General features: G+C 46.7%; 10 protein-coding genes across 18 annotated transcripts; 6 read left to right on the plus strand and 4 right to left on the minus strand.

Annotated features, from left to right (window-relative positions):
* The first annotated feature begins 8,791 nt into the window (after positions 1 to 8,791).
* On the plus strand, positions 8,792 to 14,544 carry LOC136563160 (nuclear factor 7, brain-like). The gene is made up of 7 exons (XM_066560387.1): positions 8,792 to 8,861; positions 9,362 to 9,636; positions 10,229 to 10,324; positions 11,912 to 12,145; positions 12,516 to 12,535; positions 13,249 to 13,364; positions 13,462 to 14,544. The coding sequence occupies exons 2-7, from the start codon at positions 9,364 to 9,366 to the stop codon at positions 14,004 to 14,006; spliced, it is 1,284 nt and encodes a 427-aa protein (XP_066416484.1). The 5' UTR covers positions 8,792 to 8,861; positions 9,362 to 9,363; the 3' UTR covers positions 14,007 to 14,544.
* A 4,839-nt stretch (positions 14,545 to 19,383) lies between these two features.
* FLT4 (fms related receptor tyrosine kinase 4) lies at positions 19,384 to 76,800 on the plus strand. The gene is made up of 30 exons (XM_066559955.1): positions 19,384 to 19,441; positions 40,825 to 40,921; positions 46,675 to 46,946; positions 50,560 to 50,672; positions 51,564 to 51,726; positions 51,975 to 52,114; positions 52,815 to 52,983; positions 53,539 to 53,656; positions 54,245 to 54,396; positions 55,052 to 55,214; positions 56,919 to 57,057; positions 59,604 to 59,712; positions 60,760 to 61,119; positions 61,369 to 61,515; positions 62,174 to 62,305; positions 62,583 to 62,689; positions 62,994 to 63,129; positions 63,902 to 64,006; positions 65,398 to 65,511; positions 65,747 to 65,835; positions 66,070 to 66,217; positions 66,778 to 66,872; positions 67,214 to 67,336; positions 67,715 to 67,826; positions 68,206 to 68,305; positions 68,763 to 68,868; positions 69,781 to 69,920; positions 70,518 to 70,638; positions 71,410 to 71,495; positions 72,843 to 76,800. Exons 1-30 carry the CDS (start codon positions 19,384 to 19,386, stop codon positions 73,060 to 73,062), a joined length of 4,134 nt encoding a protein of 1,377 aa, XP_066416052.1. The 3' UTR covers positions 73,063 to 76,800.
* A 3,317-nt stretch (positions 76,801 to 80,117) lies between these two features.
* On the plus strand, positions 80,118 to 135,462 carry RNF130 (ring finger protein 130). Of its 6 annotated transcripts, none has more exons than XM_066559875.1 (9): positions 80,118 to 80,654; positions 80,720 to 81,010; positions 90,732 to 90,926; positions 103,813 to 104,063; positions 107,484 to 107,555; positions 109,342 to 109,424; positions 116,157 to 116,253; positions 117,620 to 117,824; positions 128,743 to 135,462. In XM_066559875.1, the coding sequence occupies exons 1-9, from the start codon at positions 80,582 to 80,584 to the stop codon at positions 128,850 to 128,852; spliced, it is 1,377 nt and encodes a 458-aa protein (XP_066415972.1). In that variant the 5' UTR covers positions 80,118 to 80,581; the 3' UTR covers positions 128,853 to 135,462. The 6 variants fall into 6 exon arrangements, with proteins under 6 accessions (XP_066415972.1, XP_066415968.1, XP_066415969.1 ...); XM_066559871.1 differs by lacking the exon at positions 128,743 to 135,462 and adding exons at positions 119,846 to 119,939; positions 122,636 to 122,832 and having other exon boundaries at positions 80,643 to 81,010; XM_066559872.1 differs by having other exon boundaries at positions 80,643 to 81,010.
* Positions 135,463 to 136,811: 1,349 nt separating this feature from the next.
* TBC1D9B (TBC1 domain family member 9B) lies at positions 136,812 to 157,864 on the plus strand. Of its 3 annotated transcripts, none has more exons than XM_066559882.1 (22): positions 136,812 to 136,977; positions 139,234 to 139,344; positions 141,138 to 141,256; positions 142,281 to 142,509; positions 143,170 to 143,428; positions 144,074 to 144,281; positions 144,414 to 144,626; positions 144,783 to 144,944; positions 145,511 to 145,661; positions 146,009 to 146,223; positions 146,955 to 147,072; positions 147,784 to 148,069; positions 148,724 to 148,853; positions 150,070 to 150,168; positions 150,854 to 150,922; positions 151,699 to 151,939; positions 152,227 to 152,292; positions 152,441 to 152,512; positions 152,928 to 152,978; positions 154,032 to 154,079; positions 154,530 to 154,636; positions 155,425 to 157,864. In XM_066559882.1, the coding sequence occupies exons 1-22, from the start codon at positions 136,860 to 136,862 to the stop codon at positions 156,115 to 156,117; spliced, it is 3,765 nt and encodes a 1,254-aa protein (XP_066415979.1). In that variant the 5' UTR covers positions 136,812 to 136,859; the 3' UTR covers positions 156,118 to 157,864. The 3 variants fall into 3 exon arrangements, with proteins under 3 accessions (XP_066415979.1, XP_066415980.1, XP_066415981.1); XM_066559883.1 differs by having other exon boundaries at positions 152,946 to 152,978; XM_066559884.1 differs by lacking the exon at positions 152,928 to 152,978.
* A 1,277-nt stretch (positions 157,865 to 159,141) lies between these two features.
* On the plus strand, positions 159,142 to 162,442 carry MRNIP (MRN complex interacting protein). Its single transcript, XM_066560034.1, has 7 exons — positions 159,142 to 159,206; positions 159,292 to 159,351; positions 159,475 to 159,572; positions 160,766 to 160,835; positions 161,035 to 161,165; positions 161,413 to 161,515; positions 161,735 to 162,442. The coding sequence occupies exons 1-7, from the start codon at positions 159,147 to 159,149 to the stop codon at positions 162,302 to 162,304; spliced, it is 1,092 nt and encodes a 363-aa protein (XP_066416131.1). The 5' UTR covers positions 159,142 to 159,146; the 3' UTR covers positions 162,305 to 162,442.
* Positions 162,443 to 162,840: 398 nt separating this feature from the next.
* SQSTM1 (sequestosome 1) lies at positions 162,841 to 167,110 on the minus strand. Of its 2 annotated transcripts, XM_066560032.1 has the most exons (8): positions 166,872 to 167,110; positions 166,634 to 166,729; positions 165,680 to 165,909; positions 165,415 to 165,571; positions 164,858 to 164,947; positions 164,177 to 164,421; positions 163,745 to 163,952; positions 162,841 to 163,141 (listed from the first exon to the last, which is right to left on the minus strand). In XM_066560032.1, the coding sequence occupies exons 1-8, from the start codon at positions 167,047 to 167,049 to the stop codon at positions 162,984 to 162,986; spliced, it is 1,362 nt and encodes a 453-aa protein (XP_066416129.1). In that variant the 5' UTR covers positions 167,050 to 167,110; the 3' UTR covers positions 162,841 to 162,983. The 2 variants fall into 2 exon arrangements, with proteins under 2 accessions (XP_066416129.1, XP_066416130.1); XM_066560033.1 differs by lacking the exon at positions 164,858 to 164,947.
* Positions 167,111 to 175,374: 8,264 nt separating this feature from the next.
* MGAT4B (alpha-1,3-mannosyl-glycoprotein 4-beta-N-acetylglucosaminyltransferase B) lies at positions 175,375 to 226,335 on the plus strand. The gene is made up of 15 exons (XM_066560200.1): positions 175,375 to 175,523; positions 210,524 to 210,703; positions 211,379 to 211,519; positions 212,347 to 212,480; positions 214,916 to 214,962; positions 217,066 to 217,179; positions 217,611 to 217,686; positions 218,058 to 218,172; positions 218,913 to 219,043; positions 221,832 to 221,939; positions 223,157 to 223,350; positions 223,732 to 223,810; positions 224,263 to 224,350; positions 225,189 to 225,301; positions 225,377 to 226,335. Exons 1-15 carry the CDS (start codon positions 175,427 to 175,429, stop codon positions 225,398 to 225,400), a joined length of 1,641 nt encoding a protein of 546 aa, XP_066416297.1. The 5' UTR covers positions 175,375 to 175,426; the 3' UTR covers positions 225,401 to 226,335.
* Positions 226,336 to 227,011: 676 nt separating this feature from the next.
* Positions 227,012 to 234,177, minus strand: LOC136563127 (leukotriene C4 synthase-like). Its single transcript, XM_066560329.1, has 5 exons — positions 234,120 to 234,177; positions 230,012 to 230,111; positions 228,173 to 228,243; positions 227,434 to 227,515; positions 227,012 to 227,177 (listed from the first exon to the last, which is right to left on the minus strand). The coding sequence occupies exons 1-5, from the start codon at positions 234,175 to 234,177 to the stop codon at positions 227,039 to 227,041; spliced, it is 450 nt and encodes a 149-aa protein (XP_066416426.1). The 3' UTR covers positions 227,012 to 227,038.
* Positions 234,178 to 236,773: 2,596 nt separating this feature from the next.
* MAML1 (mastermind like transcriptional coactivator 1) lies at positions 236,774 to 258,692 on the minus strand. The gene is made up of 5 exons (XM_066560295.1): positions 258,324 to 258,692; positions 248,319 to 249,719; positions 246,110 to 246,370; positions 243,115 to 243,229; positions 236,774 to 241,131 (listed from the first exon to the last, which is right to left on the minus strand). Exons 1-5 carry the CDS (start codon positions 258,690 to 258,692, stop codon positions 240,140 to 240,142), a joined length of 3,138 nt encoding a protein of 1,045 aa, XP_066416392.1. The 3' UTR covers positions 236,774 to 240,139.
* A 2,536-nt stretch (positions 258,693 to 261,228) lies between these two features.
* Positions 261,229 to 279,214, minus strand: CANX (calnexin). The gene is made up of 15 exons (XM_066559859.1): positions 279,135 to 279,214; positions 271,269 to 271,457; positions 270,736 to 270,809; positions 270,151 to 270,209; positions 269,780 to 269,921; positions 268,390 to 268,471; positions 267,063 to 267,255; positions 265,966 to 266,155; positions 265,571 to 265,684; positions 264,936 to 265,092; positions 264,407 to 264,622; positions 263,870 to 263,989; positions 263,627 to 263,765; positions 263,374 to 263,459; positions 261,229 to 262,782 (listed from the first exon to the last, which is right to left on the minus strand). The coding sequence occupies exons 2-15, from the start codon at positions 271,452 to 271,454 to the stop codon at positions 262,729 to 262,731; spliced, it is 1,812 nt and encodes a 603-aa protein (XP_066415956.1). The 5' UTR covers positions 271,455 to 271,457; positions 279,135 to 279,214; the 3' UTR covers positions 261,229 to 262,728.
* Between the last annotated feature and the right edge of the window lie 2,873 nt (positions 279,215 to 282,087).

The following is a 282,087-nucleotide window of genomic DNA, read 5'->3' on the forward strand; positions in this document are numbered from 1 at the left end:
CAGGCAGGTTCTCAGTCTGACCACCCTGCAGCTGTAAGCCATCTGCTGTAGCTTCACTTGTGTCAGGAAAGGAAGGTGGATTATCTGTTCACTCCCTGGGAGGAATCTCTAAGAAAACTGTTACCAAGGCTTCCAGATGCTCTGGTTCATCCTGCTTCATCTGGAGCAGCAACAGTGACATACTTTAAAAAGCAGCTTTTCATTTTTTAAACATCTGTTTAATTCCACCTGCCTGTAACCAAAACATTTCCACTGCTCCTTCCTGAGGTGTTGTGCCTGTGTTTTCCTGAGCAGCCTCCAAAGTATCAGCAAGTTTTGGGAACACAAAAGCCCCTTTTCCATTTGAACCCCAGAGTTCACGGATGCAGTGGATTTGGGAGTCTGATGCATTTGGGAACTAAATCAGCCACAAAGAGACTCAGGGGTGGGAGGGCGAATGGAAGCTGTCTGTACCTTCTCTGAATTTAAAAACAGATTCTCATTTTGTAACAGCTTTTTGTCCCCGTGTGAACATTCCTGGAATAAGTGAAGGAGCAGAGACACCATCAGGGACAAGGTTTGGCTAAAATATCTGAGCTATCTGACACTGATAGTGTCAGTGAGAGGCACTGGAGAAGCAGGAGGAGACATGAACCATGGGTTGGCCTGAGATTGGCCTGGGTCTGCCACAGCTCTGCTCACCTTCAGGGCAGGCAGAAATCAGGGATGCTGGGTGTGTCTGCAGGATGAGGGTCAGTGAGTCAGGAAGGTGATGATCATATGGAAAAAAATTAAAGGGATTTGTCCTGCTGAACACATCACCACACCTCAGCTCCTGCCCCACTAGGGGCAAACCCACAGGGCTCCTTTGATTAAACAATTAATGCCTAGGAAGGTTTACCCCTTTCATCCCCTTCCCACCCCTGGATCTCACTCTGACACATAAAATCCCCTTGATCATCCTCACAGGATGAGGACAGAAGGACTCCAGGCAGTTTGTCCAGGCAGACATCAGCACTGCTGAGCCCAGAACTGGCCCCTGCATTTAGCTGCCATTTCTGCAAGTCACTGCACTCAAAGCTTTGTTAATTTATTAGAGGGTTGCTTGTTGTTTGTGTACTGAGGCAGGTAGAAAACAGCTTCTGCAGAAGAGGATAATTGCAGTCAGATAAGCTCTTCAGAGCTGGGATTGCAAAAATACGATACGATGTAGCCCAGCAGTTGTCTGGGTAAAACAGAAACATGGATGAGATTTTGGGTTGGAACGTGTTTCCCCCATCTCTCACAGACTCCCTGTCTGCCTTTGGGCAAATCATTTGATGTATATCAGTTCTCTGTACATAAAAAAGGTTATAAAAATGCTTCACTCTGGCAAACTCACCCCTGGAGCAGAGGACCTGGTGCTTGGGTGTGCAGCAGCAGCAGCTGCTTTCCCACTTTGCCCTATGGGATTTCTTTCTAAATTGCCCATCTCATTTAAGCAGTGTGTTCTGTCATCAAGGTCTTGCTCTCCCAGACTGGATACTCTTGCTGCACAGTTGCACAAAGACATTTTTGCCCAGGCTGTCACTCCTGAGATGACAAACAGCTCTATAAATGCTGGATTGTGTGATGAGAACAGGCAGAGCTGGATGGGCTGATGGCAGCCCCAGCCTAAACTCTTCCAAAGTGTCAAGACTGAAAGTGATGCAAGTGGCTGGAAAATTCAGAGCACGACTTGTCTTCTATGGGCTTGGTGTTGCCAAAAGGCACCAGGAGCTGGGATCCAGGTCTCAGCACCACCGTGGCAGCAGCAGGATCATGTTTGCTCCTTCACTGCTTTGTCCCATCTTTTCTGGACCCACATCAGCTGTGGGCAGGGAGCAGATTACCTGTGCCCTGCTCAGCTCAGCAGTGCTGGGCTGGGCTGGCAGCAGTGTGTGAGCACAGGAGGGTCAGATCCACTCCTGATTTAAACCCAGGGATTTGGCTGAAAATCCATTTGGCTCCGTGCTCCCCAGAAACATGACTCACAAGCCAGTGTCTGACACTCAGAGATAGGTATGACACCGAGTGCCCCACGGGAAGAGCTGTGTCCCCAGGGTATGAGCAGAGCACACACGAGCTGAGCTGAGCAGGGACCGTGCTGTAAAGCACAAAGCCTTATAAAGGCAGTGCTCTGGCTTTGTCCTTCTCCCAGCTCTTCAGGCGATGAAAAGGACGACTCACAGCCCTAATTAACTGGAACATGCTAATACCACTGAGCTTCCCTGGCCAGCAAATTTGGCACAAGGCATATGGGACACTTTCCAAACAACTGCTCAGGGGAGCGCGTGCCTGCAATTTATTATTGGAGGAGCGGTTTCCTCTCTGCCTTCGCTGAAGAGCTCACACCAGACACCAGGGAGGTGAGTCTGGAGCCTGCAAATCTTCTTTGAAAGCCATTTCGTGCTGAAGAGAGAAGAGACTTATTTCTCCCCAGGCATTTAAGATACTCAAGGTATCAAGGGAAATGTGGCTTTGCACAGCATTACCTCTGGGAGCACTCAGTGCCTTCGAGTGGTGCAGCTCGTAGAGCTCAGCTTCCCATGGGGAAAACCACGCTCCTTCAGGGTGACATTCACTCTGGGAAGAAGAGGCAGGACCAGAGAGTGTGCATTGTTATTTTGCAGAGTAAAGCAGAGGAGCACAGCCAGCCCAGGTAGCTGGAGAAAGGGGAAAGGTGGCAGGAGCCCTGCGGCTGTGTCTCCACGATGGGTTATTCCCTCTTTTGACAACTGTCCTGGCAAGGCAGTACCCCAACTTATTGCCCTGAAAAAGGAGTAGGAAGGAGCCTCCTCATCTCCTATTGCAAATAAATCAGTTTGTGAGCTTTGGATGGGAAGCAAAAGGCAGGACTTTGTAAAAGATCAATTCATCCCTGTGGTAAGATCATCGCTCTCAGTATTTTCTGTACTGCCAAAACCAGAGGCAGGAGCTGCAGCCTCCCAGGCCACCCCCTGGCCCTGGCTTCACCTTCAGCCTGGCTCCCATGGCAGCCCTGGCCCCAGGACAGCTCAGGGCAGCTCTGACACAGGGTTTGGGTGGCACTGAGCTGCCCAACCAAGCACTGCCACAACCTCACCAGCACAGACACTGGGAACAGCTCAGGTTTGTGCAATATTCCCAGGACTACACTGGTTTGCCCCTCATCCTTGGCATCACCTGTGGCCATCAGCTGTGTGGCTGGGCAGGGCACTCTGTGCTGACAAAGGGCACATCTCCCCTGCTCCCTCCCCTCTGCATCCTTTGCAAACATTCGTTGTTATGGTGACAGCTCCAGAAGGAAAATCTTTTTGAGGATTTTTCAGATTTTTTAACAAAGGTACAGCCACTTTATTTTTTTCTTTAAGGGAAATGGTTATTTCTCTCAATGGCCACTGAATTTCTTCCATTTTGTTTCTGGTGACCTCTTTGGTGATTCTCAGGCTCCAGCTTTCAGTGTGTGGCTGTAAGAAGGGGGAGAAGTAGAGCCAGGTTGTAAAGAGTTGCTTTTAAATCCTTCTGGGAGCATAGGAAGTGCCTCCAGGCTGAGGCTGCTGAGCTGCAGGCAGTGTGGAGTCTGAGTTTCTCCAAAATGAATGAGATTTGGGAGCACATCTGCATCTTTCTCAGATAGCAAAGTGTGAAATGAATAGTAAGGGGGGACATTTATGCCCAACAACCTGTGCTGTGTGTGAAATGCTGCACTGAGAAATACTGTTCTTGTGGAATCTTCTGCAGAAATGTCCCTTGGCTTTTGAAAGCTGTGTAATGGTAAATGAATTCTCTGTTTCCACTGAATGGGCTGAAGACTTTCATATGTGACATCAGGGAGAGAACTGGGCTCTGCAGGTGTCTCTAATGCAAGTGATGAGTATAGCAAACAGCCTCAGGCCAGCCAGGAGAAAGCAATCTGGGTATGTGATGTGACCACAGGCATGGGTTTCATGGCTACTGTGTTCTGAGCCTGGAATGTGGATCCTAATGGACAAGACCCCAGTGTCCTGAGCAGCCCAGCCTGCCCAGCCCCTTTTTGTAAGATGAGGTCATGAAGACCTTTCCCACACCCCTCCTAGAGGGAGCTGAGGTCATGAAACCTAAAAAAACATTAAAAATCAAAAGCTGCAAATGCTTCAGGCTCTGAAGGGGCAGCTTAGCACATCTATGAACACTCAGCACCCTGAACCAGAGATCCAAGTGAAAGAGAAGAGCATTCCAGGCATCCTGCAGGCAGTGGCCAGCAGGATGGCTGGGGGCTGACACACAACCCATCCCAGGGAAGGCTGAGAGGACAAAGCTGCTCTGGCCAAGCCCATGCTGTGTGTGGAGTATCAGAGAGGTTTCACACACAGCTCAGAGTAAACAGGCACACAAGTGGCAGCCAGAAATGTTAATATTTGCAAAAATCTCCTGGTTTTGGCGCCTGGGTGTGGGGAGCTGAAGGATGCTGGTGGAATGCAAACATGATGTATTCTTGGCTGCTCAGAGGGGTGGCATGGGGAATCTCACAGGGCAGGACAGACTGCCTGACAGGCCTGCTCATGACTGTTCACACAAGGAGTCCTGGAGAGGGAGCCTGGGCTGAGAAGTTCAGTAGCACATGAAACTGGTCCCCTGGGATTGAGTTATTTGAGCATCCCTGGGGAAAAAAAAAAAAAAAAAAAAAAACAACAAACCAAGCAAAACAAAACAAACCATAATTAGGCCATGTTCTTCTTCCTTTGCCCGTTTCAGACCTTTTTTCCCTCCCTCCATGTAGTAGGAGATGGATTTGTCCATGCTGATCCCCAACTCTTCTCCTGGACACATAAGGGCAAAAATGACACAAACCTTCAGACTCCTGCCCTCACTTCAGCTGGGTCCTTTCATGGTGTGTTTAGGATGGTTTGAACCTGTTCAACACCTCTTGCCATCTCTGCAGGGCTTTCACCTGGACCATGGCTGCCAGCTCATAGTCAGACAGCTTCAGAGGCTCCAAAGCCTTGAAGGCTCTGGCTTTAGCAAAACAGCAATATCATTTGGGACTGGGGAGAAAATATTGGCAAATAATGGCCACCTCTGGTCACCTTCCTCCTGCAGCTATTTATCCAAAGATACCATATCTCAGAGCATTGCTTCATTTCCTGCTCACCTCTCTAACTGAGGCCTCTAAATCACATCCCTGGAGCTGAGCTCACGGAGGGAAGTGTAATATCCATTAGCAGTGATGCTGCTATTGCTTTGATTTACCTTTCCCCTTTTTCTTTCACTCCTTTCTTTCTGTTTACAGCAATCCCTTTCCACTTCTTCCCCCTCCAGGTCTCAGTGCAGGAAAGAGCTGGCAGGAGTCCACAGAAGCAGTTTCCTGGGATGCAGCCTGCTTTTGGGGATGTGGGGAGTCTGGGGTTTTCTTCTGGACCAGCAGCACCCCACTCCTTCCTGACCAGAGATGCCAAGGGCACTGGGAAGGGCTGGCTTCAAGCTACCCCATCCTCACCCCAACAGAGTTCTCCACCTGGGGCTTGTCCAGGTCAGCACACAGAAAAGATCAACTCCAATTTACCCCTCAGTCCCTCCCACAGCTGGGCACTGCTCAGGGAGAGGCACAGGATCCTCCAGGAGAGAATCCAGGAGAGCAGGATCCGGAAGAATCAAAGTCCTCGGAGTGTATTTGCACTCAAAAATGTGAAACAGGGAAATCAAAATGCAAAAATGTGAACCAGGGAAATCAATATGCAAATAAAATCTTGTCCCCTGTGGAATTTCCCTGCCTGCATCTGGAGAGCCGACACCAGGGTCTGACACTGGGATCAGTGGTTGCTGCCCCTTCCCCTTGTGTTTCACTGGCACCCAGGGAAGCTCCCAGACCCACAGCACTTCCCACTTCATCCCCCTCCTCCAGCAAGGCCAAACAGTTCCTCTGACACCATCTCCAAGAATACACATTTACTGCATGAGATGGAGAATGGTGAAGAGGTTTGGACCCAATCCATGTGCTTTGAGCCAAACCCTTCTCAATCCATCTTATCCTTCACCTCCCCAGTGCATAATCAGATTCTCCAAACACAGCGTTCTCAGGTCCCAGCCCAGAGCTTGGATCCCTCCAAGAGGGATGTGCTAAAAAAAGAAAGAAAAACATTACATTGCCAACTGAAGTGAGTGCTGAAAGGAAGGAGATGCCAGGAGCTCTTAAACAGGAATCTGAGACCGGGGGACGCTTGGGTGTGTTTTCAATCCCCAGAAGGGAGATGTGCTCACTGGGAAATGACTGCACTCACTGCTAGATTTAGACCTTGTAGCTGATGTCCCAGAAAGTGAAATGGCCATGACAAAGACATCCCCATCTGTATTAGAACTTTCTTCTTGGATTGATGGATTAGTGCATGGTAAAATGGTGCCACTCCTCCTTTGGCTCCGAAATCTGCATTTGCAGCTCAAACCTGCAAAGATGGAAATAAGCAATTTTACATGAGTGACAGGTTCTGTTGGCACCAAGAGGAGTTATTTGGGAAAACCTATTCATCGGGGGTTCCAGGACTCTGCTGGGTGCTGAAGGATGTCCTGCAGCACCTGAACCCAAGCTGGCAGCTCCACACCCTGGTGCAGAGCATCTCTTCCAGGAGAGCAGCATCCCACAGTCCTGGGCCCTGGCAGGGTATGTGCTGGCACTGCCCAGCCTGGTGCCAGGCCAGGGGAATGTTCCTGCTGTTCCCCCTGCAGAGGGACCAGGACTAGACTCCAGCTGGGGTAAAAGGGGAAGTTCAACATCAGCTAAGCTATCCCAAATTCTGCTGTTTCAGGGTGAGGCTTCAGTTATCCAGCTACAGCCTCTCCAAACACTGGGCCTACAGGTGCCCCTGCGAGGCTGTCACCTCCTGGGCTCTATAACAGGAGAGATGAGCTCTGACCACAGCACAGATCTGATCCACAGGGACACCTCCCAGCACTGTTGGCTTGGGCTGCTAGGGGAGCATAACCTTCCACAGCACAGTCCAGATCTCTGCTAAAAAGCAATTATTGATGCTTTTACCTGGCACAAATAAAGGATCACCTGGTCGTCCCGTCACCAGGTAAGGGAGCAGCATCCTGGTTCACCCTAGGCTGTGTGTCCTGTGCTGGAGTCTTGTCTGTGTGTCTGTGCATAGTTTATAATGTCTCCTGGAGGAGCAGTGGCAAAGCCAGGAGGCTTTGAGGAATGGTGGCAAAAGCCGGGAGGACACAGATGACAAAGCCATTTCCCTCTCAAAAGGATGGACCTAAGCAGATGATTCAGCTCCCATACAGAATCCATGAGTTCAAAGCCAGCTGTTTCTCAGGATTGCTGGCACGCAGCAGGAGGGTGGGAGGTAACACCAGCTGCAGTCCCACTGCAATGGGCTGGCACTGGCACTGCTCCCCTTCAGCCCTGCATGTTCACAGGGTGAGAGCCAGCCTAGTGGAAGCACAAAGATGTAAATGTGGGGACAGGTTTTGCTGCATGAAGTCACAGCTGAGAGGGGATTGTTCAGGCACCCATGGATCCCAGTGTCATCATCCTGGTGATGCTCCCAGGGGCACTCTTCTGTGTTGTGCAGTGGAAAGGACAAAAGGGCAGCAATGGGAGCAGGTTCAGCCTGCTGGAAATAATCCCTGCCCAATGTGTTCTTGTCCTGCAGTGCCCAGTGAGCAGGACTCTCAGTGGGGACTGGGCATCCCTGTCCCAGAGCCACCATGGGTGCTGGAGCAGGAGGGGGCACCCAACACCCACCTTGCTCAGAGAGCAGTCCTGAGCCCCCACAATAACTGTGTGGAGCTGCCAGCCCATTTGGCCATGGCCTGGCCCTGTTGGTGTCCATGGGTGTCACTTGCTTGGCCAACCAGAGGCCAAGGGGTGGACCTCGCTTGCCCAAGGCCAACATCCCCCAGGACTGATTGCTCCTCATGCATGCAGTGCTGGTCCAAGTCCAAACATCAGCATGGGGCTGTGGGTGAGTGTGTGAGCCCGAGGGGCTGCTGGGGACAAGGCAGAGGCAGAGCTGCTGTGGCCACATGCCAGTGACCAAGCATGCACAGTGTGAGAGAAAGCCTGGGAAAATCCCTCAGACAAGCAAATGAAGATGGGCAGAAATACTTTCTGCACTAATTGCATTGCTGTAACAAGCAAACAGAGCAGCAGGAGGAGGAGGGGACTAGCTGGGCAGTGCCTGGCACATCACCCTTTTGGGGGCATGCTCTGGTTCTAATGGTGGTTAGGAAGGAGACAGGTGGTCTGTGCAGCTCCTGTATTCATTCTTTCTTTCTTTCTTTCTTTCTTTCTTTCTTTCTTTCTTTCTTTCTTTCCTTCTTTCCTTCTTTCCTTCTTTCCTTCTTTCCTTCTTTCCTTCTTTCCTTCTTTCCTTCTTTCCTTCTTTCTTTTCCGTGAGCAGGGGAGAGGGAGGGAGGCTTTGGCTGGAGCTCGTTTCTGTGCTCTTTACTGAATGCAGCGATGGGGCGGTGCAGGGGCAGTGCAGGGCAGTGTAAGGCCAGTGCAGGGGAGGTGCACGGGCAGTAAAGGGAGTAAAGGGACAGTATACGGCAGCGAAGGGACAGTGCAGGGACGGTCCGGTCCGGTCCGGTCCAGTCCAGCCCAGTCCGGTCCCGCCCAGCGCTCTCCAGCCTCGCACGCGCCTTCCCGCGGCCGGCGCGTGAAGCCCCCGCAGCTGGCCCGACGCGCGCTCGCACGTGACCGCATCACATGGAGGGGCCCTGCCCCGCCCCCTCCGCGGGATCCCACCCAATGAGCTGGCGGGTGCGCGGCGTGTCCGCGTCGTGATTGGTCAGGACGGGCGTCAGTCCGGGGGAGGGGCGTGGCGGAGGCCCCGAGTTCTTGGGGTCGGAGGTGGGAGAGCGACGGGACTGGACTGGACAGAGCTGGACTGGACTAGGTTAGACCGGATCGGGTCGGACGAAACTGAACTAATCCAAGCTAAGCCAAGCTAAGCCGTTTCAGCACGGTGGGGTCCCTGGGACGGCGGGCGGCCGGGGCTGCGCCCCGGGGAGCGGGCGGTGCGCGCCGCGGGGCTGGAGCCGGCTGGGAGCCGCACACGGCAGCGGCGGTGCCGCACCGGGAGCCCCTCGGGGTGCGGGTGGGTGCGGGCTGCCCTCGGGCCGGGTGGGGACACAAGGCTGGGCCCTGTCAGACGCACTGAGCAGTTCTGGTGAAGCGACAGGAAATTGAAAGTTGTTACTCCAAAGGGAGTGACCTTCGGCCGGGGCTGCTCTGTAACTCGGGGCTTTCCAGCCCTGCACGTACCCGCTGTGGCAGCTGGACAGGCCCTGTCTGGTAACCAAAGCCTGCCCCAAAGCGGCAGAGGTTCGGCCTGCGGAGGGCTGGGGATGTGAGCGTGTGGTGTCAGGGAGCTCAGGTGGGACCGTGTGCCCGCAGGGATGGCCGGCAGCAGCCAGGAGCGCAGCCTGCGGGAGGAGCTGACCTGTGCCATCTGCTGCGAGCTGTTCAGCGAGCCCGTCATGCTGGACTGCATGCACCACTACTGCCGGGGCTGCATCCTGCGCTACTGGGACAGCTGCGCCCACGGCCCCTCGTGCCCGCAGTGCCGCCGCAGCTTCCCCGGCCGCGCCTTCCGCACGCACTACCTGCTGGCCGGGCTGGTGGACAAGGTGCGGCGCTGCGGCTCCCGGGAGCAGCGGCACAAGATGCAGGTGAGTGCCTCCTGCCAGGCTAGGGACAAGGGGACAGGTGCCACATGAGCCCTGTGCAGCCACCACCCCTCCTCCCACAGGCAGTTCCCCCAGTGTGAAGCCTCACCCGGCCCAAGTGCACTGATGTTTCTGTCTTTCCTCTCCCTATTTCCTCACAGCTGTTACATTTTTATTTCTTTTTCTTTCTTTCTTTTCTTTTGCATTTGTTTCCCTCACTGCTGTGTCTGATTCCAACCACAGCTTTGTCATTTCTCATTTAAGGATATGTTCCCTAAGTGAGAAGGGGCTGAGGGCTGCTTATGCCAGGTGCTCTGCTTGAGGGGACAGTCCCTGCACAGCACGCAGCATTTAAAGCTTGTGCAAACAGATATCCCAGGCTGGAGCTCCCAGTGATAAAAATAAACTGGATTCATCACATGTACAGGTGCTTAATTCTCAAGGCTGTGCATCAGGTGCTTGCTTCTCCTTACAGCCTTTATATGAGATCCTGTTGTATTCTCCTTCTGATGCTGACTGTAGGAATTGGGACTGCTCCTGAATCAGAGCAGAGCGCTGAAATGGCCTCCTTACCTTCTTCTCCTTGCTCCTGCAGAAGCACCTGGAAGATGCTTTGCAAGCCCGTCAGAAGGAGCTGGAGAAGTTGCTGCAGAGGAAGCGTGTGGTGCAGGAGGACATCTGCAGCCTGACGGTAACACCCTGTGGGAGCTGCTCTTCAGGCAGCTTCTGGGCAGTGTTCACAGAGGATGTGTGTGTACCTACAGCTGAGGTCTAGCTCAGCTTCCTGTAAAAATCTAGATGAGTAACAGTGGGGATGTACACAAGCTCCCTTGCATGAAGGCCCAAGCTCATCACTGCTGGATAATCAGCAGAGGTTTTGGGAGGAGCGTTAACACTCATTAATGCAATGTTTGCAAAGTGCATTGGTGCAGCAGAGCTGAGACATGGTGAGTGGTGAGAGCTGTGGGCAGCCTGCTCTGGCCCTGCTGTGCTGCCTCTTTGGGACAGCATTAACTCCTGGCAGCTCTAAAATCTCTCTTGTCAGAAGGGATGGAAGCAAAGCTGAAGGAACTGGGTCACTGGCAGGTTTGGCACTGCAAGAGTGCTGGCCTTGCCACAAGGACAGTGTTGGGATTCACTGCAAAGCTCTGAGGTGAATGAAGAGCCTGAGTGCTCTCCACGGGCTTGAGAGGGACCAGGCTCCCTGTTGGTACAGATCTGTGAAGTGAGAGCAGCCACAGGCTGACTATGCTGCTTTCTTGGGTGGCATAAAAGCATTAAAACCAAGGAAGGGGAGTTAAAGGAAAATGGAAGTAGTTCAAAGATGAGATAAGGGGAAAACTCTGTCTTCTGACTGGAGCCTCTGATTCCCCAGCCTGCTCCATTTCAAACCTCTGTCCTTTTGCCAGATATCGAATAGACCTTTGAGATTAATGGACAAATATTAGCACATAAGCACGTGTTTTCCTGATGCTGTGCAAGAGCCAAGAGGTGTCTCAAGAGTAAAGGAGCAAATCACTGATATGAACAGGGAGGCTCTGCACCTCCTGTGTGGGTCAGCACAAACACCTGCTAGACCAAGAGGAGGCTGGTGAAGCTTCAGATCCCTTAGGGAGATGGGTTTCCTGTGAGGAGAAAGGGATGTGCACTTCAGGAAGCAGTCCTTGAGAAAGTAATGAGGGCTAAGGTTGCACTTGGAGATTAAAAGCTTAAAGATTTAAGGAAAACAAAAAGTCATTGGCTGTCTCTTGTAAACAGGCAGGAAGGCAGTGAGAACACAACAAGGTTGGCTGGTGAGTAAACAACTGGAAAAAAGTGACCTCTGGATAGAGCGGAATGGGATTTTATCAGCCTTAATGACAGAGATTAGGTTGTGCAGCTTGCCCGTCAGGCAGCTCTGCTCAGGGCCTGGAATGATGTGAAATAAATGCAAACTGACCTGAACAGCTGAGTCTGCAGCTCCACAAAATTTAAAGAGCCTCAGTCTTGCCCACAGGCAAATTCCTGGTGGTGTGGGAGAGGGCTGTGGCTACATGTGGGGATTTGTAGTTACAGTGACCACACCTTTGGTGGAGCTGTTTTTTGGGGTTTGTTGGGTTTTTTTCCTTTGGCTCTGCAGCCTTGAAGGTTGTCCTGTTCTCCATCCAAAAACTCATTGCTATGTCTAAACCTCAAATTTCCAGGGCTCTGTAAGCAGAGGAACAGGCACAGCCATCCTGTGCCCCTCCTTGTGTGTTCTAGCTGTTAGACTCACCTTCTGCCTCTTCCCTCTGCTCAGAAAGTGTCTGGGGAGCTGAACTTCAAGATTCGGGCTGAGTTTGCTCGCCTTCATCAGATCCTGGAGGAAGAGGAGAGAGCTGTGCTGGCAGAGCTGGGTGAGCAGGAGGAGCAGTCTCTGGCCCAGCTGCACAGGCACGTTGGCCAGCTGGAGGAGGGGATGGCAGTGCTGCAGAGGGACATCGAGCACGTCAGGCAGACCCTGAGCAAGATGGAAGATGTGTCACTGCTGGAGGTGAGATGCTTTGCTGACTCTGGCAGGAGGCTGAGAGATATTTCAGGATCTCAAACTGGGATGGGGTAGTCTGAAATAACAGCACTAGGCTGTACCCCAAAGTCATTCTCACTGCCATCCCTCTGGGTTATCTACCCAATCCTTTGGAGTCTGGAGATTTTAGCCACAAGGGATACAGTGATATCAGATGTGGTGGTTCTTGGGAGCCTTCCTCATTCTCCATCCAAGTGCTCAAACAATTTTCCCCAGGATGTGGTTCTGGTAGCTTGGTTTCCTCTCTCTGTGCTGTGTGGCAGCAGGAGGCAGGACACTTATTTGTGCAGCTGCATGAATTAGAGTTGCTGCTAATTCTCTCTGCTTCTCCCTGCAGGTGGAGAGCCTGGATATCAGGTACATGTCTGGCATGAAAGAAGCTGATTCCCTTTAAGGAGCTTATCTTGGTCCCTGGCTGGGACCACATAGGAGAGGCACTTTATCTCAAGTTTTAAAAGCACCACAAAGTGCTCAGGAAGTTGCTGGTGCTGTGCAAGGTGGAGGTTGGTCCCCAGCATACACTGGATGCTCTTCCCAGGGAGCATCCTATGTGTTAACATGGCTGGAAGTGTGGGTAGAGGTGAGAGTGGAATGGGTGCAAGAGCCATGTGTGCTGCAAGAGGGAACAGACTTTGGGTGCTTCATCTTCCACCTACCCTTCCTCAGCTTCTTACTACTCATGAGGCTGCAGAAGTGACCCTGAGGTGCAAGTTTGTCTGAGGCTGGGAGTAGTTGAGGGCCAGAACTGCCATAGGGGAGTGTGTCCCTGTCCCCTCCCTCCCTGGGATGCAACTTGACTCCACAGGCCGGGCCAGGAGTCCTGTTGGGTGTGCTGGGTGTAGGTTTGCCAGGAGTCACTGCTCCACAAGCAGTGCTGCTGGCTCTGTCTTGGGCACCTCTGCCCTGAGCCGCTCACTGCACTGGGGCAGAGCAAGCAGAGACATTTGTGTCCCGTCTTTACCAAATCTGTCACCTGCAGCACTGTCCTGCAGCCCTGCCCGTGCTTTCCCTGCTTGCACTGCTAGTGCCTCAGCAGAGGGAGTGACCCTGCCTGCCTCTCTCTGCCCCAGGCCCTCGGTGTGTGTTGAGACCCAGCCTGCCCTGGACCTGCAGCACTACAGGGACAGCCACAGTGGCCCCTTGCAGTACATCTTCTGGAGGCAGATGCTGCGCTCCATCTGCCCTGGTGAGCACCTCGCTGGCAGGGATGGGTGTGGTGGGCCGGGGATGCTCTGCACAGGGAGTGTACAGCTGCTAAAATGTCACACTTGATGTCTCTGCAGCTCCTGCCCCGCTCACCTTTGACCCTGAGTCAGCCCACCCCAACCTGGTCCTGTCCAGGGATCTGACAGCAGTGACAGAGAGGGATCGGGCCCAGCCTGTCCCCGCCAGCCCTCGGCGCTTCCGTCAGTGCGTCAACGTGCTGGGCTCGCAGGCCTTCGACCGTGGCCAGCACTACTGGGAGGTCTGGGTGGGCAGCAAAACCAAGTGGGACCTGGGGGTGGCTGCTGAGGCTGTGGACAGGGCAGCCAAGGTCAGGCTGTGCCCAGAGAACGGCTACTGGACGCTGCGCCTGCGCAACAGGACAGAGTACTGGGCCACCGCCAGCCCCTGGGTGCGCCTGGCTCCCCGCCGGCCCCCGCGCAAAGTGGGCGTCTTCCTGGACTGCCAGGAGGGCACCGTGGCCTTCTTTGATGCTGGGGACATGTCCCACCTCTTCACCTTCCACCAGGTCTCTGCAGAGAGATACTGCCCCTTCTTCAGCACCTGCTTCAGTGACGGGAGGGACAACAGGGAGCCCATGCGCCTCTGTCACCTGGCCCTGTGAGGGACGAGGGTGCGCTGGGGACACCAGCCTGGCTCTTGCCCGGGGCTGTGCTGGGGGCCAGCTCTGCACACACAAGCCTGAGGGCTGTTGGAGGAGCTGTTTTAATTTGGTTTGGGAGGAAGGAGAGGATGAATCTCTTCCCGGGTCCTGTCTGCCCTCCCTTCCCTGTGCCATGGCTGTGGTTGCCACAAGGCATTCACAGGGGTTCCTGGCACCCCTAGCAGCACGACCTCCCATTCCTGAGCACAGCACAGTTCAGTAACAGCAGCCACGGGGCTGCAGGGCAGGGGCTGTGAGTTGCTGGCACCTCCTGCCTCTCTGTGCTCCCGCCCATAAGCCCCGTGGAGGGAGGAGGGCAGCGGTCCCGGGCACCATCGGGTGCCTCTCAACCCCGCATCCCGACCATCCATCATCCTCTGCTGCAAGAGCTTCCCGGGGCAGGGCTGCGGGCCGGCAGCAGAGGGAGCCCGGTGCACAGCCCAGGGACTGCAGCGCGCCTCACTCACCTCGGACACTATTAAAGCTTATTAGAAAGCCACTGGTGCCTGATGGGGCTGCTCGGGGCTTGTGTGCTGGGGAGATCTGCTGCTCTGGGGGGTGGCACAGCCTGAGGGCACCCAGAGCCCTGCTCCAGCCCTGGCTCTTCTGTGCCTGCAGCACAGGAGGCTCCAAAAGCCCCTGCTCCCATGTATTTCCTTCGAGTGCTCCATGCACATCTTGTAGTGGCTTTTCAGCATTTGCTGTTTGAGAACAAGGGAGAGAGACTCTGAGCCTAGCCCTGGTCTTGGGCTACAGCGTTTTAAGATCTGGCCATCTCTGGCCTGGCTGGGTCTTAAGGATTTGCCCATGTGGAAAATGCCAAGTCCCAATTCTTCCCAAATTCATCAGGAATGTGGCTCTTTTCCTGTCAGCCCCCTGTGGCCCTGCTGGCAGCTCTGCACCTGCAGGAGGGCAGGCAGGATCCCTGGAGGGGCAAGTCAGGGGGGTTTAGCTGCTGTGGTTTGTGACCAGGAGGTGCTGGCAGTGTCTCTGCCTCACGAGTCAGCAGAGGTGCTGGGAGGGGTCCAAGCCTGGCTGGTGGAAGTGGTGGGTGGGAGGGAGGATGGCAGTGCCTGGGGTGGGTGGAAATGTCATGTTTTTCTCACCCAAATCCATTCCAGGCTCAAAGCAGAGGCCAAAGCTCCCCAATACTGTGCAGTCCCAGTGCTGGCTGGAGCCAGACACCTCTGGCAGAGGGTCAGCTTTCTGTGGCATGGGAAGGGCCAGGTGTGAGGCTTTCCAGCCCCCACAGCTGGGCACAGGCACACTCCCCTCACTGGCCATCTGCCTGCCCAGCAGGGATGGCACAGGAGCCCTGTTCCCCCGTGGTGCCACAGGGGACGTGGCCTCTCCTGCTGGGGGTGCCTAGGGCCTGTGCCAGGGCAGGGGAGGAAGCCAGAGGTGAGGATGTCCTGTGCAGGGCTCAGGCAGATGTGTCCTGTGCAGGAGTGCTGAGCACAGCCCAGGGCTGCTCCCAGTGCCTGGGAAACCTCTGCTCTGTGCAGCCTTGCTCAGGGCTCGGGTGTGGAGGGGATGCTGGGGGTTTGTGCTCCCTCCTGGCCCCGGGTTGGCCTTTAGCCAGTGAATGCTGGGCCCATAGGCTGACCTCAGCCTCCTCTCCCAGCTCTCATCTCCTCCTCTCCCTGCCCCACAGCCTCAGCTGCAATAAGAGTGGAGAAGAAAGAGCTGTTGGCTTGGAAATGGTGCTCAGAGCAGGGCTGTGTTACCCCCTGCAAGGGAGCCCCTGGAAAGGAGAGGCTGGTCTGATCACAGCAGGGAAAGCTGAAACCCATCAGCTCCTCAGCCTGCCCCAAGCTGCAGCCAGGTCTGGCTGGGCAGCAGCAGGCAGTGTCCCCGAGGTGTGACAGGCACTGGCAGGGTGAGCACAGCCAGGCTTTGCTGTGTGCCAGCTCCCACTGCCCAGTGCTGCCGTGTGCCCTGTGCCACGTGGGGTCAATGTGATGGCACTGCCAGTGTGTGCCACTGCCCTGTGCCACATGGGCCAGCGTGATGGCACTGCCAGTGTGTGCCACTGCCCTGTGCAACATGGGCCAATGTGATGGCACTGCCAGTGTGTGCCACTGCCCTGTGCAACATGGGCCAATGTGATGGCACTGCCAGTGTGTGCCACTGCTCTGTGCCACATGGGCCAGCGTGATGGCACTGCCAGTGTGTGCCACTGCCCTGTGCCACATGGGCCAATGTGATGGCACTGCCAGTGTGTGCCACTGCTGCCACCTCCCACACCCTCCCTGTGCCTAAGGCCGAGCTGGAGAGCAGCCAAACCCACTTGTCCCAAATGCTCCTGAGGGAGCACGGTGGCTGTGGTGTGGCTGCTCCCAGGCAGAGACACGTTTTGGGCTATAATGTCCTTGCCTGGCCCTGCTGGTGGGGCTGGGCTGGGGAGGTAGAGCAGCTCCTACATCCAGGGAAGTGCTGCTCTGGGCTGCCATGCATGCAGTGTTAGCCCAGTGAGGAAATGTGGCCTAGATGCTGCCTGAAAAACACATTTCTCTGACAAACCAGAGCACCATGGAGTAGGAGGAGCCATAGGCATGAATGCAGTGACTACCTGAGCTTGGCCTGGGTTCAGGCAGGAGGGGATAGGGATGGGAGAGTGGACACAATGGGGTTAAAGCACCTCTCACCCCAGCATCCAGACTCTGCACCTGCCAGGACTGGCTCCCACCCATCTTCTCCCAGGTCCAGGCTGTGTTTTTCTTGTGGGTTACCTCATTGCTTTGTCCCTGGGTGTTCCCAGAGCCACCCCAGTGTCCCTTTCCCATAGTTATGCTAGGGCTGGGCAGTGTCCAGCAGCTCCTGCCTTGGCAGCCTTCTGTGATCTGTGTATGTCTTTATCCAGTGCTTTGGGGAAGCCTTTGCTTCCTCGGGTTCCCCCACGTGCTGGAATGGGGACAAGATTTTAAATTAAGATCCTTTTGTTTCCCAGGGCCGCAACAATGGAAAGGTCCCATCGGTCCCACAGTCGCCCTGCGTTTGTGATGGAAAATTCCCCGCCGCGGCGGGGCTGGCCCTGCCCGGTGTCCTGCCTTTCCTGCCGTTAGATGGCAGCATGGACGGGCTGGTCCGGCCGCCGCCGCCCGCTCCGTGCCACCTTCGGGCTGTGGAGGATGCCAAAATCCCGTGATTTTTGGGGTGCTAGAAGATGCCTCTCCCCTCAACCCCGGGTCAGACCCTCTGCTCCTCTGGCACTCAGCTTCTCCAGGCACCCTCTGGCTGTGCACTTCGGCCAGTGGTGCCATGTGATTCATTCCCCTGTCCACCCCCAGCTCCTCACTGCTCCCCTCTCAAGAGCGCTGACCCCGATGCTGTCCCCAGTGTGGGGCACTGCGAGGCTGCACCGTCTCTGATCACAACCCCTGACACTGGGGAGGGGTCTGATCCCGTAATTTCACTCCTTGGTGCTGGGCAGTGACACCCCTCTGTGACATTCCAGCTCTCCCTTATCATGGCAAGTTTTGCAAGTCTCTCCTCAAACTTGTAGGGCTTGGACACCCACCTGGAGTGAAGGGACATGGCCACTTTCTGCTCTGCTGATCACTAGGAGAGAGGTGATCCAAGATGAGTGTGCTGAAGAGTGATGGAGTTGACACTCTCTGGGTTTAAAACTCGCTGATCAGGATGGGGAGAGTCGGGTAAAATAAATTCTGTGACAGGGTTCCAGAAGAGGAACAGGGCGATTTCTTCTGCGAGTTTTGGCAACGTGAGCAATTGAGTACACCAGAAGTTTTCCTGCCTTTTTGAAGCCATGAGCACATGGCTTTCATTCAGGTTCTTTCTTCACTGCCTACAAGTGAGCCTAATGAATAATCCTCTGGGGCGCAGCGCGGGGCTGTGTTAATTTATCCGTCCAGCGCTCGTTGGGTGCACGGGCAGCCGGCCAGGGCTGAGCCGACTGTGCCCCCGCGCTCCCAGAGCTCTTCCACCGCCTTCGTCTGTGCCGCATTCGCAGCCAGTTCGCTCCGAGCCAGCGCCGCTGTCGCTGGCGGTGGCAGCGCTGTGGGGGCAGCGCCGCTGGCACCGCTGGGGCGGCACCGCTCGTCTGCCAGCGCCAGGGGCGTGGGGGGTTCGGTGTGTACCCCCAGAGCCACGGGCGGGTGCGGGGTTCGGTGTGTACCCCCAGAGAACGGTGCGGGTTCGGTGTGTACCCCCAGAGCCACGGGCGGGTGCGGGTTCGGTGTGTACCCCCAGAGAACGGTGCGGGTGCGGGGTTCGGTGTGTACCCCCAGAGCCACGGGCGGGTGCGGGGTTCGGTGTGTACCCCCAGAGAACGGTGCGGGTTCGGTGTGTACCTCCAGAGCCACGGGCGGGTGCGGGTTCGGTGTGTACCCCCAGAGCCACGAGCGGGTGCGGGGTTCGGTGTGTACCCCCAGAGAACGGAGCGGGTGCGGGTTCGGTGTGTACCCCCAGAGAACGGTGCGGGTGCCGCGGGTGCCGAGGGACAGCGTGGCTGCTCCACGCTGCTGCTGGCACTGCACACGCATGGACGGCGTGAGTGGGGGACCCTGCTGCACCCCCGCTGAACAAGGGTGCGAGTGTGAGCACACCCAAGTGCCTGCGTGTCTCTGGGTGCCCCAGGGAATGCCGGAGGAGGGAGGTTCAAGGGATCTGTGCGGGACTGTGTGCCTGGGTGTGTGCGTACAGGTGCGAGGTGTGGAGCTGAGGGGGTGCACAGGCATGAAGGGGTGTGTGCAGGCAGGTGCGAGATGCGTTCCATCGCATGAGGTGCGTGTGTGCTGCTGTTGAGAGCGTGTTTGTGTGCATTCCCTCTGCTCCGAGAGGCCGGGGTGTGCACCCAGGCACAGACAAGAAACAGGCGATGTGCGGGCATTCTCACACAAGTGCAGGGGTGCACACAGGTGTGAAAATACACGCAGGTGTGGGGGTGTCTATGTGCCCATTGGTCAGGGATGATGCAGAGCCACGCACACGGGTGGGGAACACACTTGCCCCCCTGATGCAGGGGATGCAGACCCACACATGCAGGTGGAGACACCCAGGTGCGAAGGGATGCGCATAGCCCCGCTGGTGCGGGGAGCGCGGATTGCCCGTCGGTGTCCGGAGCCGCAGGTGCGCTCCCCCCAGCCCCCTCTGCCTCCCCGCCCGCCCCTCCCCGTCCCGCCCCGCCCGCCCGGCGCCCCGAGGCTCAGCGGAGGGCGGCGGGCGGCCCAGGCGGGCGGAGGAAAAGGAAGCGGCCCCGGTGCTCCCCGCCCGCCGCCGCCGCGCGTCGCCGCAGCTGGGGCGCGGCGGGAGCAGAGCTCGGGCGCGGGGCGCTCGCACCGCTCCGCATCGCACGGACCTGCCGGCAGCCCCGGAGATGAGGAGAGTTTGCACGCTGCCCCTCTGGCTCTGGCTCGGCATTGTCTCGGAGGCAGGTGAGCTGCCGGGGCTGCGGGCTGCCCTGCCCGCTCTGATGCCCGCTACGCACCTGCGGGCGCGCTGGGCACGGGGCTGCTCCGGCGGGACGGGACGGGACTCGGCGCCTCCGCCCGCGTGTCCCCCAGACCCCGCAGGGACCCGCTCTGCCCGCCGCGGCGTCCCTCGCCCAGGACGGGGATGTGCCGTGCCTGGCGCTGCCCGTCCCGGGCTCCCCCATCCCCGGCGGGGACCGGCGCTCCCGGTCCCGGCGACCCCAATCCCCGACGGGGCCCGGCTCAGTCCGCCCCGGGGTGCCCCGTCTCCCACCGGCGCTGCCCGCCCCATCCCCAGCCGGGACGCGCCGCGGTGCCCGCGCGGGTGTCCCCGACGGCGGTGACAGCGTACCCGCAGCGACAGGACGGGACGGGGGGACCCTGCCGCGGTCCCTGGGGCGCGCGGCCGCGGGGAGCCCACGACGGGCTCGTGCCGCGGAGGTGTCGCTGCGAGCGGGGGAAACCCCACGGGACCCTCGCGGGAGGGATGCCGCTGCGCGGGGACGCGCCCGCCTGGAGGGCAGGCTGGAGGCCAGTCCCGGCTCTGTTTATTTATTGTTTCACGCACAGAGTCATTAATTTGTGTGTGCCGGGGAGGAAGGCGCGAGGAGGCGGGGGTCCGTGCAAGGCTGTCCAGCCTGCCTGTCCCTGCTCTGGTCCGCCTTGGAAGTTACCCGAGGCAGATCCCAGTGAAATGCTTTCTCTTCCCGTTGCACTTCTGTGGCAAAAGGCTGTTGGGCAGGGGGTGTAGAACCACGGCAGAGATGGGGCTGCAATGCCCTTCTAGCAAGCAGAGCCCGTGAGATAGGGCAGAGCTGGGTGGGCACTGCCAGGGCAGTGGGGACAGGACACCCCACCAGATACCCCCAGAGGAGCTCTTTCTTGCACAAGTAAAGCATTTATAACCCAGATCAGAGCAAGACTGTAAGAAAGTTATTAATGGTGGAAGCTTGCAATGTGGGGATGAATTTTGGGAGCATAAGTAGAATTTTCTGTAGCATCAGCTCAGTGACTCGCTATCACCAGTGGCATTTGCTGCTCTCGTTGAAGTGAGCTCACAGGAGAGCTGCAGGTGTGGCATGAATAGCATCACCAGCACTGTCACTGTCAACCTGCTCTGCCCAAAATGCTGCTGACGGCTCTGGTGTCATGGGGCCAAAGGACACAACGGGTGGCCGGAGCTCAGGGGATGCTCACGGAGGCTGGGCAGAAAGGAACCTGCTGCTGGTGGCATTGCAGTAGGAGCAGCTGCTCAAAGCTCTCTTGTTAGCAATTTGTAAAGCATAGTGTAGCTGCTCCTGGGTTCTTTCATCTCCTGGAGGTGCAGGAGCAGCACCTGGGAGGCTCTGGCCAGCACAGCTGTGTGGCCTTGTCGGCACAGGGCTGAGCAGAGCTTTGAAGCTCTCAGTGCTGCCTGATTAGTGCAGTGATGAAGGGCGATGTGGAACTCAACTGGGGGATGGTACAATGGGGATTTGCTTCCCCTCCTTCCATCCTATCAATGAGGACAATTTGTCAGTGTGTAAAGGACCCACAAATTTCTCATTAACCATAATCCCAATGGGCTGCAAATATTTGCTACCCTTGGAAGCAGGGATGTGTGTGTGAGACTGTTCCACCTGTGACGGTTGAAATAATCATCTCAGGATCATGAAAGGTCTGTTCTGGCACCACTGTTCTGGTTCCTGTTTAAATGGGCCAGCATTAGAGACTGCTGTGTGTAAGAGCACAAAGCTCTTACACATTCTAGCTCCATGGTGCTCCCAGGATGGAGTGGAGCTGGGGAGCTGCCCTGTGCAGGCAGTGAGATGAGGGGAACAGGCAGAGGTTCAGCCCCAGAATTCTAGATCATCTTGGCCTCTCAGGGTAACCCTTTGTGAATGGTGAGGAGACCATGTGCTCCCTGAGTCACCATCATCTGGACACAGAGCAGTGCTGAGCCCCCCACAGCCAAACAGTCCCACTGGGGACACTGGCTGGTGCTTCCAAGGGCATATGGCCGTGGTGTGAGGGAAGGGCCCGTGCTTGTGTAGGACCTGAGCCGATTGCCTTGGCTGCTGCTGCCTGCTCCCCTCGCGGATCACACAGAGTCCCGGCTGGGTGCTCGGACAGCCCCCGCTGGCCGTGCCAGCAGCAACAGTTGCCTGTGCAGCTGGGATTTGAAGCAGTTGCTTTATTGCAAGTAATAAACATGGGCCATTTCAGCAACACCCTTTCATTCAACAGCCCTGACTGCACAGCAACCCCACCAGGCTCAGCCACAGCGATGAGCCAGGGCCTCCAAGGGGAGTGAGTGTGTGCAGGGATGCAACCTGTGGTCCCTGGGGGCTGCCAGGGAGGGGACAGCCACAGCTCCTGTGCCCTGCTGTCTGCTTAAGGATGATTTCACACGAGTGAGCTGCAACTGCTGCCCTGGGATTTGGCTTGGGCACGTGAGGCCGCGGCTCAGTGCCTGCACAAACACCCGCCAGGGCGTCACTGAGCTCACACTGACGTCTGGTCAGAGTCAGGGACACTCCTCCAGCAGCACAATGTCCCCAGCCAGTGCAGGCAGGGTGGCCGGGGTTTCCTCCAGTGTATCCCATTCCACTCTGCTGCCATGGGCTGCTCCATGCAGGATCGCTGTCCCCAGGGTTTCTCTTGGCCCTGCGTTGCTGCGGTGTTTTCCGGGGCAGGCGTGGGAAGGGCAGGTGCTCCCAGCCAGCCAGGAGGGAACAGGCTGTTCCCAGCATCCCGAGGCAGTTCCTGGAGAAAGAAGGGGAGAGCGGGATCCCACGGGAACGGCAGCAGGAGGGAGGGGACCGCGGCCAGGGAGCAGTTTCTCCAAAACCGTAGGGGACATCCACCATGCTCAGGAGGTTGCCTTGCAGAGCAGGAGGGGGCTCTTGGTGGGTCCCCAGGTCTGTCCATCTCTCAGCAGCTTTGGGGAGCAGGGTGAGCCCTGGGGATAGCATCTATCTCCCCCACCTTTTTCTCAGCCACTCCAGCTGGCACAGCAGAGGTGACTTTGCCATTCAACCTGCTGGACTGAAACAGCCCCAAAAGGATGGGTGCAAGGCAGGGGACTCCTCACTCCCAGTTTGGGGGGGCTATGCATTTAAACCAGGTGAGGGGGGAAAGCTGCAACACGCTGGGTGTGATGGGGAGGTCCTGCAGGTGCAGGGAGAAGCAGAAAACCCTGTGATGGCCAGAGCCCACAGGCTCCACTGCCCAGGGAAGGTGGGGAGCCAGAAGTGCTGGTGGTTTCCGTGTGAGGAATGACTAAATCTGCAGGGCTCTTCCACTGGGATAGACAGGCTGAGGCATAGTGCCTGAGGGCTGCAAAATCACAGCTCGCCTGGAGAAGGCAGCTCCTGGTGGATTCCTGTGTTGGGAGCATGGTGGGAGGCTGGTGGCTCCACTCTGCCGAGCAGCAGTGGAGCTCACCTTCACAGGGCCTTGTGGGTGTGAGATGTTTGCCTGAGTCCATGGGCAGTTGTGCATGGAAAAATATGGGTTTGCAATGGGTTTGCAAGGAGAAAATCCATGGTTCAAGCTGAAAGCCCCCCTTTCCCACTTTGGACTGTGAGCCAGAGGTGCCCAGTGCTATGTTTTGCCTTGACCTGGCCCAGCTTCTCCTGCAGCTCCTGCAAATCTCCAGCTGGGTGAGAGGCAGCAGCCAGGTACATGTCCCACTCCTGCTGTGTGCTGTGGGGGGATCACGACCTCCTGGTGCATGCCACGGTTTTCCGGGGAGACCAGAGCTGAGCCTTGCCCTGGGCCAGAGCTTTTGTCCTTCATTAGGAAAAGAAATACTGCTGCAGCTGCACTGGCATCTAGTGACTGGTTAAATGAATTCCAGGGGTTTTATTGCCTCTGGCTATCCCAGACCTTTGTTTCTCGTTTCACGTTGTTAAAAGAGGGGGTTAGCCAGGTCCCAGGGGGGCTTTTTCTCTTTGGCCAGAATAGTTCTGATGTTTTCGGCACAGCATTATTGCCCATCTGCGGTGCCTCATTGTTAAGGCAGAATAGTGGAAGCGGAGGTGGCCTGTGGTCAAGTCGGCGAGGAGGCACAAGCCCCGAGCCCAGCGTGGCCGCTCCTTTTGTCCAGCAAATCGCTCCATCTCTAGGTGCAAGTTCAGCAGAAGGAGGGTGAAAAACCTGGCCCTGCAGCAGCCGGTGCTGAAACTCCCACTAAGTTTTATAAGCTGAGGATATTAAGTGGGGAGTCTTGGAGTCTCTCCTGGAGTCGTTTCCCTGCTGAGGTAGCAGAAACAGGTCTCAGCCAGTGACTTGTATTTCACCTTACAAGTTCTCCCACGAGTGAATTGTTTTTCTTGCTGTGTTTCTGCCCCCTCCTTCCAGGGCGAGGATTCCTCACGCAGCCTCTGCGGCCAAACCTGGAGGTGCCGTGGGATGGACGTCATGTGCTAATGAGGGAGGATCGGTTTAGGGGGTCAGGAAAGGCTCTTTCTGGGCAAACAGGGAGGACATAGTGATGGGGGAAGGCAAACTTAAGTGCTATGGTCTCCTGTACCTGAGCCCATAATAACAAGGCAGATGCTGCTACCCTGCTCGGGTTCTATGCAGTGAAAGACAGCAAAGACCTCAGGGCTGTTCAGAGGAAAGACCAGGAGTAAGGGACAAGTGGATTTCAGACTGTCCTGGTCCCTGTTACTGATGGGCACAGCCCTGGAGTGAGCAGAGAGAAAAATGAGATAAAATTTTACCTGTCTGCTGGCTACGACTCCTGGCAGGGCCTGGAAAACCCCAGTTCTGTTTCAGAGGAATTGGTGAAAGAATAAGCTTGACTCTTCTCCTGCTGTAGGTGCACGCAAAGAGGGAAGCGATGGAGCAGCTCACTGATGTTTTTGGGACCCGTTGTCTCTGTGTGAGGTGTAGCTGCCCACCCATGTGCAGGTGTGGAGGGGTTAAGCCTTCTCCTGGCTGTGGCTTCAGTTGGCTGGGAAAATGCCAGCCAGTGCACTGAGTGTGCCCGCCGTGGTCTGCAGTGCCAGCAACAGTGACACAGCGTCCAGGCTCTGTCCCACCACAGCCACACCGCCCTGCCTGGTGAGACCACCTGCTCAGCAGGCTCTGGGGGCCAAGGTATCCCCCAGGGAAGGGTTAAGCAAAGAGGAGCAGTGCCAATGCCAGGCTGGGTGTCCAGGTTCTCCCTTGGCGGAGGTCAGTGGTGGTTCATGGGAAAGGAAAAATTGGCAGCTGGGCCGGATGTCCCTGCATTTCCCCTCTTCCTGCAGCCGCCTGAACGATGTTCCTTATTTAGCTTTCCTGACGGACAGGAGGAATCTGATGGCGGAAACTGTCACTGCCTGATAACAGTTCAGGGACCCCTTTATGATGGGCGGCACGGCAGGGAACAGGGCAGCACTGCCCTGGCTGGGAGGGGACAGCCAGGGCTGCCCTTTGCTCCGGGTTCTTGGGGACGGCCAGGCAGGGCGGGAAGGGCACTCACAGCCTTTCCCTTTATGCTGCTCTGTGTACAAACCTTCTCAGGGCTACTAAAAAGACTCTCAAGACCAAGAAGTGATGGTGTGTGTCTCTATATCTGTAATATTGGCTATTTTTCCTTCTTTTTGGTGAGGCATCTGAGCTGGTGGAAAGGGCCATGGATGGGCAGAGAGGAGGCATGGAGCAAAGCCACCCTGCCAAGGTCTGAGGTCAGGTACTTTGTACTCACTGGCAATGAGGATGTGAAGGGCAGACAGGGCTGGGATGCTCCAGCAGGAGCTGGGAGTGATTACCAGTGCCACAAGCTGAGCACACACATCAGTACTGGGAGCAGACCCCATAAGGAGTGTGCTGCAGAAGCAGATGAACACAGCAAAGGAGATGTTCCTCCATGTTTTGTCCCCAGCTTTTTCTCCATGAAAGATGGCATCTTCTTAGTGTCTGAGCCATTCTCTCATATGTGCCCATGGTGACCAGCCTCAAAACCACAAAAGTCCTGAAACACATCTTGTGTGTCAATGTGTCCATTGATTTTTGCCTTGCATCTGTGGGGCCACCAGGCTGCTGCCATACCAGTAACAGCATTGTTTCCATGGCAATTAATGTACTTTAAAAGGGCAGAATGTACAGCAAGACTATTTACTCAAAAGCAAGCCCTAAGCACAGCAGCCCTTCCCACTGGCCAGGGCATTGTGCTTTCAGTCTGTGGAATGCCCAGGTTGGCATTGCTGTGTTTTGCATTGGGATGCAGGACATGGTGAGCTGGTTCAGCCAAGGCTGGATGGCACAGGGCTCCCACAGACCTGTCCAAAGGCTGTGCCACAGCCTTGCACCTTGAGACCACCATTCCTCTGCTGCTCAGAGTTCTGTGTTCCCAGCCTCGGGTGGTTAGAGCTGCACACTCCAAAGTGAGCCTCTGTTTCAGTCTTAGCTGGGGAATGCTAAAAATCTCACTGCAAGATGCAAAACCTCAGCAGGAACTCACAGGGGTTGTGTCGGTTCTCTCTGAGCCATCTGCTGTCTGACCAGGTCACCCACATGGGCATCCATGAGTTCAAGACTGAGGTTTGGATCATCGAGCCATGGTGGTACCTCAGCACCAAATGCTTCTCACTTCAGCTGAGTTCAAATCCCTTTTGTAGTTGCTTTTTGCCACTAAGCAGCACAGGCAGGGAGAGTGGTGCAAAGGGAATTGCTGTATCTGACCATGTGTGCTCCTGTGCTACTCTGTCAGTGTCACAGATGTGTGCAAGGCTGGTGGATGTGGCAAGGAAGCAGGAGCTCCTGCTCCAAACACCAGTGCACGTTTCAGATGGTCATGCTGAGGATGAGATACCCTTGGGGAATGACAGGGATTTGCATCCTCATGGCTGTTTCCAGGCAGAAAAAGCAGCAAAACTCATTTTGCAAGTTATTTGTTTAAAGTTATATGTTTCTTATGGTGTCACTTTCTAGCATGTGTCATTGCAGTGAGATGAGTTAACTTCCTGCTGCACTTTCCTGGGCAGGAGTCATCTCACTCATTCCCTCACATAAAAGTTTGGTGCAGAGCCCAAGGCATTTGCTCTATGCTCAGCAGGGGGAAGAAAGGCTTTTTTGGAGATGCTCCAGCCTGTCCTCAAGGGGGTATTGAAGGAATTGGGGAGGTGATGGCAGAGCCAGCTCCTACCCTGCACCGTGTCTGCCTGCATCCATGGTCTCAAGACTGGCTCTGTGCCTCAGCCAGGTTGTATTTAACCCCACAATTTCTCCCTCTTCCTCACTGGCCAACCCAACTCCCTCCACCTCAGCAGCTCACAGCTGCATGAGGGGACTGGCATGGTCTGGCTGAGGGTAAAATGAAAGAACAACATCAAAACAACTGACAGCCCCAGCCTCTGGAGACAAGGCCAGGAGGAGACTGGGAGGCAGTGGGATCATGTGGAGGGAGCAGTAGACAAAGGAAGGAAGTTTTTATTACTGGGCCAAATCCTGAACTCCTTCAGTTGTATTTAGGCCAATATCTCAGTGACTTCAGTGGAGTTTGGTCTGAGTAAAGAGAGAAGGAAGAGCTTTAGAATCTGGCCCCTGAGTTATTGTGTCACATGGGAAGTTTATAAAGAATTTGCAAGCTCACGGTGGCTTTGCTGAGCAGCCAGTGGTAGGCAGTGAGCAGTGCCCCTGGCAGCTTCCCCTGGTCACTGTCCCTATCTTCTCTGGGTCCTTCCCCATCCTGCAGCAGGTTCTCCATGCCAGCTGCTGGCAGGGCAAGTCAAGGCTTGGCAAACCTTGCAGGGCACAGTGAGGTGCCCCGAGCTAGGCAGTGGCTCCACAGCTTTATGAAGGTCTGTCTGCACCTTCACAAGACTCACGAGTCCCATGGAGGGTTTTGGAGTTATCATCCTTCTGAGTTACAGAGGCACTTGAGCTCTCCATGTAGCAGGGAAATCTGTAAAAGGTTTACTGGTTTTATTTATTCCACAAAAAAGCACAGGGCCATGTAGCAGAACCTGGAAATTCCTCCACAAATTCCTCAAATTGTTTGGGGGCACCATGTATGTGTCTGCACAGACACCTGTGTGTGCTGACAGTGAGGTTTGGCTCCAGGCTCAGTTCCCCATCTGTACTTGTTTTCCCCATTTCTGAAGTACTCATGTCCACTGAGATGGATGTTAGATGTAGTGACCTAAAAAAATAAATACTGACATAAGTGTGGGTCAAGCCAGTAGTTTCCATGAATGACAGTAAATCTTGACATTTACTGAGGCAGGAAAGCTGGGCACAAACAGTGGATTATACTCAGATTTGGAAACTGCCAGCTCAGAGTGATGGCAGCAAGCGAAATGGCACCCAGCAGAGGTGATGGCATCCAGCGCCCACAGAAATCCATCACTCACACCCTGCCTGGTCCCAGCCCCAGCAGAGTCCCCAGGAGGGGCATAACTGGGTCTGGAGTGGCCATCAATCCCCTCCCACACTGCAGCCCTGGCCCTCCCTCGGGAAGCAAAGGGCAGAGGTTTAACAGCATGTCTGAGAGTGTGGCTGCCAGCTGCACAGTGGGATGCTCCCACAGGAGGGGCACACATCCACACCAAGGAGATCACTCGCCCCTGGGCAAGCAGTGCATGGTCCTTGTGCTGGGATGCAGCACAAGGGAAGAAACTGCCTCCAAAAGAAGTTACCTGGCCATGCCTTGTGAAGCAATTTAGTTAAGAGTGTGCATCTGGGCCTGGTGCCTCCTCACGGGGTTTGTTGGCTGTTGCCAAACTGTCAGACTTGGCAGATGCTGGGCTGTAAGTGCTGGCTCTGGCAGTACTGCTGATGCTGGGACGGGATCAGGGCATATCCTGGTCTTTCATCTCCTCTCTGTGCCATGACATCCCAGAGCGCAAGGGAAGGGCAGCTGCAGCACATCCTGCAGTGCCCTGTTCTGGGCAGGCAGGCTCAGACCCAGGATGTGTCCCCTTGGGTGACAGTGTTGAAGCTGGATTCTCCTGACCATGTTTGCTTACTCCTGTGCTACAAGGACTGACAGGGGCACCACTGTTAGTGCTGCACTGGGTGTAGCATGGTGTCCACAGTTTAAACATGGGGATGGAGTTTGATGTTCCTCAAAGCCCCTGTATTGTAGGGAAGCCGGAACCTATCCAATGACATCAGTCACACCAGGATTGTGTCCAGCCCAAGATGAAATCCCTGCTGACAAGGTGCCTGTGCTGCCCAATCATGCCCTCCACAATGTACAGCATTTCACAATATTTATGGCTGTTCCTCACCCTTGGCTGCTTAGACAAATAAAGCTTGATGCAGCCTGAGGCTGTTAATCCCTGGCTCTCCAGCCTCCCAGCAATAACAAGGAGTGGGTGGCATTTGAAAGAATGCACTGGGGGAGAGGGGGAGTGCTGGGATCTATTTTTTATACGGAGGGGGAAATCCAAGCCTGCCTTCATTGAAGATAAGCGACGTGGCTGGGCTGAGCTCTGGCTCAGAGGTTTTAGTGGTGATAGAAGGCAGGAGACTTCGCACAATGTTGGCCCCACCATAACCTTTGCCAAAAGAAAAACACTTCTTAATACAATAGTGATTAAAAAAAAAAAAAAGAAAAATAAACAGGACCCCACATGAACTTAGGAAACCTGTTCTGGTGTAAAGAGAGATGTGTATGATGAAATAAACCTGAGTGGCACTTGGAAGGACTCTGGCCTCCAGATACACATTTCTGGGAGTGGGGAAGGGCCAGTGTCTGCCCTGGCCCCTTTGGTCCAGTATGGTGCCAAAACATCCCTACTCCCAAACACCTTCTCCTGCGTTTGTGTACCAAGCCAATGTGTTTTTCCTTCATCCACACCTTGAATTCCCAGGGGGCTGGAGAGGCCATCACCAGCCTCACCCCACGGCTCTGAGCATCAAGTACCTCATGGTGACCAAAGAGGGAGAGCCGAGGAAGTGGCGTGTTGTTTCCTTAGCACCATTTCCCTGTTGGTGCTGGTGCTCCTTGGCTGGAAGTCATTAGCATGTGTAAACGCTTCCTCCCCAGCGCGTCCGCTTGCGTGCTCTTCCCACTGCACTGCGTGGCAAGGGAAGCACCTTGGAGCAGGAAAACAACAGTCAGCCTCTGCCACTAACAGAGAGTAACTGCATGTTTATGCAACTTGGTCACCCTGGGTGTAAGCTATTTTTAAAAAGCAGAAGAAGGAGGTTTAGCTCATTGGCCTTCAAAGAGCGCCAGAGTCCTCTAGTGCCATTTAGGCTGGGCCTTTCATTGCAGGAATTGTGCTGTGATATACAAAGTGTGACATTTCCAACTCAGCCTTTCTTGGAAGGGAATTAAGTTCGTTTCATAGCTGCACAAGGGGTGTTATGTGGAGGTGGAGAGAGAAATCTGTGCAGATGTTAAACAGCCAGCTAATCTCAAGTGACGCGAATGCCCCAATACACTTTGGCTCTCGGAGATGATGATTATCATCTCCTGCTGCAGCGGGTCCTGGCTTGTGGTCACAGCTCTGTGCCAAGAGAAACTGAGAGCGTGTGCATCTGTGACTTGCCATCAACGCCCTGGACAGCCCCACAGGGCCAGGCTTTCTTCCACTGCCCTGAGTGTCTGCATCTTCAAGTCTCTTTGCCCAGCAAGGAGCAGATGGGATCACTGACCCAGGGCTGAGGTACAGCCCAGCAAAGTCCTGTGTGGGGGGAGAGCTTTGCTGTGCTCTTTAGAGCCCATCCCTCCTGGGGATTTTGCAGAGAACAGAGTAAGATTTCATTAACCACATCAGGGAAAGCTCTGGGTTTGGGCAGCTCTGACTGCTTTTAGGAATGGCAGAGAGCCAAGTTGAGCTGTGCAGTGGAGGGTTGAAATTTCTTATCTCCAACGTGCTGTAGGTGCATTTACCCCAGGGATCCCACCTCCCGTCCTGCTCGCACCGAGGGCTCTTAGATCTGCAGCGAGCGCTCAGAACTCCTCCATCAGCGCTCACTGCTTGTGTCTGACCTCGTACCTGAGCCTTCCTTCCTCTGCCGCTACCTCTGATGACTAATTCTGCTTTGAAGAGTGTGTGCTGTGATCTTCCTGGCCCTCCTTGTGCCCACCCCACCCAGGGTCGTGCCGATGCTCATGTGTGCATGTGCAGGTGTGCACGGAGAGGCTGCGCAGGGAGGAGGGCTCGTGCTCCCCAGGCAGCAGCTTTCTCTATGCTCCTGATCACTCTTCCCTTTGCTTTATTATTATTATTTTTAGATTATACTCAGCGCTTGAAGCCCCCTCTTTGATAATCAGGAAGTTTAAATTCCTCCTGCATTTTGCCTGTGCTTCCTACTTTCTACGCCCATCCTCATCTAACAGAGCTTTTTCACGTTGCATTGACTCTGGGCTAAATTAATTTTCTTTGTTCCTTGTGTACTTTTAATTAGAAGGAATAAGGATTCTTCCTTTCTTGCGCCAGTAAACATTTTTTCAAGCCAGAGCAGCCCAGTTTCTGCTGCCCTACCCTCAATGGCTCAGGCAGGGATGGAGATACATGGAAGCTGTATGACAGCCTTCCAGGGAGCCTAGAGCAGATGGGGAGTTGAATGCAGGTTTTCCAAGGCCAAGATAATCTAATTGCAAAACTATTTTTTCCCCACTTACCCTGTTTATCAATCAGCTTCTCTTGCACCTCACAGCTGCAGATCAGCTTGAGGGTGGGTTGTGCTGCAGAGGACAGGCACTGCCAGCTCCAGGGTAGCTATTTGGTTTGAGGGCTCTGAGTTGATTTCAGTTCACAGCTAAGTAGCAAACATCTGGATGCAGACTCCAGGGACATGAAGATGGAGGAGCAGGTCTTTTCCACTTGGTACATTTTCTCCTAGCACAGCTGCAGGGCTTGCAGACCCCTGAAAAAGCCCAGCACAGTCAGTCTGGCACAGCAGGCTGGGCAGAAGGCAGGCAGGGCACCCCAGGCTTTGCTCACATGGGGGAAACCTGCCCTGGGTGGCACACAGGGTTTTTTCAGTGTCCTGCTCAGTCTGTCCATAAGCCAAAGTCTTGGGAAGAGTTAAACTTCAAAGGCCAGCAATTAAGCCCACACACATCAAGGAAAAAGCAAACCTGTGACTTGTTTTTTTCTTTCCAAATGCTACTGCCCTTTTCTCTCCGTGCTCAGTGCCGACCCTCGGGCTCTGTCTGACTTCCCAGTCAGCTGCCTCTGCCTCCCCATCTCCTAGTGAGAGTTGGATGCTGAGGCCTCACATGGCTTGAACTCCATCTTCCCCCAACAGTTTGCTTCAGCAGGAGTTTGCTTCAGCAGGAGTTCACCTAAGCTTCTGGAAATGGCTCATGATGGAGCTGTAGTTGATGATGTTGAATCTAAAGGTCTCTCTTCTCTGCTTCTCAGGCTTTTCCCTTCCTCTGTGTTTATGCAGCAATGTCCAGGTGCTGTGGGTAGAAGCCTCTGCCCAGGAGCAGAAACTGGTCTTGGCTTTGCCTGGACTGCCAGCAGCCCCAGCATGGGCAGCTGGAGCTCTGGGAAAGGGGATGTTGCCCTGACATGGACAGGAAGATCCTGGATGTACCCATTCTATTGTGGCAGTGGGTTGTTTAGAGACTCCTGGACCTGGACATGTGACCTGGATCATGGTATGTAAGAGCTGGTAGTGACTTGTCTTCTGGGAGCTTATCTCTCTTTGGGAATGTCTCTGTGGATATCCCACAGTGGAACAATCTACAATTTAGCTGAGTTGCATGAAGAGGTACTTGGTCATCTGCCTCGTAACCCTACAGGTACAGTGTAAGAAGCAGTGGATTGTCATTTCATCCCATCATTTCCCTTTAGTCACTGATGGGCTGCCATTCCTTCTCAATGGCCAAAGATGTGTCCTTAGGGTTCCATGGGTTTGTACCCAGCTGCCAGAGGTATCTCAGCCCAGAAAAGCCCCTGGGGTTGCACCTGAATAGTCACAGGGTAGAATTAACCTCTGAATCCTGCAATGGTCAGGCAACCCCTGAGCAATCCCAAAGAGATGAACTGGAGGGAGCAGCAGTAGAAGCCTTTCCCAAGACACTTGCCCAGAGACTCCAGACCCCCAGGCCCCCCAGGGGATGTCTTTAGCCCATCCTGGCCATGCTTTTGTGCTGGCAATACCTTATGCCAAGCAGTGGACTTGGACCAACACTCATTTCACACAAGCTATGGACCATCCTTTGCATCCCTTCAAGTCAGAGATGTAATGGACAGTGTTAATTGCTGATATCAGTCCCCTAAAGCCATCTGATCCCTCTGCTCCTTCTACACCACGTTAATCACACCCTGCTGGGGCAGAGAATGTGAGCAGGGCGAGATTTTGAAAGAAGTAAATTAAAACAGGAAGAGAAGCAACCTGACAGTCCTTAAGATGTGGGAGGATAATTTTAATTGAGTTTTGCAAGGGTTTAGCCGTGCAGTTAATAGGGGCCACTGGAAGAGGGCTGGTTATGTATGCAAAGCAGGACAGCTCACCCAGCGCTCCTGCAGAGCCACGGCGGTGGCAGAGTGGGAGCTGCCACAGGCTTTTGGGTAGGTCTGAGGATTTCTGCCCCTTAGGGAGTGAATCCTGTGGACAGAATAGGTCCCGTTCCTGTCTGAAGGCGCTGGGCTCCCCCTCCCCTCCCTGTGCATCCCGCTGAGCCGGAGCTGCCCTCTGAAATGGCAGGGAGAGGAAGCAATCCTTGGCTTGTTAGTTTCTACAAGGAAATAAAACACACAGATGGCTCGAGCATCCTCTATCTCAAAGGCAGGAAAAGGATTCTCCGGGCAGGAGCAGGCAGCCAACAAACGCGGAGCGATCCAGGGCATGGAGGACCAAACAAAGCAGCGTCTGGCCAGCCCTGGCCCGCAGCAGAAAGGGTGGGCCGGCGGCTACCGAGGGGAAACCAGCCCTCTGATGTGCCGGAGCATCCCTCGCTGCAGCGAGGGCAGCAAACAGGCGCTCCCCTGGGGCCCGGGGAGGCTGCTGACAGCAGAGATCCTGGAGGAGGTCTGCAGGGTGGCCCCGGCTGACCCGCTGCCCCCGGCCGGACATGTGGCTACCTGACACGGGCTAACTTTGGCTCAGGACGGAGCCTCTCGGGGAGGATGGAGCAGGGAGCGAGCGCGGGGGGGCGCGGGCAGGGAGAGGAAAGACGGCAGGAGACAGAAATGCAAACATGGCCTGACAGCCGTGGGGCAGGGGGAGGGGAGGAGGAAAAAGCAGGGTAAACCTGGCAGGATGGAGCAGGAAACCGGGCTGGAGCGAGCAGGGAGATGGTGAGATAGTGCTTCCTGCCCAGGGAGAGCGGCAGACAGATAAACGCTCCCAGACCGGCGCTCGCTGACCCCGCTTTGGGATGCTGTGGGATGACGTGTGGCAGGACCCTGGGGCACAGCAGAGTCCAAAACCAGGTGAGAGCATGGTCAGGCACTGGGTGTAGCCGTGCTCCGCTGCCCAGGGCAGCTGGCTCGGAAATACTCTGATATATATATATATATATATATAAATCCCTGCCTGGGGGCACCAAGGGACCAGGGATACACGGGTAACTGCTCCTCAGGACAGCCCATCTCTCCTGAAAGTGGTTTCTGCTTTTGAACTGCTCTGTTTCCCTTCCCTGATGGATGCCCAGCCTGGAAGATGAAATGTTGAAGGAGCCCAGAGATCATGTGCCTTTTTTTGCCTCATTACCCATCAGTGCAGGTGGTTACAAGATACCAGAAAAGAACCAATTAATTAAAGTTTATCACCCATGAGAGGCTAAAGAGACCTGTTGGGGTGCATGCACTGAGGCCAAGCAGATTTTCAGACAGAGGCTGAAATTTGGCCAGAGCCACAGGCCCTGGGTGTGCAGCTGTGCAGTGCCAGGGGCTGGGGAAGCAGGGAATGCCCACCCTCAGGGTAATGCTGCCCTGGCTGTGGCTTCTGCTGGTGTTGTGACCATGCTGCTGTCATGTAATGTGCTGTTTATGTCTCTGCCCGCCTCATCCCACTCCCCACTTGGCTGCCAGGCAGGGATGCTTTGGCTGGGGTCTCCCCTGGTTGCAGGGGCTGAGCTGGAGGAGAGCCCTGTTCCTTCAGTCCCCAAATGCTTTGTCTGTTTGGACACATGTCCTTCCTCTTCACCTGGCGTTGCTGCAGACACAGATGCTTAGGGTATCTCCCTAAGAAAAGCATTTCCACCAGCTCTTGTGGTCTCCTCTGGTGGCCCCTTCCTCAGCCCTCCTGTTGGTTCCTGCTCAGGGAGCTCCCACCTCCACACACCAACTTGCCCACAGGTGTTTTAGGGCAAAGATGATGTTTCACACTTCTGGTGGTGGACAGGAAGGATCAGACACCCAATAACGATGACCACCTCTGTGTTTGTATTGACTGAGTTTCTGTGGTTATTTTTCCTTTCTGTCCCCTGAGAAAGGACACATGTCCTAATTGAAGCAACTGATCTGGTGCTTTGGGAATGTCCCCACAAACTGGTGAGGATACAAATCCACCCCACTTTGATTTGGTGTTGTTGCAGGGCTTTGAGGTCCATGGACAAAAATTTGTAGACCAAAGGACCAATGCCTTGCCATTGGCACTGCCCACCGTGAGAAAGGAAAGGTGCTGCCCAAGGCCTGAGTGAGCCCCTGGTGTGTGGGTTCAGCTGTGTGGGACTGTGATGGTGCTGTGGGATCAGAGGCATTGGTCCTGCACTGAGAAGCACATCCCCCCTGTTTAACCCTTCTGAGGCAGCTCTGAACTGTGGGTCAACCCTGAGTTAGGGGACAGGGAACATCTTCCATGAACCCATAAAAGAAGGGGTCTGCTCTCTTTGTCCTTGTGCACGTGCATACTTCGGGGGTGATTTTCACTTTTCTATCATTATCTTTTTTCATTTGTTCATTTGCCTGTTTCCATCTCTGTTTTCCTTCCATCTTCACTGTGGGCCTGGGTGGCTGTCACCCTGCCCTGGCAGTCTTTGGGCACAGGCTGCTGAGCAGAATCTGCTCTATTTTGATGTCAGTTCCCACCCTTGTTTGGGGCTCATTTTGCCCACTGTGAGTTTGGAGAAAAGACACCTGGTGTTCCATCCCTGCATCGGCTGGAGCCTGACAATTATTTCTCAGCCTCGTGTGATATCTCACCTTTCTGCAAAACAAGCCTTCCTCCCTGCTGGAGAGCACTGGGAGGAGGAAGAGGAGGAGCTGACAGCCCTACTTCAAATTTCCCCTGCTGCTCTGCCAGCTGCCTGCTCCTTGTGTGACGTGACACTCACGCTTTGCCGCTCCAACCCACAGTTGGATGCTTGCCCCGTGCACGAGAACGAGTCGCTCTATGGGGGAACTTCAGCCCTGTAGGTGGGAATTGGCCTGGCTCTGCCTCCAGCACGTGGACTTCCCACATGTCTGTGGGCATGGGTCCTCCAGCACAAGGGCAGTGAGTTATATCAGCAAAGGGCAAGTGGGAATTGTAACTGGAGTGGGGGGAAAATGGCACCTGAGGTTCTGGAGTTAGTTCCCGTGGGGCACATGCAGGTTTGCCAGAAAATGCTGCTAATTCACACAAGTCCAGCTGGGAAAGCAGGAGAAGAAGTCTGCAGAAAGAGCAGAGCAAAGCTTCTCCTCCTTCTGTCCCAGTGCTAGCTACTGCTGCTCTTTTGAATAGTCCTTCTTGGCCAGAGAGGTACCAGAATTTTACTGTTGCCTGTTCAGGAGCAGAGCTTTGCTCCATAGTAACTGGCGCAAACAAAATTTTCCTTTTTAGAAAGTGTCTAAATCTTGAATTCCTGCATTGCTTTCTTGGACAGATGCTCATTGACTGGGAGTTTTTGTCCGAAAACAGCAAAGTAGAGGTGGGGCAATAGCAGGGTCAGGGGAGCTTTTTGGGGGAAAGGACACTCTTTTCCCTTCCAGCCTCTCTTTTGCCCCAGTACAGCACTGGGGTGGGCAGGCTGGGCTGGGCAGGGTGCAGGGAGACAGGCCTCACCTGGAGCAGCTTTGCTTTGTGCATGGCATCTTGCAGCTCTTGTCACAGGACCCCAGGGTGGGGTGGCAGGAGCATGAGCTGGGGCCATGTGATGGCTGTGAGCAGAGTGATGCAGCCCAGTGCCAGGGAAGGAAGTCAGAGAGAAGGACAGAGTGTGAACAAAATCCCTGTCCGGAAAGGCCCCGTTAATCAGTCAGCGGGGCCGACTCAGCAGAGAGGGAGGGAAGGGGAAGCAGAGAGGGGCTGAGGTGGTGTGTAGGGGCTTGGGGGAGGATCCGGTGCAGGGCTTCCTGTGAGTGGAAGCAGATGGAGAGCAGGAGCTGGGTTGTGCCATACTGCACCACACCATGCTGTACCCTGTCCCACACACAGCCTTTGCTCTGTTCCCAAAGCCATGGCTCACTGTGGCAGTGCTAGCTCTGGCACCGATGCTGCTCTGCGGGGTTTTAGCATCTGCAGCCACAGCAAGGCAAAAACAGACCCCATGTGGGACTTTCCCACATGCCCAAGGGTGGAGAGAAGAGGTCAGGCTGTGAGATGCCCTGGGATGGATAGCAGTTTCCAGGGTGAACGTGGCTTCCCCACGAGGCAGGGAGAGCCCTGGATACAGGATGCAACTGAGAGCAGCAGTGGTGTCAGGGTGCAGAAAGAGGTAGAGGGGCCTGAAAATGAAGCAGCCATCAGAGATAAGGAGAAGGCCCTCAGTGCAGCCTGGCCCCTTTCAGAGCCATGCACTGCAAGATCAAGGCAAAGAAAACTGCTGGGAAATGTGCTTCTCTGGAAATAGACAAGGTGTGACTGGCTGTGGGATCCTGCTTCCTCTCACCGCATCCCATCAATCCCCCTCTGTTTATTTTAATATCCTGCTGCCAACTTGCTTGAAAAAAGCTGCAACCATCTTGAAAAAACAAAGCCAGAGCTGCTGCATGCCTTTTTAATTACATTAATGCTCTCCCTGTGCAAGGGCACAATTGGGTGTGCGGGAGAAAGCGGGAACTGCTTGGAGGGCTGAGGAGATAAAGCATCACAGGGGTTGGAGGTGGGGAAGGAGGGACTCAGAGGAGAGGAGACACTCCATGCTCTGGAGACATCTCCCTCGCACCCTGGGATTTGCCAGAGACACAAACCATCTGTGTGTCGGTTAGCAGAGATTTTATGGCCAAACCCAGCACCAAGTTCAGTGCTGGGGAGAGTGAAGTGCAGGAGAGAGCCATGGCAGGGCACACTCTCCCTTGGGGAGGGAAAGGGCAAGGCCAGCAATGGGGTGGATCCATCTGGCAAGCACAGAGTGATAAGAGAATTTTTACAGGGAAAGCTGATGGCTTTGAAGATGATTTTGCAGTCTGGGAATGGGTCTGTGCATCCCTTTGTCTGTCCTGAATGCCATGGGTGGCTCTGGACATCAGCATCCCAAGATACCAGGCATCAGTGTGAGTAGTGGGTCCCCAGTGTGAGGCAGTGCAGGGAGTCCCCAAAGTTCCCAGCAATGCAGGGCCAGTGAGGAGGCTGGATGGCCAGGAGAGCTGGCCCAGCAGTGCTGCCAGCAGCAGGAGTGTCCCCAGCCCTGCGCCACGGTGCTTTCGGAGTGAGCAGTGGTTCCTTTTCCTGTTGTACTCACGGAGGGCCATGGACAGGATGCATCTGCAGGAATCCCACAGCCCCAACCTGCACAGATCGTACTTTTCCTTTCTTCCCCTCCACCCCCTGGTGTTGTTTGCTAACAGGTCACTAGGCAGCACGTGAAGGGAGGCAGGGGGTTATTTCTGCCACCATCCTGCTCCCCCCAGCCCCAGTGGTGAGGCACAGCATTGGCCAAGAGACTTCTGCCACCTTGGCACTTATTTAGTGGTTCAAGCAGAGGGACCATGCCAGTTTTAAGATCTAATTCAGTGCCTGCTGCAGCCAGCCCCGAGCTGGCCATGCCGGAGTTTTGGGGATTATCTTTCTGCTTGCTGCCCCAGAGCACAGACAGGATGAGAGGTTTTGCTATCCCCAGCCAGCCCTGTGCAAGCCAATATCTTCTGTGTTTTGGGCTGAGCACTGTGGGGGGGACAGGCACCCCCAGCTGCTCCCTGGGACGATGGGCAGGGGAGCTGTGGCCATCTGGAGAGCAGTGTTTGCGCTGGGATAAGTGTGTCCGGCATTAATAGGAAACGCAGCTTAGCAGACAGATTCCTTCCCCCGCCTCCTTTTTTTAATAAACCTTGTTACATTTTGAAGGGATTTTATAAAAAATGTGGTCATTTATTTTCACAGCCCCAGGGCACATTTTTTCTGTGTGACATCTGACATCCCCTCCTCAGGGGAAGAGGAGGTTTGAGGCACATGGTGGGGTGTCCTCCATGGTGGCCGAGCACCATGCAGCCCAGGGACCACAGTGACCCGTGTGTTGAGTGACAAGTGATGGCTGTGCTGCTGTTGGTGTTGAGGGAGAGGTGTCTGTAGGACAGGCCGTGGCAGCGGGACATGCACACAGGAGGTGGGCCAGGACTGCCCCTGGGCTGACGCTCCTTCGTGTGGGCAAGCAGAGGGGAGGCAGGAGATGGCGGGGGGGGGAGATGGCTGTCACCCTGCTGTTGCCATGAGGGCAGCCATGGGGACACCACCTCCGGGGGGGAGATGGCTGTCACCCTGCTGTTGCCATGGGGGCAGCCATGGGGACACCACCTCCGAGCCGGCGCAGGCGGGAAGGAAGTGGAGAACAATTGGGGAGAAGGAGGCCGGCAGGCCGGGCCTGGCAGGGCTGGCGGTGCCGCTCCGCACGTCCCTCACAGCCCTGTCCCCCCAGAGCATCTCCTGGTGGCACCGTGGCTTCTCCCTCACTGCCCTGTCCCCCCAGAGCATCTCCTGGTGGCACCGTGGCTTCTCCCTCACTGCCCTGTCCCCCCAGAGCCTCTCCAGGTGGCACCGTGGCTTCTCCACCAGCCTGGATCCCCATGCCACCCCTGTGGCTGAGAAGCTGTTGGCCATTTGTTGTCTCTTGGGCCAGAGTTCCCCATAGAGAAACATTCCGAGAATCATTGGATGATTAAAGTTGGAAAAGACTTCTAAGATCATCAGGTCCAGCCATTAACCCAGCACCACTGTGTTCACCACTCAGTCATGTCCCCAAGTGCCACATCTGCATGTTTTTTGAACACTTCCAGGGATGGTGGCTCTACCGCTACCCTGGGAAGCCTCTTCCAATGCCTGACTGCCTTTTCAGTGTAAAATTTTTTCCTAATATCCAATATTAACTCCCCCTGGTGCAACCTAAGACAATTTCCTCTCGTCCTGAGGCTCTCTACCTGTAGTCCTCAGGTCACAGGAAAAGTGATACAGCTGCTTGTGAAACACGTGGAGATACCACATCCCCGAGACCTCTCAAACCCTGCCAGATCTCTCTGATACCTGGGTTTGAATGTTACAAGGCAAGGAAACAGACATACACAGAACACAGTTGCAAAAAAACTCATGTTTTTGTAGAAAGTCAAGCGAGCAGCATATTTTTGCATTCTTTTCTTCCTTAGCATTTAGCACCTACCTGAGTCACAGCATCACATTCCATAACATTTTTCTCTCTCTCTATTTCTGGTTAGTTTGCTTGGTTTTGCAGTCAACAAGACTTCTTTTGAATTATCTCACATCTCCAGAAGCTGGAGTTTTAAGATAAAGATCATGAAGTAATGACAGTTGGCAACACTGTGCTGATGAAAAACAACAGTAGTCTCTGAGGGTAACCGGTACTTCGAGATGTTTTGTCCATGAGGAGCTCACTTAGGGCACGTGTCTGGCATGCCAGAGATGCAAACACACAAAAAGGGGACTCTCCCTGAAAAAAGCAGGAAGAAGAGCATGATAATGTTTAACTGCCTGTCCCTGCGCCTGGATAATTTCACTCCTGGAATGCCTGTCTGGTGGTACAGGGAAGGGGCTGCTGCAATCCACTAAGGTTGGTCCTACTCAGGTGACTGCACCTGAGAGTGTGCCACAGGAGAAGGGCATTCCATGGATGCCTCTTTGCTCTGGAGACCATCTCATACAAACACATTTGTGGTATCTGGGCATCCCTGATTTGTCCCCCTGATTACAGAAAGCTACGTGTGTATGGAAAAATCTCCTGCCAGACTCCCTCCAATTAGCAGAGGGGATAATTTCAGAGCCATTGTCCAAGCAAGGCCAGTATCATTCATCTGGTGAGGAATGGCTACAGTTGAATTCCTCAATTTCTGATCTTCCATTCTTTTTCTGGCCCTCATCTGTGCTAGGCTGTCTATCAAAGCTCTCACTGGAGTCAGGAGGGCTGCAGGCAAATCTCTTGTGTCCCACTGAGCCAGCATTAACTACCCTGTAGGAGCAGACCCCAAGGAGATGTCGGCTTCAGGAGCCTCTGCCCCTCTCTGGGCTCATGGCACCAGGATCCCTGCTGCCTACAGCACTGGGCCCAGGCTTGGGCATCCCTGCATCATCCCCTGTCTCCTTTCTCTCCACAGATCTGGTGAGCAGCTATTCTATGACCCCTCCTACTCTGAGCATCACCGAGGAGGAGCACGTCATCAACGCCAAGGACACGCTGACCATCACCTGCAGGTAGGCACCAGCAAGTGTGGCCCTGTCTACTCTTACCTGGTGAGGGTTGGAGGACCAGGCAAGGAGAGCCCACCAGGGACACCATGGCTGCAGTACTCCAGCAAATTAGCATGTCTGACTACAAATCTTCCACATCCCCCAAGTGTGAATTCATCTAATTAATTGAAAAAGAAGCAAAAGACATCTCAGAGGATTCAGCGATAACCTCTGCTCTAGTCTTTTGGAGAAGAAGAAAGATAAAGAAACATTTTGTGTGATTTGATAACTTTGCTATAAGCTCTTCGGGGAAACTGATCTTCCTGACTCTCCTTGTCTTTCTCTGACGTTGCTTATTGTCACCTCACTGGGGCCACTGAGATTGAAGTTCTGGTTTCTAAATCTAGTGGGAGATTTGGGGGACACTGAGAAATACCCATGGGAGAAGGCAAGGCTGCAGTTAGTGCTGGCTATGAGAGGCCTCCAGCTTTTTTAGGAAGAAGGCATTTAATGCTTTATATATGTGGGTGAAAAGAAGCCCCAGCCAAGCCAGGTGAATAACTGTGAGAGGAGCTGGAGAATCTCTGGTTGCTTTGGGCACTGTGGTTCTGAGAAGGTGGTGTGTCTGAACTGATTTATCTATGCTGGGACACTTGGCTGTGCATGTTTTCTGGACTCCTGTCTCAGAAAGCAGAAAAAAAACTCTATAAACAAGTGGGAGAATTGCCCAAGGTCAATTTTCCTGGAGTTTCCCTTCAGCTGCTGAAAACAGATCCATGCTTGGGATCTGAATGCTGGGTCCAGTGGGGATCTAAATTCAGTGTGGGCCTCAGATGGGTGTTTCTCAGTGTTATATATAACCACAGAGCAATTACTGCAAACACTTGGCTGGCATTGTGCTCATGTCTTGTCACAAACATATTTAACTTTTCCTGGAACAGATGGCATTGCTTTTCCTTTGTGAATCAGTTCATAACCAAGGGAGAAGGACAGAGGAAAGGTTGTTGATATTAATTACTGAACTGCTTTCACTTGGTCTGGGAATCTGAGTGGTTGTGGGCTTGTTTTCATCTGGTGACTTGAGGAGCCATCATAAGTGCTGAGATGTAGGAAATGTGTGAGTTGGAGATCTGTCCATGACTGTCCTGGGGGGCTGTGGTCAGCCATAGAGCCATTGTGGGAGCATAGAGGAAGAGAAGGGAGTTTGGGGATTCCAGTGCTCTGCCATGGTACTTTTCCCCGCAGAGGGATGTGGAAACTGACACTCTCTGTTAAAACCTTGGAAGAGGTGAGACTCACTGAGGATATTCTGAATTAGTTTAGAATCAGGACAGACCCCTTCTCAACAGGAGTCCAGAAGGGGACACAGAAAGCACTTTCAAGACTGTTGTCTGTAGATTGAGCCAAGTTTAAAGGACATGCAGAAGTTAGAGGTGTGGTAAAAGAAAGTTTCTTCTGCAGCTGTGAAAGACTGAACTGGCCAGCTGAAGAGCCCAGGACCATCTGCAAACAGCACTAAAACCCACATACCCTCTACCCATATTGCTCTTTGGCTGTTCCTTGTCCCTGCATCTTGCTGTCCCAGATGTGCTCCCTGGGGCTGTGCAGTGTCCTTCACACCATCTGCAGATAAGTCTCAGTATCTCCTGCATGGCTCAGAGCATTCCTCTTTTCCTTCTGAGCTCCCAGTCCTGTGTTTGAGGAGAGGACTTTGACTGCAGGACACTTATTCATTTGAATGAAGAGTAAATCTTTCCTGGTCCCTGCATCTCTAATTACACCCAGCTGCTTCTCCAACCTCTTCTCTGGACCATGGCCCACCCTGGGAAGACCTGGCTTGTGTTAATGGGAGCTGAAGGGAAAAACATGCAGACCACCAAGAGAACAGGCAAAGGAGAGGATGGTGGGGCAGGGTAGGGCAGAAACAAACACAAAATCAAATCCAGGATTCAGGGATTTCCTGCTGAGCATCGTGTTGGAGGTGACTTCAGTTTGACCCTGGTCTTCCCTTGAGAGCAATGTCCTCTGGCTGCTCTTCGAGCTGCCCTGGAGCCAGGAGTACAGGCTTGCTTGAAGCAGCGCTTCAACAGAAAGATGAGCTCAAAACCCCCGTGTGAGACTCCCTGGAGACCTTTCAAGCTTCACCCACCGAGCGTGAGAGCCATGCAGCCAACTGTGCTCTCAGGCTCCCTCGCAGCAGCCTGGATCTCAGACACCCCCAGCTCTGCTGCCCTGCTCCCGCTCAACAGCCCACCAAGCCTCATTGGTGACCAGAGCCAGGCCATGGGACAAGCAATGCCTCTGGAGCTGGGCATGCTTAACAGACACACAAAGGCACAACACACACACAAGGAGCCACCAGATGCTGGGGCTCTGCTTTTGCAAATGCCATCACATCCCATCCTGTTCCCTTGTCACCCAGCACAAGGCACCCTTGAAAGGCCCAGACACAGCAGAGGACCAGTGCAGGAGCATTCCCCAAAATAGAGATTGTGCCAAGACTGGCTGAGAGCCCATGGGATGTTTTGATCCAAGCACGTGGCAGAAACAGGGGGAAGGGGCTGATGCCCAAATGTACAGTGCAGCTTTTATTAGCTCCCATTCCTAGAAGGAAGGAAAGAATATTGTGAATCTCTGCATTCATGCCCTCAGCAGCCTGTGTGGGGGGAAAGCAGAGAGCTTGTGCTGTTCCAGCTCATGAGCATTGGAGGAAATCCCACAGGAGCCAGCTGCACAACAGCAGAAACCTCTGGAGGGATCAACTTGGTCCTGTCTGTGCCATCCCATCCCATCCCATCCCATCCCATCCCATCCCATCCCATCCCATCCCATCCCATCCCATCCCATCCTGCAGGGGCTGGGCACACAGGTGGGGAGCAAACCAGGAAAAAGAAGGGCAAGGATGTCCTTTGCTGCCCAGTGACCTGTTCCCAGAGCTGACTCTCAGATGTGCAAACTCATCCGTGGCAGAGAGGAAACATTTGACCCCGGAGCCCTCTTGGCTCCCATGGAGGAAATGAGCACTGTGGCAGGGCTGAAGGAGCCTGAGGGTTATGTGAAGCCCCACAACCACTGCTCCAGAGCAGTGTCCAGGAACACACAACACCTGCTGATCTCTCCTACATGTGTTTGGCTGCTGTGAACATCCTCCATGGTGCTGAGGGGAATTTGGTTTATCCCAGCTAAGCCACAAAGCCACAACCAGCTTTGCCCATCATACCACGCATGGGAGTTTCAAAGAGGATTGAAGAAGAGTGGTGCCAACTCCAACATGTCCCTTGAAGTGCATCTATCCTGAAAAGATTGAGGAAAACAGCTGTGGAGAAGACTACAGTGCATTTTTTTTCCAGCTGGCATCAGCAGGCTCCATTGCCAAGAGGCAAATTACCACCAAGCTGAAAGAAAACAGCTTGGGAATAAATCTTGGAAGGTGGCAGATAGGAGAGAGGGAACTGTCCAAAACTGCTGCTTGGACCCTTCCCCAAATGCAGGGAGTAGATTTAGAAATAAATCCACGTGAGCCTGGCCTGCCCTCATTCCTGCCTTCTTCTGGTCCTCTTAACACACCAGTGACACAAACTTGGACTCATAGTAATGCCCACACCTTCTGTGTCCCCCCAAGCCTAAGGCCATATGAAAGGAAATGAAAGCACATCTGAAAGGAATGCCTGGGTTGAGCTGCCCACGGGCTGGTTGGCATTGGCCCATCCATGTTTATATAAATATGTGTCACTCAGCTACTGCAGGCCTTGATGGTTAATGGAACAAGTGGATCTGATAATGTGTGAAAATCCCAGTGGGTAAACAAACAGAAAGAGGAAACGCTGGAGACTTTCACAACTACCCTCCTGCAAGTGGAGTGCCAAAAATGCCTGGTCTGAAACTCTCAGCTCTGGGCTGAAAGCAGGGACAGCCCCATGGTCTGTGCCAGTGCAGCGGGGCTGTGGACACAGCAGCAACAGCTGTGGCAGAGGCCACCAGGTGTTCCTGGTTTAGTGATCAGTTTCACTATTATTTTCTGTGTGCATGAATAGGATGGGAAAAACTCAAAATTCAGTTCTTATTTTTATTGAAGTGTTCATGAGACTCTGGTACTTGGGAGAAGCTTGCCTCTGCTTCATGAACTCAAGCTGCCAGAGCTGTACTTACAGTTCTGCCTCAGGCACTGACGGCATTTTTAGTGAAAGCAGAAGTTTGAGCTGGGTAAGAGGGGCTGTGTGTCTGTCCCCAGGGGCTTGTCACTGCCTCCAGAGCCCTTGTGCTTGGCAACACGGGGAGAGTGCAGCAGACTCTCTCCAAACTCATCTGCAGCGAGCTGGAAGAGAGCAAAGTCTGCTCTATCCAGGGAAGATAAATCAGCTGTTGAAGACAAACACAATGGGGCAGGTCTTTCCCCCAGGCTTGGACAGAAATCCTGTCCTCGTTGCATCTGAGCCATTGTGCCCTCCAATGGCACCTTATCTCTCTTCCTCCTCGCTGTCCCTTTCTGTCTAGTGATGGTCACAGTCTGCCTGTGCTTAAAAGCATCTGCCCACCACGGAGCTGCCCTGGCAGAGGTGCTGCATGTGCCAACACGTCTATTCCCAACTTGCATAATAGATGAACCCAGTTTCCCCTCATAGAGCTGATGGTGCTGACAAAAGGCCATTTTTACCCCACAGCTGTCCCTTATGATGGCTTGATGGCTTCTTCCCCCCCCCCCCCCCCCCCCGTTTCTTTTTTTTTTCACACGTGCTTAAGTGACTTTCAGCTATTTGGCAAACTTTCAAGTGGGGGTTAGGCCTTCCTCTGAAAGGGGCTCTGATTTCACAGAAGGAAACTTCCAGCGTGGAATAAAAGCTTGTTTTGTTTGTAGTAAACAAGTGCAGTTATAACAAGCTACGGTGGCACGTGTGTGCGCACATGCGAGCTCCGCTCTGGAGATCCTCAGCTATATATAAATACACACGTGCATGGTCTGTCTGGGGCTTTCTGGAGTTCCTGGACTTTTCTGTCTGTCTTTGCTGGTGAGCAGGCTTTGTGGTCATGCCATCAGAGGTGTCTGCAGCCCAGTGTCTCTGCAGAGGTGGGAAGGGGAGGCAGCCCCAGGCCAGCTGTGGTTTTGAGGGGCTGCAGGGTGCAGAGCAAGGGGAACGCCCTCCCACAGCAGCGGGGAAAGGAAACAGCTGGCAGCTGGCCAGAAGGCAGTCAGCTGAGCCTCCTCTTGTTTTCCCCTTGCTGTCTTTTATCCCTGACTCCCTCCTGCTTTTCTCTTTCTCGCTTTCTTTCCAGTCTGCTCTCCTTCCCCCATTCTTCTTCCCACTCCATTCATCACACAATGAGCCCCAGCCAGCAGCTACACTGAGCCAAGGGAAATCATCACATCCATGTGTTTCCCTAATAGCTCTGGACCCTTTTAATAATGAGAGGGAATAGAAAATAAATGGAACCTTTCCCCCAGGGCCCTGTGTGTTTCCCTGTCCTGGCATTCATACCAGTGGGACAGTGCCATGGGACAGAGGGGCCTGCTTGTGAGTGGGCTGATATCTTACAGCTTAGCATGGCCAGAGAGGTGGCCCTGGGGAAGGGGATGAGCCTTTGCTTGCCCAGCACTTAGGGAATCTGGTTGCCATTTCCTTGTGCCTGTTTTTTCCCTTAGAGGATGGCCATTCCTCCAGCCTCAGCCCCAGACTGGTGGCTGGCTGGGTGCAGGTGTGCAGAGAGTCACACAGAGCAATAAAACCACCGCCTTCACCACGCTCAGCCCAAAGCTAATGCTGCTTTTCACCCATGTCTAGAGGCCAGCACCCTTTGGAGTGGTCGTGGCCAGGAGGCAAGGTGGATCCTGCTGGGAAGGAGGAGACTGAGCTGGTGGCCTCAGCAGCCCCCGGCAGCGGCCGGGCAATCCAAGAGGAAGACTGCGAGGGGACCGGCACGAAGCCCTACTGCAAAGTGCTGCTGCTGCCGGAGGCACAGGCGAACCACACAGGTTACTACCGCTGCTACTACAAGTACATTGATGCCAAAATCGAGGGCACCACAGCAGTCAGCACCTACGTGTTTGTGAGAGGTAAGAGCTGCTGGTGCTGTGCACCTGCAGGCTGGGGGCCTCAGGGCAGCCAATGCACGGACATAATACCTGAAAGATTAAACATCTCAGTGTGTCTCTCCCAGGGCAGAGCTTGGCTGCTGCAGCCTGGGGAGGGGGCTGAGGGCTGGTTCCCTGCAAGTGCAGGGGACCAATATCCGTCCATGGCGGCAGCGCCTGGGATTCAATTATGTCCCATCCCGGGGGCATCACTCCAGCCAGGCTGGAATGCAGGAATTCAAGGAGTGAGAGCCTGGCCTCAGAGATGCTCCAGCACTAAAAAAAGCACAGGAGATATCTTCTGGGCAGCTTGGGGCTCCCTGAGGTGCTGGTGGCCAGGGGTGGTAGTGTTTCATAAAGCTGAGACTGAGAGGGAGAGGATGAGTGGTACAAACAGTCCATGTGCATCCTATTCCCAGACCTGCTGCTGGCCTGAGCTGCTCCACAGTGACAGATCCAGATGCTCCTTTCCATACTGTGCAGGGGCTGCCCATGCAGGCAGGGTTATGAGGTGTGTTTTGGCAGAGGAGGAATGTTCACCAGGCTTGGGGCTGGACCCTCAGCTTAGGGAGTGGCTGTGGGGCCAATACTCAGCATCTCTGTGTCCCAGGGGTTCCTCCTCCATTGTCTCCCCCACTGCTCACAGCAGGCTCCAGCAAGATAAATGAACTCTGTCCCCTGGAAACAGTTGGCTGAGCTATTTCTCTTTCCACCCCCATTTATTAGTTGGTGCAGTTGTCATGAGCCAGGCAGGTCATGACATATAAGATGCATTTTTCAGAAGTCCCAGGGCAAAGCCAATTTTGCCTCTGCAGCTATAGAGAGAAAAATGCAGGGGCAAATCAAAAAAGCTGGGCAGCTGTTGGAGAGGAATTGAAGTCTCTTTGAGCAATTGCTTCCTCTTTCTGTGGGCCATGCTGCCCACCCTAAAACAGGACAGAGCCTGCCTGGATTTCAGACATCTGTGAATTGGACAGGGGTGTTCAGACACTCTAGAGGGTTGTATCAGGATGGAGGCAGAGAGCTTCTTAAATACACTGAAAATGAGTACAACTGCACAAGCTTACATGCAGGGAATGCTTTTGCAAGAACTGATTTTCTTTGTGATCCAACAAATGTCACTTTGCCCCCTGATCCACCGTCTCTCACCTCCAGCCTCTCTGCAGCTCAGGAGCTGCTCTTCTGTTTACCAAAGAGTGCACATGGTGCAGGTTAGGGGCAATAAATCCCACACTGTCAGGGCCCATGGGACTCACAGTGTCTGTGGACAGTGTGTGTGCAGCAGATCCTGCCAGCAGCTCGCAGCACTGCTGTGCACATGGCTGCGCAGCACATGTTCATACTCAGTCCAATCAGGCTGTCCCCTCTTACCATTATCAAGCATCTAGAAAACCTCAGAATCTGCCTTTCAAGACAGGGCAGGCTTTCAGGCAAGAGAAGGGACATGTCAGGAAAATGCAGGCATATGGTAAGCACAGCCATTGCAGAACATTCAGATAAAGCCTGTTCCTGCTGAACTGGGCTGCAATGTGAGACTGTCCCTGGAGAGTTTGGAAGGGCTGATGTAAGTGTTGGGGATGTTTGGAGACAGGATGATCAGACCACAGGTTTATCCATCAAGCTCATTTCTCATGTTAAGGGCTTGGTGAAATTGTCAGGAACAGAATATCTGTGCTTGCCTGGAAAAATGGGTTCTTCTGTATTTTACCTGCAATTCAGTGGTCAAATGAACTCTCCATGCATGTGTGTCCTTCCCATGTGTCTGGTTAGGTGTGTTTTTTATTACAACTACAGATAGCTCTGTAGACACAGAATGCCTCATCAGGGTAGGACAGGCTATGTACAGCCCACATCTCATAAAGCTTAGCCTGTATTAATGAAGAAGATGCTAAATTATTCCCATCCGACCCATTAAGGCACTCTTTAAGAAATTTGTGATGTTGTCAGAGAGGGGAGCTAGTGCATGAATCACAAGCTCATTGGCAGCAGGACCAGCCCAGTAAATCAGTTCTTGGCTGCCATCTGAGCTTGAAGGGGACCTCATAGTCTCTCACCTCTGGCAGCTGTGCAGCTCCTCCTTCTCACATGCCCAGGGTTTGGGAGAGGAATGAGGAACATCTTCACACTGAGAAACAAATCTGTGGTTTCAGAAGTCAGCAATCTTCTGGCAGCCAAAAACCCCAGGAAATAAAGATAAGAACTCTCTGGGCAATCCATGTTTTCCTAAGAGGTGACCAACACAGTTTCTTGAGTGTGGGTTGTTTCACCTACTCTGTAGAAAAAGTGCTCCACACACAGGAGAGGCCTTTGCTTCATGACTATCACTGAAGCAGCAGCTTTACAGATCAGAAATGAAAGGTTTGTGCACTTAACAGTGAGAGCACTGGGTTGGATTGGGTTGAGCACAATGTGATGTGAACAACAGAATCCCCAAGTGAGGATCATTTCCAAATTCACCTTTGACTTGTCTCTTTACATGGGTCTCTTTAGGAGTTGGGTATCAGGGGGAAAGAATCTCATGTTGGACAAACTGTTGTCCTCGTGCCACACTCCCTTGAAATCAATGGTTTAGCTGAAACACAGGTAAATAAAACTGGGATCCTTTGGTCTGATTCCAGTGTACCAAAAGCTGTAAAATCTCCCCTAGCAGGACTCTGAGGCAGCCCAGTGTCTCCCAGATGCAGACCCATTACCCCCTTTTAAAGCCCCCTTCACCCAGGGGACAATTTCCATGAATAAAGGCAATCATGACCATGTGCTGGATGGACATTTGCAGAGGAGACATGCTGGCAACACCAGCACTGAGACACTAGGAACCAGTCTCTATTCAGGGAAGCCTGTGAGGCATAAAACCTGTGGAAAAGGGCAGGCAGGAGCTAATAGTACAGAATAAATCATCTGTCACTGAGGCCACCAAGCAGTCTCACAATTCCTTGTGTCTTCCAGTTTTATCCTCATCCCATTTACTCAGCCCGGGTCACTGCTCTGCGCAGAGTTTGGTGTAGCATCCCTGGCCTTGCTAAGTCATTTCATAATGATTATTTCTGGGTGGTTTTGCTCTTCCTGTCAATATTTGTGCTTGCAGCAGTTGGGCGGCAGTGGGGTGGCAGCCCTGGAAAGCTCAGCTCCCGTGTTTATCTGCCGGCCGGGATGGCTGCAGGATGACATCTGCATTCCAGCGCGCCGCGGATCACTTCCTCGCCGGGAAGGTCGCACTGCCAGCCCTGTGCAGGGACACAGCCACCAGCTGGGCAGGCGCCGAGCCCAGGACACGACACACTGCTTTCACAAAGGGTCAGGCTCAGGCAGAGACCTGGAGGGCTCCAGGAAAGGGGAGGTCATTTCCCGCACTGCCCAAATGTCACACAAGTGTCGCTGCGCTGGTGCCGTGTTTGGTGCGGAGGAGCCGGCTGGTTTTGCATTCCCGAGTTCCAGGTGTCTCCTCTGACTGTCACATGTGGCAGAACAGCTCAACACCACTCCCTCTGAAAAGCTTGTGCTGTGTTAAGGAAATTCAGAAAGCCTCCTTTTCTATTGGTGGTTGCCTTTTCCCAGTTTTTTTCTTCTTATTAGTAGTTGTTCTCCTTTTTTACAGATTTTGAACAGCCATTTATCAATAAGCCAGAGACCCTCCTCATCAGCAAGAAGGAGAACACTTGGGTGCCATGTCTCGTGTCCATCCCAGACCTTAACGTCACCCTGACCTCGGTGAGAGCTCGGCTGCTGGGACGCTCTGCACTGAGATGTATTGCATTTGTTCTGCATTTGTAATTGCCTGAGTGGAAGCATGACAGGCACTGCCAGGAAAGGAAAATGCATGGGATACATTTTCCATGGAAAGTACAAGCCACTGGCTTCCTCGTTTTATTTGCTGGTTGTCCAGTTCCCTTGGGCAGATCCCACGGGTTTCCTGCCAACCTTGCTTCTCTTCCCTGGAGCTCTGTGAAACAAAACAAAACTTTGTTTTAAACCAATTTCCCCACAGCATCCCCTGTTTGCCTCATCTCTGTGATCTACACCCCTCTAGGTGGTCGGCATCCCCACAAGGGAGGAGGCTGCAGCCCTGGGGCTCATGACTAAAAACAGCTGTCTTATCAGTTTGCTTTTGCTTTTGCCTTTTTTTCTCCCCCTTTTTTTTTCTTTTTTTTTTTTTTTTTTTTTTACAATGCAAATACATCCTTCCAGGATGAGTGTTACTATTGTACAAAGGCCTCCAGGGACACTCTGGGGGCCAGGGGCCTTTCCCTTGCCCGGGAAGGACACTACCCAAGGTCAGCACTCATCCCGGTGGGGCTGATGTTTGGGACATCAGCATCAGTTTCCTTAGCTATCTCTAGAAATTTCCATTCCTGGAAGTCTCTGGCCCACTCTGCAGACAGGGAGGCTCATGGTGCAGGATGCAGCTCCTCGGGGTAGAGGGGAGGCCACGATTCCTAGATGGCAAACCCTCAGGGGGAGAGGGCAGGAGGCCAGCACAGCATGGGGCTGCATCATTTCTTCCCACAAAAGGGATGTGTTAGCCAGCATAAAGCCTGGGAGGGGTGGAGTGGGAATGTTGTTACCCTCTGATTTCAGTTGGCAAAATGTTGATTTTTCCAGCAAAATTTCTTCATCCACCCTGACGGGAAAAGCACTTTCTGGGACAACAAGAAGGGAATGCAGGTACCCACACACTTGATCAGGGACTTATTGTATGTCCACTGTGAGACTGTAATCAACAAGAAGGTCTTCAAATCCAATTTCTTCATCATCCATATAGCAGGTGAATATTTGGGAAGGTTCAGGGGAGCAGTTTGGGTGGTTCTGAAGTCCACCAGTGTGGCTCATGGGATTGTTATGGTCCTCTCTAGCTACACAGATTCTGCATGGTGCTTATATCTCTTCTACTGTGTATTGGACAGAGATACACCCTGCAGCAGGAGGTCATTCCCAAACCTCCTGTAACTGCACAGTCTGAGTCAAAGAGTTAACTAGATCAGAAATCTCTTTTCATTCCCTCTTCTGCATCAGGGAGTGAGCTGTATGACATCCAGCTGTATCCCAAGAAAGCCATGGAGCTGCTAGTGGGAGAGAAGCTGGTCTTGAACTGCACAGTGTGGGCTGAGTTCAACTCTGGCGTCCGCTTCCACTGGACTTACCCTGGCAAACAGGTACCAGCAAGCCAAGCAGCTCCCTGTGCACTGAACTGTTACCCTCTGAGTCAGCCCCCCGACCCTTCATTGTTCCTCTTCACATCATTGGCAGGGCTCTGCTTCATACTCCTAACAATGCTGTGCCCTGGACATCTGGGTCAGAGTGTTCTCCCATTTTTTTTTTCTCCTGCAGCAGAAGGCAGACAGAATGAAGACCCCTTTTCCTGGCAGAAAGCTCCCTTCTTGCCATGGTGTTACTGCTCTGGGATTCTTGAGAAAAAATTGGCTTCACTTTCACCAGTGCAAATCCAGAGCAAATTTGATTGATTTAAAATGAACTATTCTAATCATAGAGCCCTTGTTACCAAGAGCCTTCAAAGTGGTCCCTTCGCCACTGTGTTTTCTCCCCTCTTGTATCCTCTGGCTTTTTTGAATGGTATGACAGGACAGTCCCTTGAGAACATCACTCAGTTCATGGGGCTCCCAGCCTGGTTCCTGGGCTACAAGAGCTAACTATGCTAAGATCTGAGCCCAGCCTCAGGGAGTCAGTACACAAAACATGTGCCCTTCCACCCCTGAGGATGGCAGTGAGTTGTGCAGAAACCTGTCCAGGTAGAGGCAGGCACTGAGCATCAGGAATCAAAGCTGTGAAGGGCCCATCCACACAGCCTCATCCCATTGCTGTCTTTCATCCCCTTCTCTCTGTCATCTCCCACAGACACAGCGAGCAGTGATCGAGTCCGAGCGCCGGTCCCTGCAGACATACACAGAGCTCTCCAGCATCCTGACCCTCCACAATGTCAGCCAGCAGGACCTGGGGAAGTACACATGCACTGCCACCAATGGTGCCCAGATGCTGGAGGAGAGCACTGATGTCATTGTGCACGGTATGGCACTGCCAGTGCCCTGCAGAGCCACAGCCAGAGCCCAGCTGCAGCAGAGCCAACCCCTCACTGCTTGGGCAGAGTTGCTCCTGAACCTCCCTCCACCCTGCTCTAGTGAAACCCAGCCCTCCTCCAGCCCCTCAGCCCTTCTGTGTCCCAGCACCACGCTGGGAGCAGACTCACATTCAGCAAGGTCCCAAAAGGGAGGGAGAGAGATGCCAACACCAAACTGGCCCAAATGCAGTAGAATGGCAGGACACACTTATCTTGCAGCCCTATGGCAAATGCAGTACCTCTGTGGCATGGCTGGCCTGAGGGGCACCAGCTGTAGGTGCACAAGGCACCATCTGCTTTGGGTGGTTGTTTCTTGGCAGCAGAAATTCACAGATACATTCCCAATGGTTCCCATGAGGGAGACAGGAGTTGCCAGGATCTCAGCTGTGCTGTTATGACACCCCTGTGTCCTTGGTCCTTGCTGTTGGCCCTGTGGAGAGCATCAGAGCTTTGTGACCCCCTGTCTCTTTGAGTTCTCCTCCATGGTCCCTTTTTTCCTTGCAGAGAAGCCCTTCATCACTGTGGAGTGGAGGAAGGGCCCGGTGATAGAAGCCACTGCAGGAGATGAAGCTGTGAAGCTGCCAGTGAAAGTCGTGGCTTACCCCCCACCAGACTTCCAGTGGTAACTCACCTTTCTTAGCTTGAGCCACCTTCTCCTTTCCTCCTTTCCTCTGTCAAATGGGGAAGCCTAGCCTGGCTTCCTCACTAGGTCCCTCTGTCACCAAGATTGTCACAAATGTCACTTTTTTCCACCCATGGGGGCCATTTCTCCCATGTCCTGGCTCTCAGCTGCACAGCCTGGCTTGGCAGCTCTGCACAGCTGGAGGGGCCAAGTGGAGTTGCCGCAGGAGCTGTCCCTCTTGTCCCTCTGCTGTGGCAATCACAGCTGCCCAGAGAAACAAGGTAGTGGGATGGGTTGTGCACCTCATCATGCTGCACTTCCATCAGAGCTGACTGGAGATGGGAGCTTTGCTCCCACTCACTGCTCAGGCAGAGCTACAACACCCCCAAGCCCATACACATCCATAGCACACAGTGTGCAGACCCATAACCTGGGTCCAGGGAAGGCCCAGGGGTCTCTCCAGAGAGGTCCTCAGTGCTAGCAAGGGGCACCTTGGCTGCACTCTTGTGGGGACCAGCAAACTCTTTGCCCAGCTGCCAGTGGGACACTTCCTCCCCATGGCTGCATTTTCTCTCTGCCTCCCTGCAGGTACAAGGATGGAAAGCTAATTCCCAAGCAATCTCAATCTTCAATGCAGATCAAGGATGTGTCGGAGCAGCATGCTGGGACTTACACACTGGTTCTGAGGAACAGGCTGGCAGGGCTGGAGAAGCACATCAGCCTCCAATTAATTGTCAATGGTAAGGGGGCCTGGGCTGGAGCTGGGGGGAGAGTGCTGAGCCCATGGTCCCAGCCTTTGGGCTGCTCCAAGACCAAGTCCCCACTGCTGTCCTAAAGCAGTTGGTACCTACATCACCTCTTCCTCCCCCATGGCACAATTTTGTTCCTGGCTCCCTCACTTTGGGCAGGATATGTCATTGCTCAGGGGCCACTTCCCAATTGCAGTTGGAGATGCTGCTGAGGGTGACCCTGCCTGATGTGGATTTGAGAGCAGGGCAGCTGCTTCACAGATAAAGTCTTGATCTGGAGTAGTTCCTCTGGGTGGGAAGTCCCTATGGAGTTTTCCCACAGCAGAAACTGGTCCCAGTCATGCAGGAAACAGATGCCAGCTAAAAAAGTGCTGGAAGGGCCCTGCTGCCTGTAGATGTGTCTCCAGCAGGCTCTGTGGCCCTGTGCTTTGAGCCCTGTAGCATCCAGACAGTTCCACTCACCAGAGAAAGGAGAAACTATGTCCCTTGAATCTGCTTAAGTATGACCTGCTGTGCCTTGCAGGCCTGAGTTGCCCTGAGAGCCAGAGCTGTAGTGCCCAGGCTGTCCATAAACGGGCCTGTGCCAGGCCTGGGGATGCAGTGCCTGAGCCTGCAGCTGCTCACAATGTCACTCTGATCCTTGCAGTTCCTCCACGCATCCATGAGAAGGAAGCCTCTTCCCCAAGTATCTACTCCAAGAGGAGCCCCCAGGCCCTCACCTGCACTGTCTATGGCATCCCAGCACCAGAGGTGATCCAGTGGCAGTGGAGGCCATGGATGCCCTGTCGGATGTTCTCCCGACGCAGCCTGTAAGTGCCATTTCTTACAACAATTGTGTCTTGTTAGGCCACCCTCGTGGTGTTACGGGCTTCTTGTGACCATGGCTGTGCCCCCAACCGTGCCTCACTTTTGCTCTCCCACCCACAACCCAGCACCTTGTGGGAAGCCAAAGTGGAGACACTTGTTGTCCATGTGGGAGTTTTGCCCAGGCTGGCTGGTCCCAGACACCAACAGCTTGCACAGCATCCTCTGCATCCTCAGTCACCTCCTCATCCTCTGTCAGTGGATGTCCATGGCCCAGCCACACCTCACAGCACCTGCAATGAAACCACTGATCACTATGCTAATGGGGAAGCTGAGGCAGATTGCAGGAGGAATTATCACAGCCCCTTGGTAAGACCCCAGGACAGCAGCTGGGGTTCACACCATTCCTGCCCTGAGGTCCCCGTGGTTTTTCTGTCCTTTCTCTTCTCCTGGGAAGCAAAAGTGCTCATAGGCTGCTTGTGGGGAAGAATTGCTGAATCCTGGGGCAGTGCCAGATCTCTGCCAGCTGCTGGGATGATTTGCCAGCAGGGCAATAGGCAGGCAGGAAGGGTGCAGGCCCACTGCCTGTGCCCTGGAAAGATGAGGCAGCATCCAGCAGGGCTGCAGTGGCATTTTTAATGACAGTCTCACTGGAAGAAGGAAAAGGGATGCTGGGGAGTTGTAGCCAGAGCAGTCAGGGTGGAGGACATCAGGGTGCCTGGAGGAAGCCAGGTCCTGCAGCTCTGTGCAGGCTTTTGCCAAGCCAGGGACACCAGAGTTTTCCATTGCATGCAAGTGCACTGTGGCCCTCTCAGGAAGCAGAGGGGCCCATGAATTATGAGCACTGTCTCCCAAGGCCACCATATTTCTGCCTAGCACAACTCCAGAGGATGCAGGAGGCTTCTTTCTAGCTTCCTGTTGTTTACACAGCTCACCAGTTTATTTGCCCTGCCAAGTGCTCTGCCCTACACTGCCAGCACACACCTTTGCTACAGCTCCTGGGACCTCAGCTCCCCTCTGCTTCCCTGTCACCCAAAGCCTCTCCCTTCTATCCAAACCCACACTTTTGGGCAGACCCTCCCACATTCCACCCCAACCCACATTTCAAAAGCACCCTGCAGGCTGCAGCATCCCAGGTCCCTGACAGATTTGGCCACTTCTCCCCACCCAGCTGTCTCAGCCTGAAAAGGTACCATCATTCTCCTGTGCCACAACAGCAGCACCTCTTCCTGGGGACGTCTCCCTCCTGGCTTTTGTTGAATCAGGGGCAGCGGGAGCACCCTTGGGTGTTGCCCCATCTGCTCTCCAGGCCAGCACCAGCCAGTGACAGCCCTGACTCTCAGTCCCAGCAGGGCTTTAAGGCCTTGGTGCTGAGCAAAATGACATCAAGAGTTGCCCATGGCACACATGAATCAACTTCACCCCTGCCTTTCTCTACCCTTAGCAAGGAAAGATGAAGCCCCAGGCCTGCAGGTGAAGACTTTGCTCGGAACACCTACAATTTTCACACCTACAATTTGTGCTTCACTGGTAGTTGTAAGGCACCCTTATAAAGCACATCAGAATTGTGTAACTGAAAGACCCTAAAATTTGGTGGAGTTATAGGATGGGGCCATCAGTTCTTTGACACAAAGCTGCTTTTGCTGTATTTTTCCCAGCTAACCTTCTCTCTGTCTCTCTCCTCTTTCCCCTTGCTGGATTAGCAACAGCAGGCACCGGGCAGCAAGGCGCCACCAGAGGGACCGGATGCCCGAGTGCAAGGACTGGAAAGATGTGTCACAGCAGGACGCCGTGAACCCCATCGAGAGCATTGACACCTGGGTGGAGTTCGTGGAGGGGCGGAACAAGGTGAGGCTGCATTCCAAACCCATCCTGGGACAGGCAGCTGGAGGTGGCCACGGGACTCCTTTGCAATCAGCCAGGAAAAGTGGCCTGGAAAGGGGCCTGGCAGAGACAGATTTGGGGAGGGCTTCACACCTCTGCTTCCAAAGTAAACCATCAATGGCAGTTCCCAGCCCTGGGGCTCCACAGTACCAGGCAGCCCCAGGGCGAGGGAGCGCTGACATCTTTGAGAAATTACCCTGAGTCCAGAGAGGCCCCCACTGGGGCTGGCTGCACAGGAGGGATTTCATGGGTTGCTACTGAACACAGGGCATCCAGCTAGGGAAGAGGTGGGACAGCTGCTGTGGGGGCTCCCATGGCCTTTTCTGAGCATTTTGCATGAGCTGTTCTATAAAAACCAAGCCCTGCAGAGAATCCTGGTCAAGAGAGCAGGAGTCACAAACTGACCAGGAAATCTCTGGCCTTGGGAAGATGCATGTGTCTGATGGGGCATTTCAACCAGCTGTCCCCATCCTGGTGGGGTGAGGGTGGTTTGGAGAAGCTGACATCCATCTGCTGCAGCTTTGTGATTGGGAGCAATGTGTGCTCCACAAAGCCACTTCTCCATCACAGCATTTCCTCTCTGGAAGGAACATCTCTCCCTCACTGCGGTGTGTGACCTGCTTTCTGCCTGCTTCTCTCTGTGTCCCGGGTAGCCATGAGTGTCAGGTCTGTGCCATGACGAGGTTCCTGTCCCCACTGATGTCAGGCACCAGCCGCTCACAGAGGGATGCAGAACAAACAAATGGGCCCCTGCTTCCGAAAGTCACTTCCTGTTTTCCTACACACCTCTAAAGGCACTTCCCGTCCCCTGGCCTGGCCGGGAGTTCATCACTCTGCCAAAAGGGTGGCAAGGGCAGATGATTCTCCCCCAGAGCAGCTGAAGGGAGGTCAAGGGATTGATGTTCCCCAGAGACGCAAGCAGGGGTGTGGGAGCTCTTGGGTAAGAAGCCCCCACTACAGATGTGACACTTTTATTGGTCCTTTCTGATCTTCCCCTATTTGCCTAATTTTCTTCCTTCTATTCCTCAGCTGTGTCCTTCTCATTCCATCTGTTGGGTTGTAACTGTCCTTAGGTTGTGCATCCCCACAGATGTGCAAGAACTTTGGGAGAAAAGAGCTGTTCCATTCACAGTGGGATGCTACATCCTAAAATCTGCTTTCCCTCTCTCTCCTTGTCCTTTCTGCCTGCCTTCTCTCACCATCCTCCTGGTTTTTATTCCATCTGTAAAGGCCAGAATGAGCCACAGGATATGCAGTGCACAGTCATGCACTGCAGGCAGCAGGATGATGTCAGATCAAGAAACCCCAAGTCAAACATAACACTGCAGATTAGAAGGAAAATCCCCAAGAAACAGGAAAGGCAGCACACAAAAGTGCCAGCAATAGGGTCACTCTGGTTGTATGAATAACCCCAAGAAACGGAAAAGGCAATGGACAAAAGTACCAGTAATAAAGTCACTTCAGCTGTGTTGAGTATGCACTGAATGAATGGCTGTTCCTTCTGGTTAACACAACCTCAATACATTGCCCCTCAGAACGGAAATGTTTCCCAAAGTCTATGGGATTATGGGATGTAAAAGCAAAGAAACTTCCCTGTAGGAGCACGTTAATTTTGCATTTTAAACACCATCTCATTAGAGGGATTTTTTAACTTGTTGTTTAAACTGAAGCCTCAAAATGCAAGTCTCCTCTAAGGGGAGTGCTTGTAACACTTTTGGTAGCTCACACATGTGCAGTGTGAGCCAGGAGGAGGAGGAGAGCAGCTTTATTCCCCAGCTGCTTTTCTTGGCTAATTTGGAGGCAGCATCCCCTGGGTCCATGCTCCCAGGATGGCAGCCTGGCTGTTTGCCCAATCTTAGTCATGTCTTGCTGGAGGGAGAGAGGAGGAAGCTTTTAGGACCGTGTCTATGTACACTTGGAGTTCAATGAAAGATGACAGCTCTTTCTGAAGGGATGAGGGCTGGGATATTTTCACAGGTTTGATTTCTCCTTGTGAATAAAAGGAGAGCTTGCAGGTCTGTAAGTACCTGTAAATTCCACTGAACCCTGTGGGATACTAAGTAGTCACTTAACTGCAGAGGGCTCAGGGAATCAAAGCCCTGGTGTTCTTTCCCTTTATTCCCACTGTTATAAATAAAGCTTGGTAGGAGCTTAACCATCCCCTCCGCTCTGTATCCTGTTACTGTCCCCCTTGCTGAGCACTGTCCCCATTGTGACCCCAAGGGCTTAATAAAAAGTTTACTCCCATGGAGAGGCATCTATGCTGACTGGGCTCCGTAAAAAGATGCAGAGATTGGGAATAAAATCATGTTATTATTGGTAGAGCCAACAGATAAAGCTTGAAATGCACAAAGGGCTGTAGGATAAGGGTCTGGTTTTGCATAACCCTTTCCCAGGGTTATGCAACAACAGCTATTGGGGGCTTTGCTACCTGCCAGAGAGCAGCAGCGATTCTACTTCTCTTCCCTGTTCTCTTCCTAACTCTTCCTCATGTTCTCTTCCCCCATCAGACAGTCAGCAAACTGGCCATCCAGGAGGCCAATGTCTCAGCCATGTACAAGTGTATTGCCTCTAATAAAGTGGGTCGAGACGAGCGGCTGATCTACTTCTACGTGACCAGTGAGTACTGTAAAATACTCCCCACCAGCCCAGCTCTCTGCTTGAAATAGGCAGGTTCTGCCATTCACAGTTAGGATCTTCAACAATCCAGCAGGAAAGCAGGGCTAACCCAGAGCTCTGCTGGGTGGCAAAAGCCTGAAGTCCTGGCAGCAAATAGCACAGGCAGAGTTTGGCAGGCAGACCTGGGAATGAGCCAGCACTGCCTGTGCCTGGGTCCTGAAGCAGCCCTGGCAGGTTCTGGGCAGGTCTTGGGCTGGAGACATCCCGCTGGCTCAGGCCCAGGCAGCTCCCTGGGCTAGGAATGTGTCTGGTCCAAGAGCATCCTCTAGTGGCACCGCTCGACCTATCCCAGGCCAGGTCCCGCTGCCTCGGCCCCCGGCAGTGATCCCACGGGATTTTGGTGATGAGAGGGAGCTGAGTTTGTAGGAACTAGAGCCCTGCGGTGTGGACTGGAGTCATGGCCAATAGGGGGCTGCATGAGCCTCCTGCCAGCGGTACCCAGTCCTGTCGGGAGCCTGTCCCTGTCTGCTGAGAAAGGAAGCCCAGCAAGGGCACTGCAAAAGCTTATCCTATGGAATGAGAATTCCATAATAAAATTCCCAGCCCAGAAGGAATAGCCCTTGTGATAGTACCTGTGCTGTCAGGGCCACCAGCTGTTGTGAAGCAAGATGAACATCTTCAGTCACTGCTTCAGTAATGCTGACCAGGCTGCTGTGTCACTGCCTGCACGTGTGAAGGTGGGCATGAGTGCAAACCAGAATGCTGCAGCTGAGCTGGGAGCAGTAACAGCCTAATTGAGACCTCCCTGGCTTGTTTCATTTGTGATCCCATCTTAATTTCCCCCTGGGACTTGAGCGTATCCCCTAGCACTCGCTGGGCTTAAGCTGTGATTGCCAGCAGTTTGCACGTCACAGTTCTGGTCTACAGTGGTTTCCTTTACCCTGAGGACAGGCGGATCTCTGAGAGCTGAGCCCAAGGAGACAATTTCATTGTGTCTGGCAGCTCAGCCATGAAAACTCATTCACATGTTCATTTCCTTCCTGAAAGCCATTCCAGACGGGTTCGAGATCGAGTCCCAGCCCTCGGAAGAGCCCATAGAGGGGCAGGACCTACAGCTGAGCTGCAATGCAGACAACTACACCTATGAGAACCTGCAGTGGTATCGGCTGAACCTCTCCAAGCTCCACGATGAAGAGGGCAACCCCCTCGTGCTGGACTGTAAGAATGTCCACCACTATGCCACCAAGATGCAGGGGGAGCTGCGCTTCCAGCCCGACTCCAACGATGCGACCTTGCTGCTCACCATCCCCAACATCTCCCTGGATGAGGAGGGAGATTATGTGTGTGAGGTGCAGAACAGGAAGACCCGGGAGAAACACTGCCACAAGAAATACATCTCTGTGCAGGGTGAGGGTCCACAGGGCTGGCGGGAGTGACAGAGGAGAGCTGGTGTTCTTGCTGCCATCAGCTTCCCAGGCCATCCCCAGGGGAAGCCACACAAGCAAGCTAAACTCAAGGTGGCAAAGGCAGGGCACCTGGGTTCTCAAGACACCCTTCAGCAGGGGTCAGAGACCCAAAGGCCCCCAGGAACACAGATATTCTTTTGATCAATCAGTTTCCCGTTTTCCCCTCCTCCTCTTTGTGCTGCTCCTCCAGCCCTGGAGATCCCCCGCCTCAAGCAGAACCTGACAGACATTTGGGTGAACGTCAGCGACTCCATAGAGATGCGCTGTAAAGTGGACGGCAACCAGGTTCCTGAAATCAGCTGGTACAAAGATGAGAAACTGGTGGAAGAAGTGTCAGGTACAGTGGGCTGGGGGTGGATCACAGACAGGGCAGTTTGTACAGCAGCTGGAGAGCTGAACACTGCTGGGTTCTGGGACTTGCTGTCCCCAGATAAAGGCACCCGTTCTCTGAATCAGCCAGAGCCTGGTTTTAATCACATTCTGTCCTAATTTGATGCAGTCTCACTGGCCAAGTCTATACCCTAGGGCCCAGCTCAACACTGTCTGTGCTTGTGCACATTCAGCTTGAGAGCAGGGAGAGAGAAATCATTCATGTTCTTACTCTCAGCCCAGAGCCTGGTGTCTCTAATTATGCAGGGACTGAGGGACTGACCCAGATCTCATGGAAGGTACATGCAAAGGATCCAGGTACACTGCAGAGGGAAAGGAACAGGTTCTGAGGGTGAAACAGAACTTGACACGCCAGCTGGACTGCCTGGGCACTGTCCCTATTCAGCATGTTCAGTGGGGGATTTGTACCCTCCATACACTGCCTGGGGAGGGGCCCTCCAGGGTTTTTCTGGGGCCATCGAGAGAAGAGTCTCTACCAGCTGGTGTGATGTCATTCTGCCATCTAAAATGAATCAGACAAAAAATGCTCATGGACTTGAGCCTGAGTCCAGTGTACTAATCTTCCCTCCCTGTCAGTGACCATGACAACCCCCTGTGCCTTACAGGGATCGACCTGGCAGACTTCAACCAGAAGCTGAGCATCCAGAGGGTGAGGGAGGAGGATGCTGGGCTCTACCTGTGCAGCGTCTGCAACGCTAAGGGCTGTGTGAACTCCTCAGCCAGCGTCTCCGTGGAAGGTACCAGCAGCCACAACACCCCTGGGGATGTGAAGGGGTGGAATAGGAGTTATGGCCAAGCTCCCATGACTCTTTCCTGTGACAGTAGGAGGCAGTGAAAGCCCCTTGGCCTTGCTGGTGGCATGGTGCTCTCATAGGAGGATCTGTAGTGTAGCATGTTTAGCTCAGGCAAACATGTCTCCAGTCACCCCACATCCTGATGCAGACCATAAGGAATGGCTGAGTTGGAGCATAGAATGGGAATCTCTGAAGCTATGATTGCCTTTCCATCCCACAGGCTCTGATGACAGGACCAATGTAGAGATTGTCATCCTGATTGGCACTGGAGTTATTGCAGTTTTCTTCTGGATCTTACTTATTCTCATCTTCTGCAACATCAAAAGGGTACGTGACTGTCACTGCCCCAGGCAGGGAGGGTGGCATATCAGGGCTTTGGGGCAACACCAGTGCTGTCATGTGGGGCTTCATGACAGCACCTGCTAAAAGGAGGTCATTGAGTGATGCTTCCAGTGCTCTCACTGCCAAGGACAGGATGAGTAAGGGCTGAGGCAAAGGAGGTGATGGGGAATGGCCTTTGCTTGAGGGGGTAGGAGGTCAAGGCAAGCAAAGAATCCAAATCTCATCTGGGAGTCAGCACCCGGGGCAAGGAGGGCACCTCCTCACCCTTGGTGTTGGCTGGTTCCTGCAGCCAGCCCACGCAGACATCAAGACAGGCTACCTGTCCATCATCATGGACCCTGGCGAGGTGCCCTTGGAGGAGCAGTGCGAGTACCTGCCCTATGATTCCAGCAAGTGGGAGTTCCCCCGAGACCGCCTGCGCCTGGGTGAGCCAGACCCCTCCCTCCCCCTGCACTCTGCAGCCAGGCCTTCCCACCAGCCCTACAAACTCACCCTTCTTAACACACCTCTGTGCATTTAATGCCTTCTCTCTGCCTCAGGCTTCCCATCCTCTTCCCCAGGCTGTCCCTGAAGCCCAGCTGTGCCTGGGAAATCTCTTTAGGACTGACTCTAGACAGGTCTGAGCCAACTGTTATCCCAGATAGGTATTGCTGAAAACAGGAGATCCCTGGGCATGGTTTAAAACACATCCCCATATTTTCCAACTGGGAGTCTGGACAGAACAGCCCAGTTTACAGCAGGTACCCCAAGTTCAGGACCAGGATTGCATCCATTATTGTCCTCATGCTGGGACACCTACCTGCAGCCTCTTCCCTTTAAAGGGCAGCAGGCTACCTTTGAGGCACAGAGCAGTGACATTAGTCCTGGCTGCTGTGCTGCAAGGGGTCATTTACCTTTCCCACACACAACAACTTTTGCTCGAGGGCAACAAACAGCCCCTCACTTCTGCATGGCCATTTCCTTCCTCTGCTTTGTCCATGCCAGCTCTGTCTCAGTTCCTCCCATCATCCTTTCTCTTATTCTCACCGACACAGCAAGCAGCCACCTGAAAGGGCACATGTTCCACTCCTTCCTTTTCCTTTATGATGTTTTTTCTTTCTTCTTCCCATGATTTCCTGTTGGGATTTTTGTTTTCCTTCATTCTATTCTGCCTTTTCTGCACCTGCCTTTCTTCACACTTATTCTCCTTGTCCATAGGTAAAGTCCTGGGTCATGGTGCCTTTGGGAAGGTGGTGGAAGCATCTGCATTTGGGATCAATAAAAGTAACAGCTGTGAGACTGTAGCAGTCAAAATGCTGAAAGGTATGTGAACAGTGAAGCAAAACATGCAGTGTGTGTAGACAGCAATTAATGAGGCACCTGCCATTGAACATTCACCCTGCAAATGCCTGTAGTTTAATTAATGGCTTCTTGGCCTCAACACAGTTGATCCTCTTTGGCTCCATTCAGCTGCACTGAGGGGCTGAAGTGGGAGAACTGGCAGCAAGGACTTGGGGGACTCAGCTTTCAAGGAAATTTCACTGTCTTCAGAGGCAAAGAATGAAATCTGTCTCAAAGGACTAACAAGAATCCAGAGTCCCTCTTTGGCATGCCACTGAAAGAAGTGTTGGTCCCAAGTGCCTTTTTCCAAATGTGCCTGTATTTTGTGTTTATGGGCCAGATCCAGGGCTGGGTAAGGAAGCAGGTTGCAGCTCTTATCCAACTCTGAGGGCTAAATTGGCTTTGCACCCAAAGCCTGATCTATCTAGAGTGAGATTTTAAACTTTTATAGCCATGCTTTCAAACAGGCATCCAAAACATTATTCTGTAATCTGGCACCAAACAAAATACTGAGGCAGTGTCTGGCCAGAAGTAGCCTGTACATGGAAATCGTGTCATGGTTCATCTGAACGGCATTTGTGTTGTAAGTGTACAGATCATCTGCACAGCAGTGAGGAGCCTGGTGAGCAAGGTTGCTTTACAATTTTTTGAGGCAAGGCTCTCACCTGGCCCATCAGCTGCAGCTCAAGAAGTTGCTTCTGTCAAATTTACAAATTTACAAACTCTCAAGCAAGACAAAATGCAGATGGGGAGGCTGAGAAGTATGAAAAAGGCACACAAAACCTGAGAACACACCCTGTGTAAAACAGAGGGTCAAGAACTGATGTGAATTGGACACTTGAGAGAAGATATAGTACAGAGAGATGGCAGGAGCATGACACTGTGTTTGCTATTGAAGAGGAATCATCAAAAGATATCTGAGTTTGAGTTGACACAGCTCCTATCTTCAATTGTGATAAAAAGAATCAGATATCTTTTGTTCCTAATTTTCTTTCAAATTGTTTCATGGCTCGTTATTTCTGTTTGGAGGCCAAAAGGGCAGAGATTCAAACGGGTGCATCCCAATGAAAGTCTCAAGTGATATTTTTCACTGCACAACTATCATAAAGAAAAATTTGTTGGGCACAGATTGTGTTGTTCTTTGTTCAGGGTCCCTGCACTTACAGAGAGCACCCTATGTGTTACAGCAGGGATCCTGGGATCTCCAGACAAGGCTCAACATTTCATGTGGGAACATGCAATAACAAAATGTTCCAAGGCTTTGAGGTCACAGCCTCCTCAGCAAGACTCACATTAACATGCTGCTAGAGAAGGGTGGTGAGGGGGAGTGAAAAGTCTGAGGAGGTGTCATGACATGGTCTGTGTGTTTCCAGAGGGAGCTACTGCAAGCGAGCACAAGGCACTGATGTCAGAGCTGAAGATCCTCATTCACATTGGGAATCACCTCAACGTGGTGAATTTGCTGGGTGCCTGTACCAAACCCAATGGTAAATATCCCAGGGCAGCAGGCTGTGCTGCTCCCAAAAATCAGAGCTTGTCCCCTGTGTCTTTTCACTGTCCACATGTGTGATCACAGGCACCTGGGGGAAGTTATTGGTGTGTTTGTGTGCACTTAGAGGAGATATCACAGCTCAGCAGGGCTGCACATAACACAACTTATGGCAAATTCTGACCAACTCAAGCTCTCACTTCTAGCCTTAACTTTTGGTCTCTTCTCACCAGGTCCACTCATGGTTATTGTTGAGTTCTGCAAGTATGGAAACCTCTCCAACTACCTGCGGACCAAGAGGGAAGGATTCAGTCCTTACAGGGTGAGTAGCTTCCTTTGCCTCTAGGGACCTGTCCCATGTCTAGGGAAGGAAGACATGCAGCCTAATACATGATCAGACAATGTGACAAAGAAAGGCTCTGTCCTTCTTTCTGCAATGGTAGATGCTTCCGGGCCAGAATTACAGTTTAAGAACAGGAAGAGACTGTGCAGCTCATGGGTGCAGGGGTTACAGTGTGCATTCCCTGCTGAGGGTTTTGGTTTGGTCCCTTGCCAGGAGAAGTCTCCCAGGCTGCGTATTCAGGTGCAGTCCATCGTGGAGGCAGTGAGGGCAGACAGGAGGAGCCGCTCTGGGACCAGCGACAGCGCCATCTTCCACCGCTTCCTGCTGCACAAGAGCCGCACTGCACTGCCCATCCAGGAAGGTAACACTCCAGCCTTGGCACCAGCTCCCCACCTGGACCACCCAAAATATGCCAGACTTGGCCACCTTGGGGAATGGGCAGGGGGTATCAGTGGAGAGTGGGGCCCCAGCCTTGGAACTGATCACTGTCGGATGGCAATTCCCCAAACAGGGCTATTGTGTCATCTGTTGTGTCTTCTGGTGTCAAACCCAGAAGGGAGAATTAAATCCCTTTGGGTATTTTAGCCTGAAGAAAGGAGAACTGAGGGGGATCTTGTTGAGTCCTCCCTAGGACAGAAATAATGAGCTGACCTTCAAAGCCCCTTCCAGTCCTGTTCCCCACAACTCTCTCTCACTGACATGTGCTGGAAGCTGGACTCTCTCCTCACACTTGAGCAGGTTCCTGCTTTGTGCCTTCTGCCACCTAAGCAGGAAATCTTAGAGTGGGGCTGATTACTCCAGTTAGGACTGAGGACTAACTGTGTTTCACTGAGAAACTGGCTGTATCTTGCAGTCCCAGAGAGAGGCAAGGAGGACAACAGACTGCCAATTGTCTAATAATTTTCTGTTACTTCTGAACAGTGGATGACTTGTGGCAAAGTCCCTTGACAATGGAGGACCTCATCTGCTACAGCTTCCAGGTAGCACGTGGCATGGAATTCCTGGCATCTCGAAAGGTGAGTTCAGCCTTTCCTTTACTCACCTGATCTTTTGTGCATGCCTGATGAGAGAGACCTGACTACAGCCACCTTTCAGGTAACACACAGAGAGATTCAGTGATCTGCCTCACAGTCATCAAGAAATCTGAGATAGATGTGTGTACAAAAGCTGGGAAATTAGTTCTCTTGCATTTCAACCTCTCCTTAACCAGCTCTTTCTGAAATTTTTATCTTTAGCTTCTTCCCATTTCCACCATTCCCCCACTACAGCTCAGGCTTATGGGGGAAGGGAGGTGCTGGACACCTGATTGTGGCTTCTCTCTCTCTTATTTTGCCCCTTCCTCTTTGTGTGCCCTCAGTGCATCCACAGAGACCTGGCAGCTCGCAATATCCTGCTGTCAGAAAACAACGTGGTAAAGATCTGTGACTTCGGCCTGGCCAGAGACATCTACAAGGACCCTGACTATGTCAGGAAAGGCAGTGTGAGTGCCATTTTCTCAAACCCTTTACAGATTAGGCCCGCTTGATGAAGAGATGAAAAAGCAGGAGTGGAATTACTTGCATGGCTGGGACCAGAAGCCGGTGGACCAATGACACAAGTCCTGTCCTCCTTCACCAGCAGATCTCTGTCTCCTTCCTTCTACCCCTCAGCCTGTCATTAACTTACTCCTCCTTATACTCTTTCAACCCCTTTTCAGTGTCTCTGTCCCTCCCTCTGACCAACCAATTCCTCCATGGAGAGAGGAGCAGGGCTATTGGCTCTGATTTATTTTCATCCATTTCATCCCTTTGCTACCAGAAGGACTGTCCTGGGACATGTTCCCAACTGAACATTTGTGCCTTGCCTCTCCCTCCTGCAGGCCCGTCTCCCACTGAAGTGGATGGCTCCAGAAAGCATCTTCGACAAGGTCTACACTACCCAGAGTGATGTCTGGTCTTTTGGGGTCCTCCTCTGGGAAATCTTCTCACTAGGTGAGTCCTAATGAGGGTCTTGTGCTGCTCAGGGAGACACCTCTAGCCATGTAGCAGTTTGTGGGTGAGTCTGTGCAGGACAGACATTCTGAAGTACATCTAAGGACTGATGGGAAGCGACACAATGTAGGCAAAAAAAAAGTGGAGTCCATATCCACCCATGAACAGAGTGATGGGAACACAAGGATGCAGAGGTGGCCTCCAGCTCACTGAGGCAGAGAAGCCTGACTCAGGCAGCACCAAGGATTGGTCTGTGTATGAGTAGGGACCACACCTCTCAGTGTTCTGGGATGAAGGGCAGTCTCAAAAGGGCAGTCTCAAAAGGACTGGTTTCTGATGCCACATTTCATGTTCCCACCCTTCTCTGAACTTTTTTTAGGGGCATCTCCATATCCTGGAGTCCAGATCAATGAGGAGTTCTGCCAGAGGCTCAAAGATGGTACCAGGATGAGAGCCCCAGAGTATGCCACAGCAGAAATGTGAGTCAGAAACCTCAAGGATTCCAGCATTGGTCAGAGCAGAGGCCTCTGTGGGAGGGCAGAAACCTACCAGATCCCAGCATAGAGCAGAACAGGCCCCTCTGTGGGATGCCTGACCTTTAGCCAGGGTAGAGGATGAGCCAACACATCCTTCACTCTAGGCCATTGCCTGGAGAGCAAGGAAATGGGTTCTGATCAGAGCTCTCTAGTGTCCTTGCATGCCCATACTGGGACGGGTCTGTCAGGGTGCACTGAATTAGCTCCTTGTTCCCTGGTATAGTAAGTGCATAACAAACAAACACCCTGCCAGTAATTCTACCTGGCCAGTGTGCTGGGGACCAAGCTTTCCTTCACAGTCCAGGAACTGGCAGTGCCAGTGGGCACCATGTGGGTGGGAGGTGTGGAGTGGGGCAGGAGGGGATTTCTGTGGTGTAAAACCGGCGCCTCTTCTTGGCAGCTACCGTATAATGCTGAGCTGCTGGCACGGTGATCCCAAGGAGAGACCGACTTTCTCCGACCTTGTGGAGATACTGGGGAACCTTCTTCAGGAAAATGTCCAGCAGGTGAAAACCTCTCTCCCTGCTCTGCTCCAGACAGCTCTTTCTTCTATCATCACCAGCTCCCTCACTGTGCCCTCAGCTGACTCCATGGTCAATGCAATACATTTGTGTAGGCCAACAATAACACAGAGAATCTGGGTCAGAGGTCTATTTCCCAGAGCTGTTAGAGAAGTCATTTCTGCAACAGCCTTTTAGCTGCATTCTCATAAAACTCTGCTCCTTGCAGGGCAGAAACCCTCTCAGTCGTCATTCTAGTAACTTCCATCCTAATCCCCAGATGATTATTTGAAATTCCTCAGCTGAGTCAAGGCCCTCCCACATGCCTGCATAATGAAAACCAGGACTTGACCAGGGTTTCTGAAACTCTGTCCTCAGATGGAAATGTCAGGGCCATGTGAAGCAAACAACTGTTACATTACAGCAGTCAGTAATACAGATTTCTTTGAATGCATTACTAATCACTTCCATGTGGTAACTCACCAGGGCATTTAACTGTGATGAGCGTGCAGCTCTGATTTTAACTTTTTCTTGATGCTCTCTTTCAGAAAATGATAGCTAAATGCTGGTCTCATCCTGATGTTCCTGACTTTAACCTTTCAGCTGGTTCCCAGCATAGACATGACTAAGCCACAAATGACATTGCCCTGGAGCACAGTATACTCTGTCCATGTAAACTGGAGAATTATGGGATTATTATGGCTGTTGTTCTCCTGCTCACACACACCTCCATGCATCACTCACAGCTACTTAACACAAAGGTCATAGAAATCTTCAGCCAGATATTTTGTCCTAGAGAAATAAAATTTATAAACCAGAAATTTTCCTTCCCAGCTCTTACAGCTTCTGCCTGTGGAGCCTTTTCTTGTGGGAAAGTCTTCCCCTTCTTGTAAGGCCATTTACTGTTCTTCCTACCAGGAAGGGAAAGATTACATCCCGCTGAACAACTCTCATAGCTCAGAAGATGATGGTTTCTCCCAGGTGCCTTCCTCTGCCCAGCAAAACTCAGATGAAGAGGACTTTGACATGAGGATACGCTGCCACAGCCTAGCAGCAAGGTGAATCCCCTCCAAAAAGGGCAGAGAGAGCCCAGCAGGCAGCGAGCAGCCTGACCTGTAAGGGAGCCTGAGGGATATGGGGAGAACCCAGATGTTCAGAAAATCCTAACTGCTAAGGTGTGATCCAAGAATTTAGGCCATAGCTTCTTGATTATAAAAGCAAAATTACTTTATTTTGCTCATGAGGAAGTGCTGGTTTGTAAGCCTATCACATTCCCTCTTCTCCTCCAGCTATGCTGCCAGAGTATCATGTAAGGAGCTTCATCCTATCTGTTCCTAACTGACCCAAACAATTAGTCCCAGGCCTCTCTCTCTGATGAACTATAATGATGTGATGCCTGGGATCTATATGACATTTTCTGCTTATCCCATGTAGAGAGGTTATTGGGGCCTGATGCAGTCAGTCTAGTCTTCACTGCAGAAGTAGTATGGGGTTAAGAGGTCTAAGGTGGCCCCATGACCCTCCCCAAATCCACCATTTGGGTCATCCTCCTCCCTGCATACTTTGGTTGCACAGTGAGGAGGTTGAGTTCAGGTCCTGTTCATTCAGGACATTGACTCTTGCCTTTACTGAATACTGTGTGCTTCTGTTGGCAGATACTACAACTGTGTCTCGTTCCCTGGTTGTTTGACGGGAGGAAATCAGATCAGGTGTCCATCCAGGATAAAGACATTTGAAGAGTTTCCCATGACACACACAATGTACAAGGCACACCCGGTGAGTAGCATCTGAGGGGATTTGAGTGGGGGACAGTCTTTTCTGACACCTTTACTGTTAAGACTGTGGAAGGAAGATCACTCCTATCTTATGTCAGTCTGTGTGTCATTCCTGTTTGGTCCACCCAGTCCTATGCACGTTCATTTCTTCATTTGGCACACAGGGGTTTCTCTCCAGCATGGTTCCCACTGCCTGAGTGGGAAACAGGGAGGTTAGATATGCAAACGGGGGGACTATAAAGGACCCCAGAGAAGAGCCTGCTCCTCACCCTCTCAAATCTGTGAACACAGCCTGATTAAGCACACTGAAATCCTGCCAGGACTAGGAAACCCAGAGTGTTTATCTGGAGCTCCTGTATCTTGATGCATATGGCAATGTGCAGTAGGGATCCTTCAGGTCTCTCTGAACTGGACTGGTACTGATATCTCCTCTAGCAGCAGAACTGAAGTCATAGCTTTAGTCTCAGAGGAAAATATCACCTCTCACAGATTTGATGGTAATACATCTTCCAGCCAGGGACCACTCTTTTTTCATTCACCAAAAATGGCACTGAACTAAGCACACAAATCTTACCTTTTTACATGCTGCTTTTAAGAAGGTACCTAAGAAAATCAGATACAGCAAAACTATAGAGCATGCTGGTAAAGTGCTGCTACCCCTTCTTCCCCATCACACATACACAGGATCTCATCTCCTGAATGACTTCTCCTCCCTTCCCACTCTGATCAGTTGACAGGGACATTACTGATAACTCCTGTTGCTTCCTTCCAGGACAATCAGACAGACAGTGGGATGGTTCTGGCATCTGAGGAATTTGAGAGGATAGAAAACCGACACAGAAAAGAAGGTGGATTCAGGTACTCCTTAAGCCTAGCCACTGCTGCCAAAGGCAATGAGACCAGGAGGCAGCTCCTGGTATCTCCCCATAGGCTGCACTGCTTGGAATTTTCAGCTGTGGGCCCTGAGCCAGATAAGTCCATGTACTCCTTAATGAGAGGCAAAACACAGGAAGAACAGACAAGCCTGCTGTTTTCTAGGGTTTAAAAATATAAACTGTGCCCCATCAATGAGAATGTGCCTGTTAAGATAATGAGGCACAGTAGAGTGATGGTGTTAATGAAACTGTTAATGCTTATTGACATTTTCTGGTGAAATGTGTCAGGGCTTGCTCAAGCAGTGGCAGATGGGATGGGCAGGAACTATGTAGCTGCCACCCTCCTCCCTCAGCCCTGACCCACGGGGTACAGGGCCATGATGTGGTGGTGCAAGGATGTGGCAGGCCTTAGGAATTCCCACATGCTGACATGGAATCTGGCAGGTTGAGCTGGCACTCTCAGAGCTGAGGATGTTATGGATGGTTATGTCCTTGACCCAGGCTTTGAAACTGCGTGAGAACCTCTACAGCTCATCTCTGCCAGAGCAGGCTGAGACCTTGTCTCTGTGACAGTGTGTTGAGCAAGCCATGTCACCTCATATGTAGACAAGGCCAGTCCCAAGCCTCTTCCTCACCTCCTCTGCCTCCCAACATCAGATTGGACTGGTCATTGTCTTTTCTCTTAGCCATAGCCCTGTGGCCTGTCTGCTCTTGTATCAAACCATCTCCTTCTTCTTGTCCTTGTCCTCTTTTCCCTAAGGCATGTTCCTGTTGTCTCCTACACCTGGTGTCCTATCTTCTGGAAAACACTACCCTTAAACTTCTTCTTGAGTGTGTCCCTGCCCCTGCTCTTGTGATTTCTTGACAGTCACCTGGTATTGGCAGGCACTGAGATGGGACATAAGACTTCTGCCCACATCTTTGTCATCTTCCTTTGTTTCCTTTCCCCCATCCTGGCAGTTGGTTTGTACCAATTTCTGTTATTCCTGCCAGGTCTAGAAGCAATTAATATAATATAATGTCTCTAGTCTCTCACTACTCATTGGGATCCCAACCCTTCCCTGTATCTAGAAGGTATCACAAAGGTATCTAGGACAGCTGAAGTAAATGTTCCAGGATATGTGTAGATTTGTCACAAAACAAACAGGCTGTGCTTAGATTTGGAGCAAGGCCTGGTTTTGTGCTTTGAAATGGAGGTGCAAGTCCATTCCTGACCCTGTCTCTGCTGCATGCATTAGAAGATGAGATTTTCTGAAGCTGGGATTTCTCTAATCAGGACAGAGGCTTTCTGGGAGTGACAAGGTTAATTCTGTGTCTCTCTCCCTCACAGCAGTAAAGGGCCCAGTCGGACCATGGAGCTGGCAGGGGAGCAGTCGGACCTGCGGGGCAGATGTCGGCCGTCATACGGGTCCCAAGTCGGAGGCCAGACTTTTTACAACAGTGAATACGGGGAGCTGTCGGAACACTCTGAGGATGGCAGCTGCACCCCGCCTGGAGAGGGGGCCAGTCCCCCCACTCTCCACGCTTCCTTCTTCTCCGAGCAGTACTAATGGCACCAGGCCCTGGAGGCAACTGCAAGGCTCTCCAGGCATGTCATCAGGGTCACTCAGAGCTTCTCCTTCAACCTACACCCAAACCCAATCGGGAACCTACCCCAAACGGACGGGGAACACCGATGTCCTTGGAACCGCAGCGTGAACCGTGCAGCACCTCCAGCTGCAGCTTCCCTGCGCCACAACTGGAGAGAGCACATCACTGATTCCTCATATTTCTTTTATTGCTGCACCTCAGACAGATGCATTCTGCCCGAGAGTGGGTGCCTGTGTTAGCACTATGGCACCTTCTGCCTAACATCCAGTCTCCGCTCAGATCAGCTTCCCATTCAGAAAGCCCATTTCAGGTCAGATATAAATAGATCTGTCTTAGTCTCAAGTTTCTTCCTGGTGTGCAACCTGAATGTTTTTCCTTGGATTGCTTCCTCCTCCCCTCATCATGATGTCAGCTGCTGAGCTGTGGAGCAGAATCAAAGGGAAGAAATCCCTAGTGGTATTAGCAGCAAGAGCAGGACAATTTAAAGAGATGTACAGAGAGATCCCGAGGGATCTTTGTAAATGTTCATGCATGCTGCTCATCCTGAGTAGGTGTCAGCCTCTCCATCTCCTCTGCGAGCAACACCCACACCCCTCTCATATCTGCTGGGGGGAACCTGCCAATCTGCCTTATCACTAGGATTATTTTAGCCATCTCAACACAGCTAGCGCTGAGTAGGTCATCAGCAGATGGCTAGAGTGCTCCAGGTGAGATAAACAGCAATTTTTTTGCAGGCTGTGTGCAAAACAGGTTCTTTTATGATCTCTGCTGGGAGCAGGTTACTCACAGGTCTGCTGCTCTTGCCTTCCCCTTCTCCCAGAATGGTTCTGAGATCATTTGTTGCTCGAGTGAGAAATTAAAGCAAAGCTAGGTTAATTTGAGCTGGCTTCTAAACAAAGAGTTTGCTGGGAAGAAAAAGATCAAAAGGGCAGGGAGTGAAATGTTTATTTTCAAGCTGCTGCAAAGCATTTTGGAAACAATGGAAGGAACAGTGCTCCAGCAATAAGGTGCTCTGGGCTGTATTCCCTTATGTGTTGACATCACTGAACACATAGAGCCCAGCACCTTGCCAGGGTTCAAGCCCTGATTCTCCTGGATGGACAGTTTGCACCATGACTTTTCCTGTCTCTCAAGTTCCCTGACTCAAAGGAAGCACTCTCTGCCCAGCGGGCTCCTCTCCAGTTTGTTTTGCAGAGCTTCCAGCTGAGCATACCTGACTCCGGAGGATTAAGAAACAGTTATTTGCTGAGGAAACATCTCCTTACTTTGGTCTTCTATTTCTAAGAGATACCATGTGAATTCAGAGCTCTGGGGAACCTCCACAGCCCCTCTCTGTAGATTTCTGTACTGCTGCCTCACCACTTCCCACCTACTTCTTTCCATCCTGCTCCCAATCCATGAGCTCAGCCACAGAGCAGGGTAACATCACCGCCTCAGGAGTCTGGGTGAAAAGGCTCATTTGAACAGCTTGTCATCATCTCTTCTCCCATATGCCCATGGCTGGCAGAGCTCTGTGCACCAGGGCATCTCAGCACCAGGGAATTACTGATTGTGGGCCACACCTCTGTCACAGAGCCAAGGGTTTGGACTTGTAAAACTGTGTTTCCTGTCAGATGTACAGCTTTCCCAAACTGTATCTCTTTCCCAGCAGAGGGTTTTACGCGTTTCCCGACGTAAGCCTGTGAGTCCTTATGGATGATGTTGCCAAGTCTTAATTATAGCTCTCCACAGAAGTGTAATGGGGAGATTTATTTAGCACATGGGAAAAGCATGCCTGTCATTCAGGTTCTCTAAGCCTGTGCAGCTTGTTCAGTGTTCCACTCCCTTTTTGTGTCAGAAGGATGACATGGCTGCAATTTCCATGGCAAAAAAGAGACACAAAACCAGACCAGCTTGAGCCAAACTGGCTCAGGATGTGGAATTGGAAACTGCATATTACAATGAATTCCCTGACTTCTACTGGTGTCCCCTGAAGCTGCCAGGAATTTAAGCATCTTTAAGTAATTGTTACGTCTCAGTAAGAATCCTCTGGCAGGAGCTGCTGGAGAGCCAGGACAAGGAAGTAGGACAGCCAACAGGGTGTAGGCCAGATCAAATTCTCCTGCCTTCATCTTGCCCTGCTTTTTGAAGTGGTGGTTCCCTTGGCAGAAGGAAGGCTGCCTGTGACTCGTGCTGCTCCTGACTGGCATTGACAGGGGTAGAAGATGACCAGCTGAGCTAAATTCAGGCTGCTCACTGGGTGATGTGCGTCCACAGGACCCAGACTCTCTTGTTTCCAGTACTCCATGAAGAGTTCTCTGCCTGGAAACAGCCCCATCTGAGAGAGAGCCTAAGAACAATATAATAGTTAAAAAACAGAATTTCAAAGTGGCTGTTAGTCCCTGTCCATATGTAAGGCATAGGTATGTGCCAGCAAAGCATGACATTTGCTGGGCATGGCAGGATTCCTCAGCAGAAAGGGGACAGAGGCATCTTAGTGCCCAGGCTGGTCATCAGCGTGGACATCCAGCCAGTACAGCTGCACTTTTTCTCTAGGTTTAGCTGTAAATTGCTCACAAATATCCTTGTGGAGAAGGGTTATGTTGTTAAAACCATTGCTAATGATCCCCTGCATCACCCTGGAGAAAGCACTTCTGTGTCATCTGATTTTTGAACATTCAACTCCACAGAAGTTTATTTCCTCTCTCTTGCACCACCTAGATGGGGGGTGGAATCAGATCCTATTGTGTCTGTGTCAACAGACTTGCATGAACAATGCAGCCTGATAGGAGCAAAATCTGGCTCCTCTTCAGACACTCCTGCTGATGAAGAACAACTGAAGTGTGGGATATTGAAGAGCTGTTGAGACAATTGTACTTTTGCTCTCTAAAGGTATACTAAAATTAGATGTGCAAACCTGATAACCCTTCCCATTCTCTTGAATTATTTCTGGCTTTTTATTTTTACAGTCTCCAGATAAGCATGAAGTGAAGCTGGTCTGTTTTGGTTTTAAGATGTGAGAAGGAAATGTTGTCTCTCTTTCCACAGCAGCAAGGGAGTATTTCAATGTTTAAAACCCAGGTTTTGATATTTGTGCCTGCTCTAGTCAAAATGCACTCTCTGTTTTGTTTTGTTTGGGCTTCTTACTGGAACTCAACATTGAAGCTAAGCTATTTATCATCATCACCTTCCTTTAAAATGGTTGCTTCCACTCTGTGCTCAGTCTCACTTTTCTTTACAAAGTGTTGGTGTTGAGAGGACATTCCTCCCTCCTGAAAACAAAGTGTGGGGTCCCCTACTTGCAAATACATGTGTGTCTCTGAAAAAAAACCTGTGTATCAAGTAACACTACATTTATATTGCAATATTTTAACCTGGTACCTGTTGTTGCTCTAGCAGCATTCAATGTTTCAGTGGGCTGCCTTTGAAGCAAGTAGGCTAAAACAGGGGTTATGTGTGAGTACAAAGCATGGTCTGTGTGTGTGTGAGTGTGCTATGGGTGAGTGTGTGGGTATTTGCACATGAGTTTTCCTACCAGTGAGCGTTATGTGAGTGATTGTAACTCACGTTGAGTCCTGTCTCTGGAAGTTCACGGTTATATATCAAACCAGTTAGAACACTGCTTCCTTTCCTCTTCTCCTATAGTACTTGTTATCCTTTGTCATTAAGAGTTTTGTTGTAATATCTAAATGTGAAAATGAATAAAGTCATAACTGGCAGCTACTCTCTGGTTCCTGGGGCCACCTCTGCCCCTGGGGCAGCCCAGCTCTGGCCCAAGCCATCGGCACATTTATTATTTTTACTTTTGTGTCCGTTTGCATTTCCCCGCATCCTCTCAGAAACAACTGGATCTTGTGGTGTTTCCATCCGGGATGAAAGTCTGTCTTTTCTCATGGTGAAGTCAGATTCTCTTTGGTGAAGCTCGCTGGCAGAAGGAAACACAGCACCCAGCCCTGTGCCCAAAGGATCCACGACCCTTTCCTGTCACCTTGGCCCTGGGGGTCTCCAGCCTTCCTGTCCTCATTCACCACACCAGGGGAACCAGAGACCCCCTGACGTCCCTTCTCCTCAGGGAATCGAACCCTTCCCGGACGCCTTTTCTCAAGGCACCAACACCCCCCGGACCCCTCTCCTTCTCCTCATGGTACCAAAACCCCGCAGACTCCTCAGCGCATCAACACCCCCTCCCCAGGACCCCTCTCCTTCTCAGGGCACCCAACACCGCCTCGGTCGGTTCTCCTTAAGGCACCGACCCCCCGGACCGGACTCCCTTGTCATCATGGCACCAAATTCCCTCCCAGTCCCCTTCCCCTCACGGCACCGACCCCCGCCCCGCGGGAGCCCCTGGCGGTGCGGCCGGCGGCCCGCAGGTGGCGCCCTGCCCCGGCGGCCGCGGGCCCCGCGGGAAGATGGCGGCGCAGCTGTGGCTGTGGCTGTGTCACAGCCGAGCCGAGGGCGGCGCCGCGGCTGAACGAGGGATTCGCTGTGAAATGGGACACGAGTGGATTCATGAGCGTTCCCCTAAAAAACAAATCTCCAGGAGTTCAAGGAACGCTCAGGCACAGCTCCGGCGTTACCCCTGGTGGCGGCATCGGCGCCATTTGTCTGACTGAAATGATGTCCCCTGAGGAGCCATCAGTGGCAGAGACACAGCTGAGGGGACAGAAGGGGGACATCTCCACTCCTCTCCATCATCACCCCTTCATCCAGCTCCACCATGGGGTGAAAGCATCCAAAAGGACCCTTTAATTTTCCTTTCCCCATCCAGGGGCCTGCCCATCTGGGGCATAAGGAGATTGAAGCTGTTCTACTGATGAAATATCCTATTTTGGTGCATCCTGGAGCAGTGCTTGGCTGCTCCTCTTCTGGGGCCATGAGCGGTCCCCCTTGGCTGCTCGTCACCTTCTTTCCAGCCCATCCATAGGACAGGCTGGGAGGCAGGCGAGGAACAGCTTCCCAACCGTGTGTGAGCAGGGACGGGGATGGGATGGGATGGGGATGGGGATGGGGATGGAACTAAGGAAGCAGCCTTCACACAGGCATTGGAGCACCTCTCTCTATCAGAAGCACAGCCCACAGGAAACCAGACAGGGCAAAATAAAAAACAGCCATTTCATGTGGTTAGCAAAGAACTGGGGATGCTCTGGCTGGGCTCCTTGTTTTCCTTCTAACATGGCCAATGAATACTTCCTCAATGCTTTTCAAAAGTGCTTTGAGATCCTTCTCTGAAGGTCAGCACAGTGATAGCAAAAGCTCCTCAGGCTCCTGGGACTTCTTGGCCCCTTCTGAGGACATTTCGGCAATAAAGCACATGAGTTTGCATCAGAATGATGCAGAGCTCTTAGTGCTGAGAAATCAAAGCAAGAACAGCTCCAAACATGTTCTGCACACTGCAGTGTGCCAGCCCTCTGGCTGGGGTGAAAGTTTGGGTGAAATGAGGAGACAGTCAATAGCATGTGGTTCCTCACCCAGCATGTACCAAGAATGGCAAAATTAAATTTAAAAAAAATGTAAACGGAACATTCAGTTGCTGCTTCAGAATCATTTCCTGGCTTGTATTGACATTTTTACAGAGCCTTGCAGAAACAGCTTCTCAGAGGATTTTACAGAGCCACACATGCCTTTAGCAGAGCCTGTACATCCCTTCTGCTCCGAGATGCAGGTTCAAAAGCATGCTGCTTTCCTCAGAAAAAAAACAGTTTTCTCCAAGAGCAGGATAAAATTACTTGTATCTCAATGAAATAAACAGACTGTGCTTCAACAGTGTTATGTGTCTGTGTGACCAGGTGCATCACAAATTAATAAAATACAAAAGCTCCCAGAAGAAAACAAGTTAATAAGATGCATAGGTTAAACACCAAACTTATCTGAGGGCCTTCCCATGCAGCTGGGGAAGTCACCAAGGAGACCATATCTCAAAAAAACAGCTCCACAGCTATTTTTTAAGAACTTAGAAACTATCCTAACTTGCAGTCCTGCAGTAATTGTTCTCTTTGCTGTAGCTAATTTTAAGTTAGTTTGTCTTTCAAAATCCAAAGAGGCCATTACACTATTTTGTTACATCTCCCAAGAGATTGAAACCCTTAAAACTATGTTAGTTGATCATTCATCAAACCCTGTTTTACAGTATTTCTGGGGATTAATATTTATTAACAATATTTGAGTGTTTGTACAATTTCCCATTTTAGTACGTCAGACACGAGTAACGCCAAATAGGGTAGGAATGAACTGACACAGAGTCAGTGCTGTTCCTGCCCCAAAAGCCCATTCAGTTCTACCTGGACAGACTGAACACATCCCACCTGGTTTTCACACACACAGCTCTTTCACCCCCTATTTCTGACATGCTTTAAAACTCTTTATCTTTTTGGCGATCAGCACTCCTGAACTGGAAATATTTTTCTGAGAAGATGCCGAGTAGCCATGGGAGCTTGTATGTCTATGTGTCCCAACATCTTAAGCTGTCCCAGGGAAGGTTTAGGTTGGACATTAGGAAGACTTTCTTCACAGAAGGGTGATTAGATATTGGAACGGACTGCCCAAGGAGGTTTTGGAGTCGCCGTCCCCGTAGATGTTTAAGGACAGACTGTATGTGGCACTCGGTGCCATGGTCTAGTTGACATGGTGGTGTTTGGTCACAGGTTGGACTCGATGCGGTCTTTTCCAGCCGGTGGTTCTGGACGCTATGATCGAACTCCTCGGGAGTCGCGGGTGGCTGCAGCCCGGTGTCACCGGAGCCCGGTGTCACCGGAGCCCGTTGTCGCGGGAGCCCGGTGTCGCTGAGCCCGGTGTCGCTGAGTCCGGTGTCGCCGCAGCCAGGTGTCACCGCAACCACCCCCGCGCCAGCTCCCACCGCCGCCTGGCCACGCCCACAATGACATCATACACCGTGGCCCCGCCCTCTGTTCGGGCCCCGCCTGCCAGGGGCGTGGTCGAGGCCCAAGCTCCGCCTCTCGCCCTCGTGGCGCGGGGCGGGGCGTGCGGCGCCTGCGCAGAGCGCGGAGCTGCAGTCGAGGCGCGGGTGCGGAGCCGGTGGCGGAGCCGCGGGACGGTGCGGGGCCCCCGCCGCCCTCGGGGCGAATCGGGCATGAAGCGACGGCTGCCGGCTGCAGACGCCGGGCTGGGCACTGCGCTGCGCTGCTTGCCGCACTAAGGCGGCGACGAGCCCCGAGGCGAACCGAGGCGGCGCGGCGGGCCGAGTCCGAGGCGAGCCCCGCGGCTGTTCGCGAGCGCGACTGAGGCGGCAGCGGCGGCTTCTGCCGGCAGCCTCCCCTGGGCTGGCGAGGGGCTGCGCGGGGAGGGGGCCGCGGCACCGCCCCCGCCTCCTCCCCTCCCCTCGCCCGGCCGGAACTCCCCCGCGGCCGCGGGCGGGCGGTATGAGCGCGGCGCTCTGAGGGACCGGCCGAGCTCGGCTTCCCCCGAGCAGCCTCCCCTGGGAGCCGCGGCGGCGGATCGGACTCGGCTGGGACCTGCCATGACTCCCCTGGCTCCTCCCATGGCATGAGCCCGAGCTCTCCTCCCCGCTCCGCCTGCTTTTGGTCTCTCTCCGCTCCCGGGCTGTCAGATGGGATAGGACACACCCGGGCGTGCGGGGCTCGACGCTGCCGGGGGGGAGCGGCGGAGGCAACCGGTGACGGCCGTCGGCTCGCCTGGGGTCGAAGATGAGCTGGCGGTGGGCTCGCCAGCACTGGAACGGCGGCTCCTCCGTGCTGCTCCTGCTGCCGCTGCTGCTGTGGCACGGCCGGGTCCGGCCGGCCGGCGCCGACAACACCAGCCAGGCGTACTACACCGCACTCATTAACGTGACCGTGCTGAGCCCCGAGCGCGGCGGCCCCACGCTGCTGCGGATCGACCGTGGCCGTTACGGGCAGGACTCCCCGAAGGTGGAGGTCAAGGGGCTGCTGGTGACTCCCGTCCCTATCAACGGAGGTAACGCTTCCCTCGCTCGCTGCCGGGTGGTTGGTCCTTGCCTGGGCTGGGCAGGCTTTCCTAGAGAGCTCTGACAAACGAGGAGGAAGAGCTTGCCCAGAGGGAAATAAAATAAATCCTTGATTTGAGAGTGTTGGCTTGAATATCGGTTCAGCAAAGCATAATGTGCTTTCCAGCATGAATCCCAGTAGATTGGGTGTATTGAGCGGTAAAGGTGTTATTCCTTAACTAATTACAGAGGGGGTAGCGATAGTTGACAGTATTTGGTTACAGCATTGCCTTGAATCTCAGAACGGCTGCATAGCCATCTCTGCATCTGGATAGCTTTGCAACTGCATGAAGTCACAGGTTTTCAGTGTGCAATTCCTAAAACACTGTTTAAGCTGCCCATCAAGACTTGGACGGACTGAAGCTACCAAGCTGTTGCTCTTACATAGCCAGCCCAAAATGCGGTTGCTTGCAGTACTGAACACTGGCTAGAGTGTCCAAATCAGTTTTCTTTTAATTAAACAAAGCCATTGTCCATCATTTCTTCTTTTGATAAATGCTGCGGTTTATAGAGGACACTAATTTGAACAGCTGAGAGTATTGTCATGATTTTTGCCTGAAGTGAAACCAGTATCTTCAGTAATAGCAATGTAGTTTAATAGTATCTTATTCTGAAAATCATTCTTGACATTATCTGAACTGCCATCTTTAAGAAATGGACCACTTGATGGAATACAGTGGTCCCAACCTGCCTCCTGGACAGTAAACATCTGAATAATGTGTTAAGTGCAATATTGTAGTCAGTTCAAAGTAGAATCTTAAGTGGTGAATACTAAGAGTCTTTTAGAAGAATTGATAGCACAAAACTACTGTGTTTTTAGAAGCTTTAGAGAATTTGCCAAATCTTAAGATCAGGAAAATACTTTAATATTTCTTCAGAACAAATGCATTCTGCTAGTCAGCTTCTGATCCGGATGGATCAGGCTGTGCATCAGCAGGTGCTTGATAGTCTCAATGAAACTCTGCAAAATATAACTAGAATATATTAATGGGGTAGATTTTGGGGTGGAAGGGTGAGGAAGCAGAAGTTGTTAAGGAAGTCTACTCTAAAATTATTTTTATTTGTACTTCAAATCCTGTCCATCAGCTAACATCAAATATGTTGCAGTCGTTCTTCTACTTCGTGATATTCTTCACATCCCCACACAGCCCCTTGAAATCAGGAATCTGTCCTGAAAGTTTTAGGCATGTAAGCACTGTTAACTGCAAGTAGTATTTTAACGGGTTTTAAAATACTGCCTTTTAATACATGCAAGGTATCAAAGTACTTTATTTTTTTTGAGCTGCGTTATTTGTCAGGAAAAACTTTTGATATTAATTTCTTTTAATCTGCCTCTGTAACTTTTTCTGCTTTCTTTTGATATGTTTCCACTAAGGTGCAGTTTAAACACTGAGGGAGGCTTTGACAGCATTTTCACAGGCAGCTGATAATGAGAAGAGCTAAATAAAATTATGAGCAGTTTATAAACAGTATTTTTATACCTACTGCTAAGTACTATGATGAATAACTTTCTTGAGAAAGCACAGCAGGAAGTGTGAAAATGTCAGACCTGACATGGTTTGACATAATGCAGTGGTTAAAACTTTGTTATCAGTTTTGGGGGCAATTCAGTTTTGCCCTTCTCTTTCACAACAGACAACTTAAAGCAAGCACAACAGCAGTTGTTTTCCTTATTCTTAGATACTCTGAATTGTTCTGTGTAGACTGTTATATATTTACATTTTATTTGAATTTTGGTGATGTGCCTGTGGTTTGAAAATATTTCATTTAGTAAGAAGATTGGAATATTTTATGCTTTTAGTTAAGCTGTTCTTGAACATCTGCTTTTTTATATTCAGATTTGATAAAAGATGATGCAGTCTTACTGAAAGTAATTGCTTTCATGTTTTTTTAATCAGCCTGTTAATATTGCTGGTGAACTTGTTTGCAAATTTTTTTTCTAATAGCTCTAAACATGAGTAGCTGCCAGCCACTGCTCTTAGAGCAGTAAATGCTGTACCCCAGTTTTCATGTATCCTCAGAAGAAAATGACTCTACAATTGTTAGCAACTTTATTTGAAGATACCTTGAATTTGAAACTGCTGTGATGTCAAGCATTCACCCATTTATGGGCTATCTTTGAAATTTTCACAAATGTGGGTGATCTGTTAGCACCTTGATGGCATGGACTGTTTTAGAGCTGAAGTGTCCTTAATTTCACATTTTTGCAGGCTCTGTGAAGAATCATAGAATCACAGAATGGTTTGGTTTGGAAGGGACTTTGAAGATCACAAAGTTCCAACTCCCGTGCCATGGGCAGAGATGCTTTCCACTAGATCAGGCTGCCCAAAGCCCTGTTCAGCCTGGCCTTGAACACTTGCAGGAATGGGGCATCTTATCACATCCCTTACTCATTGCCTGCAGGGAAATAAGTGAGTTTACTAATTCAAGAGTCAGGGCCAATGGTCTGCTGCTGACCACACCAAAATTGTAATTTTAAGTGTTCTGTGATGTTTTTGACTTCTATTCTTGAATATGCCTAATATTTTATGTACTGCTTTTTGAAGATGCCAGCTCCATGTGGTCACCCATCCTTTAAATTTCAGTGCAGCATGATAGTCAATCACTTCTACTGTTTCTTTAGCAGGATTTCTTTAATGGAATTCAACCTTGTCATGTTAATACATGTATTAAAACTCTTTCTGTGTTCTTTTTATAGAGCTTGTATGAAATTGATAGGGGCTTTCAAAGGCAGTGTTCCCCTGGGAGTGGGGTGGCAGTAACTGGCATGACCGCCTGTGAATGTGACTTGTGAAAGTGCAGCTCCAGCGAGCTCTTGGTCACAGTTGGCTGCTGGGTGTACATTCAGCAGCTGTGTGGGCTTATTTTTCCAAGCACATTGAATGCACGATAGCAGCATAGTTTCTTTATTAATCTCTCTTCCGTTCTTCTGCTTTGAGTTGCTTTTCTTACCTCCTCTAACTTGTTTATCTCTTGTCATGACTTAATTTCTTATTAGAAGAGCATTTTAAACCACTTCTGCACATGAATGCTTGCAGATTCCAAAAAAAAAAAAAAAAGCTCCTCTTGTTGTGCATGGAAGGGTAAAAGTGAAATGAGTCTTATGAGTCTTCACAGCCTGATGCAGATTTTCTGTAGTTCAGTTCAGGTTCATAGTATTCCTTCAGCGAGGTTCCAGAATACTTCTCAGTCCCTTAGTCTGTTATTTGTGACTTTGTGCAACCAGACATTTTCAGAGAATCAGAGTGGTTTGGGTTGGAAAGGACCTTAAAGATTGTCTAGTTTCAAGTCCCTTGCCTTGGGAAGGGATACCCTCCTAGACCAGGTTGGTTGAAGCCTTGTCCATGCTGGCCTTGAACACTTCCAGGTCATTTCAGCCCAGTCCTCTCACAGCAGCTGCCTGGGTGCTCCTGGATGTCTGTACATGCACTGTGCAAGCGTTCAGCCCTGTGCCACTTCAATGACCTGTGCTTTTACTCTTCTTTGCTACTGGGTGCCTGACACCAGTTGTAGTGCAGACCTTTAGCTGTCAGGCATACTCCCCTTGCCATGGCAAACCAAGCTAGAAGCCACTGAGTACTCACCTTAATGGTTCTTGGTAGAAACTGCAGTGCTTTGTGGCTTAATTCCCTCAAAAACATTCTCCATGGGGATCAGGACTCTTTGTGGCGGTTGAATCTGAGTTATTGCTTTTGGATTCCAGTGTGAGGACTGGAAATTCAGTCTTGTGTGCTCTGAAGAGTCCCCTTGCAGGACTTGCTGGGAGGTAAGGTTTTGTGCACCTTGGCTTGGGAAGCAGGCAGGATGACAGGACTGGCACTGGAGCTGATAGGAAGGGAAATTGCAGCAGAATCAAACTTGAAATGTTAAAATTTACTGAGCCAGTAGGTCAGGAATGAGTGGGTGAGGAGGGCTGGAAAGGGATGGAGTCTAAAGGGCTTGTAGGGAGGTGGTGGTTGTACAAAAGCTGCTTTGGAGAAAGGGCTCACAGAAAGGAGAGCTCTCCCAAAGGGATATAAGGGTCGGGGCTTGGCAAGGAGACTGAGAATGTGAGGAAAAACATATGTTAGAAAAAGGTGAAAGTGTGGAAGAAACAATATTGGCTCAGTGTTAGGAAGGAGGTATATCTTGTGCATAGTGCTGTAACTACAGCATTCTGTAGCATCTGGCACTTCATAAACATGTTGTGTGAACAAGTTTTAGCTACAGAAGGTTTGAAATGCCAGTTTCCTGGTAACTGTGGAGCTTTAGGCAGCATTCAGACAGAAATTCTGGCCCAGAATCCAAACCAGTACGGCTTATGAAAATGCAGCAAGCACATATATCAGTAGAGTAGGGGAAGAAGGATCCTGTGCCATGCTTTTGTCCTTCATGATTGATCTTTGTATTCAGCTTAATTAGCAGTCGTTAATTGATAGCAAAAGTGGAGGTTATATATTGGAGTATATAGCCATAATTGTAGAATACTTACTGAGCTAACAAGATTAAATCTGAACTATTATAGGAGTCTTCTAAGCTTCAGTGATTTTCTTTTGTTTAACTTCCTCCCTGAAACCAGATTACCTCTTGTTCAGAGTTTCTTTTCATGCTAAAGCCAGCTTTAGTCAAAGCAATTACCTGAAAGAGCTGTTGAAAAGAAAATGTTGCTGTACATAACTCATTGATTCATGGGCACCACCTTATAAAGTAGAAATTATGACTGGCATGAATAAGGGCTATATTGATAATAACAACAGTAGTAATGGAAAGAAAATATGTCCATTGCATGTATTAAGCCCTAATGGGATAGAAAATAACTGGTACCATTCCTTGAAATAATCCCTCAGCACTGCTGAGTTGCCTCTGTGAATTTCCCAGGTGAATTCCTTTTCTGGAAATTTTATCACAGGATTATAATTAATGTGTTGCACAAAGCTGTCTTGTTTTACCAGTCAGGTGTTCTGCATAGCACCTACCAGGGCAGCAGAGCTGTAGGGAGGGAATGCTTTGGGGTGCAGCCTGCATGGCACTGCACCTTCCTGTGTTCCTTTGTGGTTTCTTTACCAAAAAGCCTCTTGATCTGCTGTCCCTCAAAATACTGGTGGTGTCTCTCCAGCTATTGTATTACAGTGATTGAAGGTCAGACTTTAAAATGATTTCTGTATGTGTAGCTGAGACAGACCAGCTCTGGCAACTGGTGCTGGATTTACAGAGTACAGTATTAGCTAAGATGAAATCAATAGCAAGATATCTGACCTTTAGAGGAAAAAAAAAAAGATAAAAAAGCCCTGCATAGAATCAAATGGCTAATGCACAGAGAGTGGGATATTTCTGTGAAAAGGGGACAAAGTCTGATAACAGCCAGTGCAGCAACCTTGGCTGAAGGGGGGGGTGTCACAGTTGTGTTCAAAGCAGTGCAAGAGCAGCAGGAACACAGCGTGAGAAAGAGCAAACCCAGGCACAGTTCAGAACTAGGGGACAGTCTGCATTCAGACAGGTGTGCACTTGTGACAAAGCTGCTGGGAGCTGCTCATTTTGTTTCATTTTTGCTCCACAAAATGGCTCCCCTTCCTATAGGGAGAAGGCTAAAACATGGTCGAGCAACTGGAAAAGGAAGGGGTCTTGAATTATAAAAATGCTCAAAGAAAAACAGTTATACAAATTGAGCAGCCCTGTGTATTCTGCAAAAGGAAACTGAAGCTCTCCTAAAGCAAAAACAAACATGAGCCTAATGGTAGGTACTTAAATCACAGCTGATTCTTCTGTAAAGAGGCTCTTCTGTGGTGTTGGGACTTATGTTAGGAAGGGAGATATTTACAACAACATTGTACATAGCTCTTTAACCCAGCAGGCTGCCACTTCTAAGCCAGAAAATTGGGGATTTTGCCAACACATGATGCATAGATGAGCACAGAGACAGGCAGGGTAAATAGTTTCTATTTCAAATAAGCCAGAACAGTAGCACACCTATAGGGAAACTTACTTAAATGGCTTTCTGTATGCTTCTATCTTCTGAACTTCCATGAGTGGCTTCTGATCATATCTTTGTGCAAGTGATTTGTTTTAGAATAACTTAATGTGAAGTTGCTTTTCATTCTTGCAAGTAACATCAGTTTTGGGCCTCTCACTACAAGAAAAAGATTGAGATAGTGGAATATGTCCAGAGAAGGACAAAGGAGCTGGGGAAGGGACTGAAGCACAGGTCTGATGAGGAGAGGCTGAGGGAGGATCTTCTTGCTGTCTAAAGCTCCCTGACAGGAGGGCAGAGCCAGGTGGTGTTCAGCCTCTTCCCCCAGGTAGCAAGTGGCACAGTGGGAGGAAACTGCCTCAAGCTGTGCCTGGAGGGAGTTAGATTCAATATTAGGAAAAATTTCATCACTAAAAGAATTGTCAAGTGGTGAACCAGGCTGCTCAGGGCAGTGGTGGAGTCACCATACCTGGAGGGATTTCAAAGTCTTGTAGATGTGGTACTCAGGAACATGGTTTAGTGGTGAACACAACCGTGCCAGATTACTGGTTGGACTCGATGATCTTAGAGGTCTTTTCCAACCCAAACAATTCTGTGACCATCCAGGTAACGCTTGCAACCCGCGTGTTGTTGATTCCAGTTGAACTTTGGATAGCAGATCATCGAGGGCAGGCTAGTGGGGAGTGGCAGAGGTGATTCTGGCTGACCCTGTTCATGCGTGTCCCCTTCAGTGCCCACTGATATCCCTGACACCTGAGCTGTGCAAGAGATGTTTCCTTGTAACCATCTCACCATTCTAGAAGGGTGACTGTGATTTTAAGACTTCCACGCTTTTTGGAGTATCTTCAGTCTGTTGAAAAGACAAGCAGAACACCCCACATTTTTCACTATTGTTTCTGAATTTTATTTAGTTAAAAGTGAAAAGATTACTTAACATTTGTGTGGTGTAATAGAATGCTAATGCAAAGTGGGTTGTGACTTTTTGTTAAATCTCAAGTGACTTGCAGACAGTTCAGATTTATCTAAACCAACCAGATTTTCCTCAATGTTTTTGTATTACTTAAATAGTACCGAGCTAATGTTGTCAGCTGTTAAATTTTCATCAGGATATACTGAAGACACCTCGTCAGGAATAACATGCTGTAAGCATTTGAGTGGTGTTTGTTGGTCTATATCTGGAAATCTTTAATCTCTTAATATCTTGTTTCCTAATTCTTTTCCTTTATCTAGTAACATTTCATAGCTCTGTCCACAGCTGAGAGAGACTTTGATCTCTACTGTGGTAGAAAATTTTGTACTACTTTTCCCACCGATGCAGTTTCTGTTATCTCTCACAGCTTTCTCTGTTGCTTTTTAAGCTAAAAATTTTCAAGCCTACAAATTTCAAGGTGCCTGCATGAATTTGGAGAATGCTTCTTCCTCATTCAAGGTGCTCCTTGTTGCTTTTATGTTTTTTTCACTGTAATAACCCAACTGTGGCCATTTTTGTTTTCACTTCATATTTTAGTTTTGATCATGATTGTACTGAAGGAAACAGTACATAATCTGTGGGATTACTGTTTTTAATAATCCCATATATTTTAGGTAAATTTATGTTGGCCATAGTGTCTACTTTCAGAGTTATTTTTGGCTGTTTGAGGGGATTCGGTAGAATTGTAGCCATTTAGAAAATGGTATTTTCCAACAGATGTATCATACCTGAGATTCTTGAATGTGATTTCATGGGAGAAGGATGGGATTTTTCTCTTTCAAGGCTTGAGAAACTTCCTATCACAGTCTGCTGGTGCTTTCCCCCTTCCATGTTTATGAGTGGAAATGTTCAGAACAAGGGGGAATCGTGCATTAAACAGCTTTTATCTTAACAGAGGGCAAAAAGGTTGGTGGCACACGTGCTGTGTTGTGATTCTTTGTTTTCAAAAAGGACTGTAATTCCTTTCAAAAATACATACTGTTCTCAAGTTTAAGATTTCAAAGACAAGCTGCAAAAGTGCAGTGGGCATGAACGTGCTCTTCTGTGATTGTTGGTGTTTGTGATGGCCATCACCAGTGCTGCAAAACACGTGTGGATCAGTGCTAGCTAGCAATTTCCACAAGGATTTGAGTAATGATGTCAGGGTAATGGAAGAAAACACTCTATAAAACTTGGCTTCAGGCATCTGTATTTCAGATTTTCCCTGATGCCTGTATGAAACAAAAATACAGCAAATAGCCCTCCATGTCTGAGATGTCTAATACAGGCTTGAAAAACAATTGTGAAAAGGATGTGCTGGTATCTGGCTCCCCACCCTCCTTCCAGGGGAACAGGGAGAGGCACTTCTTGTCCAAATTAAGAGATGCAATGACTTCCTGTATGTCTGCCACAGTATAGATTCATCTGCACTAGCTTTCTTTAGGCAAGCAGAAGATTTTCTTTGTTTCAGAAAACATCTTTAGCTGTTTGAATCTCCTTTGTTACAGATTTTAATTAACTTCAGCTATGTTAAACTGAGAGTGCTTAAAAAGACCTTTTGTTTCCAGCTAATATATTATACTGGATATTTTTTTGGTGGTAGATTATTTTGCTGAAATCTCATAGTTGTGCTGAACCCACTTCTTGAAAAGGAAAAAAATTATGGGAGACTTAATTTGATTTGCTCTTACATTGCAGAACTGTAATGTTTTCTGAGCTATTATGCAAATAGATTGGTTTTTTTATATCTTGAAAAAAATCACTGTTTATCCCACCTATTTTTAGTAGCCAAAGATTATTATACTCTTGGCATTCAAAAGGATAAATATATTTGCATTATAAACTGTTGTTGGCTCTAAATGAAAATCCTTTAATGTTATGACCAGTGTATCAGACTAAACTGTGTTTCCAGTTGTGCAAACAGATCCGTCTTTCATTGGTTTCAGCTGCTGGGAAGTTCCTTCTGCCTTGGGTTTTGTGTCTTTTGTACACAGCTCTGTGGCTTTGGGTTGTTCCAAGATATGTTACACCATCAGCCATGACAAAGGAGCTTTGCACACTGTTGAATTCAGACATCTGGCATTTGCCATTTCTGTTACTCTTCCTTTATACCATCTATACCTGTTTAGCTGATGAGTGCATTGTGTTTGCAAACCCAATTGTTTCTCTATGAATTTGAATACATGTCCTTGTAGACAAAATGTGCATATGCAAAAAGCTGATGTTGGCTGCTGGGGTTTTACAAGATCAGCTTTTAATGTTGTCCTTTTTTACAGTAGCCTGCACATGGCAGATAACTCTGAAATCTTATTTTCACAATCTGCTTTGTTTAGTTGTACTTCCCACTGCAGTGATATTTGTGGCTGCATTAGGAAGAAAAAAAGACTTGTACTCCCCAGAATGACTGATAAACAGCTGTTTTGTAAATGCCTATAGCAGATGAACCATATTCTAATGTTTTTCAGCCTCTAGGCAGGTATTGATTTGAATGTGAATTCATTATTCTAGCTGCACTGGAGTTAAAAATAGCTTGTGTTAGTGAGCCTAATTCTTGGGCATATAGTCACAGCTTTCAATGCGTGAGACTTCTTTTTTTAAAATCTTATTTTCATAAGAATATGGTTATCTTTAGACTTTCTTCACAAGAGAATAGTGGCTTCCTAGTGCATAACATTTAAGTACTTCAGCAACTTGGAATTAGGATTTTTCTTTTTTTTCCTTTGTTTTGCCTGTTAGAAGAAATTTGGCGTCTGTGTAAATTTGTTTCCCATTTCAGTTGCAGATCGTCTGGGCTGTGACCCTCGAACACGTTTCCAGGTCCCACCAAACACCAAGCAGTGGATTGCTTTACTACAGAGAGGAAACTGTACATTTAAAGAGAAAATACTGCGAGCAGCTTCACATAATGCCACAGCTGTGGTCATTTACAACAATGTATCCAGTGAAGAACCTGTCACAATGACTCATCAAGGTAAATAAAATGTAATCTCCTTCACTATAATACTTTTGCCATATAAACTATTGCTGAAGGGTTCTTGGCATTGGACAGATGGTATTGGAAGTAGCCATTCACTAATGAATTTGCATATATGCAATATAGTGAAATAAGCCAATAATTCTGCAAAGTTATTTTCCTTTAGCATACATTTATCCAATGAGGAACACTTTCCTCTGCAGTGGGGATGTGGGTGTGTTGGAGTGAGGAAATGCCTGTAAGAGCTGAGGAGCAGTCTTTCAAACCTTTCTGCAGAAGAGAATCTACATACAGATATAATGGGAGATCTAGAATTTTACAAAGCATCTGAACCTGAAGAATTTTGTAGCACTGTTCTGGTGGGGACCTTCAAATGTTAATAGCTGTACTTTGGGATCTGAGCTTGCATGCTTTTTTGATGACAGTTTACAGAGGATTCTCTTTCTACAGTGGAAGTCTGAGTGCCATACAGGAATCAACAAAACTGATTTGGATTTGCCTCTGTAAATTGTCCAGAATAATGCTGGAAGTCTGTTTTTCTAGAGAGTTCACTTGGTTTACAGATGCATATGTGTAAAATGTTACTGTTCCTTGTGACTTGTTGCTGGAATCCTCATATGTAAACATTTTCCTTGGTTAAAATTATTTTTGCAGTTCTGATAACTTCCTTTTTCATTTTCCAGGAGATTTCCTCCTTTTGGAACTATTTAGCTTAATCAGAGAAGGCATATCTCTATATTTGGTGGTGATACTGCTGGCTGATTTTTTTTTGTAGGGTATTTTCAGTCTCTTTTAGCATAGGGGGTTGCTTGGAAACTAGAATTTCTTAATTATTGCTCTGCATATTGTCACACAACTAGAATTGAATTCCTTGACTAAAGAAATGCTATGGTTGTTTCTTTCTTTTTTTTAACAAAGCAAATGTTGAGAGGTTTGACCTTCCCAACTCTCTATATCACAGGAATTTTGCAGGAGGGTTTTGACCTCCATGTAGCAATTCAAAGCCTGTTGACAGTTGATTTTTATCTCAGGTACTTTGCTTAGACATTTTTATAAGCAATCTGCAGGTGAGAAGTCCCATATTCTAATGAAACATTTTTTGCCACCTTCCTGTTTTTTGTTTTGTTTTGTTTTTTTAATATCCCCCATTTCTCTCTACAGTTATAGTGCCTTCTTAATCCTTCTGCTCTGGACTCTAAACTACCTCTGAGAATATTTATATAAATATGCTTCATTTAGCAAGGATTGTAGTTTCTCCTGTGGTCTGGAATATCTCAGTGTGTGAGGAAAAAGGCTACTGCTACTAATACACCTTTAGCATTGTTGGCTCTATTAGATGTTAAATCATATAATGAGTTTGATTATAACTTTAATACCCTCTTTCTCATAATGCTGTGTAGATTTGGCAGTTGCTTTACAGCAGCAAGATGGGGTCTGTCTTTTATTAGGAAATCCTTGTTCACTCCCTGTTTCAGCTCAGAAGATCAGTGTGTTGCCTTTGAAACTTTATCATAGGCCCAGTAGTTCTGGTTGCTTGAAATACCATCTAAGATGTAAAATCTGAGAACTGCAGCAGGTAAAAGAGTGTCTTGTAAGGTAGCTAGGCAGCTGTTTGGGTAGTTGATATTTGGGAGAAAGACCAATACTGTCTTCAGCATGTTGCGTTCCAAATATTTACTCTTACTTATGGCAAGCTTTAAAAAAATGCAGGTACTGGAGATGATGCAAATTTTAGCTTTGTGTATTTGAAATATTGGGGTTTAGGTGCATGTGCTCAGTATACTCTGGAATCTACCCTGGTTTGGGCTGAAGGCTCTATCTCAAAATTAATGGTGGACTTGAAGTGTTCAAACTACGTGACAGGCTGAAAGTAATTTTTTTAGAACTGAAGTAGCACCTGGAATGAAGAGAAATGTTGCTCCACAGCCTTTGTTTTGATTGTTATGGACATGTGAGGGATTTCCTCAGCAATCACTTTGCAGAGCTTCCTGCAGATAACTTCCTGGTGGGCTGATGGAGGAACTGTAATGTTGTGTAATTGAGATGTAGATTTCTCCTTTGGTGTTAGCCTCAGTACAGGGAGGGTTTGGAATCCAGCATTCCTCTTCTTGAGAGTTATTCCAGGGGGGAGACAGATTCCTGAACCTGTGCTTATGGGATGAGTCTTTTCTAACACTGTAATGCAGATTTGCACACATTCAAGCCATTCCCTGGTCTTCCTTTTTCTGCCTTTTCAACTGTAGCACTGCTTGTGTGCTTTTTAGGTGGTGAACAGTCATCTCAGGGGTCTCTTCCTACCTAACTGATTCTGTGTGATCAGCTAATTAGATATTCCAGTGCACTACATCACTTCTCTTTAGTGTTTTCTGTCCCTGAAGGCTGGGAGGAGCTGACCCTGTGTATTTGAGAGCTGTTCTGCACTGATTAAGTTAATGTGTTGGAGGTGATAGCAGGTGAGGATGGAGGTGAGCCACCAAGCTGGTGTTAGCTCCATATGATGTCTATTGCTGTGCAGTATTACCCTTTTCTTTAAAAATGCAGACTTCACAAAACAATTTGGTAGCTGTGTTGGTGACCAAGTTAATGACTCTATATTTTCTTTCCATAGACCAAGGAGAAAGTAGACCTTGTGTTATTTTATATTTTACTGTAACATAATCTTTGTACTGCTCCATATTAAGCTTTAGAAATAATCTGTCTTCCTGGTGAAGCAGAGAGGAAAGCAGCAACTGCTTATAATGCACACTATGAGCTGCAAGCTTTCCTGCTTGGATATTTCCATGAATTCCAATCACCCGCTTAGACAGTGTCTGTGGTAAAAATAAATAACACATTACACAGATTTTTGTATGTTGCCCACCTGCAGAGAGGTGATTCCCTGTGAAAAGAGCTTAGGAAGCACTTTTCACCTGTAGGATTAATATTTTATCCAAGCTATTTTATGCTTGAATACACATTTGAAAATTGTATTCTTATGGAAATTTGTTCGTACTCAAAATGTTACTTAGCAGAATGGCAATTCCTTCTGGTGGCTGGATAACAACTGTCACTCTGGAATCAGTCTATCATCACTGTGTCAAATGAACACTTTCTGCTCTAATAGCAGAATTTACTTTCTCTTGTGTCATAGTCCACCAAGTCTCTGCCCCTTCATTTTCACCTTTGAGTTTTAAAGTAGGTAATGACCTTCAGGAATTGGTCAGCTTTTTTTAATAAATACCTGTACTTCTGTTGATGTTATTTGCAAGATTATTTTCTTTTCTTTGTGCATATCCTTGTATATGTCAGTGTATACTTATTTTGCACAATCCTGTAGATGTCTTTTATCAGCCTAAGCAAAGGACACCCTTCCCAGCATGGGTTATGTTAGACTATGATGTCACTGGCAGGAAGGCAGTTTTATGAGTGGTTTTGCTTGCTGCTTCTGTTAAAGCAAAACTGATACTGTCTAATGTAAAAAAGAGCTTGTGTGGTGAAGAAAATATGTAGTAGCTGTCTCCTTTATAAGCAGTTATGGGAAAAGGAAGAAAATTCAGGTTAAATAACATTTTGATTTTTTTTTTTTTTTTGTGTGTGGTGGAGACAATCCTGTTAAGTACAAAATAGTTAAATATGGAGAGGTTGGAACTGGGTAATTTTTAAGATCCCATCCAAGCCATTCTATGATTTTATGATACTGAATTTCTGTCTTAAAATCTAGACTTTTATTTTGATTTATAGAGAAGAATATATGCCAAACAAGCCTCTAAAGTTCAAATTTCATACGAAGAATTTATGGAAAAAATATAGACAGAAAAAGAGAAACACATATAAAAGACAGTGTCAAAAAGAAGTTTCTGGATTCCAGTAATCATGGTTTATCAGCACCTAAAAATTTCCAGAAGTATATAAACAGCTTTACCTGATACAGGTAAATCTTTTAAGGTCTTTTGAACCAAGATGCAGACATATCATCAAGATCAGTCCTCATTGCTCTTCTAAAGAAACACCTCATCAATTTTCTGGAGGAAGGTGTTTCTGTTCCATGGTGAGCACAGGTGACATTCCCCTGCCATGGCACTGTGCAAGAACTGTCCCTCATGGGCTCCCAGAAACAGGTTCCTTCCAAGAGAAGGATTTTTCATGGCCCTCTGTTTGCTTAAAAAGCACACTGGTGTGGGAAGCAAGGGCTGTACTTGCTTTGAACTGTGTTAAATCTGCCTGTATGTTCTGTGGATTGTTTTAGGTCAGTGGGTCAGAGGCAGGAGGGACAGAAAGCAATTTGAAGTTGTTGCCACCTAATGGCTCTTCCCTATTTTTGCCCTCATTCCTAGTGGGTACAATAGAGCTGGCAGTCGAGATGCCACTGTCCTCTGTTGTGGCACTGATCCCTGAACACCTCATCTCTTAACTCTGCTGCTTGCCTTTTTCTCACAAATGTCTCTTTATGTAACTCTCAGCTGAACTGATGCATGAAAGCTCTGGCAGGGTGCACTGCAGATTATCTTGCACAAATGTGTGCTGATAAATGTTTTAGCTCTACACCAAATCCACTGCAAAACTTGCCCTGGATTATTGAGACCTACTTATAATCCACAGGTCCAAACTAATTTTATTTTATATTACAATATTGTTATTAAAATGTATTATTAGTAATTTATCCTAGACTATTAGTGAAAAGGAAAGAGCTGAGTCATTAAAGCTGAAGCCTTTATAAAAGGCAAAATAATTAATAGTTTAAGCATTGTTTGCATATATTTGATCTTTTTTTTGTTTATGTTTGCTAATTGAAAATATGGAGGATGAGTGTCAACAGATTTGTTGTTGATCCCATTTCCCACTACATTCCTTGGAGGTGTATCAATCACACAGTAGAGAATCTGTCACACAGTAGATGGAGGTGTGTGACACTTAGAGAGGTGGAGAGGAGTGTTTGACATGCTGATTCTGGACCATAAGGAAGCCCTTGTCTCTTCAAGCCAATCCAGGGAAACCCCTTTACAGAGCCATCATAGCCTTGGTGCCTTGCAGAACTGCCTACCAGTGTTTCTGTGTCATACATGCCTCATCCCCAACTGAAATAACAGCAGTCAGGCTCATTTTAACTCAGCCAGCTGAAAGGGTAATTAGTTCTGTGACTGTGAAAAGGCCCACGGGACTGTTAGTGACTGTAAGTAATTACATTCTTCTTCTTATCCAAAGTCTGAGCTCCAGCAGCAGAGTAATTCCCCATATCTATGGACTCAGTAGAACCAAATTTATGATATTAATCTATGAATATGCTATTTATAAATCTCTCAAAGTATTTTGTAGTGTCCTTGGGTAAGGCTGTCTTGCCATTTCTCTCTGGTGCTTTGCTGAATGTCCAGATTGAGAGATGTGTACAGAAGTCTATAGAAAAAAATCCATGTGCATGACAAATTGCCCTTTTTTAGATATCCCTGGGATTTTTAGCTGCACCATCCATTAGTGGGATTATAAACTGCTATCCAGAAATGGCAAAATGTAAGCCACCTGCTAGCACTGGTCACACTATGGAATGCAAGAGACAATTATCAAAATCCAAGTGTGTCTTACATTGATGAATGGGTCAGTGAGGTCTACACTGCATTAATATTATTGAGGAATCAAGAATGTAACACTGTAACAGATTTTGGACATTGTTTAGAAGTATAGAAAGTGAAGAAATGCTGTTTTCAAATCAGCAAAAATATCTTCTGAAGATAGGCAGACATAGATATTTCAGAAATGTGTTAAACTGTGACATGTTTTTTTTCAGTGGTTTGTAATGTGTTAGGATTACCCCATTTCCCTAGTCAAAACTTAAAGTGATCCTTCAGCTCTTTTCATTTGCATTTGTTCAAGGTTTGAATATAAAATTTGGTCTCCTTTGCTAGCATACTAATACCTTAACAATAAAAGTATTAATGCCTTGAAAGCAAATCAGTTTACTTGCAATAAACATGGTTAAATGCCGTGTAAAAATGTGAGTAAAAGAAATAAAAAATCCCTGCACAGATTGTGGAAAGGAGATGATCAAGTGATACATTTCTTTGTGCCAAGCTTTTTTTATTCTTCCAGCATTATTCAGGTGGAATGTCCGTTTCCTTTAAAAAAGATAAAACTGTAGTGCAAGCACATGCAAAGAAGCCTTGCTAAGAGAGTGTGAAATGTCTGTAAAGTCACTGCAACATCTGTCTGCTTTTCCCATGTCTAGACTTGGTTTTTCCTAGTGTAAAGAACCCAAAACGTCACATGCACAAAATATATATATATTAATGTAATTCCCAGGAGATAAAAGTCCTTCCACAGAAAGGGAATATGTGATATATGTGGAATTATCAAGGTGATTCAAAGGAGGGGAGCACAAGAAGCCCCAAGTCCCCAAACCCAATGTCCCTGCTGTTCTAGGGGAACTCTGCTGCAGTTCAAATTCCAGGGATTTATAAAGTCTCTCCCCTTCTTGGCCCAGCCATGGGTCTGTCCTCCTGCTGCCTTTCAGAAGCATTGAAGTAGCATGTTTAAAGACTGGGCAGAGATTCTGGAACTTGAAGGCTCTAACAATAAAGAGGTGGATGCATCTTGTAGCTTTATAGAGGATCTTAATTCTTCTAGCAGTGCTTAGTGTCATATGACTTGGGATGGAAGGTAGAGATGCTCCTTGGGTGAGGAGGAAATGGTCTGCAGAGAAGCCAAAGCCCAGCACTTTTTGTACATACTGATGCTGTGTTGGATCTTTGAGAGGCTGTGAGCGTTGGTTTTCTGGAGTGGGTTGGGTGTAGGACAGAGACAGCTTGACCTTGACAAGGCTGAGGAAATCCAGGGGTGTGGCTCCCCAGCTCACGTGTATCAGCAGGATTTGGACTTGTGAATGAATCAGGATGTGGCTGTGACTACCTGTTTTGATTGCATGCAAATTGCTCCTTAAGAAACATTTCCCTGAGTGTCAGAATAGAGCAATTGGGTTATGAAATAATGTGTCAGCAGTTGTCATCTAAATACAGCCCAATTGTTTTCTCAATTGATTTTGCTATTTGGCTCTCCTTTTAGGAACTCTTGGTCAGAGTAGATTATCAAGCTGATCAAAAATACAGCAAGGACATTATACTCAGGCATTGTTTCTTGTTTAATGAAGGAGAATTGGCTTATAAGTTTATTATTTATCACTTATGAACTTAATGTGCTACAGACTAGCACAAGAATCTGATTAAGCTTTAATATTTGTTTTGAATTTAATTGTGTCACACTCATCTTTGAAAAGCTGCTCTTGCTGTTTCTGGTTTTCTAATCATATGCCTCAATCAATGCCTGTTCTTCTTAAAGGAGCAGGACTTTGTGAGGGTCCATCCTGTCTGCAGTACAGCAGTGCCTGGCACGTTGCAGAACACTGAAATGTGTGTAATCCTGTTTAGAGGGCACAGAGTAGGACCCTCTCTACCTGACAGAGAGAAATCTGTTGAAATTCTCCTTGCTACAGAGAAGAGTTCTGAGTGTTCTTCAGATTCACATAGACAGTATTTCATAGAAGCCTTTTCCTCACTGAACTTGAAATACCTACTTCTTTGCCCTCTTGAATTGAGAGAATTCAAGTCTTAATTTTAGAAGCTTTTTTATTTAGATTGTTTTGCATAGTTTTGTGCAGCAAAGAGACTTGTGATTTCTGAAAATACCTGCTTTTGGGATAGAAGGTTGTTCCACTAGTTGTATTTAACTGAGGCACCTTGTGAAAGCCTGACTTTTGGGTAATAGTTTCAAATGCTGCTGCCTTTCATGATTTTTCTCATGGTAATTTAGTAAAATCTGTTCTGGTGTCTGATACTACATAAAATAGGTATCCTAAACTAAATGTTTACATACAGGGAATAATTCATCATTTTCAATATTATTAAGGCAACAGTAAGACAAATGTTTTAAAATGCTACTAGTCTCATTTTAAAATTAATGTATATTCTTGGCATTAAATTCTTTTCTTGTTTAGAATGCAATAACTGTCAAATATTATGGTCTTTTTCTGTTTTCAGAAATATTTGATTTGGGACATCTCAAATAACATATTCTACTCTTGAGATTGCTCATGTGTTGACAGCTTGGATGTGCTCTTGTTTACTTTCTGATTAGATCAAAATAAAAATATGTGCAGCTAGACCGGTTTTAATGACTCTGAAGATATGCCAAGGCTCGTCCTCTTGGTGTCTGCTTTCCCATAAACCTGTTTAGAATGCAAGAGTTATTCTTCACAACGCATTTCTTTCTTTTGCATCAGACAAAAATGTTAAGGTACCTGATAAATGTGTGGGTTTCCCCACTGTTTTGCCATGGAATTTTTATTTAAAAACAGTTCTCCCCAAGCCTGGTTTTTCTAGCAGCACAGCTTTGCATACAAGTCAGTATGCCTTTCCCTTACCCTTTATCTCACTGGTTCCATGGATTTTATCCTCTGTGGCTGAATCCCTTCCCTTGTAGAGGTGATCCTTGCTTCCACCTCTGCTCTCATGCAGCTCAGATCTCTTCTGGTGTTTTCACAGACCTCACAATTGGTCTCAAAATTCCATATACAGCCATAGCTTTCATTAGTGTTTTCCTGCTTTCTTTGTCATTTTCTGGGATCCCAAATTCTGTTGGAGTGGTTTCACTGTTAGTTGATGTTATTCCAAGAAATCTGTCCCTCACAGTAATAGGACTGGTCCCTTTCCTGGGTACTGAATAGTAGGTGTTGCTGTCATTTTATTTCTGATATAATGCATTCAGAAATGCTTAGCACACAGCTACAGGATTTTAACAGAAGAATAGGGAAGTAATAGAAGAATAAGGAAGTCTGGCTTTTGAGGATGGGCAGTTCTATTTCCAATTATATGATGATGATGATGATGATGATGATGATCCTATTGCTGCACTCAGAAAGGCAGTAACATTTCACTGTCTGAATCCATCTTTTAAGTGACTGTCTGGACCAATCTTTACCTTTATCAGGGAATGGGAAATTTGTGTTTTCTAAGGAAGAACTCTGAAATTTTCACCAGCAGAATTATTCAGGTAAATGTGCTATGTTTAGGTTTTTCAGAAAGAAGTGATGAAAGGACTCAGTTGCAGTTAAATTTTCTCTGCTATTTAAAGAGAGGACAGCATTCTTTCATAAGCATGAGATTAGTGCAGTCTGTGTGCTTCATGCTGTGTCTGCAGCATCAGCAGCCACTATCAGAGACTTATTGCAAGGACTTCAGCTTAAAATATCAGCCATTAGCAAATCACTGACCTTTGTTATGAGTATCTGACTTAATCCTCAGTTCTCTGCAAACCGTGTTGCATCAAATCACAGTAGTTCAGTGCCTCTTACAGGTGGTCTGACACTTGCCACACTCGAGGTGGGATCTAAGGTTTTGCCCTCCCCATGTACCAGAAGGCAGCTGAAGCATTGCAGCCCTGGTTTGCAGCTGCATTTTGCCAGGCTGCCATTCCCTGCACCTCCAGTGGATGCTGGGAGGATTGAAGGTGTCTGAAGTCTGCTCTTTGAACCATCCCTATCTTCAGCTTCAGCCTGGTATCCTGGACATAGTTAACCATATTTTGAGCTTCAGGTAAACATTTGGTAGTCAAGAATTAACAACAACAACACGATGAAAAAACTTACCAAAAATCCCAACACAGCAAAAGCACCACAAATATTTGCCTGTGATGACACTTGTAACATTTCTTTGAGATGACTTTTTATTGACTTTCTGAGCATGCTCTTTTAGAATTGCTAGGGGATGTGAATAGGTCAGTGAGAGAGCAAAGCAGTTTCCTTATGAGCTCTACAGAAAACTCCTGGATGTTGCTGTTTTTCCCCTAGTCCTGTTTTTACTGTCTTCTAAGCTTTTAATTTCTTCTGACTTCTGCTCTCACAATGTAACATTACACAGATTTAATGATTAGTCACAACTTCATCCCTTTTCATACACAGAGTTGTATAACTATCCTAATTAAACATGCACATGGTAAAATTGCAAGCTAGAAAGAGCTGCCTGGGCTTGGATGATAGCAATTAAATGATTTATGTTTACAGACATCAATATTTATCTTATGCCTACCGTCTGTCCTAGCTTGTCATCTGTGGTTCCATGTGTAGTTCATTGGCTTTAGTAAGCAATCCAGATTCTTTTCTCTGGACACTGTGTTCTTGGCTGAGGAGAATATTGCTTTTCATAAGATCATGGAGTAAGACCATATTCTGAGTTTCACAAACACTCTTAGTCTTTCTGTCTTCACCTGAGGATTTTTTTCTGCTAAAGTTTCAGAAATACAAGGTTTCAAGGTGCTTAAAATAAATGAGTCACTGTCTCCTCCTGCCCCCAATTGTTCTCAAACAGGGAGTTCTTGCTAAAATTATTTAGGGTGATGCCCCTGACAAAAATACGGATGAACCAAGTCCCAGTTTCCACTGAGCTTCAGTATGTTAAACAGACACAATTTATTTTTCTTTTCTGCAGTTCTCCTTGGCTCTGGTGGGGTCAGAAGCAGCAGTAGCACTTTGGCTGTTCCCAGTTGAGTCATTTGGAATGCAAATCACTTTGCAGTGATGCCAGAGGTTCCCATTGTGCTGGGCTTTATATAAAACGCGTGACAGATTGTCAGCTTTGTCACATTCCCTGGGCAGCAGGGAATAGGTAGAGGCTTCAGCTTTGGATTCAGATAGAGCTGGACTAGTATCAGAAGATCTTTGTCATCTTTGCTTTGCAGATAACTATAAATCATGTTAGAATGTTAGACTGAGTGCTTTAGCTTGATATTTTGATACTAACATAATTTCTCAGTGCAAATAAATTCCTACTGGGGAAGCTTAGCAGAACATGTGCTCTGGGGAATACAGTCTTCCTGTACCCTTCCCTGCTTTTCTACCCTGGCTGAACTAGATAGAAAGAACAGAAGTGAAGTCTGAGGAAAATATCAAGCAATATAAATTATCTGCTCTTGATTGATCTTGCACTATCTCAGCTGCAGAGATTTGGGGTTGCTGGAGCACGTGCTGCATCTAAATACAGGATCTTGCAGGAAGGTTATCTCTTGTGCTGTAAAAATGTGCTGCAAGTCTGGGCAGGAACTATCTTCCCAACCAGACAAATAGGAAACTGGGTAGATGTCCATGAAAATAAAGCTAGTGATGGACTTTTACTCTAAGATTTGCTGGCTTTTAAATATCTTGATTGTTTTTGCATGAAACCAAACGTGGTACTGAAGTGTCTCTTGAGAGCTGGATTAAAGTTGATCTTGTGTGAGTCTGTGCTATACTAGAGATTAAATACATTGTGTTGAGTTTTCATGGGTATTCAAAGCTTTTGAATCCTGTGGCACTGTTTCAAAAATATTCAGAAAGAAACACTTTATTTTCCTATTCGGTCCCATGTTAGCAGGACAAGGCCTGAATGACTTTGTAATTTCAATCTTAAAGTTTACATTTCTTGAGGAAAGCAATTTGAGGGCTCTGGAGTGGGTTTGGTTTTTTTTTAATTATTGTGAAAATTTTAATTTCTGATATTATCAGTTTTGATTCTTTTGAGTAATTTTGTCAGCACAATCCACATCACCAACTTTAGTGAACTTAATAGGAAAACTGATGGTAGTGACTCTTAATGTTACTATTTAAGATGGTAAATTCAAAGAGTAACAAGGGAACATTTAAGGCTCTTGCACAACTCTATTATATGTCCCCATTTTGGAAAATTATGTAGCTGTCAGCCTGAAATATTGTGCCCAGGGTTTCAGAGGTGCTGCTCTTTGGGCTCTTGAACATCATTTTGTGGATACAGTAGCTTCTTAAAAATTAGGTTGTGATTAAAAGACTTTGAACAAATGCTTTGTGTTAAAATAGGACCTCATGTTCTCTACTGTCACACTAGGTTCTCTGTAGCTTAAATCCACTCTAAATCCAGAATCTTGGTGCTGAAGTCGTTTGCCTTATACAGTTCCTCTCTGAGGGAATGTGAGTTGGAGCAAGCAGATGGAACAGGCAGATGAACAGATTTTGCAAGCATTTTGAAAATAGGTCTTGAAAGGGTTTTTAGTATTGGAAGCAAATAAGTCTGGATGAATAAAAATGAAACTTCATGAGTTTTTTTTTTCTTTCTGGCTTTGGTTTTTCTAAAACTTTTCTTTCTTTTAACTTAGAATTACCCTGTGTTCAAGATCCTCTTTTTTTAATGAGGTCTTTGCTTTAAAACATAGGTGCTCTCTCTGCTCTCTAGGTGATTTGTGTTCTTTTTCAGCAAGGCTTATGGTTTTCCTATTATCCTTGTACCAATAATTTTCCCTTTGGGACAGGAAATAGTCTAGAGGCAAGACACTATGAAAACAGATGGGCTGCACATTGAAAATGGAGCTGATGAAGCTGACAGCCTCTTTGAGATCCTATCAAGCATGTCTTTGTATGGGTGATAAAATCAGCAGCCAAACTTCTGCCAAGTTTTTTCAATTCTCTTCTACTTTGCAGCCACATAACCACACAGGGGAACTTGCATAACTCTCCACAGCACTGCCTATGCTAAGGGCACTCGAGCAATATTCTCACTCAAGTCCTGAATGTTTTTCTGAGAGTTGCCTGTTTAGGTATTCACGGCTTCAGATCTGAAACAAATACACTTCTGAAAGCTTGTTCAGACTGCACACAGTAATTACAATGTGGGAAGTACTGTGTACCAGCAGTAGAGATCTGTTACTATGTGTGGAGCTGCAGAGAGTTTAGGGCAAAATTGAAAATCTGGATTTGAAGGACAAGGCATGAGTAGAGTGCCCAGTAGCATGTTCCATGTGCCACAGATGGCTTAGATTGAAACATCTTGAGTTGTCAAATGGCTTTGCATTTGGAAAATCTTGTGAGCAGCATGCCATGTTAATTTAAAATAGAAATTAAACTTTTTTCCCCTTTTTATAGGAACTGGAGACATTGTTGCTGTCATGATTACAGAATCAAAGGTTAAGGAGATCCTGAATTACTTGGAAAAGAACATCTCTGTCCTGATGGCCATAGCAGTGGGGTCCCGTGTTCCTCCAAAGAACTTCAGTCGGGGCTCTCTAGTCTTTGTGTCAATATCATTCATTGTTTTGATGATCATTTCTTCAGCATGGTTAATATTTTACTTCATCCAGAAGATCAGGTACACAAGTGCACGTGACAGGAATCAGGTAAGGGGTCTCTTCTATTCTCTTAAGTTATGGAGATAATATTTCAGTATACAATAATCAATAGAGAACAAATAAGGAATGCCCATCAAACTAGTGTTCAGAATCTCTTTGTTCCAAGGCAGAGCATGTTGCCAGAAAAGGATTTTTATGCAGCAAAGTGTTTTCATCCTGAGCAGCAATAGTATAGATCCTATTACATGACAGGAAGGAATCAAACTGAAGTAAAATACTTGAGTTTTGGTTTGTGTAAATTGTGAATCAACTTGTGTAGTGTAGGAAAACACTGAGCAAATGTTACAAATTCTCTCAATGCTCTTAAGGATATGTTCTGTAATAGTTAAGGTAGTTCATAAATTGTACAAAACTACTCCCACACCATAATCTGTTATGAATATTAGGGTAGGAAAACTAAGGTGTAGAGCTGCTTAGTGATCTGTGTTAACTTTCAACTTTATTTAAGATCACCCTTGGTAAGGAATGCCTAATTCTCCTGGTCATGTATTTTAACAAAAATTGTGTCCAATATGCCTTTCTTACATTTTTTTTCAATTCTTAATTTGTTTAAGCACTGAGTTATATATGACCATACTCAGAGATCTAGACTAAATCAAGCTGTCAACTCAAACACAAATAAACTTTAGAAGTAAATGTTTTACTAGTGTGGACTTAATGACCTTCCACAGTGTGCCTTGGCTTTTATTGAGAAGGGTCAGTAAACCTCAGGAAATCCACAGTGCCCTCTTTGCCCTGCCTTTCTGTCAAGGCTAACTTAGAAACTTCCTGACCTCTAGGCGCTGTCACCCCTTTCCCCCAAATTACAGCTGGTACACAGCAGCTGAGTGTGGGCCAGGTTTTTTTTGTGTTCTGTCAGACCTAAAATAAATCCAAACTTGCAAAACTTCGGCTGTGGCACAGGATTTCCTTTTCAGTTACTATAAATAGTGTCTGATGCTGCAGGTCCCATGGGCATCCTGTAGCTTTTCTTAAGGATGTCATTCTTAAATGACCACACTGTAGCCAGTACTTAGTGTGGTCCCTTGGGATGGTGAAAGTTTAAATATAACTATAATTTAATGAATGTCTGTGGAATACTAAATTGTGCCTTCTCTATCCCCTACATGGCTTTAGGCTCCTTCCAAATGTCCACGTTTCAAAACAGTTGCTCCATTGGGAAAGGGCTCTTATGACCTTTTTTCTTTCTTTAGATTTTTACAAAGGTCAGGAGAAACTTGATGAAAATTTTATGTGGTTTAAAAAGCTGAGCTTATTAAACTTTAATAAGAAGGTGGCGACAGCTACAGCTTTTTTTTAAAGAGCTTTGAGAGCTTTCACAAAGACTCTACTGTTAGTGATGAAATAACTTGGTTTAGGCTATGATCTTGTTTTTAAGTTATGTCAAGGCACAAGTTTTTCTGGTTTTCAAATCAAAGCCATCAAAAACTTGCTGGGTTTTGTAGATAGCACAAGTAGATATTGGTATTTCACATCGTCGTTCTTGCGCGCTTACGCCGGAGGTGTGAAACTCTTTTGCATGTGGAAGTGACCTTTTCCATCCAGACAGTTGTGGGTTTTAAAAGCAAGCATATGCTGTGTGCCTGTGCCCTAACTTAGCAAAATAGCAAATCCTGAGCATTTCCAGTGTTAGCATGAAAGAGTATTTGTTAAAATTAGAAAATGGAAGAGGTTGACCTCTCAAACGGAAGAGATGGAAGTTATTATTTAGCAAATCTATTTACGTAAAAGAACTTCAATATGTTGGAAGAGTTCTGCTGAAATACTATGCTTTCAATGTGAAAATAATCTTTAACATTTCTTGTAGTGCATATACAGTCACATGCAGTAGAATGAAATGTAGATACTACCCACATTTACTTTACATTACTGGTGGAGTTGAGCATTTAAGTTAAATGCCATTTCAGCCTCATTCCTCTCTTAGTAATCATGCTTTTGGTTATGCAATGGTTATCTACTCCAGCAGTGTGCCCAGTGTGTTCTGTGTCATTAAGTACTCAGGCCAATATGCTTGTTCTGGAGCATGTAATTTAGATCGGCTTAAATTGACCAAATTCTTGCAAATTGAAGTTAGGGTGAGATTTCTGACTTTAGCAAGCATATAATTTCCCATCCCAGCTCTGCTTCTGATGCTGTGCTTCCTACATGGATGTACTTCAGTAGCTGGGACTATCTGATTTTTTCCAAATCCTTGTTCTAAAAAATATAAAATAAGAGCTGCTGTTCTGTGAAAATCACAAGGAAGAAAAGTGCTTATGTAATTTTAGAATAAGTGGTACAGTCAGTTGTGATACAGACTTCTGAGGTCGCTGTGTTTCACAAATACAAGCAACTTTCATTGCAGTTTGCATGTGGGGAAATGTGTGATACAGGAGGTACATCCTATGAAGGATTTGGGTTTCAGTTTTAGAGAAGGTGGGCACAAACCTCCACACATTCATTGCAGGCTGCAGGAGAGGTTTTGAGAGCTGCATTCTGAGAAGCAGCCTATCTCTTTCAAGGGCAGAGTACTTAGTACAGGTTGGAGGGGAAAGAGAAAATACTTCACTTCTGCTTTTTAAGTCAGTTGTAAACCAAGTGTGATGTCTCATGTCCCTGAAGGAAGATGATGGGATCTTTGTTTCAATCAGTGCCCATCTCTGGGACCCCAGTGGGAAAACGGTGACAAACAGCTGTTCTTTATGAGCTGGGCATTTCAGTAGGAATCAGCACTTGGATGTCAGAAAAAACTCCTTCCATCCAGCTGTGGTGGTCATAAAGCAGCATAAACAGCAAAAAAATTTGGCCTCTGCATTCAGATTGAGGTTATCCTCAGTATTAATTTCAGCTTTATTTAAGTCTGTATTGGCTTATTTAGATTTTGTGACCCATCATTTTTTTCTTTTATGAGATCCTGGTGGTTTTGAGTAATAGCAAGAGAGAAACTAGGTTACACTGGGAGGATCTTTTGCATCTCAGAGTAAGATCAGCCTGCTCAGAGTGGAAATACAAAAATAATTCAAGCTTAAGAGAACAAGCAGTATATTACAGCACACTGAATAAAAACCAGTATGAACAGAATATAATGGAAATAACTGGGAAGGGGACATTGCTGCAGCTTTTGTCCTGCAACCTGGGTTTGATTAGGTTTGCACATCAATGTTGATTCACTTCTGTGGGTTTCTATACAGTCCATGAGTTTTATGCCCATGCTTGCGGGAGAGCATTTGAGGATTCAACTGTTGGCTATTTTTCCTTCTCAACAAATCTCTGTGCTTTGCTGTGTTTGCATTTTGTTTTATGTGTTGGCCTGCTGCCATAGTGTGTATTGCAGTGGTATTATTGAGTCCAAATAAGTCATTGTAAAGGACACTAATGAAGCTTGTTTATCAGGGTTAATTTGTGTTCTCTTCTTTATCACTTTATTAGCGTCGTCTTGGAGATGCTGCCAAGAAAGCCATTGGTAAATTGACAACCAGGACAGTAAAGAAGGGTGATAAGGTATAATAATAAGATCTCAACATGATAAACTTGAACATCATGTTTATTTTTTTACTGGGGAAACAGTCTCATTTTTTTCTTTGGTTTCTGATTTATGACTTTGCCTTTCTTGTTGGAGGCTTACTTTGTCCTATTGTGGCACAATATTTTGTGTAATTGTTAGTATTGATGTGTGCTGTGTGTTTCAAAGAAGGTTTTCCTGCTTAAATACTATTTGCACTCCATCTGGCAACTGTGACTGAGGGTGGTTTTGTGTGCTGGCTGACTGGGAGGGTGTCCTGGCATGAGTAGATAGAACTGGCACTGTTTATGTGGAATTTTAAAGCTTAGAACCTTATCATATGTAAGTTCTGTAAAGGAAAAATAAATTCAAAAGACAGGTAATTGAAGATAATAAGTAAAATACAATTATTTAGTAAGTTAAGGGAGGGAGTAAAGAGGTATTTCAGTCAAAGTTACTCCAAGAATATTTCTTGCTAGTATACAGACTAAAATATATGGTGTGCTATGTCCTAACTTTTTCCACTTTTGAGAGCAGTATTGCTTTATTTTTGATTCTGAAAGGAAAAAAAAATAGTCATTAAATCTTCCTCAACTTTTAGGTCTAATTTTCAAAAGACAGGGGAATTCTGGCTATGATTTGATTTTTAAAATATTATTTCTTATGGCCTTTTTATTGTGATTCCTTTTTGCTTTCTTATCAATGCTATCAGCAGGGGGAAATTAGGAAGTGATAGGAAAATTTGCTTCCAGAGTGAAGGCAGAGCAAATGTCTTTCTGTTCTTTCTCCCTCCCTATGTAGTTCTATTTCAAAACAGCCCACTGCACTAAATCTTTTCTGGAATGGGAGAACATACAAATTAGAGGAACCTTTCCATGTAAAACAGTGCTGTTGTCTTGACAGCATAAATTCAGAGCTGGCAAGTGCTGTGTAGGTTGCAGTACAGACTGCATGAAGTGCACATGCAGGTGAACAGAGTGGGAAAAACCTTTTCTTCCTCAGAGGAGCCATCAGGATTCTCTGTGGGGCCTTGCTCTGGTCTCTGTCTTGGTGTCTTGCTTGTAGCTGGTTGGCATCAAAAAGAATAATGAAGTTGAGCTAAGAGAAGGCACAACCTGTTTTCTGTCACAGGCCCAAACATTTTAAATATGTATTGTTGATATCATATCTATATATAAATGAAGTCCCCCCTTTTTCATTTGAGATTTTAAAATATCATATTTTAAAATGTAATTTTAAAAAATCATAACTTCTGGAAAACAGAAAAGGGAGGAGCTGGTCAATCAGTGATCCTCATATTCATGTCTTGATAAGAATGATGATAATTCTGCAAGTAAGCAGCAGACATAAATATGAGACTACTCTGTACTAAGTAATGGTGCTCATTCTGGCTGTAAAAATGAGCCCCAGAATTTTTATTCTGCCAAAACAAACAAACAAAAAAATCCTGGATAAAATAGAAATGTTAGCTCTAAACTGCACGGAAAAAAAGGAAATCTAGGAACGTCTCTACCATATTTTATAATGATTTCACTGAACATTAGAATCATCTTAGGCCTTAGCTTATGTATGAAATGATGATTTACCAGCTCCAAGAAAGGGCAGTTTTGCATGTATGAGATGCTTTTCTTGCTTAAGTCATGTTGGAATATAATTATCCAGTCACTGGGTTTGTGGTTTAATAACAGCCACTTGGCACAGTGCTGTTCATGTACCAGTCACAACTACTTTGACATTTGTCATAGCCTCAACTCTTGACTTGAATTCTCATTCTATTCATTTTAGGAAACAGACCCAGACTTTGATCATTGTGCTGTCTGCATTGAAAGTTACAAGCAGAATGATGTTGTTCGCATTTTGCCATGCAAGTAAGAGAATAAAGTTGCTTTGTTTGGAAACTCTTCTCTTTTGCTTCATTTCATGTAATGGGTGCATTGTAATTCACAAATGCATTTGTTGGATGTTTCCAGTCCTAATTACAGACACTTTATTTTAGACTGTGGTGCCAGAAGGTGTGAAGGTGGGTGCTGGCACTGTTAGGACAATGGAGATTAAATGGAATTATATTAAAGATATTGGCAATTGGAGCTGAGATTGCAGTGAGGTGGAGGACTGCAAGTTAAAAGACCAAGTGATGGGCAGACTCAAAAAGCTTCAGTATAATGAGCGAGGTACAGCTGCAGCATTCTGCACTGTAAATGTGCAACAACTGGCTGCTGGTTTTTGAAACTGTAGGGAATGGAAATGCAGTCTTTGCAACCTTCATACCTCCTGACATTAGTCAGCCACTGTGCTGTCATCTGTCTTTGGTCTCTTCAATGCAGTGTGATCTTGGCTTGTGTATGAAGATTTGTACTTGCTGGTGATTCTGCATTACTGCTTAAAATGTAACAACTTCCTCCCCTTTTTATAGCATTGTGTTGACATTTACAGGTTTTTAGTTTGCTTCCATTCCAATTCCATTCTTCAGTTGTTTTGGGACATTTTCTCTTTGAGATGCTTTTAAATACTTTTCCACCTGGTGGCTGATTTTGATGAATCATACATTTTGTTACCATTAAGCATTACCAAGGACATCTTTCCCTTGTGTTCTGAAATGCAAAGCTTTCTCTTCGTCTCCAGGCACAAAACCCACGTGTAAATTAGGTTGTATATGTGCAGCAAGATCCAGTAACTTGGCTTGTGCTTGGTACATAAATGGTTCTGCATGATACTCTAGAAGCAGCAAAGTCATGTGTTGGAGTTGATCTCCAGTCAGGCAGCAGCAGCAGCACATAAGAGCTCATTATTGGTCTTCTAAATCCTCCTGCAGGCTGTTCTGAATAGCTTGAATATCTTCTAATGTGCAGGGTATTTCCATAATCATGAAAGGAAAACAGTAGTATTTTCTATCTTACTGATCAAAATATGTGTGCATTATACTTCTGTAGCCAAAAATCTAATTCAATTTACTGTTCTCTGTGTTCCCTACCTCTTGGACAGCAGGAAACAATGACCTGTTTTAGATTCTCAGTATTGTTTAGCTAAAATGCCCTACAACTGATTATTTAGAAACTCTCATTAAAATATTTAGGAACAGAAGGGCTTAGATTTAGGAGCCTTTGGTCATGTGGATATATGTGCATTTCTTTTTTACAATTCAGTCATTTTTACTCAAAGTTTATGTCCTCTTGCCCTAAAAAATGTACTCCCAAGTGTAAAGTAAATATTTCAGAGTTACATCATTTATTGCAATCCCAAGTGAAGCTTGTATAGGTGAATTAAGCCTTGCTCTTTTGATATGTTATGCAGAAGGTTATTCAGAAATTAGAGGAGGAACTTCTGGAAACTGCCCACCAGTTATGGACCACTGAGATGATTGTTTTGTATACTGCCTCTTAAGAAAGCTTCTCTTGTGTAGTTCTACTGTGAGGCTCAAGGACATGGAATGAAAGGTCACAAGTCCCACTCTTCTGTGCCTTTCTCTTGGTACTGAACAAAGGGCAGGAGGAGTCCTTGCCAGTGAAGAGAGAATGACTCTTCCCTGATAGGAAAACAGCTGTTCCCACTGAGCACAAGGCAGAGTTGGGATTTAAAGCCAACTTTCTTAGTTAAACAACTGCCCCTTTGCAAGCAGTGGAGATGTTGCTGATATCCACAGATACCATACAGACCATTTGAACAAGGTGCTCATTGATATATTTTTTAAATTATAAAAAAAAATAAGAAAAGTCCTTTTTCTTCAGATGCCTTTGTTGAGCTGCAGTCCTGCAGCCAGGCAGCCCTGGGCTCTCAGGGGCACTTGGAGCTGCTCAGGGAGCTGCATGCAGGTGCACCTGGCTGCCACCTCAGCACAGCCTGCCCCAGTGCAGTTTCCCATGTAAAGGGGAGATCAAGGCTCTTGTGTAGATCATTTTCTGTTCTGTTTTTCACAAGAAGGTAAGGTCAGCAAAGGCTCAGATTACATTGCTGCCAAAGGCTGTATGACGACTTTTATGTTCGCTCTCTACTTCTTTTTTACATCTCACTTTTCATTTGCTGCAGCCCAGCTTTTAAGTTAAGTGCAAAACCATCTAGGCTAGACACAGTGAGATGGATGCTTTCCACAAGACATTTTTATATTTGTAGATGAAAAGCCAACTAGTGCCTTCAAAGATGGGCCCAATAAATTTCAGATTCCATGTGAGATTTTTCAGTCTTCAGTACCTGAGATGCTTCTCCCCAAATCTTGTTATGGAAGTTTAACTTCTTTCTGCTTCCTCATATTTCAGTCTTCTATTTTAGTGCGCCATGCAATGTTAGTTAAAAAAAAAAGAAAAAAAAAAGAAAAAAACAGCACACAGACAATAAAACAAAGCCTACAAGAGAGTTTTTAAGCCAGATGATAAAATAAATTGCAAGGAAACCATGGAGAAAATCACTTGACCAAGAGGAAGCAAATAAAAGGCTAGAAGTTCTCACTGTGCCTGTTGTAATCATTAGACAGAAGGAATCACTGACATGTGACATCTTTGCTGCTTTCATCAATTTAAAAGTAGCCTTTCCCTTTAGTAGCACAGTTGTTCTCTGCAGTTAAGTATGGTCTGTCACACTGTGCTTCAGCAGAGGAATGTGGTCTGGGCAGACACACAGCAGGCAAAATCTACCAGCAGCTGAGCAAGTTGCACCTAAAATTCTGTAGTGAAAGACCACATTTGTGATGTAAAGGTTTGTGGCATGTGGGAAATTGTGGCAAATTTAAAAATAAACTAAAGTGAAATGGTAGAAATTCAACTTCATTGTTTGCAGTAGTTCATTTTTGCTACAGAGAGAGGTGTTCAGGACCAGCAGCCTGTGGACATATCTATAGCTTTAGTGCATAGAGGGACAAGCAGCCATCTGTTTTAGGCTTCCAAGCTTGAGGAATGTGTCTTTTGTGAATGTCATTATGTAAGTGAAAAGTGAGTAGAGGAAACAAATGTGAGAGGGATCCTAGCAAAAGACAAACCTCATGGACAGTTTTCCTTATTCAGATAACTTTATTCTACCATCACATTGTTGCACCTAGGGGCTGAACAGGCACTAGGTGAAAAGTGATCAGGAGTGGGTAGTGTGAAGGATTAGTGAGAGATAAGGGAAGGGGAGAGCAAAGTGACAGGTTAGAGAAGAGCAAAAAATGAAATTGGAAGGGGCAGAAAGATGGCCAAGGAAGGAAGCAATGAATTAAAAAGATAGGAAAATCATTAAAAGAGTAGCAAATACTATAAAATAAATGGTTTTTGAGCCAAACTTTTAATATCTGTCCTGGGCAAGAAGGAGCAAAGTGACAAAAGTGACTAAACTGGATTTTCAGATTTTCATGTTTGATTCTGTGCTACTGCAAATAGCTGCCTTTTTAAGACCAAATCAACATAGAGTCTTGATGGCATCCTTTCTGCTTCCTGCAGTGCCTTGGACCCCAGGGCTAGGAGAGCAGCTGCCTCCAGCAGTAGCCAAAGAACCTCCTTTGCAGCAGCAAAGGTCCCTTTGGTGGGATGCTGCACTGAGAGCAGGGAAGGGCAGTGAGCTCTAGGGAAACAGAACTTGTAAATCATTCAGCCCTTCTCCTTCTGTGATGTGTGAATTTGGAGGCCTTACACCACCAAAAGATTCCTAAGTCACTTTCTCCCCCATGAAATGCTGCAAAGAAGCTGTGTTGTACAAGAGTCAGTGTTATGGTGTTTATTACCAGCTGGAGGGCAGCTGGATTGGGTGTGCTGACAGAGTGGAAAAATACCTGCAGGTCACCTGCCTGGAGCTGTGCCCACATGGGAGACTCCATCAGTGCTGCCAGCCTGGCTGCTGGCCCTGCTTCCTCCAGCCCCAGCCTGTGTCACCCCTGGCTCCCATCCTCCAGCCCCAGCCTGTGTCACCCCTGACTGCCATCCTCCAGCCCCAGCCTGTGTCACCCCTGGCTCCCATCCTCCAGCCCCAGCCTGTGTCACCCCTGACTGCCATCCTCCAGCCCCAGCCTGTGTCACCCCTGCCTCCCAGCTGTGGCTCCCCAGGCATTGTCACACCTGACTCCCAGTGTGTGGCTCCTGGGGAACGTCAGCAGCTGTCGTGACCAAGAGCAGCTGGCTGGGAACTCGTCACGTTTATGGTCTTGGAATACCAATTACAGAAATAGGAAGATGGAGGAGGTTTGTGAGAGCAGAAATTGCAAGGGCTTACTTTGTTAGGGTGAGGTTTTGAAATAATTCTTGTTTGCTGTCATCATTGCTGTATAACTGCTTTTTAACTCTTGCAAACAGAGAAATCCAGACAGAGCCTGAGCCACAATGATGCTATCAGCAAACTTTTTAAGAGGTAGAGAAACTGTAAGTAGGTAGAGCCATACTTTCTAAATCAATAACCTTTGGAGAACTGCACTTCTTTGAAACACATTAATAAACATCCTTGAAGATTTAGGAACTAAAAGCAAAGAATTAGGAGGTCATAAAAACAATTGTGCTGTGTATATAAATATATCAAAGTGCTAATGACTTTTTAAAATAACTCATTTAGTGGATACATGTTGGCATCTATATCAGTCGCCTGCTTCACTTGATCTGAGTGCTTCTACAGCACTCATTAGCCAATAATGATGTAATAAAGCTGTTTTCATACTTCTGTGGAGTCTTGATGTCTGCTCTTGCCCAAAATACTAGATTTTCAGGTTTGTTCTACTTTAAAAAATAGACTAAAGAGGCTTCAAACCTAAGTAAATAAAAGTAATAATTTACCTAACTTAGAAAAATAGTATCTCTGTATGTTTCAGAATATTTCAAACCATTATGTATCACCCAGAGTTTCTAAACATTGTTTCCTGTAGTTTTGTGAATAATAAAGGGAATACATTAAGACTTAATAATAATAGAAGTGAGTCTATTTTGGGTGATGATTTAAACAGAAGGCCCTGTACATAGCCTGTTTTTTCTGATTGCCAGCTTGCTAGAGGACACAGGCCAGCCAAGTCACTAACTGAGGTCCTTTAAGTTTCTATTCCTGCATTATCTGGGATAGAGATAAGCAAAATTATTTTGCTGCCTGTCCATCTTCTGTTAGCTATTTTACACCCTAATTCTGCATCTTTACTTAGTACAGGTAGGACATACAGCTGTAGCTGCTTAGAACGTCATTATGTTCATGTTCTTTAGTCCCTCCATCAGCCTGAGTAGACATAGACTGTTATATAATTATATACTGTCTTTTGTCATGTTTAACAGTTTCAGAAGGCCTTTCAGGATGCTTTCCAGAGATTTAATAGAAAATTATCTGGTAACATGCCTTATTTGGTCTCTGGTTTTAAAATCCCAAGGGATAGGGAGCAAAGAACTCCCAGATTCCATTATGAGCTTTCTCAGGCACAGAGCACAAGTGTAACCCGAGCAAGGAGGGAACAGAAAGAGTATTTCAGTTTTGTGCTGCCTTGGGGCACACGTGGCCACCTCTTCCAGACCCTGCTGATGCCTCAAATAGATGCCAAGACCTGCTTGTTCTGCCCCTGCCCTTTCCTTGCTGGCTCCAGAGCACAGCTCTTTGCTGACTAAGCAGCCCTTGTAATTGCTGATCTTTGTCATGATCACCAGTCTGTCGTGTTTGGGTGTGCCTGCTCTTACTGGCTTCTTGCTCTGCCGTCAGCACCACTGGAAATGAAGGATTAGGGCTCTTATCATAGGAATTAACATAGGCAGTTACTCAGACTGGGTTATTATGAGTATTTACTAAAGCTATATTGGGTAGACAGTTTTGTGATACCCATTCCTGCCATGAATATGCTCTGAAAAGTTCTTTGCCTTTTGAAAAGCTAAGTGGGCATTTCCTTTACTTCCTTTAATTTATATACCTTATTTTGGTCTTTGCATAGTCCTTTCTTGTTATACTGGTTTATATCAATCCCAACATTTATATCCATGTATGTGATTAAGATTTTGAATGCAATGTAGGAGGCAATTCAGACTGTTGCCTATTGCAGAGTTCCCTGCTTTGCAAGTAGGAGCCCAATTTGCCTTTCCATCTCTGAAAGCCCAGTTTGCCTTTCCTTTTATTTTTATGACAACCGTATGGTGATGGACATGTTTTCCCTCTTGATATCAAGAAATACGGATGGCAGGGAAAGCCTTCTTTCTGCTTCAATGGGATAATTATAAAAGCCTTTTCAAAGTCAAACAGGAGTGTGTTTGGGTTGGTTCCACTCACTTGTGAACAAAATTGACAGCTGATGGGTCTGTGCTCTTCCTACCAAGTTTATGCTCAAGATTCTGCATCAGAACTGAGACAGGACTGTAGACAAGGTTATGGTGGAAATGGCATTACCTTCATTCTTCTACTTTACATCCACTACTCATATCCACAATAAAATGGGGAGAGGAGTGAAGGGGGAATGAAAATCAAGTGTTTCCTCCTAACTGAACTATTAATAAAGAGAGAGAGACAACAACAAGCAATATTTTTAATTTATTCTTTAAATTACTGCAATTAGCACAGAATACTGGCAATTCTAAGAATTGCATGTATTTTAAAATAAGAAAAAAAAAAAACAACTATCCAACAATTTGAGTAGTTTTCATTATATTGAATAGAATTGTTTGCAAATTATGTATGTGCCTTCTCTGTTCTAGGCATGTATTCCACAAAATCTGTGTGGATCCATGGCTCAGTGAGCACTGTACATGTCCAATGTGTAAACTGAACATTCTGAAGGCACTGGGAATTGTGGTAAGTTGTTTGGTTGTGAGCTCTTCCTCTTCCTCCCATGTCTGAGACCCAAAATAGAAAGAATAATTGTGGGGAAAGAGGGGGAAGGGTGTTCCAGTACCCTTACTCAGAAATATTTGGGGGTTTTTACAGATTTCTTTGGTGCTGATTTGTTGTTTTTCCTTCTTTCCCTGGTTGGTAGATTCTCTGTAATCTTCCTTTTTCTCAAGTCCTTTCAACTTTTCTTGTTAAATTTACTCTCTGAAGCTCTTGTTCTTGTGGCTTCCTGTAGGCAGTCTTAAATTTGCACATTAAAAGCCCCGCCCTAGCCAAGGCCAGTGAGTTTTCCTCAAGCAGCTCATGTCTTAAGGGATCCCCAAGGACTTCTTTCATTGACCAGTTCACAAAGGGATAGCAGTGAAACCTCAAAGCAGATATTTTAATCTTTCCTGTATGAAGAAAAAATTACAAAGTGGGAGTGATGCTCTTTTCAAAGTAAGAGAAGACCATATGGAGAGACTGTCTAAAGTGGCTTTTGATTCAAGACAGTGAGAATAATCAGGCCTCCATTTTTAGCTGTGTCAGTCGCAAGTTTGCACATTTCCTAAGAAATAGTAGCAGATATTTTGTGGATGACCTGTTTTTGCAGTTAATAACATCCCTGGGTTTTTAGAAGAGGATACAAAATTCAGAGTTTGTCATGACTGTGGTAAACCATGCAGTCATAGGCTATGATATAGGTGTATTTGAGTCTCTTCCTTGTATCTCAGTCCTTTTTTCTGCTTCTTCCTTCTCTTCTTTAAGAGGTAGTATTTTATTTGCTGGGAATGCCCTGACAAAGGCAGGAATGATGAATCTCACTCCATGTTCTCAGAAGGCTAATTTATTACTTTATAATACTATATTATATTAAAGAATACTATACTAAACTATACTAAAGAATACAGAAAAGGTACTTAATAAATGCTAAAAAAATAATACTGAAAACTTATGACTCTTTCCAGAGTCTCAACACAGCTTGGCCCTGATTGGCCAATGAGTCAAAACAACTCACACCCGAATCCAATTAAACAATCACTGTGGCTAAACAATCTCCAAACACATTCCACATGAGCAAAACAGAGGAGAAGCAAATGAGATAAGAATTATTTTCCTTTTCTTTGAGGCTTCTCAGCTTCCCAGGAGAAAAATCCTGGGCGAAGGAATTATTTCAGAGCATGTGAATGTCACAAGATAGAAGTTGTTCGTTCATGTGTTTCTCACCTGTGTGACCTGAGAACAGCCACAGCAGCTGAACAAAGTGTGTGTGTGTGTGGTTCCATTCAGTGTGTGGGAGTGCTGCAGGTTGAACATTCCCCAGTGTAACGTGGAGCTGTGTTTTTCCCAGCCCAACGTGCCGTGCACAGATAACGTCGCCTTTGACATGGAGAGGCTGACGCGGGGGCAGCCGGCGAGCAGGCGCTCGGCGCTCGGCGACTTCGGCACCGAGAGCTCCCTCAGCCTGGAGCCCCTGCGCACCTCGGGCATGTCACAGCTGCCACAGGACGGGGAGCTGACACCAAGGTCAGGAGAGATCAACATTGCAGTGACAAGTAAGTGTCCTTCGGCTCCCGGCACCGTCTATGGCTTCTGTGGTGTGTGTGTGTGTGTGTCCTTCTGTGCTGCAGGGCCCTGGTGATGGATGTCCCTGCAGGGACAAAGGTGACCTCAGTGTCTCTGCAAGAGGCATATGCTCCTTATTGGAACCAATAACTCTGGGTATGACAGTGCCAACACTTCCATTATTAATGGTATATCCATTTAGATCCGTGTACAAAGAACCCTGGATGAACTGAAATGGCACCAAAATAACCTTCCTGAATTCGGTAACCAGCACAAGAAGCTGGATTGCCAAAACTGTTATTTATCCCTTTAGAATACTTTACATGCAATAAATTATACAAATATAAATATTTTAGCTGATAGCTATTTCTGCAGACATTTTTTCCCCTGAGAACATTGCTACTGGAATTCTGACGTCACTTAGCAGGTGTTTTTTCTTACAAAATTTGTGACTTAAAGAAGCATCTGATGTGCCAACATTTGAGTATTGTCCAAGTGTTTTATAACATCAGAAAACTGTTCCTGCACTGCTTGAAAGCTCTTATCCTGAAGAGTAGCATGGAAAATTTCCACTTACTGGAATTTACCTAGGGTTTTTAATATACAATAGCACTATAATAAATTCCACACAGATTGGGTGGAATTGCATCAGTTTTCCATATGCTGTACAGTCTCAACTTGATGCATGAATGGTTATTTTTCTGGCTGAATTGAAAAATAGAATCCCTGCAGTACAACAGTCTAATTTTCTGCTTGTATTTTGTTGATGTGCATCTGTGATCTAGATTTTGAACTTAGTGACACTGGTTTCCACTGATACATGTATACAAGGCAGTGAAACCAATGCAGTTCATAAGAATGTTTCTTTAGATGCTGGAGCAAAGTAAATGTCTTATTAAAAAAAACCAAAAAACTCATGTCATAAAAAACATAGTCCATGTCTAGAAATGTCCTGATCTGAGGTGGGGAAATCCACATACAAAATCTGGATTCTCCACAAAGCCAGTAAGTCACTTTGCCATGCAGTGTTCACCTTGCACTCAGTTGTGTTGAAGAAGAACAGATCTGTTGCTGTGGTGCTTCCTTGTCATGGGTGGGAAAACTGTAGTTTTCACTTTTTAGTAATTGCCTTTTCAGAAGGTGTTTTTTACTGTCTGTTCCCAGCTGTAGTGCTGCTTGTGCACAGATGGGATCCCAGGGTAAAACAGGAAATAACCACCAACAGTTCATTCTGACAATGTTTATAAAGTAAAGCTTTAGAAAGGGCTCTTGAAATGTTTTTATTTATGGATGACACCTGCATTCTTTGGTGCATCAGAGTTAAACCAAAAGCTGTTCAACAACAGTGTTTGTATTCTGAACTGTTACTGTATGCCAGGTTGATCCTGGGGAGAATTTTTAATGGTGAGCATTCTTTAATACACTTCTTTGTATTACTTTTTATTTAATATGTGTCTACCCTAGTATTGAAATTATTTTTCCTTGTATATCTGTCTATTAAGTAGAAAACTGCAGTTATGTTTTACTGTTGAGCAATCTATCCTGAATTTTGTTGGGTTTTAAATAACACTATAACATGAATTCAGGAGGGAGGGGGCAAAGACACAGTTGAAGTGTGACAGTACTTTGGGTGTGCTTGTGTGAAGCACTGCATCTCACCCAACCTAACCCAACCTGACAGTCGTCTTTCTGACTTGGGGGTGGACAGAGTTCTCCTTACATTCCCCTTGATCCTGCATTTCACTTTACATTGTTAAGTGACTTCTTTATCGCTAACCCTTGGGCTCAGGCAGGAAATACTGTTTGTGCCATGCTTTTTTTCTGCACCTCTCTCCACTTCTTCTTTGCTAGCCTTCTCCCGTCAGTAACTCTGTGGCTTAACCTCCTTCTGCTTCACCTCCTGGGGCCAGTCATGGCTTAGAAGCCTCTTGCCTTCCGCCAGTGGTGTTTGAGGGAAATATTGGCATCGCTTTCTCCCACGAGTGATTTCCTCCCTTTCCTTTGTCAACAGAAGAATGGTTTATTATTGCCAGTTTTGGCCTCCTCAGTGCCCTTACACTCTGCTACATGATCATCAAAGCCACAGCTAGCTTGAATGCTAATGAGTAAGTAAATACTCAGATGTTTCTGTGCGTTTCTGGTGGGTGTGTGTCATGGACAACATTGGGAATAAATACCAGCAGAAGGGGGAATATGGAGTTTTCAAGGAATCAAATTCATTTCCTGCTTTTCTCAAACATGAGTGTCTCTGTTAACAGCAGGTTTCAGGGTAACATGTAAAGTCCCTCTTAATATATATTTAGCTGGGTTGTCTGAGGAAATCTCTTTGCTAAGTAGAGACATGAAAAGGGGAAAACAGAGAATATTTATGGTCAATTTTTGATCAATGTTCTAGGTAAACATTAGATTTCTGCCATTAAATTCCTATGTTCAAAATTCACCTGCCAGAGCCAAAACCTACTACCAGCAGTTACCTTTTACAGTTTTCACCTCACAATTTTATAGTCCACTTTCGTATTAAAAAAAAAAAAAATCTGTATTCCTAGTTTGCACATTTTCAACCTGGAAACCTCCAGCCTCCCTTCATGCAGGCAGGACAATAAATTACCCTAGCAGATGACTTTCAGTCTTTTTTTTATAATTCTCTGTGTGGCCAAGTATAAATCTATTTTGCAGATCTGTTAACCAGGTACATCTAGTTATTTTCATGTAGGTGTACAGAATATCTGGGCTCAGGATATATGTTTAATCTTAATTTAATTTTTTATTTGGGAAGGCAAAGTGTCAACATCTTTCTTTGTCTCTGAACATCTTGACACAGCTGAGTTTCTTTCCATTAAAGTGCTGATCTCTCTACCAGAAGTAGGGTGAGATCCAAAGAAATGCAGCTGGGAAATGCAGCTTTATAAACATTTTCTTGGCTTTTTTTTTTTTTGTCTTTGAGATAAGAGAAGGGGTTTGGAATTTTTTTTCTGTTTCTTTTTTTTTTTTCCCCTTTTCTATTTGGAAAGTATAAGGTGTCCTCAATAAGATGGAAACATGTCTAATAGTCTCCAGTGTAAAATTTTAGGCAATCTCAAGCTAATGATCTTCAGGAGGGTCCATAATATTGGTCATCAGGAATTTTTCATTACCACTAATTTGCAAATCTTCCTCCTATTTTTCATATGCTGATTCCAAAAGGGCTTCATGAAGAAAACTTTAGAACTTCAAAAAGCCCTATCAAGTCTACTGATTTTTTTCCATTTGTCAAAATCTTGAAATTGCAGCCATCAATCAGCAGCTTGGTGACAGAGCTGCAGCTGAACATAGCTAATCTTTAATCTGCCTGGAAAAGCAGCTTGGGAAGGCATGGGGCAAGATGAGCTGCAGAACAGGAATGTCTGCATTGCTGGGCACTTGCACATCCTTGGGAAGGAGGAGGAGCTGGAGCCCATGAAGTCTTATCCAGATGTGGGCACTGATAGCAGCTGCATTTCTGCCTTTCCTTGCAACTCTTCTTCTTATTTCTCAGTGGAGTCTGGGACTGTTTTTACTGCAAGGACAAGCTGCTGCACATTGGCAGGGACTTTAGGCCTTCAGCAAAGTGTTTTCACAGTGATGTTCCCTCAGTACAAACAAAGGGTGTGCTGATACAAGGAGAGCTCCTGTTCTCAGTGATAGGAATTGAAATGCAAGCACATCAAGTGTGTGCTTGAGACAGACTTGAGAAAACTCACAACCCAGCAACCAGAGCTTCAAAAATCACTTATTTGTGTAACTGAGGTTCTTGGCTGTGGCCTTTAACATCAGCAGCTCTTCATCTGAATCCTTTGGGATCTGAACAGCCTCCACAAGTGCTGCTGGGTTCGATTACTCATTTTAGTCTCTTTAAAATGACACTAATGCTAAGATTTATTGTTTCACTGACACCTTCCCAGTGCCAGACAAAGAATTTCCTGTGCTGACTATCATGCCAGATATATGGCAGCTCCTTCTCATTGCTTTTTCTATTAAGCAGCATATTTGCTTTTTATGCTGCTCTCCATGTAAAAAGCAATGCTGGCATATCCTGCCTTACTTATGGTAGTGTTTCAAGAGGAATCTGAGGGGGTTTTCTTATTGAAAAACAACAGTAGCAAGAATGAGGCCATGTAATATGCTGATGCAAGTAAAAGACCGGAAATTCTGCTTTAAAACTCACCTAAAAACACATCCTGTACCTTTTCTTTACTGTGTCCTTCCCACAGCTTAAACATAGTTATTTAGAGCATTAGTTCTGGAGTTGTGAGTATATACATATTTAGCTGTGAATATGTATGTTTGTGTGTGTGTATAAATGTACACACATGCATTTTTAAATAGTTGTGATAAAAGTAAATATTGTCTAAGTGATAAAATAAGGAACCAGCTGCTTTCTCTTGGTCACAAAATACCCTTACAGCACCAGTATAAAAAGTTTTAGGCAGTGTTTGAAAGGAACAGAAGCAGCACAGTTTGCCTTGCTTCCTAGGGAACAGTCAGAAATTACTGTGTAAGTGTGGATTGAAGCCCAAAAAGCCCAAATATTGGATAGCACCACTTAGAGAAAGTTTTCAGTAGCAGATGGAGTGTCCTCAAAAGCTTAGAAGTGGTCAGACCTCTGACTGTCCTGTAGGAATCATGTGACAGATACAGACATCTCTTAATGCTCTGGCTTTGTATAATTAGTCATTTTTCAGTAACTCACTTTTACAGGATTTTTTTTCTTTTTTTTTTTTTTTTAGTATTGGCACTATTAACTTTAACATAAATATTTTGTTCCTTTTTTTCTGCCCTACAGAGCAGAATGCTATTGAAGAAACGCTTTCCGGCCGATTGCCTTGGAGAGAGACACCTATTTTTATGCATCATTTATCGATCATGCAGCACAAGCAATTATTTAGTACATTCTATTTTTTCATAAAATTTGCTGATGCCAAAGCTTTGTATTAAAGAAAAAGTGAAGAAATAAAAAAAAACTTTAATTATGAAATCTTACTCTGTGAGAATTTCATTTTTCTTGGGCTTTCTGTGTTAGTACTCAAGTCTGAGAGCATTTTGTAAATTTTACAAGGTGCTTTATTTCCTCTGAATGATTTTGTCTTTGCAGATCTCTATTATTCTCCATTCATTTGGGACACAAGCTAAGTAGTGGAAGTCTCATGCAGTGCCCTTGTTATGATGCCAGTCAAGTGACTTAACTGCCACTGAAGTGACAAAAAAGTGTTGTTAGCAATCATTTGACATCAACTTGTTCAGAAAAAAAGCTGGGTCAAGCTGTCAATTCTGCTATAATGGACTTACCTTGACTCCAGCTGAGAATTAATTTGAAATAAGAACATTTTCTCAGTTTCTCCTCCTGTAACACTCCTGGTCGCCCTGGGAGCACTGCAGTATGATTTTTGCCTTGAGGCCAGACATTGCTGGAGATTTGCAATGCTGTGGTCTCAAAACACAAATCATAAACATTTTCTGTCTTTTACTTTCACCCTGCCCTCCTTTTGATAAAAGTGAAGCTGCTCTAAACTGCTTCTTCCTTCCAAATAACAAGTGAAAATGCAGCATTTCCCCCGCTGCCATGTGTGAAGCCTCCTTTCATATCATTGGCAGGGGTTAGTTTTGGTTCAAATTCAGATCATGGGAGATTGATAACGCTCTTTAATGTAGAAGCTCTGTGCAAGCATGTCCTTTCTTGCCACAGCTTCTGTACTGACGAGGAGACAGAGGGAAAATATCTCCCCTCACTGTCCTCACTCTGGCTGTTTCATGCGAGTTATGCAAGCCCTGTGTGAGTAATTTCACAACAGTCAGTTAAAACACAGAGGCCTGAGTCGCAGCCAAATGCTAATGCTTGGCTTAATGAGATGGGTAAATGAGGGTAACAAGTAGGGAAGGGAAAAGTAATTGACAGAAGTTAAAAACTGTTCTGCATTCAGTTGTTTTTGTTGTTCTCGGATCAAGATGTAGAAAGTGAATGCTTTCTAATTTAATTAAATGAACAGAGAGAACCAATTTTGCTGTGAGATTTAATTTTTTTATGTACTGGGAACTAGAGGATTTAATTTAAGTTTATTTTTATGTATAGGCACTTTTAGAATTTAGGAACACAGCCAGATGCTACATTAAAATAGTTTCTTAATTCTTATTTGTCCATCAGGCTTCAGCTGAGAAGGCAGCTTTTATAATAAGCAGTGAAGAATGTGATAGCTTCAGTGCATTTAATAGAATTCTTCAGTGTGTCCTTGTGAAATTCTGAAAGAAATATGGAAACAAATCAATAGAGCAGTAAGTGCATTTTGAAAGACTGGAAAACCCCATTGGACTTATTCATGAGAAGAAAAAAAACCGTCAAACATTCTGTGTTTGAGGGCTGTGTGCTTGTAACATATAGCATGTGTCAACTAAGTGTTGTTGCCAAAAGTGGAGGAATGTGGTTAGAGCATGATTTAGGGAACAAGCTATGATACATGTTTTCTTCACTCATCTCTCAACAGCAGTAGTAAAACTGATAAGTTTGTGCTTGTCTCCTGAAGCAAAATTCCATAAGTGCTATTTAATGCTGTTGGGCAGGAACCACATGAGCAGTGCAGTGACCCAGATGCAAAAGGCACCATAACAGTTCCAGTTCTTGTTTCTGCTTCAGAACAGCAGCAGAAGGAGAAGTTGAGTGATATTTGGAACAAAAGGGTTGACAGGACTTTTTAGTGCATTTCCCTCCATGGAAGATTTAAATAATTCAGCGTCATCTTTTCCAGTTTTTTTTTTTTTTGAGCCTCTAACAGTTGTCTCAACAAAGTGTTAATAATGATACAACTTTTGATAGGTTACTTAGAGGTCAGGCAATCAGTGCATGTTTATCTGCTAATGAAATAAATATGTTCAAAGATGGACTCTACATCATCCCAGAAACTCTTTTTTTTTTAACTCTGGATAGACAGAAGGAAATCCCCAAATTTTTTCATAGAATCATCGAACTACTTAAGTTGGAAAAGCCCTTTAAGAACATCAAGTCAAATCCTTAACCCAGCACTGCCAAGCCCACCACTAAACCATGTCCCCAAGTGCCACATCTGTATCTTTTAAATACCTTGATCCAGCATATCCAGATCCATCTGTGGAGCCTTCCTGCCCTCCAGAAGATCAACCCAACTTGGTGTTGGCTACAGACTGACTGAGGGCGCACTCAATCTCCTCATCCAGATCATTGATAAAAACATTAAACTGAGCTGGCCCCAGTTCTGAGCCCTGTGGATGTAACTCCATTCCCCATTGCTCTCTGGGCTGAGCCATCCAGCCTGTTCTTAACCCATGTGTGGTGCACCTGTCCAAGCCATGGCAGCCAGTTTCCAAGAGAGTGCTTTGGGACACGGTGTCAAACTCTTCCAAAGTACAGGTATACACATCCACAGCCTTTCCTTCATCCACTGGGTGGGTCACCTTGTCACAGAAGACCAGGTTGGTCAAGAGGACCTGTTTTTCCTAAACCCACACTGGCTGGGTGTGACCCCCTGCTTGTCCTGGATGTGCCATGTGATGGCACTAAAATGATCTGTTCCATGATCTTCCCTGGCACCAAGGTCAGGCTGACAGGCCTGGAGTTTCCCAGATCCCCCTTCCAGCCCTTCTTGTAGCTGGGTGTCACATCTGCTGACCTCCAGTCAGCTGGGACCTCCCCAGGTAGCTGGGACTGCTGGTAAATCATGGGAAATGGCTCTGTAAGCACCACAGGGCTACCCCAAGGAGTCTCCTTCCTTGCTTGTCCTTTCTGAAGAGTTTTTAGCCATCTGTTGCAGCACTCCAGTTGTGCCAGTCATCCCACCATGTCTTTCAGGGTCTTCTGAGGAAGCACATCCCTGCTTTACAAGGCTGTAAATCAACAGCCAGCACCAAGTGCAAAACTCTGGCCTGCCTCAGCCTTGCTCAGACTTGACCTCTTTTATCTGAAAGAGCCATTTGAGTGTGACTGTTCATGCATATGGAAAGCAGTTGCTTTAAAGTCTTCCTGCTAAGCTGGCTTTGAGGAAAGGGTGCTTTATCAAATAGTTGCACTCTGTTCCTTAACTGAGAGGGTGTCTAAAACAGATTAAGGTAGGGGGTGCTCTGATCAGATTTCCACAGTAAGGAGTCTTTGCTGGAGGAGCTGTGGAAGGGGCCTTGGTCTTGTCCTCGCTTTGGTGGCATTCTATGGTTGGTATAAAGATCAATTCCAGGGTAGTATGTTTATTTTCACACTCAACGCAAGTTATCTGAAAAGTTCTTTTAAAGCATATAATGAAGAATAGTGGCAGAGAGCACTGAAGGATTTAACTTCATGTATTAAAACTGCATGCAGCCTTCCCATTTGTTTTCTGTACCCTAGGGATAAATCTTGATCTTTCTTGGTAAGTGCAAAATAGGAAGAACAGATTCATAAGCTGAATTTGGAACTGCGGATGTTTTTACTTGTCCTTAAGATACATTTATTCAGTAAATTTATCAGCTGGACCAATGCCACATTTTTAAACAAACAGTAGCAATTTTCTGCATTAAGGGGAGCATGGCTGGGTCACTGTGCCCTGCTGCTCCAGCCATAAGCTGTGGGCAATGCTTCTGACCTGGTTAGTGGAGCACCTGAAGATTGAGTGATGGAAAACACTGAGCAGCAGCTGTAGTCTTAGCTCTGGGCTGGCTGCAGTGGATGGGAGAGGAGACAGGAAAAGAATGAACGATGTGTCTCAAAAATGGTATGGAAGCCAAGAGATGTCTATCTGTCTATGGAAACATGCAGCCTTCCTGGAAGTGGGTGGTTTAAATTTCCTTTGCCAAGAAGGACAAAAACGTCACAGTAAAGAATTTTGGAGGTGTTTGACATACACTGTCTATTTCCAGATTAATATGAAATACTTGTTGTCAGATGACCTGCTCTGCCTGTTGATTAAATCTCTCCCTCCAACCTGCTAGAGTGGAAGTCTGGGTGCACACAGAGGAAATGGCAGCCTGGGCTGTCTGCTTCCTAATCCCATGTTTGATTTCTGTGTAATAAAAACAAAAGCAGCCCCAAGCTTTTAGAATCCCTTTGGTTTCTTTGAGCATTGGTTGTGTGTAACATTGCAGCAGGTGGGGAAGGGGGGATGAAATATCCAATATTCACAGCTTATTTCAACTGCAAAATGAGACTCACTCATCAAAAAATAAATGATCCTGACCCATAACACAGTCTTGAAGTTAGTTTTATCTGGTATAATTTCATTGCAGGTTCAGGGTTTGGGGGTTTTTTTGCTTGAATCATAGAATCATTAAGGTTGGAAAAGATCTCTAAGGTCATCAAATCCAGCTTTTGGAGACACACCATCATAATCTGGAAGTCACAGTTCCAGCTTTATGTTTCCTTAAACACTCAAACTTTATTTATTTATTTATTTATTCATTGGCTTTTATTTTAAACATTGCCCAGTTTTAGAAACCTGTAAATTTGGGGGTCAGTTCAGATCCAGATTTATCATTCCCCGCCAACTGCTTCTGCAAATATATTCCAAGACATCCCACTTGTTCCAAGTACCTGGATACAAGCTCCTGGCAGAGTCAACAATCCACTGCAATGTAACCACTTATTTCACTCTTGTTTCAGTTAACTACAAGATCAAAAATTAATTTGCTCATGACAACTTCCCATTCTCATTGTAAAAGGTGGAATGAGTGTGTGCACTGACTTTTGCATATGAAAGAGCAGCAGATCCATTGCCCAACTCCATTTTCCTGCTGGGCACTTGTAAGCAAAGGGCACACAAAATCTGTGTCTTTTGGGTGAGTGGGAAAAGAAAAAAGGCGTTTTGGACTGTAGCAGCTGAATTCTTATTTGCTTATGTCTTCTGTAAGGTCTTTATTTCAGAATGGGATAGGCTGGGCTCAAAATTTGGCAAAGAAAGGGGGATTTAAGCAGCTAAAATCTGCCAGGGCTAAAACTACAATCCCCTAAGCATCTTGCTTCACTGATGCCTGAAACTGGAGGCACCTTAGTTTGCTGAATGCCTTTTTGATGTACTTGGAAGCTTTTCATTTGCCTCCAGTTTGGCTCATGTAGCTGTTGTAATCTAAGGAGCCTTGCTCCCAGCTAATCCCCCCTGGGATCAAGAAACCAGGTAATGAAGTGTTTTGGCCAAGGGCCTGATCTGATGATAGATGCTTTCAGAGAGAATCGTTTGTACAGCAGGAGGGCTGGGCTCCTTGCAAAAACACATCTGTGGATGCAGAGAGCCACAGGAATGCCAGGCCACCAAGGAAAAAAAATGGACTTCCATTCCCCAGCTTATCAACAGCTGTGTGGCACTTGTTTCGGTTATTGCCAGTGAAAAGAGGGTTGGGTCTCCTTGGTTTTGTGCAAGGAAATCCATAGGTGGCTGTTTCTAGAAGGTGACTCGTGGGTGGAGTTTGCTGAGCTCTGGAGGAGGTCAGGCTTCCAACAGCATTGGTGGAAAGATCCCTGGGGAACCCCTCATTCTGCCTGCTCCTTCCTTTTGACCCCAAGCTGAAGCATTTTGTGCTGATGCAGGGCACAGTGTTTTGGTGCTGACCAGAGATTTCAGGATCTTCTGAAGAAGCACATCTCTTTTACAGGGCTATAAATCAACAGCCAGCACCAAGTGCAAAACTCTGCCCCGCCCCAGCCTTGCTCAGACTTGACCTCTTACCTGAAAGAGCCATTTGAGGTGTGACTGTCCATGCATATGGAAAGCAGTTGCTTTAAATTGGCTGGGGAGCAGAGGAACAGAGGTGAAATGTTTCATATGGTTGTTACTGTTTGTGTTGAAGGGTGTCTGTTTTTTCCATGTGTACTGTGTTTTTATCCATCACACAGGTATGAGGATGCTTCACTCAGTTCTTCTATTGTCCATGTGTGTTGCTAACATAGTTTTGTTCTACCTCTTGCAGGCAGTCACTTCTTCCATCGTAACTCTCTGTCCCCTCGAAGCCTGGTCTACGAGAGCGAGTTCTCAACCATCGAGCCTGCCTTGGACATGTACGACGAGAACAAAACCTGAAAGGAATCCATGCTCCTTCCTGGCCCTTTTTCCGTTTTTTTCATTTCTCATTCCTATTGTTGTGTACTCTTTCCATGGATCTCCTTTGTCTGAAGAAGAGCTGCTTTTTCCAGAACACGAACCCGCCTTCTCGTTTGCACAGACGAAGACCAGCTGTGGTGGATTCTGAGGGTGGCATCTTTGAGGTGACAAAGAGCTGTGACAAGCAAGGTTGTCTGATGGAAATTGCTGAGTAACAGCATGGGGAGCTGTGTCGGCCCAGCCACGGCGATGCAGGAGAGGTTTTACGGTGGCCCTAAGAGTTTGTGCTGAACTGCAAATGCGTCTCTTACACAGGCATCTGCTGTTTCCAAGTTTTTAGTTGTCCAGATGGTTGGGCAATGTCAGAAAGGGAACTGGTTGTAGAGGAGATGGCCAGTGACTGGTAAAAGCACTCGTATATCTTGGTCAATCCATAACCTTACTGTGAAATAACCCCTTCTGGGAGGGACCTTTATACGTGCATTGAGTTTCCTACAACCCACTTAACCCCGGACAGTGGCAAGCCAGTCTGATGTTCAAGCTGCAGAGAGGACCTGCATTTGCAGAAAGATTTCAAGGAACTTGATGCTTGGATTTTTTTCTCCAATTTGATTGAAGCAGGAGAAAAAATGGTATACACAGAATATACTTTTGGTCCTTCTGTGTGCTGAAGTCAAGTGAGTCTCTTTCTGTAGAGAGGACATTCACAGAACCAGCACTTGATCTACCTAAAAACCATTAGACTTTTTGAAATATGCAGGAATCAAATTAGCTTTCTTTCTCACTTAACTTTTTTTGGGGGGGGGGTGGGGGGTAAAAAAATCCACCAAATTTTTCACTGAGGTTTTTTAAAAGCCAGCATGTTGGCATTACACAGAGAAGAAAAGAGGTAAGCCTCTTATCCCACTCTCCTGTTGAGATCTGCAACAGTTATTTAACAAATACGTTCTCTGAGCAGTGCCCTTTCCCACTGACATCAATAACGGGAATGCAGAAAGCAGGAGAAGAAAGGAAAGCAGCTACTGCTTTGACACGCTGCAGGAAAAATCAATTTTTACCAGCATGTGACAAAAGCGTTGGGAAATGAATATTGTTTGCAAGCTTCTGAGAGAACAATGCAGAAATGGAGAGCGAGAGAGGAGCCTCTGGAGCTAAGTCATCCACAGCGTTCCTCAAATGAGCTGACATGGAGGAGTGAGCGCTTCTGCTCCAGCGTTTCCTACCTGACAATGCATAGCTGTTAATGAATGTTTGGATTTTTCTCCATTGCAGTCTAAGTTACTGTAGGTGTAGAAACTCATTTGTGTCCTTGTAATGTGAAACACAGTTTCACCCTCTGTATAGGAATCTTGAGAAATCAGTTAAACCAAAAAGAAAGGTAAGACTTATCCTGCCATGCTTTAATTTCACCTGCTTTTGCAAGCAGGGGAATTTCCCCTCCTTTATAATGTTTTTAATTGTATAGCAATCTGCTTAACATATATCCTTTTCTGAAGTGTGATTCAGCTGTGTATTTAACATGGATGTTCAAGAGAAAAAGAAAAACCCAGCTCTGTAAAATGAGGAAATGAGCCTCTTTGCCGAGCATGCTTTGACTTTTGTTGCTGTGCGTCAGCTTTATTTAATCTGATAATTCAAGAGTGGGTGGCATGAAGTGTAGGGAGGTTTTTCTCATAATACCCACATTGATATTTACCAAATGCACTTTTATTGCCATTCAGCTCGCTCTGGAAATGCGCTGAAGCCCCAGACTTTTTTAAGAGCACAATTTTGACACCCACTTTCTCCTCCAAAGCAGAAGTGAAAGTCACAGGAAGTGCCACAGGGGCTTGGGCAGCAGCAGGTTGTGGTCAGCATCCCTCCTCTGGTGCGGGGCAGGCAGTGACAGCTCCGGGCACTGCTGGCGAGCCCAGGCACAGCTCCCCATCCCAGCCCAGCTGAGCTGCACCTGGGCCCAGGCACAGCTCCCCTGGCTGAGCTGAACCTGGACGGGGCTCGGGGGCAGCAGAAAGGCTGGTTGAGCAGCCCCTGTTTTTGTAGTTACATCTGTGAGAGCAGCAGGGACATGTGGGAGCGGCGCCTTGGGAACGCAAACGCCCGAGAGGAAAATCACCGTCTCTCAAGGATGTTATGGGGCTTGTTTTTATCCATGAGGGCAGTCAGGTTATGATAATCCCAGATACCTGGGTTACCTGGTTAAATGCCAACATGTCTTAGTGTCTTCCAGCCAGCACAGAGCTGCTCAGGTGGAGATTTGGGTAGGACAGGCTCTTGTAGCACTGCGTGGGGTGCTGACGCCCAGGCAAATCCTTCTCACAGGGGCTGCCCCATCCCAACACAGGGATTTCCCCTGAGGCCATTGGGAATGTCACTGGGGCACAGTTTCAGCACAAAACCAAACCTGATGATTTCTCAGCTCCAACTGAGCCCATTTGCACGAGCTGTGTGCCAGAATATACAGAAAAGCTAGAAGAGGCATGGAAATTAAAAATTAGAAAGCACAAATCCCCGAAAGACAAAATAATAACTAATGTAATTTGTATTTTGCTAAATCTTATTTCTAACTGAATATCTTGGCTTTAAGCAGGGGGAGGGCAGGTTTGCCTCAGTGGAGATCAGGGTCTGGCACAGCAATGTAAAAATGGATTTGTGCTGTAGCATCTTGGATAGGGGAGCTGGTATTCGTAATTGACATCCTGGATTTGGGACATCTTGCAACACTGGAAAAATTAAAAGCTTGTTCAAGCAATCAGTCCCTACGTGCATGCCAGGACGTGCTGGAACAGGCCTTCCCCAGTTAGTCATATTTAGGATAGGGAAGAGGCACCACAGCAACATGGGTGATTTTTTTCTGGGCTGTGCTGGTAAGTTTGAGGTTTGCCTTTTAATATTAATCAGTATATAAAAAAAGCTTGATGAGCATTGTTGTTCTTGTCCTGCTGCAGTGGTGCTGTGTGTGGTTGAGTCATTTCACAGAAGTAAAATATATGGCAGCCTACCAAGCACTGTAAGTGCCAGTAACTTGGAAAATCATTTTCAAGGTTAAAAAGAAGTGCTTCTTTTAACAGGAAAACATTCAGTTTATGACTTCTACATATAAAAAAAGCTTTTATCTCCAAGTGTTTTCCTAAAGTATTTAAACCCCAACACTTTGCCTTCTCTTTCTTAGCTTCCTCTTCTATGAAAGTTTTGCATGTTCCCATAAGACATTTGTAAAATCAAGGTTTGCTTGTGTTCTTAGAGGATAATTGCCAGTAAGAAACCAGACTGTAAATGTGCTTTTTACCTATAATACACAACATTAATTATTAAATTTGAAGCATGTTAAAATTTATCTAATGACCCTCACAATTGCTCCCTCCAGTGAGCTGATGTGTTGGAATCTGCATTGTCCCTTTGCTCTAGGATGCTTGCCCTGGCACCTGAGGATGCTATAGGAATAGCCAGGTATCCTGCATTAGCCAAAGAAAAACCAAAACCAGTTTAATAAACATGTCTAGGACTATGTTATGAGACTTTCGCACATCTGTTTTCTTTAAACACATTCATATAAAATAGTGCAAAGGCTTGGGAGAGCCAAGAGCTTTTCACCAGCTCCTGGAAAGCAGAGGGAATTCTGCAGGAAACATGGGTCATGCTGAGGCTCCAGGACTTATTCAGTCCAACTTAGGTTTGAGGTAGTGCCACAGTCAGTTCATGAGCAGAAGGATGAAGGCACCAGGGTTGAGCTGAAGTTCAGGCAGCTCTGCAGCCTGATTACTGGCAAGTGAGTTGACTTAATTATTAAAAACATTTGTTATTTTGCTTAGCTAATAGTAATTTGTTTTTTACAGCACAGGAAATAGCAGAGCAGCTCAGAAGCCGAGGCACAGTGGGGCAAAGGCAAGAGCCACGGGGCTGCTGCCAGCCCTGCAGGATGGGGAGAGAACACGAGAGTTCAGGGCAAGGACCTCAGGAAACACCTTCAAATGCCCAAGTAAAGCTTTTGCTCCTTTTTCACCCTGTGTTACCCAGCCATACTTGACCTAATTTTCCAGCCTGAGTGGTGCAGAAGAGTGTGTGATGTGCCATGACAGCTTGCATATGTGTTGTTATATTTAAAGATATCTTCACTTTTTCCTTTCCCTGCTAGACTTGCTGCACCGCAGGGCAGCCTCAGCTCTGGCACACTCGCTGGAAACTGGTGAGCAGGGGAGGGAGTGAGAGAGGGAAAGATGTTCCAACTAAACAGACTGGAGGGAAATCAGGAGAGAGGTAGACAGCACTTCAGTATGCTGGTGCTCATTATCTGCTTTTTTTCCCTTGTCTTTGAAATAATTAAGAGAAAAAGCTGTGCTCCCTACCCCTTCCCCATGGGATGCAGTGACAAGAGCAGCACTCCAGGTGGGATTTTGCTCCTGATGCAGAGCCATGATGCCCTGTAACTCCCAGCCAGTGATGTCCTGAGATGTTGGCCAAAAACCCCAAATTCACAAGGGCATGCCAGGTTTACCTGATGCTTGCAAAGTGCTTTTTTGGGAAATGAAATCTGATCACAGAGCCTTTGCAAAGCACCACTAATTGACACCTTGGTATCTGTCTTTCATTAACCTAGCCTTTTTCAAAGCCTGCAACACTCCCAGACACTCTTAATTCTAATCTCTACCTTCCACTCCATTAGTTACTACTGGTTTCCTCCTCTGGAGAGCTGGGTGAAGGTCCCTGTTGTGCAGGCACTGCTGTCCACTTGTTCTCCTGCATCTTCTTCATCACTGTGCCATCACCTCACTGTGCCATCACCATGCCAGCCAGCCCCTCCAAGGGGATACATCACTCCAAACCACTCACAGTCTGTGGAAACCCAGAGGTTCCTGGTGGGCTGTGCTCAGCCAAAGCAGGGTGTGTGGGATCTGGGCTGTTGTTGGGGGATGCTCATTCTCTGGATCACTGAATGGAGCATCCTTTTGCTCTTCTGCCCATTAGCCTCATGAAGATGCTCAGAAACGGATGTGTAGGTTGTGCAATAACATCTGAATATTTTTTCTTTCTTACTGCAATAATGTCCCGGGTCTCTGGGCTTCGGGGCCCTGTGGTATAAATTGTTGCCCAAAAATAGTCCTTTTCCTAAGGAGTTAATATTTAAGTATTAATATTCCTACAAAGTAAGAACTACATAGTGTTTTATTGAAAGTTGAAGCTGCTTAGAGTGATTTCAGTGCCAGGCTGAGGTGTAACATTGGCTGGTGTCATACAGCTGGGACTGGGGGTTTGCAGCCCAGAAATCAGATGGACACGTATGTGAAGGCTCCCTCACTCCTGCTGGGCTATTCCTTTCTTCACTTGTATCCAGAAGCCCCTCAGGAGCCAGGAGCTTTTATTCTTTTCCCTGAGCTCAGCTGTGTGCATTTATGTGCCATTTGCCTTTTTTTTTTTTTTGCTGCTTCTCACATACTCCGGGGCTCACCTTTGCTTGGCTCTGACTTGATCTTCAGCTGCCCAAACCCCTCGGGGGGGACAAGAGCAATTAATTCCCAGCAGAGCAGCTCTGCAGGGCTATGTTAAGGCATAGATCATCAGATTTGCTGTGGATCCCCTGTGCCTGTGTCTGTAACACCCTCACACTGTCTCAGGCAGTAAGAGCTGTAGCTGCCTGCAGCCTTACTGGGCTGGTAACCCAGACTGGGCTGCACTGGGAGGGAGGATCATACAGAAAACAGCTCAGCAACCCTCCCATGCTCCAGCACAGGAAAGTCTGGGCATGAAAGTAAACTTGTTCTTTGCTGCTGTTAAGCCAGGAATGTTTAACAGAGTGTTTGGGGCTGTCAAAGCAAAGCTCCTGGTGCAGGTTCATGAGGTCCCAGCACGGCAGCGCCCCAGCCTGTTGCTTTCTGCTTGTGCTGGAAGGTGCTACATGAACGAGAGACTTTCCCTGTGCCACCACATCAGCAGGCAGACTTTCCCCACCCTGTATGTCTAGGCTTAGCTCCCAGCACTGGTAAGGTCTGTTGCACTGCTCCTGTAAAGGGGAATAACCTTTTTGAGCAAAAGGAGTGGTAGCATTGCTCTTCTGCTTGTCCCATTTGCCCTGTGGCAGTTTGCAAGTAGATTTTAAGTCCTAAAAGCTTCTCTGGGTGACCTGTGCCTGTCCAGGATCACCTGCTCGAGGCCATGGCTAACTATGCACTGACTCCACCAAAACAGGATCATTTTATCTCAGCAGAGAGGGGACCCCCCGGCCTTTGGGCACAGGAGACTGCAGTAAACAACAAAAACCCCAATTTGCGTGCGTGTAAAATGAAGAGTCTGTTTGAACTGGCTTGCTGCCAGGTGGGTCACACCGGTGTGACCAGGTAACCTGAACACGCCAGCAGCTGCCAGGGGTCTGGGGACACTGCAGGGACACAGGGACACACAGTGCCCTCCCGGCAGCCAGAGCTCTCCAGCCCCTGTGGAGGTGTAGCTTGCCAGCAGCAGAACTTGTTGACATGTTTTGATGTAAGTATAACACTGTATTGTAGTTACGTGGTATATGCCAGTATGTTCATAGTGTATACCGACTAGTTAGGGTTTGCTAATGTACTACATTTCAATAAAAAGCAGTTTAAAAATATGGAGTTTGTGAGTTTGGTGTCCGAAAATATGGGAGAATTAAAGCACCACCCAGTGACTCCAGTCCTTCCAGCATTTCTTATAGATCTGTCTTAGAGGGTAGTGTAGAACAACATTTTCAGAGGAGTTTCCCCACTCTGATGTAAACTTTTTTTTTTTAATTTTGCTGTACTGGTGTCTAGAAATCCCAGGCCATTAAGGGCCACGTGGTTCAAAGTGGCTTATGAATATGCTGGAGACACTAATCCACCTTCTCACAGCTTTTGCCACCTTAAAGATGGCACAGAGTGAGCAAGAACAGCAAAAGTTAAATAGGGAAGGATCCTTTCAGTATCTTCTCCCAGTGCTCAAACCCTTCCCACAGGACACCCACCCTTCAGAAACCACCCTGCTGCTCCCCAGAAGCAGCCATGCCATTGAGGTGAAGGCACAGCCCTGCAGGCTGAGCCAGCTAATAAATATTTATATTAGAGTAGTGTACAAGGGCTCCAGCTGGGATTAGGGCACTGCACTAACAAAGATAGATCATCCAGGGTTAAAGGATTTAAAGCCTAAAAAAACCATGGCATTCCTGCCTTCCTGGGAGCTGGGCAATAAGCACAGAGATGGCAGATGTCAGTGTTTTCTGCTGTTGTAACACTTTCAGAGTTTGCCTGGAGGCTCTCTAATGGTAATTGAAACAAAAATAGTGGTTCACTAAATTACTGGGAAGCTGCTCTGCAGCCAAGGGATGAGAGGGAGCTGCATCTCCCCCTGTCCTGTGCTGTGAAGATCATCCTTGGCCTGGGCCACAAGCTTTGAGTGGGCTCCAGAGCCGCAAAGCGAGGACCGAAACGAACCAGCTGCCGGGAGGGGGATACCAGGAACCCCACACTGAATTAATGAGGCTGGGATGCTGGAAGGGCGTGTTCTTCACAGCAAAAAGGGCAATTCCCATCTTAATGTGGGAGATGGAAGCATCGTCAGACTGGACAGGAGTGCTGGACGGTCTCTGCTGCTCCAGTGCCCGACCACCCCCTGGGGTGGATATTTTTCCAATATCCAACCTAAACACCCCCCTCCCCCTTTCCGACACAACTTCAGGCCCTTCAATTCAGGTCTATTCAGTGCCACAATGTGCCACCGGAGGCAGAGGAGCTTTGCAGAGCGCGGCGGTGACCCCGACTGCCCACCACGGACAGTCCCGGGCGGCGGCTCCGGGCGCCGGCCGGACCCGGGGCTCGAACCCTCGACCTCAGCGCTGCGGAGGCAGTGAGGGGGCCGGGCCGCCAGAGGGCGCGGTGGCGGCGGGCGCGGCGTGGGCCCCGTGACCCGGCCCGGCCGCTCCCCCCGCGCCGCTCCCGCCCCGGCCGGGCCGGCCCAGCCCCGCGGGCCGCTCCGCTCCGCAGCCCCGCCGCGATGTGGCTGGGCCCCGAGGAGGTGCTGCTGGCCGGCGCGCTGTGGGTCACCGAGCGCGCCAACCCCTTTTTCCTGCTCCAGCGCCGGCGGGGACACGGCAAAGGGGGCGGCCTCACGGGTGAGGCGCGGCGGGGCCGCGGGGAGGCTCCGGCCCGGCGCGGGGTCCGTGAGCGTGGGGCAGGGGTTGGGGGGCCCGGCTGGGGGAGAGAGGCGCGGTCCGCCCGTCTCCTCGCTGTGTGTGACCCCGGAGCCCCTCGGCCGCGGTGTCCGCTCGGGGCCCCTCTCCGCCCCGGGCCGGGGCTGTCAGCGGTCAGGCCCGAGGAGCTGCTGCCGGGGAGGACACACAACTGACGGGATGCCTGGGACCGTCTTCTTCTCTTGTCAAAAATGGCTTCTCAGCCCTGCTCGCGTTGCTTTGAATTATTAAGATGGTTTATTTGCATATTTTGTATGTCTGTGTGCCTTTTCAACATGTAGAGGATGACAGTAAGACGTGGTTTATAATTAGTAGCAGTGTGGAAATTGTGCTGTACATGGGCCGGGGGTGAAGCTGTGTGGGTGCAGCCCAGTGGAAAATACCGCTGTGTGTGGGGGACAGCCTTGTTTGTGACATAAACTGCTAAAATAACACGACTGTCACCAAAGCACAACGTTAACAACAACAGCAAATCCCCTCACTTTTAAAAACCCCATTTATGTGCAGAATGCTTTCAATTATGTCAATTTCAAAGATGTCAATTTTACTTTTGTCAATTACATATAGCAACTGCGTATTAGCCCTTTTAGAGAAACTGGTGCAGCTGATATACATCATTAGGATATTTCATCTTTTCACAGTGTTCAAAATTATTTTGAACTGTTCTGTTTGATGTCACCTTACATGTGCAGTTTTGCATGTAGGCTTATACTTGTATTCTACAATTTTCTAGTTTTTTCCTAAAAGAAACTATGCCTGGTGCTATTTTGGTAACATTTAAACTGATGTGTTCCTGACGGGTTGAAGCTTTGAGCTATGTTTGCTTTTTGAGCTCGTGCAGCTCAGTGAGAGTCTTCTTCAGAGCTCCTGCAGGTTAAAAACCACGTGTCCCTAAGGAACTGTGCAGCTGCACAGTGACATCTCAGAGTTAGAGTGGGATGTTCAGCTGAGCTGGAAAGGTTTTTGAGTTGATGTCAGGCTCAAGTTATTAAACATCTCATTACCGGTCTGTGTGTCAATATTTGACACATTCAGTATTGTCATAGGATGGATTCCAAATTAACTTTTAATCCATATCCTGCCTAAAACTACATAAGAAACCCAAAGCCCAAAGAGATCCTGCTGTGCTGGTTACATACGTGCTTGGTTTAGGTTTGTCACATGGGCTTGCTGTGGGTGATGTTTCACTGCAAGGACAGTTGGTGGTATGTTCTTAATTTGTTAATTGCTACATAGATAGCCAGGAGAGATAAGGGAGATGAAGTGGCATGTTTCTTAATAAGGAATGAGATATGGATGAGCACAGTTCAAACAGGCTTACCCAAACCATGAGAGCTGGGAATTGTAATGACCCCCCACAAAGTCAATGCCCAGGGAACAACCATGCTCCCTCTCCACATTCTAATAATAGAAAACTTTTAATCATGAGTGTGTTGCAAAGTTAATTTGCATTACAGATGCTGGTAATGCATTGTCTAGAACAACAAAGCAAATCATCACCTTATATATCTGTTTTATCTAATTGAAATTCATTGAAGTAAATTGATTTGCTTTACAAAGTCTGGTTATCAACATTTACTCTGGAAGTGTCTCCTTTCTTATTTAACATCATATAAAAATATTTTGACTTCTGTATTACCAAATTTTGAGTTGCTGACATCTTTGTTTAATCAAAGTCCTTCTGGGAACATCCTTGAAGCATCCTGTGAGCACCAGTTTTTCTAGATCTACCTGATTCCATTTGGACAAGTTACCTACTTTTGGCATTGGTGATTCTGAAAAATACAGCATTGAGGACTCTTGTGTCTTTTAGCTTGGTAGGCTTAAAAATCACTATTAGAATAAAAAACCCTACAGAGAAAAACACATTTCACTTTCATTAGAAAACTCTTCTATGAAGGTGGGGGTCAGTAATGAAGCTTAGTAGGCATTTTAATTGCCATCTAAACTTTGTCCATTACCAGCAGGACAGGCTGCAGTTGGTTTTTAGGGAATTTACCTCCAGTGAGTGGAGGTAAATTTCTGAATTTTCTGAACCAAGTGCTGCAGCTCTTCATCACAGCTGTTCACAGGCTGTGAACATCAGCATTTTCTGCAGTGATCATCCTGTGTTTTTGCTTAACCCAGTTCTTTGTTTTGGTATGACACTGCTGTAATTTCTGTCTCTTTGTTTCCTAGGTCTCCTTGTGGGAACTCTAGACGTGGTTTTGGATTCCAGTGCCAGAGTTGCCCCATACCGGATTCTGCACCAGACTCAGGACTCTCAAGTGTACTGGGCAGTGGCCTGTGGTATGTGACTCTTGTTGGGGTCTGGATTTGAGTTATTGTCTTGTCTTTTTGGTTCAGATGAGCAGTTATCCCACGTAGGAGTATCCTATGACTGCTCAGGACACTTCCAAAAGCTTCCAATGGTGTAGTGGAAGATTCCAGAAATGACAAAACTCAGTGTTGTTTAAAATGTAATTAAGGAACTTGAGCTCTGCAAAAGCTTCTGTTTCTGCAGATGTTAGGAATTTTCTTTCTTCCAAATGTACCTTGTATTTACAAGGTTGTAGTGAGATTGTGCAAAGAATGACACATGCTGGTTTTGGTGGGATGATGAGTGCTGCTGCTTACCAGGAGCATGGCACAAGATGGGAACATGTAACATTGTTCAAGGTACCAGAGGTACTTTGGGGAATCTCTTGGTCCAGTTTATGTTTTTTCTATTATTTCTGGCCTGGAACAGATGTGTATATAGATCTGTAAAAAGGACTAGAATAGTATTTTTTTAACATCAAGGATCCTTGGCCTCTTTTACTTGAGAAATGTAACTACTGTTTTAGAATATCATAATGCAGCCATCTGATGCCTGTTGGTGAACTTTGGTTAAAGCTTTAGGTCCTAATGCTTGCTAAAGAGGAAATATCTCCAGACATATTTGTTAGACCAACTTTGTTTACAATAAGAACCTTCACTTCTCACTTTGTGGTGGAGACATAAAATCTGATCATGAAGGAGTCATTTGCTAGGCCCACAAAAGCTGATGTCTTGTTTTTCCTCCTCCCACCTTCTCCCCAGGCAACCAACACAATATTCTTTCTTGCAGAGCTACTTAAATTCTGCAGAGGAGAGGTTTAGATGTTGCTGTGTTTCACAGAAACTCAGGTTCCCCTTTGAGGAGGGTGGAGGCAGAGCATTAAGAAAGGCAGAAAACAAAATGGCAGGTCAGGAACTGCATAGAAAAAAGGAGAATATTTAGTGCAGATCTGTAATTTTATGGTATCTTGATACTGAGTAAGATATTTTTGTTTAATTTCAGGAGTACTTAAGTTGATATCCTCTGTATCTCAGTTACTTTTAAACAGTGAAGCATGTAGAAGTGGGATGGGCTGGGTAACACCCAAATGGAGTTTGATAAATTATTGTCCTGGAGTAAATATGTTGTCTTCATCCAAAGTATTTTTTTTTAATCATACCTGGTTCTCCTTCTGCTGTCAGAGTACTAGCATTCCTTTAACATTATAAAATATATACTGCTCTCTAGTTGAAAAATACAAATATTTTATTTACAGTTCACTGTGTATAAATACTAGTGGGCAGCAATTTGGTCACACATGCAGCTTTGGCTCTTTAGCACTTTGTTCTTATAACCCTCCTTGTAGGAATCACAAACTTTTACTCCTTCATATATGTCATTCTAATGTAGTTCTTACAAAGATGTCAGTAAGTGAGGCCAGGCTTATTTTAGCAATTTGGCTGCTGTCACTTGGTAAGAGATGTAGCTCATGAAACAAAACAGGACACAGACTTTATTCCACTGCTGTTGTTTCTGAACCTGTGTGTTTTTTTCATAGTCAAAGCATCCTATAATTGATAATTCTGTGCTTTGGAGTATCCTTGGTGACAAGGAGCTATTTTATTAGAAACATAATGTTGGTGTACATAAAATATCCTTAACATGTACACAGTTGCTGTGTGTGATTTATCCTAGTCACTGTTCAGTAATTATTAGTTTCCTGCTGTGAACTTGGAGGAAAAAAGACCATGTTCTAATTTTTTTTTTCTTCGCCCCTGGCATCATCTTTCTCCCCTTCAATTAGGATCATCTCGTAAAGAGATCACAAAGCATTGGGAATGGCTGGAGAATAACTTACTGCAGACTCTGTCCATCTTTGACAATGAAGAAGATATCACCACCTTTGTCAAGGGCAAGATACATGTAAGTGACCTGTTTCCCTGAAGGACTTCCAGATTCTGAGAAAGGACAAGGGAGATGGTTGTAAGAATTTTTTATCTTTTCCAGTCATACATAGGTATGAAAGTGTCATGGAATGCATCCAGCATGGTCAACATCCAGTTAGAGCAAATACTGAGCATATATATTGGAAGGGCAAGGGTTAAGAGCAGTAGATCTCAAAGAACAGCCTGCTTAGGATGTTCCTACTAATCTAAATATAATACCTCTTTAAAATCATTGCAAATTCTTGATCAAAGCCTTTGATGGAGGGAGAATGGTTTAACAAGGGTTCATCTAGCAACAAATGGAGGAGAGAGAATTGTAGTTCACTAGAAATATACTTGCCCTGCCAGTGGTCTGAAAGGTACCTGGGTTGTAAAGGAACTGCAGCCCAGTTTCCACTGACTTTGGAGTTAGGTGTCTGCTGGTTTTGCAGTTAACACACTTCAGATTCCCAGCCCACAAACCCTCCAGAGCAGAAACTTATAAATACAGTTCTTTATTGAACTGCAGGAAGTTGCATCTTTTTCAGCTCTCCTGTCTGAATTTTTTCTGTGATTTCTTCATGTTTTCTGTGTGTATCTGTGCATGAGAGAGATTGTGGTCATTTGTTTTTCCTTCTGGCCAGTCAAGAGCTGACAGACTGCAGAGTTCTGCCCTTCCTGGCAGATGATCTTCTTCCAGTTGGAGAAGCAGGTGTGCAAGTGCAAAGAGACTTCAGTTCTCCTGCAGGGTGTTCCAAGTGTTCCCAGGCCAGCCATGAGGAACTCAGTCAAACATTGAACATGAGTGCTTGTGGCACATGTTCAGGAGTGGATCCCAGACTCCCACAGGACCTGACTGCCCTTTCTGCATGTCTTTGCTGTTTCTGACATGACAGGATAAGTGCTGTGTCCTGTTCCTTTGTGCCTTCCGGATTGCTGCTGTGACCCTTTGCTTTGTACATTATTTCTGTCAGCAGGCACCTTCACTTCTGTTTCTCCTCTCTCCTCCCACATCCTTTCAGGGCATTATAGCTGAGGAGAACAAGAATGAGCAGCCCCAGAGCGAAGAGGATCCAGGTAAATTCAAAGAGGCTGAGCTGAAGATGCGGAAGCAGTTTGGGATGCCCGAGGTGGAGAAGTTGGTCAATTACTATTCCTGCAGCTATTGGAAGGGACGTGTCCCCAGGCAGGGCTGGCTGTACCTCACTGTCAACCACCTCTGTTTCTACTCCTTCCTGCTGGGCAAAGAGGGTGAGTTATGAGCCTACAAGTTGTGTTTCTATCATTTCCCATGATCTTTTCAATGCAGTTGATCTTTTGTATGAACTCCTTTTTAAGATGACAGGGTTTTTTTTGCTTTTAGGAGTTCTTGAGCTCTGTCTGGCTCAGCACATAAATCAGTTCTTGCTCTCATAGGCACTTCAGTGCTGTTTAGACTGAATGCCTGAGTCATTTTTTAAAACATTTCCCAAGTTGTACATCTGTTTTACTCAAACTGGGTTACATTTTACAAGTTAGACTGGGTTAGAGAACCAAGCAGTATTTTTGCCTTGGTAAGTTTTATGTGGAACACCTGCCAGGACCCAGTATTTGCAAAGCCCCAACCCCTGAGTCCAAAGCTAATTTGTTGGAAAGAAAGAATGAAAACTTGAGTAATTGTAATTGAAAGCATTTATTGGATGGGAGATAGTCCTTTTGGAACTGCATTATTTCTAGTCTAGTTAATCCCAAAGGTTATTTCCAAGTATTTTTGGAGAACTCAGTAAAAGTGTGAAGAAAAGAACTGTCCATGTGTAAGAGGAGAAAAAATGCTGCTCCACTGAGAGCTTTCAGGCTGCTTGACCTTCATTTCTGTTAGGTTCTTGTTTTGACTCAGTTGTGATAATAGTATTTTTTAATTCTTTTTCTCAGTTACACTGGTGATCCAGTGGGTGGATGTAACCCAGCTAGAAAAAAATGCTACACTGCTGTTCCCTGAGTGCATTAAAGTAAGCACAAGGGACAGTGAACTCTATTTTTCCATGTTTCTCAACATCAATGAGACATTCAAGCTGATGGAGCAGTTGGCCAACATTGCAATGCGGCAGCTGCTGGACAATGAGAGCTTCCTACAGGACAAGTCTCTCCCAAAGCCCAGGAGGCCTCTTAAGAACATCTCTGCATTAAAAAGGTATCATGTTCCCAGCAGTGAGAAAAGAAGACAGGTAGTAGGGGATTGTAAAAATAAATCTGCATTATTTTGTAGCTCTCGGGTGCTGCTGGGGTTTTCTTACTCTAGGGGCTGCATCACTTACTTCAGTCATTAGCCTTCTGCTCGTTCTCTCTTTTTCCCCATCCCAAATTGGAGCTGAATTCACACACACCCTCATGTCTTTCTCATGCTTGCCTAGGCACTGTCAGAAGAAATTTTCAACTAGAAACTGCTGAAATTCATATGTAAAAAAAAGTGAAGAAAGAAAATTACACCAGCCCCTTTGTCTGAAGTTAAAGATTTATAAAAAGAAATCATATTTGTATTGTAATAAATCCTCCCACTGGGGACTGTTCTCTGCAGTTTCAGAATCTCATGTAATATTTCAGTTTTACAGATGCACTTGCATATTTTATTTTGTATTGCAGAACATACCTTGTCAGAGAGGCATGTCTGAAGGCTGAAAGAGGAGTCAGAGGAGGGGTGGCATCTCAGTTAGAGAAAGGAATACTAAGAATACACAGCATAGTCTGAAGGTTGTGATTGGAATGAACATGTGACATTAGTGTTTGAGTGGGTTTTTCAAGTGAGTAAAAAAGGATACTACCCTTTACTTTTCCCCAGAGACCTGGATGCTCGAGCCAAAAATGAGTGCTACCGTGCCACTTTCCGTTTGCCCAAGGATGAATGCCTGGACGGACACACAGATTGTACCTTGTGGACACCATTCAACAAGATGCATATTCCTGGCCAAATGTTTGTTTCCAACAATTACATCTGTTTTGCCAGCAGGGCAGAGGAGGCCTGTCATCTCATCATTCCTCTCAGGGAGGTGGGGATTTCTTAGCTGTATGTTAACACTACAGGCCTCTCTTCTCTTTTGTGTCCTTCTGTCTGTTGTGCTGTGCTTTATGGATAATGGAAAACATGCCAGATCCAAATGGCCCTTGTCTTTGTGTTCTAGGTGACAATAGTTGAGAAAGCAGATAGTTCCAGTGTCTTGCCTAGCCCTTTGTCCATCAGCACTAAAAGTAAAATGACCTTCTTCTTCGCCAATCTGAAAGACCGGGATTTCTTGGTTCAGAGGATCTCTGACTTCCTGCAGAGAACACCATCCAAGAAATCCTGCAGCATCGACAGGGAATGGAAGTGGAATGTGGCTGATCCCAGCAGTGAGGTACTAAGGAAATAGCTGGGAAGAACTTTATCAACTTTTCAGAGCAATGCTCCTTAGACTGTGTTTGGAGTGCTTGTCACCAGCCAGTGCTGTCTCTGTCGGGCCATGAGCAGAGGAGGGAGCATGAGCTCAGACATTTTCTGTTCTCTTGTCCAGGAAGTTCCAGAGCTGCCTTCCAGCAGCCCCCTGGCTGTCAGCCCCACGTCTGCTCTCAACCATCGACCTGTCAGCTTCTGTGCTGGGCAAGTGCCAACAGCCTCACAGGGACTGCTCAAACTCTTCAGGAGGAATTCTGAGGAGCTCTCTGGACCCAAAGGGGTAAGTGATATTTTTATGTAAAGCAATAAAGTATAAGTAGTTTGCAGTAGGTTGCTGATTTGCTGGCCTGCTCTAAAATGGAAATGCATTTTATCCCTGCTCAGTATCACTGCTGTGTGTGTCACAGTGGTAGTACTGCATAGAGGTAACTTGACTGTCAGCTTACACTGTTTGTACTGACATACCTGAGATACTTGACCAGAGGCTAAGAGATAAGTGTTACCAGTGTTCTGGGATGTGAATTCATGGCTGTGAAGAACAACTTTTCTTCAGAGCAAGAAAGCAGGGAACTTGTATCTCTGCTTGCTGGTTAATCATCGTGATCAATGGTTCTGCTTGCATTTATGTGGAGATTTGCATAGTTGTAAAGACTCGACTTTAAGCAAGGTCATAACAGGGTAGATTAGTATATATACACTCTTTCTTCAGCAGAAAGAAGAGAGGTTTGAAATGTCACAATGTATTTTTCCTGTGAAGTGCAGGCCTGAGTATACCCAGAAATCAGTTGTCCTACAAACATAGAAATGCAATAATCTCCTAAAATAGCCATATGTGTTTCTATGAAGGCAAAGGAGAAGATGAAGGAAGAGTCTTGGAATATTCATTTCTTTGAATATGGGCGAGGGATGTGTATGTACCGCACTACCAAGACGAGGGAGCTGGTACAGAAGGGAATCCCAGAGAATCTCCGTGGAGAGCTGTGGCTCCTTTTCTCAGGTAGGATGTTGTGCTGACAGCGGGAACTAACTTCCTGCACATCTCAAAGGAAAGGGTATGAATCTTAGCCCATTTCAGAAAAAATTATTGACAGGTTAATTTAATCTGAATTATACTTTATGGTGGCTTTATTATCCTAATAGCTGTTTGGCCTCTTTTGTCTGTGTTTCGGTGTTGGGACCTAAACTCTAACAATGATTTAACAATGAGTTTGTTGCTATATTTTCACATCTGTTTATAGTTCATGAGTTCATGCAGTGCTTCTTGGCTCCCTTATCTCTGAAACTGGGAATAAAATCTGTGTTTCAAAGCACCAGAGGTAAAGCACTGTTTGTTTGTCATTTCAGGGGCTTGGAATGAGATGGTGACTCACCCTGGTTACTACGCAGATCTTGTGGAAAAGTCAATGGGAAGGTACAATCTTGCTACAGAGGAAATTGAGAGAGATCTGCACCGCTCTATGCCAGAACATCCTGCCTTCCAAAACGAACTGGGAATTGCTGCCCTCCGGAGAGTCTTAACAGCTTATGCATTCAGAAATCCAACAATTGGGTACTGTCAGGTAGGAAAGAAGTCTTAGACTTGTTAGTCCTACACAGTGACCATGATTGACTTGGACTTTTTCTGCAGTTTTTTGTTCAGTTTCAAGCTTTTCCTTTATACTGTCTGTGTAGTGGTGAGAAAATAGGGAAGAAATTATGGTGCATCATCTCTTAAATATCCTTTGAACATAGTATTTAAATACACTTTTCACAGTGCTGTTATGTGTAATGTTAGTCTTTAATAGTTTCCTGACAGAGCTTTCCATAGTTCAACAAAACATCTTCTAGTTTCATTACAGATAAATCAAATAAGTGATGTTGCACATGGACAGTCTATTGAAAATGTAGCCTTTTGCTGGTTTGTGAAACAACTTGGTGGAAATTCAGGTTCATTTTGTGTATTGCTATGATGTTAGAGATTCTCATTATGGTGTTCTGTTAATGGCCAAATTACAAAGATTTTTATGAAGACTTTGACAATTATTCTTGTTCATGTTGTTTACTGAAAGTGCATGACAAAACATCATCAAATTATTTGCTGCCTCATGAACAGAGGAACTGAAAACAGGAAGAAAAATTGGCTTAAGGTCATCTATTGACTCAGATGCCAGTAGAAGCTGGAAATAGATGTGACTCTTAGTGACAGCTTGCTGTATTCATGCTTTTAAGTTTAGCTAATCTACAGCAGAGTTTTCCTGAAGACCTCCATGTTTTTCTCCTGTACCTGTGTGTTTGCTGTGCTCGCTCCTAGGCCATGAACATTGTCACCTCGGTGCTGTTGCTGTACTGCAATGAGGAAGAGGCTTTCTGGCTCCTGGTGGCTTTGTGCGAGCGGATGTTGCCAGATTACTACAACACAAGAGTAGTGGGTGAGTCCTTATCAGATTCCTGCTGCATTGTGGATTTTCAGCTGCACCAGCATCTCCCAGAAACATTTTGTTTTTTCAGAATTAATTAAATGTGATGAGTTTTAAAGATAATGAAGTGCAGCTCTGTTCCTTTTAAAGTGGCAGGGGTGTGATGGAGACATAGGAAGAGACACTACAGGCCTCCAAGGCAGTAGTTCTACTTTATAGTAGCAAGGAAGATGAAGTCACCAAAAATTGGTGTCAGGAGGGATCATTAGCAGTAAGGAGGAATATCTAGAAGAACATTACTGGGTTTTAGTTTTCCCCATCTGAATGACATTTTAAATCTGTGGAACAGGCTCTCAGGGAAGGTTAGTCAAAGCACCACTTCATAGGCTTTTAAAGTTGGTTTGTATAAAAGGCTATAATCTGGTGTAAATACCATAATATCAGTAATCCTCCACCCCTCCATTCAGGGCAAATGCACAAATGGATGAAAGGTTCTGTGTTGAGAGGTTGTGTCTGCATGCTCTGCAATGTAGAAATAGTCTCATTGGTTTTATTGAGAACAGGGTAAAAAATTAATGTCTTAATTTTAGTTATGATGTTCAGAGGAAATTTATATGAAATTTGTATGAAATTTAGTGAACTCATACTGTTTTGTTTAATAATTGCTTAGCTTGGTACATGACACCACCATTTGGAGTTCTACCATTGTTTTGTTTTTTTCAGGTGCATTGGTGGACCAAGGCATCTTTGAAGAACTTACACGAGAGTATCTTCCACAGCTGTCAGAAAAGATGCAGGACCTGGGAGTGATCTCCACCATATCCCTTTCCTGGTTTCTCACTCTCTTCCTGAGTGTGATGCCCTTTGAGAGTGCCGTGGTCATTGTCGACTGTTTTTTCTACGAGGGAATCAAGTTTATCCTGCAGGTGTCATTGGCCATACTTGATGCCAACATGGAGAAGTTACTACAGTGCTGTGATGAAGGTGAAGCCATGACTATTTTGGGCAGGTACCATTCATTGTTCTTATTTAAAACAGAATAGTAACAGTGGCCTTTTAGTCATCATCTCTTTCTACCTAATAGCAGGTCACAGATAACACTCTAGGATGAAACTTCTGCTCCAGAGAAGTTTGCTATTGCTTTCTGCAAGAGCTGAAATTAATTGTTGGCTCAGTTATGGAGGAATCCTTACTTCTGGAGCTGTTTTGTATCATAATGAACTCCTGCATCTCAGTTTGAATTTGAATTCTTACAGGTTATTTATTTGAAGTTTGCATATTAAGTCTGCTTTACTATTTAGAACAGATTCTGGCAGGAATCACCTTCTGGAAACTTAAAACATTATCAAGCAGATATCTCCCAAGTCTAGTAAATGTAAGATTTTCTTGTTTGAAATGAGAATGTCTTCTATGTGCAGCAAGATTTTCAGCATTTGACTAGAAGCCTACTTTTAAAAGAGCAAATACCCCCAATATAGGATGAAAATCAACTTAACTCCAGGTACATTGAGGGTAGCATTGCAGATTAGATGAGAAAAAATAAATTCTCCTTCGTGTTTAGATTAGTGACACAAAGAAGTTGGGAGTAATGCATATAGGATATTATTTCTTTTTCTGGACACTAATCCTGGAATCTTGCATCTGTTCTCATTTTTGTCCACAGATATTTGGACAATGTAGTTAACAGACAGAGTGTCTCTCCCCCTATTCCTCACTTGCATGCACTGTTGACCAGTGGAGATGACCCCCCACTTGAAATCGACATCTTTGAACTCATCAAAACTTCATATGAGGTAAAGTTCTGGCTTGGTATTTTGCCCAAGAGATTTCTTCTCTACTAACATCCCATTTTATATGTTGTGCAGCCAAAATCTGAGCAATGTTCATAGATTGAGATGCTTAAGGAGTGCAGGCTGAAGCCATTGTTCCACCTGCTTGGTATGAGTAGAACCTGACAGCGTTGGCTATTGCAGATTACAAAGATAATTGCAGATTACAAAGAGTCTGCCCAACACCAGAGGGACTAAAATGAAGAGTGTAAATAAGGAAGAAGTTATGGACTAGAGATTTCTTCCTGCTTTGTCAAAAATGTCTCCATTATTAATTCTATTTGAGGATTTTCAGTGCTAAGAAGTTAAGGAGGGAAATTCGGGGTAAGAATTGTGAAGTACTCTGCAGAAACATGGAAGAATCTCAGTTCACATGCATAGGCATCCTGTTCTGTGAACCAAATTATAGTAATAGGAATTGACCCCAGAATGGTGCCAATGCTGTTAAAATATCTCTGCACTGATAGAGGTGTTCCTCACAATTCATACTGAGAACAAACTCATAAAAAATTGATTCTTAATGATGGAAAAAACACAGGCAAAAGAACTGATGTTTGGGAGTTCTTCTCTGCTATTCTCTGCTAAATGTGGGATCCTTTCCCTCTTTTTCCCTCTTTATCTTGTTTTTCACCCCATCCCCTTCTGGCTGTTTACATTCAGGCAGCTGTCATTTTCCTGGGTGTTTTGTGTACTTCTTCAAATCTGCCATCTCTGTTTGTTCTTGGTTTCTTTTCATAAAAGAGTGTCACTGAATTCATATTACTTGTCTGACCTAGTCCATAGAAAAGCTTCTTGACTGTGGTGTTTCTGGCTGAATCTCCTGGGGGTCCTAGAGGAAATGAATGACAGGGCTGGAAGGAATGACAGTCTGTCTGTTCTCTTATCTCTGCCACAGTACAGGGCCTCTATTTCTGTCAGTCCTGACAGATCCTTTTTCAGCTTTTCTGTAGAGACCTCTGATGCTGGATTTCTCATGAACTCTGAATTACTCCTCTTGCAGGACAGGAGTGATTAGGGAATAGAGCTCAAGTTTTCTCTCATCTTGCTGCTCCTAAAAGGCTTCTAGTGGGTTTAGGTCATCTCTGAAGGGATAGTACACTTGTTAAAGAGTGTGTAATTGAAGGTGGGTTCTTCTCTCTTCAGGAGATGATGTTGACCTGATCTGCTTCCTTTCTTGTAGAAATTTGGCAATCTGAAGGCAGATGACATTGAACAAATGCGTTTCAAGCAAAGGCTGAAAGTGATCCAGTCTCTGGAGGATACAGCCAAGAAGAGTGTGGTATGTGACTCCCAGACTGAATGAGCTACCAAATGGCACCTTCTTGGAAAGTGTTTTGCTGTGAGCATTGAGAAACTTCATGCTGTAGCAGACCAAGTTTTAAGTGACTGAAAGAATGATTGAATGAGATGTTTGGCATGGAGGGAGATAAAAAACACCTGTAGGCTATGACATAACCTCCCATGCCTAGTTCTGTCTGTTTTACTGCTTGCCTGGAATCTTTGAGAAAAGCTGGCTAGCAGATAATTATTTTACTGCCATTTAGAGAGTCCATTAGGGAATTTTCCTGAAGGTTTATGACCAAAGGGGAGTGTCCATATTTATTGCCATTATCTCCCATGTCCTAGGTGGAGAATCTCATCAGGGTGTTTATTTCACTGTTGCTCTTTAATGCATCCAAGTCAAACATCTGAAGAAAAAAACAAGAGGGAGGGGTGACACAATCTGCTCAGCCAGGTCTGCACAAACAGGAAATAAGCACAGTAAACTACTGAAAATGTCAGCAGTTTCTGCTTGACTGCAAAATGCCTTCCTGATTGGTTTCCAGGGATATATTAGAATGGTGATGTTTTTCTTCCCATTCTATGTGATATCTCCTTGCACTAGTTTTCTTCTCTTCTGTGTTGCACATATTTTTCAGTGAGTTGTATTAGATTTTTCTACTTTTGAAATAAATTGTTCACAGGTCCGAGCTGTATCCGGTGACATTGGTTTCACTATGGAGGAACTAGAAGAGCTGTATGTAGTGTTCAAGGTAAGAAGCCTTCCTTGAGGGTGAGGAAGAAATGTTGTCACAGACAGTACAAATAGCAAAGTAAGTTGAAAGGCAAGCAGTGACTTTGCCTTAATTCTTAAAGTGACGTACCAGAAACTGATGTGGCATTCTAATACACATGGTGCCAGTAGGACTGGCCCTGTTACTATCTGATTAATTATTTTTAATCTTTTTTTTCCCCCAGAGATGGCCAAACCACATTCACAGTGTTTGAATGATACTCAGAAAGAAACTGTAGAGTCAATGGAAGAGAATGTAACAAAGCCCTGAGAATGGGGTGCTAGGGCTGACTGTACCTCAATTTTTAATCTCAAGTTTCCCATTGACCTCATCTGTAATTGTGACAAGATTACTTAAGGGCTTTGTCTCTATTTGTCAGCATACATATTTTTAAAAGAATGGTATTACCCAACTGTGTTTACCGAAGTTGGTTGTGCTCTGTTGTAGACTCAGAAAAAGAGGCTTAGTTCTAAAACCTGCATGTTCCCTTTGCAATAAAGCCTGAATTACATTTTGTTAAAACCTGAAATCATGTTTTGTACTTTTCACTTTAAATAATTCCTTGTTTTTCCTGAAATCTGTGTCTCTTCCTTCATTTCATATTATTTTGTAGTGAAGTAACACTAGGAATCACAAGGCAGATAATGTTTCCTGAAATGTCTCTTGTTTGCTTCCTCAATGCTATTGTTGAGCTGTGACAGTCTCCACTCCTGTGGAGCAGCATCATCTGCCCTGTTAATCCTCTCCCTCCAAAGGCCAAGTACCTGATGAGCTGTTACTGGGGGAACAACCGTGCGGCCGCTGCCCGCCGGGACCAGAGCCTGCCCTACCTGGAGCAGTATCGCATAGACATGGAGCAGTTCAAGGAGCTGTTCAGCAGCCTCACCCCCTGGGCCTGTGGGGCACACACCCCTGTGCTGGCAGGGCGCCTCTTCCGCCTCCTGGATGAGAACAGGGATTCTCTCATCAACTTCAAGGAGTTCGTCACAGGAATGAGTAAGTGGTGTTTTTGGAGAAAATGGAATGCTGCAAAAAATGTGTCTGTCCTTTTCCAAGAAGAGAACTGAAAGAAGATAATGGTGTGTTCATTGTCATGAGGAGGAAGGGTGGCAGGAAGCCTCAAGCTGGACAAAATACACTTCTTGAAATGGATTTCATTGTTGATTCCTCACATGACTTTGAGCAGTCATTGTATGGGAATACATTCTGGTTTGAACCTGTGAGCAGAGGGTGATTCTTTATCATTAAAGTGCTATTTTTCTTAACCTTTTTTTTCTTTCCAGGTGGGATGTACCATGGTGACCTCACTGAAAAACTCAAAGTACTCTACAAACTGCACCTGCCTCCTGGTGAGTGACTGCTTCTGTGTACTGCTGCTATTGAACACAGGCTGCACTGACATCAATTGACACGGGGTGCCTCAGGAGTTTTGCTAATGAAGTGGGTCATAGTGCTGTTCAATTAGAGATTTTAACATTTGTTTCTCTGTGAATACAGCTCTGAATCCAGAGGAGACAGAATCTGCTTTGGAGGCCACAAGTTATTTCACAGAAGATGTGACAACAGAAGGTAATGCAACACTGCTGCCTTTACCTCTCAGTTAGGCAGGAGTTGCAGCATAGATCCATGTGCTCTGAACAGTGATGTTGTGTAAAGCATGGTCTCATGCTGGCATGTGTTAGGATTGGCAGTGTGTTTGAGTTCACTGTCTTTGTTGCATGATGGGGAAGAAGTTTGGAGCTAAAACTCCTCAGTGTCCATTCCATGAAGGATACAGCATGCTCTGAAGCATGGGCACAGACTGCTGAGGAGGAGCAGCGTGCTTTTACCAGCCCCTGTCTCCCATCATGATTTAGGTTTTTCATACAGGTCTCATTGTCTCTCTTCCTGTTTTTGTTTCCTTCTCTGTGTCTGTCTATGTCTGACCTTTTCTTCTGTTTTATCTGGGATATTGTCCCCTCAACCCTTTTTTCTGCTGCTCAAGTATCTCCTTTTGTCTCAGAGCTGGATATCTGCCTGCACTGTGAGTCTCAAGGTCAGTCAATGGATTATGTGCATGCATTGAGCATGGCTGTGGTGTTGATACCACCTGCCAGCCCAGTGTGCTGATGTAAATACTCTGAAATTATTGCTGCTCCTCGCTCATGACACTCTCACTATTAATAAAGTGCTATAAGTAATTAAGTATCTTTTATTATAATCTGTCTATTGAGTTTCAGCCTTGGTCAAGATAGGTTTTGTCTGGTTTCTTTCAGTGGAATTCATCTCATCCTAGAAACTGATGGTCAAAAAGATGCTCAGAACAGAGTGGGGGGGGTGCTAGGCTTGCTGGCCTGGGGAGGTGAATCCTGTGCCTACTCCACAGTCTTCCAGTTTAAAGGAATAAGGATGCATGCCACTGAATTGCTGAACTGTTGGTAGACTAGTTGACTGCATTTCTTAAAATACAATATTAGGAATTGTCAGATAGGAGATCAAGGTATGTCAATCATGCTAAACATTGACCAAAATACAATGATGCCAAAAGAAATCTAAGTACAAGAGGTAATTGTGCAGTTGGGTGCCAGGTGGCTGATTTAACAGTCTGAGTTGAACCAAGACTTCCTATTTTCTCTAGTGACAATGTAGGGAATCAGAAGTGCAGTTCATGAAGTTAGAGTGCAAATTGCTCCCAAAATGTCAGTCCAGGCAGTGAATAATGAGGAGTGTAGACATTAGTCACATATGTGTTCTGTGGTGGTTTGGGTTTTTTCCATTCATTATCTTGCTTTGGATGACTGAACATCACACTGCTTTTCTATCTTCCTTATCTATGTTTTCACATTTTCTTTTAAGACCTCTGCCCTCTATCTCAGCTCTTCAACCCACTTTTTGAGTGTGGCTCTTTATTCAGTTCATCCCACCAGCCTCGTGCTTCCATCCTGTTCTGTTCAATCCTCTAACCATGATTATGGGAATGTGAGATATAACTTCTATTAAATGTACTCTTGTATAATTTGAATTTGTGTATTGGGTTGTCTTAAGTTCTTTGTGTGTTGTATTACTGCAAATCAGCTACTAATTATTTTATAATTCCATAACTCTTTAGAAACCCAAGAAGACAAAGGAAGAAGAAACGAGAATGGCCCAGAAAAAGGTAATTTCGTCCTCAATAGACCACATTCTAATCTCATCTCTCTCATATTATGACCTGTTCATTGTCTCATTGTGATCAAAGAGACCTTGCAGAGTGTTCCTTGTGGACAGAGATAAAGCAGAAGGTGAGCTGGGAAATAAGCATCCCTTTATGCTTTAATGCTCCAACTCTTTTACATACCAAGATCACAGCATTTTTAAATCATGTTGGGCAAATTGTCAACTCACAGAGCTTGTCTGTGAGAAGTCAAACTGATGCAGCACTGTTAAATTTTTTGCTCTGCTGAGCTGCATCAGATAAACCAGCAGAAAACAATGCAGCCTTCCTGGTAGATGTTTTCCTGGGCTGTCAATAACACCTTCTTCAAGCCTGATTTTTGTTGTTTCAGCATTCACTTTTTAAGTCTGAAACCATAAACTACCTGACTAGTGGCTTGTTGTTGCCTTGCAGAAGAGAAAGGCACCAGTCCACAAGACTACAGATACTACCTAAGAATGTGGGCCAAGGAAAAAGAGAACAAGAAAGAAACCATTAAAGATCTCCCCAAAATGAGCCAGGTAAGAAAGGAGTATGAAGGTTTCCAGTTGGATCATTGGCAGCTTAGTAGAATTCTGCAGTATGTGCAGCCATTGTGCCAGTATGTTCAGTCCTTGCCACAGCTTTCCCTGCTGTTCTGGTCTGGTGAACTTTAGGACCTCTAATTCCACACATTTCTGTTGAATTCTGCAGTGGATATGGACAAACTGCTTTGTACCAACCAATCAAATGTAAGGGATTCACTCAGCCTTACAGACCAGTTTTTCCTATAGGAATTGCACTTTGTTTTCCCCCCAGAGCAGGATGTTTCAAATATGCCATCAGTCACAGAAACTTGTTCAGCTTTTTTGGTTTTGCACTGCTTCAAGTTACAGCTGCTTGGTGGAGAGTGAAGAATGTGGTTACAGAAGAGAGAGTCAGATGACTGGTGTGATCTCTTCTGTCTCTAATTTCCTTGATGGGTGCTACTTAAACCAGTTCAGAAATGCTTAGAAGCTGACCACAGAAGAGTAGCAGAATAGAAGTAAAACTTCAGGTTTTCTTAGCATTAGTGAAGATGTGACTGTTCTGTTCATCTGTCAGCAGAAAACCCACCACTATTAAATTGCTAGCTGTGTCTCAATTTAGCCACAGGAGAGAGGAGGGGGAGTTTGTCTGTGTCAGACTGTTCTGAATCAGTGCAGTAAGTTGCCACTTGGTGGGGAGGCAAATAAGCAATGAGTCATTTGAGATGGTGCCTGTTGCTTCATCCGCCACTGACAACTTTTTTCAGCCTGATCCGTGATTATTTGGTCTTTGTCTTTTAAAGGAACAGTTCATAGAGTTATGCAAGACCCTTTACAACATGTTCAGTGAGGACCCCGTGGAGCAGGAGCTGTACCATGCCATCGCCACTGTGGCCAGTCTGCTGCTGAGGATTGGGGAAGTTGGAAAAAAATTCTCCAACAGGCCCACGAGGAAGTCTGAGGACTGCAAAGCAAATAGTGCCCAAGATCCTGTGAGTGAAGAGGAGTCACCAACATCTGAACAGAATCACAATTCAGCAGTGGAGCAGCAACCCCAAGCTGACCATGAGGACAAAGCCAGCATTGATGCTCAGCCTGAAAAAACCCAGCAGGAAAACCAAACTCTAGGAGATGGGTCAGGGGAAGGACAAGGCTCTCCTTTACAGCTGCTATCAGATGATGAAACCAAAGATGATATGTCCATGTCTTCCTACTCCATGGTCAGCACAGGCTCCCTGCAGTGCGAAGACATCGCGGACGACACAGTACTGGTGGGCTGTGAGGGCAGCAGTGCAGCTGCCAGGTATGGCAGCACCATTGACACTGACTGGTCCATATCCTTCGAGCAGATCTTGGCCTCCATGCTGACAGAAACAGCCCTCGTTAACTACTTTGAGAAAAAAGTCAACATTCTTCAAAAGATCAAGGATCAGAAGAAGGTAGAGAGGCAGTTCAGTTCATCCAGTGACTATGAGCTTTCCTCTGTGTCAGGGTGAACTCAAAAAATCAGGAGTTGTCTTTGGGAGATAAAACAGGAAGATAGTGTGGCAGATGGCAGGATGGTTTGGTATTTTCTGTTTGGGTTTTTTTTTTTGTTTATTCAGAGACCAGTAACTACACAATTACATTAGAATCCAGTTGATAAAGGGCTCCTGACAGTGACTGTGTAGGTGTTTCTTTGGCTACTCTGGCTGAAAGAATTAGATTTACATTTTTGAGAGCCATTAGAACCTAATAGCCCCTGACATATAGAATTACCACCATAAATTATGCATGTCTGCCTTTTGCTATCTTTTATTTCAATGAAGTTTTATTTCAGACAGTAACTGCTCCTTGCCTGCCCTTGTTTGCTGTAGGTTCCTGGGTAACTTGCACAGCAGATGCAGCCTGGCTTGAAACCATGCGCACCTCTGGCTGCCAGTCTGAGAGCTAATGCAGTGTAGTCAAGTGCTGTAGGACTCTGACCTATAAATAATCTTGTACGTTCTTGTAAGCTGTTCTGTGACTCAGCAGCTGTAAAGCAAATGTGCCCCACTGCTCCCAGCACCCTGAGATCTAAACACAGACATTGCTCAGACCTGCAGGTTTCTTTCACATGTGATTTGGCATTTTCATAGTGTACCATCACTTACTTTCTCCTTCACAATTCAGGAATTTTCCGGCAAACCTGTTGCTTTTCTGTTTCTTTGAAAGATATTGTTTTTAGTTTGTCTGGGAAGCCACAAGCTCCTTGACTTCAGTGCAGAAGTGATACTGAGTCAATCAGTGGGCCCATGATGGTTATAATGAGGGAATACGTTCCTAAAATAGAAGTCAGTGAATCAGCCTCAGCACTCCAGGGGAGTGGCACACTGGTCTGCTGGACTTTCCCTGATGATACATTGGCTATTTAGTGCTGATTCCCTGTTTTTCCTAGCTAGAGATGGGTCCCCTAAGGAGGGCCCTCCTAGGAGGAGGACCTTAGGGGCCCTTTAGGAGGAGCCCTAAGAATTGTCTGATCAGTCAGCCCTCACAAATGCTTGGGGCAGAAGTTGTGCAGGAGCACTGTGCCACCCACTGCTGCTCAGTGTCCTTTCTTAAGAGTTTAGCAATGGCTCTTAGAAACTCCTGCACATCCAAGGGCATTTGACCTAAAGGGGAAGAATTCAGAGCAGCGTGGCTCTGCCAGCAGCCCCTTATGGGAATACCAGAGCTCATTCCAGTTAGAGACAAAGTAACTGGGAGACTTAGTGAGTGCTCTTTGAAATTAAACCCGGAGGCAACTATGAGTAGCCCTTCTGGTAGCAGAGTGTGTTCTCCACGGGAGGAGAAGTAATGCTGTTACTGTAGATAAACTCATCTCAGCAGGGAGGCAGTGGCCTTGCCAGGGGCAGGGCCAGAGACTTGCTGCTCGGCCAGAGCAGACCTTGCACTGAAGGCAAGGTGTGATCCAGCTTTTGGCTGGCACTTGGGATCTAAAGGTAGGAAGGACACATGTGGATGTTCCCATTTGACACTACTTGGTGTGCTACTCAGTGTTAATTCATCCTCATGACATTTTTGGTCTGTATTCACAGCTGGTACATACTTCTTATTTCTCTGCCTCCTCTGTCCTGTATCACTGGAGAGCAGCCATTAGTAAAACTGCTTTTACTAATTATTCAGTAATTTATTGTAATTTTTTTTAAAGTACAAATAATACATGTGATTTTACACTGTCTGTCTTACCTGTCATGTATTCAATAAATGAATCAGAATCCTGTAGACTATTTGGCTATTTGCCCGTTCTTTACCCAGTTATCAAAAAGAATGTGTCACCAAAACTGTGGGGGGAGAAAAAAACCTCAGGCCGAGCAGGAGTGTTCCTATCGAGGATGCTGCAGCGCCGGCGCTGGGTTTTCTTGAGCAGCGATGTCCCAGATAGAGCAGTACAGCTTCCCTGGGTCAGATACTCCTTTTTGTCCTGTTTTTTGGGTTGGTTTCTGTTTGGATCCTTCATTTGCATGAAGGTTTAAGGTGTTTGATTGGCCGTTACGGTTCTGTCCAGGCTGGCTCGTTTCGCTCGGGGGTGGTGCACTTTACTGAGGTGTAACACGGTACATTGAGTACCGTATTTCTTAAAACGACCCTTTAAACCCCTTTTACAATATAACAACCAAACTAACAGTGTTTAACAATTATCAACTATTTTACAACAGCTCCTAACCTATTTCTGACACAGACCCACACATCTCCAGGTCGGTGCAAACCTGGCCGGTGCTGATGCGGCTGCAGACAGGAAGGTCACGCACGGCCAGCCGGCCACTGCAAACCGGGGTCTGCGCCCGGTGAAGGGCGCTCAGACGGTGACCTGATGTGTTCGGTTTGTGAGCGGGGAGAGCCCGTCACGGTGTCGGTGTCGCTGCCCAGTGTCTCTGCCCGGTGTCTCTGCCTGGTGTCCCGGTGCCGGTGTCTCTGCCCGGTGTCGCTGCCCGGTGTCGCTGCCCGGTGTCTCTGCCCGGTGTCCCGGTGCCGGTGTCTCTGCCCGGTGTCGCTGCCCGGTGTCGCTGCCCGGTGTCTCTGCCCGGTGTCCCGGTGCCGGTGTCTCTGCCCGGTGTCGCTGCCCGGTGTCGCTGCCCGGTGTCTCTGCCCGGTGTCCCGGTGCCGGTGTCTCTGCCCGGTGTCCCGGTGCCGGTGTCGCTGCCCGGTGTCTCTGCCCGGTGTCCCGGTGCCGGTGTCCCGGTGCCGGTGTCTCTGCCCGGTGTCCCGGTGCCGGTGTCGCTGCCCGGTGTCCCGGTGCCGGTGTCTCTGCCCGGTGTCTCTGCCCGGTGTCGCTGCCCGGTGTCTCTGCCCGGTGTCCCGGTGCCGGTGTCGCTGCCCGGTGTCCCGGTGCCGGTGTCTCTGCCCGGTGTCTCTGCCCGGTGTCCCGGTGCCGGTGTCTCTGCCCGGTGTCCCGGTGCCGGTGTCGCTGCCCGGTGTCTCTGCCCGGTGTCCCGGTGCCGGTGTCGCTGCCCGGTGTCTCCGCCGAGGGGCGCTGGCTGCTCGCTGCGGGGATCACGTGACCGCAATGGCGCAGCAGTTCTGGGTTCTGCGGTGCTGCTGCTGCCGCCGCTTCCAGGGGCAGCAGGTGGGGACGGGACGGGACGGGACGGGACGGGACGGGACGGGGGCAGTGGGTCCCGGCCCTGACCGACCCCTCTGTGTCCTCCCAGGCCAAGCGCAGCGGGCGGTGGAGCTGCAGCGTGTGCGGCCAGCGCCAGGCCGTGCAGAAGGTGAGGACAGCCCTGCACCCTCAGCCGCGTGTGCTGGCCCTCGGTGACACCTGGGCTGTCGCCTCACGCCGTGCTGTGCCCCTCTGGCTGCTCCCTCACCTTGTCCTCATTCATTCTGTGCAGGTTTATGGGCAGGGCTCGGGCCTGGAGTGCAGGCGCCACGTCCAGAAGCTGAACTTGCTGCAGGGTGAAGCAGAGGAGGTGCTTGGTTGGACATCTTGGTACGGTGTTTAACCTTTACCTGCTCATTGCTTTTGATGTGCTGCAGCTGATGTGCATCTTCACACACCCAGTGCCTGTTGGCCAAGCCGAGCATGTCACAGCCAGGTTTTCTGGCCTGTTGAGAAGCCTTGACCGTGCTGGATTTGGCCTCATTTCATAGGAACAAGCTCTTTGTTGGGGGTTTAGTGTCCCAGCATGTTTCTTTAGATAAGGATTTCTTTCAGATAACTATAGGTGATCAATAGCATGTGTGGGTCAGGCCTTTACTCATTAATATGTACACAGTAGGGTTTGGGTTTGTTGTTTTTTGATATTTTATTTTTAATTTGGTCTTTCTTATGTACTGTTTGATGAGCTGACTGTGGAGATATCCCTTTTACAGATTACATCCTCAAAAAACATCCGTTTGAAGAAGTTGCTGCCTAACTGTTGGCATTTCGGGAGTTCACAGTGTGAATCTGTTGAGTGATCACTGCTGCTAGTGATAAGAAACTTGTTCAGGGCACACACTTCAGTGTAATTCCTGCTGGGCTGGAAAATCTGAGTAGCACCTTCCTGTTTATTTCATTTCTGGATCTGTTTATAAATCATGTAATCTTGAAGTGGTCTTGAACTCGTCCAGCCTCCTTTTTACTCAAAGTTATTTTCAGAGATCAGTCAAGGGTAGTTATATAACTTGGTTGTGACTACACAGTACTTCACAGTTAGGCCTGGGGAAGAAAACTCATTGTTCACTTTATCAAAAAGTGTTGCTATTTTTATTTTCAAAGAATTGTGACAATCAAAACATTATGAAACAACCTCTCTTTTCCTTGCTTTCATGGGATAAAATGAGTGAGTTTAAAATGTTGTAGCAAACAAACACTGTTATATCCCTCATTATGATAAATTAAAATTTTTAATTTCATAATTAGTGGCTTTAGATCAAACTTGCAATTTTGTATAGTAACAAGGAGGGCTCTAACTAGAGCCTGTAACTAGATTTAATCAAGTATTTGTGCAATGTATCTTGTAAATCATTCATTTAGCATAAGTTTTTCCATAGATCCTGTTTTTTCTGATATGTCTTCTGTCCAGTGTTCCTATCCATGCTTTCTATTCAATCCCTTGTGCTGTGACTGGGTGATTTGAAGCCTATAAATCAACAGACAGGAGTGTGTTCTAGAAATTGTAGTTTAAACCTCTATTCTAGGTGTGTAGAAGACTCTGTAAATGACAGCAAAAATAGAGCAGCACAGCATGAGGACAGTTCAGTCCAGCAGGTAAGATCCCTGCAAAGCTGAGGTAAATCCAAACCCATTCTGTCCTGGGTGAATCCTGGTGAAACCAGTGATCCAGACAGCTGAAATGGTGTATCAAATCCTAAACTGATTCATGATTTGAGACATTTAATATGTGTAACAATACCAAAAATGAGAACCCCCATGTTTTGCTGGTTGTAGTAACTCTCCAATGTTGTAGGAGGGAAGGACAGAAGGCAGTCGCTGGAGTAAATATCTGGACCAGGAGAGTGAGGATCAAGATGAGGAGGAGGCAGCTCTGGGAAGGCAACAGTTCTGTTCCCAGAGAAAGAACACTGTGGGAGAACAAAGGTACAGAGAGAATTTGGTTTTGCAATTCCTGCCCCCGAGTGGTGACACTTGATTTGGAGGTGTGGGAGGGAGCTCAGCTCTGAGATCTGAGCTTGGGTGCAGGTTGCAGTGTATGACCTGAGCTGAGGGATTTGGTACTTGGGGACAAAGAGCCATCCATTTTATAAACCTCTCCTGTGAAAAGAACCTGTGAAAAGAATCACAGTGGATCAAATCTTTCCTCTTTGTGAATGGTTCTCTTGGCCAGGAAACACCCGAAGCGCTTCCTCTCCAGCGATGTTCCGGAGCATGCAGAAGAAAGTGGAGTTTCTCAGCTTGTCTATCAAGCCAAAAAAGTTAAAACTACTGAGGTATTTTAGCTATAGAAGATGCTTCTGACTTCTTTTGTATCATCATGATTTTGAATTTTTATGAGTCTTTCTCTGTTCTTCTCCAAGCAAGCCAATGATTGACTGGGGAGAAAAAAAATGTTGGGGGTTTCTCTCTGAAAGGTTTTATTTAGGCAAAGTCAATGCCACCTTTAATGCTTCTATGCTGCATTTATAACCAAGTTCTCTCCTTTCTTACAGTGCAAGAAATCCTTTGTAGCAGTGCCTGATGGACATGATGGAAATGCTGGTTCTGGAGGCAGTGTGGTTCCTGCTGTCTGTGAGACTGTAGTGTCTGAGAACACACAGCCCCCAACTGCTTGTACCAAACCATCCAAGTGGGGAAAATTTCTCTCATCATCTGACAGCTCTAGTGAACATGCTGCTGCAGTGACCATGGCACTGCAAGAAGGCAGGGGAGGTGTGGGGCTGGACAGCACAGCTGCTGGTGGGGCCTGGAGGTGCTCAGGACAGGCTGGAAGAACTCTGCCTCAGGGTACTGGTTTTAAATTTAAAAAGTCTGTTGCTAGCACTGAGGATCTGGCCTCAACACTGCCCAGCAGCAGGTGCTCAGTTGAGGATGTGCTCAGAAAACCTCACAACCAGGTGGTAAGGGAGGGATCTGCTGCAGAGAACACTGCAGGAAGGTGCTGCTTGGCTACCACAGGGAGGCCAAACACCCTTGTTAAATCTAACCCTGGGCCAAAGCTGAGCAACATTTCTTGTGAGCAACTCTTCTGCACAGGTGAGGAGTTTGATGATGATCTCTGAAGTTCGGGCATCTTTGGCATGTCTGTCTTTGTTCTAATGTATTTGAGATGTTGTTTACTGAGACAGTTTTGAACTAAAGGTGGTTTCACTCAAAGCCATAGAGAACTGAAGTATTAAAGTTGTTTACTTGCTTGATAATTGTTTGGGGGGAAGGGAAGGAGGGAGAAGAGACTGTTGCTCTCAGGTTACAGGGTTGTCTAGCAACCTCAGCAGCTAGAAATAGGAATGGAATTAGGTCAGCTTGGGGAGAGAAAGCTCCCAGGCTTTAAGGATTCCTGGCCTGTACAATTAAATTCTGTGATTAACTCCTCCTCACAAACTACAGCTCTTTTTCCCCTGAACTACATCTCTGTTGAAATCTCCCATAGCAACCTTTTCCTCCAGAGCTGTAAGCAAGCTCCAGAGCCAGCAAAGCACTGGATTTCTCTTCCTAAGTGTACACCAAAGATGTGCAGAAAGCAGTGCTGGGCTGCTTCATGTTTTCAGCCCCATCCATAAATAATGTAGCTGTGATACTGAAATGTTCCACAGACACATGACATGCAGTAGTATTTATTTTTCCTCCATTCTACAAGCACTTAAGAACATGAGACAGAAACCCAGAGTAGGAAGAATGATGAACCACAGTAGCTGATGCTGCCTTATCTTCTTTCAGCTAGAAAAGTGCTTTTTGTTACTACTACAAGTGAGGTGGCTGCTTAGAATACTGGATGGCATCTAGTGCTGCCCCAATGTCGCAGTTCTTGGTCTGCAGGAGCCGAGTGAGCCATCCACCCTCATCAGAGAAGCCCATGGAGAGCATCTGGGACAGAGACTCGATGAGGCGAGGATCAGCTTCTGTGGGAAGAGGAAGAGAGTTCAGCTATTTCATGTAATTGGAAAACCAGGCAAGGCTTCAGTAGCACTCTTCAAGAGGAGACATGCTCTTCTTTGTCTCCCAGGAGTGCAGATGTTTGAGATAAACAATACATAATCAGAGCTAAGGAGAGTGCTTAGTCAGGCTCAGCTGGCCTTGCTGTGGGACTCAGTCCTGCTGATGTCAGTTGAGGGGCCTTGAATACTGTTACTGGCTCCCACAGCAAAGTGCTGCCCTAAAGCCACAGGATGTACTGGTCCACATCCTGCATTAAAAGGATTGAGCAGTACACAGCAAGGACACGATTGAGGACAGCACCTATTTTGTGTTGCTCAAATGGCATATTGGCCCAAGGTCAGACATCTGGCTAAGACTTAGCGGCCCACATTCAAGAGAGGAACCACCTGATCATCTCCAACGGTACAAGAGCTGCCAAACCTGCCCAAGTCAGGGACAGGTTTAGCTCTATCTTACACAACCTTTGTTTTTACCACCTCTAAAACAAGTCTGCTTGTGTCAGGCCAAGTTGGCAGTTCCCAAGCCAGAGTTACTCTTAGCTATGAAAGCTGCTCCCACTCTCCTACCTGGGGGCAGGTGTGGGTAGAGAGCAGCTTCTCGCAGTCCTGTAGGTCCTGGCTGGGGAGGATCCCGAGGCACATCCAGGGAGCTGGGACCGTCTGTGTCTGGCATCTGCAGAGACTGCAGTTCACCTGTGGAAGGATCCACTTCTTTGGATGATAAGTGGGTCCAGTCCTCCTCACCCCCCGATGAACTGCTAGACTCACTGTGTTCCTAAAATGGAAAAAAAAAAAGCTCCATGTGCTGTAGTGCTTTCCAGGCAGTATGCACATTCCTACTATTTGCCTTTAATGTAAATAATTACATCTACAAGTCCCACCACCTTTGCTGTAAATCTGTAAAGGTGCTGTATATCACTTAATCTGCTCTCATCTTAATATTCACTTCCACAGTGCATGCTAAGTGATTGTATTCAATTACTGTGGTAGTTCCTGTACCTGGGAGTGGAAGCTGCCATCTTCCATTTGTGTGGGCACAGGATCTACCACCATGTCTTGCATCTGTTCTGCAATGACATTTACTTGTGCAGCAGATTCTGTGTTATTCCAGTCTGCTTTGGTCTGAACATTCTGGGTTGAAGCACTGCTGGTTGCCTCAGCATTGGTCTTCTCTTGGTTGGCAGAAGTGGGAGTCACTTTGCTTCTCTGTCCTCCGTGTTCCACATCGATATCAACTTCAATACCTAGAAAAGCATTTGAGGTGGACAAAGTCTTAAGAGGTTTTTCCAAAGCACAGTCCTAAATGGATCAATCCTGCTCTACACTCTTAAGGTTTCTATCATCCTACAATCTGCCATGTAACATGCAGGAATTAAAATGCAAAACCTTCTTTAATAATATGTCCACATAAACCAGGCAAAATCCAGAGTCACCACTGACTTGAAGTTAGTGTTACAGTGCTGACACATTAATGAAATCTTTCCTAATTTTGTCTCAAAGAAAAGGTACTGAGTGGCTGTTCTAAGCCTAAGCATTATTAGTATCCAAGTGTAAATTAAGCCTTGAGGCTTAGGACACAGGAGGTAGTGCCAAGACCAGTCACAACGACTGACTGCTGCTCCTGTTAAACAGACCTGTAAGCCAGTCTCAGGGACTGGTAACAAACTGTAGGTCACTTACCCAGGGGACTCAGAAAAGCTGCAACACTCTCCCCAACATTCTTTAGGAAGGTGACATTGGGGTCCTGAGGCTGGCTGTTAGTAGAAGCTTCTAGAAAAACAATTTCTGTTAGCACACACAAGCTCTGAGGGAAAGGGCACCTGCAGGGGTGTGTCCCCACAGGAGCTTAGTGCTCATTCCTGTCACTCACATACATTACAGAACAAAGCACTACAGAGAAAAACTAACTGAGCTACCTCTGTAACAGAAAGCCAGCATTAGCATTGTTATGGCTCATTACCCATGCTGAAAGGCAGACCTGGAGTAGAATAGTGACATGCTTGACCTAACAGCTCGGCTTGGTTGGGTTCCAGATACTTTATCTGCATCCTCATTCACTGCATGCACCCAAGCACACCTTAAGTAATCACACTTAGTGCTGAAAGGTGCCAATTATTTCAAGCAAATTAGATTAGTTCCTTTGTTTGTCTTCCCACCCAGACTCTACCCTGTCCTGCAGAACCTCAGCTGGTCTGAGGCTCCACCACCACCTTGTCTACCAGGGCATCTCCTCTCACCGTCTGCAGCAGGTGCACTGGGGGCTGCAGCGGTGGCTTCAGCTTGCTCCGAGTTCTGGCAGGGAGCTGCAGGCCCAGGATAGCCCCAGCAGTGCATCCACGGGAAGGGTGGAACTCCATGGCGCATTTTACGGAGCCAGCGTCCTCGGGGAAGCCACTGTAAAGAGTGACACTCATGTGACACTGGGTTCTGAGCAACTGAAACTCCTAACTTGAATTTGAGGAATCTCTCACTCATCAGTTCCCCCTGAGAGATTTTGCTCACCTCAAATGGATTAAGCAGTGGGCTTTGGAACATCACCATGTTGTGCTCCTTGTGGATGCCCTTCCCCTCACAGGTGCTGCACAGGTCGTAGTCTGGGCAGACACTGCACTTGAACCTGGTGCCCACCACAGGTCCCTCACAGCCGTCACAGATGACGTTGGGGTGCACCATGTTGCGGGGAGGCTCCTGGCTGCACTGCGAGCGGTGCTCCCGCTTGCACTCCTTTTTCTCTGTTAAGGAAAGGAAACTTCACATCAAGATCAGGTTACTATTTACAGCCTGGAAGTCAGGCAGAGGAGGAAGCACAAACAGCCCATCAGAACAGTGTTGACTTACTAGGTCAGTTTATTTTTACACTGGCTGTCAAACCTAAGCCAAGCTCATGTAAGAGACCTTAAACCACATGCAAAGAGGTTTTGCAAAGATACCTTCTCCTGAAACCAAGCATACCTTATCCCAAGTATCTCTTGGCATGCTTATTTTAGATTAGTACTGCACCACCTCATCTGGCTTCTCATCCTACCTTCCCAAGCACTGCAAGAACAAAATGTTTCTGGAGAAGGAGTTAGGAACTCGGATGCCAGGAAGCATTAACATGAGAACGGGCACAACAGGTGTGGCTCAGTAGATGGACTGCAGATAAAGCTTTGAGGGCCTCTACCTGAACACAAGGGACTGGGGAGCAACTATGCCCTGGGAAAGTGGAATTAAGACTAACATATTGTGAATATTTAGGATACCAGTGCCAGTTTAGTGTATCCAAGGAATGAGAATGACAACAGAGCCTCGCACTGGGCCAGCTGACAGGGCCAGGAGGAAACCTCCGCAGTTTCCACCAGGCCCTTGAGGACACGGGGAAGGGCCAGGGCTGGGCTGGCTCGCCCGGTTTCGGGAGCGCTGCCAGGAGGCGCTCAGCCGAGACCCGCCGTGCCCTCCGGAGCTGCGCGGCCGTACCTTTGATATAAACACGGAATACGCCATCCCGCACGTAGGGCATCGCCAACTCCAGCTCCTCGTCGGAGGAAAAAGCGATCAGGTCCCCGTCCTCATCTGGAAAGGGCGAAGCGCAGGATGAGGGGCCCGGTCGGGTGTCACGGGGGGTAACGGGGTAGCCAGAGCCCCGCTCCCCGAGATCTGCCACTCCCGGGACACCCCCGGCCCCGGCCCCAGCAGCGGCCCGAGCCCCGCTCACCCTTGTAGTGCATGCGGAAGGCGGGCGGCGGCCCGGCCCGCAGCAGCCCCTGGAAGAGCTCGGCGACGCGGTCGTAGATGGCCCGGTAGCGAGCGGGAGGCGGCAGGGTGAAGCGGCGGATCTCGCGGGCCGTCTCCTCCTTGCCCAGCAGGTAGGCTTTCACCGTCAGCGCCGCCATGGCTGTGGCGCAGCAGAAATTGCGGCCGGGAGCCGGGACACACACAGACACGCAGCGCGGAGTGAGCGGCAGCGACAGCGCCTCCGCGGCCGCGCTTTTAAAGCGCCTCGGCGCCGGCCGCGCCCCCAGCAGAGCGCGTCCCCTTCGCTCCTGCCCGGCTCCGCCCCGGTACCGATCCCGCTTTTGGTCCTGCTCCGTCATCGTCCGGAGCGGACGGGAAAGCGCTCAATGCACGTTTTCCTGCAGCCGGGAAAACCTGTGGATACGGCAAATGCCCCGTGTCTGCTCCCTGCCCTGCTCGGCCCCGGGTTCGCGCCCCGGGGCAGTGCTAGCAGCGTTGGGCGGCGAGGGGTTGTTGTGGTCTCCAAAGCACCAGCGGGGCCTGGGCGGCGAGCGAGTGCGACACAGGGACCTCCTGGGTGGGCTCCGAGACACTCCGGTGGGGAAACACCACACCATGGGCAGCGCTGGGCTGCACTGGTCCCGTCACCGCTCAGCAGCGGCCACCGGGATCCACCGGACCACGTGCCACCACAGCTTGGCCATCCCGGTCCTGCCTGTCCCTTCCATCATGGCAAGGAGGGCCCAGTTCCCCTTGGCCATCCCGGTCCTGCCTGTCCCTGTCCCTGTCCCTGCCATCATGGCAAGCAGGGCCAGCTTGGCCATCCTGGTCCTGCCTGTCCCTGCCATTGTGGCAAGCAGGGCCAGCTCCCCTTGGCCATCCCGGTCCTGCCTGTCCCTGTCCCTGTCCCTGACATCATGGCAAGCAGGGCCAGCTCCCTTTGGCCATCCTGGTCCTGCCTGTCCCTGCCATCGTGGCAAGCAGCTCCCCTTGGCCGTCCCGGTCCTGCCTGTCCCTGTCCCTGCCATCGTAGGAAGCAGGGCCGGCTCGGCCAGGGAGCAGAGGTGGGAGCCACGCACCAGCCCCGCTCGTGCAGCACCCACTGAGAGGTTTGTGTGCCGAGCATGACAGGAATAAATAACTCTTCCCTGAACCCTGTGTTTTGGAATGGGGGGCACTAAAAATAAGGTCACTGGTGTAAACACAACTGACATTAAGGAGGATGTGCTGTGGCCTTTCCAAGCTGGTTGGCAGCAGTATTTTTTTGCAGATCAGATACAGTTGACAGGCATCTTAATCCGGCCACGGGAGGGTTCAGCTGGCAGAACACACCATCTGTGCTGTCCAAGCATAATTAAATAATGATGGATCAATGATTATTAGGTTCCTTGTTGGTGTTAATTTCCTCTCACCCAAGGGCCTGACCACTCTGACTCTTGGTGCTGTATTTCTTAGTTTAAGATATTAAGAACTTAGGAGAAACTGTGTCATGATGTATCATCTTCTGTAATCAAGAGAAGCATAAATTTTAATTTCCACAATGGGAAGGTAGTTTATTTCTTGACCTAAAGTATATATATTAAAACACTTGGCCTTTCATGTAGAGACATTTTGGCATATGCGTGACAATGTTGAAATTGCAACCCTTTCCTGGAAAATAGTATTTACAGTGGAAAAGTTTGCCCCATTTAAGTTAAAATGCTTTCTAGAAAATTCAGTTTCTAGGTATGACATGGCTAATATTTCCACTGTAAAGCACTGGGTTAAAGTTTAAACACCAGCAGACTCAGGTGGAAGCATGGATGATGCTGTGTAGGAAATGATTCAGCAGCTTTTACAGGAGGAAATATTGAAAAGTTTGGGCAGGCAGCAAAGTTGTATGGTGTTCACCTTCCCGTTTGCCTGTTTGCAGTATGTACCCTTATGTCTGAAAATGTCAGTGAAAGCTGATGTCTTGACATTGTTGGATTATGTTTTTTCTCCATAAAATCTGACCTGGCACCAGGAGAAGCAGGAGATGCAGTACAGGACACTCTGCCAGTGTTGGATCTGCCTCACCAAGTGACACCATGCCCATCTCATGTCCTGCTTCTGAGGACCCCGAGGGCCACTTTCATCCCATCTATAAAGCCAGAGACTGCATTTTGAGACCCAGCTCCAGCACATTCATTCCTTAGGTTCCAAGCTGTCCCAGACAGCTCCAATTCCTATTCCCTTCTCCATCCCTGCCTGTGTTTGAGGGGTGTTTGAGGCATGGGGGGTTGTCCTCAAGTTGCTGTGTATTTTTACATCAGTTCTGTCTCCAGGCTAATTGATTGTTGCATTTATCAAGCAATACACTAAAGTAAAATCAGAAATCTGAGTTTTCCCCTGTGTCCACTTCAATCCATTCTCCTGGTGGGACATGCTGAGTCACGCTCAGCCTTCTGGGTGTGACATCATGCACTTTTACAAAACATAAGGCAAACAGGCTTTCACCAGTCTGTTGTTGGCTTACCTCACCGATCACGGGACAGGGGTGACTCAGTGAGTCTCCTCCTCCTCCTCCTCCTCGAGGTCGGGGATTTCCTCCCAGCAAGTCCTTCTCCAGCTCAGACCTCGCTCTCCCCATTACCCCCAGCCCCTGCCCAGTTCCTCAGCCCCCTGGAGAAGCCATGTGAGGAGCTGTGCTCTATTCCCAGATCCACTTGAGAAGTTTTTCCTTCTGTTTGTAAGTGGATCTGGATTTTGGCATTCTCAGCATGAAGCAGTGGCTGTGTGGATATTTTCTTATGATTCCTTAGGAATCCCATAGCACAGCAACCCCCTGCCCAAACAAGTGCCTTGTTGGCCCCGGGTGCTGAGCAGCCAGCTTCACAGATGGATGTAGCAAAGGAACAGTAAAGGGAACAGGGAAAAAAAGCTGTTGGAGTTTAAAAATTCAAGTTAGAGAGGAAAGACTTAAAAAGGAGCAATTAGCATCCCTCTGCTTTCTCTCTACACCCACTTCTGCTGGGAAATGTTTAAAAATTTTTGATGAGGTTTTTGTTCTGAGGGCACAATCACCAGAAACACTCCTTCTGTCCAAACTCCTTATGTTTGCAATAAAGCCTTGGGGGGAAGAAGGTGGGGTGGAGGAGGTGGAGGAGGAGAAATGTCCAATCTTTTCCTTGCAGAGGAAAAGTCCAATCTTTTCCTTGCTAACCACAGCAGAGGCTGATGGGGAAATTTTCCAGAGGAAATTTTCCCCCAAATCATTGCTCCAGCCTGAGGCTCCCATCACTGTCCCATCACTCCTGGTGAGGAGGGGAGAGTTTGGCCCCTGTGTCCCCTGGCTCTGGCAGGACAGTGTGTGGGGATGGAGGGACCATGCACAGCTCTCCAGGCTGCACCAAGTCCCCATCCGCTCAAGGCAATCCCACACACTCCTTCCAGAGGCTTCTGGAGAGGTGCAGGATCCTCCAGACGCATTGGGTCAGACACCAGTGACTCAGCCTGCTCCCATGACCTCTGCTTCCCTCCTCTAGCCCAGTGAAAAGCCTGTTCATGCCTCGGAAGCAGAGCCCTCCTTCCTCATCGGCACAGGCAGAGCAGAAAGCTGAGCAGGGAGTTTTTTTCTGTCTCATTTTTGAGGCTAAGCTTTCCTGAAGTTTGGCTGTGCCACGTCAGGTGTTTACACAGGCTCAGCAGCTCCTCATTGCTGTGGTGTGGAACTGTTAAAGGAGAAAACTCTGGCACAGTTTTTTCACTGAGACACAGGAGCAGATAGGAAGAATGGGTGGAGAGCAGGCACAAGGTACAAGCACACTTAGGAGTGTCATGCAGCTCCATAAGGATTTTATGTTCCTGGAGGTGAGAACGAGATTTTTGCAACCTATGTGAATTGCTTGGGGCAAGTGCTGCTTTGAGAATCTGACTTGTAGCTTTTGCCCTGAAATAAAGCATCAATATATCAACACTTTGAAGGTAAAGTACTCTGTTGTCATTTTCCTCTCTCATGGTTTAGGAGATTTGGAAACATTTATATTGCAGTGAAGCAAGCCATGGTGATGATGTTTGAACACAGAAGCCTATAAAACACATAGAAAATGAAATAATTTTGTTTCTTGCATAAAGCAGCCTGGGAAGGATCAGGCCTAAAGATGGGCCAAACTCCAGAGCCAAGCTCTTTAGAGCACAAGATAAAATCAGCTATAAATCTGGATTACATTTTATACCTAGACCTAATAAATGTTTTCTCTTTCTAATTTTTGTAATGGCCTCAGGACCTGTGGGTTGCTGTGGGGGTGTTTCCCATGAAGGCCCCTCATTTCTGCAGCATGCTCAGCATTGCCAACATCAGCTGTACAAAGATCATGAGATCACCTTAAAAAAAAACCCTTTTCTCTGTATTTGCCATTTGTTGAGGGTTTGGTTATCTGCAGTTCACATTTTAATCTTTGCACTGTAAAAGGACCAAAGTCCAAAACTTGCTCAAAATTTGCTCAAAACTTGCTCAAAAGTTTAAAAACAGAATAAAAGACAAAACTGGGAAAAGAAGAATGGATATCAAGAATAAAAGAGACCTTTGCAGATCTGAGAGAAAAATGGCAGGTGCTACAATTTGGCTTAGTCCCTCATTTTTTCCAAGAGAACCCGAGGTTTTTGTCATGAGAGGGTGCTATAAAGATCATTAATTTCTTCAGACTTTTATGAAGACAAAGTATAACAGCAGAAATTAGATTAAACTTTATCCTTGGGAAAGAGTCTAATTAATTGTCTTGGAGAAATTATTAATGTTCCTCTCTTCTGTTCCACTGCAGACACACCAGCTTTCCTGAGTGGTGGGAGCATTTTGCACCTCTGAAAATAAACAGCCAACATTTAATGGAGTACAACGTTTCCCCACCAGCAGCTCTTACTTGTCTGCCACCTTTGGGGGCTGAGGCTGCCATTAATTCCCGTGGAGCTGCTGCTGGCTCACGTTCTGATGGGGGTTGCTTGGGCAACGCTTTGTAAAATCCGGGTCAGGATGCACAGGTCCAAGTCCCGCCCCAAGGGTTTTTTTCAGCGTTCCCGAGAGTTCTGCTCAGGGTATTTCCCTGCCCAGGGCATTTCCCTGCCCAGGGATGTGGTCTGTGCTCGGCCCTGTAGCTCCTCCCTGGAGCCTGGCAGAGGAGGGAGGCAGAAACTTTTGATGCCGTCCAAAGGGCTCCCTCTGCCGATTTCCCTCCCGGCTTTTCTAACCCCCGGCAGAGGCCATTTCGAGATTTGAAAAACGTGCTTTATTTCATGAGCTGAAGGATATTCTAAGGATGCAAGACTGCAATGGGTGATCTGTGCTTTTCCTCCTAAACGAGGCACCCAGAGCACCTCGAGGCGGCCCCTGCACCTTCCTGAGTGCTGGGCTCCCTTCACTGCTCACCTCTCTTGCACACCCGGGCACACTCGGGCACACCCGGGCACACTCTTGCTCACCTTCCCAGAAGGAAACAGCGTGGATGCCTAAGGACCCGTTTGGCAGATTTTCCTGTTCAGGGGAATTCCCATGTCTGCTGGAGTGTTGCTGGGAGCAGCTGGCTCCCAGCTCCTCCCCGCCTGCCCGGGATGGCTCCGGGGCGGCGTCCGAGCATTGCCGAGCGCCTGCCCCGCCACTCCCGCCCCTGGCACGGGCACAGCCTCGCTGTACATTGCACCCTGACTGATCCTGGGTGCGCGTTCACACACACAGACAGACAGATGGACACGGCCACGCACACAAACACTCACACTCAGTCACTCTCGGGCACACCCATGCACACACGGGCACACCCGGCCATACTCTGGCACACCCGGGCATACTCTGGCACATTCGGGCACATTCTTGCACACCCGGGCACATTCTTGCTCACCTTCCCAGAAGGAAACAGAGTGGATGCCTGAGGACCCATTTGGCAGATTTTCATTCTCAGAAGAATTCCCATGTCTGCTGGAGTGTTGCTGGAATGGGAGATGACAACTTTCCTTGGTCAGGAATTATGTACCCATGTACAGAGCACCTGAGCTGCCTGACCTCATGCCCACTCCTAGAAACAAGTTCAGATGATGAAGGCAAATAAATGCCTGTGGAGCCTGACCTCGCAGTACAGTCTATAATGAAATAAGCTGGACCCATTAACAGAAGAAAACAGAAGCAAAATAATTTTGTAATCTGATTTCTTCTGTCCTTCACCGAGGCAAGAACCTTGAGGTCATAACCCCTGAATGCCAGGTGCTTTGGAAGAGGGATAGCGTCCTTCCAGGCAGCAGCTTCCGTTTGTGATCTGTTCTGGCATTGATTTTCTCTCAATAAACATTGGATGCTGTTTCCTTCACCAAGATTAAACATTTCTGTGGGAATGGTAGCGAGGATGCTCTGCATGGCTCCTCATCCTGCACCCCCAGCTGAGCACAGCACAGGGGACATCCCTGTGCAAAAGAGTGAGCACAGCCCGTGGGGACATCCCTGTGCAAAGGGTGAGCACAGCACAGGGGACATCCCTGTGCAAAGGGGTGAGCACAGCACAGGGGACATCCCTGTGCAAAGGGTGAGCACAGCACAGGGGACATCCCTGTGCAAAGGGGTGAGCACAGCACAGGGGACATCCCTGTGCAAAGGAGTGAGCACAGCCCCTGGGGACATCCCTGTGCAAAGGGTGAGCACAGCCCGTGGGGACATCCCTGTGCAAAGGGGTGAGCACAGCCCGTGGGACATCCCTGTGCAAAGGGTGAGCACAGCCCCTGGGGACATCCCTGTGCAAAGGGGTGAGCACAGCACAGGGGACATCCCTGTGCAAAGGGGTGAGCACAGAACAGGGGACATCCCTGTGCAAAGGGGTGAGCACAGCCCGTGGGGACATCCCTGTGCAAAGGGTGAGCACAGCCCCTGGGGACATCCCTGTGCTGGGCACTCAGCTCCATCCAGGGGCACCACCCGTGACAGCGCCGGGACCGGGACATTCCCGGGTTCCACGGGCAGGGGAGTGTGGGGTGTGCAGCAGCCGGGCAGAGCCACAGGAACGGGCACAGCCCACACGCTGCAGACAGACGGACCTGGGGGCGTGTGAGCGACACACAGACAGACGGACACAGACAGACAGATGGACACACACACACAGACAGACAGATGGACACACACACACAGACGGACACAGAGCGACACGCAGATAGACACAGCCACAGACTCTTACACTCATGCACGCCCGGGCACACTCATGCACACCCGGGCACGCCCGGGCACACCCAGGCACACCTGTGCACACTCTTGCACCCCCCCGGGCACACCCAGGCACGCCCGGGCACACTCATGCACACCTGGGCACACTCAGGCACGCCCGGGCACACCCGTGCACACTCATGCACACTCTTGCACACCCGGGCACACCCAGGCACACCCGGGCACACTCTGGCACACCCAGGCACGCCCGGGCACACCCAGGCACACCCGGGCACACCCAGGCACACTCATGCACAACCGGGCACACCCAGGCACACTCTGGCACCCCCGGGCACACTCTGGCACCCCCGGGCACACCCAGGCACACTCTGGCACCCCCGGGCACACTCATGCACACCCGTGCACACTCATGCACACTCGGGCACACCCAGGCACACTCATGCACACCCGGGCACACCCGGGCACACTCACACACCCGGGCACACTCTTGCACCCCCGGGCACACTCATGCACACCTGGGCACACTCAGGCACGCCCGGGCACACCCGTGCACACTCATGCACACCCGGGCACACCCAGGCACACCCGTGCACACTCATGCACACTCTTGCACACCCGGGCACGCTCAGGCACGCCCGGGCACACTCATGCACCCCCGGGCACACTCTTGCACCCCCGGGCACACCTGGGCACACCCAGGCACGCCCGGGCACACTCTGGCACCCCCGGGCACACTCATGCACACCTGGGCACACTCAGGCACGCCCGGGCACACCCGTGCACACTCATGCACACTCTTGCACACCCAGGCACACCTGGGCACACTCAGGCACGCCCGGGCACACCCAGGCACACTCATGCACCCCCTTGCACGCCCCGGCACACCCGTGCACGCCCGGGCACACTCATGCACACCCAGGCACACTCATGCACACCCGGGCACACCCAGGCACACCCGTGCACACTCTTGCACCCCCGGGCACACCCGGGCACACCCAGGCACGCCCGGGCACACCCAGGCACGCTCAGGCACACTCTGGCACGCCCGGGCACACTCTGGCACACCCGTGCACCCTCACGCTCCCTCACTCCCTCTCCACTCTCACCCCGCCCCTCTGCAGTTCCGCACTCCCCCGCACGAGGGCGCCCTTCACTCGCTGCCGCCCCGCCCTCGGCCCCGCCCTTCGGCCCCGCCCGGCCCCGCCCCGCCCGCCCGGCGGGCCCGGCGCGGGCGCTGCGTGCGGGCGGTGCGGGCGGTGCGCCCCGCTCCGCTCCCGCTCCGCTCTCGGCTCCGCTCCCCGCTCCGCTCCGCCGGGGCCCCCGGGGCCGCCGAGGCCGCGCCGCGCCCGGGACATGCGGCCGCCCCCGCCGGCGAGGAGGCGATGAGGCTCCGCAGCGGCACGGCGCTCACGCTGCTGCTCGGCTGCCTGTGCGCGCTGCTCTCGCTCTCCTGGTACGGCGCCTTCGGCGGGCACAAAGGTAAGGGGGGCTCGGCCGCCTCCGCGGGGACCCGGCCGCCGCCCCGCCGCCGGGGAGAGGGCGCGGGGACTCCGCGAGTCGGCCCCGGCTGGACCCCGGGATGCGCTAGGGATCCAGACCCAGTGAGCATCCTGCGGGAGCTGGGGTATCCCTAAGGGCAGGATCCTGCTGGAGCCCCGCGGGTGCGGACTCGGCGGGATTCTGTGCGCCCCTGGCCCCGCGGTACCCCCTGGTCTCCACGGGACCGTGACCTGTGGAACCCCTGGAGAGACTGCCCGTGCCCAGCTGGGCGGGAGGTGCCCCAGCCGGGGGTCTCTGCTCGTCCAGGGGTGCCCACGGAGGGTCGGGGGGCTCTGGGGTGATGGGCGGGCTGTTGTCCAAGCCAAGCGCTTGGCTTGGCTTTCGTTGTTGTGCTTCTTTGCACCCCTGTGTTTATGGCCAAAACCTTCATGGGCCATGGGAGCCAGGTGAGTTAAATCTGCGTGGTAGTGCCAGCAACTGGGGGGAGCTCTCAAATGCTGGGGGTTCTTTGGGCAAACTGGTGAGGGGAGATCTGAGCATTTCTGCCTTCTCTGCATGCATCTCTTGTGGCTCCATGCTGAGTCTGGTAACTTCAGGGGATGTGGGACAGGTGTGACAGCTGTGGCTTCAGCACACTCGCCATTGGTGCTGGCTTTGCACTGAGGAGGCAGCTGCAGAGCAGAGGTGCAGGGCCCTGTCCCGCCGAGGCTGCCGAGGAATCCTGTGCAGGTGGTTACAGAGATGCTTGCTGCTGGTTTTTCCTGAAAACACAATAGTTGCTTTTCTCCACCCAGTCTCTCATTCAAACAGTGCACTGGACTTATTCTAGCCTGGAGGACAATTCTGACAGTCACTTCTGAATTGTGTCCCTGTACTGTGTATGAGTGTGTAACCTCCTACACCTGTGGTAATCACTCAGCTCTTCCAGTTCCTGCACTTTTAGAGGTCATTAAAGGTGTGTGGTCTGACCAGCCAGGCCTTGACTCTCTCCTCCCATTGCTATAGAAGCATCTCTCCCTGCCACAGGTGAGAAGCAGCTTCTGCTGAGCATAAGCTGTGACTTGGTGGATTTGCAATCCTGTGGTACACCATGCACCATCACAAGGTGCAGCTGGCATGTAGTGCAAGTCCAGCATCAGGGCTGGGGCAGCTCTTGGGGAAGGTTTTTTGGCTCTGATGGGCAGGATGACATGAACCCACCCAGCCCCTTCCCTGGCAGCAGGCTCGGAGGGCCTGGGATTTTGTCCTGGCAGCTGCAGGTGTCTGACAGGTGGCTGCTTGGCTTCCTCTGCCTCATTCATCACTGAAGGCTTTCCTGTTGTGCTGCTAAGGTGATTTAAATGCCACCAGAGCTGCCTCCTGCAGAGGTTTGTGTGGTGGGTGTATGTAATGCCTGGGCGCTGCTTCTGTACCAATGGATTGCTTTGCTTCTGCTGGTGATATTTTTATCACCACCGGACAAAATGTTTATTTATTACTGGCCAAAATGTTTGCATACCCAGGTGTTGCTGTTGTGCGTTGCTTTCAGACAGATGTACTAGACTAGTAGTTGTGCAGGGGCAGAGGAAAGCTCTGGGAACTGCCCCGTGGTTACCACTGAGCAGAGGCTTTGCTTGCAGCTTCCTCTCATAAATAAAGCAAAAGCAGCGTGCAGTGCTGTGTGGGCTCCGAGCAGCCCCTCCTGCTTCCAGAAGCAGGGTGGCCAACCCCACTAGGCACTCTGTGCTGTCTGGGCTGTGTTGTCCTTTGACACACTTTTATTTTTTAGCAAGCAGCTTTTCCCTGTGGCTCATGCAAGTGCCAGAACAGCCCCCCTGGGTACCCCTGTCCCTGTCCCTCTCCGGGATGCGCATGTTCCTCTGGCAGCAACAGATTGTCAGCTGCAGTGGCCACAGCAGGTCAGGCCAGCACGGGTGGCTGTGTCAGCACAGCAGGTTTCCAGCTATTGTGGACATTTACCTATCAGACCCTTTTTCAGTACAGAGCTGGAGAAGACCTTGAGAGGTCATTGAGTCCATCTCCTGCCCTCCGCAGGATCGCTGATAACCAACCCCTTCCTGACAGATGTTTGTCTTGTTTGTTCTTAAAAACCTTCGATGACAGGGACTCGTAAGCTCCCCAGACAATCTGTTTGACATTTAGCAGCCCTTATATTAGGCTTTTCTTATGATTTGTACAGAAATGTCTTTTTCTTCAGTTTAGTTTCAGGATTGCTCTTCTTTTTTTCCATCTGTTTGGAACAGACAGAAAAGTTCCTTCTATCCTTTGCAGCAGGCCAGTAGATATTTGGAAGTTGCTACCATTTCCCTTACTAATACAGATCAAACCACACTGGTTCCTTTGATCACTCTTTTTTAGGTCATGTATTCTTGCTCTGCAGTTGCTCTTCTTAGTCTCTTCTGGACCGTCATCCTTGGTAAGGGGTGATGCTTAATGTGGGTTAAAGGGCTGAAGTTGCTGCTGTATTTTTGCTCAGAGGATTAAGTGTTACTTCATACCTTTTACAAACAATGATCTTGTTTATACATCCCACTGTGTGTGCTTTTCACTTTTGCCATAGGTGACTTGTGTTTATTTTTTCATCCCATCACCCCTTCAACTGTTCCTCTCCAGATGTTGTCCTGCTTTTCATTCCTTATCTTGTGTTTGCCTGGTTAATTATTCTTACCAAATTGCATTACCTCACACTTGTCCTTCTTGAACTGAGTCTTTTTTTTTTTCCAGAATGCATCTTCTAAATTATCAGGATTGTTTTGAATTCTGATCTTGTCCTCCTGCATGCTTGCAGTCCCTCTCAGCTTGGTGTAGCCTTCCAGGGCAGTTAGCCTGTTTTCTCTGCCATCAGCCAAGTTGTGGATGAAAACACCAATTGGTGTTGGATCCGGGATGGGTTCCATTGGAAAGTGCTTCAGTAGAGCCCCCCAGTCTGTGCTCAAAGAGCAGTGCCCCATTCACAGGTGGTCTTCCCAGAAGTGGTGGTCCCACCTTCAGGCAGCTCAGGCCAGTCCCTGCATCCCTGGCTGTTACGGGCATGTCCCATCAGACATTTCAGAGGTCTCTGAAATCTTTGTTTCTTCTCCCCTTCCTGCAAGCCCTGACACCTCGTCACAGAAAGAAATATGACAGGTTTGATGTGATTTGTTCTTGATGAACAGAGGTTATCTTTTGCTGAAGTTCTCCTTGTCTTCTAATCATTTCAACTGAAGTTAAGCTGATGGTTCTATAAATTCTTGCCTCCTTATTCCCATACCTGTATTTTTCAAAGATAGGCTTTGTGTTTGCCAGTCCTGTAACATCAGTCATGCCCTGTGAGTGGAGACTGGAGACAATTCCCAGTGCTCCTGAGTTGCTGATGTTGTTGAGTTCTGGGGAAGTCTGGCAAGGTGTCCTCATTGCCTCTAGTGGGGAATAATATGATATTAAAATGTAAGGCATTGCAGAGTCTGCTTGTCTTCCCACTCTGTGTTGGGAGGAAAAAACAATTAATTGAAAGAAAAAAAAACAGAACAAACCATCTCTAGAGCTGCTTTTCCGAGACCAGCTCAGGGCTTGTTTACCTGCTAATGGTGTTCTGCTGTGCTGTGGTTATTAGTAAAGTTTTGACCTCATGGTCTGCAAAAACAGATGCTGCCTCTTTCCAATTATAAATGGGGTTTGAAATAGTCTGCTGGAGTGGGAAGAGAAGGGCAGCCTCAAATAGCACAGCCACTCACCCAGGCAGCAGGTGTCCAGCATCACGTCCTGTTCAGAGGTGGGCCACGTGCTGTGCGTCATGGTGGTGGGTGTCTCGGCCAAAGTCTGATATTCTCTCTTTGCTGATTTTAGATTTCAACGTGGTTTCACTTCCCAAAACCTGCCATGCAGAAAGCTCTTTTGTAACCTGGTGTCAGGTGTTGGATGTGTAGGGCTTAACTGTGGAGGATCAGGCTTCGGGAAGGTGCAGGCGGGTGTGGGTGCCCAAGGTGGGGCCTCCAGGAGACTCAGGACTTACTGAGGGATTAGTAAAACCAAGAAGGTTTCATGACTTTAGGTGAATCACAAATACAGATGGGATGAAGGCAAACAATTTAACCTACCAATTAAATTGTTGTGGTTTTTTTTCATTTCCAGTGGTGAAAACTGTTCAGTTCTCATCCATAATGTTTGTTCTTATCTTGACTGGCTGACCAGCCGTGTGCTGTTTATGCAGCCCTTCTCTTTGCCCTTTGCAGCCTATGCCAGAGCCATAGATGCTGTGGGATATTTTGGGTTTAAGTGTTGGCATTTGATTTTTAGTTGGACTGGAAGTTTTAAATCTTGTGTTGAACCTTTTAGGAGACTCCCATTGGAAATGCTCTGTGTAGAGGTTGGCATGATACCTCCTCAGTATGGCTCTGTAGCGCAGGGCAGGCTCTGTACCCATGTTGCCTGTGCAGGCTTCCCCTGGCAAGTTTTTTTTCTGTCAACTTTTAATGATTTCTAGTTACTCACTGCCAGCCAGCTCCTGGCATCCATTGTAAACCCTCAACTGCAGCCAACTCTGTACCTGTAGGTTTGCCTGCAAAGTGGGGTTGCTGTTTGCTGTGGTGGCTTCACACCACTAAGATCAGTTGTGACTGTGTGGTATTTTGGATGCTCACCTTGTGGGAACTGTTTTTCCTGTGGAAGTTGTGGAAATGCTTCAGAACATGTGCAGAGCTCCTTGAAGGACTCACCACACGCATCCTGGCTGGGTGTCTTGGTGCAGGTCTGAGCTCGGGGTTTCTCCCTTGGTCTGTGAGTGTGGTGAGGAGCAGGATGCTGGGTTTGGTGGCTGTGGGGCACTGGCTGCAGCGTGGATGTTGCTCTGGAGCAGCAGGGAGGGCTCAGGCAGCGGCTCTGTAAGGAAATATCGCTTGTGCAGTGCCGTGCACAGTGGGATGCTCTCCTCACTGGGGGTGTCCTTTGTGGGAAGCAAACTTTGTCCTGGAGGGATGTTCCTCTGAGTGTGTTTACAAAGTCTTCTTCTATAGTGCATAAAAGCCATGAACACTAATCCGCTCTGGAAGCAGCAGAGTCAAAGCTTGATATTGTTAAATACGAGCCGTGTCCTGCGGCATGTGGGGTTCCCGCTGCTTTTTCATTTCTGTTGCCTGCACCAGCTTGACTTCAGGTTTTTGTAGTTTCTTTGAGGTCTTGGGCACTGCCTGCAGCGAAATGGATACGAGTGAAAGCCCTGGTTTGAGCTGGGATCACTTCACAGCAACCCTTGCAAACGTTTCCCAGTAGGAGAGACACCAGCAGGAGACCCAGCAAGTGCTTTTGAGGGCTGAGGAGGTGCAGGCAAGGACCTGGCTAGGGAACCATGGAGTTTGGAAATTTGTCATTAAAATGCATGGTGAATAAAAAGGTGTGCAGGAGCATTTCTGAGACATTTTACGTGGCCTGGGTGGTGCTCAGCAGACATTGTGTGAAATTGGTGGCTGGAATGCAGCAGCATTTGTAAAATTGCCTCACCTGTGACTTGAACAAATTCATCCCAAGAGCGAGAGGCACTGTGCAATCTGTTGAAATGCATTTATTAAAATAAGTTGTTCATTGTCTGGAGTCACCTGTGTATCTGTTTTGATTTTTTTGCAGTTTTTTGAAAGCCTTTAAACAGGGCTCTTTGCCTGTATTGTGTGTGCAGTTGCTGTGTCCCATTGCTGCTCCCACACTAAGAGCTGTGGGTGTGTGATGGAGTTGAAGTTACAAGGGCTCTCTCTTAACCTGTGTTCTCCAGCATAGACTTGGATTCATGTCCTTGCTGTGCTGTGTCCCTCCCAGTCTTGGAACAATCAACTGCCTGGTTTCATGCCTCAGTTCCCATCTGCTCTCTGGGGACAGTGGCATCTCTTGTCACAGGGCTTTGGAGGATACTGCCACGCTTCTGTGACAGCAGGGTCTGTGTCAGTGCACAGGAGAGGAGGAGTCAGAGGAGGTTAACACACACCCCCCCCAATTACATCAAGTACTTCTCTTGGTTTACTTCTTTTGCAGAACAAAACTCATTTGCGATTCCCTTTGATTCATCTAAAACAAATCATTGATTTGTACTTATATCCTGAATGTTCATTGATTATTCACTTAGTGTTTAATGTAAAACACATCTGTAGCTGGCTAGTTTAAGTGAAGCTGCCACTCATCTCCAGAAAGCCTTGAAGACACTAAGTGCTGGAGAAATTGGTTTAGCAAGGCTGCTGCAGGTAGGCTTGGATTATCCATGGATCTCCCTGTTCACAAAACCCAAACCAGTCACCAAAGGACCAATTTTTCTGTTTGTGGTATAAAGAAACACAAATATCCCTACTGGGGTGCCTGGCTCATCCACAGCCACCAGGACTTTGAAGGAAGCCCTTGAGGATGAGCCACCTGCCTAAAAATACTTGGAGATGATGCTTAATGTTCTAGGTGAAGATTTTCCATATGATTATTGTGCCAATTCTAATGTTCAAGTTTTCTTTTTTGTAAGACAGAGATCAAGAGGTTGGGAGATTGGGTGGTTGAAGAGGGCTGCTGTGGTGGCAGAACTCACTGGGCAAATTAAAGGATTGTGGAAAGTATTAAAATAATCAAAGAGCTTCAGCGGAGACGGGCAGGTTAGCATTGTTAGGAGGAGAGGCTTTTCAGGGAGGGCTGATCAAGTATCTGCTTAGCAGCTTCCTGATACAGGCAGAGGATTGTTGTCTTTGATGGAGGGAAAAAAAAAATTCTGCCTTTTCCATTTGAATTGCAGCATAGGGGGCTTTTTATTCAGCAGTGCCCTTCTTGGGTTTATTTTCGAGCTTATGTCAGGCTTCCCTTTCAAAGCAGGAAAGTCTGGGAGTGGCAGATTCCTGTATTAAATAATCTCTTTCTGCATTAATTGTGTCACTGGCCAATTCTCCTTCTGTTTTTGTCCCGGTGTCAAGTCACATTTGAGTCTCCAGGATCAGTGCATTAGCATGGATGCATCTTTGATGCACAGAGACAGCTCTGTAACTCTGTCTTCTCTCCTGCCTGCCCCTGCCTTGCCAGTGTTTAAATATTCTATCCCTCCTGTGTTACATACAGGATAAATGCTTACCTAAAGGTTAATCTGTATTTTGAAGTGACTAGACATGCACACAAAACTGTCTTTGATGCAAGATATTTTAATTTCTGCTTATATTAAAGTGGACAGCAGTAGTGTTAAAATGTAAATCATTAGGCTTTTAAGAAGCTCCTGGGCAAAAATTAATCTCCACCTGTCTTTTATGTTCATGATGAGTTTTGTTGCTTTGCAGTGTCCATTTGCTTGTAGCTATAATTGTCACTCTGGTGGCTTAGGAGTTGCTGGTAGTGGGATGGATGCTGAACTGTGGGAAGAGCAAGGTGCTGGCTTATGTCAGTGCTGCTGTTTGGTCCATACCTGTTCATCAGTGAGTTTTTAGACCATCTCGTTCACATTTTCAAGTCTGCCTTAAAGCACTTAGGTTTTTCTTCTCTCCTTGCAATGGCAAGAGCTTTCTGGAAGGTTCAACCTGGAGACCCTTTTTTGTCACTCACTGCTTGTACTTACATGGCAGCACATCCTCTGTGTATTGTCAGTGTTCTGAGGAAATGTCATGGCTAAGGGAGGAGGCCTGTGGTACTAATAGGCTGTGTAGCCTTTAGAAGCTCTTGTAAATAATCAAAGAAACACTTCCAGTCCTGAGAAATTAGCTCCTTGAAGATCTCTGTATGTATATTTTGTATAGTGAAAACATGTAGTGGTTTAGTTAAAGTGTAGTAGTGAGGCCAGCCCTGCCAGTACCAAGAACTTCATACAGAAGCTGGAGAAGATTTCTGAGGGAGAACTAAATTTCTTTATGCCTCCCCAAAAGACAGTCAGGAGAGCAGAGCTGCTGCACAGTGTCCCCAAGGAGTGTCCCCACGTGAAAAACAACAGCAGTGTTTGTGTCTTTTGCTGGGTGAATGGATGGATCTGGTGGTGGTTGAGCTCTCTCAGACTCAACCACAGACAAGTACCTGTCAGATGAATTATTCAGTTAATGCTGGCAGAAGTGTTGGGGTGGTCTCCCCTCCCTCTGCTCTGTGCCCAGACTGTGATCTTTTACTTCTATTTGATCTTGTCTTTCATGTTTTAACTATTCCTTTTTCGTGCCATCTCTCATTGCGCTCTCTGGAGCTGACTTTGATATCATTTCTCTTTGTCTTCTATTTCCCTCAGTTTCCTCCCTTTCTTCTTCCTTTGATATTGTAGAAAATGACCAGGATGGAGATCTTCCCAAGTCTTCCCTCTCTTAATCTTGACCAGTTCAAGTTATTCACTTTTTGAAGAACTTTACCAGGTACTTACCAGATAGCGTGGCTTCGTTAATGCCACGCAATGATTTTGGGTAGAAGCTGGTTTAGGCTGCCTGGGATGAAGATGGTGCTGGTTCTTGTACTGAGTTTCAGGGGCTGAGTCCATCTGGGTCCCCAGTGGTGGTGAGGCCAGGCCCAGCCTCCAGGACAAACCATCCTGACCCCAGAGTGAGGATATGCCATGGAGATGTTTCCACAGGTGTCACACATGGGGTGGCTGGTGCTGATGGGCAGCAGAAGCTCATCCTGCACTTCACATACAGAGCTTCAACTAAATTGAAGGAAAAGCAAAAATTGTGTTTAAAAGGAGATTAATTTGCTAACTTTGAGGAGTGAAAAGTATTTAAGAAAAAAACTGGAAATGCAAATTCTGGCTGAGCACAAGATTTGTCATTTGATGGCTGAAATTCTCCACTTTGTTGTGCCAGTGAATCCACATTAAACATGTATTTTCCCTGAGCTAAAGAGCTGACCTGGGTGGGGGAGGTAAGTACTCAGAGTGGTGGATGAGCATAATTAGGACATGGATTGTGGGTTGGCTCAGTATAGATCAGTTTGTGTTTCGTTAATGTCTGGTTCCACCCTGTCTGTCTGTTTTATTGGATTAATTTATTAGTTTCTGAAAGTGTCTCTCCAGTGAGCTAAAATATCTATTTACTGTAAGTATTTGGTTACCATGAAAAAGTGTATTTGGCATGTGTTTGGCAAATATTAAGTACTTTCTTCTGTTTCTTTTGCAATTTAATCTTCTATTTATCTTGGGTATTGATTGCTGAAGGCCTTGGTAATTATTTGCTGATCTTGAAAACAATGATTTAAGAGGCTCGAATTACTTTTGTAATATTAATCATTACCTTGGTGTGTTTGCTTTAAAGGATGGGGTCCCTCTGACAGCTCCAGGGTGGACATTTACTCTCTGAAACATGCTGCCATCCTAAAATAACAAAATCATCACTGGTGTTTTGTTCCCAAAACTAAACAGATACTTGCAGAGATGCAAACCTGGCAGTTGCAGTCAGCTCATTAATTCACTGTTCCTCTTGATGAGAGGAGTGGCCAGATTCTAAAGTCAAATAAAAATACGGTTGTATTCGGTTTCCAAATTAATTTCATGGTGTGTTGGTCCCAGCTCTGGTGCAGGGCTGGTGGGACGAGGGGTGGCCCCACTCTGGTGGCAATGGAGCTCTGCTGGGGGGGAAAGAAGCCACACTCCAAAGGGTCTCACACTTGCAAGTGAATGTGGTGCCATACAGAGGCACATCTTGCTTTGGGGGAAGGTGAGAAATTGAAAAGTCTCTGCTGGGAGCTGAGTAATTGGCACCTGCTATTATTGTGTCCCTCCTCCCCCTTTTAATAACTTGTTTATAGAGATACCTCTCCTACAGATCTCGTTACACAGCCATAAAGCACGATTCTTTAAAAAATACATGCATTCCTATTCATGTCAGGTCTGAATACCCACCCCATTCACGTTCCTTGAGGAAAGGGATGGTGTTTGTGGTATCCAGGCATCTTTCCTCACTGCTGCTCAGAGTCACAGCTGCCCATGAGGAGACAAGTTGTGTCCTTGCCATACCTGGATGGAGATGTAATTCTTCCATTAATACAAAACCTGGCAGGCAGTTAGAGTGGCTGGGAGGGGAATTTTGTCTTCTTGTTATTTTAGGCCTTGAAGCAAGGGGTTGTGTTGGCTGTTTGAGTGACGTTGGCCTGATCTCCAGCAGAGCTTGCACAGTGACATAGATTGCTGGAGAGCACAAGAGGCGGCGTTTGGCATTCACCCCTGGGATCTCCAGTGCACTGAATCCCACTTCCTGCTCATGCATCAAGTGATATGTTTAATTGGTTTTAACAGTTTCATCCTTGTTCTTTTATTAGTGGATCGTGGTGCAAAAGGAAGCTGGGAGCGTTTTTGGATCCTGTCCTGGGTAATTTGATGAGTAAGTCTTGCTGAGCTTCATCTCTCTGCAGGTGCCGTGATGCATCTCCTGCAGGGGATGCAACGGGAAGAACGTCTCCCACTCCTCCTCCCAAACACATATGTGGGGAAAGAAGAGGAGGAGAGGGCAAAATCATGTCCATGGCAATTATTTTCTGATTCTTTTCATCACCCTATAGAACAAGAATGATAAGGGGAGCCTCAGAAAAGAGGGCATTCCAGCAAGCCCTGGCAGGGATGTAATCTCTTTTCTTCATACTGAGGTATAAAGATAATTCCAATCGGGTTTGAAACAGCGGATGGCAAATAATTCTTGAGCAATCCGCTTATGGTGTTCCAGGATGCGAATGAAAACCACTAATGGGATAAAGAAGGATCTAGATAATTATCTCGACTGCATTAAATCCCATCCTTTCAGGAGAATACTCTTGTGTGGACACCGATTTCATGTGTATCAAATGCTAAAGCTGACTAGACATTTTCAGAAGCTGGTTGATTCCAACACAGCCATCCTCTCTTGGTGATCATCTATCTTTTATCTACCTGGCTGGTCATAATAAATCTGATTTCTGGTCTCTGCTGCCCTGTTTCCTTTTTTCCCCTTCCCCACAGCAGGTTAAAGCTGTGACACACATTCTCTCTAGGGCAGATTTGAAACCTCCTTCATCTTTTTCTCCTTTCATTTGGTCTGCTGTTTTGAGAGACTTCCTGGGGTTTTTTTCCCTGTTTTACAGATGGTAATGCTGTTGTTTTAAGTCTGACAGAAGAGCTGCATGTAACATTTAGGTGCGCAAGATATTTTTTAAATTGGTCAATTTTTTCCCCCTCTTCAAGGACTCTGCCTTGCAGTGTGGGGGGTGGCACTGTGCTGCAAAACAAATCCAGTTGTACAGTCAGCTAATGAGGCTCTTTTGGTAGGCTCTTTGTGTTTGAATCTAATGGACACCCCATGGATGGAATGGAGGATGGCAGAAAGAGAAAGAAACAGTTTTGTAGAGACTGAGACCATGGCATTTAGATGGGGTTGGCTCAGTTAACAGCGTTCAAAGCTTTGTGTTACAGAAACTGTTCTCTGAGACCCCGTGGTCAGAGGAAAGGGTGACACAAACGCACCTCTAATAATGTGGGTGACAGAAAAGCACCTCTAGTAAGTGGCTGATTCTTCATTATCCCCCAGCAGCTTATGCGACTGCATTTTCCAGCTGTCAGAGAGCCATTTCTCTCCAGCCTCACATCAAGTGTTCCCCAAGTGAACTGAGGCATGTCTGAGCTGGCTGCAGCCTCTTTTGGTGAGCCGGGCTGCGTGTCCCACAATGGGAGCAATCTGGAGGCTCTCAGCTGAAGACGGCTGCCCACGAGCTGTCCTCCAGCTGGAAGAGGAGGATTGGCAGTTGGCACCATTCCTTTGCACTCCAGAGGACAGATGCTGTTCGTGTCTCTTTTGTCAGGGAAAGAGTCCCATCATTCATTTGGAGAGTGCCCAAATGCAGCTTCTCAGTAGCAGACCCTCTGAAACCACAAGGTTCCCATCTTTACTTGCTGGCATGGCAGCCTTATTAAGGCTCAGTTGTCTTTAGAAGTACAGGAGGGCTTTCTTGTTCTTAGTGAGAAGTCAAAGAAGAAATTCTGTCCTGTCCAAGGTGGTCTTGGGTTTCCAATCTCCCTCATGTGGCAGAGGGAGGTTACCAGGGCCAGTTTTGTGCTGAAATCCAAGGGGTTTTTGTGTCTCTTTTTGCTGTGAACTGTAAGTTCCTCTTGATACCAGAATTGCTGTTCACACCACTGTGAGGTGTCACTTGCCTGTCCCAACTGGAGGATATCCTTAGAGTCACATGAAGCTCAGCCCTTCCATACCAGGCTTGGATTTGGGACAGGTAGGCTGCACAAGGGTGTGATGTGCAGCTGGGCACACCCTGATAAGGCACTTGCCAAGCAGGGCTGTGTGTAGAGAAAAGGATATGTGGGATCCTTGCAGCCTCTGGAAGGCTCTTTAGGAAACGAGTCATGTTTAAAAATTGTGGTCATTTTTTGGTGACATGCTTCTTGAACAGCAGCTCTTAAATTTAAATGCTCACACAGAAGAGTCAGTATCAAGGCTTCTTCACCTTCTGATCTCAGTTGTGTGCCCTGTGGCTCTAGAAACAGGGCTGAACTTAACAGTGATGCCTGGTGGAGGCTTTTGTCTAAAAATACTGACATTCTGCAAGAGGAGTCTGGCAAGGTCCAACAGCTGATTCCTTAAAATCAATTGATTGCTGTTTAAAATAAGATATCCATCCTACACGCCCGTGACTTGCAGAGATCTTGATGAGCATTTTCACCTGGGTCTTGCTATCACTGCACACCCTTCAGATGAACCACTCATTAAGAAATCTCATTACTTGCTCCGTTAAAGGTGTCTGGTTAGCTGAGTTGCTAATTGAAGTGTCCTTTCTTCAACCCAGTGTTGTGATGGAGCTGTTCCTGGGGCTGTTATGCCAAGTGTTACCTCCACAGAGCGTTATAAATGATCTCCTGCCATCTCCTGCTTGGGTGAGCACTACCCAGAGAGAAACTGTGGGTTTTTCTGGATGTCTGCACAGCTCTCAAGTGACTTGCACGATGCACACACACAGAAAGGCAGATATTTCATGTCTCTTTGGAAATCTGTCAAGACAGTGGCAGTTCACTTAGCCTGGGTTGTGCTGTCTGTTCATAACTTCTAAAATGCAGGTCAAGGAATATTGCTGTAATAGTTAAAGGTCAGGCAAAATTACAGCCTTTAGCCCTTTGTAGCAGCTGTGGTCATTAAAGGAGGTGTTTTCCTCCTGGGATTGAAACTTTCAGCACTTTTCTGTTGCTCCAGAGTGCTGGTTAGTTGTTCTGCAAGCCTGCAAACCAAAGGTGACCATTTCTGCAGGTATCCCTGATGGTGACCTGATGGTGCTCAGAGGCCCCAGCTGACACCAGGATCCTCTCTAGTGTGCCCTGAATGTCCTGGGTGCTCTGGGAACCCTCTCAGAGAGCTTCACCATGAAAGGCTGGTCCAGGAGGAGTGGGTCCCTGTGGGTGAGGTGCTTGTCAGTGGCAGAATTTGAAATCCACATTGACTCATCAGCATTGTTTGGTTACTAAGGTCACTGCAGTGCTGGGATGTACATGGGGATCATTTGCATCAGACTTCAGGATTTCATGGAAAGGAGGAAAGGGATGATAACAAGAGAGCTTGTAGGTGGGTAGAATTCAGATCACTGCCAGCCAGTGCAGAAAAGGTCAAGAAATTCTTTAGTCTGCTGGTGTGTGGCATAGCACACAGGCAAGGAGGTGTGGATTTTGTACATGCACTCGTGTTTAGTTTGGCTTCCAGGAGAAGTCCTTATCTCTTCTCCTGCTGCCAGCTCCTTTGGAGATGCCCTCCTTCCCCCTGCTCTGCCTACATTTCTTGCTGTGATTTCAATTATTTATACCATTTCTCTTCCCCTTAAACTGCTCCAGTGGCTGTGCGCTATGGAAGCAGCTGTCGCTCCCCAAGCCTGTTCCGCTGATGTGTGAAGAGCTGATCCCGGAGCACACAACTCGTTAAGAGCATTTCAGGGCTCTTCAGTGTGGGCAACTATGTGGATGTAAAATTGCAATTGGATCTTACCTTGCAGAAGATTTTAAGTGCTGCTGGTGAAGTAATGATCTACTTATTGATGTCGAATAGCAGGAAGGAGCTGCTCAGGGTAACAAGGGGAGAGGAGGAAGAGTTTGCAGAGGGGTATGTCCCCTTCTGATGGAAATGAAGCAGCTTAAAACTGGAGGTTATTCTTCTCTTGGTTCCACCAGTGTGCATTCAGCAGAAACTCATTAAAATAATTTAATTTCTTTTTGACACAGGCTGATGTCACAGAGGTGACAGGGAGGCGCAGCCTCACCTGGCTGGTCTGGATCCAGAGCTGAGGCTGAGAGAGCAAATTCAGCCATTCAATTTAGTCCTCCCTCATTTTTACCTCTGCAGCATTAAGCTTGGAGAATGAGCAGAAAATGTTTAAATCCCTTTCTTCATTGCTGCCATGTTCAAACAGAATTAAATCTCATCCAAAGGCAGCCTGTGCTGTAGGAAACATCTGCCATGGTCCAAATTATGTTTTGAGGTCAGAATTAAAATGTATGTAACTGTTGAGCAGTGAGTAATGAATACTCAAATCCTGCTCTTTGCCAACAGTTGTTTTGCAAGATGTGATTTGTACACATCCTTTGTACCTGTGCAGGTACATGAACGTGTTATTAGAATAGGAACCAGCACAATGTGTCACAGGAAAGAATGGTTATAAGGTGAAGTGGCTTGCTAGAAATTTAAATAATTTTTTATTTCAAACTTGCATTTATTTATTTCACTTCTACAAATGCAGCTTCTGGAGTGTAATTGATGTGAAGATGCAATTGTATTCACAGCACATGTGTGTCAGGGACAATATTTATGTGCAGTGTCTGCTCCATGAAATATCTGTTCTCTCCTCTTGGCTCCTCCATCCAATAAGTAGACATGAGCTCTCAGGGAAAGTACAAACAATTTTTAGAGCTGTTCTAGATATAGTCCTTAAGGAATTTTTTGATTGTGTAACTGAAAGAGCTTTTGAAAAGATAGAACAAGTCTCAAGTAGAGAATGGCCAGGGAGAGGCTGATACCCTACTGTATTTGATGGGCTTTCAGTCTGCTGATGAAGAAAAACTAAAGCTCCCGCTTCACAGCATGTCTGAGGACCAAGACTCTCAGTGTGTGTTTGAGTGCATGGGCTTCCTTCTGGCTTCCTTTGGGTAGAGACCATTCAAGTTTGAAAAATCGCTCAAGTTCCTTACATTGTGTCCTGTCTTTCAGTGGGAATTGCAGAGATAATTGCAAAGTAAACTGAGGAGAGACTGACAAAAATGAGTGAGGCAGAAGTTTGGGCAGGTGTGCCCAGTTGTACTTGTGGTGCACAGTGCCCAACATTGGTACCACGTGTTGCAGAGGTTGCTTACATGGTCCTGCCAGATTCCCAGTGGATGAATGGATGTCTCTGTTCAGAGTGAGGGCTCCTGAGGCCCCACAGCAGCAGGGTGAGGGTGGAGTAGGTGAGAGTAGGAGTCACCTGACTCCTGGAGAGGGAAGTGGATTGATGAAAAGCAAAGCCCTCTACAAGGCTGGCTGGGTGTTATTCAGCCTGTTTCACAGGTGGGCAGTCAGGGCACAGGAGAGGTTCCCAACCTGCTGGGTGCATAAATCCCTTTGGAACCTCCCTCTGAGCATCCTTCCTGCAGCCCCTCAAACACAAAAGCCATGTCTGCAGAAGGATGGGTTTGCATTTCTTGCTACTGGAGGAATGGCATTTATTGGGTTTTTCTGGGAGATCTACCCTTGTTCTGGGCTGTAAAGTCTGTGGGACTCGGGGCAGGAACCTCGAGGTGTGGCAGGAGGAGACACAGAGAGCATCCTCTCTGCAGCATCTCGCCCTGCTCAGCCCTGTGTTCTCCAGCAAGGCTCCAGTGCCAGACAAAACGCACATGTGGGGAGGCAGCTGGTGCCAAAGCTGCTCGAGGAGAGCAGCATTAGTGTGCTCAGAGCTTGGGTGGATTGATTGTGCTGCCTTGGAAACCGAGGGCCAGGGGACAGGGGTGGAAGGTCACACCACAGGCTGCTGTCGGCGCAGAGGAATGAAGGAGATTTTTATGTTTTGTGGCGCCTCTTTTCCTACTTCGGAAAAAGCTTTTATTTTATGTGTCTGTGTAAATGCTTTATAACCCGAGTGCTGTGAGTACTTTGAGTAATTGCTCAAAAATTGATGGTGAATTTTGATCATCTACAGACAGTGCCTTTGAGTTCCGAGGATTCTTCTCTCAGATTGTGATGCATTTTTTTACTGCATTTAAATGAGTTATTTTATATAAATTCTGAGTGCTGGCAGGCTTACAATAACTGGGGGTTTTTTTAAGCTTGTTTTTTCTAAGGGACTAAAACAATGTCCTTCTTCCCAACAGCTTTCAAAATCTTAGTCTCACTTTAGCCCAGTTAAGCCATGGTATGGAAACCCCAGAGGTTATCAAAAGTCCTCTGGGTATTTTGAAGGTAGCCAGGAGGGCAGAAAAGAATCTTTTGATGGTTCTGTCAGGCGTGGGTGAATCTGTACAGAAAGTGTTACCTTCATAGCCCAAGCCAGGAGAAGTTCTTTAATCAAAGCTTTTGGTTGAGTACAGGATGCCCAGATGTTGGGTTCCCCCCAGGGATGGGGTGTGTTGGAGTGGCTGTAGCCAGCAACATTCTCTGTGCCTGGCCAGCAGCTCAGCCCATCCCTCATAAAGTCCTGCCAATGCAGAAAATAAACAAGACCAAGGTTTTTGTGCTTTCTTACACTTCTAGCAAGAGTTAGAAGTAATCACAGAAAGAAAATATTCTGGGGGGGGAAGGGGTGCAGCATTAATGGGCCTGTCTATTTCAGTATTCCTACCTATGGCCAGAGCCTCATTCTCTAATTTTTGTTGCTCTGGCTGCTTTGTTTTTCCTTCATTGCAATCAAGATAATGCAGTACAATAGTGCACTAAGAATTCCAGCTATTCAATTACCTTTCAGAAGCTGACTTAATTGGCTCTTTAAGTGATAGCTCTCTATTGTGTGCAATCAGCACCACTCAAGGAGGGAGCGGGAAGAGGAGAAGGACTTTTTTTCTAATCAATAAACAGAGGTCTTTGAAATAATGCTGCTTGCAATTTGTATCACTGGTTAAATTACAATGAAGATGATCATCTGCACCTTCCTGGAGGAGCCTGGCTCTAGCAGAGTAATAAAGCTTTGCTATCCACAAACATGGACTATTTTACCCTGTGTTTTAAAGTTAATCTAGTATTCTCCCTTTGAACTTTTATTTTCCCCCCCAAGTATTAAAGAAAACCAAAACCAAGCTGCTTCAGAGCCTGGCACAGATGGTTTAGGGAAGTCTAATATGGAATGACTAATCATTTGGTTTGCACCTCATAAAGTATGCAAATGAATGTGATACCTGGTGATAAATAATTCAAAGTTGAGATGCAAGGCAAGGGGAGATTTTAGAAGGACTAAATATATGTAAACTGACCTTAAGAAAAATAAGCAATCTCAAAAGCTTAAGCTCATCTTCCAAGCTGGCCCATAGAAACAGCTGCTTCGTGGTGCAGCTTTGCTTCCAGTGCTTGAATCCAGGGGATTTTAGGCCAGCAGAATTTCCAGTTTGTAGTCCGAGTTTGGCCAAAACTACAAATCTAAGGAGCTCCTCCCCTTGCACAGCTCTGTTGCACTTCAGGTCATCACTGATCCTGGTTTAGGCAGCAGGAAAGCTTTGCCAAGCAGACCAGATTTCTTTTAAATATATGGTTTCTGGCTTATTTTTCATAGTTATTGAGTTAAAAGTGTCTGCTTCATAGTTTCATTACAGCTAAAATTACTAGTCATAATTAACTATTTAGTCATAATTTAAAATATTTTGAATCCAGAAAGGTCTTCATGAGATTACAAGAGGAACAAGACTGGAAGTCATGCTCAGACCCCTGGTGCTACCACTGCCCAGGGTAATTCCAGCTCCCACCCCTAATCCATCCCCTCCCATGGGGGTAGGTGAGAGCTGCAGATGCAGACCCGTATGGAGCCACAGGTTTTCATGATCAAGCACCCAGCACACTCCTGGGTAGGGTGCATGCCTCTCTGCCCTCCGTTTTCAGCACCTCCTATAGGGAATTTCATTTGCTTTGTGGGAGCAGCCGTGGGATGTTCTTTGCAGGGATTGGCTCGCTCAGACCAAGCTGGGATTTAATTGATTAAAGATGCTCCTTCCTTAGCTCCCTGCCCCATCCTGGTGAGAGATGGATAATCACACTTCAGTGCAATGTTCCTGCAGCAGGAGGGAAGGTGGTGTTGATCCAGAGTTACAATCCTGCACCAGAGAGCAGCTTTAAGATCATTTCAGGTGCCAGCTTTGTAGGAGTTTTTACTAAACTGTGGAGGTAGCTTGATTTTGCCCTTTTATCAGCCAGAAATAGCGATGCTACAGTGTCCTGCTCCAGCTCAGCTTTTGGCAGCATTCCTGAAATTGCCAGCAGCCTTCTCCTGGCCGGTGCCAGGCGCCTTCGTGCCCGGCCACCCCGACAAGGCAGCGTTTGTTCCCCAGGCTTGGTACGGTCCTGCCTCGCTGGGGGAGTGGGGCTGAGTGGTCATTTTGTGATGACAGTAATTACAGCAGCCCTGCAGTTCCACCCTCCGAGTGTTTCACGGGTGATCCCAAGGGTTGGTTCCATATTGACTTTGCAGAGCGCTGTGGTGCAGGAGAGTGTGTGGCCTCTGTTACCAGATGAAGTAACTTGATTTGCTCGTAATTTTGTCTGTGTTGAGTTAAGCAATACAGGCCAAGGAGGGAAAGGAAGCAAATTTTTTGTTGCAAATTTACTCTGTGGCTTCTTCAGCTTCTGGGAGGGGCTGTTATGATAAAGTCTGATGTATTTTCACATCTGCCTACGAAAAATGTAGGATTTATCTTTCAAATGAAATTTGCTCTGCTGCACTGCCAGCAGGGTTTTTTTTGAGTAGCTATTTTTGTGAAATATAACCTGAGAATTTGTATTGGCTTAACACTTAAAATGTAGCCAAGGGAAGATGGAATATTCATCTTTATTGTATTTGTTTCTCCTGTAATGAGACGTTACTGTCTGTCGTAAAGGAAGCGGTTCTCCAGCCCAGGGAGCATGCCCAGTGATTTTCTGTTTGCTCCATTAGCTCGTGTGCAGACCTCCTGATTTTTTATGTGCATGTGCTTTTCTACTTGTTTAATCCTGCCAACTGCTCTTCTGGTTGGAAATCCATTTCTATAATGCTGGGTATTACACAAATTTGTTGAAGCTCTTAATGCAGATAACAGGGAAGGGGGGTGAGCCTGCTTTGCCCGGTCAGCCTGAGTCAACTTTCTCCTTCCCATCAGTCACGCAGAGCTTTAGCTGCAGCTCACTGAGGGCACAAAATGCACACAGCAAAGAAAAATAAAGTTTAAGGAACAGCTAGAGTGCTGTAAATGTTGCTTGTATTTTGATTTACGAAGTCCAAGCACAGCACAAATTGGATGGCTCGCTGTGCCCTGTGGAAATCTCTTTGTCTGCCTTTTTTGAAATATTTCCATAACTAGTAATCATGGCATTGTAGCAGAGAGCCCTTCTATAAAGAGCTTTTTGGTCACTGCTGCTGTTTACTGTGACTCTGTACTGCGTGTTAATTGCAGCTCCTCCATCAGGGGAATGTTCATCAGGAATTGCAGAGTGGATGCCAGCAGTGATGCTCTGGATTTTGGGGTTCTTGTGTGCATGATGCTTTGGGGACCAGAGCTGGAGCAGTGAGAGGCATCCTCCCTCTGTGTGTGATTTGCAGTGTTTGTGGAGCTGTTTCCAGCAGGACTCAGCACATCCCTGCCTGTTGTACTGTTCTGGTTGTTTTAATCTGTTGAATTCATCCATGGCACTTTGCCTGGTGGAGGGTGGTGGGAATGTTGTCAGCAGTGGCAGAGAAGGATGCCAGGCTGCTTTTTTGTATTATTATTTGTAGTAAAGCCATACAAAGTCCATCCAGGGCCTCATGACAATGGTTTGAGTGGCTCTCAAGCATGCATGTACTTTTTGTTTAACCAATGGAGCAGGCAACCTTCTCAAAGTTTAGTGTGAGTTTATATCCTGGTGTTAACTTCTGACTTAACTATCCAGTTCTATTAAAAATAAAAGGAGTAAAATCATTCTGGCACACTTTGGTAGCTACAGCATTTGGAAACTCTTCAGCTTCTCTCTCTTCTCTTTCCTGATTTCTTCCCAAGAATAGTCGCAACACTTTCTTTTTTAGGACTTTGCCCTAATAATTACATCTGCAAAGATCCGCTGGGATGGGTTATCCCACAAGCACGATTGTGCCCTTAAATGGAAAATAAGCCACCACAACTGCCAGAGTTTGGGGGAAAAATATTATTGTGGGAAAACAAGGTTGCTAAATGTGTTATTCCATGTAATGGAGCTGCATAGTCAGGAAATGCTTGTTTGTGCAGAGAGGAAATGCTCATGTCTTCTAAATGCTTCTTGCATTCCTTTTTAATTGTTGTTATAGTAGGAAAACATGGCTCTAATAAAATACCATCTACTACCCCCTCTGTAAAAGGGACAGGATGTGTGAGAAATTGGAGGGAGACAGGGAGGCCAGTCTTGCTTTATGATCTCTTTATTGCTGGCTTCTGCTCCTCCCTTTCCCCCCCAAGCCCAGGGGGGTGCAGCTCCTCTCCAGGCTGCCTGTCCGGCTCTCCAGCCCGGCTGCCTCTTGGCCAAAGATTTGGGCTAAATAATCCAATTAAGCTTTGCAGCTTATATAACTCTCTTGGCTTGAGGCAGCAGCCGGACTGACGGGGAGAGAGGCACATCTGGAAATCGTGTTCTAAACACGCTGCTGTGGCCCGAGCCAGAACGCTTTGGACAAATTTGCTCATACGCACAAGATGTCCTTTGAACAGCAAGATGAGTGTGCATGGTCTCCTTGCTGAAGAAGTTGAAGTAAATGCTCCTATCCATAAATTGTTTCCCTGGCTGGGAAACTTAAGTGGCTTTTTTCCTTCCTTTCCCTTCTCCTTTGGAAGATCATCCAGCTTTTCCTTTTCAGCTCCAGAGGATCAGCCAGGCCCTGTAGTACACTGATCATAAATAACACACTTTTTTTTTTTATTTCAAAGGTGGGAAGGACCTCCAGCATTATTTAGTCTGACTTCTTATCTGCTACTCATCATAGGAGTTGCTTTTTATTTCATCTGAAATACAGCTTGGTGTATAACTGCAACACAGCTCTGAAGACACAAGTATTTTTTCTGAGAATTCATTATAACCCTGTAATTTATCCTAATGCTTAATGACAGTATTAAAACATGGGCATTTTATGTCAGCTTCAGGGTTGGGGAGAAAATAGAATTCAGCCATTCTGTATTTCAAGTAGCATGCCCAATACAAGCTTAGGGAAAAAAAACAGTGCATGTTTTGGCACTCTTGCATGTCTCTTCTTTTGCTGGCATCCATTACTGTCAGTAGGGAAGTTATGGGCATTAACAGCAGAATGCATTTTCCTTCATGTGCAGTGATATGTTCTTATAGCTTCGTTTTATAGTCTGCTGTCTAACCTTAAAGAATTTATTTGTCAGGTGTGCAGGGCTGGCTTAGCACTCACATCCTGCCTGTTTCTGGGTGCTTGGATGACTGTTTGTCCAACACCTTCCAAAGCTGTGCTGGGGAAGGGTTTTAGAAACATCACCTCCCTGAAATCGGATATCAAACACAAACACACACACACACAGACACATGGAGTTCCTAGGCTTGTCCTCAGTAAAACATGCCCAGGGAATTGGCTGCAGTGTGTGCACTGGCCAGGCTGCCAATGAGCAGTGCCAGAGCTGCAGAGGTACTGGAGGTGGTTTGGCAGAGGATGTGTTTTGGTCCCAAGAGGGGACATTGCTGGGGCACAGCAGTGCTGAGGCAGCTCTCTGTGGCATCCTGACCCCACTGTGGCTTTTGAAGTGGTTTAGCCACTTCTGGGTGGTGCACAAGGATATGTATCTTGGCAAAACTCTCCAAGCCAGGGAGGTGGTGCAGAGCACTGGGTGGCTCTGCTGGGGCTGCTCCAGTCTGCAGCAATGTAGGGCTAATACGATATTTCTTCCAGTGTATGGATTTATAAGGCTGTCAAAATGCCCCTGCTCTCACCAGGCTTTGGATAGGGCCATGGGAACCTTGTAGGATTGTCTTTGTAGTCACGAATACCTACATGCAAAATCATGATGTTATAGTTTACACATTTTGGGGCTTTCCGTGGTCATAAAACTAAATAATGAGTTCCCCAAAAGAGGCTGTGTCTTGAACCACTCCTCCCAGCCCATGCCAGCACTGGAGCTGCCCCATCTCCACTGCTCCCTCAGCCATGGGTTTGCTGGCAATGGTAACACAGCTGTGCTGCCACACTTCCACGTTGCTGCTGTATCTGACTGACTGCCCGCGCTTGATGTTTTATTCCTAAAGAAGAAAGAAATTGGATTAGATTTTTCTCAGCCATGCACAGTGGTGATCCTGGGTAACAAAGCTGATCCGTGTGCAGGAAGCTTTGGGAAGCTGGGTGTGAGGATAGGTTATTAACTGGGGACTCACCCAGGGTGATTTGCTTGATGGATATCCCAGCCAGGCGTTCCAGGAGGTGCTGAGCAGCCTCCATGGCCCTTGAGAGACCCTTTCGAGTGCATCAGGGGTACCTAAAGCACCTCAGTACAGAAATTACCTCCCTGGACACTGCAGTCTAATGAACCTCTTTGTAGAGAGGGAACAAGGGCTGGGATATTGCTCCCCGTGGTGGTGCTGCAGGTACCACCAGGGCAGGTTCTGTGTGGGTGTCACTGCTCTTTTCCCTGTGCCTGCTGAGCCTGGCTCCCCCATGGTGGGATTTTCCCTGAGTTTTGACCTCCTGGCACCCCTGGGACAGGCAGATTGCAGTGGGTCAGCCCCTGCAGTCCCTCCTGGTGTAGCTTGCTGTGATTTCTGCACTTTAACTCCTTCAGTACCAACTGTGGCTTTGCTCAGCTGTGCTCCAGGTGATCCTTGTGCAAAAGCCCTCTCCTTCCTCCTGTGCCTCTGCTGGGCAGCCGTGGCCTCTCCAGCCCTCTGTGCCCTCTCTTGTCTTTCCCTCACACCTCCTTGAGCTGGCACCTGATCCGGTGTCATCCTTGACACGCTGCTGGGAGGATGTGGGGCTACACTGCTGCTCTCTGGGCTGCATGAAATGCAACTGCTTAATCATGGAAAACTCTCCCTGTGGGCCCTCAGCGCTGTTTGCTGGGCTCTGCTTCTGGCAGCCCATCTTGCATTCTCTTGCAGCACCTAAGCATGTCAAATTTCTGTAACAAAGTTTCCCTCGGGGTGGAAGGTCTGGAAAACTGATCCACAGCAGCCCATAGCAATTAGGTTACCTTAGAGGTGGCACCAGTGAAGGTAACGGTGTGTGAAATACTGAAAAGCCAAATCCATTTAAATAGACATGTTCAAAGGGAATGTGAGGTGTGAACAGTGTGCCTTTGCTCACAGGGAGTGTGAAGTGTCTTCTGCCAGGACTCAGCAGCACTTTAAGAATAGTTGTGAAATTAAGCATAAATACCATGGTCCTGTGGTCCAGGCTCCCGGAATCACGCCTATTTTTGGAGGTGGTGAGCAGCAGGCTGTAAGGTTCAGTGCACTGCCTTTAAGCCTTTAGGTAAACCTGACATTGCAAGAAAGCAAAACCTCCAGGGATGTGGTTTCACAGACATTTAAACTATTCTTCTTTCGGGCTGTTGTCCAAAAGGGCATCCTGGTTCCCCTGTGCTTCCTGTGTATCACTGGCTCGGTCAGCAGGATGATCTGACCTAAAATTAAGCCTGCAGCAAGGATGCTAAATTTTCCATCTGGATCAGGCCATGGGACTGTGGGGCTGACTGGGTTTTGGTGCCCTCTGAGGAGGTTCAGGGAGCACCCTGTGCATTTTGGCACTCCTGGCTTGCCAAAAGCCACTCGTGACACCTTGCCTGAAGCTCGGCACAGGGGAGGGGGAGATGCCAGTAACATTTCAGAGCAGCAGCTTGTTGAGAAGCTTTCAGGCATCATTTAATAAGCAACCAAAGGTCTTAGCAGTAGGACACCCGTGTAGTCAGCATCCTCCTCCCCTCCAGCTGTTTATTTTTTACCCTTGAAATGTCCTGCAACCCCCACCTTGTGCTGTGCCATCACCAGCATCTGTGTTGCCTCTCAGCAGAGCTGATCTGCTGGAATAATGCTGCTGCTGCTGCTGCTGCTGGCACGGGCTGGCAGGCAGCTCTGCAGCTGGGCTGTTGTGGGGTGTGGAACCAAGGCTGCCTGGTTCTGGGTTAATCCCTGCACTCTGAAATAGCGAAAAGTTAATTTACTTCAGGCTACTATTGGGGGGATTCTGTCTTTGTACTTCCAGTGATGTGTTTTCTGCAAGAGGAAGAAATAAGTGTGGATTTTATGCATTCTAAAGCAGCTGGTCTGGCTTTGTGGGAGAGGCTGTTGACATTATTTGATAACCCTCTCTCATGTTTTCTTGGCTGGTGAATGACAAAAGGGAGAAATGGGTCTTCCCACTCTTTCAGTGGTATGTTTTTCTTCCCAGGAACTATCCTAGCATATAAAATGAAACAAGAGCCCTCAGATAGCATCAACAGCTATAGCTGGCCTAAGTGTGCTATTTTATGGCAATGTCTTGTTTTTTCTCTGGAGAAAAGAAAATGTACCCCATTAAGTGCTCATGTTACAAGTCTGCACCCCAGGGAATAAATATATCAAATATTAATGCTGAGAAATTTTTAAAAGGTTCTGCATGCATTTTATTTTGAGCATTCTGCAAATTATTTAAGACTACTAAAACAAAATGCAATTTAGATCAGCTCATCCTGTGATCAGTATGTGGTGATTTTAAAATCTGCTCTACCCAACAGCATGGTCATGCAGCTGATCAGGCATTGGTACAGTCAGGAAATTGGAATCTGGTGGTGGCTGTGGATCTGCAGGTAGACAAGATGTACAATTTACATAAACAGCGGAGTGAGGGGAGTGCTCTCAATATCCTTTCACTCCAATACAGTCACATGCATTGCAAATGAGTTACTCTTTTGGAAAAAGAAGTCAAACCTGACTTGCATTGAAGTTCTCAGCTATTAACATCAGCGGAGCCAGGGACTCCAGCCAGAACTTCTGTGATTTCCTTGATATCCCTCTTAGTACATCACTCTAACTTTTCCATATGGTTCTCTGATTTATAACACAGCAATACTTTATTTCACTGTTGTAAAATTTTTTCATACACTCAGCCCTGCCAAAAGCTTCATATGTTATTGATTAAACAAATTCCCACTGTTCCAGGATCTCGGCTGCTCTGAGTCTGGTGGTAACTTTAGTGGAATGATGAGTGCACTGGTCGATTGTACAGGAGGTGGGGAGATACAAGGCACCAGCACTTACTGCTGCTAATCAATAAACTCACCTTCAATTCGCAAAGTGGAGCTGCTTTTTCCACCGGTCAGTGCCACATCTCTCCCGAGATGGGCTGAGCTTGTCCATCAGCTGCAAAGTGCTGGTGGCTCAGGGTCATTTGTGGGGGAGATAATGATGATGTTTGATTTTAGTAATGTTGGGAGAAGGATTAACAAGAGTTTCATTTCGACTCCTTCACAGGCAATTACCAACAGCTGCTGCTAGAGAAGGGGTGTGATGATTAACACAGTGACCTTTGCAAGGATTGACTTCCCTTCTTGGAGGGATTCCTTTTGGATGGACTTGTGAGCCATTAGCACTAAGCACAGAGCAGGATCCGTGGGGACTATGGGTTTTTGGTGGAACAAGGTCTCTGTTTCACTATTAACTTAATTAGGTTATAATAGAAAGGGTTTTCCTGTTGGACTGTGAGGCATTTGCTCTGCTTCAGGGTTTTCTGCTTCTGTAAAGCTCCAGAGCAGAGCTGGAGACATGGTCCTGCAGCTCCAGCCATCAGCTGTTCCTTTGGGGTTGTTTTGGTTCATGAGATTTTACTCACTGGCTTTGCTGCTTGTTGTGAAAATGAGGTGGAAGGGAGAGAAGTGCAGTCCAGAGGGTTTGGTGAGAGCCAAGCAAATCCAATTTGGGCTTTTCCTGCATTGTGATGATTCGCAGTTCAGCATGACAAGTGACATGGCCCATGACATGGTAAGTGCCTAAAGCCGTGCCTGGACCCCAGTGATGCACAGAGGAGGCTGCTCCAGGTTCCTGCATGTTCATGTTCAGAGCAGGAGAACGACACCCTCTCCACTGCCAGGCTGTTCCTGCTGCCCTTTGGTGCATCCAAGAGCATTTCCCATGCCCATGCCATGTAAGGAAAGTGCATCAGGCAAATGCATCTGCTTTTAAACAATACACTGGTTTGCTTGGTAGGATTGACCACATGTACAAGCTCCCAGCTTTTCCCATTCCCCTTTTCCCCCCTTCCTTTCCACCCCTTGCCCAGGTTTGGCTGTGTAATGTCCTCACTTAAAAATCCCGTCGAGCTGCAATTATTTAGAGGTTTAATGACTCATGATTTCTATAATGTTTTATTTTGTTCACTTTCAGCATGTTTTTATTCCCCAGTCAAATAAAGGCTATTAAAAAACCCAAGTACAAAGCCTTCACTTTCCATTTGAGACAAAAATGCTTCGAAAGCTGTATTGGTGCTATACAGGTAAATAATTAGATTGCTAATGAATTAGCTTTGCTTTGAAGACAAAAGCTTCAGTGTTCCTAATTAGGTTGTGAGGAGAGACATAGAAATGCATGATCTTTCTCCCAAGGAAAAGGGAGAAAAGGGGGCTTTCAACCCAGCTGAGACCCAGGACCACTAGTAGGATACTGTTTTACCTGACCTTGGGCTCAGCACCTTCCAGCTCTTTGATATTGTTTAAATTCCTCAGTGAATTCAGAGGAATAATACACTTGGTCTGTGCAACACATTTTCTTTTCAGTTTCAAATTAATATTTGAATGAAATGGTTACTTAGTGCTATGTTTTGAAACAGGGAGAGTGGAAACCTGTGGTATATTTTCATTATATCACTCTATTATTTATACTTTTCATCATAAGCCCTATTACCATGCCCATCCTAAGATGAATTATGTCATATATTTTTTTCTTTCCTCACAGAGCAGGATTTTTTCCCAGGCCTTTGATCATTCTTATCACCCTCTCAAAAGCCCCTTTTAGGTCTACATTAATACTCTTTTTCAGATGAGGTGAAAACTATTGTGGGATTAGGCAGCATCATTTTAATAATGTTATAATCTTCATACTATTATTCCCCATCCTGTTCACTAACCATGCTAACATCTTGTTTGCCTCCCTCCCTATCCCCCTTTTTTCCCTGGCTTGCTGCAGATTGGGCTGCAGACACCAATGCTGTGGTTTCCTTCCTAGTTAATATTGCTAATTAAGAACCATGTGAAAAATACCTTGATCCCCCCCTCCCCCCTGTTAAATTGCATGTATCAGTTTTGGTGTCACTTTGCCATTTGGTTGACATCTCCTAATGATTTGCTCCTTTTCTGGCTTTGATGAGCTTATCTCCATGTCCACTCTGTATTTGGCTACTTCACAAATTCATCTCCTTCCCCAGATCCTCACTAAATCTATTAGCTGGTGAGTTTAATACCACTCCTTATGGCTTCCTCCGGATAGTTAACCTTTTGTTATGATGAAAATTCACTGTTTAATCCCATCTTTTTTCTCTTTAGATCAATGGCAGCATTTGCCCTCTTCCCCTTTCCTCCTTAGCTTTTTTGCAGCAAGATGAATTGCCATCTGATTTCTTCATCTCATAAATCCCTTGAATGGGTTGATAAAACCCCAGGACAAATCAGAAGGACTGCTTCCTTTGTCAGAAGCTGATGGTGGTTTATACCTGCAGGGAATTTCCTCTCCTGCCAGTGCTTTTGTTTGGCAGGTGAAGCCCAGGGGATTCAGGAGCCCTTTGTATCCTTCACTGTGATTCACCCACAGAGCTGCACTGCAGAAAGAGATCCCAAACCTGCTCTGCAGGTACCCAAGAGCAGTCTGACAGCTTCTGCTGCCTCCTCTGCCCTGATCCAAGGCATTTTAGGCATTTTAGGCAGAGGTGATGGGCACTGCTGTTTACATTCCTAATTTCTGAGTTTCTGCACCCCCCATGGGGAGCCTTTGGATTTGGGCACAGGCACCCCTGTGACTTGCTCTCCTCCTCGGAATGGGGAATTGGAATGCTCACCATCTGTGTTGTGTTTCAGCATCCCCATAATGGGAAATCTACTCATCCTCATCTCTGAAAACTTACAACTTAGGACTTTAGAAGCAAAACAAAAAGCTTATTTTTTGAAATATCTGTGTGCATGTTGTCTGAACTGACTCTCCAATGCAAACAGTAGCTCATACTTTGCAATAACAAGGCACAGGGGATATGAATTTTCCTCTCTCCTTCTGATGACGTATGTGCTGAGACAACATTAAACTCCAGCGAGGAGATGTGCAACAGAAATATGATCAACACCTACTGCTGCAAAAAGAAATAGTGACTTAAAGGTGCCCGTGTTCCCTGGGGAGGGACCGTCGGTGGAGAGATGCATTGCATTTCTGTCTCATTACACGGAGCTGCTGAAGGTTGAAATGCTGTTAAATATACCACAGGCTCTTATTAAATGGCCATATTAAAGAAAACAACACCAGACTGGAGCTGGGGAAAGCTCTTGCTTTATTTGAGGATCATTTTTTCAGACAGGCTGACTTTTAATAAGCCTCTTGCCCTGGCTGATGAGTTCTCTCAGCGTGATGCTGATACCATGGGATGCTTAAACCCAGCAGCCAGCCCAGGGGCAGCACAGGAGCCTCCACTGACTGTCAGGGGTCTTTCCTGCTGCCATCACCCACCTGGGCAACCAGTGCCTTTTGCTGGGTGTGGAGGGTGGGTACTGGTTTTTCTGAGATGCTCCAGAACAGCTCTGCAGCCACTCGGGACAGTTCTTGAGCACAGGCTCCAAGCTGGAGCATAGTGATGGCACTGAGGGGTGCATCAGGATGGTGGGGGCATCAAAATACATTATTCAGCCCCAGTTCAGGATAGCACATGCTGTAGGTACTGACTGAACTGAAATAAACAGTAAATAAAGGGCAGAGGGTGAACACAAGGAGCTAAACCATAGCTGGTTTTTGACAGCTCTTTTGACCACCAGTGGCCATTATGCCCCATCCCTGTCAGTGTCTGAGGCCGGGTTGGATGGGCCTTGGAGCAGCCTGGTCTAGTGGAAAGTGTCCCTGCCCATGGCAGGGGAGTGGAATGAGATGAGCTTTAAAGTTCCTTCCAACCCAAACCATTCCATGACTCTTCTGACTCAGCTTCCCTGTAAGTGCCAGTGCCAGCACCACCTAACCCAGCCTGATTGCTTTGAGCTGGGAAACTCACGTGCCACTCCTCTCCTTCCCTGGTCCCTGTCCTGCTTGAAGCTCTTCACACCTGTAGCTATTTTCCCAATAATCATCAGCTTTCTAGTGGTACTAAAGATTCTACTTTCCATGTTACTTTTTGCCTTGGTGGTAACCACAAATTACAGCATAATTTTATAAACTTGAAAAAGTTTCTTTAAAAATTCTTTTTGCTTTTAATTTTCTTTTTCTTTAAAAAATGATGTAAAAACTTTATAATTAAGAATCTTGGGGTGTACTTATAAGCAGCAGCTAGAAAATGTCTGCTTTGACTGAGTATCCAGGTGGTTTGGGACACAGTGGAGAATTAAATGTCGCATAATGTTTACTGAATAGAGCATCCGTGTTTGCTGTGTGGTGATGGCACTGCTGAAACACACTTTCTGTGCAGATGAATCAGCCCCCAACAGGGTAATTGCAACTGCTGGAGCCTTTTGGGAGGCCCACCCTGCCAGATACCACCCACTCCCCAAACTCTACCCTTGACAGTGTTTGAATTGTTGCTCAGTGTGTCTTGGTGCTCAGTTCCTTAATGCAAATCAGGTTCTCAGTGGCTGCATACATCCCACTCTGCCAAAATATTTATGATTTTAAAAGATGAGTCTGAAACTGGGAGCAATGACCTGCTGGCTCACAGAAGGGAAGGTGATGTGTCTCTCAGCTTTCTCATCTCACAGGAGCACTGTTCATGTTTCTTTAGATCTGAAGGAAAAGACCTCAATCATCATCCTGCCTTTGGTGGGGGGGTGAGGAGGGGCTGATGTTTGGGGATTTTGGATGCTAAACTATTCCTTCCTTACTACTAACTTACGAGTCCCTTTGCAGTGTTTTTTTGAGGGATGATTTGGGGATTTGTTTATGGTGAGTTTCTAGAGCTGGTTTCTGCTTTTTAAAGCCAGATAAGTAAAGGGCAACATTTTGCTTTTAATTGTATAAATAGGTTATTGTGGAGTGCTGCAATCTCTGTGTACCTGTGTGCAAAATGCCTCACACCTGTGTGCTGCACCAGCCACCAGATTTTCATGTAAAGCAGGACTGCTCCTTTTGTGCCTCTCACAGGCAGAATTTAATTCACCGACATGGCACAGTAACTCCTTCTATCCATTTTAATGGTCCAGTGAAATTCTGTTAGCAAAAGACCTAATGAATGTTGCGATTCAATCAGGGCAATCTAGAGTGTAATGCGTGGAGCTGTGCCAGCATTATATAAATCATTAAACATCAAAACACAAAAAAAAAAAAAAAAAAAAAATCCCTAATCATCATCTAACTCCAGGAGCTACTGGGGATGGCTGGGGCTGGAGGCAGCTGGGGCCAGCATGAGTGGGTGCCTGGCTGGGGTGGGGACAGTGGCTCACCAGCCTGGTTCCTGTTCTTGCCTGTCAGTATTTTTGGATAACACAGATGCTCCAGCATGGAGAGGGTTGTCTGTGTGCTCTGCAGTCCCCCCCAGGCCCTTGCAAGTCCTAGAGGGGGAAGCATTTCTTTCTCAAAGGAGTGCTTTAAATAAAATGAGGGAGAACAGTTATTACGGAGACGTTTTCTGTAGGCAGATGAATTTTCTGCTCCAGCTTCATTTACATTGTAAGGGAACTGCACTTCTTCTTGCTCTTTTGGCTTTGGGAATTTGTGCAACAGCGGTCAAAAGGTGCAGTTATGCTCTAGAAGCCAAGATTTTGTAGAGATAAACAGTTTAGAGGTTTGAGGGTTGTTTTTAGTTTTTAAACTAAGTCTCTTGAAAGTCTTCCTAATGAGAAGCAAGTCCAGCTAGCAAAGACTGTGTGTTTGCTTTTGAAAAGATTGAATTGGAGGGAAGTCTCTGGCATTAGCCATGGGTCCACTCTGCTGGGAGAGGTTATCAGCAGAGAACAAAACCAAAAGTAATTGGAACTGAAATATGGATGTGTTTAAAATGCACTGCAGGCTCTCTGGGAGGTTGGAGTGTGATTGGAAAGACGAATGCAAAATACAGAATTATAACATTCCTGACTCTGTGTGTGATAGTGTATGTGTGTGTGTGTATGGATGACTGTGTGAGACTTCAGGGTGGAGGTTTTATATTCTCACTGGTCTGGTTTTATTTCTGTCTTCTGGTTTAGGACCAGATTATTTTGCTTTCACTCAGAAACTGAAAATGGATGTGGATGCAGTTGTCCCAGCCCTCACCTCTGCTAGCAACATAGTTTGCACTTAAGAGTCACTTGAATAAGAATGAAGACACAGAATTCTCCATAATGGAGAAATACTTTTTATTGAGGGGTTGCTGTCTTAGATGGGTAAATCCTTTGGGGACGCTGCAGGAGCTCAGCTCTGTGGGACACCCACAGGCTCCTGGGGAGCAGCCCATAAGCCCCAGCAGCCCGTGCCCATCCCTTGCACGCTGCTGCATCCCAGCTGCTGAACAGTCACAGAATGTTCTGGCTTGGAAGGCACCCACTAGCATCATCAAAGTCCAATTCCTGAAAGGGCCTGTTCAAGCCATCCCTGCCTTTTGCTTCCCCAGTGGTTTGTGTTGCTCAGCAAACCCAGCCCAGGCTTCTCAGCTAAAACACAAAGCCTGGCAGCTGTGTCCAGGCACAGCCATGCAGGAGAGGGGCATGGAGGGACATTGGTCAGTGAGTGATGCTCAGCCAGAGACTCCTGTGGCCACTGTCCCTCAGCCTGGGGGTGCTCCCCCTCCAGGGATCCCCTCTGAGAGCTGCTGCAGTGGGCATGGCATGGACAGATGGTGACTGGCACTCAGCTGTGCCCAGCGCTGCTTCCCTGTCCTGCTGAGCACTGGCTTGTATGAGGCTGCCTGATTCCCACTTGGAGCCTCACAGCCAGCCTGCTTCTAAAAACAGATTGTGAAAAACCATTGAGTGCAGATATGGGCCCTGGCAAGGTGAGAAATGAGTTCTTTGCACATGTGTGCTGCAAGTTTGAGAGGGTTTTGGTCTCCCAGGTCAGTCCTGCATCCTGTCACCTAAGGCTGACTTTCTTTCTTTCTTAAACCATTATATTTTAAGCCCAAAGCAATGTGTTATCTCTCAAGAAAAAATAAGCTAAATATATATTTTTTTTAGATATAGCTAGGAGTTTTTGTCCTGCAGTGCTTGAGTCTAGAAGTATTTTAAGAGCTCTGTTATCTTGTGCTGGGAGGGAATACAATAAATATGTAGATAGGGAGTGCTGCTGGTTTGAAAGGTATGTAAAGGGTCTGTGCTGAACTGACACTAGCTGAAAAATTTGTTCAGCCTAATTAGCAGCAAATCACTTCTGTGTCCAACCTTGCTTGTAGAGATGGGAGCCAATCCCCCCTCCTTATCCTCTGCTGCCCTTCGTGGGTTTTCAGAGCCCTCCCTGGCTGAGAGGTGAGGGTTTTTGTGAGGACACAGATCTGCAGCCATGTGTCATTGCAGGCCAACAAGTGCAAAATTACTGGAAATTCATGGGAAACTGTACACCCATCTCGGGCTTTGTCTAGGATTGTTCAGGCTGTCATCAGAACCAGTCACGATCGATCAGCTTTTAAATTTAATGAAAATTTAATTAAAGAATGGAAAGCCTACGAAGACATCATATGACAAGAGAGCTGGAAGCAAATACAATTTCACTTCCAACCATTAACCAGAAAAGCAGCAAATGGTTGACTGCACATCGCCATTGCAGTCTAAGGAAAGTACAGCTCTTGGCTTCGGCAGGCAGGTCATTAGTGACTGAATAATCAGTGACATTTCCCTTCTAAATCTGACACAAATGAAGTGCAGTGCTCTGGAAAAAGCCATTAAGTGCAAAGCCTCGCCTTTACTCTGCTCCAGGTATTGCAGAACAAGATCTAATGGCAGCCTTTAGCTGTGATTTGGCTTTGATAGCAACCACAGGATAGTAACCCCCCAGGATGCCAAGAGCCAAATGCTTCTATCCTTGCACGAGCCATCATGTTGTGCAAAAACAGAAAGTGAGACTTGTTCTTTGCTGGTGTTCCCAGATGCAGCCAGTAAGTAGGAAAACCTATAATGTGGAGTATTGGGAAGCTGAATGTAGCTGTATTCTTATGTCTGAGAGGCAGCAGCAGGTAAAGACCTCACTCATTGTGGGACGAGTTTTTAGAGCCTGACATCCTCCTGAGAATTCCTGTGGCAGCTCTCAAAGCTGGGTGTTAACTTGTTTTTCTGCATATTTGAAAATGTTTTTTCGATGGGAGTGGAAAGCGAGCAGCACCGCACAGGAAAAAGGAAGGACTGGTCTTGTTTATGTCTCTCCCTTGAATTTCTCTGAATAACGTGTTGTCAGATGGACCAGTCATCAAATGGGTGTAACTTCCTCTGCTCCCTCCCCGTGTGCCATGGCTTTGAAAATAATGTCAAAAGGTTAATAGGAGCCAGACTGCCTGGGGGGGTCCCTTGTGCTGAAGCAGTGAGTCTTTAAGCAGGTTTTTCTTGGGGGAAAGACTGAATAGGGGAAACTTTTTCTCGGCAAAAGCATTACCAGTACCTGGACTGGGAAGCACTGTTGTCTTGGAAACTCTGTGCGCTGAAGCTGGATATGTCTGATTTTCAAAATTCCTTTTACTTTTTCTTCATGGGCCCCGAAATAGAAGATTTTTTATGCAGTCAATGTATCTTTTTCAATTGCTTTGATTTATATTTAGCCCTGTGTTGTGAAGTTCCAATGCAGTATTTTTGATCATTAACTCTCCTAGTTGTGTTTGGGTTAAGAGTCTACTATTCAGTGGATAAATCTGCTTTGGGTATAGTCTTGTGAGTTATAATCTTACTGAAAACAAATGAATAACCACAGATAAAAGTGTATTTTTAATGAGCAGTTTCATTAATAATGGGAAAAAATGTCCCGGGAAGGTTCATTAGTGGCTCACTGATTCCACTCCCAGCTGTTGTATAGTTAGTTCTGACTGAAAGCTCTTGATAGCTTCATTGCTCTGTTTACAGAGCATGGGATAAGATGTTGTTTCAAAACAAAAAGCTTTGTTACCCTAGCAGAAGGGGTTTTTTATACATTTATGATGCATCCTAAAGGTGTGTGTCCAAACACTTGAATTCATAGAAGTATCCAGGCAGCTGTTGCCATGTGATTTTCTTTATCCTGACGTGTTAGAGTCCCAAAATCTCTTTTGACTGTTAAAATTGTCTCACTGCAGGGCAGCATCCCCCCTTGCCAGCATCTCTCTTTCCATCACTCAGGCTGGTTGTATTTGTGTGTCCAAAGAAGGGCAAACAAGCTGGGAAAGGTTTAACCTGTAGAAAAGGATAGACTGGATATTAGGAAAAAAATCCTTCAGGTGAAGCCAGCCAGTCATTCACACAAGGTGCCCAGGGAAGTGGTGGAATCACCTTCCCTGAAGAGATGTAAATGACGTATAGATGTGGCACTTGAGAACGTGGTTTTGTGATGGTCATGGCATTGCTGGGTTAATGGTTGGACTCAATGATCTTAGAGGTTTTTTCCAGCCCAAACTGTTCTATGATTCTATTTCTACATGACCCAGAAACCCAAGCTGAAAGAAGAAAAATGGAAGTAGCTTTATTATTGTAGTTCTGAACTTAAACTGCTCTCCTCGTGACCCTTTCGCCAATGGGTGCATGCTGGACCACAGCTCCCTAAATGCATAATTTAAGGACTGAGGAGGCAAGGGAGGTATGAGTGAAACCCTTCTGAGCACAGAGGACTAAGCTTCTCTCTCTTCTCCATCCTCAGGTGACGTTGTGGACATCTACCAGCGGGAGTTCCTGGCGCTCAGGGACCGGCTGCACACGGCCGAGCAGGAGAGCCTGAAGCGCTCCAAGGAGCTCAACCTGGTCCTGGAGGAGATCAAGAGAGCCCTGTCGGAGAAGCAGGCCCTGCGGGACATAAACCGGACCTGGAGCAGCTTATCTGGTGAATAAACAGGCCTTGAGATCTGGGGCTGTGTTGGAGCTGTTTCTGAGGAGGAGGTAGAGAGGTGTGTGTGTGCGCAGGGCTGCGGACAGGACCTGCTCTTCTCTCCCCCAGCATGAGCAAATTGTGGAGTTCAGAGAGACTTGGGAGCTCTTAAACTCCTGTTTAATTAGAGGTGCATAAGCATCATTAAACACGGATTTGCCTCTGCCGAGGATATTTGCCAATTTGCTTGCTTACAAGCTTTTTTTTCTCCCTTGCAAGTCATACACTCTGTTTCCTATGGCTGTATTCAACCCATATGGAAAATGGGTATCCAAAGAGAGGGGGGAGGAAGGAGTTAGGCTGGCTGAGCACCCCTCACCAATTTATTTGTTCTTTTATTTTTTTAAGTTGCTCGGTTGACGAAAATTGGATCTCAACAGAAAGATCTGATTTGACCTTCATTTTATCTTCATTCTCCCCTCTCCTTCCCAAATATTTTGGGACTTCTTTAAGGCCCTCCTGGCTCCTGCTGAACTTTAATTGGGTTTGTGGTAGCATGTTAAAGGTTGGCCTGATTTTTTATAACCCAGCAGTAGTCTCAGGTGGCCAGGCTGCTGTAAAAAGGCTTTTTGCCTTGCAGTCTCTTCCTACCTACCGTGCCTTGCAATTGATTCCCTTTTCCTTTTTAAGACGAAACCAAGTTAAAACTGTGGAATATCACCAACAAGAATGTGCTGCACCTTCCCACCATCTTCCATCATTTGCCACATTTGCTGTCAAAGGAGAACAGTCTGCAGCCAGCCGTGCATGTGGGACAGGGGCGCACTGGAGGTAAATGGGAATTAGTGCTGCTTCTGGTGCTCTTCCTCACTTGGTGCCTGTCCCTCCCCTTTCCTCCAAGCCTGCCTGTGGCACAGATACCAGCAGGTCTGGAGGAAGGGCTGCATGCATCATGCAAGCTTCCTTGGTTATGGTGACATGTGGGGTGGGTGAGCCATGTCACGTCTGCAAGTCTACAGGGGAGTGCTGTCTGTGCTCTTGACTGGCCCTAAAATGTTCTTGATGCTTCTGCCAGATGTTGTTTGCTGCTTTCCATATCCAGAGTGCTCTAGACTTTGCCTGGAAGGGTTTCAGATGAAAGCATAGCTTGTAGGGTGCTTCATGGAGACTGTAATCAAACTAAGGAGACAAATCCCATTGGTAACAGGACTGTGGTTACTTGATGATTCCCGCTGCTCCCAAATCCCAACCCAGTGCCAAAGACCTGACTTGCACCTGCTAAACTGGAGTGCTTTTGGCCATGGGAGGGGTTTGGAGAACAAGAAGTGATCTTCAAGTTGCTGTTCACAAGTTGAAAAGGCCCCTGGGAGGGGGAGGGATTTGTGATGTTTCCTTAGAGATCATTCTTTCAGGGACAAAAAGCAGAGCATATCTGAGTGCCCATGGGTGCCCTGCCAGCCCAGCACGCTGGGGTGCTGCTGGCACTGGGCTGAGGACAGGAGTGTGGGAGCCCTGCATAGCCCAGGCACCCACCAACCTGCTGCTCACTGCTGGTTTTTAATGGCAGAGCCTGGCACTGACCAGGTGAACTGTCATGGGAGCAGAGCAAAGTGTCCAACACAGCCCCTTCTCTAAAATCTCTCCGTGGCCCTGGACAGTGTCCGTCGTGATGGGAATCCCCAGCGTGAAGCGGGAGGTGCATTCCTACCTCACAGACACCCTCAACTCCCTCATCTCAGAGCTCACTCAGCAGGAGAAGGAGGACTCTGTCATCGTTGTCCTCATTGCTGAGGTAAGACAGAGCTTTGCCAGTTTGCCCCCTTTCCCTGGCCCCCATCCCACTGTCTGCCAGACTTGGTGCCAAACAGGATGCTGCCCACCCGGACACCACTCTGCCACTTGCTGGGTAGATAAGCCTGGCCTTGGGCTGCCATCCAGTGGGATCAGCAGGTGTGTCTTGCCCAAAATGAAATGCTGGTTGGGCCAGAGAGAATCAGGATGTGAACAGGCAAACATGTCCTGTTAGCAGCTACAGATGTGGCACAGCTCACCTAAACCATGATGCTTCCTGCAGGTGCTTGAATGGATGTCCACAAAATGAGCTGGAGCAGCCTCATGACCAAGAGAGCTCTCAGACCTGCTCCTGCAGCAGCTCTGTTTCTCCACATACCTGTAACGCAGCACTAACACAGCACTAAACTCCTCTTGAAACCCAGGAGTTGGTAATTTGGGGTTGAGACTGATATACCTCTTGGTATTGGTGCCTGGAGCCCGGAGTCAGTTGCTGAATCCAAGGGCTAAAAAGCCTTGATACATTAATCCGCAAGAGCTGCTTTAATCTATGGGTTTAGATGGTTATTTTTCTCCATGGCTTTCCTCTCAGGATTATTTTCTTGAGCCTCAAGTGCATTTGTCTTAATTTCCAGAAATCCGGTGAGAAAGATAAACCTCAGTAGCCTGTTACTGGGAGCGGAACAAAGATGAATGTCTGGGTTTGCTGCCTGTTTACCCATAATTTGACATTTTGAGTAGCATTTGGCCTTCAGGGCTCTGGCTGGTATTTTGTACAGAGAGAAGGTGTGCACAGATGGGTGCAGCCCAAGGGGCACAGGACAGAGTTTGGTCCTGGCTGTCATTTGTCTCCCTTGGAGCCAGGACAAGTTTGGTGACTGTTTTTGCAGTGGGTAAGTTGAAGCCTGAGAGGTTTTAAGACCCAGACCAGCTCCTGTTTTGGACTTTAGTTGAGTTAAAAATAAGGTGCATGCTGTGATGGCAGCTCCTGATTTGCAGGATGTAGCTATGATGAGGGAAGTGAACAGCAAATAAAGTTGTTCCAGATTCCTTTGTCCAAGTTTGGTCTTGGAGCTGCACAACATCCTTCTGTGGAAGTGTCTGCCACTGCTGTGCCTGCTCTGCCTCTTCCCAAAGTGTTTCTCCATGTACCTGCACTTGTAAGAGCTCCTTGGGCATGGGATAAAGAGTGAATAGTGGAGAGGGTGGGACCTGAAGCAAATGCTGAGTAATTTGGAGACTCAGCACAAGTGCAGCAACTGGGTGTCCTTTCTGGGACAGGAGCTTCTCATTCCCAAGTGTCACTGCTGGCCACTGCAGGTGTCACCCACAGTGGCTGGGCTGCCTGGGGGAGCAGGGGCTTTCTTGGCTGCCTGAGGGGAGCCCTGGGGTGAGATGGCTGGCTTGGCTGTCACCAACCCACTGCTTCAGACACTTGGAGTGGAACTGCATGGTTCTTGCCAAGGCCAGGAGCATCTTTCCTGCTTTTGTTTTTCCCATTGCTGTTTTCTTGGCACGCTGAGGTAAGAAATCAGTCCAGCACTGGGACTCCAAGCCCTGTTTAGGAAAGGGACCTTTTCCTCTTGAGAAAACCCTCCCTTGTCTCTGTGCCAGCACAGAAGTGCTGTGCTCAGCCTGTGACACACATCCCAGTGTCTCATTCTCACCTCACCCGGCAGCAGCTGGTACCGGCTTCTGCGGTGCTGCATCGGCAGATCCCCCCAGGACGTGCAGCCTCATGGTTCCTATGGCTGCTCAAATCAGTGTCACCACCAGGAAAAGGAACAGATTTTGCTCCTGGGGCCCTGCCCTTTGTTCTGGGGTTTTGTTTCCCCATCACTGTGCAGATGGTTTGTGTCCAGTGCCTGTCCCTGTACCTCACCTGCAGACAGCAGCGAGCGGCGCTGGCCACCTTTGTCTCCCAAATGTTCAGGGTTGCCACACTGATTGTGGGAACAAACTGGGGCTTTAGGAAGAAAAGTGTCAAAATTAACATGAAATGAAAAAGTTATATATAGACCCCTCTTTTTCACCAAAGGGTACAGAGTATTCGCTGCCAAGAATATTCTCTTGGATGCAAGCCAGCGTGTGTAGGGAAAAAATAAATAGCCCAGAGGTTAAAACTTGTGCAAACACTTGGTGCTGGCAGGGGCAGAAGTGCCAGGAGAGCACATGGGAAAGATGTGCAGGGTCTTGTGTCCATTGGAATGGATTTTGGTGTGTGATGCCTTTGATTAACACTGACCACAGAGGAAGGCTCCTGGGAGCCTGTCAGCATGTGAGAGCAGTAAAGATGGATAAAAGGAGACATGAAGGTGAATAAAGATGATACAGATGTGCTGACAGTACCCTGGGGTGTGTTGAAGAAGATTTCTGATTCATGGGGGACACAGGCTGAGGCTGAAGGGTCTAACACTGCTTTTCTTTTGTTTTCAGACAGATCCACAGTACACAGCCGGAGTGGCAGAAAATATCAAAAACTTGTAAGCACTTCCAAGTGGCTTCAGTGTACAGCCTATGCCTGCAGCAAGGCCAGGGAACGGCTTCATTAAAGAGAAACACACTTTTCTGCTTCCCTTTTGTATTTTGTTGTTGTTGCTTGAGGTTGTTTCCTCTTTTTAGACTTTGTGCTGTCTTTGCTAATGCTGCTTCCACTTTCTGCTTGTTCTAAAATGCATCCCGTATGTAGCTTCCAGGAGGCTGCTTTGTGCTCAAAGTATTTCACACACATGGTCATTTTGTTCTGTTTTGCTCCTTCTGCCCTGGGGCATTGTGAGGAGATGGATTGTTTAGATTTACGGCTATCCTGGCAGTTGTTTCAGTGTCTGCTGCAGCCCTGTACTTGCTCTGTGCAGTCTGGGCAGTGTAGTAAGCACACACGAATGCTCCTGCCTTCTTTTGCTTTAAAATCCGTGATCCATCTTTCTTCCCACTCCAGCCTGTTTGTTTTCCCCTTGTTCCAGGCTCTAGTTACATTTGTCTCTGGTGCTGGCTGCTATTTATGTCCTGCAGCCTCAGTGGCTTTTGCAGCTTGGGCTGTGGCTGTTGGAGCAGAAGCTGGTGATGGATTATTAACAATTATTAACAATTATTAACCATGAGCCGCTCCAGGCGCTAACGGCACCAGAGCTCGGAAGCAAAGGGAGAGAAAAGGTGGTGAAGAAGGGGCGGTGACTCCCGTCCAGCTCCTGCGGCTGCTCCTTGCCAAAGGATCGCAGTCGCCGCACGGAGGAGAAGAGAAAGGGCAGCGCATCCTGGCAGCGCCCCTTGTCCCCGAGCCAATGATGGCAGCAGAGGGGCTGGGACCAGCCTTGTGCTCCCGGGCACTTGCAGAGGAGCTGAAACAGAGCCCTCCATCTTGCAGTGCAGGAGCTGGCAGGGCTCCCCTCCTGTGCCTGCAGGCAGGAGGACGCGCTCACCGCGGATAATGGACTGATTGTCCGATGGGTCCTGATGAAATTACCGGGCGCTGCTGCACAGAGTGCCTCTGCGTAGAAGTCCTGAAACTTTAATTGGCTTAATGATTTGATTTCTCATCATCCCCCTCTCCAGTGCCTCCTGCCCCTCCCCGAGTCACTGAAATTATTTTTCTTCCTAATAGAATTGAGGTGGTGTGGGCCAGGGCAGGCTGGGCTTCTCTCGCAGGAGGGAGGAAGCTGCTGCTGCTTTACTGCAATGTTTTGTCAGCTCAGTGAGAGGCTGCTCTTTCACTGCTGCCCGGAGAAGGGAAGATTTGAAAATGTTAGCTGAAAGACCTGCCAGTCCCAAGGAAGGAATAAGGAAGGGAAAAAGAAGTGAGGAGTTTTTGGCAGTGTCACTGCTTTGTCTCCCTTTGCCCCATCTCCCGTCCTCCAGGCTCTGCACAAACAAAGGAAATCAGCCTTGCACCAAATGTTTTCGAAAAGGCAGTGTAAAAATAACTGGTTTTCCTGCTTATCTCTCACAGTTAGAGCAGTTCCAGGGTATTGCTTGCAAGGCTGATGTAGGTGCCTGCTTCTCAGATGGGTGACATTATTTTCTGTTGGAGTTCGACTCTTTAAAGGTTTCTTAGCCACATTATAAGAAAAGTAGATGCTGATTTTATCAGCATAAGAGAGCTAGGTAGACTTCCTGCTGGCTCTCTGAACTACAGCACAGCAGTGTTTTAAGGAACTTAGCAGAAATGTATAGCACAACCTTGGCAAAATTAATTTTAATTACTTATGCATTTGGAAAATCTCTAAATGCCAAGTCCTTTCTTTGCTGAACCAGTTTGCAGGTCATTTAATCCTGTAAGGAGTACATGGTGCTCAGGTCTTTAAAGCTGACCTGTGTGTGTGCAGGAGGGAGGAGGATGCTAGTGGGGAGCATATGCACATGGGGCTATTAGAGACTGTGGGAGGTAGAAGATAACTTAAAAAGTCCATGTCAAGCCCTGCTGATGTCTTCTGATGAGGCCTGAAAGTGCACTAGACATCAGGGAAGTTATACCTTAGAGGCTGTGTTTTTAATTTGGTTCTGTGGCTCAGTGTTTACCCAGTGATTTGGTCTACAAAATGTTGTGTCAGACATGGAAGTATTTGTTTACTGCTGCTTTTCTCCCTCAGATTCCCAAAGGAAATACACTCAGGTCTCCTGGAGGTAATTTCCCCATCTCCACATTTCTATCCTGATTTCTCCCACCTGCGGGAATCCTTTGGAGACCCCAAGGAAAGAGTCAGGTAAGAATGAATGACCTTACAAACAATCAAGCCCTGAATTAAGGAACTGTAGCAAGTTCCTCTCAGACTCCAGCAGGGAAAGCTCTTCTGCAGGGCCAGACAAGGACTTTAAACTTGAATTATCCAAGATCTGGAAGGACATGATTTGGTGACAGGGGGATGAACTGGCACCAGTTTTGTCAGGCTTGGCAAAAGCCTTGTGGTGTTTCCATCACGAAGTGAAGAGCTCATTTTAACCCAAATTATCTTCATTTTGGAAGTCCTTGGGATTTCCAGTAACTCTTAGCTGACCAGGGACCAAAGGGAGAGGCCATCCCCTCTGCCTCCCAGGGCTGTGCCACCTTCCCATCTCCAGCCCAGCCTGGGCAGGCTCCCTGGAGCAGCCACCATCCCAGCAGAGACTGATGCTCCCATTGTCTTTGTCTTTGCAGGTGGAGGACAAAGCAGAACCTGGACTACTGCTTTTTAATGATGTATGCCCAGTCCAAAGGCATTTATTATGTGCAGGTGGGTTTGGTGCTGGTGCTGGAGGGAAGATGGATGTACCTGTGAGTTCACTGTACTGGTTTGTACCAGCTGAGAGAGAGCAAAGACCATATCCAATTCTGGGATGCAGCAGAGCGGGAGAAGATTTTAACCACATAAGTTCAAAAGCTGGGTTTTTAAAATACTTTTAGACTTGGAAACTTCCCACTAAGGAAAGGCAGAAGTCCTTGTTTCTATTACCTGTTAGACTGAGTGAAAAAAAAGTGCTTGGAGCACCTTCCAGAATAAACTGGGTCTGTGCCAAAGCTCTGGTCTATGGTGCGATTGCTCTGCATACAGAGAGGTTGCTGGGACCTGATGGGACATTGGCACTGTGCCTTTTTGTCTTGCAGCTGGAGGATGACATTGTGGCCAAACCAAACTATCTCAGCACGATGAAGAACTTTGCCTTGCAGCAGCCCTCTGAAGAGTGGATGATCCTGGAGTTCTCTCAGCTGGGGTTCATTGGTAACATTCTCCCCCACTCACCCCAGTCCTATCAGGCACAAGAGCCTGCTTGCTCTTGCCAGCACTACATTCTTGGCCCAAGAAATTGTCCCCACAAGATGGTAAAATACTTGGACTTGATCTCCTCCTATTTTTGCAGTGACCCTTGTGTTTGCACAGGGGAGAAAGATCCTCACAGCTGGTACTGCTGATGCTCACTTTAAGTAAAAATAAACCTGGTGAGTGGCCCAGCCGACAGCCAAACAGCTTAGATAGGGCCAGTAGCTTTTAGGCTGGATGGGATCTGGATTTGCCTAAGAGTGTGCAAAAGGAAGTTTGCATCAGCCCAGAACTATTTTGGGAACAGCAGTTCATGGTTGCAGTAGCAGCTTGATCTGTTATTTTGGATACTGGTTTGATTGGCTTAAAACTTGTAGTTCTCGGGGCAGGAAATGGTCTGTCCTGCAGCTGGCTGCATTTTTCATCCTTGTTCCTCTTTACTGAATGGGAGAGTTTTAGACCTTTTGATACTGTTATGACCTATGAAACTCTAATGCTTTCTAATTCTGCAACAAATATTAAATCCGGAACTGTATTAGCAGTGTCAGCAGTGCTGGTACATAAACAGGAGCCACGTGTTGTTTCCTTTACACAGATAGACACAGATAACCTCCACAGCCCAGTCTCCCATTTTTTACTTTCCCAGCTCTGATTCTAGACCATTTCATACCATAGCTCTTCTCTCTTTCTTTGTGCTCTAGGAAAAATGTTCAAGTCTCTGGATCTGAGCTTGATTGTGGAGTTCATCCTGATGTTCTATAAGGACAAACCCATTGACTGGCTGCTGGATCACATCCTCTGGGTGAAAGTCTGCAACCCTGAGAAAGATGCAGTACGTAAACAGCCTCTGTTGAAGGGAAATGTTCTGTTGTGTGTGGGCAAATGTACACGTGGCTGTGCCTCCGGAGGATCTTTTCTGTGAGCTCTGGTGCTAACTGACTTTGCACCGAGCTGTGCCATCCCTGGGGAGCGTGCTGCAGGGTGTCCTTGTGGATTGTGAAAGTGGAGACCTGGGAGTTCAGGCTTTTGTAGCTGCAGCTGCCAGGAAAGGCATTATTTCTGCATCTAAGCACTAATAGGGTATTCCTCCTGCAGCCCTCGAGGACAGGAGTCGTTCCCCATTCTTCTGTTTTGTTTTGCATTCTTCTCTCCCTGAAGCAGTTTCCCACTCACTGACTGCAACCCCAGAGTAACCCTTTGACTCTGGATCCATGGGCTGTACCTGCCTGGAGCACACAGGGAGACTGCCCAGAGAGCTCACCCCAGGCAACCCAGAGCAAACCCTCCTTGCACAGTCTGCCAGAATGAAGGCAGATCACACAAAGCTCTTGTCAGGGTTTCTAGGAGGGTGCAGAGAGGTGAAATGGGTTCTCCTTTTGTGCTGCCATTCCTTTTGCAGAGCCATAAGCCCCTGTGCCCTGTGGAGGTTGTGTTTGAACTCCAGCAGCAAGGGGCTAAAGCGAGTGGGAAGGGCAGAGGAGGAGTGTCTGTGGCAGCAGATGTAAGATGAGCTCAGCACCAGATACTCTCCTGTCTTCTCTCTGAACATACTGTATTTACAAATGCTTGCTTGCCCTCCTCCCTGGTGGAGAACAAGCAGCAGAGTCGCTGCGCAGAGCTCAGTGGCTTAGAACAGACTTCATGGTGGCAACCATGTTGTGGTGATAAATGCCAGAGCAGGTGGAAATTAGTATTGTATTTGTGTGCTGGGGGCATGGACCATCCTCAGAGCTGTGCAGAATTGGGGCAAGGGTGTGGTTTAATTTGGCCTGATCCCTGGCAGAGGAGATGGCACTGGCTCCAGTACCGCTTGTGCAGCAGGACCAGTCTCAGACGATGTCCACTGAATCCTCCTGGCAGTTCAGGCCATGTGCTCAGCTGTGACAGAGCAGTCCCCAGGATGTCTGGCAACCCCACAGTCTGCACAGCTGTGGGTAAAGCTGGATGGGTGGGATGCTGGGATGGAGCTGGGAATGATGCTGCTATCTGTGCCCTCACCTTCAAAATCCTCAGCTTGAGCACTGATTAAATGCAGATCCTGCTGTGCTGGATCATCTTCTCCTTAACTCATCTCTCCTCATCTTTTCCTACCTGATGGAACCAAGGTTTTCTCAGGGGAAATCGCAAACCTCTTAAACATGTTGCCTTTTTAAAAATTAACCTACTTTCCATGTGGATTTCTGGCTCCTTTCCCCCACTGTTTGCATGATTAACTCTGCACAGCGCCCTTTCAAACATGACTTTCTCTTGTAAATCCCACTGTGCAAAATCAAATTGGTAGCGGGGAGGATTTGTCTTTTTGATTGAAAGTTTGTTTGACCTGAGCTTTTGGTAAGTGCTTTGCCTGCTCTGGGTATATTCTGCTCTTTCTTTTTTAACTAATTTTAGATTTACCTGGGGTAGACCTGTGTGAAAGGATGACCTTCTTAGCACCAACTGAGCTGTTCCCCCTCCTGGCTTGTCTGTGACAAGGCTACTTTCAGGAAATGTTTCTTTAGGAGTGCAGGAAAAGGGGAGAAAGATAAATCAGGAGATGCTGTAGCTGCCTCCATTCCCCTTCCTCCTCCTCTTCCCATCCAGAGTGAGATAGCCATGATGGAGTTGCATCCACAGTTGCTGGCAGTGGGTAGGTCTGTCCCATTAGCATGGCGAGTTTTAATTTTCTAATGTAACGTGAGCTGGATTAGGGGATTATCTCTTCTGCAGCTCGCAGGGGTCATGCCTGGAATTTCCCAGCTCCTGGCCCATGGTGGGGGCCTGGTGTGGCACCCTGTCTGTTCCAGGCAGCCACCACCAGTGGGAGGCTGCAAGAACAGATGGCATTAGGGATGTGCATGCATTTCTTTTCTTGGAAAAAGCCAAAGTTGGATAACAAATACCCTCTCCATATAGCTTTTAACCTGTATTTTTGTCCTGCTCCCCCAAACTGAGAGAAACGAGCTATTTTAAAATGTGAGTTCTCATCTCCCCACGCTCTCAGTGATTTTCCCTTTTGTCCTTTATTCCCTCTCCATCGTCTCTCTCCCTCCACTCCATGGTAAATCACTGCCAGGATCACAGTTGCATCTCCAAGTTTATTTATGTGGTAGATAGGCGTGAAACAGCCCAGCAGCTCTGATTATGGCACGTGCTGTACATCTGCTCACAAATCCTGCCAGCAAACTGAGAGAGCCCACACTTGGTACCTGTTCACCTGGCTCTGAGTCATCCCAGGACTGTTGTACCTTCAGATATCAGGGATTCCAAGCTCTGAGTTGTAGGAAAAAGGCTTTCCCAAATAAGCCAAGGGGCAAAGGAAACTCAGTTCTCTGGCTGTTCCTCCCTGACAGCACAGAGGGGATTTGCTGAGCGTTCTTAGCTGTGCTTGGCAAGGAGAAATTTGGCATTTAAACCTGGACCCTGCCCAGCAGAGCCTGGAGGTTGAGGGGCTGGGAGTCACAGTCTGGTTTCTCCAATGTGTGCTTAAAAGCCCTCTTGCCAGATTAGAGCCTAAATACCACAGAAGGGCATAGAGATGGAGGACTTGTCTGTCACTCCTTGTGCCCTTGTCCATTGCTCTGTGGGCCCCAGTGGCCTGCAGAGGTTGGAGCCTGGGGCACTGTGGGGCTGTCTCATTTCAGAAACACTGCGACAGGCAGAAGGCAAACCTGAGGATCCGCTTCAAGCCCTCGCTCTTCCAGCACGTGGGAACCCACTCGTCCTTGGCTGGGAAGATACAGAAGCTGAAGGTGGGTACCAACTCTCTGTCCAAGCTACAGGTGGCCTGGCCTGCAAACACCCAGGAACTGGCTGCTTTTGGGTGGGGACATCAGTGACAGCAGCTGGTGGCAGCTGGATTTCTGTGAAGTGGTTGTGTTTTATTCTGAATTACAGTCAGCTCATGTCGCTATAGGACACAAAGGAACACACGCTCACACCGTTCTCAAGGTGAACGAGAGAAAAGGGCCGTTTATTTTCTGACTCCAACATTTATAGTTTTCCAAAAGTGACAGTGGATTGGAGGGTGACAGTGGCACCTCTCCAATGCCACTGGTTAAACCAACAGTCCATCAACTCTCTCCTCCTCCATAGAGGAATGCAAAACAATAAGTTATTTACAGAAAGTGTGTGAGAAAATTCACTACAAGAATGTCAACATCAGAAGGCTTAGAGAATCTTAAAAACTCAGGGTGACAAGCTCAGGCAGCTCCTGCTCCTCAGAATGGCAGTGACATGCACCCAGAGTCACTGCAAGATTATAAGCCTTGGTACCTATCCTGGCCATCCATCCTGAGTGCCAGGCCATGGTCCAGGCAAGTGACTTTGAAGAATCTACTGAAAAATCTTGGAGAGATGACTCCCGGGTTGGTCTGACTTCCTTCCCACTCCACTTCATGTTCCTGGGATTTGGTGATAGGCAAATTAAAACTCACTGTATAAGAGCTGGAATTGTTGAGGTGTATTTAAACATGAACAAAATGCAGCTTCCCACAACTACAAGTGCAGAATCCATGGACAGACATCCCTGGGCTGTGCTGTCTCTGTGATCCCCGGGGAAATGGATGGTACAATCCAGTTTGTATCACAGTGCAGTGCTGTCAGGCCATGTAATCCAGTCATTTTATGCTATTGTCAGCCTCCCAGCTGCTTTCTCCCCAAGTGTAAAGACTGTTTCCAGAGCTCCTGGGGCATGGACAGGCGTTCAGGGACATTTGGACAATAAAAGGCTCCTTGGTGTGCTGGATCAGAGCACAGAGCTGGGATGTTTCTCTGAGATGCCTCTCCTGAAGCAGTGTCCTGGGATCCAGTCACACATTCCCCTGCCTGGTGCATTGCCAAAATTACTTCCATCTCTCTTCCTTTCACAAAATTTTAATTTGCAGTGCCTTGTAGCTGGGGCCCTGGTTCCTCACGGGCCAGAGCAGCTCATGGCCCTTCTCTGCCCTTTTACTTTGTGCCCTCCAAGGACAAGGACTTTGGAAAACACGCACTGCGGAAAGAACACGTCAACCCTCCTGCTGAGGTGAGCACCAGCCTGAAAACCTACCAGCACTTCACCCTGGAGAAGGCTTACCTGCGGGAGGACTTCTTCTGGGCCTTCACTCCCACTGCCGGGGACTTCATCCGATTCAGATTCTTCAAACCACTCCGAATTGAAAGGCCAGTGCTCGAGGGGTCAGCGGGGTGTGGGGGCAGCCCAGAACATGTGGAGACATTTGACTTTCACTCTTCTGGCAATTTAAATCAAATTTCTTGTCTGTCTCCTGCTTGGCTGCCCAGGAGGAGAGAACAGTGCTCTTCCAGGGGAAGCATAATTTGACCCTTTCTCAGTTGGGGCCACCTTTCCCCTTTTCTTTCCTGCACTTGTGAGCAGTCCGTGGTTTAGCTGATCTGGCACAGAAAGTCTCCTGCCAAATCGTGCTGTGGGCTCTTTGGGAAGGTGCCTGTTAAGTTGAGCTGTTTGATGATTCAGATGGGGTGAAAGCCATCATGTGCCCCCTCACTCAGTGTCCCTTTCTGTGGGTTTGGTCTCTGTCACAGGTTCTTCTTCCGCAGCGGGAACATCGAGCACCCAGAAGACAAACTCTTCAACACGACCGTGGAGGTGCTGCCGTTTGACGTAAGTGTTTGATTGAGATTTGAGGTGAGGGTGGAGTGGGAAGCAAAAGAGCTTTGAGAGGAGGGAACTGCTTAAAGTCATCAGGAAAATCTTTACAAGATTCGAGTGCCTCTTACAGGTGCTGGCAGGGAGCCAGAGGGTCATGCCTGGTGTGGTGCCACCTCAGGAGCAGGGTGCTTTGCTGAGCACGGCTGTGTGAGCCATCCCTGCCTGGGGATGCTCCAGAGAGTGGAATGGCTGCAGAGGGGGGGATGAAGCCAGAATGGTGCAGTGGAAACAGCAGTGTGAGGACTGCAACTGTCCTCTTGTTTTGGGCATGTGTCTCTGGGTGCCAGGTGGGGAACAAGATGCCAGGGTTTGCTGGCAAGGACAGCTCTGGGGTTGCTGCTTTTCCTTGGGGCTTTTGGGTGACTCTTGCCTCTGGTCTGCACAAGACTCCTCTACTTCTGCAGAGTCTACAGTCAGATAAGGAAGCCTTGCAGGAGGGAAGAGGAACAGCTGTCAAATACCGCAGGACAGCAGATGGCTACGTCCAGATAGGTACAGGGGGTGTGGGGTGGCAAAGTTCCTGCTGGCTTTGATAACACAGCCCATGTCCTCACCTGCATGTCAGTCAAGAACCTTAGAGCTGCTTGCTTGGCAAAGAGTAATTTCTGCTTGCCAGGAGCCAGGATTTATCACTGTCTCCTCTCCTCCACTGCCCTTGCTCTCAGACCATGTTGTCCCCCTCAGATCATTTTCAGTCCTGCATTTCTGCCAGTCCTGCTCAGAGCCAGGACCAAATCATGCTGATTATTTCTTTGCTTACCCTGGGGTTAAAAACCTCCACCACGGGCAGTTTTGCCATCTCTGTACTCACACCACTTGCAGGTCAGACCTCGTCTCTTGCCACCTGAGCTTGTTTTAGTGCTTGCCCTGCCCTTGGACAAGAGCGAGCAATTGCAGCCTCCAGAGAGCTGCCAGTGTGTGATAGCCCTGGTGTCCCTGCTAAGATTTCATTTTTTTTTAAGTAAACAAATAAAAGAAAGATTTCCTGACACATGCAGTGTTTTGCCATTTTCTCATTCCTCTGCATGCTGGCTGGTTTCTCCCAGTTGCATTTTAAAAAAAACAATCAAAACCAAAAAGCATGTCAGGCCACTCTGTCCCCTTTTGCACAGCAGTGATATGCATCCCAATGCATTTTGTTTTGTATACCTGTTTTGTGTTCTCCAAAGTGTGGCATTTTGCACTGTATTCCATCCACACTCCTGGTTTTTAGCCTCTTTGGTGTTGGGGAGCTGCAGGCAGGGGCTGCTGGGGCTGTTGGTGGTGCCCTGGGGGAGAGGGGCAATGCCAGAGGACCATCCCTGTGTCAGCCACGTGCTCTCCCCACCAGGCTCGTTCTCCAAGGGTGTTGCAGAGGGTGAGGTGGACCCATCTTTTGGGCCACTGGAGGCCATCAGGCTGTCCATCCAGACCGACTCCCCGGTGTGGATCATCCTGAGCGAGGTAAGCCGAGCTCCCTCAGCACCTCCCCACCCCTGCCCTGCTCATCGCTCTGATCCTATCCCGCTCTTCTTTCAGATTTTTATCAAAAAAGCAGAGTGAACCAGGCATGAGGCAGAACGGACACCCTCGTGGATCCCAGGTCCTGCTCCCTCCCTCCCGCTCCCTCCTCCCCGCGGCGCCTCGCCCGGCCCAGGACAGCGCAGGGCCGGCTGCCGGGGGCGGCAGAGCTGCTGCTGCTGTGCATCCCCAGCGGGGCCGGGACAGGCATTGACTCCTCCTGAAGAGGAGCAGAAAGCAGAACCCAACCCCCTGTGCAGGGCTTTGCTCAGCTCCCTCGGCCCCTCGGGGTGCTGCTGCTGCTCGGACACACGGACACGGGACAGTTTGGGGTCAGGATGAGCTTTAGCCAGCGTGGGGACAAAAAGCACCTTCAGCCCCAGACAGGGCTCAAATCTTTGGCTGTGTTTGGGGGCAGAGCAGGTCACACTGAGTCCTGCCAGCTGACCCCACCGGCGCGCTGGGATGGAGGCGGCAGGGCCAGAGGTCTGCCTTGCCCTCTCCCAGGCAGCAGTCCTGGCCACAGCTGAGGATTAAGTGAGGGCAAAGACTGACCCTCCTTCAGCAGAGGAGGAACAAATCCAAAGGGGTTGGAGCTATGATTATGGCAGGGAAAACAAAAAAATAAAATATGCCACACTGTGCCTGCCAGCATTGAACACAGCCCCTTAACTCACAGTGAAGTCTCCAGTGTCTTCATGCCTTGAGATTGAGTGCAGAAACTGTCTTTTAAATAACTAATTCAGTTATTGATTGATGTGGGTTTTTTGGGGACGGAAAAAAAAAGCAGAGGTAGCCCAGTTCAAAAATAGTAGGGATTAGTGTAAATCCCAATGTCCTTTCAGCTATACACTGGAATGCATTATACTACTTTAATGTTCTGTATTTTTTATTATTGGATACATTTGATTTTTCAAGTACATCTCTCTATATAAATATATAAAACAATGTGCACTGTAATAAAAGCTAAATTTAAACCTTTGGTGCAGTAGTGAGAGTCACTTGCAGGAGGGCTGCTTTAGGCACCTGTGAACCCCAAGTTCACAGTGGAGGGTGGAATGTAGGGAGGGCAAAGTCCTTTTGCAGAGTTGGTGATAAGTGAAGCTGGGGTAAAGTAAAGGTCATTTAATCAATGCCAAACAGACTTTAGTACTGGGCTAGGGTCAGGCTTTTCTCCCAATATTTGGATGTGGTTTTAGGCAAGCTTACCCATCATTTTCAGTTAATCACAGCAGCTTTTCCTATGAAACCCAGTCCCCAGCTCAGATGTTCTGACACCAGTCTCTGAGTGCCTTTGACAATCACAGGTGATTTCTAGTGAGAATAAGAATTTATTTTTTATATCCATGGTGTGATTCTTCAACATAGATCATTACAGCAGTAAGGAGGAGAGACGACAGCATGTGGGTCAATCTGTGCTCCATGAGGCAGAGCCAGAGGCATTTTAGAGCAGACAGTGCTACAAAGCCCAGCAGTGAAGCTCCTCAGCAGGAGCAGGGGCTGGAAAGCATTTGCTTTCTAGAAGGGAAATTATCTCTGAAGAGCAGAGGAGTGCCAGCATCCATCTCCCTTCTGCAGGGAATGCAGAGCCAGGGAAACATTCTCTCTCTGATGGTGCCACATGACTGGCTCCCCTGTGCCGGGGGCAGACAGTGGGGTTTGGGGGAGCTGTGGCCCCTCTCACCAGGCCCCATGGAGCTGGAGAGGCCACACCAGTGCTGCCATCCATGTGGGCCTCAGGAAGTGTGCCAGGAGCCCAGCCAGCGCCAGCCCCAGCAGCAGCCAGAGCAGCCAGGCACTGGCATACAGTGGTCCCAACCTGGGTGGGAGAAAACACCATCAGCCCCGCCAGGGAACGAGGCACTCTGGCAGGGCTGTGAGTCCCCACCCCCCTTTGGGACAGTCAGGGAAGGGTGACACAGCCACCAGCACATGGGGCAGGAGGGGAGGACGAGGGGGAGGTGGTGACAATCTGCCTGCAGTCCCAGCCACAGGGAGGAGGCCTGTTCCAGGGCCAGCTCCTGCTCCCAGGCTCCCTGGGCTGGTTTGGGTCCGTGCTCCTGTCAGGTCCTTACCGTCCCTGTGCAGCCCCGGCATAGCCCTGGAAGTACCTGAGGCGGGTGTAGAGGTAGAGCAGCCCACACACTGCAGTCACACCTGGGGGGACAGGAGAGCTGAGCTCTGCTGGGCTCAGGATCCCTGACACTGCATTCCAACACAGCCCCCCAGCAGATGGGGCAGAAAAACCAAACATAGAGTGATTTGGCTTTAAACCACTGTGGGAGTTTAAATTAGTTTTCTTCCTTCCCTTTTTGTGAGGGATGAACTTCTCTGCCCTGCAGAGTTGCCCTGGGACTTGGGTTGGCAATGTTCCCTTATGTGGTTTCTCCTCACAACTAAATGGTTGCAGCAACCAAATCCCCCCTCACTTGGTAGGGATAGACAGTGGATGAGTAAATGTTTGGGTTATGGTTTCTTGTTCTGACATAGCTCTGCCTCAGCTGCTGCCACCCTGGCACCCTGGGACAGCCTGACCTTGTCCAGGAGAAGCAGCATGAGGGGACAGCCAGGCTCCAGCAAAGGAGCAAGGGCTGCCAGTGCTTCCTCCTCCAGGCAGGAATGGGCTCAGCTGCTCCCAGCTGGAGTTGAGGCACTTCTCAGTCAATCCAGCTAAAGGGGAAATTTGCTTTCCATGAACAAGAGCCTCACAGGCACAGAGAGAATGCCTGAGTCACAATGGGATTTAAATTGGGGCTGAGGTTTTTGGTTTGTTCACATGGTTTGGGTTGGAGTTCCCCTCCACATCCCTCTTACCTTGATGGAAGAAGATTCCTGCAACCCAGAGGAGGGAAATGAAGATTGGGAAGTACTCTGAGCAGTTTGCCCTGGTGAGAACCAGAGATGAGAGTTAAAACTGCCTCCTTGAACATCAGAGGCTGGATAACCAAGGCTGGAGAAGGGAATTGGAAACTCACATCAGAGCAAACTAAAAGAGCTGAAGAGAACCATCACTGTGCTGTGGGAAAGGAGCCTTTGTGATCCAGAACACCCAATATCTGTATTGTAGAGGGAAAAAAGCAGCCCAACAACACACAGCATTCACCTCTCCTGCATTCACATGCCCCTGGAACAACAAGCTGTGGCTGAGATGGAGATTTGTCTCTGCTGGACCCTCAACAGGCTGCATCCCACACACAGCACCACCCCAGAGAGCTGCTGCACCCCAGCTCCTGGGGGAGAGGCTTGTCAGTATTTAAGGAGCTTTCTCTTCCCCTTGGGGGAGCACAGCCCAGATTTGGGAGTCACAAAAGTCACACAACAAGAAGGAGCCTTTTCTCAGATAAAATTCAGCAGGAGGTGATCAGATTTACAGCCAGGTTTTCCTCCGTTTTCCTTTAGTGACAAAAATACAGATTTTCTGCAAGAGTAGGAGCTGTGCTATTAAAGACATTGGTTTTGCTTCTCCCACATTTTACCATTCCCTAGGCAATTTAATCTTAATGTTGGCCAAAAATATACAAACCTTTGGAGAATGGAGCCAGACTGGGAGCTGGAAAAAGTCTGAAGAACCTTATTCTGTAAATGCAGTTTGAGCCTCAGTGAGGAGAGGCTGCCAGGTTTCAAGTGAGTAATGCATCAATACCACTTTTTCCCATATATTTTTTCAATATATTAAATTATTCATTTGTATACTCTTCCACAGGGAAAAGAGAAGACAAACCCACAAAGAAGCAACATCTTCTCAAGGCCAAGCTCCCAGAGGTCACCTTCCCTGCCACAGCCTATGGCATGACTTGGTTAACACCCATTTAATAGTTAAGTATTTAATTAAAAGCCACATCAGCAGCTCCCCAGCTCGCAGAGGCTGATGTCTCCAGGCAGGCTGGCCCTCCATGGTCCCACAGAAGGACTGGAGCTGGTGTTTTTGTCACTCCACAAACGTTTCCTGTGTGCTGGCAAGGGAATGCAGCTGCTTTGTTCAGGATTTAGTGCCGGGCTGGAATTACCCTTCACACCAGCTCCAGCCAATTCCTTTCAATTGCTCACAAAACAGAACGACTGAGATGAAAGATGGAATCTGCTGCTTGCTGGAAGCTGAAGGGATCTGTGAACGTTTCCAGTTTAGCTCCAGCATTGCTCTCTCCATAGGAACAGAGCAAAAAGAAACAGCCCTCAGCAGGGGCCCACGAGTGCTGATTCTCACAGTACAATGCCTTCTGAAAGGGAAAAAATTAAAATGCCCTTGTAGCTGGTTCTGCCAGCAAGGCCCTTTGCTTCAATTCAACAGCAAAACATTACAAGAAAATATCAGGTTATTAATAAAGCTTTGGCTGCTCTCACCATTTGGAGCCAATGGTAATATTAAATTTAATGATTCTAATTGTGAATGCTCTGCACCTCCTCCATACGGCCACTAATTTGTAATTTGGCTGCCTCACAATGCCAGAAGGAGAATTATCATGGATGGACAGAAACACCGCAGCCAAAGTGCTCCAAATCAAAACCCAGACCTTTGCACACAAAGCATTGAAAAAAAAATAATAACAGAAGCAGTAAGTGGAAAGGTGATTGAGGGAGACCAGTCTCTCCTGACAGTGACAGTTGACTCAAGTCTTATCTAGACAAAGTCACCACAAAAAGTCAAAATCTTACTGAGCTCTGAAGGTCCGCTCAAATTCAGGGTGCCCCGTGGTTTCGGGAGGGGAAACCTTGTACTTCCGACGGGCGTAGATCACCTGCATTGCAAAATAGCCTGAAAACAGAGCACAGGAATGGTAACAGAGCAGCAGTGTTTATTTAGCCAAGTGTTATCTGGCTTGGAATCAAGCAAGTGGTTAGAATGAAAGAGCTGATATGGTCTAGGTCCATAGTCCTGGGCTGTCACACACGACCTGTAATAAATGTACCATTTATTTCACTCTCATGCTTTAAATTCAGGTTTGGTTATCCCAGCTGAGTGCCAGTGCTGGATGACACTTTGCATCACCTCACACCCAGCACAGCCCTCAGTGCTGCTCACTGGCAGATCAAACACACAATAAAACCTTACCAAGTCCACACTGAGTCACAGAATTACCTCTTAATCTTGCACTTTGTGTTTTGAGTACTTGTGCACCCTCAGCCAGTCTGATGGGAATGATGTGCAACACTTTTTTTCTGCTATTCCCAGTGGGTGCAAAGTATGGCCCATGTCACACAGCAGCATCCAAACTCTCAGGCAATGGGACAGTCAATTAGAGATGCTCTTAATCATGGCAATAAAAGGAAATGGGGAAGAGGGTGATTATTTCTTGCTCTTCACTCCTGCAGGACAGCCCCAAGGCTGTCAAGGAGCAGAGGTGCTGCCCCTGCCTGCTATCAGCCTGTGCCACATTTGAGCCAAGGCACTGAGTCAGTGTCTGCTACATCAGTCCTTTGTACATTTGTAAAGGACATTGAAAGTCACTTCAAAACAATGAAAACTTGCTAACATGAAGATTTGGAGTGTTTCACTATTTATTGAAAGCTCCTACTCCCACAGGAAATTGCTGATGCTCTGTTTTATTTGGGTGCACTACTACACTGCTGCCTTTATTGAAAACTCCTATTTTCATGTAGGAGAAAACTAAATTATAAAAACAATTACTTTGGTGGCTGTGGTGGTGTCACTGAGACACTTGAGTGAGCAAAGTCCTCACACAGCAACATTTCCAGAGCCTTCCAGAGAGACAAGAAGCCAGGGTGCAAGGCCTGTCGTGGGGACTGTCCTATTGTAACAAAGATAAAAGCAGAACAGCAGGACAGAGAAGGGGAAGTAGAGACAGATGTTCCAAGATTAAAGACAAGACATGTGCCTGCAGAAAAGCATTAGAACATATGTAGAAGGGAATTAGAAATGTAAATAATCTGATGCTATGTGACTTGTGTATCACAAGGTTTTACTAACAAAAATACAGTCATTCCTTTCAGAATACATGCAAGAACAATAAAGCATGTTCTAGTACCTTCCACAGAGATCCAGCCCTAAATGACAGGTGTTGACAGAGCAAAGTGGGGGGAACATTCTTGTTTCCCCTCTTTGATTCATTTGTAGCAGGTTGATCATGGGTGAGGGTGTCACCCTTATGCTGAGGTCCATGAGGACACAGTGTTCCCTCTGTGAATCCAGGGAGGTGTAACACAAAACTGGAATTCAGCAGCTACTGGAGAGCTCTGGAAAGAAAATGAAACCACGACCCATCCTGATACCTCCCCTCCTCCCTGATGCTCCCAGGGTTTCATCCCAGTCTCCTCTCCAGAAATGGACTGAGCTGAAGTTACAGCATCATGAGCAGATCTGGCTTGTGGCTCTAGCCCAGCTGCACTGGGCAATGCTCTTCATCCTGCTTTGGGCCATCTGCACCTTTCCCAAGGTAGGATTCTTGTGACTGATGGGTGAGGTAAGAGTCATTTCAAACCTCTCCATCAGCTCTGCACTTAGCATCTTGCTTCTACACAGACCCTAATATTAAGACAAGTCCTACACAGATCCTCAACACTTAGGGATGGGTGACATACAAAACATCCACCCAAGAGGAGTGGAAGCCCTTTGGAGAACAGCTGACTGTTCCCCAAACCTGGTGTAAGGGTGAAGAACCAGTCCAAAAAGCACTTCCCAGAATGAGGTGTTGAAAAAACCCACACTGCATGAGCCTTCTCAGCACAGAGTCTTAGAGAAAAAGAGTTCAATCTACTCTGCAGAACCTTTCAAAGCATTGTTTTTTGTGATTCATGTCTTGAGGTTAATCACCTGTGTGGATTCCCACGTGGCTTAGGGGCTCAGCTCTCCCTGAACTTTGCTCCTCAGTGGAAATATTCTTCATTCTCTATTTGATTATGTCCACAAACTTGTCAAATCATATCATAGTTGCTATCTGCCACATTTGAGTGAACCTGGCAAACGAGCCCTCTGGGGCCTGACAGTGACATTGCATAAGTTTTCTTTCCTTTGAAGCTATAAAATAAGGGAGTGGGGGGGAAAAAATGGAGAATAATTTTGCTCTGTGGTACAATGTTCACCACAAGGCTGGGGCACACATCTACAGAGTGCTAAACTCAGGGTTTCACTAAACTGAGAATGACTAAATTAAAAAGGGGAAAGTTACTTGAAAGAACCCAGAAACTGCAGGCTCCCAGAAAGTTCAAAAGGAAACATAAAAATCAACCAACCCTGTACCAAGGGCAGCCATTAAATTACATCTCCTGCACCAGGATGTGATGGAGGAGTGTCTGTAGGGATAGCCCATGTCTGTGCTTCAGTGCTCCCCTGCTCAGAGTGAAGCCCAGACCTCTAACTCACCTACAGAATGTCCTTTCAAAACATGCAGAGAAAGCCACTGCACAGCTCTGAACCTGTGACATGGGCACACAGATTTCATAGGCCTAGGTGGAAAGGAAATACACAGTATTTTGCAATTTGCTCCTTGGCTTCCCCCACAGAGATCATAAAACCAGGATACTTCAGTATCAGTTCGATGTGTCATCGAACAGGTAGGAGGGTGCCAATGCCAGCCATTTATCTGCTGGCTTCACACCTGGCCTGTATGCCATCAAAGTAAAATGCTTAATGCTGCAACCTTTAAAAAGTACTTGAAATTCTCATTAAACAAAAATATTTGAGACAAAACTGCTATCTAGGGATTTGCTACTGAGGGTTTCCTAAAGGAAAAGAGCTCAGCAGCATTTCTGTAACTCAGTTTCAAGTTTTCATCATGTATTGTCTTTGCACACTAAACACTCACTCCACTCCCACTTAGTTTAATAACAAAAAAAAATCATAGTAAAAAAGTTTCTTGTTTGTAGTTGTATGTCTCTGTAAATTGAGTGGAAATTACTGAAAATTCAAAGCCTTGAGCTCTATTTTTAAAGTGGAATATTTTGTTTTAAATAATGCTTATATTAAGAGATTTATCACCTGACAGCTAAAAGCACATGATGCTGCTCAGGGACTCACATCCATTTGTAAGCAGAGGTGTGATAGCTGTATGGTGGATTAATGCAGTAATAACAAACCCCACAAACCTTTCCTTATAGAACGGTGAAGATTTTCATAAAATGAGGGCTCTGTCCCCATCCCAGGCAAAGCAGTGACTGTCCTTAAGCTTAAGGGGGAGAACCTTTGCCCAAACGACCCACAAATAAACAGAGCTTGTCAAAAATGCTGCTCCTTCTAAATGGTCTAAACACAATTCATCTATTAAATTAGAAGTCACTGGGTTCCTTTGAAGAGCTCTGTGTCTATTTCTGACCAGAACTTGCCTTAGTTTCCAGATTACTGTGCTCTCAGTCCATCTTGTCATCTGAACATGGATATTGGTCACAGAGAAACACCCATGTGCACGAGGCTCTTTCCTACATCCACACCAGGTCTGTCTGTACACTGACCTCCTCACCAGCACATTTACTAACCTGCCTTTATTTTGGCTACCTCCAGCCACTGCAAGTTACAAATTACCTGCTAAAATTCAATCACAAACTAGTTTACTTTAATAACATCATGCTGAAATTGCTTTAAGTCCAAAAGTTTACTTGCTGGCTTTAAGGACCATTTTAGTCTCTGTTAAATAATGACCACCCTCAGGCATAACACTTCTGCCATTAACAGCCAAAAATTTGTATAATTTTGCCATGTTGAAAAACAGTGACTTTCACTCCACAGATGCTCCAAGAAAAACACAGGAACCACATCCCACAAAGTTCAACATAATTAGCTGAATACTGGCATTGTACAAAGGACATTTACCTTGCTCCAGAACCCCCAGAACTGTGACTGTGGCCAGAAGGTCTATTTGATCTCTCATGCTGCTGACTGTGGAGCAAACCCCAGCCTGATGTGCTGGGTACAGCTGTCCCAACACTCTCTCCCAGCACCACCCACTTCCACAGAGCTGCCTCTGAGCACAGGTGTTTCCTCCACCACACCTTAACTCTCTCCACACCACGTGGTTTTCCAAAGCAGCCACCCACCAGAAAATGTCTATTCCATTCAGCCAAGTGCCTTTCGCTGAACAATAGAGCAGGGAAGAATTTTACACGAGCAAACTGTGAAATTCTTCTAATTACGTTTACAGACTTTATGCCATTATTGAATTATATGTTGCCAGCAATGGAAAGATGATGGAATTCTTTCCAGCCCTTTTGTTGCTAGTTTAATGAGCTCTGAAGCATCTCAATTATGTGCAAGGTTGTAAAAATTATTAACAAGCATTTACAAATTAATGACTTGACCTTCTGCTCTTATTTCAAGTAGTGGACTTGACCACGTGAAAGATTTGATACACTCCAGCTGGAATAACTTAATTCTGTTACCAGATTCTGTGATTTAACAGAACATTCAGATATTTATCCTACTAATTACCACTCTTCAGTTTACCAAAGAGGAGTACAGTTCTCTTCTAGCACTCACTCACCCTTAGTAGTTTTCTGAAGTTTTTAAGCAATACAAACCTTTCCCTGGCTAACATTCAAAATAAAAGGTCTCAGTTCTGAAGGTAGCAGAGGATGTAGAAACATAGACCCTGAGAAATGTTACACTGACATCAGAGTCATAGCTGTAAAATGTAAAATTCGAAAACCAGCAATGTTTTAGCCCTGAATAACTTTTCTCCCCACTCACAAATGTAAAACTGGCATCAGTTCAAAAAGTTACCTTATGTTCTTGAGCAACTTTATATGGATGACTGCTTTGACTTCAAAATTTTTTAATCAAAGAGGAGGAAGGTTTTCCCTTAATGTTGGTGGTTGAGCCGTTACATTTCTCTCTGTTGAGTCACACACACAAACCCTCACTACAGAATTTGTGCATGTACCAGACCTGCAGTTTCCCCCAAGAGCAACACAGCAAGATTTTTTTCTAGTTTGCCTCTTCATTGCTTCAAAACCCCATTGTGACAGCTCATCAAGTTGAAAATTCAGTTAATCAATCAAATATCCAATGTTACACTTTTTACATATAACCAGACATGTAGAATAGCAAAACTACTCCCTCTCTCAAAAAACACTCATATGATGTGACTTCAGACCCTCCAAGGTACAGCAGACTCAAACTAAACAGAACTAAAACCTGAAAGTTAACATTAACTGAACCTATTGGTGACCAAAGATTTTATCTGTGGTGTCCAATGTAAAAGTCAGAGGGGAAATGCCACCAGGATCTCCTTACAACATATTTCAACAAACAATGCAGACTTGAGAAAACTTTCATTACAGATTTCCATTACTCTCAGGAAAAACACTGGCATCAAGAAAATAAAACTCAGTTTCTGAGTAAAGGTTTGTGACAAGCTGCCACTGACTCCTTAAAATCTTTTGAAAACCACAGATGTCATTTCAGTGGGGGATGGCTTGGGAAATTTCTGTTTCACTGAAAAATAACCACAATGCAGCATTTTTAATGAGACAACAAAGCAAAAATTAATATAACTTCATGGTTCCCCATGGGCTGAAAGCAGCTGATTCTGGTACTGCTGCTGATTGTTACATTTGGTTCTTTATAAACTTCTGAAGTTACAGATCTCCTCCTCTCCCAAACAGAACACAAAACTTGAAGAGTAGGAATACATGAAAAATACACTCAAGTCAGGATGCTGTGAGGAAACCTGGAGGCTGAGCTGGGGCTGCAAACACAACTGCACAATGACACCAACTGCAAAGCCTGCAGAATGACCCATCAGTGTCTGAAGCCAGGCAGTGGCTATGGGACTTGAGCAGCCTTAAGCCAAGGCCTCCACACAACACACACTGCTGCCAGTACTTTGTTCCTGGCTCACAAACATCAGCTCCTGCTTGCAGCACATGTCCCACATCTCAGCTGGATTCCTGTGTGTGCCATGTGCCTCCATCAGACTAGTCTTGAGGAAATCAGTTTGATCCTCTAAAGGCTGTTATTCTGAGGGAATTGGCGTATTTTGGACACAGCAGCAGAATTTTAGCCTCAGCAATAAATAGGCTGAGCAAAAACTGTATGTTGGGATGAAGGGAAGAAACCAGCTCACTAGGAATGACAATGCTGAACTCTGCTAGGCTCATATTTGCACATGTGAGGCTGTTATTAACATCTTTTTCACTATTAACAACCACCTCTGCAGTTGAATTTACCAGCTTAAGGCCTACAATGCATTCTAGAAAAAAAACCACCAAAGCCCGGAAGCAGTGGGAGTAGCATGAAGCCTGATTTTCAAAGTTACATTTTCTAAGGCACCTTTATCCAGATCTGGCCTGTTTAAATGAACTTTCTGAAACCATAAGAATTGTAAGACACAGCAGCAGAATTTTAGCCTCAGTAATAAATAGGCTGAGCAAAAACTGTATGTTGGGATGAAGGGAAGAAACCGGCTCACTAGGAATGACAATGCTGAACTCTGCTAGGCTCATGCAAATGTATAAAGTCACACCATGTATTTTTAATACACTAGCAAAATATTTATTTTATAATGATAAAACAGAAGTGAAGGATTTCTTTTTGGTGTGCACCAGTAATTGTAGTAAAAGAATAAGGGGATTAATGGACTCTTTATACATTTCAATGACAAAAATTCATAAAGGTTAGCATCAAATTCAACTGTTCTCCATTTACAAGCATAAAACTTACCATAATACCCCCCAAACACATATATAAAGAATTATAGTTTTAAAATCTATAAAAAGTAAAAAATATACAGTCAGAAGATCTAACTCTTATTCAAATCTTTAATATAAAATTGTAAACATTTATTTACACAAAGGAAATGTGTATAACAAAATTTTGAGCACCCTTTTCAATTGGATCGTGGTTTTTGGAAGGCAGTGGATGTTGCACAGTGACACTCTCACCTTGCCTGCCCAACCAAAACCGCAGTTTATAAATAAAGCCATGGGCGGCTGGCTGGGTTCAGTTCAGGGGAGATTGGTTTTATTGCTCTGAAGCTGCAGCAAATGAAAAGCCCGAGTGCAGACACAGCCAGTGACACATTAAAGGGCACCAGGGCAGAGCCCAGCCCTGCCCATGCACCCATGTACATCAAAACCATATTTTCATTTCCATTGAACTGTTCCAACCGTGTTCTGTGGCACCGTGTTCTGTGCGCAGGGACCAAAGGCAGAGCCAGGGGCTGTTTGGATCCTGTTCACACACGGAGACCAACGGGCATTATAAGCCAGTTTGTCTGGAATCACACCTAATTTTACTCCAACAGTACCATGAAAAGGCCCTGTCATCAAACCCAGATACCTTCCTGAACAAACCCTCCGGTCAAGCAGAGCAATATCCACCTTAGCTTCCAGAAACAGTGGAGGAAAGAGCACACCTGCCTTTTCCTGGACATTTTGCTGGATTGCCTTTTTGGTAGTAATAATGCAAACAGCAGATGTTCTTTTCCTCCAATTAAGAAATCATAAGTGGATGGATTGTATTTTAACTTACTCAGAAACAAGTCTGTGTGCAAAATCTACTGGAAAACAGAGCAGATTTCACCACAACCTAAACAGGGAGAAAGAAAAGCTGAATCCTACTACCCTGTTATTTCTGTTAAGTGTTTGTAAGGGGGAGAAAAAAACAGTGACATTGAAGGATGTCACTTGAAATTGAGGTCCCAAGCACCCCCGACAGGAAGGGAAGGCACACTGGTGCAAAGTTAACCCTTAAAATTAAAAATACAGCAAACACTCCTTCCCCTGACATTGCTAGTTTATATCTATACTCTTCTAATGACACTTACCTTGGACCAGTTTTTGGTTTAACTTAACAGTAAACCAAGCTCACTAGCTCTTTTCTTAGATTGCCAGTATGAGAAAAGCTAGCATCAGTTATTTGCATCCCAACTACTTATTCTAGAAAATATCAGAAGTGTCAACAACCAAAGTCACCAACATCTTTATCTTCCCATCCAAAGACAATCTTTATGTTATCTTTTCAAAAGCTCTATGAGGGATTAAGCCTGCTTCAGTGAAGTTTTATTCACTGTTCAAAGGTGGGATCCACTGATCAATGCACATCTTTCATCAACAGTTCAACATGATAAAATAGCAAATCTGATCAACAGAGCGGAATTCATCCACACTAGCTAAGTGTGCTGGACAAACCATGTTCCATGCATATTTGGAAAGGGTTAAAGTATTAGTGTTAAAAAAAGCAGTTTTCAAAAGTGCAAATTGTCTCATAAAGGAGCTGCAGACACAGTAAAATATTTTCCTTCTTTGAAACCAATGATATCTTTCCCTTCCCTTCACCCCCTCTGGAAAAAACCCTCTCTCACAATTCTGCAATGCAGAAAACTCCTGGTGAAGCCAGTCTGTGTTGAAGGAAATTGCTTTTAAATCACAATGCTGGGTTTGGTTAGAAAGTTTAGAAGAGTTTTCCAAGAAAGTGGATTTAGAAAGGAAAGAGGTATTTGTGCATTTAAAACAAAAGCTTTCAACTTTATTTTCATTTTAAAATAAACGTTAAGGCAAGGTGGTTTGTTGGTGGATAAGGGATTTTTTTGGTAGAGAGTAAGGACTTTGGAACATTGACTGTTCCCATTGTGGTTTTTGTCCTTTCTGGGACCAACCTCACATATGGATAAGAGGTCTCCTTGGGCTGAGCTGAAGAACAGCATCTGCTTCAAGGGATATTAAAAAAGTAAATCCACCAGTCTCTAGAAAGATTATCAAACTTGTAAGCCAGTATTAAAAAAAACAAAGCATTTAAAGGGGGAGACTTCCACACTGAAGCAACCCTGATACAAGTATTCTCCCAGGCTGCCTGTGCTATTATTGCTAATAAGGACTTTCCACCTCCCAACTAAATTATTTTTTTCTCATTTTTATCCTGAAGTGACAAAGTCTTGTGCTCATTGCTAACTTCGGGGGATGAACTGATCTCAAAGGTTAGTTTTACTTTTTACAACAAAGAAAACTAGATGAGCTGTCATGAAGCAAAGCCTTCATTTAAATACAACTACCTTTGGAAATAAGTTATGAAGAAACAGGTGCAAAGTAAATGGCTTTACAATTCATGTTAAACCTACTATAGTTTAAAAGTTCTCCCATAAGAAATTCCCCCTTTAAACACAGCAAGGTACAAGCCAAGAACTGTGCCTCTCTACAACAGAGTGCAAACTGCAGCTTAAAAGACTACAATCTATGAAGATGACTATCTAGACTAACTGGCCAGGTTTTAATACTTTTTCTCATCTATTACCAGCATCTAGAAATATTTACTGTGAAGTATCACTTGCTTACTGAGAGTACAGGCACATGCTTCAGCAATGGGGAAAAGAAACAATTCCAAACATTTTGCAAGCATACTCAGGTGCATACAGCCTCTTCTCAAACAAAAATCAGAAGTTTGATGGACAGTACTATAACAGCATGTCAAGCTATGAACAAATAATTATTGCAAGTAATAGCTGCAGACTAAGCCCTAAACACAATTTGTGCAACTATTTGCGTTCTTTCTGCACTAGTTCTGTGGAATTTTTGTTTTGCTTTTAAATAATTAAAATATTTAGTCTTAGAACACTGCAAGTGAGATTTCTGGAAGGCTGGCTAGGACACAGCATTTTTTGACCTGTTCAAGTTTGCAACTCCTCAGAGACCGCGGCCAAAGCGCACTCCTCCTGCAGACCTGCTTGGTGCGCCACGACCACGAGTCAACACTCAGTGAGAAGCAGCTCCAGTCTTTTTCCCAACCATTTACCTCTAATGCCTGCAAGTCTCCTCAATGCCACAGGTTTTTTGGTCCAAGAGTTGTTTATATCTCATGAAATAATTAAAAAAAGTAGAACCCCCACCCCCGGCCCCATTTTAATGAGTTCCTAACAACTCATCCAAATCGTTCATCCACTCCTCTGAAGTCCTGTTTTTCAGCAAAGAGTCTATCAGGTCTGTGTCACCAGTTAAGTTCTGAAGTCCATTATTGCCTGACTGGCCGCTGTAGGCGAAAGGCAGCTCCTGACTGGTCGTCCTCACAGGGTACCCTTGGCTACAGTGCAGGTTTCCTCTGTTGGGAATTTGCTGATTTGGGTTCTGGTTGAAAGCATTCAGGTCTGGAACAGTCTGGTTGATGCCAGGCAGGACTTGCTGTGAGGGTACCTGCTGCTGTGCGGGCGCGTTTGTCCGCGGCTGCGCTCCCAAAGAGGACGAGAGCATCTGCCCAGAGACGGCAGCGTTCATCGAGGTCATGGGCCTGCTGGTGCTTAGGCTTACCTGAGGCATTCCCTGGGCAAACTGCTGGTTGGACATCTTTAGATGTGTCTGCTGCATGTGGAAAGAGGAGTTGGCAGTAAATGGTCCTAAGCCACTGTTTGCTTGTGTCTGGTTGTTAATATTAGGGATACCTTGGTGTTGCCAAGATGGATTTTGAGCCCCCATAGCAGCTGGTACTCTTGCCATCTGTGGCTTAGATAAGGTTGCATTCAGTGCACCTTTATTGTGCTGCTGAGAAATATTTGAGTTTGGTAAGGTGTTCTGCCCATAGGCAGCAGGAACGGCAGCGCCCTGGCCCAAGCTGCCCTGTCTCTGCATGGGGGTCTGTCCGTTGGCACTCGGGGCCGTGTGCTGGGGAACCATCTGGTTCATGCCAGGTGCCAGGTTGTACAACCCCCCACGCTGTATGTTCTGCATGCTGGGGTACTGAGACACCCCCCGCTCCTGCTGGCTGGAGCCCGACTGCAGTGGAGCAACAGGAGCGTGGCCAGGTCCCATCTGAATCATGTTCTGGCTCTGAGGGAACAGCCGAGGACTACTGGAGCTGGACTGTCCCAAATTACTGACCCCAGGCATGGCTGAAGATGACCCTGAAATACAAAGAAATATTTTGTTCATTAAATACCCCAGGCTCAACCAGAGCACAATAACCCACAAGAGAGATGCAGCTGCATTTGTATAAATTGACCTCTGCAAGCAAAACACAGAGAGCAGGAGTTTAATTAAAGAGTGTCAACTGTGGCTCCAGTTAGCACCTCCACCTTGATCTCAAACACAGATATGCCAATGTCCTAAAAAAATCTGAATACCACTTCTAAGAGTTCAGCATCACTAATTTAAAAAAAATTATGACTTTAAAGGCAGGACTCTGATATTTCTTTGTGAACAAAGGTAAACACATATACTTTGAAGTGCATGCACAATTTACTAAGCTGTTAAAAAATACCTCTTACTGCACACACACACAGAGTCAGTCATTCCCTGCATACACAAGAGTGCATCTCTTATCATACAACTGTAGGGTTGCTAGTTCTGCATTTTCCCAATTCCAGGAATATCTTCTATTTATCTAATATAGAAATATCTAATTCAGAGATTTTTGATCAAGTATCCTTTGGATTTTCATAGTCAAGTATTCACTATGTTAATATGCAGTGCTGACAGCCAAGCAAGGTGATTTGGAAAAATGTTTTCTTAGCAAACCAAATATGGTCCTTTGTTACTGCAAATTCTGAGTTCAAAATTTCTTCTTGTAGAAGAAACAGCCCCCTATTTGAGGCAAAAAAAGCAGAAAAGCTCTGTAAAGTGTAGTGCATGTAACACCCCCCACACTCCTTGCAGTTCACCAAGGGAAACCTACCTACACTAATAATTTCACTACTTTCAAAACTAAAAGTAAGCTGCAGAATTTTTCATATTTTATGATAGCTGAGGAATACTGGATCTCCATTATTACTAGCATTCTATCTGAATAAAACCAGAATTATCAAGAATAAATTCAAATTATATTGAATTAATTATCAACCAAGTACATGATAAAAACATCAGTGTCGAGGGAATGATGGGTGGCGGAAGAGTCTTACTGTGACAATATTTACAGTGAAGAGACAGCACACATATCAGGATTTAAGATGCAAAAAATAGTTGCAGTCATCATCACAAAGAAAAAATATTTTTAATGGTACTGCTGTTCATTATAGCAAAACCTACTCTATTTCTAACAGTTGTATGCCTATCTTTATGTAGAAAGGTGGCAAGATAAAAAATATTTCAGTGCAATAGTTGAAGGATGCTACTGATGCCTGTGTTAGCACACAATCCTTTTGCACTGGCATTGAGTTTTTTCAGTTCAGTAACAAAACCCAGCTGTAGCTGCACTTGACACTGCACAGGCATGAACACTGTCAGGGTGAGGGTATTACATTTCCATTTGCATCTTACCCCTTCAGTATTTATTTCTGCAGGAACATGGAGAACAAGAAAACAACATGAAGGGAAATTTCACAGAATTAATACACTACAGACATACTAAGCTGTTTCTCATACAAAAAACCCCACATAGGACACTTCACATGTAATGAAGAGAATTCAAATTGCATTCCCTTCTAAAGGTAGCAGGCATAGAAATGTTAGAGACTTTTAAACTCATCCTAGAGATGAGAGAAATAACACACCACTTATCTTTCTTTAATGAGAGCCTGAGATAGATACAGGCAGTAGTGATGTCAGGCTTCAGAAAAAAAACCCTCTCAATCTTACTATATCAAAGATACAGAGAATTTCCAACCTGCATAATGAAATAGAAGTATAAAAAAAGGCCTGTAGAACAATGAAGGCACTTAAAAATTTTACTCATTTCCCAAACAACATTAAGAATCAGAAGCTTAAGTTGTCCCAGATATCTGTGACCAGGGAAGCTGTTAATTTAATCAGAGTATAGGTCAAGAGCTTTTAAGGCACAGTGACATGTAATAAATTAATTAAAAGCTATCCAATCCAGGAAATTTGAAGACATCTTGGTTTTTCCTCCTGGTATTTTTTCTGCTATTGTTTGAACTGCCATGTTTACTCACCTGTGAACTGTCCAACCTGTTGCTGGTAGGGGTTCTGTGGCTGATCCTGGTACTGGGGCGGAGGCCGCGTCAGGTGCCGCTGCAGCTGCTGCTCCTGCTGCTGCCGCTGCTTCTCCTGAAAAATGCCCAATGCAAGATATTTTAGAAACAGATCAAGCTGTTTCCAAGGGCTATCTTGGAGAAAAACAAGTTGTCTGCATACTTTTATGCACAGCTGGTAATCAAAGGGGCTTCTGCAGCCCTACTGTCACTTCAGACTTTGTTCCCAAGGCTCAAACACAGTCAGTTTAATCTGATGAGTCACAAGGCCAGGATCTCAAAAACAACAGCATGTACTACAAGAGTTACTGCATGCATGTCTGAAGCCTTTCAGAGATTGAAAATCTGAGATGATAGTCTCCTAATCATTAACATAATCAACAGGCATTTTTCGCAATACTCTAAAGACAAAAAGAGGTACAGGTACAAAAGAGCAGAAGTGAGTGTATTAAAAAAAACGCATTTACATTTTTGGTCTTTATTTCCAAACGAATGTATTTTAGACCCCTCTTTAGAAATCAGTAAAAGTTCAAGTCAGAAATATCAAAAACTGAACATGTAAATACTTTCTAGTTCTTGTCTGAAAACATGAAAAGATACACACAAATCCATATTCTCATGTATCACAGGTTTTCCTAAAAGATTATGAAAAACTGCAGAACTAAGTCCGTAACAGAAGTCATACAAGTTTTGCAACCATTGTTTCAAACCACTTTCTTAGCAACGTGATCAAGTGAAACAAACCCTACTCATGACACAAAATAATTGTACCTCTTTAAAATAAAAAGCAGATTCAACCCACACCTATTTTATGATCAAACCATTTGAAAAATAAACCAAGCAAATTTTCTATTAGGAAACTTTGGGGGAAAATGAAATTTAAACTCTTGAGTGGAATGTAGATGTAGTGACAGTAGGCTCAGATTTTGACAGTGTTAACAGCCATCTGGTTGATTTTACAATATGAAATCTATCAGGCACAGCATTTCTGTCTCTTCCACAGATACCTTCAGCCAGACTGAAATTCTGACATAACCAAGTAGTGATTCAATGCACAACTACTTGACTAAAAAGTTAACCAGAGCACAGCAGGGGACAGAAATTCTCCTCCAAGAGTATTGGGGTAAAGACACAAGGCAGAAGCCTTTAGAGAAGAGACTGGTGCAATGTAACAAACAGCAGATACACATCGCTACCACCCTTCCCAAATGTCTCCAGCTGAGAAGCTGTTGAGACATGCACAGGAATGAAGAGGGCAGGCTGCTTGACAGAGGACCTGCTGCTTGCAGGACCAGTCAGACCTGAAAGAGGCTGACCACAGAAGCCAACAAGAGATGCCATAGCTCTGAGAGAAACCAAGAACTGCAAAACCTGGCCTGGAGAAGAAAATTAAAAAATACACAGAATGCCAAGTGAAAAGACAAATTTATAGTGGCAGGGAATGGCACTGGAGCTACCTGAAACTACAAGTTTCCTGCAAAGCAGACATCAGCAGATTCAGAAATCTTTTTGTAAAACTATATGCAGTATCATGTGTATCCAAAGGAACAAATATCAAATCAGAATGCTAACAAGACCTAGCTTGACTAGGCAGCACAAGGCCAAACAGTGTCTAAAGCTGTTCAGCTCCAAGGCAAAGCCACTCCTTATCTGGGACCAGAGTCCCAGTATCACTATAGAAAAATGGAAATTACACAAGTTAACTGTAGTTACCATAACTAGGACATGAATAAAGTATTTTCATAATATTGATATTTACTGCAGCAACATGTGCTGGCAAAGCAGAAGCAAATAGATAGGAAAATAATATTTTAATGCTATTTTTGAGATATGCTATTTATCACCTCCCCACTGTTCAGAGAGGTCTGACACCTGTTCTGTCCATTATTGTCCTAAGGAAACCTACTGGGCCACAGCTCTAGAGCTCTAACAAAGCTCTAACAATTACCATCCACCAGACATGCAAAAGCACAAACAAGAGGTCACACCCCATACTTCCTTTTCCCCCACCTGCTCTCAAAGAATACCTGTTTGTTAACATTCTGGAGAGTAATGATTATTCATCTTTGATATTTTATATTAATATACAAGTCACCAAAGATTGATTGATTTACTAAAGTATTCTAAGCTTACAGATCACATAACTTTTAGAGAAGATGTGATTTTATTGATGATTTGGGCATTTTCTTTCAGTCTTAAATAATATAATTCCCCCACAGTATTCCCTTAGTCCAAATTGTTTTAACCAAAATATCAAAAATACATCTTTACCAACAATCATACACTGCCAACCACATTTATATGTTTTGTCTACACTGGCTTCAGAACTGAGGGGGTTTTTCTGTCCCCTCTATTGAGACCTCAATTTCATCAGGATGTCTCCAGGTGATAAAAGAGCCATTGGCTAGGACTTGGCACAGCCATAGCTCCACAATCCTGCATATTCTACTACAACCTTCCCCATAAAAGGGTCTGTCATACATTTTCAGTTCAGAGGAGACTATAATTTCCTCCTTTCATAATTAAGGGAGACCTTAGAGCACTTTTAAGTACCTAAAGGGGGCTTATAAGAAGGCTGGAGGGGGAAGTTGTCTCAAAAGGGCATGAAGTGATAGAGCAAGGGGGAATCCAAGACCTCCATCTGAAGGAGGTTAGGTTCAGATTAGATATTAGGAAGAAATTATTTACTGTGAGTGTGGTGAGGCATTGGAACAGACTGTCCAGAGAAGCTGTGGCTGCCCCATCCCTGGAAATGTTTCAAGGCCAGGTTGGATGGAGCTTGGAGCAACCTGGTCTAATGGAAAGTGTCCCTGCCCTTGGCAGAGGAGCTGGAACTGAGATGATTTTTAAGGTTCTTCCCAATCAAACTATTCTCTAATTCTAAAACATCAAATGCTATTTCATGCACCAAAGCAAAGCAGCACAAATTACACAACAGAGAGCTGGCCCCTCTCACCTGTTCTGCCAGCAAATGCTGCTGCCTCTGTTCCATTAGGAATTGCTGCTTCTGTTGCTCCATGAGCAGATGCTTTTGTTGCTGCTCTCTCTGCTTCTGCTGGTCCATCAGCATTTGGTGTTGCTTCATCACTGCTGCTTGCTGCTGATAAGCTGAGTTGCTGTGGTTACCTGCCATGGTGACATTTGGAGCCTGGGCACCCACCCCAGGACCCGGGACAGAAACAGGAACACGAGGAACAGCAGGAGCAGGGTTCTGATCCTGCAGAACACAGGAAAAGGGACAAAAGTTACAGAAATGCAGTAACTTCTTCACATCTATACAGCACCAGACACAGAACTGCCAGTTTGGAGTTAGGGTCAGAAGCTCCACAACATTTAGGAATAGAGGTTTTAACTCCAGTCTCAAAGTTCTTCCCAATTTCCAGCTCAAACAGGTCGGTATAGCTCTGTGTGCTTTTTTTCAGGCATTTACAAACTGCTCTTCAAACACCCCAGATTCAGTTTATTTTAGTAGCAGTTTTTCAAACACTACATTTTATATTTTTGTTATACAAAGCATTTATTGAAATCCTGCCTCTTCTGTCAACATTTCACTCTGCAAGTGCTTATGTCTCCCATCCTAAAGCTGCTTTTTTTTAATATTAGAGAATTTACTATTTGCAGGTGAAGGGGAGAAGGCTTCCCCTGGTCAAAATGGGTCTTAAAGTATTTTTCCAGCAATTCAACCATCACCATACACCACAGACAAAAATACTACTAGAGATAAGTCTGATATTATTAGTTTTTCTTAAGTCTGCATTTTTGTCCATTTTTTGAGACTGGAACTTGGGATAAGCAAAAATAACACGGAACATTCAAAAGCTAATACTGCCCCTTAGTACCAGCAAATCCCTTTGAAATTTGACAGTTTTCATCATTTTAAAGCACAGTTCAGCCTCATCTCTAATTACACAAACAAATGTTATGTTTAATTTAAACAGTCAGCTAATGGGTTTGGCTGTTGGTTCTCACTCTGCAGTTTCATAAGGAATCACGAGCCAAATACAAAGAATGCTGCACTAAGTTGTTCTGTGTGCAAGCTTTTGAGAAATTCTCCCAAAGCTTTCATCGGTATTACTGTTAGTTCAGTGCAAGTGTGGCAGTGTAGACACAAGGTCACCCTCACATTTTTCAGTGAGGGGGAGATGTGACACACACAATCATCTCTACCCTTCTTCCATCAAAATGCTGTTAGACTGTTACTTCTGCCAGCTTTCAAAGATATTCATTTTTTTTTATGAAGCACACATTGATCTCAAATTTCTATTTGTACACCGGTGTGGTCTTTATCACAGACTAATCAGAGCTTTTTCACAGGTTTTCTGTTTTGTTGAGGGAACATATGACTAGAGTTGGATCTCAAACAGGTTTTGCTGGAGGAACTTTAATCAAATACCTTTTCAACAAGCCCTCTGCAATGTGCATTGCAGGTACATGTTACAGAATCCAATGAGTCCATACTTCCACCCACTACTACAGAAATTTTCACCTGCAGCATACCTGTAGTAACAGTTGTATACAAGGCAAAGGAGCACCATCTGGAATTTTCTGTTACAGGAAAACCTGAAGCATATGCTTCAAGCAAACAAACATTACCATTATTCATTCTTAATGATATATTTCTCTCCTATGCCATGCTTCTCAAATGCCCAGACTTAACCAATAAAAATCCATAAAACTGAAAGGCTCCACGGAACACCCAAGAAATCAGGAATGCAGCCCCCACTTCCACCTCTCTGCAAAAGTAGCTCTTTTAATAGTAAGCCAACTCTGACACAAGTAGGGACTAAAAACAAGGTAAAGAAATCAAAGCTTCTTTGAGAACACTGTGTAACACTACAGTTTTATACAAGTTATTTTAGTCAAAAGTTTACAAAGCATCTATTTATCTTTGTAAGTAGAAGCTTCTGTGAAGCACGACATAATTTGTTGCCCACAAAGTATATTAAGCTGGAAATCACACGTTACATGACCTAGAACCCAGTATTAAAAACTGTCCCCAGTGGGAAAAAGACCTCATGATTCTTGTTTAAGATTCTTGTATATAGGATTTTTCTTTTTAAAATCAATGAAAACATTTGAAACTATACCAAGGAATCTGCACTCCAGCCTTACCTACCCATCAACCTTAAATCTGCTACTGAGCAAAGGTAACTCAGGACATTCACCTGACCATGTGGCAGTCGGTAGGCAATGTTTCCAGGCTTGGGTTTCAACAGGATCATCCCATTTTGGTCGTCGCCTACATGGGACAGTGGTGGCTGCTGGCGCTGCTGGATGTATGACAGCATGGGAGTCTTGTTCTGCCCAGGCACTGCCACCCCCTGCTCACACTCTGCTTTGTAATGGGAAAGAGGTTTGGTGTTCCCATAGTCCAGCATAGAGCTTTGACTGTTCACAGGGTTCTGGTTCAAGCTGTTTTGCTGATGACCCAAAATGTTCACATGGTAATTGCCTCCAGCTCTTGGTGAGCTTTTATTTCCCAAATTAGGCATCATGAGTTTCTGATTGTTGAAGTCTGGCTGATAAACTGATGGGCTAGTAGGATTTTCCATGGTATATGGGACAGCCAGGGGACTATGGGAAGGCCCAGGCTGTTGCCATGTTGACATCTGATTTGCTTGGTGGACTTGTGAAGCTTGTTGCTGGTTCTGCAACATCTGATCTCTCTTCTGCTTGGCAGCAATCTGCTGAAGTTGATGAGCAGAAGACATTTCTTTGGCACCTCCTGCACACTTCCCGGGTAACAACACAGGCCTCTGGATGTTCTGAGAGTGGTTTGATGCCTGCATCATGGGCTGATTAGGATTTTCAGTCATTGACTGACTGGAAGGCTGGAACATAGCCTGAGAACTAACAACCGTTGTAGAAGCGGCACTTACAGGTCCAGAAGCAGCACCAATAAATGCTGAACCTGAAGAAGTAGGTCTAACCTGGGGAGATCCCAGCTGCTCTTGTTCAAAGGGTGCTGGGGAAAACTCAGTCTTTATGTTAATATCTTGTGGTAATGGAGTCTGTGCAGCTGAGTTTGAAGAATCTGCATCTTTTTTGTCTTCAAAGTCATCATTAAAGAGATCCTTCATGTCTTCATCGGGCACTGATCTATTGAGCTCCTCAATAAGTTCCTTCCATTCTTGCTCGTTCAGGTTAAGATCAGGCATCAGGTTATTCTGAGATATAGAACCCCCTGCTACAGGATTCATACAGGGAAGCTCATCTACAGGCTCCTGCTTCAGCTCTTTGTTCAAACTCAGAGGAAATGAATCATCAGCATCACCACCTCCATTCATCTGCAGGCTGGAATCTGGAAGACACTTCTTGCTGATGCCATCGAGCCCCATTGGATGTTTCCCATTAAGTTGTAAGGTATCACCAGTACCAGATTTCTTGTCAAGATGATGGAGTGGAGACACAGGGGGCATTCCATTGGAAGAACCACTCACTCCCAGACCGTCCTCCCGACGCAGTTTCTTGGACACAGAAAACACATCACCATAGCCATTCTGCTGGTCTCCATTCTGAGGGGAAGCAGCACTATCAAGCTTTCTTTTCACAGTCTCATGGAGCTGCTGAAAAAGAAAAGGAATATTTTAGTTACGTAGTTCTATGTTACACAGATCTGGATTTTTATTTCTTACCAGAACATTGTCTTGCTCTGAACAAAATACTTCAGAAAAAAAAATATCAAAGATTGCATCTTTGTTTTGCTAACATTTTGTTTTACAAGTCAGCACGAGATTACTTCCTCACTATAATCTCTTACAAAAATTTTTCAAAAAACATTTACTACTTTAAACAGACACCTCCTCCTGCAGACAAAACTAGAAGCTGCCAAGTACTCTGACAACAAAAAGTTGAAAAATGGCTGTGAACTGGAATATGTTATGATTTTTCCTATTCAAAAGGAGAAAAACATTAAATAATGCTAAGAATCAAATTTCAGATGAGAATAAAAACCTGTATTCTATTTGATGTATGTACACATACAGTATAATTGTTCCATGAGACTCTCATAAAAGTCTCACATTTAAATATTTAGGAAAAACGACTAATTCTCTTGTGATAATATCTTTTAGAGAAGAACTGTGTATATAAATTTTGTACACAATCACACTTTTGGCACTGAAGCAAAACCAATTTGTCACTTAGCGACCATTGCTTCACACTTGTGGAAAATGAAATTCAGAGTTCAGCCAGTTCTATCACAGCAGAGCAAGTTCATTCCATTCCTCTTTTCTCCTGAAGTATTTGCCAGCTGCTCTGACCACCAGAGCCCTAAGCAGCTCCACAGTTGGCCTCTCACAGATGGTGAAGGCACAGATTCTCTTTCTCGTGGTGCCACCTAGAAGCGACCAGCGGCTACAGCAGCAGCTTCACAGCCAGAGCCTGAGCACCTTTGTTCAACTTCTCCTTCTTGCCAGCATTCTTGCAAATATAATGTTCTTTCTATTGACCTCAAAAGCATCTGAAAACAGAATTCCTGCACACATCAAAGGTGACTATAAACTTTTCCTTCCCTCAGGTGTATTCTGTAAAAAAATCTGAGCTTTGCTGGTGCTGGAACGCTCCACCAACGCAGACAAACCTGCAGGGCAGAGACGCTGCTCCAACAGCGTGGGGAGCTGGAGGAGGGAACTGCCATCAGCTCCCAGCCTGGGTCAGACACCCTGGTGCATCTCAGCAGGACCCTCGACAGGAATCTCCACCAAGAGCCACCCATCTGAGGTGCGGGGTCACTGAACAACAGCCCTCTAAGAGGGCAGGAAAGCAGCTCGTCAAACAAACCTCATGACAAGGATGGTTCTTTTCATATTACCTGCAGTGTTCACAAGGCAGTCCACTAACCCCTGGGGAAAACTCTATCCAAGGAAAAATGGAAAACCTCAAGATCTCAGCACTCAAGCAAGAGGCTGGATGCTGGGCCAGCATAAATTATCAGAAGAATTTTACACATTTGCCTGAGCAACAGCATTCTTTGATTTACAGACAGAAGGACTGGTTCACAGTTAATTGTTCCTATTTTTTTTAAACCGTCTACAGTGAGCTGATCTTTGGGGGCAAAGAAACCCCAGACCATCTGTTTAATTCCTGCACAGGTAACAGCAAAAAAAACCCCACTATTTGTTTAATGCTTGCATAGGTAACAGCAAAGCCTTATTTTTATCTGTGGGACAGACTCCAGCTTCCCTGGAGACTGTGATCTTCTAGATGGCTCATGGAAATAGCAGCAGAATAGCAAGATCAGCAGAAGACTGAGTAGGATGAGGTGAGGTGTACATCTGGAGAAGAGGCTGGAACTTGAAATCTCTTGATTTGAACATCAGGTCCTTAGTTTGGAGTAGCAGCTCTCTAGTGCATTTTTCAAATACCAACTCGAAAGAATAACAGAAATTTTGCTTTTTTGTAAAAAGACAAAACAACAGAGAGCAAAAAACCTCAACTCCATCACAACCTTTGGCTTTCAGCGTTTCCCATTGTTTACTTCATACTCCCACCAGGAAAACTGAAGCTCAAGGTGGATGAGTAACTTGCCCAAGGTTATATGATGAGTCAAATTACTCAAAGTTTGGGAATGGGTCCTCCTTAATTCTAAATACTTAGGGAAAAACCCCACTCCTGAAAACTTACATCAAAATAATGGCTTCGTTTCGTGAGCTACACTCACTGCAGTCTAGAAAAAGACACAGACCCCTAATATCCAGCTCAGGAACTCTCAGATCTCTATGGATTTTAACAGTCATAACACTCAGATATCTGATCCTTGGAGACATTTTGACTGTAAGTTGCTTGGGACAAAATCCTCCTTTCACCTAAAACTGTATTCCTTTGGAGAAAAAAGAGAGATTAAGTTCCTCCCCAGTTTGTCTGTGTCTATCCAAATAATCTGGTCTGAGGGGAAAAATAACAAGCTGCATGTGAGATACAAGTCAGACTGCAAGCTATCTACATATCAAGCTCTCCAACAGAGTTCTCAAGGCAAGAAAAACCTGTTCTCTTCTGCCAAAACTCATGAAAAAAACCAACCAACAGATGGATGAAGTAAAGCATTGCTTGCTACTCGCTAAGAAACCCCCTTCAGCTTTAAGTGTTTTGTTCACTACCTGTAAGGCACATCCTGTAAGGCACAGTGTTCCTCCAGTATGCTGTCCATCATTTCCTCAGCAGAATCAATCCATTTTATTTGTAACACTGAGCCAATCATTTCCACTGTCACAAGATCAGATACAGAAGTGTCCTCTCATTTTCTCAGCCTATTCAATTTTCCAACAAAAGATGAACTTTCTAGATCACTGCTATCTAGCGATGCCTAAAAATATTACCCCAAAAGCATTTATCTGAAGGATTTATACCAATATAGGAACAGTGCAAGGCAGGGGATGTGAGCTGGCCTCAGTCCTTTGCCCAGGACAGGTCAGAGAGTTTGTCAAAGAGCCTGAGGGCCACAGGCTGCACCTCCTCCATCACCTGAGCTGCATTTTATTCACCTGAGCAGAACACACAGTCCTCGACGTGGCCATAAACACTTCCTTGGCAGGAGCACACATGCTCAACTGTGCATTCCTCATGCACAGAACACAAGCTGACAAAACCCAGGTGGCATCCATGACAACAAAAGGTGTCCAACACAGCAGCCTCTGGCCATGGAACTCACACACTGACAAGGAGACAGGCCTGCAATGCCAGAGATGGATGCGTGCCCAGGCAAATGACAAAGCTTCCAGCAGAAACAGAGAGCACACAAAGCATTTTGATAGATTCAATCTCTGTCTTAAACCCACCAGCTTTACCACAATGGTGCTCAGCCCTACTGTGGTCTCACTGCAGGAGCAAATTGACTGACTTCATAAAAGCTGTCCAAGAACTACAACAGAAGCCCAACAAGAAACCAGAAAAGTTTGAAAACTTAATCTATTGCTTGTCTGTTAGCACTGGCAGAATTCAAAACTTCAGAGGCGAGGGCACTGCTCTCTTACTGCCTTGGTGGGAAGGGGCATGAATCACTGATCAAAACAGTGGTACAAAGTTGTTCTGATTGGTTTTGTTGGGGTTTTTTTTCAGATTTTTTTGTTTGTTTGTTTGGTGTTGACTATTTTGGTGTGGACTTAATACCTGAAACTAGATTTAGATAATAATCTGAAACCAATGACATTTCAATGCATTAGAACTTAACAGGCATGAAAATTTAGATCACATTATTTGCTTGAGAGCAAAAACCCTTTACCATTCAGAACAGCTAAACTGAGAACGGTCAGCTAAAGCCCTTTTGCAAAAATCCAGTACTTTGCTATACTTGGAGACCTGCAACTGAAGATGGTAAATACATATATATAACACAAACTGTATGCAGGTTTCATTTAAAAAAAAAAAAAAAAGCCACCTCATGAACATGGCAGAAAAGAAACTTCTTAAAAATCTGGTACTCATACTGTGTCTCTCAGGCTCTGTAATGTTCTTATTTGGCTTTTTAAAGCATCTGTTACAGAGGTTTAAATATTCTTACAGGATTTAGTAGAGCTTTAATCTATTGTATTTCATTTCAAATTAGTTTATCATTTCAATATCAGAACTAAGTCTACAAGAATTTGTTCTGATATACAAGCAAGAGAAACATAATGCTGGACATTTTCAAAGAAGAAATGCCATATTAGACTACAAGCATAAGAAAAAACTAGCTCCAATATGGCTCCTAGCATTCTCAACTAGAAGGGGAAACCAGATGAGAATACATCCATGGAAGCACCAGTATTGCAGCACAGATAAGCCCCCATGTACCACAGTTCACAGCAGGTGCTCTACAGACACTGATTCTCCTCTCCTGCCTCACTAAGGACAAGAGCAACAAAGATGACAACTCCTTAAGCTGGAATAACAATGCAAATACCAGACATCATAGTGTATGAATTTTGGATAGAAAACATAACATTCTGACTACACCCCATAGCAAGAAGTCCCCCTTTACTGTGCATCTACCCTCAGCTTCCAAAGTAGCATTCTCCCTGCAAGGAAAGCATTTTATTACCCAATGTGTTCCTGCATTCCACTGTGCTTTCAGAACCAAACTGCTGGACTCTTTTTTAATTTTTACTTTAATTCCAGCAGACTTTTGTATTTGGGTGACTGCCTGCTGGAGTGAAGAAGGGCTGTGGATAGGCATGTCTATAAATATCTCAAGCCTGCATTAGTCACAAGGGGCAGCTTCTGCTACAGGAATTGTTCTGCTGAATCAAAAAAACTCCTGTGCCTTCAGCTGCAATGCCGGATCCTCCACCTCACTTGAACTTAAACAGCAGCAGCAGCAGCTCAGTCACTCCCAGATCCTTACAACTTAGGAAACATCACTGCATATCTAACTAATCTGGTAAGGGAAATGTTTCAAACATAAAACAATACCTCACAGAGAATTAAAAGGAGACAAAGCAAAACCTGTCTGAGTTGTTGGGCAACAAACTATCAGACTTGTCAGCAAAAACAAACAATGGTAGCAAGACTACACTGCACCATGGCTATATATAAATAACATGTAAATAATTTGCTATCTTTGTGGTAAAACATAATTTCACAATTTAACACCCCTATACCACAGCTTACACAAAAATGAGGTCTTCTGAACAGTTAGAGTACCAGCCCGAGCTTTGTTAGTGGAACATCATTAACACTTGTCAGTACACTATGGGCAATCTATTCCCTTTAATTTATTACTTTAGGTCTTTCAACCAAGAAACAGTGCATTGCCCTCCTTGGACTTCAATTTCATTTAAAACTGTTTACTTGGTGCCTTTGCTTAATTTAGTATTTAACTAATATTAATGCAAAACATCTATCACTCCCAAATAAATGCTGCTCTTCAGCTTTAACACAAAGCCTTCTCAAGACAGGCCACTGACTCGACTTCTGTGCTCATTCCAGAAATACTGTTTGTGGTTTTGTGGCAGTCCTAGACAAAGCAAGCTCTCTGCACAACAACTGCTCTCAGGTGGGGAAAAAAAACCCAGTAAGAAACAGGGAGCAGCTCTCCTTCCAAGACACCACATCATAAAACAAGGAGTGGAGATGAAAATCCAGATCTTTGCCATTCTCCTCATTCCCATGTCAGTGAAACTGCTTCTGTTCAGCTCAGCCATACACTGCCTTTTTGTCTACCACAGAAATGTAAGGAAGCCAACCTTTCTCTTGCAGAGAATTTAAACACCATTATTTGATGAACTTTCATGTATCAGAAGCAGGCAGAGAAAAAAAATGTTCTAGGAGACAAGCCCCATCTCTTCCCAATATCCCTGTTTCTCAAAAATGGAAGATTAACAAAGCAAAGACATTATCCAAAGATCAAGCACCTTCTACTTTGAACACAGCCTTAATAATGTCATGTTAAAGAACAGAAATGGGAAGTAGATGTCAACATTTGTATTTCCCATTAAATAATGGTCTGGAAGTTTTTTAGAAGCTAGAATGTTTTTCAACATTTTTCTCAAATGAAGTGCAGGCCTAAGTGATGCACAAATAATCCAAGGTATTTCTGTATCAATGCTGTATTCTCTCAGTTTCTGTAGCTCAAATTTTACAGTTGCTAAGTAAGAAATCAAGGAAGAATCTACCCCTTACTTCTGCCTGTAAGCAAGATCCATCTAACTTCAGGATCTAAACCAGATCAAAGACTAATGGAAGAGAAAATATCTGATTTTGTCCACGTGACAAATCACACAAGACACTAAGGAGGAAGTGGTGGTGCCACCCTGTTCCCTGTGACTATTGTGGATTTACAGAAGGTGCTCTGCAGCACAGCACCCAGCAGTGCCCACACCTGGGGCAATGCAGCTTCATGTCCTACTGCTACAAGAGCTCACAAAAGCCTTCACCTTTACATGAACTGCTCTCTCCTTCAGGGACCAAAATAAATGCTTCACTAATGGTCAACATAAAGTACCAATTTCCAAGAGCAGATTCATATGCAGCTTCACAGAAAAATCTGGACTGTTACAGCAGCAACAGCTGATATAATGCATGTTGCACTGAGCTAGCAGCATTCTTTGGAAAGGATGTGTCCAGGACGTTTTAAAAGACAGTTCTGGTGTTCATCCAAACTTTACTGAACACTGGAAATCAAGCCCATATCCTTCCCATTCAAAGCAGTCTTGATAATGGCAACACGATGGATAGAGGTAAAATACCAACCTAGAGAGAGACCTTCTGGGCCAGAGGAAATAAATTAGCAGCAGAGGTGGTATTGTTGCGTTTTTTTCCAAGACGTGAATTACTAAGCAAACCAACTTTATACCCCAGTAACGAGGTGATGAATCAGCAGCTGCAATTAAGCTCACAGTCATGGATCCTAGGAAGGAAACAGCAGGCCAGCCCGGGGAAGAGTCATTCATACACTAAACCCCTCTTCTGTTGTGTAAATTGGCCACTGGCAGCAGCTTCCTGTACAAGGGCTTCCCCCAAGATGTGCAGTGCTCTTCAGAACCTACTGCTGTTGAGAGCCCTCATTATAATGGATGCTAATTAGATCAAATCCACATCCAAAGTGATTCAAGAGAAACAACACCAATGAATTAGAGACATCTTTCTTTCAGAAGATCAATATGAAGTAGTGTGGCTGCAGTTTAAGCAACAGGATTTGACATGCTAAAGAGCCCTGAGTGTAATGAAAATACACATTATTAAGGGGTAGAGCCCCATATGCAAAAAGCCCAAGAGCCCAGCAGGAAATAAACAGAACTTCCACCAAGGTTTTAGAAAATAAAAACCGAGTTTGAGTAATTTTTGTTTTGACACAAGTTTACATTCAAGATCAGTCTGCTAAACAACAGCTAACTGTAAAGTTTTGTAGAATCAGTGTCAGGAATGCACAAGGTTTCCTCTCTTCCTCAAGTACCCTTCTGTAGCAGCCCTCTGAGGTGCTCTAACTGTGTCACAAGGACCTCAGTCTTCTCAACAGTCAGCAAGTCCTCGAGTCTCATAGGTGTATTAGCAAGAACAGAAACAATTCAGTCAAGTAACACTTTCAGTTTATCTTGTAAAGACTACAAACTGCACCCAGGCTGCCTAGTGCTGGTCACAGTAAAGATGACACAGATAAACCCCCTTCAGTATTTCACATTATGTCCTGGACACTCAAGCATACATAAAAGCTCTATTGTGATTCTATTTTAAAAACAGTAGATTAGGTCCAAGACACAGAGAAGTATAGCCTCCTTCCTTTCTAATCCAATCAAATACACAGAGAACCCTAAAAATATTATTTATTCTATTTATTAACCTAGGAGTATCTTTGTTTACCCAGTGTCCCCTTTTAAAGACACTCAGAGTGCTACTGAATCATTTTCATGCAGGCCACCATTTAAAAATACCTGATTTTAAGGCAGACAGGTATTAGGACAGGCAGCCTTTAAGAGGTTATCCTACTAACCTACATTACTGACACATTAGCACACAGCCGTATATTTAAAGGGCCCAGAATAAGTTAAGCAACAGCTATCTTGATATACAAACAGGGCTATGTGAATATGTCCCGACAACCAGAAATGCTAGAGAAGCCAGAGAAACATTAAGATTTTGAGCTAAGCCAGTTTTTAATGGGTGGAGTGGGATTCTCATAGTGCTCACACCCACTAGAGTGAGCGGCAAACAAGCAGCTGCCTTTCCACTGAAATTCTTTCCAATATGAACCAGAATTAACAGACACATTGTCTTAAAACTTCCCCCCAGTAGTAAGCATATCCTTATCAAATGACTCCACAAAATCCTGACTGACCCCAAACTGAAAACTTAAGCAAGCAAACAAAAATCTAAAGGCACCGCAGTATTAATACCCCTCTGACAGTTTCTGCAGGGGCATTTTAGGTGAATTAGCCAGAAATATGATTCACAAAATACTCGGAATGATTCAAGCATCACAGAAATCCTGCCTCTACCCCTACCCCACCATGCCACCAGCGTGCAGAGGTGACGAGCGAAAACAAAACAGCCCTTATCGGCTGCGAAGTTGTAACACAGCAGACAGGGCACTCCGCAGAGCAGCCCCAACCCCAGCCCTCGAACCGCAGGCCACCACACCAGCAGCGAGAGCTCGTTTTCCTTCCCCCATCCCGCTCCAGACGAGAGGTGCCTGTGCCAGCCGGGCACGACCGCCGGTCCCTCCCCGGCCCCGGCACCCGGCCCCGGGCGGCGCTTACCGCGATCAGGGCGCTGCTGCGGCCGTGCTGCTGCTCTCCGCTCGCCGCCTCGCCGTCCAGCCCGTTGGCTCCGCTCCTCTCGGCGCTCCCCGCGGCGGCGGCGGGCGGAGGGGGCGCGGGCGGCGGCGGCGCCGGGGGCGGCTGCCGGTGTTTGCCGGCCCGCTTGGCCTTGGCCTGCAGGCAGCGCTGGTGCAGGGCGAAGGTTTGCTGGCGCTCCAGCTCCAGGCGCTCCGGGGACACGGCCTGGTAGCGGGACTCGCAGGCGCTGTGGTGCCGCCGGCAGAGCTCGATGCGCCGGCGGAGCCGCTCCATCACCGCGCTGTGCCGCGGCACCACGAACTCCGCCATGGGGCAGGGGGGCAGCACCATGGGCCGGGCGGCGAAGGGGCGGCCGCCGCCGCTCACCGGCTGCTCGCTCCGGCGCCCGCCATGGCGAGGCCTCCGCCGCCCCTCCCGCCGGCCTTACCTGCGCTCCCCGCCGGGATCGTCCCGGGTCTTTCCCCCCGCCCGGCCCGGCGCCCGCTCCTCTCCCCCCCGCCCCACTTCCTCCTTCTGCCCCGAGCCCGGCGCCGCTCCGCTGCCCCGCTCTCCCTCAGCTCTGCCCGCCTCGCGGAGCCCAGCGGAGCCCGCCGCGCTCCCTCCGCCGCCGCCCTCAGGCGCAGGCCGGCCCGGACCCCCGGCCCCCCATTGTTGTCCGCGCCGCCGCCATCTTGAAATTGTTTTTCCCCTCCAGAGCCGAGTTGAGAATAAATGGGCGGAGCTTCCTGGGTGGGGGGTACGTCACGGCGCGCGGCGCGTCACGAGCCGTGACCGACTCCCCTCCCAGCCAATAGGAGGGCGCGGAGGCGCGAATTAAGCAGCGGAGGCGAGCTGGGGGCGGTGCTCGGCGCCGTTTAAAGGAACAGGTAGCGAGGGGCGGAGAGGAGGCGGCCCAGCCAATCAGGAGGCGGAAGGCGGGGCCTCGGGTGATTGACAGGGAGGGGCGGGCAGGAGCCCGGGCGCTGGAGCGGAGCCCAGCCCGGCCCGGCCCCGTGTCCCGGGCACCGCTGCAGACCCCGCTCGGCCCCGCAGTGACAAAAAACCGCGAGGGACACGGGTCACCGCACCCTCACCCTGCTGAGGGCTGAACCAGCTTTGCTAATTAGACAAAGAAAGCCAACCAGATTTAAGTTTCTTTATTGATTAGTTTTTACATTTTGTTTTCAAGTTGCTTCTACAAGTACCTGTTTGAAATGGACATGAAATCACAGTAGTTGTATCCAGCAACACTAAAAAAAAAAAGAAACCAAAACAAAAACCCAATCAACCAAAAACCCCTTTCACAAACCATGAGGCAAGAGGGGTATTAACCATCAGTTTGGGTTGAGCAGAGCAGCCACAAGCCCTACATCTGTACCCTCCTCAGTGGAGGAGCTGAGTTTGTGAGGAAGGAGTAAGGAATGGGTAAGAAAAAACCATGGACATGTACAAGTCGTCATTACTTGCAAGAAACCCTCCTCAGGCACAGGAGTCAATCTCAGAAGCAGACATTGATAGCACAGTAGAGAGGTCACAGCCTCAAGCTGTGACAATTGAGTACTGAGCAGAGCCAGCGAGGGGAGATCACACCCAGGGACGCTGCTGGAAGGGGTTAGTGGGTTAGATGCACCCTGCCCTATCACTGCCCCTACCAACCACTGGCTCCAGGAGAAAAGCTGCTATTGGCACTTCTGCCTTGTGTGTCAGAGCCCACGGGTTTTGTTTTGATTCACCATTTCAGCCCAACACTCCCCCCTTGTCAGATACAGCACCTCAAGCTCAGCATCATCCTTGTCAAGAGCTGCCACCCTTGGCTGCACAGGCACAAAAGGCCCAAATACATGTTCCAGGATCTGTAACAGTTCCAAACACAGTTCACAGGTTACAGCCAGGTGGAGTTTCACTAATCTAAAAAACACAGCTATGCTTTATGCACTGAGGATAAGCAGGTAGCTGTATTTTTCCTTCATGATTTTAAAAACAAGAGCAATTCTAAGGTCAAACTCAGGCACCCAAGCCAGAAAGCAGGATAAAAAGTAACTTGTCTATCCATTTTGGAAAGTCTTCATTTATTGTAGTGATTATTTAAAGCATACACTATGGTATCAAAAAAAGCCATAACATGCAGACAGGACTTTTTCAGGAGAATTAGCAGAAGCAAATGTAGATTTACAATTAGCTTTAATATAATGCTATTTAAAAGCTGATAGCAGATCTCAAGTTCACTTTTGATGCTTTGAAAGAACATGTATGCACAGGGATTGTTTGGGAGTTTAAGGCAATTTGCATATTAAGATAAAAAAACATTAGATTAATTAGATTTTTATGTTGTGCTCAAAACATTAGCTGAATTGAAACCATTTACATATACTTCATCTCAAAGGACTGAGAGTCATAAATAGCAGCTGCTCCTTGATAAAAATACAGTCCTGAGAACAAGCTAGTAGCAATGCTTAAGCTATGACATCTTCCATGTCAGAGTATAAGCTATTTTTGCAATAAGGAGCAGTATTGACCAGGTGTTCAACAGGCAAAGGCATTCTAAACATGCAATAGCTCCCAACAGAAGTCTGAAATTACTTCCAGTATCTTGCTTACAATAGTTTATTTGTACACTGCAGAGAGATCCAGAAATCCTGCTATGCATTTGTGATCACTAATATTTCAAACACAACAACCAAGGGATACAACATAAGGACAGGCAGCAAAAGGTGTTTTACAAAAAAAAAAAAAAAAAAAAAAACCAACAAAAACCCAAAACAAGAGTCTTTTAGTAATTGGTTAGATTGTTTGCAAGGTAATTGGAACACTCTTTCCCCCACAACCCCTGGGAACTATTCCACACACTATACCTATCATATGACCAAACAACACTGGAGTGTTTAAGTTCAGTGCAAGAAGAATAATTTCATGACATTTAATTTCATTCTAAACAAAGGCAAAAGTTTATCTACATAGACATCCAAATGGAAACATATTTGGTACAGTGTAATGAATTACATCCATCTCACCCTCAGAGGTAATGCTCTTGTAGTGCTCACCTGCATTCTACAAAAAAAAAAGGTGTTTGAAACAGTGTAGTATGGTAGACTCAACACTTTAAAAAAATTTATTCACCTGGAATTGGAATTTCCTAACATTCACAATATAATTTAGAATGCACTTGTTACATGAAGAGCAGATAAAAGGACTTAAAACAGTTTCACATACCAGTTAAGAGATTCCACATGCTCCTTCCCCACCTACAATACTGACATCTTGGTTGTGGTTTTTTTCCTTTACAAATACTCAGTTCAACTTGTCTACCTGCCTACCTCCCCCATTTCTACAGCAGACATACAGTGACAACAGCGAGAGGATATGGGACACTGTCTTATTCAGTGTTTGGACCCTGGAAAGGAGCAGGCCTAGCTATGAAATCGAGTTTGACAATGAGCTGAACATGAAGTGCTTCAGCAGCTGAGGCAAAGCTGCTCTCAGGAAGAGCTGTATCGTCTCAGAGAGGAAAACACCGGTGGCTGAACAGAGGGCAAAGGGGGAAGTAGCCTAACCACACCTCCCCAGCAACCCTCAGCTCTACAAAAAGAGTTCAAGAACAAATAATCTTGGTTGTCTGCAAGCTCTGCAGGATTAAATGCCACATTAAGATGACCCACTCCAAATCCTAGATCGTTTGTCAACATTTAACAGGGCTTTAGCCATGCACAGTATGCATATATTTTATAGACTGCCTAACCCCTTCCTTCCACCCCCTTCTTCCTCTTTCCCCTCCCCCCAAAAGAATGAAGTTGATTGATTAGAGAGTTTCACTACTGGTTTCCCCATACATCTCCCCCCAGCTGTCTTTTCTTTTGAGGGCAGGGGTGTTGTCAAATGCACTGACAACTTTTCTTCAAACAATTACCAAATTTTCGGGGTATAAAGACATTGGTGCATTTAGGAATTTACATATTGTAAAAAAAACTAGTTATAAAACTGCATTTTTATCACCTAGCACTTTCAAGATTCATTGTTATATTTCACTAATTAATATATTAAATTAAGCCAAGGTTTGAGACTGGAAAAATTCTACCAATCTACTTAAGAACAGAAAAGAATATTTAAAACCAAAAATGAAAAGGTTAGTTATGTTACATTCCAAAATCCACAGCCCATTATATTAAATGCTTTCTTTCTACAGGAATGATGCTCTTTAAAACAGATGATTGCAAATATTTTACTGCTAGACACTCCATTACATTGGATCGTGTGACTGGAACCTGTGGATGGTGAAATCTTGAGGTTTGTCCAAGTTTCAATGTAAGGTGTCCAAGGTCCTCTCCCAGAACCATGTTTGAAAACAACAACAAAAAAAAAGAAACCACAGATCAAGTTCTTATGACTTTTTTCAATCTTTCCTTGGCTTTCTGTTTCTGGGTGATCTATTCACAGTTTCCTCCTCCTGCAAGAAAGTAATTTGTGTAAATATGAATAAAATAAAACCTAAATATACCCTTCATAACCAATCAGAGAAAATCTATGGAAAATAATCCACTTTAACATCTACATTAAAATTCACTTTTTGAAAGGACCTACTGCTGAAAGTACTTTGTGGCAAACAGGCAAATTCTTTGTTTTCACAGTGGATGTACACCATTTGTTGAGAGTGCTCAACAGCTTCTGCTGCTGGGAGAATCCTTTAACTTCAAGCAACACTCCACCCATTTTTGAGTCATTGTGTCAGTGTAGAGCCCTTAAGGTCACATCCTGACTGCACTTGAAGCTGAGTAAGCCTTTTGCCTCAAGAAGCTGCCTTCCAACAGTCCCACTCCCCTCTCAAGGCAGGGTCTACAGGAGTGCCTTTAGCAGGGTGCCCAAGCCTGCTCAAGTCAGCCACAGCAATTCCTATTCTTCAGGGAGATTAAGTTTTCTAAAGTTCTGAACTGGGAGGGAGGGTCACATGAGCCAGGTTAACGTTTAACACCGCAGTAAGGCCTGTTCTACATAACCTAGGAAAGAAAATGCACTTCCTTTAAAGGTTAGGTACTCTTACCTCTGATGCAGGTTTCCTGTCTTCCTCCTCCTCCTCTTCTTCCTCTTGACTAGCACTTCCTAGATCAGCATCACTTTTCTGCTTCTCTTCAAGGGAAAATGGGAAAAAAAAATTAAAATTACAAAAAAAAAAACCCAAAACATTCTCCTTCCTGAGTTATCTTCAGTTCACCATTGGCTTTTTTTCTTATCTGCCCATCCTGTTGGTTTATTCTATCAGGAGAACATCATTCAAGATTACCTAGTTTACCTACCAAGCTTTTCCTCATTTGCGTCCTCCTCTTCCTCCTCCTCTTCTTTTTCCCCTTTATCTTTTTCTTCTTCTTTCTCATCATCCACCACATCAGGCTGAGGAGCATCAGTCTTCTTGTATTCTGCAGCACTTGGCTGTTTCTGAAAGGCAATGACAAACCCAGGCAATTATTTGTGACATTCAGGCACATTTTACTGAACATCCTTTTAAACATGAGGCTAATTATCACAGGAAATGCATTTACCTTTCCAGAACAGCAGAAAAGGACAACAAGGAACACTGGCAAAGCCACAGTGAGGATGTAGACTACCCAAAGCCAGGGACGCTCTTCAGCAGCTGCCATCATCTGGCCCACAACACCAGGCTGTAAGACCACAAGAACTGTCAAATTCCACCTCATTCAGCAAGCTAGCAGCTAAGTTTAAGCTACAACATTTTCAAATAGGCTTTTTGCAACTTTAAACATTGTATTTCAGACCTAAAAAAAAATAAAAAAATCAAGCTAACCTGCACAAGTACTCTTCCCATAGCTTACAAATGAAGAATTAGGCTAAACAGTCCAAATATCAGAGCAAAATCTCAGAAGAGAGCAGTGAGTGCTCTTAGTTACTTATAGCAACCATTAACATACTGTAATTATGAATTGAGGCTCCCACCTGGTTTAGCAAAACCCTCAGCCTTAGCACATACAGGTATATATTGACAAAGGCTGAGAGAGAGAACAGCAGAGGTGCTTCTACTGTTCCACTCCACAGCACACAATTAAACCTTCCTCTCTCACCTCTGCAGCACCATCAGCTGCTTTTTTCAGTCCCCATCCATCACTGGCCCAATCATCAGCCACAGCTCTATCAGTACAGATAATAAAGTTGTCAAAAAAGATGTCAGATGTCATGGACCATAACTCAAGTCCCACAGCACTGACAGGAGTCATCTTGAAAGGCTCCAAGTCTTCAAAAAAGTCTGGGTTTGGGATCTTTCTAGGTTTCCATATACCCTAGAAAAGACAAAAGACATTCAGCCTCACCTACTAGAAGACAAATTTCAGTTTTCAGCCCATTATGAATGGAGAGATGTAACAATCCATTGCACTTAATTACAACATCTACAGGTGCAACTCATCAGTCTTTGGGAATCAATACAATGAAGTGATGCCTGATAAGAAAGCAGTTTGAATCTGTCCACTCGAAACACAGCACAATAATGACTGCACTTGAATTTCTAATTACATCTGCTGAATCTAAATCATTCTGCTTTTTGTGAGAGAGATGCTTTACTGGCCACCAGCTTGAGCTGGTGAAAACACAAACCTGATAGTTCACGTTATCAATCATAGGAGGCTTCCATTTGCCTTTGTAGTTTGGATTGTCAATCATTGGGCGCTGCCAGGTACCACAGCCAGGAGCTGTCTCACATTTAGGATTTGCAATCTGAGGTGCCTCCCATTCACCATCCATATCTTCATCCCTGAAAAGGCAAACTCAGTTTAGAAGTCCACCCCTTGCCTTCATACAGAATATGGCTCAGACAATGTCCGATTTCTGGGAAAATCTAAATCCCTACCACTAAAAGAAGACGCTGAAACTTTGTATAGCATAAGTCTGTAGATAAATATACTGCAGAAGGAACAAGGATTTCAAAGACTAACTGTGAAGCACAGAAGATCAACAAAAGCCAGTCTCTGAGCACAGCCTCCCCCACTCTCCCTTCCAAGTAGGTTCTACTTCAAGGTAAACATCCCTGCCCTGTTCTGCTTACAGTCACAGAAGAATTGAAAAACGTGGAGGTGAATGCATGCTGAACATAAGTTCTCAGACCACTGCCTTCTACTTTTGGAGAAAAACGGCCTGAACAGCAACTTTGTCAGCAAGCAACAATGAACTGCAAACATCAGTACCAAAGTCATGAGATAATTGCTGCCATTTGCAAGAGGTAGTAAACTTACCAATCTTCAGGTTTCTCAGCATCAGGGTCTGCTACATATTCTGGCTCATCATCCAGCCAGCCCTCTGGTTTCACAGCGTTTTCATCCGCGATCTTTGCAGGAGCATCCTCATCCCTTGAGGGCAGAGCATTATGTGTTAACACAGACAACATGTAAGTTCTTAAGCCCAAGGCATGATGCTACAGACTCTGAACCAGCCCACTGCTCTAGACAAACAGCCACCTTCCCTTCTGTCAGGGTCACGCCATGATTTCAGAAAGGAATTGCCTTGCAATCCTAACACATGTCCCTCATGGCATATCAAGGTGCCAACTGCAAAGTATTACTACTACTTTTGATCAAGACAAATTTATGGGGCTAAGGATTCCCTCAATTCCACCCTTCCAACACCTTACCAGTCATCTGGTTTAACAGCATCTGGGTCTGGGATTTTTGGTCTCTCATCCCAGTCCTCAGGCTTCTGGTCATTTGGGTCCTCAATCTCTCGGGGTGGATTCACAGGAGGTGACATATCATTCAGCAAATTCCCACTGTTGACAACTGTTTGATCAACAAGTATCTCAAAACTATTGTCAGGATTCAAGACTGTAAGGAAAAAAAGTTGATGTAGTCATTGCATGTACTATACAAAGCATGAGTCATAAAGCATCACTCATCACGACTGTACAACCCAAGCTACTACCTACCCATCAACTGCTTTAAAGAACTGCTAAGAACCTTTCTCCTTATACCAAAGTGCAACTACTGATGATGCACCACATCTCACCCTGTGAGAAGGCAGACTCCTGGCAGAAGTCCTACGTGTGTTAAAAGCATGGAGGTTTGTAAAGTGATTTAGCAGTTACCACAACAAGTCGACTTTGGCACAGGAAGTATTGCTTTAGTAGTAAGAATGTATATACTCATATTCTACTCCAGACTAAGACTTCCTACTACTGACTTACAGGATTTTAATCTCACTTCTTTATCTACTGCTGTCTCTGTAGTAGGAAAAGACACAGACACTCCTAAGTACTTCCTGAAAGATTTTCATCATAGCTAATATACTAGACACTATTTCAAGAACTCCTGAGTTTGTCTGGTACATGAATGCAGAAAAAAATACAAACAAAACTAAAACAAACTATGACACCTCCACATCTAAAGCTCAGCTTACCCCATGTTACTCAGAGGCAGCATTCAGGCAGTGTATACACGCTGATAATTATTTCAAATATACTTAGTTCAAGTTACTTACAACTGCCCTGAAATTCAGTTTCTCCTTTAAGTATAAAGTTCAAGTTGCATGACCTTTCTTACATGAATCAAGACTTCCTGGAAGGATGAAATAAACCTTTGCACAGACAATCAGTTTTTGCATTTGAAGCTTTCAGGTAGCTTTTCGTTGTATGGTGCATTGGCACAAATATTCACCTGTTCATCTGGCTCACTTTGAGCTTCTGGTGACGAAGATGTAGTAATTATTAATGTGCATAGTTAGCAGTCACCATACCTAGGGTATAAAGATGAGTCTTCTTATCAGTAAAATAAGTCTTCAGATCTGCATCTGGGCGCTTTGCATGCTTTTCCTCGTATTTGCCGGTCTTTGGGTTTTTGTGCCGGAAGATGAAGTGCAATTTATAGTCCTCTCCACATTTGTCAGGGCCAAACATTATTGTATATGGAGTTTTGTCATGGAACTGATCCTATAAAACAACACAATAACTCACTCCATTATCTTGAAATACAACTTCAGTCATTGTCTGGCATAAGAATTCCCAATTCATTAAAAACTATTCTGCAACTTGAATATCAAACCCATGAAGTCTCCACACTAAAGCTTATGTTCCTCATATAAACCTCCAGAAAAACAATGTGCTAAGAACTATCCCAGCTATTTAATTTTGCACCTTTGGGCTCTACTTTCCACATGGAAAACACCAGCTATTCAGGTGTTATCCAAAATATTAGTGTGACACCCACAATGTTTCAGTATATCTCTACAGTACAACAAAGTATTTTAAAAGTTATCAATTACAAGTATCAGCTACTGGCAGTAATGAAAGGCTAGCAAGGCCACGGAGTTCCTTTCACACAAAGTAATAAGCAGCAGTAAAAGTGAAGCCAAGCTACATTTAGTCTACACTTATGAACTGAGGTATGCCTCAATCTATGATCTAACTGGATATAACCATCACTGAACTCTGCAAGTCTATTTGTTCTTGCTAATGTTATTTGAAAATTCAATGCACATATGAAACTGATTAGGCAGCCAAGTTGTGTTCTGAGTGTTTGTGGTTGTTTTGGAGTTTTTTAATAGTTTGGAAATTGTATTAATAATACAACTACAATGAGACTGCAGAAAAAAAGGATGGATAACAAGTCATAAAAGGTACATCTTATAAAGTCTAGAAAAATGGCTAAAGAAAACCCATAGGCTACAAGAGCCCATGCAAGGTTACCCAGCAGTTCAGCCTCATCTGAACAGGCTAAACCACTTCAGTGAGAGGACAAAATGCAGTCCTTAGGCCTTAGGAGCTGGCCACTCTCCTAAGCACCTCCTTTTTCGTTCTAGAACCCAGGAAAATCTCAAGTACTGCAGAGTTTGGCAAAGGTCTACAACTGCTCAGCTATTAGGGAACTCCAGTTTCCACTCAAGAGGCCGTCACATTTCAGTACTTATCCTCTCCAACTGAAAGCACTGGGAAAATGCTGGGTGCAAAGTACTTGGGCAATCAGGCCCCACCGCCTTCACTAAAAAGGTTTCTTCAAAAAGAAGCAAAGTGAAAAAACTTCAAGTTCTTTCCCAGCTAATACCCAAAAGTAGGAGCATTACTCACCAGGTTCAGCTCAGGGGTTTTTGAAAGCAATTTCACATAGGCCCCACCACACTCTATTCCATTTTGGAAGTTTACTTCATACCTAATTTTAGTTTTGGATAGAAGAGGGGAGAGCACATGTTATACATGAGGAAAAATTATTTTTGCAATACACAATTACAATTTTGTCAGCACAAATTAACAGTAACACTGTTGTGTTGTTGTTTGCTTTAAATCATTTATCCAGTGAATATTAAAAAGACACCATCACATAGATACATATATAAAAAAGGACTAAGAAAATATTCACAAGAGCCTGAGAAACAGTTTAAAAATTGAAGATTTATAAGAATTAGCCTGATAGAAGAGATTAAAGAAATTGAGTGCTGGCCTAAACAATAATGACCTAGAAGTAGAGAGGAAGAAGAAAAAGCTTTCCAGTATATGACACTTCAACAGGGATTGAGGCAAACCAATTATTTTCCCCACAACTACAACAGTAGACAGACAACTCAGTTTGCAGGACTACAAAGCAAAAACAATTGGATTTTAGGAGAAGCCCCTTTAGGGTTCTAAGCATACAACAGTATTTAAGGATGCCAAGGAGCCTGAAAAAGGCAAAACATCTCTGTCAGGAATAAGCTAAGTATGCTTGATCCTCTCACAATGCCAGCAGCTGGAGTGGGTGACCACTGGACTTTATTTTTAGCCTAGTATTCTGAGCCAAAACTAAACAGTGCAAAGCAAAGTGACCAATTCATTATCTTGTGCAAATACAAATTAATTTACACTTTGTTTAAAATTGATAACATCACTAATAGTGCACAACTCAACTGTTCTCACTGAATTATGTTTTTCCCCTGACTTGTTAGTCTAACATACATGCAAGTAGATTCTTTTACAACAGTTGTGACCTATGTAAGGTGTCCATCTTCCATGGCAAATGAACTAAGACACAGGAAGGAGGAAACAAATGCATCTTTACCCCTCTGTCCACTTCTCCTCAGAAACAGGGAGCAGTTTACTGTATAAGAAAGTGCCCTGACCTACTTACAGGCCAGCATTCTTTCAAAAGGACAAGGACTTCCACAATTAGCAGTACAAAAGTCAGTTGCCTGACCTTGTTACCACAATTAAATCAAGTGAACTGAAGCCACAAGACCGGTTACCAGGACTAGTTTGCAGAGACTTCTTCCTTTTCCAGCCTTCAGAAGGACCCATGCTGTTACTAACTCCCCACTTTGGGAAGCTGGGTTACTATTTTACTCTTACTCAAAACAGTGTAATAATATGTTACATCATCTGGTGTCATCTAGACCCCCAGTAAACAAAAGCTCAGTTATGGAATTAACCTCAGCTTGCTATCCTGTCACCCTGGAATCAACTGAACATCAAATTATTCTTTACTTACTGTATAATAAGGGGTTTGGTATCAAACACAAATGGCTTGGAAAGTTTGGAGGAAATTGCATGATGCTTGGCTCGGGTCACCATTACAAGCCCTTTGTCTCCTGGAAGCTTCGTTTCCTTCATGTCTTGGACTTCCCACTTACCTGGGGAGGAAAATGACCAAACACTCATTTAGCTTAAAATCTCTGAGTGGATATTTTGTTTAAATTAGAACTACATTTTATTATTAGCCAGGTATATAAGCATCCCTCTCATTTTCTTCACTGAAAATAATTTTAGCTGAGAAACAGACAAGAAAGACTTGCACCTCTTTTTCATACATGACAAACAGCATCAGAAACATTTATCATCCAAAACCTGGGTTGGACTCACCATCATATTTGGCAATCTCATCATCTGTATCATCTTTCTTGGCTCTGGAAAGGACCCATCTAGAAGACAGACACCCAATGGTTTGAAAAATGTACTTCCCACCACCACACACACACACTAAAAATCCTGCCCTTAAGATAAGGTAGCCCTTGCTGTCCCATGACTACATTCCAGAATCTTGATCCCCTAAGGAGTTCTGTTTCCAAGCCCACAAACTTTTCTATGTTTGCTACTTCCCACCCCAAGGTAGGACCATGGCCTCGTGAGCAAGTACCTCACTCCTGCAAACAAACCCCAAAAAACAAAACCAGAAGTAGCACCTTACCATCCTCACATCACCTAAGGAAAGTCAAAAAGCCACATGTAATGGCCTCACCTCCCCTTTATGACTAGAACTTAAGGAAATACTGCTTTAACTCAGCATCTGAACACCTAGCCTCAAAAAGTCATTACTGTAATCCCAACTGAACAGGGGCCCTTTGACTCAGTTTTGAATAATACAAGTTCTGCAGGGAGGGTTTCATTGCCTTTCATCAAGATTTTACATTATTTGCTGTAGAAAATCATCCTTCAGATTATACTCACCCATCCAGAGTTCCTTTATCAAAAGATTCCACAAAATACACTTCACCAGTTGGGACAGGGGGCCTGTAAGTAACCTATTGGAAAAGGGAGGCATTTATGCACCTTTCAAGACACATTCTTTATTCTACAGAAATACAGGCATGTAAAGCTCACACTCCCTCCTGCATTCAAGTACAGCTCACCTGGACATTCTTGAAGCATAAACACAGAAATTACACAAATATTGCTGCTTGTGCCAAGTTGTTGTGCTCTTGTCTGCAAGGAAAATTCAAGTATATACCTAACTGGAAATTTTAACTTTAACTCCTGATACTCACATCACAGATTTCAAGGATAGATCTAAGTCTTCTGGAAGAACATGGGGGACATGAAAACAGGAACAAAGCAGCCAACCTCAATTCCAAGCTCTACTCCTAGATAGCATCTTTTATAACATTACAACAGGCCAAGAAAATAAAGACAACTCTGATCAAACTCCCATTAACCAAAACACAAGCAGTAATTCTATTGTTAAAAGAAACTCCATGTCAAACCTTTGGAGCCAGAGGAGCACTGCTTGTTTCAGACTTTGACTCTTCTACATCCTCAATACCATCATCCAAGTCATCCTCAATATCAACTACATCATCAGCATCATTGTCTTCATCCGTATCATGTGCCTGGAGAGCAAGGATCCCGAGGGCTAGCAGGGTCACACACAGCAGCCATTTCAGCTCCATGTTCTGAATAAACAGGACAAGGCAAAGTGGTCAAGCCAGCACTGCACACAGAGCCACACGATGCTTCTCGGTACAAATCAGAGCATCCAAGGCAACAGGTGAAGTGCAAACTTATCTCTCCAGCTCTGTTATTTACAGCATCTGCCTGAGACAGCTCTAAAAGCTGGGAAGGAACACAACATAAAGGTGAGTATTTAATATCAAACAGGTATTAACTCAGTGGAGAACCACGTGTACACATTCTGCAGATCATGCAGAAGTGTCAGAATTTTGCACTGTCACAGCCCACAAGCAGGACAGCAGAAACATACATGACACCACAACATATGTGGCTGTAAAAGCCTAAAAAGAAAACCTATTTCAGGCTTATGAAGGACTTTAAATACATCATGCAGGAATTCAAGCTTCCATTCAACCCAGAAATTGGAATAAAATTTTATATTTTATTAAAAACCAGTAATTTTGCAGAGTACTCAATCCTCATCTCCTGTTCAACACACTTTTTGTCCTTTTAAATGCAGAGCTCTGGTATTTTCAATAATCAAACCCCTTCCTCAGGTTTTATTGTAGAATTACTGCCAACAGTCATTGCTACTACTGGCAGATGCCTATAAGCAGTTGAAGCTCCTGGAAACTGCCACTTGATTCAATTCCCTTCTTTCAGTCTCTAATTTAACAAGATGACCAAGGAAAGAGTAGCTGTTAACTGGAGCCTTACAGAATTAAAATATCACACCTAAATTAATTCATAAGGTGCTCAGCACATTGTCACACCTGAAACACGATGGATATTTGCAAGCTGTAGCTTAAAATACCTTGTAAGTAAAATGGGTTTCAATTTGACTTTCCTCCTAGAAAAGCGACAAGATGACTGTATCTTTCGGTTGAGACAGAAGGCAACATTCCCAGAACCCTGCTCAGTTTTATCTGCCCAAAACCCTCACAACAACAACCTGTGCCTTGCTCATCTTTTCTCCTTTGAATCCCACTCCAAATTTTCCTCCCAAAACCAGAGGTATAACTGAAACTGAACTTTTTTTGAAAACAAGTATAAAACCAAACATCCCCTCCCTCCTTCCCTTACATTCCTACCTCACACTGCAGCCCTGCAGACTTTCAAACATAACTCAGAGTTAACAGTGCCTGTAGGGGTTTAAGATCATGCTAGGAAACAAACTTTCAACTTTCCAATGCACGTTTAGGCAACTAAAAGAGTTTACACTCTCAAAAGCTTATCAGCATTATCCAATTTTCCAAGACTACGCTGCATACTAGACCTACCATTCCTAGATTATTCTTTAACTTACTTCTAATGACAGTATTTAAAAACTTTATAACTGTAGTTTAATAACTACAACAAAATTGTATTTTAAAGACTTAAGCTGAGGTCATGTCCAGTTTGTCACTAGAGGAACATGGAATTGCAGCCACTTTTCCAACAATAGTGATGGCCTTGAGGATTATAGTCCAAATGCATGTGCAGAGACCTCCCCCAGTCAGTTCAGGTAACTGCACCCAAACACCCCTGAGCCAAAAGGACAATCATTCCAGAAGGAATAGCTGACAAAAACTTCCAAGGGCTGTTATATATGAGCAAAGCTTGTTTGCTTAATGCACAGTGTACAGCCAAAACTGAAAATGGTTTCAGACCTCAAAACAGCTCTTATTAGTGTGAGAGCCACAACACAAAACCAAGGACTGAAAAGGGTCAAGCAGACATCAGTACCCTTGGAGCTGCAAATTCTTCCTGCACAGATAATGTGTTCTTTGAATAAACTCATACCCAGCAGCATAAAAGCAATACAGAAATAAAAGCCTGAAACTTCATCTGAAAAAGTGATCTTTAAAACTCTGGATGTGCCCTGTGTGACTGAAGGAACCACAGATGAAACTGCACAAAAACACCTTCCATGGAAAGGGTTTTGTCTTACCTTACCAATAGGGCTTCACTAAAAAATTTTTAAATAGAGCTAAATTCAGGAAGATAATACAGTTTTATAACTGCTTTCAAATTATACTATGCAGATAGAATGAGCATGTCATGATTCGGAAAGTGATATGACAAAGTTAATCTTAAAAATATACCAAAGTTAAAAATGAGCCAATTCTCTCCTTTCCCAAAAGGAAGGAGTTTCTGCACCCCTCCTCCCTACCTTGTGCAAAGGGTATTAATGGTTTAGCATGCAAGTAATCCTTTAAGTAATCTCACCAGTAGCCAACCAGCACGAAAGTTTTGATGAAAGAATTAAATCATCCCCCACAACTTTCCTGCCAGTACCGACTCCATAAGTAATAATTACCTACTTCACAATCCCACCTCAACTACAACCCTTTGAAAGTATTTGTCAGCAGCAAATGGACTTTGGTAAATGCTCACACCCAAGTGGCACAGGCACGTGGCCTCAGAAATTCTTCTGTCAAAGCATCTTAGTGAAACCAGACAATTCTGCCAGGGACCACACAGCAGGGGCAGAAGTTTGCTGCTGCATGTCCGTGCTCCTGACACAGCCACCCACAGGTACCTACCCTGCTACACTTATCTTGTAATGCTCTGGCTGAATTTGAGGCCTTGCTCAATCTCATTTCAAGGAAGAAGTATTTCATGGTCAAGTTACCAAGCAAGCTTCATCACCCCCCCACAAAAAAGTCTGAAGAGAAGCTAATCCAGTTTCAGGTCCTTACCTCTTTAGAGTCATTGGCAGCAGTTGTCACAAGTTTATATCCCTGCAGAAAGCTGCTTAGGACATTTCCTACATATTAAATCAGTCCCAAATTCAACATAAGCTACCATTCATATAGCTTGAGTACAGGCTGGTAGCTTCTTCTGCAACCTGCCAGTTATCATGACAAATTCCTTATTCTGTTTAACCTTAATATAAAAAGCTGACTAAATTATAGAATAAAGGCACTATGTTCTCAGAAGAGCAATTTAAGTGAGGCACACATTTTTGATATCTGAAAAGCTATTTCTATCCATAATGGATGCACTGCTACAGGAAAAAAATTCAAATTCACTTTACACAATCCTTAGGGACACAACATAAACACAATTATGCCCTAGTAAATTAGGTTATTCCTAAATAGAAGAGGAAGGGAGGGGGAAGAGAGATACAACTCAGGTTTTATACAAAACAGGCATAAATCAATTTTTCAGTAGAATTTTAAGTTGCTGGCAACTACAGGTGTTCAGTTAGCCACCTCAAACATAGTCTAACATTCAGACACTCTCACCTCCTCTATTATGATCTGACTTCCTTAAAGTGTCCAATTTCCAAGCAATTACCATCCTTGGCCATTTTTTACTCTGCCTGCACCTCCCTTCTTCAGGTTAAACTGTGCAGTATTTCTGCAGGTTGGTGTATTTCTGATCATGCAATTGCCAAAAGACATTAACAAAGGAACACTTTCATAAGAGATGAGAGCTTCTGATGTCTCCATTCTACTTCAGTGTAACCATCACTTTCACCATAACAACGTTTCAAGTCAGAGATATCTCCATGTACTTTTTTTTTAAATAAAGTCTTCAGTCACAGACATTGGCACACCACTCAGATTGAAGGGAAAACTACTGCAATCCCAAAGTTTGAGACTGTCAGTGCTACAGATTACTTGTTCTCTCTGCACAGACCCATGGCCAGCTTCTACCCCAGAAAACGTCAGAGCTGACATTTGAGGACTGTGCACCTGATTGCCAAAAAGCTGAAACATTTCACCCCAGTACTTGTAAGATCTATAGCAGAGTGCTGGAAACAGTCTCCTGGAACATCTGCACTACAGACTTTACTTTTTCGCCAAGTAAAATCAAAACCAAATTGGAGTGGGATTCAGAAACAGAATCAGGATCTTACCCCAAAAGCACAACTCTTACCATGTAGGACTAAGTGATTGCTACCTTTGGAGTTCAAGGCTTTCAAGAAAGTCATGCATCTTCAAAGATTCATTTTTATTTAGAATTCCCCTTTTTCTGGGCATAAAGGAGAAAGTTCTTTTTTTATTATTGGTACAACACTGGAAGCACTCATACAACAGACAGTTGTCACTACTCTCCCTAACATACAGGTCCCCTGGAAGAGAGTGAAATTGCCCATAGGAAGGATCTTCAAGCCCTCTGCTATCATTCTTCCAGAACATACTGTTTAGTAACTCCCCTGTCAGGTCAAACAGAGCCTGCAAAACCAGTTTAATCATCTCCTTGGTTACTAATCTATTTCAGTGGTTCATCAAGCCAGTTCTTAATACAGCATATTTCAGAATGTATAACTACATTTGAATGGCTACTGGCTATCTGGTTTACTACTTGCTCGTTTTAAAGAAATAATTAAAGAGTCAGACTAAATAGATCCTATGAAAATAAATAAAACACTTACTACAAACAACACCTATGCAATTTAACTGGATGAGCATCAATGGTTTCTCTTTCAGCAGTACCTGAAGTCTCAGCTGAGTGACTTAAGCAAAGGACGAACAAATCCAGCTAGCAAAGTCCTGTGCTCCCAACACTGGGATCCAGTGTGGTACTCACAGCAGAAGCACACCAGTGAAAACAAGCACAATGCCTCATGCAAGGCAAGAATTAGGGAAGAAAAATTTAAAGTCAACATAAAGATGATTCATCACAACACAAAAATAATTGCAAGGAGACAAGAACAGAAAGGCTGAGACACAGATACATTTTCCCTCTCAAATGAGAGTTCTGTGGGTTTTGAGCAAAGGCTCAGTTACCCTACTTGGTAGTGCACTAATTTCCTAGAGTCAGAACTACTGAAGAGCAAAGGAAATCTCTTCTACATCTCACAATCCCTCTGCCTTCCACATCCTGCCTCCTCTGCGGTGCCAGGGTAACTGTTTACACAGGCTCATGATGAACCAGCCGATGGTTTAAGATGGCTCCAAGTCCTTCTGCCATGTTATTTTAACCCTGAATCAATACCCCAGGCCAACCCAGCAGCAAAAGCAAAAAGAGATGCAGCAGTACCAGTGAAAGTAAGCAGCCAAGGATAGAGGAAATAAAGCTGTTGGCAGCAGAGCCAGCTCAATACCACAGTTTCAAGTGCAGGTCTGTCACCTGCACCTGCCTGAGCTGTCTTTAGGCAGATTTGGGGGGTGGACACCACGGTGAAGCTGAAAACTGTGTGGCCAAATACTGTAATTTCAACAGCCAGTACAGTGCCTCAGCACCCCTTGAAAGGGGATATAATAAAATTATGTTCATGTATATACAACAACTCACATAATGCAGACAACACTTTTTCCTCTGAAATACTGTTTTTCAGCTGGACAGTTTCCAGTATTGTGAAGATTCTGCCTTTAACATCATAACTCAATGAATAGCAGACAAGGCTAAAGAAAACCACCTTACTAACAAGAGAAGAGAGGCAAGAACTCTCCATGGTGGTGGTTTACCCTCCTACACCTCCTTTCCCCCCCCCCCCTTTCAGTAAGGAGTGGCTGGGATATACGTCTACATGAGGAAGAAGTCTCCTGGAAAGGATTAGCCAAACCTCTCTTGGGGATCCCCACAAAAAAAGCTGCCTCCTGTTTGGGTTGTAGAGAGCACCAACCAGGCAAGGGATTAGGTGTGAAAAGGGACAGTAACAAAGCTTGCTTTTAATAGGCATTTCAAATATGCCAGTTTCTAAAAATAATGTACAACAGAGCAGATACAGTACAGAAGCAAAAAGCAGATACTGTTTGTCAGCACAGATATCCTTCCTGCAGAACTGGAAGTCCTTGGAGGGTAAGACAGAACCATGAGGCTTTTTGACCTCATAAAACAGATGGGCTGCTAGGAAAATTATATTAGTGGGGGCAGATCTGGAGGGACCCCAAGATCTTTGAGACCATCACACCTAGAAATCAATTCAAGTTTGCCCTGCTACAGAACTGATTCCAGCAAGAACAGGCTGCCACCATGATTACTACCAGAAGCAGAAAATCAAAGGTCAGAAAAAAGAAGTAAAAGATGGAGCTAAGGACAAGTCTCAGTGCATTCTCTGTAAAGAATTTATTCATTTTCTCAGGGGGAAGGGCTAAAGCACACAAAATGAGAGTGTAAACTGATGGAATTTCAAAACGTATTTTACACTAGATTCCCTTCCTAGGAGGGCAGTTGATCCCAAAAAGCAGTTTACATATCATACACAGCTTGTGATGCTGCCTGTAAATTGTACAAGGATCTTCTTCATAATGTTTTTTTAAACTAGAAATACTAGAAGTTAACACAAACACAAAGTTTTACTCGGACCTTTTCCCAGTATAATTAAGTGTTTTGCATAAGTCCATCAAATACAGCCAAATTAAGAATAAAGTGGTCTTTGAAGTCAGGTACCTCAGTGTGAACGTAGAGTAATATATATATACCAACCTATATTTAACCATTTTATCTGCATTAGCTCATACATTATTATAGTTCTGCTATCTCTTTGCAGTACTTTAGCAACAACCAAAATCACAACGTGCAAGACTGTCCCATAAAACCCATGTGATAACCATGCTTACTTGACAACGTGAAGTCAACACACTACATTTAGAAATACATTACATGCCTAGAGACCAGTTTTCAGACATCTAACATACTCTAAATAAGTTCCAGAAAGAGTTTTCCACGATGATCTGCAGAAGCTCTGCAGCGTTAATTATGTTAACATTGATCATCTTGAGGTCTCGACCTTTACCATTACTACTGCCATTAATACAAGTCCATTTCCCTTCACAACCAAATCACCTGCAGGATTTCTCTTTCTGTAGCCTAGAAAGTTCTGAACCAGAAACCTGCATGTGAAAGTTCACACTTTAGAATCAGTACAGATTAGAAAGCAGTGTGCTGTACATGCTTAAATTCAAAGGTGTGGGATTTTTTTTTTCTTTTAAAAGCACACAATACAATCCTCAGCCAGAAATGAGAAATGAGATGTCATTTATACACTATTTTAAAGACACCCAATGCGAACGATATTTGGGGGACAAAAATCAAAGCAGGCATTTCAATTCCTTTAAATTCTCAGATCTTCCTGCTGCAGATTCCTCGCCTGCACTTCACCTGTTGGGACTCCAGCTCCGCGCCATGAGCTCCCCCCTTCCAGAGGCTTCTCCTTCCCCTCGCACAGCCCCAGCCAGGCCCACGCCATGCTCTGCAACCACCCCCTGATTGCCCTTTGCGGGGCTTCACGGAGAGCACGTTCAAGATTATTTCCAACATGGAGCACGTAGCCAGATAAAACCCAAACCACTCGCTGCCCACATCTACGTGCGACCCTCGCCTCCCTCCCGCTTCCACCACGCGGCCCTAGCGCCGGCCGCTGCCCGGAGCGGCGCTCCCAGAACTTACCAGAAGAGCCGCCGCTCCCCCAGGCCGCTCCGAGCCCTGCGGGTGCCGGGCGGGACCCGGCGCCGCCGCCGCAGCCCCGCGCCCGCCCCCGGCCTCAGGGGCCTCCCCGAGCCGTCCCTCTCGCCCTCACTCCGGGGGGGTCCCCGCCTCCTCCCACCTCCGGCATGGGGCCGGGACCACGCACGGGCCGCCCACCCCCCAGGGCCCAGCAGCGCCCTGCCGCACGCCCCACGACAGGCCGGGCTCCCCCACCGCCTCACGCCGCGGGCGAGTCCGTTCCCTGCTCCCCCGCCCCGACGTTCCGGAGCCGCAGCGGCTGTGGAATGAGGGCACGGACGGACAGACACACTCACCCTCCGCCGCCCCGGCCACCGCCGCCGGGCTCCCCTCACCTCCGTCACGTGCCCGCGCGCCCGCCGCCGCCCGCCTATGTGCCGCGCGCCCGCCCCACCCCCGCCTCACGGCGCTCAGCCTCTCCCATTGGCGCACAGCGCGCCCCTCCGCCCGCCCAGCCATCGGTTTTGGACTCTGATTGGCTGATATCACCGCCGATCAACAGCCGGACCGCCTCTAAACACGCCCCCAACGGCGCTGCCCTTCGTGGAGCGCTGTCATTGGTCAGCGGCGTTGCAGGAAGTGCCGGCTGATTGGGTGGTTGCGGGCAGGCCGTTGGGAGGTGGGCGGGGTCCCAACGGGTGTCGGTCCAGGGGCGCTGCGGAGGCTGACGGGGCGTTGCGGACGGTAGGGGGCGGTAAGGAGCGACAGGGGGCGGGGCCATCCCCTCACGCCCTCCCTGCGCCCCCCCATCCCCTCACGCCCCTCACCCTCTGGCCCATAAAATAGCGCTGTGTTAAACAGCAGAGCCGTCTTTATGTCTTCTCGATCCTTGGAAAGGGTGTTCAGGTTTTCTAGCCTATTCAGCAAATTCAGTGTATCCCGCGGTTCTTTTCTTTAATTACAAGCCGAGGGTTTAATAAAAGAGTGAACAGTGACACAGACTCCAGCGTGTTCAGAACATGGCAGTGCTGCTCAGCAGCTGCTTGCCCAAAGGCCTTGTGCAATTCCAGAACCTTTAACCTGTGCTGTATTTTGAAAATGAATGTACTGTAGTTTTGTAGAGGTGAAGTACTGTGTAAATGTTGAACGTTAGTACATCGAATCATTAAAGAAACACAGGGAAATACAGAAAAAGTATCCTTGGTGGGCTGATGGGACAGACAGGCCGAAGGCGATGCCGGGTTTGATGGGACCATGGGAACAAGGTCAAGATTAAACTTGAGGAGTCTCTGTGTCCTGCCACACTCACAGCCATGTGGGAGGGCAGGGAACACAGCCCCATGGTGAGGAAAACAGGATCTGGTACCTGGAAGTTACAACACCTTTGCGTTGTCTCTGAGCTGCATCAGATGAGAGCAGCTCCGTAGAAAGCTGTGTCTGAACCACCCAGCTCAAAGCGAGCTCCTATGTGGTCTGTGGGCTGCAGCCCTTTCCAGGAGATAGGAGGTATTCTGTAGGAATAACAAGTCCAATATTACTATGGAAAAGTAAGAAAGAAAAGGGTGGTGGTTTTTTTTTCCTTTGTAAACATAAATCTGTTTTGAGTTGATGCAATGAGTCAGCAGTATAAGTTTCCCCACAGAGAAAATTCCACCGTGTTAGGACAAAGCAAGCAGGGCCCCAGCATTCAGAAATAAGGCTCAGCATAAATGTAATCAGCAAATCCCTGCTTGCACTGAAGTTTGGAATCAAACACATTTTTCCAGAAAGACACCAAGCTGGCTCCTAAACTGCTCTGTTGAGCTATACCCAGACTGAGCAGAAGATGCAGACAGGCAGGGAAACAGTCTCAAACAGGGCAGCACAGGAGATATCAAATGCTTAAAGAAGAACCTAAAAACACTATGGAAAACTGCTTTCAAGAGTAACAAAGCAGTATATTTTAGCAAGTGCTCTCGTCAATCTAGGCAAACCCATTTTCCCACCAAATATCTTTCAAGCCTTTCCTTTGAAACAGGTTATTAACTGCAACATGACTGCAGGACAGTATAATACTGCTGCTGAAATCACAGAAGCACCGGGAAGTCAAATATACACACACACACACACACACACATGTGATTCCCCTTTCTCTCCCACCCTTTCCCAAAAAAGAAAACATTCTTTCCTTTTACAACCTGCTGAATCATGGCACAGGCAGGCAGCCCTGGAGCTGGCTCCTGCCTGTGCTGCTTTGTCATCGAGGAGAACAGAGCACTGTAAGTTACAAAAAAAAAAAAAAAAAAAAAAAAAAAAAAAAAAAATCTGCTAAAAGCATATCCTATGCAGGGATTTTCGAGATGTTTGAACTTAGATAAAAGAAATACAGAATGAGCACGTGAGAGAGATAATCCAGAAAGAAAGCAAAAGGCATGAGTAAAGGAAACAGAAGAAACACGCATAGAGATTTAACTGCTTTGGCAGCTGAGAAGGTGGTATTTTTAGACTCCAGAGTGCCAGGGCAGGGAAGATGAAAGAAAGAGAATGGCAGATACCACGTGGTAAACATGACATTGTCAAGGAAAAACATTTTGGTGTGTTCAGGCTTTATTGCAGCAGAAGTGCTTTGTCCCACTGACAAACACTCAGGAAGGGTGTTGCTCTCTGACTTTGGCAGTGCAGTTGGAAAGGCAGAAATCAGGCAGTGTGGTGAGACTGGCAGAGCCTGAACATGCACACCTCAGAGGTGAGAGGCAACAGTCAGTTTATTAGTGCACTAGAACTTTGAGTAATTCCATTTTGGGGAACTTTCTTGTCCTCAGTGTTATCAGACAAAAACCTCATGTGCTTTCCACTGGTATTTTCATAATTCCCTCTAACTTAATCTCCAAAGTGTTCCTCCTTCCTTAATCCCTTCAGGGCATTGCCACATTGCTGGAGTTCTCCTTGCATTTCAAGCACTAGTAGTACATAATTTCAAACTCATCTCCTCTGGAAAACTGGCAAGAAGTGAGTGGAAAATCCAGCAGGTGAGCGTGACAGGAGGGACTCCACACTGGCAGAGAGCAGGCAGTCAAGGCAGACAAGCAGTGAGAGGACACTGACTTTTGCTCTTTCAAACTTTGAACTGCAGGAGGGAAGGCAAGCTCACATCACTGTACAGAGCAATGTCCATGTGCCCTGGAATGCTTTCCATGGAAAACACAGTTTGTTACAAAGACATCTCTGGAGACAATGCTTGAGAGAAGGATGGGAAAAGATGCGTAAACATTATCACAATGGGGGGAGTATAATCATCTTAAAGGGAAATAATGAAGTCCTGCCATTTTC

This window comes from Molothrus aeneus, chromosome 15, assembly GCF_037042795.1.
Source record: "Molothrus aeneus isolate 106 chromosome 15, BPBGC_Maene_1.0, whole genome shotgun sequence".
Lineage (NCBI taxonomy): Eukaryota > Metazoa > Chordata > Aves > Passeriformes > Icteridae > Molothrus > Molothrus aeneus.

Bases quoted from the DNA above. Each gene is read 5' to 3' on its own strand.
- MAML1 (XM_066560295.1), bottom strand. From the start codon at position 258,692: ATGGTGCTGCCCCCCTGCCCCATGGCGGAGTTCGTGGTGCCGCGGCAC. The intron at 249,720-258,323 runs GTAAGCGCCGCC...TTTCTTTTTCAG, and splicing joins GCAGCAGCGCCCTGATCGCG to CAGCTCCATGAGACTGTGAA. The intron at 246,371-248,318 runs GTGAATGTCCTG...TGTGTTCTGCAG, and splicing joins ACCGACTGCCACATGGTCAG to GATCAGAACCCTGCTCCTGC.
- FLT4 (XM_066559955.1), top strand. From the start codon at position 19,384: ATGAGGAGAGTTTGCACGCTGCCCCTCTGGCTCTGGCTCGGCATTGTC. The intron at 52,984-53,538 runs GTATGGCACTGC...TTTTCCTTGCAG, and splicing joins CACTGATGTCATTGTGCACG to AGAAGCCCTTCATCACTGTG. The intron at 53,657-54,244 runs GTAACTCACCTT...GCCTCCCTGCAG, and splicing joins CCCCCACCAGACTTCCAGTG to GTACAAGGATGGAAAGCTAA.
- LOC136563127 (XM_066560329.1), bottom strand. From the start codon at position 234,177: ATGAGAGATCAAATAGACCTTCTGGCCACAGTCACAGTTCTGGGGGTT. The intron at 230,112-234,119 runs GTAAATGTCCTT...CTCTGTTTTCAG, and splicing joins TCTGGGGGTTCTGGAGCAAG to GCTATTTTGCAATGCAGGTG. The intron at 227,178-227,433 runs GTAAGGACCTGA...TCTCCCACCCAG, and splicing joins GCCGGGGCTGCACAGGGACG to GTTGGGACCACTGTATGCCA.
- RNF130 (XM_066559875.1), top strand. From the start codon at position 80,582: ATGAGCCCGAGCTCTCCTCCCCGCTCCGCCTGCTTTTGGTCTCTCTCC. The intron at 104,064-107,483 runs GTAAGGGGTCTC...TCACTTTATTAG, and splicing joins GTGCACGTGACAGGAATCAG to CGTCGTCTTGGAGATGCTGC. The intron at 117,825-128,742 runs GTAAGTGTCCTT...TACCTCTTGCAG, and splicing joins GATCAACATTGCAGTGACAA to GCAGTCACTTCTTCCATCGT.
- LOC136563160 (XM_066560387.1), top strand. From the start codon at position 9,364: ATGGCCGGCAGCAGCCAGGAGCGCAGCCTGCGGGAGGAGCTGACCTGT. The intron at 12,146-12,515 runs GTGAGATGCTTT...TTCTCCCTGCAG, and splicing joins AAGATGTGTCACTGCTGGAG to GTGGAGAGCCTGGATATCAG. The intron at 12,536-13,248 runs GTACATGTCTGG...TCTCTGCCCCAG, and splicing joins GTGGAGAGCCTGGATATCAG to GCCCTCGGTGTGTGTTGAGA.
- MGAT4B (XM_066560200.1), top strand. From the start codon at position 175,427: ATGAGGCTCCGCAGCGGCACGGCGCTCACGCTGCTGCTCGGCTGCCTG. The intron at 210,704-211,378 runs GTGAATAAACAG...TTCCTTTTTAAG, and splicing joins GACCTGGAGCAGCTTATCTG to ACGAAACCAAGTTAAAACTG. The intron at 221,940-223,156 runs GTGGGTACCAAC...GTGCCCTCCAAG, and splicing joins GGAAGATACAGAAGCTGAAG to GACAAGGACTTTGGAAAACA.
- TBC1D9B (XM_066559882.1), top strand. From the start codon at position 136,860: ATGTGGCTGGGCCCCGAGGAGGTGCTGCTGGCCGGCGCGCTGTGGGTC. The intron at 136,978-139,233 runs GTGAGGCGCGGC...TTTGTTTCCTAG, and splicing joins CAAAGGGGGCGGCCTCACGG to GTCTCCTTGTGGGAACTCTA. The intron at 141,257-142,280 runs GTAAGTGACCTG...ACATCCTTTCAG, and splicing joins TTGTCAAGGGCAAGATACAT to GGCATTATAGCTGAGGAGAA.
- MRNIP (XM_066560034.1), top strand. From the start codon at position 159,147: ATGGCGCAGCAGTTCTGGGTTCTGCGGTGCTGCTGCTGCCGCCGCTTC. The intron at 160,836-161,034 runs GTAAGATCCCTG...CCAATGTTGTAG, and splicing joins AGGACAGTTCAGTCCAGCAG to GAGGGAAGGACAGAAGGCAG. The intron at 161,516-161,734 runs GTATTTTAGCTA...CCTTTCTTACAG, and splicing joins AAAAAGTTAAAACTACTGAG to TGCAAGAAATCCTTTGTAGC.
- SQSTM1 (XM_066560032.1), bottom strand. From the start codon at position 167,049: ATGGCGGCGCTGACGGTGAAAGCCTACCTGCTGGGCAAGGAGGAGACG. The intron at 166,730-166,871 runs GTGAGCGGGGCT...CGCCCTTTCCAG, and splicing joins CTTCCGCATGCACTACAAGG to ATGAGGACGGGGACCTGATC. The intron at 163,142-163,744 runs GTAGGAGAGTGG...CTCTTCCCACAG, and splicing joins CTACCCACACCTGCCCCCAG to AAGCTGATCCTCGCCTCATC.
- CANX (XM_066559859.1), bottom strand. From the start codon at position 271,454: ATGGAGCTGAAATGGCTGCTGTGTGTGACCCTGCTAGCCCTCGGGATC. The intron at 263,990-264,406 runs GTGAGAGAGGAA...GTGGTCTTACAG, and splicing joins CAGCTGATGGTGCTGCAGAG to CCTGGTGTTGTGGGCCAGAT. The intron at 262,783-263,373 runs GTAAGAGTACCT...ACTTTCTTGCAG, and splicing joins ACAGGAAACCTGCATCAGAG to GAGGAGGAAACTGTGAATAG.